The sequence below is a fragment of the Melopsittacus undulatus genome, chromosome 1, assembly GCF_012275295.1.
Source record: "Melopsittacus undulatus isolate bMelUnd1 chromosome 1, bMelUnd1.mat.Z, whole genome shotgun sequence".
In the NCBI taxonomy this organism is placed as follows: Eukaryota; Metazoa; Chordata; class Aves; order Psittaciformes; family Psittaculidae; genus Melopsittacus; species Melopsittacus undulatus.
The window spans coordinates 134,262,066-134,550,423 of record NC_047527.1 but is presented as its reverse complement, the minus strand read 5'-3'; the positions used below and the strand labels follow the sequence as shown (position 1 = coordinate 134,550,423).

At 41.4% G+C, this 288,358-nt stretch overlaps 5 protein-coding genes across 17 annotated transcripts in view; 3 read left to right on the top strand and 2 right to left on the bottom strand.

Moving 5' to 3' along the window:
• The window catches only part of LOC101881764 (ubiquitin-conjugating enzyme E2 E1), a 44,165-nt gene extending 20,805 nt beyond the window's left edge, over positions 1–23,360 (top strand). For all 3 annotated transcript variants that reach the window (XM_034067798.1, XM_005152817.4, XM_034067805.1), the window contains exons 4-6: positions 15,562–15,694; positions 21,314–21,461; positions 22,437–23,360. In XM_034067798.1, coding sequence (XP_033923689.1) covers positions 15,562–15,694; positions 21,314–21,461; positions 22,437–22,534 — 379 coding nt within the window. In that variant the 3' untranslated portion in view covers positions 22,535–23,360. The remainder of the gene's footprint in view (positions 1–15,561; positions 15,695–21,313; positions 21,462–22,436) is intronic.
• Positions 23,361–25,982: 2,622 nt separating this feature from the next.
• NKIRAS1 (NFKB inhibitor interacting Ras like 1) lies at positions 25,983–38,903 on the bottom strand. 6 transcript variants are annotated; one of them, XR_004081112.2, is made up of 5 exons: positions 38,782–38,903; positions 38,243–38,322; positions 31,082–31,198; positions 30,455–30,696; positions 25,983–27,749 (listed from the first exon to the last, which is right to left on the bottom strand). XR_004081112.2 is itself a non-coding variant. In XM_005152820.3 (5 exons), exons 3-5 carry the CDS (start codon positions 37,579–37,581, stop codon positions 27,510–27,512), a joined length of 576 nt encoding a protein of 191 aa, XP_005152877.2. In that variant the 5' UTR covers positions 37,582–37,614; positions 38,243–38,322; positions 38,782–38,903; the 3' UTR covers positions 25,983–27,509. The 6 variants fall into 6 exon arrangements, 5 of the variants coding, with proteins under 5 accessions (XP_005152877.2, XP_033923732.1, XP_005152876.3 ...); XM_005152820.3 differs by lacking the exon at positions 31,082–31,198 and adding an exon at positions 37,488–37,614; XM_034067841.1 differs by lacking the exon at positions 31,082–31,198.
• RPL15 (ribosomal protein L15) lies at positions 38,864–44,074 on the top strand. Of its 2 annotated transcripts, none has more exons than XM_005152823.3 (4): positions 38,864–39,001; positions 39,876–40,060; positions 41,249–41,385; positions 43,343–44,074. In XM_005152823.3, exons 2-4 carry the CDS (start codon positions 39,889–39,891, stop codon positions 43,646–43,648), a joined length of 615 nt encoding a protein of 204 aa, XP_005152880.1. In that variant the 5' UTR covers positions 38,864–39,001; positions 39,876–39,888; the 3' UTR covers positions 43,649–44,074. The 2 variants fall into 2 exon arrangements, with proteins under 2 accessions (XP_005152880.1, XP_005152883.1); XM_005152826.4 differs by having other exon boundaries at positions 38,913–39,001; positions 39,879–40,060.
• Positions 44,075–58,153: 14,079 nt separating this feature from the next.
• On the top strand, positions 58,154–82,360 carry NR1D2 (nuclear receptor subfamily 1 group D member 2). Its single transcript, XM_034064166.1, has 8 exons — positions 58,154–58,416; positions 61,453–61,713; positions 63,314–63,402; positions 64,348–64,492; positions 65,935–66,551; positions 70,048–70,233; positions 74,082–74,292; positions 79,223–82,360. Exons 1-8 carry the CDS (start codon positions 58,401–58,403, stop codon positions 79,417–79,419), a joined length of 1,722 nt encoding a protein of 573 aa, XP_033920057.1. The 5' UTR covers positions 58,154–58,400; the 3' UTR covers positions 79,420–82,360.
• A 36,593-nt stretch (positions 82,361–118,953) lies between these two features.
• On the bottom strand, positions 118,954–279,275 carry THRB (thyroid hormone receptor beta). 5 transcript variants are annotated; one of them, XM_034060884.1, is made up of 10 exons: positions 279,188–279,275; positions 246,961–246,990; positions 227,971–228,073; positions 168,314–168,378; positions 140,004–140,104; positions 135,655–135,802; positions 133,663–133,868; positions 130,343–130,489; positions 126,154–126,412; positions 118,954–124,530 (listed from the first exon to the last, which is right to left on the bottom strand). In XM_034060884.1, exons 4-10 carry the CDS (start codon positions 168,318–168,320, stop codon positions 124,289–124,291), a joined length of 1,110 nt encoding a protein of 369 aa, XP_033916775.1. In that variant the 5' UTR covers positions 168,321–168,378; positions 227,971–228,073; positions 246,961–246,990; positions 279,188–279,275; the 3' UTR covers positions 118,954–124,288. The 5 variants fall into 5 exon arrangements, with proteins under 5 accessions (XP_033916775.1, XP_033916772.1, XP_030908267.1 ...); XM_034060881.1 differs by lacking the exon at positions 279,188–279,275 and adding an exon at positions 249,468–249,543; XM_031052407.2 differs by lacking the exons at positions 227,971–228,073; positions 246,961–246,990; positions 279,188–279,275 and adding an exon at positions 195,456–195,526.
• Positions 279,276–288,358: the final 9,083 nt, after the last annotated feature.

The window sequence follows — 288,358 nt, the reverse complement described above, 5'->3', positions numbered from 1 at the left end:
ACTTGGAACTGGGCTCAGTAAGACACAGTGCAGGCTGGTATTGGATCTAAGGGTTGGTAACACTTGTATTTAGGGATCAGTTGTATAGCTGAGGCAATACAAAAACTGTAATTTCTCTGGATTGTCCTTTTCTGTCATGTAGTAACTAAATGGAGCAAGGTTTCTAGTGGAATTTTAACATCAGTGTCAGCAGCCTGTAATCTGGTGAAGTCTCTCTGAGATCTACTTGCACTGCTTTAGGAATTTAATGCCTTTATGTAGAGATCCCTATGTTATGAAATATCCCTATTTTAGGAAAAGTTTTGGTTGAAGTTATGCTTGTGTTTGGTGTAGCTTTCGCCCAATCAATGGTAGTTAAATACAAATAATAGAGGTATACTCTTCCTACAAGTGCCCAGAAATATTGCAAAACTGTGGCATCGATCCTTTTTAAACCATTCATCCTGACAGTGGCACCTGAGAATTTGCTTATGCTCACAGAGTAACTTCAAGCTGTTGACTGTAACTGCTTGTGTAATGAGTTTTAAAGTAGCATGTTGAATATGTGTGATATCAGAGGTTCAGGTGACATGACATGTGAGGTTCTCTTACTTTGCTTTTTTATTGTCCATCTCCCTCACTATCATCTTCAGCCATACATGCTGCATTTCATTCAATTAGAGTCTGTGGTTGGTTGGTTGGTTGGCGCTTTTTTTCTTCCTCAAATATAGGTATACCAGTGTAGAATAGGGGACCACTTTTTAACACTTGTAGTATTTGTTTTCTTGTAGTCCTCTTGCTCAGAGTTAATACATTTTTTTACTTCCTTCTTCATCTTTCTCAGATTCTCCTCATAGGCAGGCAGGTATACTCTGTCTGGATGAATACAGGATGAACTACGTCAGTCACTTACTTCATTCTGCACAGAATACTAGCGTAAAAAAGAATAAATTGGAAACATCTGGGTTTTTTTTTTCTCATACTAGAAGAACAAAGAGATGCTCAATTGAAATCAAAGGTGTCAAATATAATAATAAAAGGAAGGTATTTTATGTGTCTTTCACACATATAAGCAGTCTATGGATCTTACTATCACAGGAAATCATTGAGACCAAGAACATGACAGAATTTGAAACAGAGTTGGGTAAGCATGTGGCTATCATGAATGTTTCAAAATCAGTCTTGTTAATTATGGTGATTTTGGAGCAACATTAAACCCACCTTCTTAGGCTTAAGCCAGTTTATCTGGAGATGTTATATCCAAAAAGCGCACTTTTTTGTGTTCCTTTGAGTTGAACTTTCCTATAGACTAAAATTTGCTTGAATTCTGAGCATTTATTGGAATTATTTTTGTTCAATCACAGTTTGTACATATGCAAGCATTTTTCTCCCTCCCTTTTCCATATACACATGTACACACCCATCTTGTGTCTACTGAGGACTGGATATCCTTCTCACATATATTCTGTGTCCCTTTCTGTGCTACTGTTCCACCTATCTGCCCATATCAGCTCACCCCAGGAAGGACCATTATGGATCATGTCTGATTAGGTTGTATGGGAATACCTATGGAAATGACCGACAAAGTGAGCAATAGAATCCAAAGATTTATGAATGATTAATGCCTACACAGAGCAAGAGCCACAATGTTGATTAAACTTGAGTATGCTGTGATGAGCGAAATCACTGTTATTTCTGCAAAGGAGGTGATAATGGTAGCAGATTCTTTACCATGTCTTGGTTATTTTAGTAAGTGGCACTTCAAGTTATGGAATTAATTCCACAGAGTGGAAAAATATCAGGAGTGAAGTAATAGAAATGTTAAAAGGTTTGACAATTTAGTTGACATTTATGCCTGCAAATCTCGGCAGGGTTTTAAAGCACTCAGTTCCAGTGTGTTGGGGCCAGGGAGGAGAAATATCTTCTAAGTATAATAAAGTTCTTGCTTTAAAAATAAAACAAAACAAAAAAAACCCACGAAAACATAAACAAGAAAAAACAACAACAACAAAAAAAAAACACCACCAAACCTGCATCTGTGGAATCAGAAAGGAAATTAAAAAGTAGTTGAGCAAAAGCCTAATAGAGACAATAGTTAGAAATCCTTGTACATTAGCCAGAATATGCCTGGTCTTCAGATTCTCCTACTGGGAGTTTAGGAAAGGGGACTTGAATGAATCATGTGGCTTCAAAGGAAAGAACCTTAAAATGTCTTCTGTAGAGAAAGCTGGCTCTCTGCAGAGCTATGTGCTTTACTTTGCAAGGTTGTGCTCTTCTGTGATTATCTAAGAACTACAGTCAGATTAATGACAGAAGCAAAGCTTATTGCTTGTTTCTGAGATGCTCAGCAGCAGTATTGATTGATTACAAACTCTGGGAGTTTATTCTTCCAAAAAGAATTCAGTGTTCTGGCTTTTTCATAGGATGCACAAGCAACAAGGATGCTTCCGGAAGTGTCTTTGCTGGCAGTAAGTGTGCGAATGAGGAATGCTATAATTACTGACTGGGCTAAGTTTAATGAAGCAAACCCCCAGTCAAAGTGATTTGCAGTGATCTGGCTTTTGCAGTCACTGCTGGGTTATTTTCAGGTTCCCAGAAGAGATTTTCTCTCCTGCCTTGCATATGAACTTGTTCTGCTAAATTTGATGGAAGTTTTGTCATTGTCTTCAGCTAGCCAAGACTGATATAGAAGAACTGGCTTCTAGACAGATAACTTGACAAATGTATTTGCACACAGGGCAGATCTTTAGCAATGTGTGGTCTCCTGCAAACATCTTACTTTGACAGTAGGGGAGAAACTTGCTCTTTACTGGCTTAGTGCTTGTTATGGGCATACCTATGGTGGTTTAAAAAGGAAGGGCAGTATGTTTTTCTGGTATTTGAATGAGAAAAAGTCTTAATATGTATGCATATAAAATACTGTCTTTTCCATCAACTTTTGTGTAATGCTGTTCACTGTCTCAAAAAGAATATTGGAGAAGTATGTGAAGTTTGGAGAGATCAAAATTATTAAAAAAGAAACTGGAATTCTTACGTGAAGACAGGAATTGTTCCCTTCAGAAAATAGACTGAATATTTATTTTCCTTATTTTTATTCTCTAGAGAAAATAGATTGGAAGCGTATCTTCCTCTGTCTTGTAATACAAGAACAAAGGCAAATGGAATGAGATTAAAAGATAGAGAAATTTAATTTATTTCATTTTTTACATTGCTGAAGCCAGGAATTTAGCAAGCTTCTAAAATACTCAAACTTCTGTTGAGTGCAAAACCAGACAGAATTGCTGCATCTTATTTCCCTTATTTCAGAAGGGAAACATATTTGCCTATTTTGCAGGCTCAGTCAGTTACCTTTGAGGATGTTGCTAAGGTAGGGGAAAGCAGAAGACCTGGCATGAGCCTTCCAATGCATATCTCTGCCCCATTTGACATTGGAAACCAGTGAGACACAAGGTGTTGGAATATGTGGACTTTGAATCAGATCCAGCATGGTAATTTCCTGTATTTCTTTTGATAAGCTAGTAGAATTCTGTGACAAAGAACTCTACTAGAACTCTATTAGAGTCACTAGAACAAAGTTCTGTGACAGTTTCGATTTGACCTCTGATCGAAGTCTTTGTAGCAATACTACTTCTATTATACTAATGGGTGGGCTGAGCTTTATTTTAACATTGTTTTATAGGAGAAAAATCTGTAGAAAAAAGTCTTTTGAGTTATTTTTTAGGAAGGTTTGTGCATTATGAAGCACACACATATATATGTATAAATGTGTGACAAAAGCAGCTTTTAGAGTCATTTACAAAAGTATTTCCTGTAATGGTTTCATCAAATTAGTGTCTCAAAGAATTGGTTTTAAAGCTGAAAACGAGTGCACACATACTTTGGTGTCTTACTCTGGTATTTAATGTTGACGTTGCCTGATCAGATTTCAAGTTTGTAGTATTTATTAACTCATGGCTTTTAAGTTACGTGTGTGACATATGGGTTTACATACGGGTTTACATACTTTTATACAGAGTGAATTAAGAAGTCATTTTAGAATTGTTTAGTTTACTACTGTGTTAATCATCCTACCACTGGGATGATTTTTTTGTTTGTGATCCATTTTACTCTGCTATGACAGGCATATGCTCAGCAGAAAAGAACTATTTTCAGTTAGTTTGCCTTAACTGGGAAAAACAAGAGTTGTCGGTTGTCTTCTCATAACTTTTAATTGCATTGTATTAAAACCCAGATATAAACCAAAAAATTACTAGGAGTCTATTTAAATGATGGGAATGCCAGCTGCCCTTGGAATTTGTCCATTCTTGCAGATTTATTAAGAAGGCGATTTGTGTGTATTCTAAGGGCTTTATTTACTGGCCTTTCTGAGTTGCAATCTGGACATACAAACTTGCATAGAGATATTTCTGTATTTTATTTTACCTTGAGAGTTCCGGTGGGATTGCCTAGGCTGCCTGAGGGATTTTCTAGCATAGTGCAAATAGTGTAAATATTTTTCCATTGTAAGCATACTGCTGTTTGAACATCTTTATTTCACGAAAAGGAATATTTGAAATGCCTTTTAGTGAGAAAATCAAAGTGAATGAAGCTGTAGTGACTGAAAGCAAATAATTTTTCTTTGTTCTTACAGTGCTTTTCCCTACCTTCATACCCCAAATCCATGATTTGTAGCTAATGATAGATTTATTCCTCTTCTTATGTTGTTATGTATGTAAAATTACATCAAGCGTGGGTATTAAGGCTGTCACTTCTTCCAGGTGGTTTGTCATGCTACTGTATGCTATTATGCCCATTTCCTATTTGTGCCTAATTAGAAGTAACATGTTTAGTTTTTCTTCAAAAAGATAATACTGTAAAATGAGGCGCAAGCTGTACATCTATCTCTGTGTCAGTGTTACAGTTCTGTAGGCATGCTTCTTTCTTTCTGTTGCCACCTGTATGGAAATGATTACTGCATAACAGCAGTGATGACAGCTCTCAAAACATACCCAGGAACTGCCTCCTGATCTTGTCACTTTCCTGATCTTGTCACTTTTTCCTTAAGGTGTCACTTGTGACAATGCTCAGGTTAAAAGGTTAGACAGTGTAAACAGCTGTCTTTAAAACACTTGCATGGGTCTGTGAGGTGTGCGTTGCTCTGTGAGGTGTGCTTCATGTCTCTGGGAAACATAACAGACGATCTCGTGCTAGCACTGCTACCAATTGAAATATTAACACCATCCAATAAAGAAATGTGATTTACTAAATGTCACTAAAAAAACTTCTCTGAACTTCATGAATTGTGCAGTGGGTTCATGAAGAAAATACATTCTTTGATGGCTAGAAGTGCCTCCAGATCATGGGAACATTCTTGAAGTATTATTTAACATCAGTGTTTTCAGTTGATTTCAGTGTAAACTTACCATGCTTATTTTTATTTTCATGACAGTGAAAGGCTGAATCTTAGTTTGAACATGATCAGCTGAAGGAGCAAAGTTCCCAAACTGTGTAGAACCAAGGGTGATGTTGATGATGCCTGGACTCACCATGCTCTCTGGCAGTTCCCTTTTACATCCATGCTCTGTCAGCACACTTACCTGCCACTCATGATGTTGTCTTTCCAATTATTACATTGTTGCTAAGACGGCTCTCTTTGGTATACATGAGGGAGGAGCAGACACCCATGTTGGCTTTTATGTGTGTGAATGTGGTGTGCTTTTTATAACATGTGTAAGTGATGTAATGCCCTATGCTGAAACTCTTATTGCCTGGCACTTCATTGCCTTTAATGTTTCCTTATGTTCAAGAGATAATTCCAGACAGAAACGTGATGAAGTGAAGGAAGTTTGAAAGTCAGTGATGTGGGTTTTTCTTTTTCTTTGGGGGGAAGTTACTCAGTGTTAATTGCCAAATAGGGTTCTGGAGAAAAAAAGGCAGTCTGCGAAGGAAGGACAACTAAACTGCAGGAAGCTACCACAAATGCCTGTTCAGGCTGTCTTTACACGTGTGAATACACTATCAAAGAATCCAAAGCTTATTTTTGGGTTTAAATCCCTTGAAAGATTTGTTTTGTTTTTCAAGCTTTTGCCCTCATGTCAGCTTCAGAATAATATTTACATATGTATCTGCTGCAAGAAATGCTGATTAGTTATTGTGACTGGCTTGTGTTTGCAACTGTTATTAATGAGAACAACTTGCAGTGGCATATAAACAGTTTTTAGTGACTGCTATGTCGCTGGCTGGCAGCTGTGCTGTATTAGTGTAGATAATCTTGTTTTACTTAAAAAATAGTAAGCTCTTATCTTGGATCTCAAATAAAATTTCCAGTCTGTGCATGTCAGTTTCAGAACTCAAAGGCGGGGTTTTCAAATTCCTTTCCTGCTAAGCAGCTTTGATGGTAGTTCAGAACTGTGAAAATGGCAAGGAGACGCTCTGGATAGCGCAGCATAACTGGGAATAATTTGTTTTTATGTTGAGATGAGTATCCATATTCTGGTTTGGTATTCCATGTTTTGTGTAACTTTGCTGTTACCACCTACAGTGAAGTAGGTGATTCCAAATGCAGCGATCTTGGTTTATTTACTGAATGGCAAAGAAAGGAAATTAATGTGGAGAGTTTCATGTAGTCAAAGAAAGAAAGACATACAGATCAGATTTTTTTTCTCTCTGGATTTCATGCCTTGTTAAGATACATCCTTCAAAACATACTATATTTTGATTTGCAGCATATTACTGGTATCAGCCTTGGTATGCTGATGGCAAGCAATATAATGATGTGAAGCCAAGATAAAGGGATGACCTGGTTCTCTAGTTAAGTGATGTTGACTCTAATGGGAAAGAGACTCTACTGGTTGATTGCCTGGTGGATTTGTTTTAATTTGTAGCATGTGTTTAGGGGAAGTTGGTAATAGGTAGGTGGTGGGACAGGTGGATCAGTTTTGGAATATGTGATATATAAGCAGGGGTTTTTTTTAGGTCATGTTCTCTTGAAAGCTTGCAGTTGCATATAAACCAGCAGTCTTAAAACACTGCATCATCTGTTCTGATTAGCCTTTAAACAGAATTCCTGTAGTTCAGTACAAGGGAAATGGTAGTGTGTCTCTAGTCTGGCAACCCATTGTTGCTGGCTTTAAAATAGCCCTTTTCTTCCCCATGGAAGCAAGAGAGCTAGCTCAAAGACACAGCTGGGTGAAGCCACAAAAACCGCATCCTTAGTAGTTTGAGGAGTTTGAGTCTTGTATGCTTTCAATTTTCGGCATAGCAGGGGTGTCTTGCCAAATGTTGCACATAATCTTTAACATTCTGGGGTCAGTTTTTCCAAGGTGGTTTGTAGCTGCTGTTACCCTTTTGATGTGCGTTATTCAACATATGCAGTTTTTGATCTACAGAATTGCGAGTTATAATTAAATCAATAGGGCAAACTGATGATAAAGTCCAAGATAACCAGTCCATTCTGTTACCTCAATGCTGGATAGGTAGACTTAGCAAATTGGTGGGATCTTTCCCCCCTTCCCCCAAACAAGGCAAGTGACTTTTGAAGAGATGGAAGCCTCCAGATTACGTAGGTCCAAACTTAGCAGTTTTACAATTGATGTGCTACAGGGTGCCTAAATATTTATGATGTGCTGGGCTTCTTTTACCCATTTATTGAGACCACCTTTTGTATTCCTACACTGGCAGGGACAGAATAGGAGATGGGCATGGAGGACAAACACAGATATAGGTCCCAGCTTGGTTCCTGAATGGCAGGTTAATTGGGGTGGCTTTCTATAATCCTTAGTGGATAAGGTATGGTATTTAGGGATGAGCCCCATATCATTTAATGTAGCATAGTTAGGGCTGCTTCTGGGGGGAAGTGGGTTTCATTGAACTGTTTTGTTGTCAGAGGGGGCAGTTTCTTTTCTGTGTCTGAAGAACCTACTATGTTCCAACAACTGCCAGAAGGAAGCAGAGCTTTTGTTTTCTTTTGAGGGGTACACCAGATCTGAGGTAATGAGCGTTCATGTTTGTTAACAGTATTGATTTTCTTTTATTGTCTTTAAGTAAAAGACTCAATGTGATGCTGGGCAACCACTTGAAGAGTATGTTTGCTTTATGAAAGCATTAGTTACAGAAATGAATAGGTTTACTAGTTATATTTCTATACCAACTTACAAAAACCTGGAATGTGAAGAGGCCCTAAGTAAATGGTGTAGTTGCAGAAACAGTGCATTTGTGAAATTGCCAATTGTTTACCAATTTTAAGTTACACATCTGTGCCATAAATACTAAATTTGGAAATGAGGTCTGATGATATGAAGGAATTTCTGTCCCCATGCTGGCAGCTAATAGTCCAGTTGACAAATGGCAGGAAGGAAGCATGTAAAAATAACACAAGGTTAAGTTGGCAGAGCACAGTTTCTACCATCACATCATCTTGTCATTTTAAGTAAGTCATTGCTAATTGTTAGGCAAGTCAGATTCTCTTCTACTCTTTCCTAATTTGTTTTATTCTTTCTTGTTCAGGGTATTGTTTCATGGGAGATGCAAGGTCAAATACAAGCCAGTGCATTTTAATTTACTTAACTTTTGGTCATGGTGTCAAGCTGTAACTATGAGGAGAAAAAGAAAATGGATTTGCACACAATGCAAATCATTTAATTGACTACTTAGTTTGGCATTTTCTGTATTTGCATACTGTACATACTGAAGTCATAGACTTGCAGAAACAGTCTCTCTGCAGTCATGTTAAACACTGAAAATGTTCCTACACGTAGTGGGACAAACTTCCAGTGCTTTGGAGTGGAGAAGGCTAGGAAGAAGCCTCTGCAAAGGAAAACAATAAGCCTTTGAGAGCTGAGCAAGCTGTATTTCTTTTCAGTTTTGGAACCAATTCTAAATGGATTAATTTCTCTTGAGCCTCTTTATGAGGACTTGTTCCTAAATTGAAGTGATTATTGTTTTAAACTACATAAAATGGCAGCACACTCTTGAGAATATCATAAGTCTCCTTCTGACCTCCCTGTTAACTGAGATTTAATTTTAAATCCTTGAAGCCTGGTTTAAAAATCAAACCCTACAGAGAAGTTATTCAAGAGGGTTGGCCTTTTCACCAAGTACTTTAGGAGTAACTTCACAGTAATATTTCACAGAGACTGAAATATTTCAGGTGATGGTCCTGAATTTGCAAGTACTCCTGGGCATTTCTCTTCCCATTGTAATTGTAAAGAGTGAGATCTTGGCAATGATAAGGCTCTTGGTTGTTGTGACGTTATTGCCAAGTATTTTTTATGTGAACTAGAAAACCTAGTGAGTTGGGTTGTTTTTTATTTTCCACAAAGAAATCCCCCTGAAACAGATTTCCTTGAAGTCTCATAAATCCCTGCATAGCACCTTATCGGCTCCATTATCAGTTATTTAGTGATTTAGTTCCTTGTAAGCATGTAATTCGCTGCACCATTTATCCACCAGTTTAAGCTTTGTGCAATATATGTGCAATTCTTCAAACCTCCCCTCCCCAGTTTTACATTAGTCTGATACTTAGGGGAAAAGCTTTCCCAGATGCTAGAACAGAAATTTTGTGCGTGCTCTTCTCTGTTAGAAATGTGATGGGATTTGTAAGGACTTACTCTTGTGCAATAATATTGTGACTGCTGTTATTTAAGGCAGAAAATATTGCACCTTCAATGAGTTACAAGAAAAACAGTAATATTTATTGCTTTGTGCATGAAAGCTGTGCCCCTGAACATGCATTAGGAGAATTAAGCTCTGTTTTCTCAACTTTATCGTTTGGATTTCTCTAGCAATAGAATGTTCCATCTTTGCTTGCTTACGTCTCCTCTCTCTCATTTGATCCTTCTTATCTTTTGATTAAAGCCAGCTGCAACTTTTTCTCTTGCTGTCTTTTCCATGTGTGTGTCATTGAAATCGTAGGCATTTCACTTACGGTCAATACATCAGTTTTAGCTAACGTTAACTCAGAGGAGCAGCTTGGCTGTGTATAATGACACAGGTAAAAAGTACCACTCCAATTCACATAGTCATGTGGTAATTCAGTGTATTACCTTTAACTTTGCATGGTTGCCCAGGAGTTTTGTTGTGTTGTGATTTTTTCTTTCTTTTACTTTCATTTTCAAGCTTTGACTAAAACTGAGAGACAAAAAAATGATATCCCACTTTTAAATTATTTGTCTGAAAAATGGCAATTAAATGGATCACCCAGGGTATCCTTTTAACTACTTCTGCCTTGTCCGGTTGAATTTCTTCCTAACACCTGTGTAAGGTTTTAATGCTTATTTTACAATTGAAAAACCCGTGTAAGTTCCGTACACAAGTCTTTGGATTGCACTGTAGCACGCTAAGCACAGTGAGGTCCTGTTTGAATGGAGTGTCTCAGTGCTACAGTAATAACAATAATAACATATTTTGGTAGCTAAAGCATATGTGGAAGGTGACAATTTGTTTCTAAAATTAGAGCTATGCATTAATATGAAGGTTTTGAAGTGACATTACAGTCAAAGGATTAGCTTCTTGTTTGTTGAGTTGGTTTTAACTGTGTTCTTTGACATTCTCATTTTTAACACTGTTTGCTTAAAGATCTGAAGAGCAAATTTCTTTGACAAAGGGATTTTGTAAGTATGTGGTTTTTCAGTGGCTAAGCTAGAGAGCTGCTCTGACCCTACACCTGCCTCCCCCAGTGAGCCAGGATTTCTGGGCTTGCTTTGCAATCTCTGTGCCAGATTCAGCCTAAAAATGCAGGTGAGCAAGCTCAGCATGGAGCCACTTATGGACTACCAGAAAAGAAAGCATATTTACCCTGAGGTCAGGAGTGGAGTGGATTAGGAGGGAAAATCAGTGTGCACCAGAACAATATGCTGCCTCCCTGCCAGTCAAAAATTCTAAAGCATTTTGGGCTTGCATGGTTAAAAATAAAAGAAGGAAAAAAAGAGACCTTCAAACATTCAACTCAGTATTTCCTAAAGCTGCCTAGTAGGGTGATGTGTACATCACCAAGGTGTCATTCCATGTTCAGGCTTTCACTGCTGTTTGCTACAAAATAAAACAACAAAAACTTGGTGTTGCTGTCAGCTTTTAATGGCACAGCTTTACATTGGAGATCATTAGATTCTCTGCCACCTTGGAATTCCCATGTGCTCTTAGTATGTTGTTTGCTTTCTGGTTTGAGCTGTGTCCCTTGGAAAAGGTCATGTCTGCAGTGTTTCTGGAAATTATATTTATTTTCCACAAGTGTGCAACTTCAAAATAGCTTAGCTACATGCATCAGGCTTTTCCTGTTCAGGGCAAAATACCCTCGAAAATAGCTTCTAGGGGATATGGAGTAGTTGGAGTATGAGTTTGTGGTTTTGTTACTTGCGGTTTGAACTGAAACATATTTTAGTTTTTCATTAACTGTTATTTACTTCAGCATACCATGCAATTGCCTTTTTTCCCATCACCCTGGCGGATAGACATCTCTGGCATTTTTAAACTACTCTGCAAAATTAGCTGTTAAAAGGAATATGTGCTGCATTGGGTATGTCACAATATTAACTGCAGCATCAACTGATTCTGATTCGTTTATCACTACAGTGATCTGCTGTTGTGTGTTTTCTGTATCTCGTAGAAGAGGTATTCACCAGGCTGTACTGTCAGTAGAGGAAAAGCTTATGTTATCATTTGGTGAACTCCTAGAAAGGACTAGGTAGTTTCCAAACGTACTAGCAAGTTGACAAACTGGACTCTTTCAGTCATTCTCCTGGAAAGTACCAGCAGTGTGTTCCAAGGGATTTTTGTACATTAAATACATGTGGTGAATACCAAAAAGTCCTGCCCTCTCTCTGTGGCATATGCATAATTGGAGTGATTTGCCCAGGGATGCCTGGGCAGAGGGAGGGAGCTGAGTTAGTGTGTGCAAAGTATCAGGGTGGTATCATGTAATTCAGGCCTGTGGTGTAGGTTGTTTCTCGCTGGCTTAATACAGGAAAACCACGGGCTGGCTGTTCTTACAGACTGTCATTTGGCCTTTTCAATACATGAAAAAGTGTGTCTCTGTGTGTCTTTTCCTGAACACTTAATCTCTGAGACAGAGTCCTATGTTTACAGTTGCTCAATACTGCATGGCATCTGAGCATGCACCAGATTTATATAGGCATCATTCTGCTCCCCAGCTGTTGCTGCAGGCATTTCTAATTTACCTGTTTGGTTTTTAAGTTGAAAAGAACATAGCACCTGACAGTAAAGGGAGGCAGAGGAAGATAAGGTTTTTCCAAAGTGACAAAAGGCTGGGTAGGACTTGGCCCAGGCAGAACCTTGAGCTTCATCTGACCTGTGCCAAGGCTTTCTGTCAATCTCGCATTTACCAGGAGGATTCAGACTGCTGCTTGTAGACTTGGAAAGTTAAATAGTCCTTTAACAGAAACTACCTGCGCACTGGGTAGTTTCCTAAGGGCGTTATCCTCGTAACATCTGTCCAGTGGAGAAGCCCAACAGCAACTTGGGAATGATCAGGAATAGTTGTTATGGGGGGTACGGCGCATCTTCGCTAAGCATATCACCATTTTTCCAGGGAAGAGGGTTCTCAGTTGCACTGCTGTGTAACACATGCTGCCCAGTATGATAATGATGGGTTGGGATTTTTCCAGGTTTTCTGATGTCATCTTTTGCTCTGCATTACTGGTTTTTGTCTCATTACTGTCTGTGGAAGTGAAGAGGTTGTGGGCTATTGAGCTCGGTACAGAAAGCTGCTGCTCTCATACTCTTGTCTTGCAGTGGAAACAATTTCTATGTAATTGGTTGAAATTGTCTTCCCAGTGGTCATATATTGGACAGCTTCAAAATGCTGCATTAGATCTAGACACTTAATTTGAGCAGTGGTGACACACAAGCAAAGCAGCAGCTGTGCCTGTGAACCTTGTATCTACGCATCAGTGAATTTCTTTTTAAAGCAGAAATTGCAGGGATTTTTAAACAAAGAATGTAATCTTTAACCTTTGACAGTTTTTGTATTTCCACCAAAAGTTAATGCCTCTGTGGTCCGTAATTGACACTTTTCTATTAAGCGCTAGGTCTTCTTGAGCTGCTTGATATTACCTAATCCTAAGTTAAATCCAAGCAATATTGCACTCTGAAGCTGACTTGCATCTTTCTCTTTGCCTTCCCTTTACATATTAACGTTGATTTCTTATAAAAATTTAACATCCATAGCTGTTTCACTCTGTTAATTGAAGTATGTAAAGCTTAAAAGGTAAGCTTAGTACATCACTGTTAAAGCCTACTGATGTCTTACAAAGATGTTGCACTCTCTTAATACAGAGGTCTAGCAGTATATTACTTTTGTGCAACGATAGCTCTAATTGGAAACCTAATAGGATACAAGAGATTTCAAAGACTATCACAAATAATAATAGATTATTTTTTAACTGTAAGATATTTTTATTGTCAGTCCTTTGGGCTGAAGCTGGAAATAAACTGCAAAATGTTGCAATATCTCTTGTTGGTTCGGGGGCTGTACTCGATGCTAATAGCGCATCACATTTCTTGAGAGCTGAAGTGCTCCCGGTTGGCAGTCCTCGTGATATAAATTCCAACAGTAAATGGTGCTAACAAAGCTCAAGTACCTGTTCTATTCAGTAGCTCCACCTTTAGGGGAGGGAGGGGAGGATGATCATGGTGGAACTTGCAGTAATGGTACCGTGTCAGTAGGTTGCTGATACGTACATAAAGAGGTAATTCCTTGGAGTGGTGGCTAAGGGTGCCCCAGAGAGTCCTTTTCAGTAAGTTGCATAGTTAAGCTGATGTCTTTGAAGAGGTAGAGTTTCCTGTCAAAATACAGCTCTCTTCCAGTCTAATGCACAAGTGGCAGCTGGAGAGTACTGAGTGCCCAAATATATAGACCGGCATAGGACACGGACAAGTCATTAAGGTGGAGTGGGATGCTGGGAGTGTTCAGGGGGACTGGCTTTTACTTTAATTTAGTACCACTGTGTGGGGTTTTGTGTTCTAAGGAAAGAAATCTTTCCCTGGTGGCTAGTGTGTCACTTTGCAGAGAACCTGTCTCCTTTTACTGCTTTCTTACATGCTTTCCTTGCCCGGAAGGATGCTTTTAGTCATAGTCTCTCTGTTGTTGGACTATTTAGCACCAACATATTGAGAACTTCTATTTTTAGTTTAATCTGAAAAGAAATTCTTCAGTTTGATAACAGAATTAGCTCCGTTTCTCTCCCCTGTTTTTCCCCTGCTTGCCAGCACTGCAAAGAGCTGGGGGGGGGGGGGGAAGGAAGCATTTTTCTGATCACTGTTGCTACATTGCAAATTCATGGGTTTTTAATTGTGTTTCTATTTGTAACACTGTTACTAACACCTAGCAATTACTCCAGTTCCCTTCACAGTAATCAAATGCATATTGTCGTGCATATATTGAATGTATTGGATTGCCTTCCTTCTCAAGTAATACTGCTCCATGATTGTTGTAATATGAAAAGAGCCTTTTCTTTTTAATCCTTCTGTCTTACATTAACCTTGTTAGAAGAATGGAGAAAGAAGAGCAAAGCTGGTTTTCTTTGTATTAGGTATGTTAAAATCCAGCCCCTTACAGAGCAAGGATAGATTTCTGAAGTCATAGCACATCCATGATGGAAAAAGCTGTGTCAGCACCTCCCTCTATGCAAAGGGAGTTTTTTTCAGCTCTGGAATCTTAGAGATAAAATACTACCATAGCAGCAGAGAAAGGAAGAGGTAGCAATGGAGTCCTAAACCATTAATGGCTCTGCAGGTTGAGCTGTACTTAGAAATGCTCCGTGACATATGGTATGCTGCAGAATGTGTCTGAGGATCTCAGTAAAACTAATTTCCAACAAGCAAGCATTTGTTTTCTGCAACACCTTTAATTTGTACTGCTTTTGGTGAGCTGCTGGCAGGTTAGGGAGAACCTAGAGTTACACAGAGCTGATTTGAGAAAGTGCTGTTTTAATTTGACATTGTGATCTTAATTCCCGTTACAAAAACAGTTCCACAATACAAACAGTATCAATGGGATGAGTTCATGTGACCTCATTTTAGAAATCAGTGTAGCAAAATGATGGAAGTGTAGAGAATTTTGACATCTAAGAGTATCATCCTGTATTTGGCTTCCTTCAATTATACTATGAGTCTTGGTTTAGCTGTTTTAAAGAACACACAGTATTAAAAATAATCAATACAAGTCCCTAATTTATTTAGGGTGCTCTCTGGGGTACAGTTTTATAAAGGCTGAGCTGGAAGAGTCATTCCTGAAATACAGTAGGAAATTGTTCTTTAAAACTTTCCTGTTGACATTGTGTAGCATGTTTAGCAGTAGTTCTGGGCAATGCTGCTCTTATAAACGTCAGGAGAAAGAGGCTGAAAACCATACCCCACCTCTAGTTTCTCAGCAGTCTCTAAGCAGTCTGGAGCACTAATAAGCCTAGGTAAGATTTCTGAGATTTTTGGAAGCATTTAATCTACTTCAAATCCGCGTCTTTACTTCCGGTGGTGTATGAAATTAAACATTGGAAACTTTCTTCCATATCATACTTGAAGAATGTAAGAGGTCATATGTATTTGAACTGTGGTACTATCCCTAAACCATTTGGTTTTTTTGTCTCTTAGTGCTGGCCCCAAAGGCGATAACATCTACGAATGGAGATCAACCATTCTAGGACCTCCAGGTTCAGTCTATGAAGGAGGTGTTTTCTTCCTTGACATCACATTTACACCAGAATATCCTTTCAAGCCTCCAAAGGTAAGAGACCTATAGCTGAGTTTATAAGCCATGAATACTCAGCAGACCACTGACTAGCAAATGGTGTTAATGAAATGCAGCCCTTTTGAAAAACACTCTAAGAACAAGCTTAAGCTTACTTCAGACGTTGCATTGTTTTCTGTTAGCTAATGTTAACTAATTTTACATCCTCTTGATCACTGTTTAGAGCTTGCTTTCTTTTTCCCTGCTTCTGTTTATAACAGGACCTACACAATTAGTGCAAGCATCAGTACAGGACTGAGAAACTGAAAAGCAAATAAACTTGGGGAGAGGAGAAAGGATATCAATACTTGTTTCTCAACCCACTCAGTTACCATAAGCATAACAGTTATATATGTTTTGGCCACTAAAGTAGTATTTAATTTTTCAGTTTTGTTGGATACTTGTGTTGTTCACCTACTTGTACAGTACAGACTTTTTCTGTAGGTGTGTTATATTTGTGAAGCTCTTACATTCCAGTGTTATGTTCCAGTGCTGCAAGGCAAATACCAGTGCAAGTGAATGTTATCCTGTGGTTCACGTACTTGGCCAGAGGAAGAGTGTTGGGTTACAAGAAGAGGTGGTTGTGTGTACATTTCGTGTTTGCCTTGTATTGAAAGCATTTATGTGCATGTTTAACTTTCTACTTAAAAGTTGCATTGATGAGGTAAACACCAGTGACCACCCCTTCTTCAGACTGGTCTAGTCTGCTGTATAGAACAACTTGCCATAGTTGAGGCCATCTCAGCAGACAGTGGTAATTGGTCATACCAGGAAAATTAATACAAGCTAAATTCCTAAACTAAGGAAACTGACTGTTCTTGCTAGCATAACTTCAGGGTTTCTGGTAGTATCAACAGGACCTTAAATTCTACCCCTAAGCTGGGGCACCAGTTCCCAAGCAGCAGGGTCTACCATGGGACATCTCTAGTGATTTCCTGCTGATGCCTGTCCATTCCTCTTCAGAAGTTTCCTGGCAGCATAGATGGTTCTCTTGCGCCTTGTGTTAGAGTTTAACTCCGTTCAGAATCGTTTTTCATTATTTTGTTTGGATTAGTTTGCATGGATAATTTATAATCCAACCAATGCTATGCAATACCTTATGTCATGAGCCCAGTAAGCATTTAAAGAGGGAGCTTTTACCTTGCCATGTGTGCTTTGCTACACCTTTGCTTTCTATGCTACAGGTTAGAAGGATTTATTATTTTGGCCTTATCCAGCCCAGTGCCTTACAAGACCATTTTATAACTACCAGTGGTTTTGAGACAGCCCTATATGCCAGGTTCCCTGATGCAGGACCAAAGATACAGATTTGTTGTTGCAGCTCAGCCCTGCTTTCTGCTCTGCGCTTCTGACAAGAATCTCTTTGCCTTTAGCTTTGAATCTAAGCCCTCACCCAGATGAAAAGGGTGAGATTAAAAAAGAATCAGTCATCACTTAGTGAGGCCTTAAAAGACTAGTTTAGTGGAGGTTCACTAATGGAATGGCCCTGTAGGTTTAAGTGAAGAACCTATTTATTTTTCAGACTCTTACAGCAGCTGCTGTGTGAACGCCTGCACACGTGTTAATCAATGATAATGTGGAAAATATAATTATCATATTGCTTCTGCTTTATTGCCACTAATTTGTTGATTTCACATTGACCAACTGCTTGCAGTGACTGATAAATATTGCCTGTGGGAAGTGGTAGGACTAATGTAATTACCATAGCCTTCCTAGAGCCGTCTTTTGTGGCAAGAAGGAAAGAAATAGCTGCTTGAAACAAAGCCAGTGTATTGTTTTGATGATAAGCGCTGGTAGAGCAGGTACTTCGTTGAAGCTCATTTCAAAAGCCTTCACCTCTGAAAAGATGAAGCTCTCTAGAGACTAGTTTCCTAGGCAATCTTCCTTGCGAAGCCTTGCAAGACCAGTGGAAGGAAACCTGTGCTGCCTCTTTGAGTCCTCGGTAATTCTTACAAGGACAAATGCCATGTGGTCGATGAGCATCCTAGATATGTGTGATGAAGGATATACGGGTGCAGCCTTTGAGGACTGGCTCTAGCATCAGCTGAGGGTTTGATTTTAGTATGTTGAAGCAAACTTTAGAGGGGAGAAGGTTGCAGAGGGCTTCTGCCAGAGGACTGTGCTAGAAGTAATATTAACAGATTCTTAGAAGGATATAAAGAGGAGCTGTACTGTTGTACTTGAGGCTGGAGGATTTAAAGGTCTTAAAATTAGACTTGGAAATGCTCTTCATGGTACAAGAACTTCAGTGGGAGAAATCTGATACAGGACAGATAGTCCCTCTCCTGTCCTAAATATTTTGTCTTTATTGAGCCTTCCATCCATCTTTGAAGATGTTAGTGTTAATCTGTTCTCTGCTTTTGTGTTTTCTCGTTTTGTGTGGTATTCTGGTTTTGCCTTTGTTTCAGATAGCAATTGAATCAGGCACATGCTGGGTGGGCATGGATTCAGGAGAATCCAATAAACAAGGATAATTGGAATTTCAGTTAGTCCTCAAGATGATTACTATTCTTTTGTGCTATTATAATGGACCTTTTCCCAAGAGTTACGTTATACTTGCATTAGATTTCATTTATTGAGGTGAAAACAGTAGCTTATGTTGACCTGGTGTGTCCTTTGATCATTTGTATTAATAACCTCTAACCACTTTTTTCCCCCCATTCCCAGTCTGCTGCTTGTGTAAGTTAACCTCTGCTATCACTTCAGGGTAACATTAAGATTAGCATCTTTTGTGCCTTTTCAAAAGCTGTGCTTAACTCTATGTAGTTACTACATTAAATGTAAGCTCAGGTATGACATTTCCAAAGGACTGTTCAATTATAGTCTATTTTCCTGCTGTTCTATTTGCTGTTCTCTTTACCCCAAATACATTGCACTACTTCCTAAGGAGCTCAGCTTCTCCTGGGTTTGGTCTGAATCTACTAGGCTTATGTGATACTTCACCCTGGCTTTTGTACCATCAGCAGAAACTGTAAATGGCAAACAGCTGGACTACATGCCTCTAACACCATGCCAGCTGTGACTTGCTGCTTAAGTGAAAACAAATGTAGATGTTGTCCTACAGAGCTTTGGTTAGGTAGTGCTCCTCTAACTGGAGAAAGCTGGTTTTGGTGCCATGGATATAACCCTTATATCTTAAGGTTTATTAAGGAACCAGGCTGTTCAGCAAATAATCAGGAGTCTTCTTTCTTTCTTTCTCTCTTTCCCCTTTTTCACAAATAATAATTAAAAATTAAGCCTTATTCTTAACAGAAAGCAGCATTCATGCATTGTTATCAGTTATTAGCCAACTGGACTGGGAAACTGCCAACAGAGTATTTAGCTTTCATGCTCAGAATCAGGATTAACAACTTTCTGTCTTCACAAATTAGAACTCTTGACCTCTCTGTTAATTTGGTCCTTATTGTATCAAATTGGAAATGCTCCATGCTTCCCCCTCTGGAAGTGTTTAATCTGTTAGAATTACTACCTCACCTACATTTAGAAGCCTTCTTGGAAAGAGACCAAAGCTGCAGGTCAAATACAGAAATACTGAGCAAGCAGTGGGGCTGGGCTGAAGGCTGCTCGGCACCTGGGGCACAAACACTGCCAGCAACTGCAAATGCCACTGACTTCAGTTTTGCCCTGAACAGTTTAGGTTGGGGCAGGTACCACAGGGTTGGATCCTCCCTCTGCTCAGGCTGGTGTATATGGAATTCCACATACTGTAGGAGTCATTGCTGCTTTTCCTCTGAGGGTTAGATGATCTGTGAACCAAAAGTCATTTTGGCTTCTTGCCTGCTTTACCTCTGTTTCCCTAGGTAGGAGGCAGCAGGGGTTCTTGGTTTCAGAGTTGCAGCGTGTTGCAGAAGGAAGGGGACACATCTCCACTCTTGCAGGCATTTTGCTATTCCCACCCATAATGTGCAGGAATGTAGGGATTTGGGGGTTTTTGTTCATTTGCTTCCTGTTTTAATCTTAAAATCCAAGCATTTTACAAGAAACAAAGCAGAAAGTGTCCCCAAGCGTGCAGTGTGGGTGTCTCCTGTGTGACAAGCTTCTGCGAGTCTGAAAATAGACTGTGTGCTCTGTGCATTGGGAGTGTTCTTGGAAATACAGCACGGATGCAGTGCACAGGGGCAGGGACACGCCAGGCACTGGTCTTTTGTAGCTGTGCCACCTCTCTGTGCCTGTGAGCAGAGGGTCACAGGCAACCTTTTTGCATCAGGGTGCTAAAAGCAAGGGTTGGCTGGGAAGTTTCATGTGGGGGCTGGTCTCTTCCTGAGAGAGAGCACTAGTGTGCTTGTCACACTGCACACTTACCAGTGTGTTTCACAAATACCCCTTTGGCCTATGAACAGACAAGAACACCTGTGGGTGTGGGTAGCTGACAGATTCTGAGGATTTAGGGCATGAACCCACCAGGCCTTATTCACACAGATGATCCTAATCCATGCAAGTTCAACCAGATTCATCCAGTGAGTCAGTAAGGCTTTCTTGCAGGTCCCATTTTCTCCCAGAAACAGCTCATGGTGCCTTTGTTTGCTTTTCTGATAAGTTCTGTGGCAAGCTGCCTAGCTCACTCACATCTCCCAGGTTTGAAAATAATAGCATCCAAGCAACTCCCCTGATTGCTGAGCTCTTAGAAGAGATGGGAGCTGTGATTCCAAGTGTCTGGCTTGTCTGGGGGACTGTATGTGTCCTTGGGAGCCCAGTGGGAGAAAAATGTTGGTGTTAAAGCCCCAGGCCCCTTGGCTGCTGTGAGCAGAGAGACAAAAGGTGATTAAAGTGATAATAAAACCCCCAAATGAATAAAACTCGCACAACCTGGGTTTCACAGTGATCATAAGCACCCACAGTTGGGAAGTTGGTGGTTGTTTAGCATGGAGATGGTGAATGTGTTGTCAGTCATGAGCCTCTGCTGAGGCTGCAGTGATTCACACCAGGGCCCATGTTCTATGTCTTGGTTCCCCTTCCTTCGAATGGGAAACCTGGGCCATCCATCACCCGTCCCAGTGTGTCACACTGCTCAGGTGTACCCGGATGGGCTGGAAGCAGTGCTGCCAGCCTCGTGCTCCTGCGACTTGTGGTTATTTATTTACTTTAAAGCATAAAATCAACGAGGTTGAAAAAGAACAACCTTTAACCCAGCACTGCCACGTCCACCATTAAACCATGTCACCAAGGGCTTCATCTCCATGGTTTGTCAACACCTCCAGGGATGGTGACTCCACCACTGCCCTGGGTAGCCTGTTCCAGTGCCTGCAGCCAGGCTCTTCTTGATTAGCCTCTGCTTTCCAAGATGTGCTCGGGCCGTATGTTCGGTTTAACGCTGGAGCAACACGTGGGAAGTGCCTTTCCAGCGCAGGGCGGCTGCGGTCGGCCGCGGCCGGGGTATCAGGAAGTGGGGCGGCTCTGCTCGGCCGGTCCCGGCCCGGCGGGGAGCGGTGTGCTACCGCCAGCGGCCGCCAGATGGCGGCAGCGTCCCGGGCCGGCCGTGCGCCAGTGCCGTCCTGCAGCCTGGCCGCGGTCGGTGGCCGTGGTAGCCTGCGTGGCCTCCGTCCCTTCGGTGTTAGCCTGTCGGTTGAGCTCGTTGTGCGGTGACCGGGCACACCATCTAATGCCTGTTTCTTGCAGGTAACGTTTCGGACAAGAATCTACCACTGTAACATTAACAGCCAAGGCGTCATCTGCCTGGATATTTTAAAAGACAACTGGAGTCCAGCACTAACCATTTCTAAAGTCCTCCTCTCCATCTGCTCCCTCCTCACAGACTGCAACCCGGGTAAGTCCCCTGCACGACTCCTGTTGCTTTGCACCCTGCCTGGCACCTGGATAACATGGCCTTTATTCATCTCACCCTGTGGGTCTGGCCTCCAGTGCAGCACCTTTCCTTCCACTGCGCAGACAGAGAGGGCTGGAGGTGGAGGAGGTGATGCACCCTACCCACCTGCTGGTTTTGGGTGAGGGTTGGGCACTCTTCATTGGTCTGCAGGACTGTAGTAATTCAGTGATGGAGGTAGAGGAGCTACAAACTCAGCTCTGAAAACAAGGGGATTAGTCTTTTACTTTCCATTATCCATTTAAAACCAGTGGTCAACTATGCCACAGGTAGTCCTTGCTGCTTCTCTAACCCAGCCCTTATCCACACCAGTGAAGAGAAATATGCCCTGGTTTCCAAAGTCAACAGAGCCTTGGGCAACATGTTCTAGTATGAGGTGTCCCTGCCTATGGAAGTGGGGTTGGAACTAGATGATCTTAAGTTCCTTTCCAACCCAAACCATTCTATGGTCATATGTGTCTTCTAAAGATGAGAGGAACACCAGATTTCACACTATATTGCATATAATGAAAATAAACTTGCAGGAAAAATAAAACCTCTTCTTGAGATCTGATCTTTTCTAGAAGGCAGATTTATACTGATAGAAGTACGCTCACCAATGAGGTATGTTCCAGGCACTTTTAGAAGGGGTAATATAAACCTGAAACACATGAATCACTGAAAGCCCTCAGTAATGCAGAATATGGTTATTGGATTGTTGTCTTTTAAACTCCTTGAAACTTTAATTGGCAGCTTGCTCTTTATTAAGTAATGGATTAGTACATCACCATAAATACACAGAAACCAGTGAAGATGCAGTATATATAAGTGCTGCAATGTACCTGTGTGATTCTCCTGTATTAAATCCATGTTTCAGCTTTATTTTCATGTTTTTATTTGGTAGCTTGTCTGAAATAAGTGGTTTGTTTCCTTTTTCAGCTGACCCCCTGGTTGGAAGTATTGCCACTCAGTATATGACTAACAGAGCAGAGCATGACAGAATGGCCAGACAATGGACCAAAAGATATGCTACATAAATAAGTTTTTTGTGAAACTCTTACATTATTTGTCTGTGATGGAAAGAGCTGCTTATGATTTTGAAGGGGTGGGGGGAGGGAGGGTGCTGGTAAAGAGTAGGGTATTTCTATAACAGATTTTATTCAGTCTTTTATTTCCTAAGATTTTGTTGTTGTAACTTAAGGTATCTTGCTACAGTAGACAGCTAGGATTGGGAATAGCATATTTTAAGACTGTAATTAGTTCAGCAATATTAGCTCACATATAGTACCGAGGAGAATGTAAACTTCTTAGACTTCTTTGGTTTTCAGTTTGCTTGCAATATGTAAAAGATTAAAACAGCTTAATTTTGTACAGGTACATATGTTAACATTTATGTAAAAGTCCTTTCAAGACTCTACACACTGGTTTTGCCTTTTGTTTTGTTTAGGGTTTTGGGGGGGTTATTATGTTCTGGGTTGGGTTTGGAGTTGGTTGGGGTTTTTTCCCTTCTTTTTTTTCTTTGTAAAAAGATGTTGGGATTGTTTTCCCCTATGGAGGGCACATTGGTATTTAACAATCCTTATTAAAGACTGTCATCTCATGATCTGTGATACGGAGAGGTGGATGTATGGCCTCATATAAATGAGAAGTAGTTAGTGTATTATTTTATAAGCCAATCTATCTTTGTGAAAAGAATAAAGGTCTTAATCAGGACTTACGGTAACCTGTAGTGAAATACCTTAAGCTGTTTAATTGTAAGGCGTGGAATAGGAGTCACTCAGTGGATTGGTTGTATGTTGTGGGCTACTTAAGTCTGCATTTGTTACTGTGCTAATAAAAAGATGTTTAAAAAAAAGGACAAGATTTCTGCTTAGTGCCTCACTTTGTAATTTTTCCAGAAGAGCATCTCCCAGTGTGCTTGAGGATTACAATATGGAATTATGGCCTGTTCAAGGTGTTAATGGACCAATGTTGGTGCGCTGCTGTGCTCCCCTCCACAGGCCTTTTGCAGCCCCAGTGTCCCTGGAGCTGCCCATGACCTTCAGATTAGGATTAGGCATCCCAAAATTCCATTCAGATTAGGTTTAGGATTCAGGGAACCACAAGGACTACAGCTCCAAGGTACTGGGGACCTTACACTCAATTGCTAGGGTGCAGAAGAAGAGAGTATCTTTGTGTTTTTACCTGGTCTAGTGGAAGGTGTCCCTGCCTGTGGCACAGAGGTTGGAACTAGATGATCTTTAAGGTGCCTTCCAACCCAAACCATTCTGTGTTTTTTCTGATGGAGTGGTCTGTTCCCACTTGGAAGAGAAGGAATCATGTCTTTTAAGCTGGCAGAAGACACCTTAAAGGAGAGTAAAGGAGACTTAATCTGTAGATGCTTTAACTACTTAACAAAGATTATCTCCTGGAGACATGGTGTTTACACTACGGTGTGTAGCAACAGTGCAGTTAGTTGTGGATATAGCATTTTTTACCTGTCCTTTAAAGTAAAGGCTGGAAGTATAGATACCTTTTCACATGGCTAGGACTTCACATTGTGACGTTCTTCTGAGTGCTATGTGGTCATCTGCAATTTCAGATTTGTTTTGGTATTTTACGGTAAATTCTGTATATATTGCATATATTTTCCTTCCTATCTATATACATTCAAATCTAACTCTGTCCAAAGTAATCTGTTAATTAGAGATACCCTTCCTTTGCTGGGTGGTTGTAGGCAGTAGTATGTAAACCTCTGTTCAACTGTGGTCCTTTGACACAGGCTGTGTTTTGGCATACGAGATGCCCAGCTGCTTGGCTCAGCCTAGCAAAATTATTGGTACATTTATTACATCACACTGGGAGCGTCTCTGACAACAATTTCCTCCTCTCCTTCACTGAATGAAGAGGTAAACGGCTTCATCTCAGTAGGTTTTGGTCAACTCCTTGCTTTGTGCTACCTGGACATGCTAAATTAGCTGTTATAGCTGGCCATGGGGAGGGAGCTGATCTGGGGTGACTGATCAGCACAGTTTATTCAGCAGGATAGAAGTTTAAAAGCAACAGAGAAAAATGATTCAATTTACTGATTTATTTTTTCTTTTTTATAGTAATTTTTCTCCATTATCCTATGAAGGGACTGTCTAGCTTTGTAACAGGGAAGTGATCCCAGTGACCTAGGACAGGTTTTGAGTCAGTGGCATCGTAAGAACAAGATACATATTCTGCCCTTTAGCTACTACATTATATTCTGTACTTTACTTTTTAATCCTATGTAAAACTGTACTACAGTGAGTTTAATTTTTACTTGGTACCAGCCACTGTGTGTGGATTGCAGAGAAGATGCTACATTTCCCACCACTTGTCAATAAAATACTATGGTATTTAGAAAGGAAAACTGATTTGAGTACTTAAAAAGCAGCAGAATAAGCCTATGAAAGAAAACAGTGGGTGGTGGTTGTTTATGTGAATGCCCAAAATGGTGTATACTTGTTTTTAATGAATTTAAACAAATCAAAGATAATACATTTGCCTCTTTGTAACCTCTTTGGGAAAATGGCCTTTGCCATTCAGATGATCCCTTTTCCTCTTGCCTTTCCTAACGCATTATCAAGTCCTGAGTGTCCAGGGGAGCGAGTAACCCAGCTGATCTTGTACAATACAGCTCTGGCAGCCTACAGGTGACATCAGTCTTGGCAGTTGAATGGGCACTAAGTCTGTGGGATGCAGAACTGGACAGGAACCAGTCACCTCCAGTATTTCCATCTCCACCCATTTTATGTCAGTCCTTGTCAACCTGCACTCCACTGGCTCAAGATTCAGCTTCAGTGACAATGTGCAGTTAGCAGAGGTCTTCACTTATTTTGGTTGATCAAAGCTGAATTGAGTCCCTTCTAGAAGAGGGGTTCTACAGAGCTGAAAGGAGGAGCATAACCATTTCCTTGGTGAGAGGTTGCAGCAAGGAGATGAACCACTGCTGCTCTGAAGTCATCCCACTTCCCTAGCATGCGGGCAGATGCAGAATCTTCTGCGTAGGGAGAAGCCTCAAGAACACGTGTGCTTGGTAGGAAATGAGTGAGGAGGGAGTGTTCTGCAGCATCACTGAGGACAATGACTACTACTAGCCACGTTGAGGGAGGTCGTGTTATAGTGCTTACTCAGCTGCAGTGTTGCAATGGAAACAATTGTATGTTTCTAGCAGGGCATTACAGGAACTTGCTCATTCATAATTGCTTTCTTATCTCATTCCTTGGCCACAGCAATCCAAACTGTATTGAGCAAAGCACATAAACAGTTTTGTTTACTGTCATTATAAAGCTAGGCATCCTGCTTAATTTTTAGTGAATTGTAATGCTGCTCTGACATCAGTAATGCTGATGGGAGTTCATGTATCAGTATTCAGAAAGAGCAATGCTATAAGCACACAGTTTAATTGTGATTATTAAGCACATTTCTATTTAGCAGTTATGGTATCACAGTGCAAATATTACTCATGGTTTTGCTGGCTTACAGTGAAATTCTCAATATTTATTCAAAGCTATTAATTTAGTGGAAAATGGATTTCCATTACAATCTCCATTCCTGGTCCCTTTGGGCCATGTTACAGGATTTAACATTGCAATGAACTCCTCCCTTGCTCCTAACCTGGCTATCAACAAGGGGTTTCTGCTACAATAGTTCCCATAACATGCAACTCAAGTCCCAGCTTACAACAACTTAAAAGTATTTCTGTTACAATGAGGGAAATGGGTACTTCAGTTCACTCCCTCTCTCCCCTCTCGTATTTAGATACAAATAAAACCTAGTATTAGTTAGTGTAAGAGGTTGTTAGAGGCTGAAAGCTGGGCAATCTGTGAATATTTGCTCATTCTGTCCTGCTATATCCAATGTTTAGTTTACTGGCAGGCTGACCTAGAACAGCAGATTCCTACAGCACAGGTTTACCAGCACGGAGACTCAAAACACAGCACGTGCAGTTGTGCTCCTGCTACTGGACCAAGGCCATGTGTATGGGTATTTCTGGGCATTTGCCATGGGGATGTACCCAAAAGGCAGCATCCTACACTCTCACAAACTAATACCACTTGTTATCCAGCCTGTAGCTTCATACCGACGGTGGGTTACTGCAGCTGGGTTGAATGGCTGGGTGGGAGTATTATGCAATCCACTAAGCAGAGCCCAGGCAACACCTCCTGCATACAAAATTGCTCCGTTTAGTTTCTCAGCAAAACTATCACTCATGTGAATGTGACTGATTTGTACTGGACATGCTGGAACAAAACCACATACAGCTATGTCGTCCTTCAGGTCTCAGTTAAGCTAATAAGTGCTCTGAGAGCTTCTCTGGTTTGTACAAATAAATTCCTGAGCTGAAAGCGCTACTTGCCAGACTTTGATGACAAGTTTCCTGTCAGGGTAGATCTGTTCTAGTATCTCCCACAAGATTTGGGGGGTTTTCTTTGTTTTTTTCTTTCAGACACTAGCAGAACTTCAGCAGCTCAATCTGCTGGTAGTTGTTCCTCCTGCCCTAAAACCTTCTGCAACAACACTCTGAACTCAGCCTCCTGCAGCATCAAAAAGCCCTGTGGCCCTGTTTAAAGTCAAAGGTAAAAGGACTGATGCCATTCAAAACCCATCCTCTCTTTAAAGCTAAATGCTTTATTGCAGCCAGTACTATTTGTGACTACAGGCTATAGCTCTGCTATAGCTCTGCAGGGGGATTGCTTAATAAAGCTTGTTGATTTGTCCCTCAACATAGCTGTATCCAGGCACAGTCAAAGCTCCAGCTAGAAAGGTTTCCACCTGTCCTACACTCCTTCATAACCCTTGTTGCAAGAGAACTCCTCTCATGAAATGCTTTTTAGGGCTTTTATCACCAGTGACTTTACCAAGCCAAGTCCATGAGAAGGAAGGATATCTCTTAGCGGTAAGCTTGCAGGTTTTATTGCTGAATGAGATTATTGCTTTAAGTGAAACTGTGAGAAGCATATGGCACAGAAAGGACTTAGACTGTGACCTGGCAGCTTAGGTAGCTTAGTTATCACAGTTATTCCCTTTGCTCTTCCTTCCAGGCAAGGGAAATGTTGATTTGTTCTGGGACTGGGAGAGTTTGCTAGCTAAGAAGGTGAAGGGCTCAAGCAGCGTTTTCCGATCTGTTACAGTCACTTCCCACAGTCTCACTTTCTCAGCCCTTGCCCATTGCTGTGCTGCTTCTGTTTCCACTTGCCTTTGGTCCACGAGGTCAGTTTTGTTTCCCAGGACAATAACTGTTACCTACAAACAAAACAAAAGGGTAAGCTTTATACAAAACACATGCACCACTCACAGCTCTTTTCAACAACAGGCAAGTAGCAACACAGTTCAGACCTGTTCTTTAACTTGGCACTGGCACAAGATAAATGTATAGTTTGGAAGATCAGGGTTTGGGATTCTAATTAGCCTCATCTGCATGTGGGCTGGGAGCTGGTTTTAATCATAGGATATGCAGGACTTCTCCTTCTCCCCCCTCCCCAGCTGCTTAAAGGGAAGCAATGCCCAAGAGAGCCAAAGTTAAACAGCCCTATTCTCCATTTACTTGACAACTGACCTGCCCTATACAAATGATAAGAACATGACATCTGAGTAGGTCAGAGCAGCAGATGCTTGAGAGGTGAAAAAATGCATGGCAGCAGAGAGAGCCTGGACCCCACAGCTGTGGATTTTGCCCAGCTTGTTTTAACCAAGCCCACAATACAAATAAAGCCACCTGCCAGAAGGCAGCCTGTGCCAGCAGCCCGGGCAGGCTGAGCTGTTGTTCAGTCCAGCCCACTGCCCAATCCTGCACGCGTGGAAAGCCACCAGAGGGACCTATCTGGACAGTCTTCTGTTGCTGCAAGGGTCAGATAAGCATCAGCACCATCCTCTCAGAAGCAGTTTCAAGCAGCTGGTTAGCTAACTAGAGCAGCACAGCTGTTTCAAAACACAGCCTTAGTTGTAATGATCCATCCAGTGACTTCTGTATCACCAAGGCAGTACAGTGTGGCTGAGCTCAGTGGCCTGCCTGGTGGTACTTCAGTTCTACACTTACAGTTACTGCTCCTATTTTAAGTTAACCATTTTCTAAAAATGTGTTACCAGCATCAGCTCCTAGGGAAAACTGTGCCTATATTTAGTGTTCAAGGTCCTTAGTCAAACTGGTCTCAACTCTGCACTAGTGGTTTGACAAAGATAAAGTGATAAATTCTTCTTTGGGGTTTTGCTGTGGCCACACCTGCTTGCTCTTTCCCGTTCATCAAGCTAATTCCAGGATGTCTTTTTCTTAGCAGCTAGAGGTGTTTGTCCTGTTCCTGTGAGGTCTGAGGCTTCCTTTCCTTTCTATAGCAGCCCAGGGTGTTCAGGAAAATCTGTTTTCCCTCTGAGAAGGCTTTGAAAGAAGCTAAAATCCTCATATGTATTTACCACGTGTTCCAACTGAATTTTACCTATGGTTAAACTCTGTCAGTATGAGAGAACACAAACTCTATTTAGCATAAAATTTGGCCAGGCTTTAAGGTGGGTGCTGGAGAGCAGAGCCAAGAAACCAGCCATCAGTGCTTTCTGTCATCTGCCACACAACAGGAGACTGTGCCACTCAGAAGCACAATGTCCCTCACTCAGTTAAGGATGCTTTCTAGCACAGCCCAAGCTTTGAGCCTGCTGTTGCTATTTTAAACTAGGACTCCTGCTCACCTTCTATCTATGCTTCAAAGCCTATTTTATATGGACTATAAACCACAGAAATAAAACTAATTTATAGCACCACTCTCTCAACTATGCCATCCTTAGTCAAGATCAAAACTTTTAAGCTCTGCCAAAGGATAAACAAATTGTCTGTTTTCTAAAATACGTGCATTCAACAAGAGAGGAGTTCTGGCAGCTAACACAGAAGAGAGAGAGACATGGATCCTGTTTGGGCTGTGACTCGCTCTCTGCATTACAACATGCTGTAAAGTACTGCATCGGGGCCCTCAAAAAACACAGCACCTGAGAAAAACTTCCTGCTTGTCCACCTTTCCTTGCCTTGCAGGGGAGTTGTAATTGACTCCCAGATTCCTGCTGTACGTGACGGCCTGAAGCTCACACCAGCCCTACAAGCTAACATAACTCTCCCATGATGGCACATTCGGCTGCTGTCAGCCTTGGAGCCTGCCTTCCTCCACCACCCTATGTGCTGTCAGTACTGAACGAGATACATTTTTGGAAAGTCTCTCCCTACCATTATCCAATTAGCTCTTCATGAGCTTCTATTATTTTTTTTAACAGCATAAACCAGACATTTGGAAAGCTGTAGGCTAAAGACATTTACCAGGGAAAACTACTCGAGAATATAAAGATACTGTAGGAAAAGCCATAATGCTAATGCCACATGCAAGTTATATTTGTTTAGCTAAGCTGGAACACTGTCAGCTGAAAACACTAGCTGCTTTCTAAGGGAAAATAGAGCAGTCATTTCACACAATTGAATTGATTCAATATGGTTGTTAAAATACATTAAAGCCGCTTTGCCAATTGACTAATGTCTGGGAGACCCACTGTCAATTACACTAGTTTGTAAGCCATCAAGTACAAAACAAACAAAGATAATACCCTTCGTAATATTACTCTATGCACTTGACTTCCCATGTACAATATCTAAAAAAACATATGAACTGCACTGCTGTAGACCATATGTTTTATTAGTCATAAGTATCCTGGCTGGTGCATTCAGTTAACTGAATTTTAGCTCAGTAGATGAAGTAAGGAGGAAAAAAAACCCCACATTCTTTTGCATGACCTGCATGGCATGTGAATTAGGCTTCCCCAGCATGAGAAAGCTTCCTTTGGCTGGATTGCCCATGGCTATGGGTACATTAATTTTCCTTTGTATACGAGCTTTAAAGAAACAAACTCTCTGCTTTGCAACCTTAATTTTCTATCACTGATATAGCTATGAGCCAAGCAGTTAAGCACCGTGCATTTACCTCCTTTTTGTCTCTAAAGACGTCAATCTCCTTTTTAAGCAGTTCCACTCTTTGGAAAGCTTCGAAGCTGGTCACAGCATACACAAGAACGAAGCCATCAGCAACAGAGAAATAGTGCTTTGGCACTTCTACACCCTCCTGCAGACCCCTGGTGTCATAAAGCCGTAACTGTTCCTTCACGCCTCGGTCGGTTTCCACCGATGCCAAATACACATCTTCCATTGTGGCACCCTCTTCTAAACCTGTTTTAAAACAAGCAGGAAAGTTCAACTGGTGTAAGTACAGCATCAGTATAAGAATTATTTGAAGTACAGCAGAATTTCACCCCACAATAGCTTCTAGAGCATGTTTTCCAGAGTGACTTGACCTGGACTCAACGTTGCCTGACATCCCCGTGAAGGACTGTATTCATAAATCACTGTACCAGCTATTTACAATAGCGACACTGCATAAATACAACCATCTAATATGTGAACACATGATTATGCCTGTGAAATTAATCTGTGCAACATGCACATTCAGGATAGGATAAGATATACAGCTCTTCCCCTAGGTTTCCCAAACTCCAACCACCCAGCATACCAATTCTATGCCAAACATGCTGCAAATGGGCCTGCCCAAACATACCCTTTTGGAAGAACAGCCAAGGAACACCAGATAGTCAAGTACTAACATCTTGAGCTTACTTCTTTGCTTCATACTGAGATGGATCATATGGCAGAAGCAGAAGCCAACAGAATAATTCTGGAAATGAACGTGTATTGGTGGTACAATTAACCAACAAGTAAAATCAAGCCAGAAAAGGAAAGGGAAGTTTGCATGTAAGCAAAGTTGCATGTTATATTTATTCAAATACACAGTGAGTTTTTTCAACCCCTTAGGTATTTAAAATGATTCAGATTTGCTAATAGAAGCAAGCTCATCTACTGCAAGGTAAGAGCACACACGAGGTAACAAGCTTTCATGTATATATGTAAGTGTGTATATATATATATATATATATATGTGTATATCACTTGCTCCATGGTAACTACCTGCAGACTGGCCCTCCTTGCTTCCTCTCCCCGTGGTAAATGTGAGGTAATTCAAGACCTCTTATTTTGAACTAATTAAAATTACTTTTTCCAAGCCAAACCAAGCCAAAACACATAGATCACCTTAGCTTTGTGTTCCCCCTGGATGTGGGTGCATAAGGTCCCAGCAAACTATGTACAGTGTCACTGGGCCACTTTCAGAGTTGGTTTAAAGTATCCATATAAACCCTCTGCAATCCACCTTTTTGCCTCCATTGCACTCCTGTATGCATTAATTGTTTGCCTTTGTAGGGCTACAGCAACCAGTTCTGTTTTATTCTCGTTGTGTGCCAAAAAGGGGCCATATTAGTGCATTGTTTAAGAAAACACCAGGGATTATTTGCCCTGTGAAAATTAGGATTTTTCTACATTCAATGACACTATTCAGAGTGCTTCACATTGACAAACAAGCTGAAGCATTCCTCCCACGCTGACGGTTTCCCATGATGTATGCAGCATTCCTGCGCAGGAAAGTGGCACAAGCTGTTCTTTTTGCCCCTCTCTGTGCAGTCATCATAGATCAAACGCTTATTAGGTTTGCAAAGAATTAATTTCCCTCACCTCCAAATATAACCATGCTAATGTGCAAAAGCAAAACTGTGAGGAGAAGGACAAAACAAAGGTTAATAAAAAGAGGAGGCACAAACACATTCCGTGTAGCTGGAGAATGTATTACAAGGGCATTTCTTAAGACCAAAGTAGTAACAAAACCCTTTCTGGATATAGCACTCTTCTATAGGTACAGCACTATATTCTTGCTTTGCGTCCTTGTGTAGTACAGACAGGTCAAGGAAATACCTAGCATCAGTAAATACTACTTTTGCAAGAAGGAATGAACCATAAGTACCAAAGTTTTCTGCTTAGAAAGCAATAATGTTGTACAGGTTTTTACCATCTAAATGATGCACTGTAATTCAGCAGTTCTCCTCTGATGGTCTATTTTTAATGGCATTAAAAGTAGCAGTGAAAACTATGTCTTTTAACAACCTACTTGAAAATTAAGGGAAAAATTAAGACCCAGCACTGAAGTCAGCAGAATAGAGCAATAAATTTTGATGTGAAATGGGGAGGGCACTTTGGAGGCAGCTGGAATTTATGCATCTGTAGCAGATTCCAGAGGTAAAACTTCACCTATGTACATTGCAGGAGGGAGTATATGCAAGTAGATTCCTAAGCAAACAGATAACTTTTAGATGTACCTGTGTCACCATATTCTAGGCCCTGCTTCTAAAGCCCAGACCACGTGCTAGCCACAGCATGCAACAAAAATCTTTACAATTCTTGTCAGTACCGTCCCAGTCAAACACTTTTCTGGTCTCCATTCAAACAGGATGGGGCTTGACCAACCTGGTTTAGTGGAAGGTGTCCGGGGGATTGGAACTCAATGATCTCTAAGGTACCTTCCAAGCCAAACCATGCTATGATTTTATGTGCCAGGCAAGCTGTTGTACTAGCAGCAAAACTAGTTAGGAAAGCCCATTGTCCTAGGAGGGTGCCTTTTAACACTCCATCCTCCTGTCACAAGGATCCCAGTTCTCCTTTCCTTCTCTGGCATCCCTGGACATCCTGGCACCTGCACTAGCTGGGTGGGCAAGGGCAGCTTGTGGTGTGGAGTGACTGCCCTGCAGACTACTACCGGCTCAAGAAGCTTTCCCTTGCAAGAGAGTATTGTCACATGCCCTTGCTCTCCTTCCTGCTATCAGTTCTTCTAAATTTACAGAAACGTATTGTGAGACATCCACTGCTGTGACACAGATGAACGGGCAGATGGAACTAGCTTTCATATTCCGAAGCTAGGGGGGGAAAGGGGAACTAACAACAGTTACAGTGAACAATCCTGTGGTTTCTTTGGAAACTAAAGATTAAGAAAAGTTAGGGAGGGAAAAGAAGGATAGACAGGAGATTGATGCCATTCTCTAGTGCCTACATAGCTGGTGCAAGTCTTGGGAGAAACAGAAAGGTCTTCTTCTATGTTACCAACTGCTGCTACAGAGGAACTGCAAGAGGAAGCTTCAGTCTTAAATTGAGTGGTGTTTCAGCCCCTGATGGCTTCCCAATCAGGAAAGGCTCAATACACTAAAGAATTGAGCACACAGCCTGGCCAAGGCAAATACTGCAAATACTAAAATACAGCAAAATTTCAAGATGGATGGAATTTCAGAAGTTCCTCAGGGACTCTTGAACATAAAGGCAGAGCGTGTTTTGTGTCTTCTTAGAGTACTTTTTGAAGTCTTGCATGTATTTTCACCTTCCCTTTTTACAGCAGGAATTTAGCAAAGACCTCCTAAAGCATGCTATCCCTTGTGTTTGTAAACTGCAGGATAACAGGCTTTGCTTTCCTACATCTCAAATGACAAAGTATCAGAGTATCCCTGACTTGGAGAGGAGCTGGACAGGCCTCAGCAGGAGCTGGTCTATGTAAATGTAGCTGCTAGTTAAGTACTGGTCTCACCAAGTAGTGGGCACGATTCTGACCCTTAGTTGCATACATTCAGCTCCATTTTCATTCATTTCTAAAATGTTAAACTGGCTGCAGCTCTATCATGAGGTAGTTTTGATATAAGAAACAAGGATATAAGAACACATAATTTGGTTAATTAGCCTCCATATCTTTGGAGCTGTGAAAGCCAAAACCTAAAATCCCTTCAGCTGAGACCAAATGAGGCAAATTCTTCCATTACAGGTTCTACCACAGCAATATGTTTTCATTCCTAGCTGGTAAGATGATTTGAAATAACTACTTATGAATAACCTGACCACACCAGCTATTTACACAGCCAGGAGGCAAAGGTAAGGAAAATCCATAGGAAGCACTCTCATCTCCTCCTGTTGAGCTGATAAGGGGCCAGAGATACTTTACAGGCAGAAGGAAGACTCCTTTCTGCACCACAAGTGAACAGGGACACTGCTTAAGGAAAAACACCTATCCTCTTTACAGACATGTCCCATGCCAAAGTCAAACCAGGAACTCTGTTAGTCCTCCCAAGAGAGCTTAGGCTAAGCAGAGCAAGTCTTTAACAACTCTTCAGCCTGACCATGGCAATATAGTCCCTGCATGACTCAAAGCTTAATCTGCCCCCATTTCAAACATCTGCTTTCAGATTTTGTCTCATTCCTTGTATCAGTTTAGCCAGAGAGGCTGCCTTGCAATACGTATGTTACTTTATGCCTTTTTGCCCTTTCTCATGCTAGGGCCCAACACAAACAGCTGCTCTTGCAATTTTAAAGCCTAGCACAAAGGTGTGTAGCACTACACATTGTTGCTCACATGGTCCAGGAACAGATATTCCATTTTGGGGGTATTCTTCCCTCCTAACTACGTTTTCCTCTTTGACCTCAAGCAATCTTAGTGCCTTTTCAAAAGTACCAGCTGCTGACCATGTAAGAAACACAGAACTTAGGGACTTCATTTATGACAAGCCAGGGAGAGCTGAAGGTGCACATTTTCTAGGAAAAGAAAGCACAACTAGGTTTACAGCATCATCACCAAGTACATAGCCAGGAGCATGGGCTCAAAGCCAAGGGCTTTATATAGCAACCTGAAACCTCCAAGGACATTAATCACTTCCCTGATAGCAGCTGTGCCACCACTCCTTTTGACAGCAAAGTCAACAGGAGGCACTTGACCACTGACATAGACTCACAGATGATTACAGCCACAAGTAGATCCCCATGTTAGTGGCTGGGACACCACAGAGGTTGGCACCAGACTCTGTGCTGCTCTGAGCCTACAACTAAGTTTGAGCATGCTTCTTGTCACTAGGAGCAGGATAAGGATGCCGCAAGGAATGGAAAGACTCCATGCATTGGCTCCCTGGCCCTCGGACCAGCCACAGAGCTGCTCCTGACGTCAGTCAGGAAGCACAGGTTTTGGAACAGCTTGTGTCCATTTTGCCATACCCGGTGGGCTGCCTTACTGGCTGGCTCTGAACAGACAGGCTTTCAGCAAACACACTAGTCCCTTTCGCTTCTTGCCAGAGAGGCCAACAGCCAAGATGCACATGCCAGCTTTCTGGAGCTCAAGGATCAGGATTCAATAATCACGTTTTAAGTGTGAAGGGGCCACCCCTGTGACGATGGCACCAGCAATGAGTCTGTGCAGTGTAAAAGCAGCTCAGCTAGGGAGCAATCAAAGACTCACTGTTATTCAAACTCTGTCCTTGCCCAGTGAGACCCTTACAGTGGTGTTCTGCTTCTGCAGTTTGGGGGTTAAATTAATACAGATTGGAGCAGTAGCTAAAGATCTTCTGGGAACCATTTTCAGCAGCCCGTACCTCAGGCACCCTCTGCCAGAACTGTCTGTGGGCTGAGGAAGAGGCAGGAAGGATGGTGACCTCTCAACAGGACTGCCAGGAACACCAACATATCAGTCCATACCCCAAAATGTGCCTGGTGGCACACGTGCTGGGCCATGGCTGCTTGTCCCTTGGGGCTGCAGTGGCTCCAAATGTATACTCCCTTTGCATACTCTCATCTTGACTCTGCTATTCTCTAAATGTCTTGGGAATAAGATTTGACCAGAATAATAGAAAACAGGAGACTACCTTCCTCCATGTCTCCTCTGCTATCAGCTGCTCCTCCCCTTACTGCTAACTCCAAAAAAAGTGCAGTGCTCTGGGAAAGGAAAACTGGTATTTTTAAGGAAGGGAGGAGGGAAGTTCGCATTGCACAATGGCTGAGCTGGAGCAAAGCATTCAGGAGTGACAGAGGAACACCTGTAGCTAAACCCTGGGCACAAGGCCTCCCTCCGGTTATGTCAGCCAATACCCATGACGCTGTATAATCATGTACATGACTGGCTCCATAAATAGCTCCTCCGATCAGCAACACCCGAATATCCTTCCTGCCTGTGTCATTAATACGTGCCCGGGGCAGGAAGTAATGCAAGGCAATATGATTTAAGTAATGTGGCCTTGCTCATGCTGCTTGGGTGTCTGTGATAGCCACCCAACACCGTGCACAGAAGCAGCACCTCGGTGGCAATGGGAAAAACCTTTAGCCTGCAGGCTTGCAACTTTCACGCTGAAAGCTACACAGGGCTACATGCGTAGGGCTCAGTAGGATGCTGGAAACACATGTTACTGCAGTATTAGAGGAAATCCTTTGAAACAAGGGCATGAGCATGCAGTTCTGTATCACGCTTTGCCAGCAAATTCCTCGATCCACACATTTTAAAGGCGCAGTGACTGCAAAGCACCATTTTAGAAACCCTAGTGTTTATCCAATAACTTACTCCAAGTCCACTTCACTTACCAGCCCACGGAAAAGATACAAACTGACTAGACATCTTCTGACTGAGCCCTAAGATTCACCCCTGGTGCCAGCCCCTGTTTCTAGATGAGGCAGGAGTATTTTGCCAGCCTGCTGATCATTGTGCTTCCTCTCTTAGATAAGTCAAGGCTTTGCCTTCATTACCTTTCTTTTGCATACAGCAAGTCTCACACATCCCATACTCCTCTCCCAAGTCCCTTTTCCATGGGAGGATTTATTTCAGAACTCCAAGCTTGGCCCTTGAAGTTCAGCACACAGCACGGGACCTACAGCTGAGCTGGTTTTCTTTCCAGCGCTTTGATTAGATATCAGCCAAAACCAAGCAAAATAAAGCTTTAAGAAGACGGAATAAAAGTCTGAACAGTCCCTCCACTCATCAGATGACATCTATTTACTTTTCAGGCATCTACAGCATCTTGCAGGGAATGAGATATTTCTTATGTAAACAGGCAGCAAGCACATCACCTACTTTTCTGTGTTTGTTTCTTTTCAAGCATTCACATATTTTTTAACGGGAAACACCACAAAAAAGGTCCTTCTCCAAGTCTGAACTGCCCAGAGATGTAACAAACACACATTAATTTCCTACTTCACCCCAGTGCAGTTTGCAGTCCTCCTTTACCATGTTTTTGGGAACCACGCAGAGCAAGATGCTGGAAAAGGAAGCAAAAAAAGCAAAAATATCTCACCAATAGTGTGCTTTCCATAGAGAAGCTGCTCCAAAATCGCAGTCTTTCCCACCGAGGCCATTCCACACACCACCACCTTGTAGCCCTTTCCCATCTTTCCCAAGAGGGCAGAGTCAGCAGGAGAGCCCTGTGCAGACACAGGAGTCTGTGAGCCTGGCACCAGGCAAAAATGGAGCCCACAAAAGGTGAGAGGCAAAGTGGGAAGGAGCGGCTGCTGGGAGGCACAGCTCCCCCCCCAGAGCTGGTATTTTTAGGACTAGAGTTTCCTCCCACACAGTTTTCCCAGGTTTTCGGCTGCTGCCATTGCTGATGATGCTTGCCCGCAGCCTCAACACTTGTCCCATCAGGCCTGGGGAAACTAAAGCTGTGTAACCCCTCTGGGTACACACAGGGGCTATGTTTGTTGGTGTGTGTACGCTGCAAGGCCTGCACTACTGGCTTCATGGGCTTGCAGTGGGCCTGATGGTACCTGGTGGTATCAGAATGGCTTCTGGAACTGCAGCAAAATAGCAGTACCTTCCCTTTTATTTCATGCATAGAAAGGTTCTAGCTTTTACAGACTATGAGATTGAAAAGAGAAGTGTTAAAGGCAGAAACACAGGAAGGCAAATGCAAAAGCAGGGCTTTCATCTACTTTAAGTCAGTTTGAATGGGTGAGGGTTGGTTCTAGCAGGAGGCCTCCAGAAGCCAGCCATGGGCCCTAAGTCCAAGTTTGCTGCTCAGAGTAGTTTGCCCCAGACACAGCTGCAGAGTACCTTGCTAGGACTAGGAGGGGCTGGCGCTGTCCTGCTTCAACTCCAGGTTAGCCGGGTGATGCTTCACAAGCTAGGGTGCCCTGCAAAACATGCACCAAAAGACAGAGAGGTCACCCCACCGCAAAGCAGGAAGCACTTTCAGTCAGGGAAAGCCTAATTCCAGCTTTGACTCAGCACCACCTCCACAGCAGCACACTAAGGACGCTGCAGAAAGCAGGACAAAGTCCCCTCAGCACCAGGCCCCTTCCCTGGGCCTGACAATTCACCTCTGCTAGTGCTGGGGAGGAGGGGAGGCACAGAAACGTTCGGTACGCAGGAAAGACGGGAGCACAACAGGAATGCGTAGAGCGAGGGCCTCAGCCCCAGCGCAGGCAGACGCTCACCTTGCACAGAGCCCTTGCCGCAGAGCCCCTCAGGCCTGCGGCACCGGCGGCTGGCTCCCTCCCCCACCTCCCCCAAAGGCTTCAGGGCCGTCTTAGCTCCCTCTCCCCCGTTATAGTTTAACTGTATGACGTGTCTCCCACCGCCCCCCCGCGCACCTGGGCACAGCTTCCCTCGGGACCCCATGGAGCCGGGACCAGTCCCGCCTCTGCCGCCCATTGGCAGGCGCGGGGGCCGGGCCCGGCCGGTGGCCCGGCGGTTCCCCCCCTTCAGGACTACGCTACCCATGAGGCACCGCGGCCGCGGCCGGAAGCCTGGTGCCGCCGCAAGGGGTTGTGGGGAGTAGGCCTCTTCCTTTCCGGTGCTGGGCGACATCAGGTGAGGGTTGGTTTGTGCTCGGCCTGTCCGTTAATCCGCTTCCATCCCGGGCCGGAGGTGCCCATCCTGCCGCCCCGGTGCCGCCGCGCCGGGCTGGGACATGGCTGCTCTCGCGGCAAGGGGCTCTCTGCAGCCCGCGGGGGCCGGGAGGCCTACGGAGGGCCTGTGGGCTGCCCGCGGTGTGGGGCGGGGAGGGATCCCGCAGTGCTGGCTGGTGTGAGCAGCAGGCCGAGCAGCTTAGTGCAGCAGGTGGGCACAGGTTGTACGGCCCGGGTTGACTCCGGGTTTGCGTTCTTCTGTGTCAGTGCAGTCGTAAAGATGGAGTTGATTGGGACGGGAAGAGCTGGGCCTTAGCTAGGCAGGTAGGAAGAAGAAGGGTATGGAAAATCACACGTGAACGGGCATTTTCTTGGTGCGAATAAATGAATTGCGTTTAGCTGATGGTGACTTGGGGGGGGGGGATTTGATGGAGTTTACTTCCAGCTGTTGGTTGCTGCAGGTGTGTGAGAGCCCAAACGTTTTTAGGGGTAATTAACCCATGTAAGAATAAAAACCCCACGACTGACACTCATATGCTTCCTTACAGTTAAATATTTACAACTTGTTTCAGATGTTAACTAGATTCTCATATACGCATATCAAAATATCTCAGCTGAGGACTTTAATGCTTAAGAACACATGGAAAGGAAGTAAAAGCCCCATGTCATGTTGGAGACTAGCCCAGTGTGAGCCATGGTAGACATGGCAGTGGTATAAAGAAGCTTGAGAGCATCCCGCTTCAGTGGTGCTGCGTATGTGGTTTCATGCAGTGTCCCTCTTGGCAGCATTTCGCGTTTGTATGTGGTGCATGTTACTTATTGACCTCTCAATTCAGCAGGTAGACAAACATGGGTGCCTACAAGTACATCCAGGAGCTATGGAGGAAAAAGCAGTCGGACGTGATGCGGTTCCTCCTGCGTGTTCGCTGTTGGCAGTACCGCCAGCTCTCTGCCTTGCATCGAGCTCCCCGGCCCACCCGACCAGACAAAGCTCGCAGGCTGGGATATAAGGCTAAGCAAGGTAATGAGATGTAGAGCTCAAGTCCATGGGCTTCATGATGGAGTGGCCCACTTTTATGTCAGCTTTCTTCTTTCCTTAAGTGACAGCTGAAATACTCCCCAAGAAACTGTTGTCCTTCATAAAATGAACTTTATGTTATAGATGTGTTAAATTGATAGCAGTGACCACAGCCTAAAACGTTACTTCACGTATCTGAATTCACACCTTCTGTGGCCATTTTGGCAGATGGAGATCAAGTGGGCTTTGGCTGGTGCAGAGTTGACTGGTGCTTTTGGTACCTTTGGTTTGAGGGGTGTTCTTTCTCTGCCCATGTTTTGTCATGCATCACTGACTGTATTACAGCTGCATGTGCTTGAGTAAGCAAGATGATGAACAGTTAACTGGTCAGTGAAAGAAACTTGGAGAAAATGGCCTTCTGTCTGTTAATTTGAGGGTAGATTTAGATATTAGGAACAAACTGTTCTCTGGGAGGGTGGTGAGGCCCTGCCACAGACTGCCTAGCAAAGCTATGGCTGCCCTGACCCTGGCAGTGTTCAAGGCCAGGTTGGACAGGGCTTGGAGCAGTCTGATCTACTGGAAGATGTCCCTGCCCATGGTGAGGGGCTGGACCTAGCTGAGCTTTTAAAACCCTTCCAATCCAAACCACTCCATAATTCTATGTAATTCTTGAAACAGTTTGAAATGTTCAATATAAAAATGGAAAGGGAGAATCTACGCTTCTGTTATTGTTTTTAAAGTTTCCAGATGAACTTCCTCATTTTTAAGTGAGGAGATTCCAGCAAGGCTTGTGGGTGGCTTGTACTTGCTACCATCAGAATATGGGCAGTTGTGTTTGGGGTAGTTGTTTCTTTGAGTGTTTTGGGGTGGGGTGTTCTTTTGTGTTGCAGTGTAGCTGTAGCTGTTCTTAGTGTATTTGGGAGTGTGTAGTTGAAAGGTGGTGTAAGCTCTGGTTTGGAACTGAAAAACAGTCGTAACAAACAGGACATCACTTCCCTTACTCAGTTATAACGGAAATAACAAAATCATTTTGTGCTGGCCACCTCCAGTTGTAGGTTTTGGTGAAGACTGGTATAAGTGACCTAATTCTGCAGCATGTCATGTCAGGTTTTTGCAGTGGAAATACCATATGGACATCAAAATTGCTACACTCCATAATTCCTCTAGTTCCTAAGTTATCATTTCTTTTAGGTTATGTTATCTACCGTGTTCGTGTTCGCCGTGGTGGTCGTAAACGTCCAGTCCCAAAAGGTGCAACCTACGGTAAACCTGTGCATCATGGTGTTAACCAGCTGAAGTTTGCCCGGAGTCTTCAGTCTGTAGCAGAGGTGACTATTTTGGTTATTGCCCAAACACTTTGCTTTAGGAAGGTGTTGGTCTATAAAACCTGAAAATACTTGTAGACAGAAAAACACCCCAAACCAAAACGCAAGTAACTGGTAAAAGATCGTGAATGCTGATGGCAGGAAACCCTCAGAGTGTCTTGAAAAGCTCTGTTGAGACAAATGAAAAAACTGTTTACAAATCTTGTCTGGGGGAAGTACTGTGTAGGTGGTTTATTGAAGTTCATAGTGTACACTTATAAATCTTGCCACAGTAATTCTCATGAAAAGCAGACATACAACTAGTATAAACCCTGGTAAAAAAAAGGCTAAGGCAAAAGAAATAATTCAAATATGCTCAAGTCTGATTTCACTCTTCACTAAATCCCACCTCTGTTTTCTGCCATGCTGTATGTATTACCAGTTTTAGGTAGTGGTCCTTTTACATCGTACAGAGGAGTTCCTGTCTTAAAGCCTGTAGCATGCCAGAGACCTTCTGGTTCTTCATTAAAAACTTAGTACCTCCCAGGCACAAAGCTTGGTAGCTAACTTGTTTTTAGGCAAGATGTTGTTACCCACCAAAATACTTCAAACAGAAACTTCCATTCAATGAGATCTTTATAAGTTTTGTAAGGTCACAGTAGTAGTGTTGGCGTTAGAATTAACAGTAGTCTGTACTCTGAAAAAAGAGACGAAAGAATGAAGGCTTCTCATGGTCTTTCTGTCTTGAGCAGAAGACTTCTCTGTTCCCAGGACTTCAAAACTATTCATAGCTGACTTAAGCAGTTTGAATATGGTGGGGTTTTCTAAAGGGGGGAAACAAACACAAATGAGACATAACTAATTTGAAAGAAACACAGTTTAAATTAAAAAGGCAATTCTGTGTTTTGAGTGCTCCATGGTATGTTCTTCATGTATGCTATTCTCGTGTAGCTGACAGCCAGTTAAACACTCACTTGTGGCAATAGCTTATGGAAGAGGGTATTTGGCCTCAGTTTTAATTCAGAGGTCTCTGGTTCTGACACGTTCTTTTTGGAAGAGGTATGTTTTTCAACTAGAAATGTAAAACTTCCACTGCAGCTACTATCCCCACATAGAAGCTGGTTGATTGTGTTTTAATGTTTAATACATGTGTTGCTTTCACTTGCTAGAATAAAGCAAGGACTTGATAGAATTTTATTACATATGCAGAAAATAGGCAAGTGTGGTTTACTGGAAGACTGGAGCAGTAGGTTGGGATCCCACTGGGATAGAAGATGGGTGGGCTTCACTAGTTCATATTTTCCCACAGTGATGATCAAGTTGTATGATTAAACCCACTTCTAGCGTTTAAATAAGGAGTATCCTTGATGGGGAGGCAGATGGGGTTGCATATTTGTTATTTTCTTCTTGTTTTCTAAACTTAAGACTCCTTTTTTCCAACCACAAGTGAGGATGGGAATAGCAAGCACTAACATGCCAGAAGTGGAACAAAGACTTGTTACATCAGCTCTTTTCTCCTATCAGTGCAGGCTTATTCTCTGCAGAACCACCTTTAGCTTTGGATGTGCAAACTAATCAGTCTTTCATGACTGCAGCCCCAAGTGCAACTTGTGTTCTCCATCTACATATGAAAGTTGTTTTTAATGCTGGATATTTACTGATTGTGTACTTCTGTGTACAAAGTAGCTCTTTCTTTTATCCACCAAGCACCTTTCTCATTACGTACTTTAAAACCCATTTCACACCCATTTAAGTAGGAATCCAGGCAGCCTTTTTTTAATACAACATTCCTTTCAGCTATTACTTTTTCTTGCATCTTTGCATCTGGAAGGGGAACAGTTCTTTGAGGAAGACAGGGTTGCTTGGGGCAAATTGAAATTTCTAGCACCTACAAAACTTTAGGTTTGAGTTTCATCTTTCTGCATCAAGAGTGCCCTGCATCCATGATTTTGTATCCTTCTGCGTTCATTTTTCCCTGTAGGAACGTGCTGGCCGTCACTGTGGGGCTCTCAGAGTCTTGAATTCCTATTGGGTCGGTGAAGATTCCACATACAAGTTTTTTGAAGTGATCCTGATTGATCCCTTCCACAAGACCATCAGGCGCAACCCTGACACCCAATGGATCACCAAGCCTGTCCACAAGCACAGGGAGATGCGTGGGCTGACATCAGCCGGGCGGAAGAGTCGTGGCCTTGGCAAGGGCCACAAGTTCCACCACACCATCGGTGGCTCGCGCCGTGCTGCCTGGAGGAGACGCAATACCCTGCAGCTGCACCGTTACCGTTAATTCCTGTCCTTGTAACGATCTAATAAAGCTCATGAGGGTTGTTGAGTTTAACAAGTGCTTCTGCTGCTTCTTGGTTTATGTGGAGAAACGTAGAATTCTCCAGGAGTTAAGTCATTGCCATAGTTTTGGAAGGCTTTTTGTAATGTAATCTGATGTTTGTAAACCTTATAGCCTCAAGTGTAAGAGTTCTGTGATGGGTTTCACTTTTGATCAAGACAGAAGACAAGTGTGAATTGAAAGCCGTCAGGCTATTCCGTGTTCTTTATGTTGGTCTGAGTATACATCTTTGCTGTCTGTAGGTCATGGTGTCTGTGTTCTGTGCTTAGACTGAAGGCCAGCTTCGATCTTGTACAATAAGATGTAAACTGAAAGTTCTAGCTTATTTTTTACAGGTGATTAAATGCTAATGGCAATTTTATTTTTCAAGTTGTTTTTGTATCTCTTAAGTGTGAAATCGGGTCTTGAACCTAGCCTGTGTTACCCACAAACATTGGCCAAATCAACTAAGCACAGAATAGAAAGGTAAGGCTTGCCAAGTTCATTAAAGCATATGTTATCTTAAATACAGACACTTCACAAAAAACTGTACAGTCTTTTAGGTTGAATAATAATAAAGTTCTTACTGCAGGGTAGGTATTCATTTGTGCAAGATGCCAGGCTGTTCTTTTTATATTTTGCAGTTGAGATGGTGTTCTTTAGATCTGCCTTTTGACACCAGAACACAAAATGTTTTTCTGGTGTTAAAGAGCTGCATTCCAATTTACTCTGTGTGGTTAGTAGGAATAGTCACATTTGAATGACAGTTACAGGTGAACATATTTTAGGCTTCATTTTGTGAAATTACAGCGTGATCTGCCAGCATGAAGTCAACTTGCACATAAAACAGTGCAATTTCTGGTAAATTAGGTGGACAGCTGTCCTGGCTTCCATGGGTTTTGTGCCACAGCTATTTAGTAGTGATGGGAAAAGAGATTGATAAATGGCCCAAGAAGTGGCTGTGTCTTTCTGGCGCTTCAACTTGGGATGTGGAAACATACTAGAAAAAGAAAGTGCTGGGACTGAAATGTCAAGATTTGCCCTTCAAACAGAGAAATTAAGTGATCTTGCTCTTTTAAGTTCTTAAAGGAAGATGGTAGCCTGAAGTACAGACTTTGGCAGTGTGTTCTTCAAGCCAGGAAGAACAGTTCAAGGGGCCAATCCTTCCATGGCATCCTTTTTTTGGTTCAAACAAGGAAAAAATAAGTCATTTTCTGTTAAAAAGTGCTATCTGCCTCTCAAAAAAAGACCTATTGATGTGGGGGTTTTTAACCTTCCCAGTGAAATAATGTGAGCATCCTTGAAGCAGCTCCTGTGCTACAGGAGAGGATGTGGATGTTTGTAGAAACAAATTTGGTGAATGAGGTCTCCCCTGAGGGTGATACTGAGGGGCCTGGTCTCTCCCTTTTGTAGGTGTGGGGATCTGAGGTGGTGCCAGTATAACCAAGGTGCCCATTGCTTTATAGCGTAGCAGCTTTGAGCCTGGTGACACTGCACTAGGTCTGGTTAAGTTGTTCAGGACCCTTGCCATTGATGGGGGAAGGTGATGGCTGTCAACTGGGCAATTGGCACTAGTGCTGTGTCCTTTGACAGGGTACAGAATGTCTCACACATGGGGGGTGTCCTGCAAGAACTGCGTGGGGTTTCCTCTCATAGCCTGGGGAAACCAGGCTTAGAGAGAGGTTCTGTGATCTTTGCCTTTTGTGCTTGTGCAAATTGAACAGGTTGCAAGCCTATGTTTCTCAATTTGGTGATAACCAGTCACCCAGACCATAGGCCTAGTGAGAGGCTGTTACTTGAATTCATCCGTCAGACACTTAAGTCTGTCTCAAACAGGGATACTAAGCTGTAGCTGAAGGAGGGCAGGGGGAAGGATGAGTAAGCATCAGAAATTTCACTAGTGAAATTTAAGACACAGAGGAATCCAATAATCTCTTTCCAAGCCACAACTGAACTGCAGAGAAGCGGGGCTGTGTGATACCAGCTTGTTTCAGCCTGACATTGGGTGTTGCTGAAAAGAGTTTTCTGTAAGTTTTTATTAGGCTAGATTTTGCTTTTGTGTAAGCCACCTCGATTAACTAATTGCTTAGCTTTTGGTAGAAGTGAGGGTCTGGCAAATAACTCTGCCACTATTAGGAACTAATTCTGTCCTCCTGAAGGGTGTGATACGTGTAAACAGACTGTGTGATTCAGCATGTACTTTAAATAACCGAGTAGTAAACTCCCATCCATGTAGCTAATAAAGTGCTCCTTAATTGGCAACATTTGCGAAGCTGAAAAGCACAGACTTGCTAATTTGCTAATCAACAGAAAGAATAATTGTTCCTTCCATTGTCTCCAAAGCACCGGGAATCTCTGCGAGGCAGTGGTGTGTTGCCTGCAGTAGGCACAGATGCTAATGGAGGAGGTTGGCTCCTTCCTTGCAGCAGAAGGTCGTTGAATGTCACTGGTGATTTTGTGTGGCTCTTAGAATGAAGGAATTAGCAATGGAGGAGAGTAGTAACTTGAGTTGCTCTCTTATATCTACCCTTGTAACGCAGCAGTTGTTAACTAGCCTTGACCCAGTGAGAAAAGCGATTGCATGTTAACAGTCCCATCCAGCTAATGAATTAAAAAGCTGGACTCTGAAAATAGAGTCTGATTTCTACTCTTTACTCACTTTCTAATGTGGGGAAAACCCACCGTCTCTTTTGCCCTTGTGCAGTTCTCTTGCAGCGCACACAGGTCTAATTCTGAGAGTATCAAGCCAGAATATCCAGAGTGATGCAAACACTGTTCCAGCCACCAGAAAAGCAATTTGTATTTGAATTGGATGCTCCTTTCTGGGGCTTTGGGGAAGCACCAACTTTTTGATCCAATCCTTTTCAAGTAATTGCTTGAAATGTAAAGCTGTATGAAAGCATGGAGAACCTGTGGGTTGTTCTCTTCATGTGTCAATGTTCTGAGTCAGCCTCAATTTAATGATTACATGCAGGGTGTTTAGGTGGCAAAGTCTAGCTCGCTAAAGTTAGGAAGTGCCTGAGCTACACTGCTTATGTAATCTTTAATTTGGTGGCTATCCTGCTCTTGCCTCATGTGCCCAAAGAGCCCTCTGGCAAAGCCAGGACTGGAACACAGTTCTTCTGGGCCCCTTGCCACTGCCTGAAACTTTAGACAGCATGATTTTCTTGGGTTTCAAATGCTCTTCAATTATGTCATAAAACTAAAGGCTCTTCTGTAATGAAGATGACATTTAATCTCATTAGGTACTGTCAGCTCTCCATCATTCAGGGAAATGGAGACCTGGGTATCCTAAAGATCATTGAGCTCAGTGGGAGCAGATAAGTGATTAAATTAAACCTGACTCTGTTAAGATCAATGCTGTCTGAGATCGTGCTGCCTTCTGAGCCTGCTCAGGTCTCCCTGTGTTGCCTTCTAGGTATCAGGCTTTAGAAGAAACCCTTGCTGGTTAGCATGTTGGCCCCTGGCTGGCTCCTTAGGGGTTCTGCAACCTGTATCTTGTTGTGGAGGCACACTTCTGGACCCAAGCTGACCGACCATCCACGTGCAAATTCAGAAGTTCCCTTGGAAATACAAGAATCAAGAGGCACATTGAAGGAAAAAAAAAGGAAAGGAGAAGAAAAAAGAAGAGGACGAGTAAGCTGGCTTCCAGTGGGGCTTGTTAGTGCCCTTGTGCTGACTGGTGACAGGAACACATTGCAGAGGAGGGTCAAGCAGGTTCATCAGCCAAGTTTGCATGGTGCAGTCCCCAAGGTATAAACCTGGCTGGACCCAAGACTCCTCAGCACAGAGTCACTCCACATGCCTGCAGCTCTGGTGTTGACCTGCAACCCTGACAGACAAGGCAACTGCTGCACTGTGCTAAACACAGAGCAGGATGGTTCTTTGTGATGCTGTGAGCTGTAGGCTGTGAAAGGCTCTATGTCCATCACCCAAGCCCTCCATCTTCTAGCTATCATCACCTAGCTGTGTGTCAATAGCCAGAGCAGCAGCAGAAACCAATACCCTGTTACACTCTGTGCTATGTTCACACGTGTAATGAGAATGAGTCGCCATCTCCAGAGAGCTTGTAAACCAAGGGGAGGAAGTAGCTCATTAGTCCGGTGTTCACTCATTCATTTATTTATTTATACATATTTCTTCCAGCATTGTTTTTCTGTGACTAACAAGCAATTATTTAAACCCTTTCCTTGTATGAGAATGGCGGCACTTCAACTCATCCACTGTTATGATCCACCTGCCTTTCTCATGGGTTTCGTCATTAGTCAGATGAGTTTAGATAGCAAGTTACACAAAGTTTACAAGTAATGTGTTTTGAGCTTTGTGTTTTCAGTTCATTCAGAGCTACGTATAAAGATATCTTATAGGTTACTGTGTTCTTTGCAACTGTCTGGGAAGCAACTTTGTCAATGCATGGTTAAACTAAGTCATAGCAAACTTAAAATAGAAAGCTTGGTATTATTTTCACTTTGTTTACAAGTTATTGCTACAGGTGTTGATGGAGAATGCTACACAACATCTGCTCACAATCTGATTCACAGAAGAAAACACAAAGTAAGATTCAGGCACACAAGAAAAGTCAAGGCCAGATATAAACAAGTTAATATTTATAAATCTAGGAAAAGAGGTGGAAATGAAAGGAACTGTCTTGATTTTTTAAAATAGATTAATACATATGTTATTTATACAAAACATGTCATTCGATTAGATCTACTGTATCTGGAGAATCTAATTCCCAGTCTTAATGTGGGTAGTTTTATTTCTGATAGATTGCTGGTAGTTCATTCTTAAGAGGCAGAATGTAAAATCCCATATGAACTGATAATGAGATACTATGTTTTTCATGTTAACATCAATGATTTGTACTGGGAAGATGATTTCTGCCTTTTATGTGTGATACACATTTTACGTTACACTTGTTTGGGTTGAAGGAACAGTTACACCACATCCATAGGTAACACAAAATGAATTAATTGCTCTGATAGGTTACACTGGAAACCCAATTCTTAGATTTATGATTTATGTTGCCAAGAAGGAAAACAGAAGAAGAAATAGCCCACTGTGAACAGCTGAATCACTGTTCTGACTCCTGAGGCTAAATGAAAACCTCTGCCATAGCTATGTTTTTCATTGGCTAGTTCAATAAATAATACAAGAATCATAAAACTATGGAAAACGTATGGCACACATGAGTTCTATTTTCTCCAGTGATGGTCTTAGCCATTTAGAACTGAAAACTTTAAAACAACTCTAATAAATGACCTTGCCTTCTAATAGGTGTCATTCTGGCAACATTCTGAAGTTTTTACTTATTTTAAGAAAAAGAATGTTCAATTAAGGAATAAAAATGTTTGTTTTGAGCCTGAATAATTGTTTTAGCCAAATTATGACTGTGTGGAAATGAACTGCAGAGTGGGAGTTTCATCTAGATTGTAGTGAACACTGAAACTTGATGGGTTTTGCAAATTGCCCCAAAATTACATTAATTACATTACAGTTTGAATACTGAATTGTGTGGTCTTCTCAAAGGAGCTTTGTAATAACAGTAAAGGCTGAAGTGATTTTGTCGTATGCAGAGGAGTGAGAGCAAACTGGGGAAGCGATTGTCTTCCATCTTTCCCCTCTTTGGCCCCTGGTTACCCTGGACCAGCTCCTTCTGCACCTACCACCCAACCCATCCTGTTTCTCCTGGGTTTATTACAGCCCTGTGCAACAGGCTGCTGCTTGCTGCTGACTTGGCTCTTTTTTGTTGCTGTTGTTCAATAGCAGTGAGGTTGCCAAAGCTGTAGCTGTTTGGATCTGTAAAAGGTGAGCTTCTAAGCTTTGTGTGCCTACACCACTGTCAGAAGAGCTGACTCTGGCTGTCTGGGAGAAGAGATGGAGAGCAGTAAGTCTAAACTGGCCAGCTCAGAGGTGGAGACTTCCTAATTCCAAGATAGCCCCAGCATAACATGTCCTGCTGAGATCCATGACCCAGGACTGAATTAAGACTTGGCATTACCTCAAAGGGCAGATCAGAGCAAGGATATTTCATTTGGCAGTGCCTGGCCTCCCACCACGTGAATGGCCATGCAGGGTCAGTCTGAGGTCTAATGGGCACAGTGTTCACTTCTAACAGCGACCAGCAAAGGGTGTTTGGAGAAACACTGGCGAGCATGGAGCAAACCCAGCCCTGCACAGAACATCCCAGTTCTTTGAAGAGCAGGGTAAGTATTTTCTTGCACTGTGGGTGCCCTTGGACTGTCTTGCTTGGTGCCTGCATCAGGACATGCATGCCAACAGCAACCCAGAGCTAGCTGGGAACTCCCACAGGACTTCTGGCTCAGCAGGAGCTGATCCATATGTGGGATGGCATCTGAAGGCAGGTAAGGAGAAAATAATTGCCTTGACTCATGGGTAATGCCGGCTGTAATTTGAAATGGGAAGTGGAAATACAACTTGGTTTAATGACCTGCTCCTGGAAGCTCACTGAACCAGAGACTTTCCAGATGACTCAGAGCAAGAAGGTTGTTCACTGAGAACTGCTGTATTAAAGATCTGGCAGGATTGATTATATAACAAGCAGTCATCCCTCACAGCTGGTAATGTGCCTTCTCTGTGAGAGGGATGCTTACAATTGACTGGCTTTGAGGAGCTGCAATAAAGCAAAATGGCAAGTGCCTCGAGACATTTTCATGATGCAGCTGAGCTCCTGCCCAGAATAGACCTATTATTTGTTTCTAGACCTTGTGCTACAATTGGTTAGGAAGAGAAGATGAAATTTCACTGTGAGCCTCATGATGCCACCCATTCCTTTGTTGTGGTCCTGTTTATGTTGTGTTCAGTATGGTGCACCTTGCTCTATTTAGCAGAAGCACTAAAGCCGGTTGTGGAAAATGTACCTGTTTCTCTGCAGTTAAAATACCTAAGGTTTGGGGAGTGCTGTTTTTGGGAGCTGGGACAAAGCTGGATTCTTTTGTGTGCTTGAATTTTGCTATGTCTCTTTCAGCGCACCTCCTAGAAAAGTTTGTACTGGATAGGACAATGGGTAATGGGTTTAAACTGAAACAGGGGAAGTTTGGGTTAGATATGAGAAAGAAGTTCTTTACTGTGAGGGTGGTGAGGCACTGGAACAAGTTGCCCAAAGAAGTGGTGGATGTGCCATCCCTGGCAGTGTTCAAGGCCAGGTTGGAAGCAGCCTTGGGTGACATGGTTTAGTGTGAGGTGTCCCTGCCCATGGTAGGAGGTTGGAAGTGAATGGTCTTAAGTTTGTTTCCAACCCAAACCATTCTGTGATTCTATGATTCTGTAACTGAACATTGGTGAAAATTCTGAGTGTTTGCAGGTGGAGGTTGGGAAGATCCTTTCTATCCTCCAAAAAAGTGTCTGCATTCTCCCAGTTCAGAAAAAAAAAAAAAAGAAGAAACAGGAATGCTCCTTTTTGTTAAAGTCTGATATCACCTTTTGGAGAAGATAATTGATTGTGGCACGGGGTTCCAGGAGTATTTCCACTCCCTGGAGCTGTGTTTGAGACCCTAGCTGGGAATCACGTTCATCCACTAATGTTCATGTAACAATAGATGACGTGACCATGATGATTTTATTGTTTGTTTTTCCCCAGTCACTAGAAGGAATGGAAGGATTTGCTTCATTCCCTCTTACTTGTAATGTGTTAAAGCAGAAAGTTCTTCGACTTACAGTGGAGAGCCAGTTATGTCGCGTGTGAAGCAGGTAGCAGAATCTGGCTAAATGCATGTCTGTCTTTATTCATGAGGCTGATAATATCCAGCTCTGTTTCCATCACATCAAATACGAATTGTTCCTCAATAGGAATATCATTGTGTCAGGAGTAATCTGAGCCAGTTGCTGAGGCACAACACAGGCCCAGGATTCAGGACAGCCAGAGATGGTTGTATTTCCACCGTTTGTACAAGTGCCAAAGCTACAACTGTATGTTAGTTTGGATCCATAGCAATGTTTTCATCCAGAGATATCCCACAAACATATTTCTAAGACGCTATGAACATAACTTGGATCTTCCACTGGTTTTACAGGATTGCAATCCTTTTATTTTCAATTCAAGATTTATCTGGAATATGAATAGTTTTAAGAAGTGGTGTGTGTTTGCAAAATAGTTTGGATAAGCTCAGGTTTGTTTCTAGTAAGGTTTCACTCTAGCTACCAATGCCTTGCATAGGGTTTTATGAGAGAAACTACATTTAACAGTTTAAGTGCTTATAGCTGGAAGCAATTTTCTTTAGCGTAACATTTCCAAAGCCCTTTATGGTGAGCGATATTTCATCAAATGCCTGAAGACTGAGACCTACTTCATGACTTTATCATGTATAAAGCTTATTATTTGACATAATTTGGTGTATAGCAGGCTTATTTATTTAAAAGGTCACACAATCATATTTCAGCACTGGTAATGGCATTTTTATCCATTTAATAGGTTTATCCTAAAGCATATTTATTCCTAATGCATTTTATTCCAAAGTCAGTTAATAGCTTTAACTCTTCGGGCTCTTAGCAGAATACAGCAACCAACTTTTCAGAACAAAAATTAGACCGTTTGGGCCTAATCCAGGAGGATACAAGGTTTCATATGGTGTTCCATGCATCATATCCTGATACAACTCAGCACCTTGAAGCATTAGGCCTTAAATCATCTTTTGACCTCCAACTCAGCCAGGGTGAGCCAATGACTGGGGAAAAATACATTGAAATATATAGATCTGCTGTATGCATTTGAATATAGTTACCTTTGTTTTGCCTGGCAAAAAGGCTGTCCTCTCCGCTGGGGCCAATGCACAGGGACAAATGGCTGCTGTAGTGAAAGGCATAACATGTCCTGCTGAGATCCATGACCCAGTTTTCTAGTCTTGGGCTGTTTAGGGCCCAGATGAGGAGAAGGCATCATTTGCATCTTTGTTCTGTCCAGGACAGAGCTTTGTATTTTTGTTGTAGCACATCCCTCCAAGGATTAACATAGTTTTCAAAGAGAAAAGGCAAACTGGGTTTATGTTTTGGTGGCCCCGAGGGTTCGGAAGGGAAATGGTGGAGCTGAGCTACACGACTTCTGAAGCAGTGGTTTTGATCCAGTGACAGCAGTGCCACCACTCTGGGGATGTCCTGGCCAGTACTGTGTCACCCAGCGCCAACTTGGCTGCTGGAAGCAGGCAGCTTAGCTAACTTCCTAGTAAGCATCAGTGACTTGAAGTAAGCTGCTCTGCAGGACACTGTGATGCAAGAAAGGTTCAAAGAGGCAAAAGAAAATCCAGTCTCAGATGGATGTTTATTACACAAGACATCAGAGGGAGAAATGCAGTTGTCCCCAGAGAGGGTTGGGGTGGTGGGGAGAAGGGGCTGCCAGCTGCTAGAGCAAAAGGCAGAGGTTGTCTGTGCCCTGTGCCTTCAACACAACACTGCTGATGTCTTCTGCAAGGCACTACAATATGTAGTTAGAAATCACCTGTAGTTAAGTCACATAAGTCTTGGTGTTTCAGTGAAAGTGAAAAGTAGCTCTTTGTGCATTCTTTGCACAATCCATTCTGCTTCTTTTTCCAAAATCACCAATAAAGCAGTAACTATTGTGATCTTTGTTGCAATGGCTGATGATTTTATTGCTGGATAAATAGATGATGTACCAGCAAATTAAGTAACATAGCACAAAAAAGGAAAAGGTGAGCAGTGATATTACTGCCATATAACATAACTTTAGTTAATGCAAAATTAATGCTTTGTCCTTCTGGACTAAAGGTCCAAGTCTTTACCTTCCATTAAAATCTGCAGCAGCACCTAAGCTTAGTTGTAATATGCCACTGCTGTGTGAGGTTATTTCCCATCATTTCAAGCAGCCTAGAAGGCCACTTGCATTATCAATTTATATGAATAAAAAGCACAGCTGCAATAACACTAAGGTAAGAGAGAAAAGCAGACCTATTATATGCTTCAGGCCGTTAACTGACTGCTAAAGACCTGAATTGGGAAGAAAGTTACCCTATGGGCAAGTTAGCATATAACTGTCTATTATGAGCTTTTCTATCTTCCTCCAAGGCTGATACTTGGCACTGAGAGACAGGATGTGAGCAAGGGGGAACAGTTTGTGAGCCAGTTCCTCTGTTTCGGTTATACTTAGCTCCATGACTACACTGCTCCCAGTACCTAAGCTAGTTGCATTCATGTCATGTAGGCATGCCCTTAATGGGTAGGCTTTAAATGACCCTATATTTAGCTTTTGCTTCTTCCTAAAGCATTTGACAGACATTTAGCCTATGAAGGGGTGCAATGATAAGCTGAAGACCTCTGGGACCATCTTAATCAGGATTTCTGTCCAACAGAGAGAAAAAAATCAGTAATCTAAACTTATGAGAAATAGAATTGGAGAATAAGTAGGGCAAGGGGTCAGAAAACACTGTGTAGGGCTTGACCCAAGCTGACTCTAATCAATAGAAAAATTTCCACTGGTTTCAGAGGCTAAGATTAGTTAGATGAGTTATTGCTATTTATATCATTGAATGTAGGAAAGAAGCCACAGTTATAGCTATCATTATAATGAGTTTTAGAGGGCAATGTTTAAGCTAGCAACTGAAGAAAGCAAGTAAACCTTTGCTTTAAAAGAAGCTTGAAAGGCAAAGATAGGTTTGATATCAGTTGCCTCAACTGAGAGAAGTGTACTTGCGTGAACTAGTTCTACCTGCAGTTGTGGAGCACAGATTTTTCAGTACAGACAGATGACTGGGAGTTTCAGCAGTCAAACAGACTGGCCAGACAGAAAAACAGTGACAGTTTTCTATGGGGAAGATAACTTCTATTATACATAAGCCATCATAAGCTGCAAATGACCAGGGAAGAGAGCATGGGCTCACTGCAGATCTGTGCAAATGTCAGCGTTGTTCTGAGCATCAGTCAAAAAGACAAATGTGAGGTTAGGAATTTTCTCCTGAGGTAGTAAGGAGCAAAGAAACAGAAAACATGAGGAGCTGTTGGGGCATGAACATATGCTGCTCCTTGGCACTCTTTTTGTAAACAATTTTTTCTCTCTTTGCAAAGTATGTGTTTGGGATCAAATTAATATTATTGTAAATGTGCCAGGCACTGAAGAAATCCAGCTCATCCGAAAGCAGACAAATGCCTGTTGGTGGGAACTCCTACGTTCCTGGATGGTGTGTAGATGTTTATTGGAATTAGGAGGGCCCCTCCACAGGGGCAGATAGGTGCAGGCATTCTTTCCTGACCTGAGCAACCACCAGTATTTCAGGCCTGAGGAAAAGGAGTCATCATCCTCCACATACCTCTGGTGAGGTGGCCAAAGTGCTTCCTGTTCCACCATCCAGCTATCAACTGCACTTAACTGTTAAGTCAGCATCAGCTGGTGCAACAGTAGTGCTGTCCCCCATCCGAAGGTAGGAGAGTCTGTGGTACAGCTGGGAGTCATTCTGCAACCTCTGGAATTTAAACCTGCAGTTTTAGCTGCTCCACCTATGTGTGGTGGGAGGAAAGAGGGGGAGATGTTTGTGTTGCTTCCCTGGGGTGGGAAGATTTCTGTCCCACATTCTATACTTTTTCTCCTCTTCTGGCCCTTCATTTGTCAATGTCCCACTTCAGTGTTTTCTGCAGAGAGCTTCACCTTCAGTAAAAGGAAGCTGAAGGATTCAGAGAACTGGCCAAACATATTGATTCTCAATTGCTCTTCAGGTAATCATCCTAGTGCCCACCTGACCTTCAGGCTGGAAAGGTGGATGCCAGCAGTACACTGCCCCTCAGTAATGCCAGGATTTGCTTTGTCCCTCATGGAAGGGTGAACAACACAGAAGGAACCCCATCTCTGCATGGGGATCAGGGAATACCCACTGACCACTACATCTTGAAGGGAATGTTGCTTGCAGAACAAGAAGAAGCCCAGGCACCACAGCTTGGTCAGCATCCAGAGCCAGAGGTTATTATGCCAGCTGTTCATGTGGGTTTGGAAAAGGTAGGTGGAAAGAGGCTGAAGAAAAACTTGGCTTCTGTATTGCAGCCCATTGGTAGTGTTGTCTTCCCTCAGGTTACAGGGAAGAATAAAAACGTTGATCTCTTAAGACAGTTTTCTCCTCCAAACACCAAAGTGCCTTTCAACAGACTACTGTGACAGAACATATCTCTGTGCTGTGCACAGGAATGGACAAGACCTTCCTCATTAGGAACTCCAGGATGGGAGTTACACCAGTTGTACCATCCCATGGCTACCCACAGCCAGCTCTACCTGCTGGACCTTCTCAGGAAACACATCTTTTGGCTTCCTCTGTTGTTGTAGACAAGGATTCGGAGTGGAAAACTGGGTGGTGGGCCCATGACTTGCTTTTCCCATACTCTGTCCCTGAGAGAAGTGCTTGGTTCTTCCAACCTGCATGTGTGTGTGTATGTGTGGAGCCACCTCAGGAAAGGAACTAGACAGGATGTAGTATGGGAGTAGAGGGAGCAGTCCAAGGTAGTATGGTAGCACAGGGAGCAACCCCAAGGAAGGGGTTGATCTAGGTGGGGTGGCTCAGAGCTGCCAAGTGCAGTGCAGGGTGAAACTGCTCTAATGATCCCTGAGAGTCTCAAAAGCAGATGGTAAAAGATATTAGAAGCTAGAATCCCTCTGGGAGGGGCAAAGTCCTGTCCTGGTGGTAAAGAAGAGAGATTGAGATTACAAGCAATAGTGTGATGGCCTCTCCCTATGGCATCCTATGAAGCTGCGTATGTTGCCATTCCCATTTGTCCCGCCAGGCAGGAGCAGCAGCATTTGTCCTTGCCCACAGAGGAAGTGGGGGAGCAGTCCTTCCCCTTATTGGCCATTCTAAGGAATGATGTCTGTGGACTCAAAAAAACTGAAGCCTCCCTTGAGCACCACAAACTGCCTGCAGGCCAGACAGACCTTTGGTCTGAGTGCCAATGCCTGCATACTCATCTCTGGGTGCCTCTACCACCACCTGCAAATTGAAGTCTCCTGCCTTAGCTATTAGGACTCGAGTCCTGTATATTTCTTGGCAATCTCAGTGAACATCTAGGGTTGGTAAGCCACTGGTTAGCAGATATTAAGCAAGCATCTGCTTTGCTATGATCCCAAAATAACAAAAGCAATCACAAAGGCACAGAATGCACAGACAGAGAGGATATTCTGCTGTTGTTCCTGATGTTCAGCTTGGTTTTCTATGAGATTCTGATTTATACACTATATTCTTCTCCTTGGAGTTTGTTAGCCAGTTCCAGCTGTTGAGGTTTGACATGACTCACCTAAAACACATCAAGTTTGTGCTTGGTTCATGAAGACCAGCAGCCAAGCAGAGGAGGGAGATGGAGACCCAACCAGGGAAGTAAGGGTGGGATGTTGTGCCCTGTTCTTAGCCGTGCCCAGCACTGCTGAGCAGGCAGGAGCTGTGTGATACAGCCGGGGACAATGCAGCTGGGCTTAGGAAACAGTTTTGAGGAGGAAAGCTGGAGGTATGAGGAGGACAAGAAGCTTTTACTGTAGGAATTTGGGGCCTGGGGAACAGTGATGGGTGCTGCCTGTGGACCTAGAGGAAAGCTGGATGCTTCATGGCTGCTGGGTTGCAGGCAGAAACATAGGAAAGCTCACCCGTTTACCTTATTCGAGAAGTGAGGAAGCTCTCCCAAACTGACCTGTTTACCTCATTCGAGACGAAAGGAAACTCACCCAAATTAGGAGGCGGCAAACTACATTTAGCTGTGTTTAACCCCCGCTCCTTGGCCTCATTTAACCTCAATGCCTTCCTCTTAGCCGGAGGAGGTCAAAATACACCGCATCCCCCGTGCCTCCGGGGCGGTGAGGAAGAACATTTTGTGCTCCACTTCGTGGAGAGCTTCCCCTCCTTAGTGTTGACAGGGCTTATGTTTATTTATGGTTCCCTTCTGGGAGCATGAGATGGGAGAGTGGAGGATGTCCCCCCCGGGGCGGAGACATCCCCGTTTTCCACCCGCAGTGGGTCCTCTGGAGGGTTTTCCTCAGAGGTGCCTTTCCCGGTTTCGGGAAGCAGTGTGGCGCGTGGAGCGGTGTGCGCGCACTGCCCAGCTGTTCCTCCCGGCTTCTCCTTCCCCTCCCAGGAGCAGGGCGCACACCGGCGCTCGCAGCCGCTCCGCCGCGCAGAACTGACGGGCTGCGGCAGCCAGAGCACCGGCATTTCCTGCCGGTGCTGCTGTGCGCGGAGCGGCCACCGGCGGATGCTGACACTGCCGCGGTGCTCCGTCCCCGTGCCCCGCACCGGCAGTGGTCACCGGCTGCGGTGCCTTCACCCCAGTACCACCCCCCCCCCCCTTCCCGTACCGCTACCGCCGCAGTGCCCCCACGCACGCGCCCGCCGCACGTGAGCTCCCGCGGCCCCGCGCGGCGCGGAGGAAAGTGTGTCACTGGGTGAGGGGGGCGGCCGGGGGCGGGGCGGGGCCGGCGGGGCGGGGCTGGGGCCGGGGCCGGGGCTGGGGCTGGGGCCGGGCCGGGCGGGCGGCGGTGCCGCACTCTGCGCGGCTCCCGATCGCTTTTGTTGTAAAGGGGAGGGCTCCGCGGCAGGGACGGGCGGCACTTGCTGCAGCCGCTCTGACAGGACACAGCGCGGCCGCTTCCAGCCCGCCTGCTGCATGTAGCGCTGCGGCGGGGGACGGGAGCTGGAGACACTGAGACCGAGCGGAGCGGAGCACAGCCGTGCCGGGCCCGGCGGAGCCCAGCGCGGCGCCGCCCCTGCCCCTGCGGGAGGAGGCCGCCATGGAAGTCAGCGCGGGTAAGCGGCCGCTGCGGGCCGGGGGGACGGGGCGTGTTTGTGCACGGAGGGGTCCCGCCGGGCAGGGCGGGCAAGGGCTGCCGGTGGCGCTGCGGGGTGGGGGGGGGTGGCGGGGGGGGGGGGGGGCACTGCGAGCGGCGGCGCTTGCCCGGCCGCGGCCCCGCTGGTGTCCGGGCCGGCGGCGCGCTGCCTCACATGGACCCGCCGGGCGAGCCATGTGCGCGCTGTGTTTACGTTCCGCGCGGCGTGCCCGCTCATTGGCCTTGCGGGGCGGTGACGCGCGGATTGCATAATAGTGCCGGGGCGGCGGCGCGGGGCGGCTGGCGGCGCGGACACGTGAGGCGGCCGCTGTTTTGGTGACCTACATTCGGGGCGGCGGCGGCGGGGCGCGACGGGGACACGTGGGGCTGCGGCGGGCCCGGCTCCGCCCCCAGCCCGCGGTCGAGGGAGGGAGGGTGGGGGGGAGCGTGAGGTCCCGGTGCGGGGGGGGAGGGGGGGTGCCCGCACGCGCGCGGCCGTGTGCGGCGGCGGGGGCTGCCTGCCCGCCGGTCCCGCACGTGGAGCGGCCCGGTGCGCGGGGGAGGTGTTGTGTAACGGGGAGGGGGCGGCGGGACCGGCGCTTTCCGCACAGCCCCGCTCCGCCCGGCGGCCCATGTCCTGCTCCCTGCGTCCTTCTCCTCCCCGTTAGCGAAGGGCGGTCTGTGGTGCCCCCGCAGCGCCGGCCTTGGGGCCGGGGGAAGCGGTTAAGTGTGGAGCCAGTTGCCGCCTCCTTCGCGCTTCTGCATTGTTACACCTTCCGTTGAGATGCTTGCACACTGCGGTGTTTCCCCCTTCCCTCATGAACTGGATCCGTGCACCGGGTTCCCTAAGCAAAACCCGGGACTGCCTTACCCACGGGCCGTCGGGGGTCCCTTTCTGCAGGGTATCAGTGTGAAAAACCCAACCAGTGCATAGACCCGGGGCTGCTCTTTGTTTTGAGCTGTCAGCCTGAGCTATTGTATGGGAATTGACTCTGCTGACCAAACAAAAATAAGGTTCACAGGGAGACATAGCTTCTAAAATAAGAAAGTCATGGGAGTCTTGACTGTGATGCAGACAAGACTGACAAGCTCCCTAGGATACAGCAGCAGCACAACTCTATGGGCTCCTTAGGCTTTCGGAAGACAAGGGGTTGAACCTCCCCATAGGCAAACCTTCCTGTGCTCCCCTGTGACATTGATGTTACCCTTGAGAGAAAAGGAGCATTAGTGTTTATGAGCAGGGTTTAGCAATAGTGGGGCAAGGTGGCAGTGTGGAGGAACACGGGGTTCCCTGCAGGGACTGTGTTTGTGTGCCCTGCTCTGCCCTTTGCAGATAAGGATGGTGCCTGCTGAGAAGGAACCTGGTGCTTCCCTCGGAGCAGGTGGACTGCGAGCTTTGACCTGGCAGAGGCACGTGCACCCGGACCTTTGTCAGATGGGTGGTGTCTGGCACTAACACGGGTGTTTGGCAAAGTCTTTTCCTCATGTTGTTTCTGGCCCCGTGTCTCCCTTGCAATTCTCCTTGCTCCAAAAACCCCCAATCCTGAATGCATGCCCTGCCGCAGGGAGGATTTATTGGAACAGAACACAATCTGTGCAGGAATGATGGCTGTGGTGGGGTGTAGGGGCACGGGTGCCCAGGAACGTGAGAAGCAGCTTGCATGTAGTGCACGTGTCACACAGCTGCTTGGTCTGACTTCTGCCCCACCAGGCAGGGGATCCTGTGCTGCATGCTTTTTTATGGTGTTGGTGGTGGTTTCCTTGGTAGAAAAGATTAGACGATAAAGAGGAAATGGGCCAGTGAAGCTGCTGCAGAAATGCTGAGAGGACCATTACAGTTGATAGAAGTAATGAAAATTTGTCTACCTGCAAGCAGTGATCTTTCCAGGGTTGTATAACAGTGCTGCCTTTGTCTGTGAGGAGGTGATGGCTGATGTGGGGAGCCCCAGCCTGCCATGCCAGCTCAGTTGACCAAGGACCCTAAAGACACCAATGCTTTTATTCCTCCAGAAGAAGCCAGTGTATGGCCCATGTAAAGTTTTTATTCCTTACTGGTATGTGAAGTTGTCCTGAGTTGTCTGTGAAGATGCTCTAAATAGCAGTACAGGCATGAGGTTGCGGAGTGTAGTTTATTTGAACAGTCGAGTGGCTTTCACCGTTGAAGTATTTGTATGAAATAATGTTTTCACATTGGCTTTTGAAATGCTGAGCCTTGGAGACCAACTCCAATGAAGTGAAAACAACCTTCTCTTGCTTAGAAGCAAGAAAAAGGAGCCTGTGAAAAGCCAGAACTGCTCTGAGGTCTATCTGAGGACAAAAAGCTGTTTCATTTGAGGGATTCTCAAGTGCGTCAGATAGCAAGACGCGGCAGGACAGAGACTGCAAATAGCAGCCTAGCAGGTGGAGTTTAGCTGCTGCTGGAAGCACTGCGAAGGCTTGCAGTTGGACAAATGGTGCTCAGTAGGTTAACCAGGCTGCAGTGCTATTACTTTCCCTTGCCCCCTTTCCTCTGCATCATGAGCACCTCCCAGTCCTTCTTTTCTGTGCCTCTGGCACACAGCCTGCATGAAGTCTTTCTCCCTGCCCTATTTCTGTCCCTAACCTAGCTTGTTTGCATTCCAGCTCCAGCACTGTAAGGGCCTGGCTTTCCTGTGGCTCCAGATGAGCTCTGCTCAGAGGGTGGCCAGGGAAGCCCTCCCTGGGCTTCCCCCTGACCTCTCCCCACTGCCCCATCCTGCAACATGGTTTGTTGCTCTGTCCTTTGGGTCTGCTGTTTCAGCTTGTCTTTAATCAGAGGAGGCTGATAAGAGGAAAGAAGGGGATGGGGCAGATGATGGGAGGTCAGCCCTGGAAAACAAATGGAGAGGAGCAAGCTCGAGGGAGGGAGGGAAAGGAGTGTGTGCCCAGGAACACGTGATGGCTGGGTCTGGTGGTGCTGGGTCACGGCGTGGCTCACATGGCAGCGGTGCATGTCTGCTTGTTATGTCACTGTGCCGCCTTTTTTTTCTTGCCTTAGGGGGTGTGATAGCTTACATCAGCTCTTCAAGCTCGGCATCTAGCCCAGCCTCATGTCACAGCGAGAGCTCAGACAGTGGCTTCCAGTCGTCCTCTTCGCCTGTACCATCTTCTCCAAACAGCTCCTCCTCGGAAAGCAGCTGCAACGGCCGGGGCAGCGAGGGCTCTGATGGGGCACCAAAGAGCGATCGGCTGGAGGAGACTATTAAAGCAAACCAGTCGAGTGTTGCTGGCTTGACAAAAGGCCATAATGGAGTCACAAGTATGTTTGGTGCCAGTTCCTGTAACCACCATTTCCCCCCTGTGTATTACAGCCCTGTGTGTTACAGTCAGGTCCTCTGTGTGGTTTGCTGTGAAGGCATTTCTGTAATTTTCCATAAGCATGGAACTAAAGGATAGTCCTTTAAAATGCATTCAACTATCGAGCTCCAGCTACTTTGTGCTGTTTTGGTAATTGGAGGGGATCAGTGATAAAGAACTATATTTAAACAGTTTTGGAAGGGCAGGGATCAAACTGAGTACTGGATTGAGCATTTTACCACATACTCGGCTGGAATTCAGACTAGTCTTTTGAAGGCTGAAGTCTTGTAATGGCAGAATTGTTTTATCATTTTCAATTGTTACGAATCTAGGCTAAACATGTAACAGTTCTACCTTAAAAATCTTCCCTCCCCACCCCACCCCCTTCTTTTTTTTTCTTTATATATAGTGTTCCTACCCTAAATTCTTAGTAAGAACATTTACTTCCTCTTAAAAATTCACTATCAACTATATTTTTGGTGTCACGGCACAGTTTCCTGAAGATGCAACCTGTTGTAAACTGCTCAGGCGGATGTGTGAATGGGTGGATATATAGATAGATAACATTTTTAGCTCAGTACTAGCTAGGTAAAGAAAAAAAAAACCCAACAACCAAACATTTTTGTGGTTTGGTTCTTTTTCAAAACCATGAAAAAATAAAGTTTTAGTTCCTCTTTGCAAATGAAACCCAAATGTCAAATACATTATTTTTCCTGGTAGAATATGTTTCTGCAGGAGTATTTCCAGCTGTCTTTGTTGCTCACTGTTAAGGTAATTTTGTGGTTACTGAAGTCACTGGTAAAACTCCCATTGGCTTCAGTGAAACCAGTGTTAAGCCAGCATTTAGGACTTGCAAAAAGTCTTTACTGAATTTATTGACAAGCTGAAATAAAACAGGTGGGGAAAAGCTTAAAAAACGCAAACCATGAGCATATTTACAGGGCTGAGAAAGTACTTTCAAATTCAAGCGTGCAAGCGTATCGTTCTGGATGTGCACTCAATTGAGTAGTCTTTACGTATGAGGGTGTGGCTGAGTTACCAGTTCTAAGTTGTTATCAGATAGGTAGAGTGTATGGCTTGGTTATGGTATATAATAAAATAAAGTGTCCTTTAATATTTCTGTTTTAAAGAAAATATGTTAATTCTCTGTTGGGGAAACTGTAGCCTTTATATGGGCTTACTTCGTCATGATGGAAAAAGAAATTGAGCCCAAACTTTGGTGGCCTAATTAACTAAATGGTCCCTTTAAAAGCGTGTGAATGTAACCAGGCTTTCTGCAACTCAGTACAATGCTACTGTGATTGAAAGTCCAGTGAATACATGCTTTCTCCCTGTCCTGATGAGCGCTTCAAGTTTGTCTTCCTTCCCCCCCCCCCCCCCCCTTGCCCTGGTAGCTTCTGAACTGGTCAGGGATTTTGTACGTTCTTGTTTGTTCCTCTGCTGTGTTTTTATATGTTGAACTGACCTGACATTTTGCTTTCAGTCTAGGTTTTAAAAGCTGGAAACACTCTTTCAGTTGTCATTGGTTTTCTATATCCTTGACTTTTCTGTTCTGATTCTAGAATTTAATGGCATGGTTCTTCTTTGCAAAGTCTGTGGAGATGTCGCTTCAGGATTTCATTATGGTGTTCATGCCTGTGAGGGCTGCAAGGTGAGCTGTGTTTCTGCTCACCTTTCTGCTGGTGAAATTCTCAACTTCTCCCCATAGTGGAAAGGGGGTGATGCTGCCAAAAAATATTGGTATGCTTCTCTGTTAAACTTTAATCTGAGAAATTCAAGGCAGTGTGTAAGTTGTAGGAAAAGGCAAACCACTTAGCAGGACACAGTATCCTTCAAACTCTGCAGTGCTTTCAGTTGTTGTCCCTTGTCCAATCCTGCCTGACCTGGAGTGCAAAGCAGAGAACAAGACCTGCAAACAGAGGTGGGAAGGACCATGTCATGCCAGACATGTGAATGTTAATTGCATTAAGAGATAGTGGGTGCGAGTTGTCGTCTGGGCTAGGACACAGAACAAAACAGCTTCAGAAAGGCAGTTCTTTATCACAGGGAAAGCCAGAACTATGTGCTTGCGTGTTCATGCATCAGTAGATCTGTATTTTCTAATACTGTAACAATGAAAATGTTATGTTCCGTGACAGTTTATCAGCTTAAGGGTTATGTGAAGAAACCACCTTTGAAGGTCATATGGGACAACAGTATGGTTTTGTTGCCAGACTGGGAAGATTGATGTCTAAGATCTGATTTTGACTTTCATCTTTGTGCTGATGTCATAGGAGATTGAGTGCATCTCTTAGAAACTGTCAGTGCAGTGATAGAGGTAATACTGGAGATATTTTGCTCTTAGCTGCTGACTATGCAGGAAGCAACTTAGCATCTTCTATAATTAGAAAACATAATTAGTTTGCATTATACATAGATCACACACAAAGTATGTCATGAGCAATAGCAAGTTCTGTAAAATCACTTTTGGCTGATGGCTCTGAAGCAGCTTATGGAAGGCAGGAAAGTTTTCTGTGCTTGCGGAGAGGTTAATCTTGCCAGGAGGACTTGTCATGTGCTGTAATAATAGTTCTGGGATTTTTTTGTTTGCTTACAGGGTTTTTTCAGAAGAAGCATTCAACAAAACATCCAGTATAAGAAGTGCTTGAAGAATAACAATTGCTCTATAATGAGAATGAATAGGAACAGATGTCAGCAGTGTCGTTTCAAAAAATGCCTGTCTGTTGGGATGTCGAGAGATGGTATGTTCCTGAGCAGTGGTCCTCTGAGGGGGAATATGCTGCCCACCTCAGAACGAATTGCTAAGGGTCTTAATGGCAGATAACACTGCCAGCCCTGTTGTCAGGGTCAGGTTCCCTCTTTGGGAGTGTTAAGATCAGCTTGCCTTGCTCCCTGACCATCCTGAACTGGTAACGTAATACTGTCCCTGGAGGCTAATGCAGTGGGATGCCCTGCAGTGGTCTCTTAGGGGCATGGTTGTAATATGAGTCTTGATTTTGTTTCTATGAATTTGCATTGTTACTGTTGCTTTTTCCATGAAAGGGAATTCTGCCTAAGTTGATACCCTTAGAGTAATCATTATAAAGCCTAAAGAGTGAGGTTTGGATACATGGGATGAGCATAATGACCATGTACCTGCTGGGCCTTTTTTTCCCCTTGGAGGGAGGGGCAGGCAAGGAGGAAAGGGTAATGTGAGCTGTGTCTCTGACCACCTTGCTTGCTATCCACTCCTTGTGACATTTTAAAATGTAATGCTGAAGGTGTAATTCATTTGTCTGCTACAACTTGATGTCACAAAGCAGAACTCTTCCTCCTGTTTCACTTTTTAATTTTCTCAGGGTGTTTATTTCACAAGAACCAGGAATCTTGGGCTGTTAATAATCTAGTGGGTGGAGTGTTAAAACTTATTCTAAATAATTGCTCTGAGTTCTTGTCGTGCATACGAGTTATTTCATCCCCTAGGCGCTTGTTTGCACATAAGGTTGCACCTGCTTTAATGAAAGAGAGTTAGTTACATTAATGATGGGCTACTGCATGAATATAATTACATCAGTCGAAACTGGTTATAAATCCTTGTAAGGCTGTGGTTGGATGGGCTGGTAGAGGCAGTTGTAGATTCCTTAGGACAGGGTCAAAAATGCTGCAGCCACAATGATGCCCATCCCCTTGCCATCAGAAAATGTCCTTGTCAAGGCAGAGTTATCAGGAAAATGTACCAAGGTAAGTTGCACTCAGCACTGACTCTTGTTTTGGCAAGTTATATACATGGTCTGTGAGGAGCAGGCTTGTATGACCTATTCAGATATGTTACAAACTGTGTGTTCAGCTAATTGTCAGCTCACAAAGTTGTACTGGTTTGGTCAAGTCTTAAATCCTGATAGTTAACTAACAGCTATGTGTGCTTCATAGCCAAGTTTGTAGCAAAAGGGGAAAAGGCTTTAGATTATATGCTGTAGAGCTGCCTTCTCTTTGTGTGTAAACAGCAGCATGCATTTCATATCTCACTCCTTGACTTCAGTGATAATACCCCTGTTGTAGTATTGGTGAGAGCAGTTAATGTCTTTGTTTGAAAGGCAGGATTTTTGGTGGGGGCGTGTATTCTGTGTGTGTGCATGTTAACGCTTTCAGGATTGACCTTCTTTTTTTCTCCTCCTCCCCCACTTTCGTCTCCCCACCTTCGTAGCTGTTCGATTTGGCCGTATTCCCAAACGTGAAAAACAGAGGATGCTGATTGAAATGCAGAGTGCCATGAAAACCATGATGAACAGCCAGTTCAGCAGTCACTTACCCAGTGAAGCATTAACGGAACATCAAGATCAAGCACCTCAAGAAGACCTTGCTTCGAAGCCCAAGCAAGAGCGGGAAGCCATGAAAAGCCCTTCTTCACCTCCTGGTGCTGACATGGCAAAGGAAGAAGTGGTCGGTATGGTCACTAGGGCCCATAAAGACACTTTCATGTACAACCAAGAACAGTCCCAAAACCCAGCAGAGATGATGCAGCCCCAGAGTGGGGAGAGAGTGTCAAAGAACACTGAGCAGTACATCTTGAGCAGCAAGCACTGTGTTAGTGGGCTCGGTGGCCCTCAGTACCCTGAAAGTGAGCAGCACCTTGGTGGACAGTACAAAGGGAGAAGCGCAATGCATTATCCAAGCGGGCACACCATGTGTTTCCCAAATGGCCACTGTATGAGCTTCACCAGTGGTTATACTCAGCGACTGTGTGATAGGATCCCAGAAGATGGCTATTCTCCAAACAAGAATACCACTTACTCTTGCAGCACTGGAGGAAGAATGCATCTGGTATATTGATATCAATTGTTTGATATGACTTAGTAAAAGGCTTGGTGTTGGCTGTGATCCTCCTGTGCGTGTCAGTGAAGCTGCACACTGTGTGTCAGTGGAGCTGCACACTACTGGCACAACTGCTGAAACCTAAAATAGAGACACAAGTTTGAGAGTGCACATTGTGATGAAGGGGAATAATGGCTCAAGTTGTGTGGAGGGTTTGAAATCAGAGAAGTGATGGTGTTTCTTGGGTTTTAGCAAACTGAAAATAGACTAATGTCAAAGGTATAAGAAGACTTGCAGATTTTGTCTGGCTTGACTTAACATGAAAATGGATGTTTAGAGCTTATAAATTGCCTTCTTCACTCAGTCTTGAAGACTTCACTTTAAGATATCTATACAATCAGATATGCTGTATTTTCCTTCAAGGCATTTGGAACAAATTTCCGGGTTGAAACCTCAGGGCTAGGATTTTAAGTCAGTCTGCATAGGCTGGTTTTGTTACTGGTTTTCTTAAGGGTTTTTTTGTTTGTTTTCTTTTTTTGTTTGTTTGTTTTTCTTGGGTGGTGTCTTGTTTTAATGGGGTGAGGCCGATTTTACAGGCAGTGTAAAATACAGTCTCAGTGAGACCCACAGGCTGTGTATCCTCCTGAGAACATCTTCAGCTCTGAACAGAGGCAGGAGGAAGATGCACAGATGAACTGCTTGTTGGTTGAGGGTCTTTTCCTTGAGGGTACTTGCTCAAGTGTGGCTCTGAACACGCTTCTAGGAACCTTAGATGACTTTGCTAGTGCATTTTCTCACTGAATTCTTAACAAAGATTTTCTTGCATGTAGATTTTGGGTTTTTTCCTTTCTTTAACAGGTCCCTCCTGTTTGCCTTGCACCTGCTGTTCCTCTGCCATTCAGGCAACTGGTTCTGTAAGCCCCTTAAAATAGATTGTCCTTCTGTTTATCACTAGAACTGCCTAGGATGAGGGAACATAGCATCCTTGTTCTCATTCTGCACTCCTATCAAGAGGCACGAGCCCCTGACCTTTCTGAAGTACTTGAGCTGCCAGTGGTTTTCTTCCTCTAAGCTTGTAAAGGTTCTTCCCATGTTCTTGAAGACCCCTAAAGGTCTTCACACAGTGAAAGCTGCTTATCTTGATGCTGGGTTTTCTTTTGTTATACTTCCTCTTTCCCAGTTTTGGTTTGTTTTTTACCTTCTTTGGCTACCATAGATGTGGACCATGCCATCGCTAGCAGGCTCCGACTTTAACTGCAGACTCCGGGCAAATAATAATTCCCAGCCTTTCTTCCTTGCAGGGAAAGTATGTGGAGTCAGTGCAATGGCATTCTTGGCACTCCTGAGAAGCAGAGGTTAAACCTGTCAGTATGGGCAGGCAGGGAGTGGCCCTGCCTGCAGAGGCCCAAACCAGTCATTTTGACCTGTGCATAGTAGCTGCAGGGAGACTCAACACAGCTGATGACGAGACAAAACTGAATCCAGCAGAGCACTGCACCCCTCATCCCTGACATGAATGAGGGTTTTGACAGGGAACTTGGACTATGATAGGTCTAAAATGAGTCAGTAGCAATAGGGGAGTGCAATTAGGCTCTGAACCAGAATAGAGACAGATATTCAGGGATTTAGTTTGGTTTTTTACTCAATACCTGCACAGAAAAGTAGAACAGGTCATTCCTGACAAGGGTTCTCTAAAAGACAGCTAGTTGACTGTACAAGTTGATACCTGCTTCCATAGGAAGCTTGCGGAGTTCATAGAGAGTCTGGATGATGCTCTTAGCCCTATGGTTTAGTTTTAGGTAGTTCTGCAAGGAACAGGGAGTTGGAAGAGACTCATAAGGCTCATCAAGTCCAACTTGAGATAGTCCATGACTCTTGGGCAGAGGACTCAAGAGAGCTTAGACATTATACATAGAGAGGAAAACTGGTGTTTTTTGCCTTGGGTCAGAGTGCCTGGGAGTTAGGGTAGATCATCATAGGATGAGAAGCTGAGGTGCTTTTTGTGTCCGATTCAGAGCAGAGTGGTGAACCAGATTTTTTATTCTCAGAGTGTACTGTACTTTGAGCAATACCTGTGTGAACTGTTGCAATACCATCAACAGAGCAGTGATTAGTGTCTGTCGTGCTTCTAGTTGTGTGCCTAGACCTGTTGTTTTACCAAGATATTTAATGATTCTCAGTTTATGGAAAAGGTCCCCCTTTACTCCATATGTAATCATTTGGGTTTGGGTGTTGTCCTCAGATACAAAAGTTATGCTGTGATTCACAGCTGAACCAAGAAATCTACAATGCTGTTCTTTGACTTTTAGGGAGAGAGAAAATGAAGAGCTTTCTGTGTATGGCATTTGAAAACAAACAAACAAAACCCAACAAAAAAGCCCCACATCAGAAATTTATGTCTGTCTCCATCTTGTTTTCTGTAGCTGTTGCTAAATACACAAATGCACACTCCTGCATGTGTGTATATATACCTGTTGAATATATTGTAATCATAGGATCTTCCATATGAAGAATTGCAAGGCAATTACCAGTTTCAAGATGAAAAAACCAGCATAGCTCGGAGGAATTGCTAATCTATTTCACTTGCTTTGCTGACATTATGTAGGATTGCATCCACCATTTACTATACCTGTGAGGAATACTTAAAGGAGTTCTCATCCTTGATGATGGCAGGTGAAATGAATATTAAAAGATTTAAACTTCATTAAAAGATGCAGATTTTAGAAAGCAGATCTGAAATTATCTTGGAGCATCAGGTTGGGTTTTACAGAGGGAATTTATTGGCAGTTAGCCTTGGCTGATACTTCTGGTCTCATTATAATGGATTCAGACTGTCCTACAAAAAATTGCTGTATGTTTGTATAAAAGAAAGAGCATTTCGTTGTCTTGTGACTGAGCAAGATTGGAATACCAGTTCCTTGGCCATCCTCCTTCAGTGATGCAGATGAAAACAAACATCTAGGAGGGGAAGGTTGTCTTGGTAAACCCATGACTCAAGAAGCCAAAGCTCACTTCCTTGCTCAGGTGTTGACGTGTTTGTCACCTTGACTGAATCCCTTTAATTGTCTGCAAAACAAGAAAGATAGATGAGAATGAATGTAGTAGTGACTGTGAGATTGCAGTTGATTGTGAAATCATGATTGTGAGATTACAGGAGTAATGCAAGGAAAAAAATCCAGAGGTCTGGCATGAAGTTGAGATCAGGGAAGAGCAGCATAACCTGGGTTCTCAACATTTCTGCTGTAAGTGATGTTGAAGTTGCCAGGGTCAGCAAATTTGGAAACAGATTACTACTGAACTGCTGTAGTGGGCTTTTTTCTCATTTTAAAGGGAGGGGGAGAAATCCGGTTGCTTTGGGAACTGGCTGAGGAATACTAATTTTTTTTCTCTGTGCATCATTATTGCAAAGCTTTCTTGAAGAATAAACCCACTTCTTTCAACTAATTGTTAATATTTGTAATGATCTCTTAAAGAGTTGTTTTCTGCATGTGTTTTGTAAACATAGGTCTGCCCAATGAGTAAGACTCCCCATGTGGACCCAAACAAGTCTGGCCATGAAGTCTGGGAAGAGTTTTCCCTGAGTTTTACCCCCGCAGTGAAGGAAGTGGTGGAGTTTGCCAAGCGCATCCCAGGTTTCCGAGATCTCTCCCAACATGACCAGGTTAATCTTCTGAAGGCTGGGACCTTTGAGGTGAGACCACTGTGTGTATATTGTGGACCTGGCAAGCTGTGCATCACTCTGACCCCCTTAAAAATAAATAGAACTGGATTATATGGGGCAAAACCACCTTGTTCATGGATGCTGTTTCTTTAAGCTGATGGTGTCCAGTGCTTCTGTTTGGTCAGATCTTGGTGAGCTGTCCCTCTTCTAACAAGCTCAAAATTGCTCAGCGTTTCAACCTTTTCCTCTTCCCTGGGCATTAATAAATGATTAGCGAGGAGTTTCTTGGGTTTGCATAGGAGGAGCTACTTTGAAAGCTACCTTTGTTTAACCTGGAGAGAAGCACAGTGCATCTGGAAGGGTGGCTAGTTTAGAAAGTTACCTATTGACCAGTTTTGTAGAGGAAAGTCTTTATCACTCTGTGTGTCCTTCCTTCTGCCACTGTGCTCCCTACCAAAGCCAGAGCATCCATCCTGACCAGCCACCACTAGCCTTTGGTGACATTTGGGGGTTGCTGAAGCCTCCATCTCCAGCATAGTAACACTGGTAACTATCTGTACTACTGCAGTTCTGTAGATGCTGTACTACCTGCAGCGTGACTTACAGACTAATCCCACCAAGTCCTTGTGGTTAATTTCATCCACTTGTGGTCATGACGTATGTACGAATTAGTGGTGTTAAATTGGAAATGATACTGGAGAGCTTGATGCTGTTTTATAATTAGTGACCTTCACCAAGAGACCTTTACTTAAGGTTTGAGCTCCTCTTCCAGACTCCTGCATCTGTTGGAAACCATGCACGTTTTATAAGTATTCAAATGTCAAGTTTAAACATAGAGAACTGGTAGAGCTGAAATCCCAAGTATTCAATGTTATGTGCTTTCCTGGGGAAGGCAGGACTGGTGATGTTTTTGTTCATGTTTAGTTGATTTATTTGTTCAAAGAGAGATGCTGGATTTCGTAGTTACTTGAACTGAAGCCATTTCTTGTGTAATGTGATGGGTCTTTCACCCGCATTTATTTAGCCTGGTTCTAAAATGGGTAATTGTTGGGCTGGAAAGTATAGGTTACACTGCAAGACCTGGTGCCTGGAGCATGTCAGTTTCTTTGTTTCTTCTATTTTGCTGTCATGTATTTTTTGCAGTTATTCTTGACCTTTTTCTAGTCATTTATGGCTCCTGGAGCTAAGGGCTGTATTTTCACTTCTTTAGCTACAGCTTGTTAAACTGGTGTTCACATTACACAAAAATGTTAGTTCCTTCCTGTGTAAAGTGGTATGCTGTCCAGTGCCTGCGAGAAGGGTAGAGAATCAAGCTTGAACTGTTTCTAGAATGCAAGATCAAATCTCCATGTTTTGCATGTAAAATGTTTGGTCCTGCCCTTTATTCACCTCAAGCCTATTCATATACCTTTTTGCCGGTTACAAGCACTGCTGATAAGTTACTATATCAAAGAGAATTAATAATAATGTATGGCTGCATGCTTATCCCTATTCACTTATTAATGAAACATTAATGATTTCTGTTACCAAGCTGGTACCTGTAGTTAAAGGGCTTATGTTGGCATCCTAGCAACAGGGGAAAAAAAAAACATAAACAAACAAACCCCAACAAACAAACAAATGAAAAAATAATGCTGCAGAGCACTGGAAAAAACCCAGACCCAGCAGGATTTATGAAACCATTGCAGTAGATGCAAAAACATCTTGAAAGCCTGGTACGTACAAGGTCATTTCTTGCTTCTGGGTAACTAAACTAGGATATCCCAACATCTGCATGTTAATAGAAGTATCTGAGTAAAAGTACTGTCTCTGAGCCTGTTTTGGCTCCCTTCGGCACCAGTGTGTGGCTGTCTTGGCACTGTGCTTACCACTAGCTCATATTCAAGGAATGTTTGTTTGTCCGGGGACAAGAAGATGCATGGAGACTATGTTGGTGCAGAAGCAGCGTGGCTGTATATAGTTGACATATGTAAGCTAAAAAGCCCTCTTAGAACTGGGGGTACTGGCAACCTCGCTATATAGTGGTGGGATCTACATGGCCTTAATGGGAGCCAGATCAGAAATAGCTGTGAGGGTGAAATAAGAAACTCAACTGGATTTTTAGTGGGTCCTCCCTAACATCCACAAGCCTCCACTCCAAATGTAGTTGATGGCAGAGCTGAGAAGGACCTTGGATCCATTGGGGTAGTAACTCAATTTCTGGGGGGAGAAGTGAGCAAGCACTTACCTATGTGGAGACTTTTATGTGCTCTTATTGCTATGGTCAGGTGGTGGGTTTGATCAGGTATATCCCCAGCATGCACAAACAGGAATCTTGAAGTGAAATGGGGTGAATTAATCATGTGCTATGCCAGTCTAAACTGTTCTTCCTTAGATTAGAAGGGTGACATTGAAATCTATAGGTCTTTGCCTTAGTATAAATCAACACAGCTTCATGGGCTTCAGTTTTGAATAACAATGCTATGATAACAATGAATAATAATGAGCTGCTTGCTCATTATTCAAAGTTAATGTTTCTAAAGCCCAGTTCTGTAAGGGAAGTAACCATATTTAACTGAAAGGTTGGGGTACCTGGTAGGTCCTTGCTAATGCACAAGTTCAGCCCTGTCTGCCTGCCCTTTGTGTCCTTTTCTTGTATTCTGAGGGCTTCTGCATGTAGGTTTCTGCACGCTGTAGTCAATGTTATCAAAGGACACACAGCTTAGCTGACAAAGGTGAACAATATATAGTGCTTATGTGTCCATCAAGATTGCTGCATGTCATTTGGCTGTTTAAATTTAGGAGCAGGTCATTTAATGTGCATGAATGGTGTTTAAATTCTCAAACATTTTAATTTTTTTGAGCCCTCCCTTTTTTAAAGCTTGTCAAAAGCACCAGTCTTTGCTGAAAACCGGGTTCTCTTCTCAAATGTAGTACACATTTAAATTCATGCAGTTATGTAGGGTAAGTGACAAGAGACGACTTTCACACCAAGAGATTACAGCAAGTCTGAAGTTTTAACCAGTGCCAGTTGGTTCATTTTCTCCAAATAAGAAGGCTGGTCTGTGCAGCTTAAACCTTGGAAATGTAAATAAGGTTGTTGAACGTGAGCAAATGAAACTTTACAAGCCATTCCAGAGGGAAACGTTCACAGTACGACTGAGAAACCACAAGAGAAATTTCAGCCCAGAGGGGTAAGTTCAGCACATGTCAACTGCTCCAGCCCAGGTGCTTATACCAAAGGGATATTCCCAGCTGCAGCTACAGACCAGGTGCTGTTTCAAGCCCTGCTTCTCTTGACTTTTGAAGGCCTTACCTGTGGCTTCTTTCTACCAGAGCTCTTTAACATTTCTGTGGATAGAGTGATGCAGCATGGTACTTTCCCAAAGAATGCCTAGTGGTCCAGATCATTAGGTGGTGTAATTCAGCATTGTTTCAGTGGAGCTGCTCCACTTTACGCCAAGCAAGAATCTGGTTCAATATCTTCCTTTTGCTCTTTGTGAGTGTGGCCAAGAAAACCTTTCTTTTAATGCTCTGTATGCCTTTGGCTGTTCGATGGCTTAAGCAAGTTGACCTACTGGCATATTTATGAATGGCATTGTCTTTGTGGCTCAGGCTGTCTGGGGCTTACATTTTAATTTTCTTTCCTTTGGTGTGCTATAGCCCCTCCCCTGCATCCACTGACAAATTTCTTCACTTGTTTGTTTCTCTCAGGCTACTGGGTCAGAGCTTGCACTGATTTTGAGAGGTTAATAGCATGCTGTCAGTGTCTGTGTAGAATGCTTGTACAGCAGTTAATGAGACAGTTGGAATGATGTTAAAAGGTTTAATTTTTTCTTTGGCTTTCCTTGAATTCTGCCTATATTTATGTGGTTTTGTTCTGTTTTTTCTTCCACCAGGTTTTAATGGTACGGTTTGCATCTCTGTTTGATGCAAAGGAACGTACCGTCACCTTCCTGAGTGGAAAGAAGTACAGTGTGGATGACCTGCATTCAATGGGAGCTGGTGATCTGCTCAACTCAATGTTTGAATTTAGCGAGAAACTAAATGCCCTGCAACTTAGTGATGAGGAAATGAGTTTGTTTACAGCGGTTGTCCTGGTATCTGCTGGTAAGGAGAGAAAGTTGAATTGCACCTTTGCCAACTATTAGATACGTTTTTTATTAGAAGATTCCTGTAAAATGTATACCTGTTCTTCCACATCTAAGTGCAACTTAGTCAAATTTAAGTTACTAGCAGCCTGTCATTTACATACCTGCTTTTTTTGATGCTGCCTTTTGGGAAGATGTGACAGTAGGCTTGTATTTTCTTACTACTTTCTATAGAATGCAAAAATGCATCTCATAGCTGCCTGATGGCCATTTAGAAGCTATTTGTCTGACTTGTAACTTTCCCAGGACAGCATCAGTGAAATGACTCCTGACTTGCACAGCTTAAGTCTTGGGAAAAGGTGGTATTTCTACTTCCAAGTACTGTCATTGAGGTCTATTGCATATTTTACTTATATCCAAATCCAACAGTTTGATCTCTGCCTATGTCAGCAAGAGAGCCCTATTCATCTGCATTGTGACTTCTTACCACAAAAGGTCTGCCAATCCACTGACATCTTTGCCAGCCTCATATCTTGTTTCAGTCACTGGATATACAGAACACCTTGGCCCAGATTCAAAGAAGGATTAAGCACCTACTTCTGTAGTATTATCTAAAGCCTCAAATTAGGCATGTTAACTCTGCATATAATGCCTAAAATACAAGATGCAGAATCCCTGCTTGCTGGGTAAGGAGCTCTCTAGAGGTAGCTAACAGGAATGCTAGTAGTGCCCACTTAAAGAACAAGCCAGCATTTGGGGGCCACTTGCTTCTTTAACAAGTGTACATCTTCTACATGATTGGTTTAGACCCACATTTTCCTTATCAGGAAGGGGCACTCCAGACATGGTGCTGTAGGCACATGAAGCCTCTGTAGACAACGTAGGACAGTTTAGTCTAATAGCTTTGTGTGTGGCCTAACTGAAATGTTTTAACACACAATGGGCAGCTGTAGCCTCTTCAATTTGTAAGTGGTGGTAATGAGCAAAGAGTGGTACAGATTTTGCAAGCTTTGAAAGCTGGAATGAATGGTAGCATGAAGCAAGCATGGCACTGTAGTCGGTTAGTGAAAATGTTCAGTTAACAGAGAGAAACCTGGGGGCTTAGTTGCTTTTCCAGACTCTGCTTTACAAATTTTATCTTAAAAAACCTAAATTGTCAAGAACTGGAGATAACCTTTGAATAAGGACTGAGAACCAGGCTTCTTCCCTCATTGTGTAATGCTACAGCCACTCTTCTCGCTTGCTCAGCTGCTGGGCCCTAGAATACCACAACCACTGTATCACCTGTTCTGAATGTAAGTGGCTGTATCTGTTCTGTTAAATGTGCTTATAGCCCAAAACCAGCTTCCTCCAGGCTTTTAGATGGTGTTTTATGCAGTTGCTAGCTCCCAGTAGGGCTTAGCTTAGGGATGGTCTGTAACATGCAACATGCAATATCAGAATTGTGCAAGATGACAGAAAGGGGTGGCGTTTGATATTCAGGCTTCTTGCAGCTGCTGAGGATTTTTCAGATCATAATTTGGACATCATTGCTACCTAGCTTAGCTGCTGTGTGATCTCATCTGCAGTCTGCTAACAGCCTTCCTGGACATCTTCATGAGCTGTTTCTAGGGCTTTATAAAATACAGCTTTGCTATTGTTTTAATGCTCATCCTGTATTCCAGGCACAGTAGTATCCTTGATGGTCACTGTGAGTCTAGCAGCTTTCAGATCAACTTCACTCTGTAACTTGTAACTGAACTGAAGTGCTGTGGTTGTTACTTGCTCAAGCGAGTAAGTGAGCAAGCTTCATATGTGAGCAGGTGCCTGAGAAGAGCAGAATTGCCCCCAACAGAGCTTTTGTGGAAGCCAGGAGGAGAAGGTACTGGTAGAACTGAAGGATCATGGGCACTTGATTAAATAGATCTTGAATGACAGATCCCCTACACTCTGCCCCTCGAGGAGGGGTAATTTTCCATAAGGTGGAGGAAGAGTTCAATTAGAGAAGGAGGAAGGGTTCAGGAATAACATAAAAGATGTTATGGAAGTGCAGGCGAAGGCAAAGGTGCTGTAACTGAAAGTAGAACTGAAAGTGGAAAAATAAAATCTTAATGCCATTAAGATGACTCCATCTCAGAAAGAAAGCTACTCAAGAAAAGGTTGTCAGGAAGAAAGCAAAGTAGTCAAGATTTATATCAGCTCCAGAAGCAAACAAGAGTGTGGGAATGTTGAATCTTGCTTAAGTGATCCAGAATGTAGCATACCATGCTGCACTAGTTAAAAATCTTTTAAATGAAAAAAAACCCAAACAATCCAAAAACTTACAAGCAAACCAACCAACCCAAAACCAAACATCAGTAGGGAAAAGAAGAAATGTTCAGAACTCTCTTAAACAGTGCTAGTGGGGAGAAGACTTGTCAGAAGCATCTCCACATTAACACTGGATGAATACCCAGTCTTGGGAAGGGTATTTAGAATGTGCAGAAAGAAGCAGGCATAGTAGCAAGGAATGCTTGTAACTGTGTAGAACCTCTTGTTTTGATGTCATATGCAAAGAAAGGAAAAGCAGGGCCATACAGTGAGGATGTGGGAATATTTCTGGTGGTGCTGAGGAATTACGTTGGTACCATTCCAAAACTGAAAGAACCTTTGGCTTCAGTTACCTGGATGTGTTGAAGATGAAGCAGAGATAGCTGGGCTCTAAAGAAGGAAGAAGCAAGGTGGAAGCAAAGCTGAAAGAATGTGGTTTGTGCAGGACTAGATACCAGATAATCTCTTAACTGAGGGTGATACTTTGTGGTAAAAGAATATATAATACACACCCTCTATTATTCTTTCTTATTGGGCTAGTACTAACAGAAACTTCTGCTGGCCACTGGGAGCAACTAGAAGTAGGCTAAGAGGGAAGGAGAAGAAAGACTTGCACTAATTGAAGAGAGGAGCCTACAATAACTTGCTGGAGACAGCCAGGAAAGACTGGACTGCATTCTTCTGCCTTCAGAGGCAAGGCAGAACTGTTGCCACTCTACAGAGCTCTTGAGAAGTCTCATTTGGCTTATGTTGTCATCTCTGCTGAGGCTAGAACAAATCGGGTTGTGTGAAGCAGGAGGCAACTTGGGTAGATGTTTTAACCAATAAAGGCAGAGGGGCACTTCTTCTCTCATGGAGAAAGCATGACAATTTTCACTGTTGTGGTTTAAGCCCAGCCAGCAACCCAGAACCACACAGCCACTCGCTCACTCCCCCCACTTCCTCTCACCGCTCCCAGAGGGATGGGGAGGATAATCAAAAGAACGTAATTCCCACGGGCTGAGATAAGAACAGTCCAGTAACTACAGTGACAAACCACTACTGCTACCACCAATAATAATAATAAGGGAAATAACAAGGGAAGAGAATACAACTGGTCACCACCTGCCAACTGATACACAGCCCAACCCAAGCAGTGATCTAACCCTTCTGGGTAACTGCCCCCAGTTTATATAGTGGGCATGACGTTCTGTGGTATGGAATACCTCTTCTGTTAGTTTGGATCAGGTGTCCCCTCTCTGCTTCCTCCCAGCTTCCCCTCCTCCCTGGCAGAGCACAAGATTCAGTAAGTCCTTGGTCGGAGTAAACATTTCTTAGCAACAACTAAAAACATCAGTGTTATCAGTGTTGTTCCCAGACTGAAAGTCAAACACACAGCACTGCACCAGCTACTAAGGAGAAAAATGACTGCTACTGCTGAACCCAGGACATCACTGCAGAGTGGAATGTGTGCTAATAATTTGATATTAATTGAAGTTCCTAATTGTCAGAATAGAAGGTTCTGGAACAGTCTTTCTGAAGGAACAAAACACATTATGTGCTTCAAGATGGATCACTAAGTGGTTTATGTAATATTTTTTCCCCATAGCAGTAGGGACCTGCACCAGTCTGGTAGGACTTCCTGGACTCTGTTCACCTGAGAGATCTGATAGGATTGACACTGACAGCATAAGGAAGGGATTCCCACGCTGACTGTAAGATCTGACTCAGTGTTACTCCAGAAAGCTGTTGTCATTCTGTGTCCCAGTTCCATGAAGTGCTTAAGTACATGTGCACATCAAAGCACATTTCTGTTCACGTCCGTCACTTGTGTGTGTATGTGCCCTGCTGAATTTACTTAGCATTTAAGAAGACAGGATACAGCTTGGAAAAAACAGCTCCTGTGCATGGTTGTTAGATGAGGCATTTTGCTTAAAAATGCATCCTTGCAAGCTGGTTACTTAGGTTCCACCTAAGGACAACAGGCATGTTCTTAAATACAGCTGTCTAGAAAGAGGTGCTTTGGGCATGGGATGAGTGCAGTTAGTGGAAGCACAATATTTTTCTCTATGTTGAAATTCTTCCTCAGCTGGGAATTTTTGGGTGCATCATGTTTCACTTTGTAGGTATTTCAGAGCACACAGAAATAGTTGCCAGTCATGACAAGGCTTGTAATTCCTTTGCCTTGGGGATCCCATTGTGCAGATACGAGTGTGGCTTGTCCTGAGTGGGATTTCTCACTCAAGCATAAACCTCCAGTTTAAGTTTAGGGTTCTGTTTCCACCCTTAAGAAATGTTGGAACTTCTTGCTTTCATGTGCCCTCTCTCCTTGCATTGAAATCTGTGATTCAGCAAAGCACTTAAGTGTGTGCATCAGTCTGTCCTTTGCTGGAAACATGGGTAAGTGATTACAGGAAAGGTGGTTGAATGATGCCAGGTCAGCATGAGCTTAACACTTTACAAAGTAAATAACATTTGAAGACTTTTTGGTATTGTGAATTTGAAACTTCTGACATAAGTATTTAATTATTCTTGTGCTTGTTAATGTAGTGAGTGATTCTTGCAGTGGTGTTATGGTGCAAAGTACATAACTACATTCATTCAGTCTTCCTCCTCCCTGTTTTTCTCTCTCTTACCCCCCCTCTTCTCCACCCCCAATCCCTCCACCCCTTTCTTTTTAGATCGTTCCGGAATAGAAAATGTCAATTCTGTGGAGGCACTTCAGGAAACACTAATCCGTGCATTAAGGACCTTAATAATGAAAAACCACCCAAACGAAGCCTCTATTTTCACAAAACTCCTTTTGAAATTACCCGACTTGCGTTCCTTAAACAACATGCACTCTGAAGAACTCTTGGCCTTTAAAGTTCACCCATAGGCCTTTAGGTCTCATTTGTACTTGGACTTGCCTCGTGTTAAAATGTTTTGTGCTAAAATATGTATTTATACAGTTGTACCACTTGTTGGAGAGAGAGTTCACAGACTGTGAACAATTGATAGCTGTCCCTTAACCATGCAATAACGCTTCAGCAGGCGCTTTCAGCTAGCGGCGGCGCAGCATTCAGACTCCTCCAAGACATCCAGACCCAGCTGTGCTGCACTTCTGCAGAGGAGGTTGTGATAAGCCCCAGTAAATATGGACTGTTCTTTCCTTTAGAAAAAAAGAACCACCACTGCCCTCTCATGTAAACTGAATGCAGAATAGCTGTGTATGTGCATACGGAGCATGGAGTGGGGTGGGAACGATCCTGCGCTAGTAGGAACATGGAAGAGCTGATTTAATTGGTCTTTCACTTATCTAATAGATGTATGTCTGTGTCTTTTGATAACTCACTCATGGTTTCCACTGTTGTTATTCCATTAAACCTGATGGAATGATTTCAGCCTGCACCAACTCTTCACTGAGCATGTGTTCATGCCATGTGTATATAATATAAATAGTTAAGTAATGAGTGTTTATGGCTATATAAAGTACAGAGTTGTGTGTATATATGTGTATGTATATAAATAGTTCTATACATAAAGTATACATATAATTTCTTCACAATATTTTAAACTGTGAAGGAATTTAAACTTACAACAGAAGGTGATCTATGGAAAGAACCAAATAGATGCACTTTGCATATTGCTGAACTAATTAGCTGACCATTTTTTAGAAAACATCCAGTTTGCATTAATATGCTGTGTTTGTTAATTTGAAAAAACAAAACCAACATCAAAACAAAGACCAAAACCAAGCCCAGAATGGCACCAAAGGGGCAAAGCAAGATTCAGTTTATAGAGGTTTGTAGGGAATCTTGAGTGGAGAGGGTTGGTTGTGGTGCTACTGAGTTTGATTGTCTATTGCCACTGAGGTTCTTACATTCTGATAAAGGTTAAAGAAGCACCAGATGCTCTTCAGAAACTTCAGCACAGCCAGAAAGAAGCTATCAGATGAATAACAGTATCTATCAGAGAAAAAAAAAAACAACAAAAAAAAGTGGGAAAAATGTGTCCATGGTTGCATTTGGGTGTATGTGTGTTCTGTGACTGTTTATTTCTTGCAATACATCATTTTGCTGCTTCATTGCTAAATGAGAATTGAAAATGGAAATGTGAGATTCCCCATGTCTTTTCACAATCTGGGCTTTGTGGTTCCCATGCCTGTTCTTCTGGAGCTCTCCATTGGTGTGTGTGCATGTGTGTGTGTGTGTGTATGTGCAGAGAAGGTGCACTGGATGGTCTGGATTTTTTTTCTTTAAAAACCACCACAAAACCCAGCCAAATAAATGGGACTTCTTTTTTTGTTGTTTATGCCAGTAGCAAATTACAAAGCAGATCCTCAAGGCTAAAGATTCTGCTGGTTTTCCATCTAGGAAAGTGGCGCTCTGTTTTTTTTTCCCTCCATTTGTAGCAGGACCTGGCACCAGAAAAGAGAGACTTTTAAAAGTCAAAGCAGTTGTGTTAATTAACTGTGTTTATGTTTTGCTAATGTGGGAAGAAGCAGCTCCATTACGCCTGTGTTTAGTTAACTTACCTTAGAGAGGCAGGTAGCCTTCTGGGACTGTAGTGTTTGGTAACACTACTCTGTGGAGGGAGAGACCTCTCCCACTGCTGTGTTCAGATGTTTGCAGTAGTTGAGGCCAGGAGCCAGAAAGCCACCAGACTGCAGGGCTCTTGCTGTGCAGGAGCAGCTCTGGCACGAGTGATTCAGTGGGAGCCCTTGTGCCTGCTGTGGAGGTGGAGCAGAGGCAGACCTCAGCCTGCCCCTGAGCATCAGGAGCTGAGCAGGGGATGGGAGACTTGCACCCTGCCATGGCTCTGGTCACCTCTGGGCTAGGGATTTACCCTCGCACAGTGGTAAGGAGTGCTGGCCAGGGCCCTAAGAGCAGGAGGGGGCATGTGCTTGAGCACATTTGGCCTTAGCTTTGGCTACAGAGCAGAAGAGCCCTTTTCCCTCCTCCACTGCTGCAGGGAGAGCTGCCCTCCTGCATCAGTGTGCTTTAACCACTGGATAATGGCCCCTTCGTTCATACAGTTTTGCTATCTAAATGTGCTATCCATGGCATACTGTCCTAATTTCTGTTAACAGCATCCTACCAGTATTATTTGTTTGAGAACTTCAGTGAATGGTGCATTGAACCATTCAGACTTTAGAAAGGACAGTCACGTTTTGTATTGTTTAGGAGCTGAAATTACTTCTTTTTAGACCCCATTTCAAATGTGGAAAGTACAGTTAACCATTGGTTGTTTTGAGAAGGAAGGAGGCTCGTTACAGAGATTGCCACCCTACAAATGTGTTTTGTTGTGTTTTGTTTTATTTTCTTTAAACTGTATTATTAAGCCTTTAGGAATGTATAACCAGGACCGAGTAATTACTGCTTATTAAATCTTTAGTTAGATTGACCATGTATGTCTATAGATAGATATTCTAACTTGTGCAGTTTCATTTGAGATAATCTTTCTGTACATAATGGAAAAACGCATATAACAGAGGAAAAAAAAAGCGCCAAACAGATTGACTGAACAAAAAGGTGATTAAAGTACAGTTCCAAAGTGATCCATGTATTACAAACCCTAGCTGGACTCTCAGAAGAAAATCTAAACTCATTGTGTTAGCTGTGTATTGTGAGCTCTTCTTTTACTGTGTCACTGGTTATACACTTGTTAAACGCTGAGATAATAGACTTCATGCCAGGCATTTGAGTACTGTAGATTGGGTCATTGCTGAAAGATTAATGTACTGTATGACTTAAATGAAAGTTTTTATTCTTGATTTTATTCTTGATTTTATTCTTGTTTTGAAAGATTAAATATGGGCATTACATCAGCAAGAGAAACCGTGCTTCTGTGTTCTTTGTATGAAATCTAGAGGGGAAGGCAACGTGTCGAGATGAACAAAGCAGAAGTAATGGATGAGAACATCAACTGCTGGAAGGTGGCAGGGGCTGCACTGGTGTATGGTGGCTAGTTGCCTGTGTCTTGGTCCACTTGTGGTATGCATCTGCACTGCCAGGGGTTGTCTGGGGTTGGCTGGTGCAATTTTTGAGGTATTGTCAGTAAAAGTGGTAGTTATTTTAAACACCTTAATTACTTTCAGGAATTTACCTTTGTAACTGAAAAAAGGATATGGTTTGATGTCTGATAAAGGCAGTCTTAAGGATAGGTTATGAGAGAGGTAGATGGGAAACAGCATGTGAAGGGCAAAGATCTGTTTGATTTTCACAGCTTGATTTCCTAGTTTGAAGTGTTTACTGGCTAGGAGACAAACTTCTCAGGAAATGTTCTATCTATTGGTGTTTGAAAACAAGACAAACCCCCCCAACAAGCAAACAGAAACAAAATTATGACTGCCAGCATTGGAAAGAGTAATAGCACAGAAATGCTTTTTATTGTCTTGGCACTATAAAGTGGCATGTTTGCATATGGCTTTGCTTGTTGCCACCTAGTGTGAGACCCTGTGAGCAGGGCTGTGAGCCATGGAGGTCCCAGGGCATGGGAGGTCCTTGGGAAGAGCTCTTTCCAGCTTCAGCTGGGATGGTCTAGGGGTTATTTTTCCCTGTTTGGCTTCAGAGCCTCACCACAGCAAATGGGGCGGACTGGAGGGGTGTTCCCAGTAAAAACACAGTTCCATTCCCCCCCTTTCCTGCTCTCCCAGTTAGGCAAGATGTTCTGGGGATGGGGAAGTGAAGCATTTGTGCTTCTCTGAGGAAAGCATGCTGGACTTTGAGTCTACAGCACCAACTCAAGTGTGAATGTGCCTGCAGCAGCCTGCCACATCTCTGTCCTCACTCCTTGAGGAAATAAATGGTCAATGTCATATGGAAAACAGAGGTATGAGTGCCACTGTGTGAAAGTATGAACTGCCGAGGGTGTGGGCAGTCTGCATGGGCTCATGACCCATGGGCTGTGTGTAAGGTGGGAGGGAATCAGCATTTGCAGCTGAACCGCAGAGCACTTTGATTACAGAAACAGTTCATACAAGGAAATACCTGGCACTTCCTTCCCTTTGATGAGCACAGGGAACAGCTGCCAGAACCTCCATCAGCGAATATCTTTTGTTTTCCCTTTTAATTTGTTTCTTGTAAGGTTGAAGTTCAGAGTGGGGAGGGAGGAACATCCGGATATGGGAGAGTCTGGAGACACCCACCCCTAGCAGCTGACTGGGCAGCAATGGGCAGCCAGTGTGGAGGATGTGCTCACTCGGCAGGAAAGTTGGTCAAGGACACAGCAGTGTTGTCAGAGAGAGGAGCTGAGCAGGCATGTGTGTAGTCTGCAAGGCTGCACGTTGCTGCTTATCTGGAAGAAACAGGTCCATGCGCGCCAGCAAACACTGCTCTGCTGCACCAGGCAGCTTCACTGGGCAGTTCATACCAACTGCAAATGCACACCATAGTATGTTTGTTGTAAGGCAGAGCTTGCAGTGATGGGGAGCTGAACTCTCTGGTCTCCTATGGCTATGGCAACAAAACACTCCTGCCTGGCCTGGATCCCCAAGGCAAGCTGTGTGGTTATCCATGATAGTTGCTCCTCTGCATTGCTCTCTTGGACAGCATTTGCCTCTGGCTGGAGGACCACCCTCAGAGCTTTTTTTGTACGGGTTTATGCTTAAAACTGGGGAAGTGTTTTCTTGAATCATAGAATCACAGAATGGTTTGTGTTGGAAGGGACCTCAAAGCTCATTCAGTTCCACCCCCCCCCCCCCCCCCCCCCGCCATAGGCAGGGATGCCTTCCACTAGACCAGGTTGCTCAAAGCCTCATCCAACCTAGCCTTGAACACTGCCAAGGATGAGGCAGCCACAGCCTCTCTGGGCACCCTGTGCCAGGGCCTCACCACCCTCACAGGAAAGAACTTCCTATCTAAATTCTCCCCTTCCTGTTTAAAGCCATTTTCCCTTGTCCTATCATTGCATGCCCTTGTAGAGTCCCTTTTCTCTGCCCAGCTCTCCACACCTCATATTAAGAAGACTGTAGCTCAAATTATTTCATAGAACAGCATTGAGTGCTGCAAATAAGGTGGCACAAGGGCAGAGGGATATATGACACGTTAAAAGCCCATCTGACCCAGGAGGTGCAGCTCAAACTGAAGCACAGCTAGAGAGGCTGCTGGATTCCTGATGTACCAGAGCTCTTCTCCATCATGTGTAATACAGAGCTCATCTAGGCAGCCCTGGATTAGCTGCAAGGCTAGGTAATTGCTGCCTTGCTTTTCATTTACTTAATGCAGACACTCAAAGCTGTGTGGTGTATAAGCAGTGGTGATGGTTTATAAAACAAGGCTGACACTAATGCCTCCTTTTAAGCCACTTTGGCAGGTTAGGTTGCCAACACACAACTGGAGATTGCTTCTGACCCAGGCTGGAGACTGACCCTATTCTCACATAGTCCCAGAATATGAAAGGATCTCAAGGAGAACTTCAGGTACCCCTTTGTCCCCTTCTCTCTGCTCCTTTGGCCAAAATACAGCTGCAGAAGCCCCAGGAAGCAACCCAGATCTGTGCACCAATGTGACAGTCTGGTAGTTGGCTTCTCTTCTGCAGGATGGAGTGAACACATGGCTAAATGGCCACTTAATGTGTGCTTGGGTCCTCTGTGACAGATGATACAAATAATTTAAGAATGCTGCCTTTCCTTTACTCTAGTCCCTCTTAGGCTGGTCTATGGTGCAGAGATCAGGCCGTGCTGCATGGAGGGTTTTTCCTTTTCACCTGTCTGTCCTTGCCCAATACCAGTCTTTCCAGCCTAATCTCATGATGCTTAATGGGGTGTGTGTGGCTTGGCAGCCCTATTTCCTACTGTGCAGTGTACATCTGCCCTCTGCATGCTCACATACAGGCTTCCCCTTGTTGCTAGTTGATGCAGGGCCAACCTGACCCACAATGACATCTGCAGGGAACATCTGTCTTGCTAGCGCCTTTCTAAGAGTATAAGCAAAACTGTTGGGTTAACGCATCAGAAAACAAATGCTGGTTCTTACATTTCACAAGGCAAATTTAGTCACAATTATTGAAGTTATCTTCCGTGTGCTTGCAGAAGAGCTGTGCTAAAATAATGATGTATCAGGAAACTCTGTGTCACTCAATGGCTGCTTTCTTTTCATTTACCTGTACACAGTGTCTGCTGTCAGCAACCTGGGCATAAAAGTACCATCTTTTCTTATAGGTGCTTCACCACAGGAGAGGTTCCTCCTTTGCTTTCTAAGACAAAGAGGGGTATCACTTTTTAACTTCACTGTAAATGGAACTTTCTGGGAGTATCTAACCATGGAGCTTTTCTTGCACTGGAGCCTTGTGTGAACATAGGTGGGCTGAACTAAAGCACTGCTCTGAAGAGCCAGGAGGATCGGCTGCCAGTGATACCAGGAATTAAACCAGCACCTGCAGCCAAAAATTCCTTGGCATAAACAAGCAGGCTGTGGGCTCAGGCTTTGCTCCTGTGCTGGAGGAGAGTCAGTGCCCCTGCTGCCCCGTGGCACCATTGCTCCTGGGCCATACTCAGACCATACATCTGGTCCTGAAAAGCCTCCTAATGCAATGAAGCCAAGAGAAGATGGTGTCACGTTTGGAGGGCTGGAGGAGAAGAAAAACATGGGATGGGTGGGGATAATGATGCTGTGTGACTACATCCACAGCTAGTAATTAGTTTCAAATCATGGAGAAGGTCCCTGTGTTTGCTCCTTCCCACCTGCCAGGTTGCTGCAGGTCCATAACTAGGTCAGGATCTTTAAAAATACTTCTGGAACTGAAGAGCAAAGCACTGGCAGGCTCTGATGTCCCTGCTCTACTTTGTGGTGTGGCTCTCCAGTCCTGGCTTGGCCCTCAAACACGCTCAGCACTGCCCCTGGATGGCTGCATTAAGCATTTGCGTTGCCTCTGTACCCAGCGTACCCCCAGAATGTCCAGAAACAGTGCTGTCGCAGTTATGACAGAGCTCAGTTTGCCTTGGTGCTGCAACAGTTTCCTTGTTCAGTCCTAGCATTTCCTTAGAAATAAAATACATAAACTCACAAACCTCCCAGAACCAGAGCACAGCTTTGCCTGCCTGCTCCCATGTGTCTGCAGACATGCATACATACCCTCTCCATCACATAGTTACTGATAGCAATGACTGCCTCTTGGCTTACAGGCGTCTATAATTTAGGCTCAGTTGCTAGTTCAGCCCCATGACCTAACCACAGCACTTTGCACTTTACAAACCACCGGATGTCTGCCAACCACTGAGGTTTCCATGGAAGACAGATCAGCTTTAGCATCATCCTGCTGGCGTGCAGCCACATTTCAGTGCCGGAGCTCTCCCAGCTCAGTGCATGTGCCCATGTGCACACTCAGGCTGGCTGGGGCACACAAAGGTGCTCTCAGGAGCATGCACTGGCCCTGGAGGCAGCCACCTCAGCACCTGCAGTGCTGCTTTGGCTAGCCAGGCTTGCAGTGGACAGACCTGAACAAGGGCAACCACACGGCCATGGGCCACATTCCCAGTGCTGTTGCAGCTGTGGCCTAAAATGATACAGTGGTCTGGGGAGGAATAGGTGGGGTTTAGTCTGTAGTCTGTCCTTGCTATGTGCTCTTGGACGTGTCACAGTCCCTTGCTCTGCCTGTGCCTCCCTTGCTGCGTAACACAGCACTTACCACGTGTGAATGCCATGGGCTTTCATTCAACAGTGCTAGCTCAGAGCCTTGACAGGAGCCTTTGTGTTTCCCAAAGGGCTGAAGAGCTGCCACGTGTTAGCAAGCAATCTTCCTGCACTGGAACTTGAAAAAGTAGCTACCAGAATGGGTTTTGCCTTCTCTGGAGAGTGTTAAAAGATACAAGGGAGAGTAAGTCTCCAGTGGCTCAACTTGTTCATAACTAGGACTTTATTAGAGTCTAAAAAGGAGTACCCTGAAGGAAAATGGTGTTTCTTATCTCTATGAATAAACCCTAATAACGAAATTTTAGAAGGATTGAATAATGATGTTAACTTTACCTTAAACCTGTTGTTACAGTTTGAAGTGAACCATATGGGTTCATACCTCCCATAAATGAATCATGGACAGTGTGTTTCTTTCATGTTTCCTCTTGATACAGGTAGGACCATAGCTTCCCCTGTGCTGACTAGTTTTAATGTGAAGGTCTGGCTCAGTGTCTGTGTTCTAGCTTTGGATGGCTAAATGTCTTCAGCACAAACACTTCAGAAAGGGCTGCATACACAGGGCTGCAACACATCACACATCAAACCACAGCTCAAGGTCTTAGTCATTTCACTGGTACAGAAACCAAACCATTTGGAAGGACCTTGCTCCAGAGAGTGGTGACAAGGTAAGCACTACTCCATCTGTAAGAAGGCAGGTTAATAGAGTATCATACTCCTGTCTTCATCGCCTCTCCACCCAGCAGTTATCCATCCTGCATCTCCCCAGCTGCTGCTGTTGACGCTGCAAGAGAGGCTGCTCCCTCCATTAGTGGCTGGACCGGCCAGCTCGGAAGAGTCTTTAACCACAGAGGAAGATGTGTCAGTGCCTGCCAAAGCATCAAGACTTGACCAGACAGAAACTAGCCACTCAGGGTGGAATCAGCTATTGGAGAAGGAAAATTGCTTTCCTACAGGAGAGCCACCTCCCCATGCACAGTCTGAATGCGCAGGAGGCCAGCTCGCTTCTCCATGCCCATTACTGTGAACTTTAGTATGACAGAATGTGACAGGAAAATACAAGCACCTCGGGGAGCGAGAAAAGTGCAACCCCAGCAGATAAAGGGCATTGCCTCAGCACGAAAATGTAGTCAATCCCCTCTTCCCATCCCCGCCTTCATTTGCTTACACACCGTTTGCACCAGCATCCTTTTAGGGACTCTTAAGGGACTCTTCTCTGTTAACCTATGGTCAGGCACTGAACTGCGGAGTCCTGCCTGGTTTCGCCTCCTGCCCTAAGGAAGTCCTGTTATTCCCCAGTATTTCTGCAAGGGGGCACTCTGGCACCAGGATTGCAGCGCTGCACGCTGCTGTCTGCCGCAGGGCTGTTTGCGCCTCAGCCCAAAAGGGAAGCTGTTAGGAAAAAATGAACAGTTTATATCCAGCTTTGAGACAGAGACATTAGAAGGGAAGGATAAACTGCAGCTCTAGGGACAAAGGTAATGTAGCAGTGAATTTATTGAAATGTTAGGACAAATGGGAATGACATAACCGAATAATCAAAAGGGGAAAAGGAAAGAAAGTAACCGAGATGATAAAAGATTAAAATGGCACACACAGCACGACAAGGAGCAATTACCCTGGGCTGGAAGCAAAGGAAATGTACAGCACAGAGATATACAGAGAGCAGCGGCGGAGCACAGCTCGAAATGAAAACAATAAAACAAAAATATAATTAAGAACAATTCAAACCACCCAGATGCATTCCTGGTTCAGCTCGGGTGCCAAATTCGGTTAATAACTGCTTCCAGCTGCTCGGCGATGCACAGCCATTTCTCACTGCAGCCTCTGTGTCAGAGCTGCAGAGAACATCAGCCCGGCACACAGGCACTGTGCTTGTGGCACAGGCCCTGCAAGAAAGGCAAGGCAGCAGTAGGGAAATAAAAGATGGCAAGAGCCCTAAATCAGTGCTGAGCATCACAGGGACTACAACATAGTCTAGTGAACCCCTCTTGAAGCTGGGCACTTGATGTGGGGGATGCTGCAGCTTTAGAGTCTATATTAAAGTGATTCCCCTGTATGGTCTCTGCCTTCACCCGCTCCTCCTGCCCCACATCTCTCTTCTTCATCTTTTCCAGTGAGAGAAAGATGAGCGCGTAAGTCTTAAGATCCAGCATGGGGCTCAACACCAGCCTCTGTCCTCCCCCTCATTCTGGGGCCTGAAAATACTAATCACAGAATTGTTAGGGTTGGAAGGAACCTCTGGGGATCACCAGATGCTTTAATTTTCCACAATTTTTGTTGCTGGTATTTTTTCTTAGCTGTGTATTAGGATCCACCTCTTCCTGATTTTATGTTCTCCTTCCCAAGCCAGGAAGGCTCACAATCCAACTTTTCATGTTTAAGCACAGAGTTTCCCCCTGCTCAGCCACTGTGTGAGGTCGCAGACACACACATGTGCACATGCACACACATGTTCATGCTCACACATATATACATGGTTCCAGCACTTGGGACTTGATGGATGCTATCAGCTGCAGGCATGAACTTGCAGTATTTGTAACTTGTAAGTTTCCTAGGGATGATGTTTGTCCTGTAAGACAAAACAGTCGTTGTATAATTAAATATAATAAACTGCTGGGAGAGAGGGCATGAGAGGGAGAACAAAGCAAAGGCAGAAGAGAGGCACAGGGGGGAGCTGGATAGTAGCTTTTTTCCTCTCCATCCCCTTTTTTAATTAACAGCAAGTCTAGTCTGTGATGCTCAAAACGCCCTGTGTTTGTTAATGTTTGTTAATCACAGCTCATTTGGCTGTGTAGGAAGATGTAAACAGAGCTTCATGTGTAACTGATTGGAGATGTGGAGCCAGCCCCCTGGATTATTTTCTCTGCTCCCATGAACAGTTTATGCCAGGCCTCAGCTCCAGAAGGTATTTCTGGAGTCTTCTGCAGTTGGGCTTTACCTGGGAGAAAAGAATCCAGGTACACTGTGCCTGTTCCCAAGTCCCTGCTGTGCAGGCCCACATGGAGCAATACCTCCCCATCCTTGCCAGATGAGGTAGTTACATTTGCGTTGTGTCTTCTACAGCATACTTGTTCATGTTCTACCCATTTCCTGGCCAAAGAGCAGAGATCTCTACTGGTCTCCTGGCACCTGTACTCATCCATCCACTCCTTCCCTGTCTGCCAAAACCCCTCTAGTTAGCAAGTGTGCTACCAGCCTCAGGGCCTATCTCTTTCCTGCCCTCCACGTTCCACTGCATCCTGCCTGTCTGTCTGCCTTCTCCAGTTCATGCTGCATGACTCAGGGCTGTTGGAGTTTCCTCCCTCCTCCTGGAAGTTCCCTGCTTGTTGCCGATCAGCTCCACTTCCCCTTCCTTAATGAAGGCATTCCCCTGCAGCCTCTCCCATCCCACCAGCCCACAACACCATCAAGAGTTAACAAAAAAGACAACTATTGTGTCTGCACTGGGAATCTGACTTGTGTCTGGGGAGCCCAACAGCACCCAACAGCATTATATTGAATACAGCATGATCAAGGAGGGGAAAAGAATCCACGGATGACTTGAATCAAGGGCATACCAAGAGGTGAACAGTGTATGACTGACGACTTTGTAATGCCACAGACCCAGCTGTTTCACTTACAGCTTTTAAGCTGTTTAAGCTGAGTCAACCATTTGAACAATCTTGGTTTGTCTACCTATTGACTCAACACCAGGCTACTGTACTAGAGAACTGAGAGATTGTCCATCCAGGTGGGAGGGCAAGAACGCAAATTTGCCTCATGTAACTCATGCCAAGACAGCAGCTCTGAATGATGGCAAACTTTCAAAGGAAGTTTGTAAGTGTATATTCAGGACCAGTCTTGCATTAAAATCTTCAGGCTACATTGATCTTTTTCTGCTGTCAAAATCCGCTTTACTTTCTTCCTTGTTTACATATAATCCCAATTCAGCTTTCAGATAAAAAGTAGGAGCAGGTAGGAAAGTCTGTTCTTCAGACACTCTGTGACTCCAGTATTGCCTTTGGGACTGAGCAGCAGCTCAAATATGGCTTCCATGGAAAACCACCATGTGCCTGTCATAGGGTTGTGCTGGTACTGCTGGATAACCACAGCCCTTTTCTTCATCTGGAAAACAAAGTAAACCAAGGGAGGCTTTCAAACCAAACCTCTCCAAGACCCTGACATACTTTCTGACCACCTTCCACCCACACACAGGGGCCTGCTGCCATCTCCCCCTACATCTGGCTCTTTGTGGTCTGTGATACATCTCCTGTGGCTCTTGGCCACTCAGGGATTTTTGGTGTGTATTTCAGAAGGTCAAGAAGATACATCCCCAACCTTCCCACCCCTGGACATTCAGAGAGCAACTTCTGGCTGCATATAAAGACGATTTAAAAGCTCCAGAGGATTTAGAAAGATATGAAAAGTTAATATTTACCTACTTGGATCTAAAATTCAAAAATCACCCCACAACCCTGCAACAGACAGTTTATCCAGGAGCTATAAGAATCATCTTATTCTTAAGACAACAACTATGTGTCCTGAGCTAAGCATGGCTTTGCTGCTGATGGTGACTGAGCCTGGCAAAATGTTTTCATCATCTCTGAGCTGAAAATGAAGAAGAAACTTAATAAAGTCTGGTGGTAAATTTTCTATTTCTCTTTCATTATAAGAACTGAGACCACAGTAAAATGCTTGGCTGGCATGGGAAAGCTGACTGATAGGTTATGAATTTAATGATACATAAGGCAGCCTTCACTGAGAGCTTTGCTGGTTGCACCCTTCCCTGCTGAGGTGGGCATCCACATGCTCACTGTTGTCTACTTGTGACTGAAGAAGACTCATGGTCTCTTGGAACCTGGTGGCTGATGTCTGGCCAGGGTGACAGCATCCAACAGTGAGCAGCATGTTGTTATCTGGGGTTAGAAAGAGTGTTACTTAAATTCGTGCTCATTATATGATTGTATCTGAGTGTAAGAAGTCACCAAATGTTTTGAACATAAGGATTCTCCAGCTGTGCTGAGTCTTCTGTGATCCAGATCATATCCTAATTATGTGCCCAACAGAGATTTTACATCAACAGGAAGGGTTTTTTCTCCATCATGCTAAAGCTATTGTGGATTACCTCATACATTTCAACACCCGCAGTGATAACTGGCCAAGACAAGGCTATTTAGTAATGTGTGTGTGGCAATATAGTTGTACAGGGCTGAGAATTTCTGCCATGTACTTTTCATCGGTGTAATAGAAAGAAAGATCAAGTCAATCAAGTCTAGTAGTGATTATGCATCTAAATTTTGATCAGCCCAAACAACATCAAGGACAAGTTTTTCAAGAGCTCTTGACTATGGCAAAGAAGAGCTAGCTGCCTTGTTTTTGGCTGCTGCTCTCATTAATTAACATGATTTGTGCACACATTGTGATAAGAAGCACTTCAGAAAGATGCCAAATGTAAATAGAAAAATTAAGAGCAAAGTGAGATCAAACCAGAAGATGCTGTCTGAGGGAGACACAGCTGTTTCCCGCACCACCGATTTATCGTGTTCTTTAGCTGGCCCTTCTCTAAGGAGGTCATAAATCCCTCAGAGGAGAGTAAGTCTTACTGTTGAAGCTGCTTATGTGAATAAAGATTGCTGAATCATCCCCCTGGCCTTTGTACCTATCTGCAGAATATCTAGAACACTTTGAGGGCTGGGGTAAATTATGAAAAGATACACCTGACAGGTTGGTTTTAAAGCTCTTCAAAGGCAAACTGTTCCTCTGAACTTTATGAAACCACGAAACTGTGCAGGGATAATATTTAGATTCAGTTCAAAACCATCCAAATCCCTCTTCAGACTACAAAGTCTACCACTGTATGCCACACATCCCTCAAAACCACTACACAGCTGCATGAGCCTATAGATCACATGCCCCTTAGCATACCCTGCAGCTAATAGTTTGAACCTTTGGAGCTGTAGTTCATCCATGAAACCCTCTTCTTCTAAGCTTTCCTGGCAGCCCTTTTTTGTGTCACCCTTAAGTAATGTAAACAGCTCTCATAATCCTTATCAAGAAAGAACATAAATATTTAATATGAGGCCTAAAGTCTTAAAATAACTTGTTAACCTCCTTTTCCTCTTATCATTCTCTTCCGCCTCCAGATGCTCATACCTTCACCTTTTCAGTCCAAGAGCCTTAGAACAAAATTGTGTGTATTTTATCAAACCTTATTAATCGCCGATAAAGAATATGTTTCATGTTGGATAATAAGACTATATCAGGGGCTGCAAAAAGTGTTGAGTGTGTTAATAATAATTAGCTGTCACTTTGTGTAATCTTTAACTGAAGCACTTCCACAATCTGGACATTCATCCATTTTCTCCCTTTTTCTCTTCCTCCCATGTGGAAGCTGTTTTGTTGAATAAGCACTGAGCTCATACTTTACAACAGTAAGGGTCTTTTCTTTACCTTGAGGCTTCTTGGCTTTGAGATCTCAATTCCTCTAGAAAACAGGAAGAGTAAAAACTTATTGATGAGAGGGAAGGGTAAACTCAGCAGAGGTACACAAAACCAGAGAAAGAGAGAGAAACAAAGCATGGTTGCAGGTATCTTAAGAAACAGGCATTTAAATAAAAGTAATTTTGATGATAGAATCATAGGATGGTTTGGGTCTGATGGGACCTTAAAGCTCACCCAGTTCCAACCCCTGCCACAGGCAGGAACACCTTCCGCTAGACCAGATTGCTCACAGTGAGTAAGTTTTTTAGTTCCTGTGTGTTTAATTTTCTTCTTCATTTTGTCATTATGCCCATGTGTCCCTCATTTTCCCGGGACTTGCAGGGCAGAATTAGTTTTGCTGTCCTTCACAGAACACTAGTAGAGTTCAGAGAACTGTTCTGTGCTGCCACTCATTCAATTCCTATCAACATCCAACCTGTAGTATTTTTGCTTTCCTCCAACTCCATGTGTTATGTCTCACATCAAGCATGAAGATGCCAGTCTCTTAAGAAGGCTAGTCTTCTCTTCAGATAAAACTAGTGACAACAATTTATCCAAGCTCCTTAATCACAGAATAATAAACTTTTTCTCAGACTATATCCTGCCAGCATGGTCAGACATCAATTACTATAATGAAAATTACTATCAATTACTATCAGACATCAATTACTATCCTGAAGCTACAACTCACACTATAGGGATTTCTTCCACAGCATTAATATATGCCTATTAATGTAAGAGCCCAAGAATTCACAGGGATAGTGTCAGTGGCATTTATATTATTTGACCTATGAAAGAAAAACAGTGTAGCAGGGGCAGGAGCAAACTTTCTGTTCCACATGGCTGTTCCTGGCAGTAAGACATGTCAGTAAGACTAAGAAGAGGTTGTTGGAAAAGTTTAGGACAGTTTTGTCTGCTGTATATATGACAAAGTGGCTTTTTTCAGTGATATCCAGTGATAGGACAAGGGGCAATGGGTATAAACTGGAGTGTAGGAGGTTCAACGTTAACATCAGGAAGAACTTCTTTACTGTGAGAGTGATAGAGCACTGGAACAGGTTGCCCAGGCGGGTTGTGGAGTCTCCTACGTTGGAGGTATTCAAGGCCCGCCTGGACAAGTTCCTGTGTGATGTACTCTAGGTTACCCTGCTCTTGCAGGGGGGTTAGACTAGATGATCTCTTGAGGTCCCTTCCAACCCTTGGGATTCTGGGATTCTGTGACCAGGCCATTCTCTGCCTGGAAACCAACAGCCTTTTTTAGTTCCTTGCTTCTGTTCCTGTGTCAGAACAGTACACACCAGTTACAAAATACCTGTGCTTGCCAGAAGCAAAGGTCTTGCCCTGCCTGAGACTGTTTTCACTCTTTTCAGTTAATTTTATTAACATCCTGTAGACTCCATCCTCAGGTCTTCAGATGAAGTTTCATTGTCAGAATTGTTTCACAATAACAGACATATAAAACCTACTAATGCTTTGTGTATGCTGCTATTAATTACCCTGTCAGAAATTTTAGGAAAGCTTGGTGAATTGAACTGTATTTAATCCACCATCCAGAGGAATTCACTCAAACGAGCAAAGCTGACTCAGGCAATTGCAGGGAGTTTTTCTAACAGTGTTGTAGCCAAAGGGTGACATTCAATGTGACACATATAGAAGAGACCAGGCTGTCCTACACTACTTTTAAAGGTATAAGTGTCACTCTCATTAGAGTACTATTTCTGTATCATCAGTGCTCCAAGAAGGCAGGACTATATTACTTCCATTTTCCAGACAGTTTAGCTTAAGACCCATATCCAAAATCACACAAAGAATCCCTGACTAAGGTGGGAATGCACTTTGGACCTCCTGAATTCCAGTTCCCATCATCACCAACCCCTTTCTTATCTTGTTTTCAATTAATGCTGTGCAGAGTCTATAGCCAGATGGCAACAATAGTACACTGCATAACCCAGGCCAGAACTCAAAGGGAAACAAGGGACAAGCAGGTAAGAGGTGATGCAGACTTCGCCTCGCAGTGTACCTCAGGAGCTACAGGCAGAGAAGCTGGAGCTGTGGGAGCAGAAATCACTTGGAGTGGTTGAGTCCCAGGACCTGAATGACAAACATATGAAAGACATGAAGGAACCCTTCTTCAATTTGCCTCTCACTAAACTACACTCCTGGATTCCCATTTACAAACAGTGTATTTGGTACCCCCTCCCCCTTTCATGTTCATTTTGTGACAAGCAGGTAAGCAAGGCAATGAGAAATATCAGCTCTTCAGACAGAGTGCTGTGAGGAGAATGCATGATACAGGGTGCAGGAATGAAAGTGTACCAAGCACATGATATGCTATGTGACCAAAGTGCTCAGTTGAAGCTCAAAATCGCTGTAGTGTAGGCCTTTGATTTTTTTTTTGTAGCTTTCTAGTACTTTTACTACTGGCTTGGGAAAAACTGCTCTGTTTTATCTAGCAAAATCTCTGAAATGGGAAGATTGCTGAGGAGAAGCAGAAGGGTAAATGTGACCAAGTAATTTCTGATTCTTTTTCATCATGCTGTCTGGCAAGCTCCTTGTCCTGGGGTTTGCTGTAGTTTAGATTAGTTGGAGTTGCAAAGATCCAAAAGAAACAACATCAAAACTATGTGAGCTTTTCAGTTCATTTCTGTGTCTGGAGTCCTCAAAGGGACAACTTTATCCTACTGACTCTGTCTGGAGACTGTCATTGCTCTCCCCATTATATCTTGGCTGAGTAACAAGTAACTTTCCAAGATGAGTCAGTAAAACACACACAGCATTTCAAAGCAGGGCAATCAACCTGTTACGAAGTATGTAATCAACATTTGTACCATAAATGTAAGGCTGATATGAGATGTTGATACCATCAGACCTGGAATGGATACCAATGTGGTGATGCTGTGATGCTCGATTTGTCCATCCTGTATGTTCTCTTGCTGGCAACTGAACCCTAATGGGCTTCCTGACTCTGGAAACAAGTTACACATGCATGGTATGAACATATCTGGCTAATTGTTCTGCACAAGACTGTAGTGATAAAGTGTAGGTACACATGGATAGCTGTGATTATGTCATTTACGTCTATTAGTTATTTTCCCATATTTTGATCCTCATTCTTCCACTTCAATCTCCTCCCAAACACACACAACACTCCTAATTACTTTTTCTGTCTCGATCCAAATTTGGCTACATCCAAACCCAAATTGTGTCCTTCTGATAATGACATGTAGGTAATCTTGACCTTATGTTCACTTTATGAACCTTTACTGGTACCCTTACATAGGCACTGTAGGCCTTGCATCATTCCCCTTCCCAGAAGGATGCCAACTCTCCCTTACAGCTATCTGTGAAGTCTGGTTATTCCCAATATAATTAACTTTTAACCATCTGTGGAACCCATCCATTCCTTGTGACACTATATGTAACTTCTGTTGGCTCCTCACATTGGCAGCTGTCATGTCTGGCCATTGCTCATGTCATGTCCATTGGTTGCTTATGTCCCATTCAGTTAGCTCAAAGCCAGCTCAGGGCATAGTCATCTGCCTTCAGCCTTGAAAACTGCTACATGACTTTCAGACAGCCCATGATGTCCACACCAACTCTGTGCTCTGAGAACCATGAAGTGCTATGAAAAAGTCTGAACAGATCAGACTAAAATTACCCTGGATCTTTCAGAAGCTCTGACAAGAACCCCAGTGCATCAGGACTCATATCTAGGCTTTATTTCTCAACAGGGAGATTTTAGATGCCAAACTGTTCTCTGCATATTGATATGTCTGTCAAAAAAAAGTGATTGTTTCTGCTACACAGGTGCACAACCAACATTCACAGCATAATAACCCAATCATTTAATGTGAGAAGAACATTTTGAACAACAGAAATGCAAGCACCTTACCCCATAGTTGCAATGGTCTGCTCAAAGTACCCAGCTTCCTGGTCATGAATCACAGCTTTGTGTCAAGAGCAAAGTCAGGCTTCGCTAACATCCATACTTTTACTGACTTCAGCTTTTTATAAAAACAACAAACTTTACTTGTCTGATGAAGAGCATTAATTCTTTGCAAGTGCAGTGCTTTTAAAGAGAGGAAGGTTTCCATTCTGTGGAGAGCACTGACATACACACAGAGTAGCTCCCTCATACAAAACCTTGGCACCTAACCTCCAGTACAAATATGGGAGCTTCTGCACCTCACTAAGAAAGTAAATGCCCAGGAGTCAGGGTATGAATGTGTATAAGATGTGGGAATGAAGGCTAAATGGTCAGCACAGAAAAGTATCTCCTCTACAGGCTATCTCTGTATAACATCCACACTCCGCAGGAGGAGAGTATTTCCTCTGCAACAAACACACCACAAAAAGAGATTCCTCCCTTCCCAATGCTGTCACAAACCTCAAGAGCTGAGACTGGCTCACCAGTGGAAGTCAGGCATCCTCTAAATCTCTTCTGAAGCCCAGCAAAGAAAAATAACATCTTTGTTTCCTTAGTAAAACCAGGTGAATTGTAAAGATAGCCCTGAAATAATTCCTGGGCTTGGTGAGTTGGATTCATCGAGGAGAAGTGCAGCTCTACAATTGCTGGCTGATGAAAACTATTTTGAAACCTGGCTTATTAGTCCAGCCTCTTACCCTGTCCTGGACACCTATCTTGTCTTAACATATCCTGGTTAAAATCCCTATTACCACCTGCTTTCCCATCAGGAAAAAAAATGTTGGGAAGACTGTTAGTTTTGTTTTGAAGCTGAAAACACTGTCATCATCTCCAGTTCAAGGAAAAAAAAAAACACATGTGTGGGAATAATGGAGTGTGTAGGTACACTCAACCATATGTAGCCAAGGCTAGAGGCAAATCAGATCAGATCAGCAAGGGTAGAAATGTGACAAGTTATCATTAACACTGGGTGATTGCTTAATTTCACTATTGACTTTTTTAGTACATCTTTAAAAGAAATGAAATAAAGAAGAACCCCATGCCTCAAGCCCCAAGTGGTCTCTGGGTGCCCTTTCCATCCTGAGGTCAGCCCAGCAGTCAAGCACCAGTGCCACTGCTGGAGCACACCTCTAACAGGTCCCAGACCACTGGCTGCATGTCTGCGGGCTGCCCAAGGCATGTGATGATTTCACCATGGATATTCCCATCTGGATGGGAACCTTGCCCTTAGTGCAAGGAACTGAAGTTGTCCTTGGCTCTCAAAGTGAAAACCCAGCCCCAGAAAACCTTTGATTCAAAGAGCAATCAGAAAAATTGGGGGGATGTCAGCCACTGCTAGCCAAACCACAGGCAGGTCATTAGCTGCCCATTGTGCCGCTCTGCTCTTTGCTCTGCTGACCAATTCAGGCTTCAAAATGTCCCAAGCCTCACAGCACTTGCTGATGTCCCAGACCAAAACACTACTGAGTACTTCTGGTTTTCCGGGGAGCTTGGCAGTGAATCATAGAATCAATCAGCTAGGTTGGAAAAAGCCTTCAAGGTCAGCAAGTCCAACATTTACCCCAGGACTTCTACTTCCACCATTAAACCATGTCACTACAGGCCTCATTTAGATGTTTTTTGAGCACTCCCAGGGATGGAGATTCCACCACATGCAGGCTGTAGTCCTTTCCCTGCACTTCATGCCGTCCATCTCAAGTGCCTTTTTGCCATGCACTGGTCTTGCAGCCCTATTCTGACACATTCTGCATCACCTGCAAATGTCTCCATGCTATTTTTTGTAAAACAGAGACTTTACCACGAAGGCATAAAATGGCACAGCTCATGCACTGGGGGCTGTGGGAGCACAATTATTTATGCACATCAAGTAAACAAGTTGTTACGCAGCAAATTGATTCCTTGCTCCAGAGCTGGTCCTGGAGGGCCTGAGCAGCCACATCCCTGCTCACTCACTGCAAACCCAGCAGAGGCTTTGGCAAGACTTCCTCACTCAGGTGCCTGAAATGAAGTGCTTGAAGGCATCTGGGAGCAGAGCAGGGATTTAATTTCTCCTCAGATGGAGCTTCTGCTTTGAAGGCAGGCCCTATTCCCATGGGCAACAGTGGGAGCAGACCCTGGAGGTGCTTGCACAGTGCTCTCCAGGGACACTGATGCCAGGCAGAGGGAGTTCAGGGGCTCAGCATCCATCTGAAGGCTCCCAGCACCTCACGTGGAAGAGGAGCAGGAACAAGAGCTGGCGGTCAGCCCATAAGTGCCTGTGGAAATCACTGCGAGGCAACCCCCTTAAATAGGTTTCCCATCTGGGGCAGGCCAAGAAGTGATTTTGGATCCAGACTCTAGGTTTTGCTTTTCTTCCTGAGGGGAATGAATGAATTGGAGGAGAAATCAAAACTGCAAAGGAATATGAGAAGGCAGATAACATCTGAACGAGGAGAGCTTCTGCAACAGGTAGTAGACCATGAAACACAACATTTGGCAATGTATGAAGTCTATTTCTACTTGAACTCTTTTGTTTTGCTATTACCTAATCCTTCTGCAAATGTTTTAATTAAGAATGTATTTTTCATCTTGAAATATCTCTCCCTCCAAGCCTCCATTTGAAAATATTTTGATGTACTTATTTTTCAGCTTATTTTCATTAAGATAACTTCCTTTCAATACTTGCCTATTGAAATGTAGTAAGGACACAATTCTCATGACTTGTAGCTGCTGGGTCTTCACTTTCTGGGATGATTATGTGTGTTCACAGTGCTGTGCTAATGAAGCACTTTTGGCAACACCAGAAAATAGCTCTTCAGGTTCTTCTATTTAAAAATGTACTTAGGATGAATCAGTCAAATATGGATCTTAAAAGACAATGTCTGTGAAGGCGCCAGACAGGAACTCCTTGCTGTGTGCCATAGAAGTAACTTTCAGGTAAGATGAAATAAATATTTACATGAGAGAGATCTCTCAATCTGTACTTACACTTGCTTCATCCTGGATATATATTGGAAAAATACTGGAATTATATTTCCTACAGCGCACTTCTGTGGACTTCTCAAGTTAGAAAATTCCCTTGTTGAATCAGGTGTCTCTGAATGGTCCAAGTTACACCTATAAAGTACATCCTGAGTTCTTGTGTTTGAATAGTAATGACCTATGGACATAATTTTGTTGACATACTGTAAAATGGCCTCTCTTCTTCACTTGAAAAAAGCATCTTCCAGCTCTAACACTAGATAAAAAATTGATGTATGCCTTTATAATTGAAAAAAAACAGCCCAAAACTGTAGTTTTTTTTGTATTTGGAACCTGTAAGCCATTAGTCTGATAGCAATTTTCTACAAAGACTTGTATGACCCAGTATGTAGCAACCAAAATAGTATTTGTTTAAGACATCCTCCAAGAAAGTAACTTGTAATGGACTACTGATTAAGATTTCCTCGAAACTACTGCAGTTTGGGAACTTTAACTGCAGGCCACATCTGTTTTTCTAAATAGGTTTTCTGAATCTTTTACTTTGTAACAGCTGCTGATTACACAAATACTAATTGCACCCCTGAACAATAGTTGTCTCTATCGGCTTGGTAGATAATGAAAATAGACTGCAAATGTAAGAAAGCCCATTTTCAAGTTCTTCTTTTCTGCTAGGCATCTCCATTCAAAAGGTTTATCCTTTACTGACATTAATGGACTATTTTTATGATAATAAGTGAAAATTACTTCACAACTGCTTCAAAAGCAGTAATTATGTTTTAGAAACAATGGCTTATTTCTACTTAGATTTGTTTACCGTTGTCTGGAGCCATTTTCATTAAAGAAATTGTATTGTCAGACTGCTGCCAGACCTCTAAAATAAGATGAGAAGGCTCATTTCTGTTACTGTCAACCTCATTTTCACTTCGAAGCATTTCACCACCTTGGGCAGCACAATGTGGAATTACTTCAAGAGAAAAAGGTGAAATTTAGTGAATAACAACTTTTCTAGGGCAGAAAAACATTTCTACTGCATTGGGTTCCTTCTGTTTTCCAATCAGAAGTGTACCATATAGAATTTTCAAATGTAAATACAGGTTAAGAAAAGGTACTTACCCAGGCCATGGGATCATGGAATCGTAGAATCATAGAATCATAGAACAGTTAGGGTTGGAAAGGACCTTAAGATCATCTAGTTCCAACCCCCCTGCCATGGGCAGGGACACCTCACACTAAACCATATCACCCAAGGCTTCATTCAACCTGGCCTTGAACACTGCCAGGGATGGAGCATTCACAACCTCCCTGGGCAACCCATTCCAGCACCTCACCACCCTAACAGTAAAGAATTTCTTCCTTATATCCAGTCTAAACCTCTGCTGTTTAAGTTTCAACACGTTACCCCTTGTCCTATCACTACAGTCCTGAATGAAGAGTCCCTCACCAGCATCCTTATAACCCCCCTTCAGATCCTGGAAGGCTGCTATGAGGTCTCCATGCATCCTTCTCTTCTCCAGGCTGAACAGCCCCAACTTTCTCAGCCTGTTTTCATACAGGAGGTGCTCCAGTCCCCTGATCATCCTCGTGGCCCTCCTCTGGACTTGTTCCAAAAGTTTCATGTCCTTTTTATGTTGGGGACACCAGAACTGCACACAATACTCCAAGTGAGGTCTCACGAGAGCAGAGTAGAGGGGTAGGATCACCTCCTTCAACCTGCTGGTCACGCTTCTTTTGATGCAGCCCAGAATACGGTTGGCTTTCTGGGCTGTAAGCACACACTGAAGGCAGCTCATGTTCATTTTCTCATTGACCAACACCCCCAAGACCTTCTCCGCAGGGCTGCTCTGAATTTCCTTTTTGCCCAACCTGTAGCTGTGCCTGGGATTGCTCCCACCCAGGTGTAGGACCTTGCACTTGGCATGGTTAAACTTAATGAGGTTGGCATCAGCCCACCTCACAAGTGTGTCAAGGTCTCTCTGAATGGCATTCCTTCCCTCCAGCATATCAACAGAACCACACAGCTTGGTGTCATCGGCAAACTTGCTGAGGGCACACTCAATTCCATTGTCCATGTCACCGAAAAGAATGTTGAACAAGACCGGTCCCAACACCGATCCCTGAGGGACACCACTCGTTACTGATCTCCAGCCAGACATTGAACCGTTGACCACAACTCTTTGAGTGCGACCATCCAGCCAGTTCTTTATCCACCGAGTGGTCCACCTATCAAATTGATGTCTCTCCAATTTAGAGACAAGGATGTCATGTGGGACAGTGTCGAACGCTTTGCACAAGTCCAGGGAGATGATGTCAACTGCTCCACCCCGTCCATCATTTTTTAGCCCCATCATAGAAGGCCACCAAAATGGTTTAGGTTGAGAGAGACCTTTAAATATCAACTAGTCCAACCCCCTGCCATGGGCATGGACATATTTCAAACTGGAAAAGCCTTTCATGGAAAGAGAATGTAAATCGCAATCACGCTACATTTCCATTTACGTGTATCCATTCCTTAGAAGATTCTGTATTTTTTGTTTCTTTAGCTCAAAGTTGCTGGCTTTGTCTGCATTGTGGTGTAAATAGATCGTTTACAATGCTGTAAGTATGCTTATTTTATTTAACTTGATCTACATTGAAAAAGTTGAGATTCACTTTCCTTCTATGAAATAAGTTGCTGTGGATACACATTTCATAATCCAGTGTAAAGAACCCTTTTTGATCTCACAGAATCATAGAATGGTTAGGGTTGGAAGGGACCAATACCCCTGCCATGCACACTTCACAAACAGTAACAAAAGTGTAGCCTCCTTGCTTTATATTTTCATAGAAACACACTGCTTTAAAGATTTTGTAGAATCACAGAACCCTTTGAGCTCAAAGGGACCTTAAAGATCATCCAGTTCCAACGCTCTGCCATGGGTAGGGACACCTTCCACTAGACCAGGCTGCTCCAAGCCCCATCCAACCTGGCCTTGAACACTGCCAGTGACGGGGAAGCTGCAGCTTCTCTGGGCAACCTGTGCCAGTGTCTCAAAATAGAATGCTTCATGAATGTGCGTGTTATCCTTGTGCAGATGACATGAGATGATACCATAAAGAGTCACAATCTTGTAGGCTTCAAGATGAAAAACTGGGAGTAAATTAGATAATTAAAGCCTCTGTTTTAGTTCATAATGTCACAGAAAGCCAAAAAACACTGAAATTTCTCTTCACTTCCACCTCTGTCTGTCTCCTGGCTCATTCTTCCTAGCTCCTATGAATCTCCTTCCAACTAAACCTTAAGAAGTCCCCAAGGTCCTGTAAGCTTGGAGTAAAAAGGACTCTACTGAATGTTAAGGAACAAGAGCTCAACACAGTACTGGTTGTATGATATTATACAATTATCTTCATCCCAACACCCCACAAGCATTCCCCTCTTTTTTACCCTAATAGTTAGGCATATCCCACTGTACAACAGGTACTATTATCTTTACATGTTACCTTGCACATTTTGCATTTGGCTAACTAGCAATTAGTGGTTTCTAGCAATGCTGATAAATTCTTTAAGCCTTCAGTCATCTACTTGCTTAATACAAATACACTCACTGCCTAAAGAGCTATGTTATCTTGCTTTCCTTTAGACTATCCAAAAGCAGTCATAGTTACATGCTGCTTTTTTTCAGAATTATATTTATCAATAAAATACCATTTCTCGTCACTTTTTTCTTACTTCTGGTATTAGTGGTACTGACAAACTGTTACCAAGTTGTTCTCAGTTCTAGATTACTCATAACTTATATTATTTTGATTTCTTTGTTACTGTTAATCTTCAAACTACCTCCTCTGTATTATTGGGTTCTTTTTATAATGAATTTTCCCAAGTAGTCAATATTTCTAGCTCAAGTTACCCTCTACTGTAAGCAGATTAATGTTTTCCCCTGTGAAGATGATGCTACATTGAGTCCAGATTAGGTTATTGCTGGTAGGTGTATTTTTATGTCAAAAGAGTTCTTGCAGTGACGAGTTGGTGGAGGATAAAAGGTATAACCTCAACTCAGGTTTGACCTCATTTTACTGTCACGTGGATATAGTTACGTTATACAATTATATTCAATTAAAGGAATCAAAGTTGTGATTCTGGGAGCATTCCAGACATTTCTCATCAGAGTTTGAAACTGATGCTGCATGCTGTTGTTCAACATGTGCTGTTACAGGTCTGGGTAAAGTGCTTTTAAGTCAGAAAGTTGTTTTTCCCACCTAAGCAGGAAGTTGGATCCAAAATGTCCTATGCAATGTTAATTACTTGCTTTGATTTCTTCCATGGTCAAAGTCTTCAAATAAGGGGAATGATAACATTCTATTGGATATTTGTAAGAGAAATTGGTAGAACAGTCCTTGGTAGAAAATAATTTAAAGATTTCTACTAATTTCAGTTACAGGAACAACTTCAATGGCTTTGTCAGGTCAAATGATTAGACCCACTGTATTTGATTTTGTCAGCATGTTTTTGGTGATGCCCGTTGGTCATGTAGGGAATAACCAGGGCAGGAGGGCCACCGTGCACAGGTATCTTGTAGCAAGCTTTTGTTGATGGAGGCAGTGGGGTATCTTCCAGGAAATCAGCTAAGATACCCCTTCCATGACTTCAGCTGCTTCATGACCTGCATCAGGCAAGGACAATCATGGTGTAAAACCATCAGGGTAGCTCATCTTAGGCAGGATTGTAGATATGACACATATGTCACTATTTTTACCAAAACAAGAGATCGGTTGAAAACTGTGGTAGATACAAGAAGGAGCAAAGTGTGAAGATGAAGAACAAAGTAAACTTAGTTCACTGTTACTTGTATTATCAAATGCAATTATAGTGCAAAGTGTTCTTGGTGTTCCTCTCCTTAGTTGCAAGGACACTTACATGTTACCCACCTCTTGGTGGAAGGAGAGACTGGTTAGTGAATGGCAAGCAGGACTGTGCTGCTCTCAGTTACCTCTGGAATTACAGAATGTCATTTAATTCCTATGGCTGAGATTTTTCTGTGCTTCTGCTTTCTCTGTTTCTTCTTTCAGTGATATATTTTAGCATATTCACAACTGAAATGGCACATACACAGTAACAGCAAACAAGCATGAGTTAATTTCATATGAGACAACATATGTCTCATTAAGGTAAAAAGCATATGCTTGAAATCATCATAGCCACATTAATACATTAATTGTATCACAGCCTTCTTGATGTGCAGATTTATTCTAAAATGTTTTCAGTTATTCACCAGTTTATTGCAAATAAGTGGGTAAAAGATGAATAAACATTCTGATTTATAGAAGAAAGTCCAAAGGAGAATATATTCATGTGTTATTATATAGATACAGTTGTCTGTTCTACTCTCTACCTACATAATTATTAATACCTTAATGTAGTGATCCAATACTTAACGTACTGGTCTAAGTTCAGATAAAATCTAGAATGCCAAAGTGTATCCTCATCTCATGGCACCGTTACAAAAATACATATACCAAAGAGTAACATTGATATTGTTAGTAATACAATAATGACATCTATAATGTTACTATGCATAATGAGCAAAGAGGAAACAGAAGTCAATAAAACATATATTTGTACTTTATTTTTTCTGAATTCCTCCACTGAGTGTGTTATCTTTAAATTATCCATCAGTTCACTAGACATCTCCCCCACATTTTCTCCATTACACAGCAGTAATTACACAGCCAGAAGCAAGCAAATGCCTTCAATCCAAAGCATGCCTCAAGTACCCCCCATAAATGTGCACATACATACTATCCCTGTCCCTTGGATGACTGAAGCAAAACTTCACTAAGTTAATGGCCAAAAGTTTAGTACTATTTCTTACCTCTATCTCCCAGTAACTGCTGAACAGGATATTAATTATCAAAGCTTTTTTTTTATTTATAGTGTTTTAATAATATTTTCTATTTTTTATTTTTAATTTTAAAATATGTAGTTGTCCACTAATTGTTCTCCATTTTCCTGGTGATTAAGTAGTTCAAAGTATAACAGTGGTATAATGAGACAAAAATGTCTCTGATTGGTACAGTGGATCTCAATGATGATGAAACCTGACATAACTGAAAGCAGCTCACACATGTGTAAAACAGAATAGCCTAGCACAGCTGTTGTTGTAATATTTGTCATGATATGAGAGCTGAATATTAATCATATAATGACTGCAAGCAGAAACCTGGAAGCTGGCAGCACAGTGAAGAATGTGATTTAGCAGACTGGGACCTGAGGGTGAAACCTGGCATTAGCATGACAACATAGACACCTCCCTGCTCAGCAATGAAAAGTTAGTGGTAGCAAAACACCCTGCACTTTTTGAGGAGAACACAGAATTTTCATGCAGTATGATCTAGTTGATGAAATGAGATTTTAGGAGGAGTCTCAACTGATTCAGTTGAGTTCAGGCCTTAAGACAGAATCACTAAGTTCTTCTACAGTGAGGAACAGGAACATCAGTAACAGTGGGCTATGTGCACATTGGCATCCTAAGAGAAAACCAGCTCTGCTTCTAGATCAGAAAATCAGATGCTATTTCCTCAATATTCAGTTTTCAGTTTGGCATAGTTAGGATTTTTGACTCTAGGGCTGTTGTCTTCATGGACCAGTAGAATGTGATGCTGTTAGTCTTACTGTGCTGCCTGAAATCCCAAGAGTTGCCTTTCCCACTGCCCAGAAGTCCAAAAGACTGTAACTCACACCAAGTAATACCTGAGCATGCCCAAGACAGCATTCAGGGCTGAGCCCGAGAAAAAAACAGGGTAAAACCTTCCCAGTTCTTCAGAGGGACAGAATTCAAGGGGAAAAATGAGCACCCTCATTTCTTGTCCGGATCAGCATGTCTTAGCAGATGCCACTCCAGCCGGCTCAGTGAATAGGAACAATTTGTGCCTAGCCCTGCCTGAGAACTTCTTTCCATCCTATCTGGAGCCAGTTTGCCTACTCTTTCTTGTGATTCCTCTGACTTTCATCCTGTTTGAGCACACTGAGTAATTTCTCCTTCTCTTTCACCTCATGCAGTCTTTGCAAAGGAATGTGCAGCTGAGAACACTGTAAACTTTCTGATGTACTCACTGCAGCTAGGGAAAATGACAGAGAGAACTGTAATACCCAAGATGTTAAATTTATTTGTAACGGCCTATACATCCTTTGAGTGTGTTTATGGGTGTTAGTGTGCACCTATGCAGATCTGTATACAAGGGTTTGTACAGTCACAGAATCACAGAATCCCAAGGGTTGGAAGGGACCTCAAGAGATCATCTAGTCCAACCCCCCTGCAAGAGCAGGGTAACCTAGAGTACATCACACAGGAACTTGTCCAGGTGGGCCTTGAATATCTCCAACGTAGGAGACTCCACAACCCCCCTGGGCAACCTGTTCCAGTGCTCTGTCACTCTTACAGTAAAGAAGTTCTTCCTGATGTTAACATGGAACCTCCTATGCTCCAATTTACACCCATTGCCCCTTGTCCTGTCACTGGATATCACTGAAAAAAGCCTAGCTCCATCACCCTAACACCCACCCTTTACATATTTGTAAACACTGATGAGGTCACCCCTCAGTCTCCTCTTCTCCAAGCTAAAGAGACCCAGCTCCCTCAGCCTCTCCTCATAAAGGAGGTGTTCTACTCCCTTCATCATCTCTGTGGCTCTGCGCTGGACTCTTTCAAGTAATTCCCCATCCTTACTGAACTGAGGGGCCCAGAACTGGACACAATATTCCAGATGCGGCCTCACCAAGGCAGAGTAGAGGGGGAGGAGAACCTCTCTTGCCCTACTAACCACACCCTTTCTAATGCATCCTAGGATGCCATTGGCCTTCTTGGCCACAGGGGCACATTGCTGGCTCCTGGTCATCCTCCTGTCCACCAGGACCCCCAGGTCCCTTTCCCCTTCACTCCTTTCCAGCAGGTCAACCCCCAACCTGTACTGGTACATGGGGTTGTTCTTCCCCAGATGCAAGACTCTACACTTGCCCTTGTTGAATTTCATCAAGTTTCTCCCTGCTCAACTCTCCAGCCTGTCCAGGTCTCGCTGAATGGCAACACAGCCTTCTGGTGTGTCAGCCACTCCTCCCAGTTTAGTGTCATCAGCGAACTTGCTGAGGGTACACTTGGTTCCCTCATCCAGGTCGTTGACAGCACTGGTCCCAGCACTGACCCCTGAGGGACTCCACTAGTCACAGACCTCCAACTAGATTCTGCCCCATTGACCACAACTCTCTGCCTTCTTCCTTTCAACCAGTTCTTGATCCACCTCATTACCTGATCATCAAGCCCACACTTCCTTAGCTTATCTATGAGGATGCTGTGGGAGACAGCATCGAATGCCTTACTGACATAAAGACAAGCCACATCTACCGCTCTACCATCATCCCTCCACCTAGTTACTTCCTCATAGAAGGCTGTAAGGTTGGTCAAACATGACTTCCCCCTTGTAAAAACATGTTGGCTGTTCTTAATAACCCCCTCATCCTTGATATGTCTAGAGATGGTGTCAAGAATAAGTTGTTCCATCACCTTTCCAGGGATGGAGGTAAGGCTGACCGGTCTATAATTACCCAGGTCCTCCTTCTTGCCCTTCTTATATACTGACGTGACATTTGCCATCCTTCAATCCTCAGGCACCTCTCCCGTTTCCCACGACTTACCAAAGATGATGGAGAGTGGCCTAGCAATGACCTCCACCAGCTCCCTCAGCACCTCTCTGCTAGTTACTCACTGAAGGAGAACTCTGAACTAAAGAAAGGCAACTTGCTTCAACTGTTCCATAGCCACCCTCACTCTAAATGATAAAAAGGCAAATACCGATGATGGTAAAGGAAATCTTACTGACTAAAATGTACAAATGACTAGGAAACAAAAGATGCAGAAAAAACATCCAATGCCAGTATGTGATTGTGTCAGTTCCAGGTCTGACCACATCTGCTTTCCCCCACACTTCTATACTTGTAAAAGATTATGTGTAGGGTCTCTGGGTGGGTGCATAAACAGGGCTTCCGAAGCAGTCTGTGCCACTGTCTTGTGCACAGTTTGTCCCTGTTCTTCAATCTCCTCAATCATTTCTTTCAGAGTACCTTTTATTTTAAAAATGGTTGTGCTTAATAGTTATGAGAACATCCTGCTTCATGTCTGTGCGTCAGCATGCTTCTCTACTTTGTCTGAGCCTTTCAGTGCATGCGCTTTCAGACATTTGTATGAATGAAGACATATAGTATGGTCACTTCCATACAGTCCTCAAGTTCTATCTAATTTCTAGAGGTACATACCTCACCCAGCATCTGGAGGTCTGTGAAATGGGTCTGTAGGAAACAGTTTGCTTTCCCACAACCTTTCTACCCCATGCTGATTTTTCTGTAGGTATTACAGTGAAATAATCTAGAGAAATTATTTATTGGAATTGGAAGCTCTCCAATTAAAAATTAATGTTACTGTCTTGTGGTATCTAGTGCCAGATTTGTATTATCTTATCTGAAGGTGTAGACTAGCAATCACAACAATCGTCACTTGGTGGAGCCAGATTACCCTGCAAATGGAATATGCCTTACTAGTGGTTTACGAAGCCAGGCTTTTTAATGACACAATGGAGAAATGGAAGTTGAGAATCAGGGGACTTCAATCTTTTGAGAAATCAGAATTTTTACAATTTCTATTTTAGTTATTCTGGCACAGGAGAAACAAAGGTCTTGCCAGCTGAGTGAACAGTGATTACCTTTTGTTAGAAGTGCAGTAGAGATGTGTTTGTTAATCTGTGTGCAAATGTGTAAGGTGTAACCAAAAGCTGTCATATTCTGGTTGTGCACAATTTAAAGAATTTCAGATTGTTGAAGCTAAACTGTGCAATCCTTTTACTGCTTATATGGGTTTTAAAATATATCTGTCATTTTTTCCATCTCTCTCTTAAATTCCCTTAACACAAGTGAGAAAAGACCTAATGCATTTACAGTGTAAAACACAGAACATCCTAAAAGAAAACAATGAGAACCTGCTCTGTGCTGTGCTGAGATTAGCACCTCGTTCCTCACAGTATATTTCCTTCTTTTCCTAACCATAAGTATGGGACATTCTAATTAAAGAAGTATTATTAGTAAAAGCTCCTCTGGCTTCTGTTTGTGTTATATTTATTGTAATTGCTGTAACAGAACTTAGGGAACTTGCATCACTCTCTGCCATCTTGATCTTCAATGATCAGGAGTTATTACTAGGAGTATATGTGCTCTCTGGCAGTTTTTGTATCTTCCCCTTACATGTTTTTTCTTTGTGTTGAATTGCTCCAAGCCAGTGAGATAAGGTTAGATGACAGGTCTACTTTTGAGGACATGTCCTGACTGGTGTATAAACACAGTTCTTGTGTTTTTTAGACCTGTCAGATCTCACACATTGAGAACAGACTATCAGTTAGATCCAGTCTATTAATTTTCTTCCAAGTATATTGAAAAGGAGAAGAGAGCTCTTTTTTGGCCAGTGACCCCCCCCATGCCAGAAGAGGGTGGTTGGCTTAGTCTGCAGTCTGTCGATGGGTATATCTTACAGGCAGGTCAGATAATAGGAGAGAAGCTAGAGTGCTGGGAGACTGCAGTTTAATACCTGTGCCCACCTGGAGGGGCATCTCCTTCCATGTCATGATGGATCAGATGATGGTTGTGGTTTTCATGTTCTTGAGATGTCAAAAAGCCTGGCACAGAGTCTGGTTGTATGCTGTAGTATACAAAAAGGTGAGAAAGATTTAAAGTACAAAACTATATTAAGGGCATTATTAAGTTCTACCTAAGATTTCTCAGATAGTTAATTATTTCTGCATAAGTAATACTCTTTAAAGGTGGATGAGCACATGATCATAAAAGCAAACCATCCATGATAATTTAATTTATTACTATAGGCAGCAACAAAGTTTTATGAATTAAAAACTACAGCATTATCACTGCCAAGGAAAGCAAATAGAAGTGAAATTTATATCTGCATATAAAGAACATGCCACATTTTACCGAAGAAGCAGAATGAAGTTTATGATAAAATCAACAGACATCAAACAGAGTAGATGTGACTATATGAAATAAAGAAGTGACTTACCTATGTACAGAAGGACAGCATGGTCTCTCGTAATGCTAGGAAGATGGAGTAGGGTTAGGATGAAAATAGATTATTGGTTCTGCATACCTGGAATAGCTGGAAAGAGGCCCTGTGATGGCACAGGCCAGGTAGGAATTACTATTTTCAGCTAGCATGTTGATGTTTTTTCTTACTCTCATGTGTGGCTGGAGCTGAGGACAGGGTTTGCATCTGTGCACTGGATGGAAGAAACAGCCCCACAATTAGCCATGGAGACCAGGAAGGCTCATGGAGTTGCAGTTCAGGCTGGAGAGATCTCCTCTTTGTCTTGGGCCAGTTTGGGCTCACCCACATTTTTGGGGAAGGTGTTCGTACCTTGGTGGCAATTTCAGATCCAAGTGTTTTAAGGGAGTTGATGAACTATGTTTCTGTGTGGTCCCATGGAGCTGAACACACTGGGATGTGTTGCAGGAACTCCAGACTGTCTCTGCCTCTCTTAGGTGCAGTTATGGCATAGGGTCAGTTGCATCAGGCCATGCAGGGTATTGAGTTTGGGCTTCAGGTGGGTTTGTCAAAGAACAGGAGAGCTCAGAAGTGTTTGTGTGCCCCAGCCTTCAACATGACTTTGGAAGTCTTCTAGAACTACTCCTGCCCCACTAGTTGTCTTGATCAATAGGGCCAAGTGCAAAAATGTTGGCCCCAAGAAGAGGATGAAGGTGTTCCTCCCAGTCAGTTCAGTGCCAGATCTTTGCCTCTAGCCTGTGCAAGAACTGAGCAAGAACCTGTTTGAGAGGGTACTGGATCACCCTCTCAAGTTGAGAGAGTGATCAGGTATCAGAGCAGGCTGCCCAGGGCAGTGGTGGAATCACCATCCTTGGAAGTGTTCAAAAACTGTGTAGATGAGGCCCTCAGTGACATGGTTTAGTGGTGATCTTGACAGTGCTGGGGTAAAGGTTGGACTTGGTGATCTTAAAGTTCTTTTTCCAGCTAGTTGATTCTATGATTCCTCCTGAGCAGCAAGGTGGGCACTAGCCAGGGGCTGAGAGAAGAACTCACTGCTGACCTCCATGAACACCATCCCTCAGTGTAGCTCTGAGGGTTGTCCAGATAGGAGGCAGCAAAGACCGTGCTGTGGCAGTGAGCATTCTTACCTATAGAGGGTCTGTCTAGTACTTGGAAGAAAGTAAATGGACATTCTCTGGCCTTTATAGCATTGCTTCATCATCCCTTTCAAGCTAGTCATAGCTAAAAAAAACCCCAAGCAACTCATTTTTTTTTTCATACAAAGCCTTGTATTCAGTAGAGTTTCTCAGCCTGTAAAGTCTTAAACACTTGACCCAGGGTTTTTGCATAGTCATAGGGTTTTAGATTTCCCCCTGATTTATATTTTCCCTGTGAAGGGCAATATATGCTTTTAAGCTAAAATACCTCCTCTCTTTTTTCTTCCTTTTTTTTTTTCTTGAAAGACTGTTCTCATGTCCTCTTTTCTGAACATTTATCATCCTTACTGCCCTCAAGTCAATATTTAGCATTTTCCCATCAGTGAATCCTTTTTAAACTGAACAGTTGGGATTCCTGTGGTGTAGAAGTTTCCTGTTTTTCACTTTAAGCTCTCCAGTACTTTCTGCTACTGGTTTGGGCAAAGCTCCTCTATTTAAACTACGGTTTCCCTAGCAAAACTTGTGAAATCATGACTATGGAGAAGAAGCAGAAGGGTAAATCTAAGTAAGCAGTCTTTAGATCCCATTCATCATATAGCCTGTCAAGATCCTTGTCCTGAGTTTTGCTGTAGTTTAGATTAGCTGGATTTTTTTTTTTGTTTCTGTGACATTTGCAGTTCTGGCAAAGTACTTTGGGAAAGAAGGTAGTCGAAAGAAATCTTTCAATTGCTCTCTCCTGTAGCGGTCAATGTGGGTACTATGTGTCCCCATTCTGTTGCACAGGCTGGGATCCTTGGGGTTAGGACCTTTGACAGTTTCTGCCATTGTGCAAAAGGACCAGGTGATAAAGATTGAGAGAAGCAGTCTGGCAAGTGAGATAAGCTTCATGAGATCCTATGGTGGTATTTCCAAAACAAGTTTTTGTTTTGTTCCAGCTGAAGGTTTTTGTTTTCCCACTTGTCATGACTATTCTAGAATAAACTGCAGTGTTAAATGTGAAGAAGAATGTCTGAGTTGCAGAATCAAGAAAGTAGCTGGAAAGAAGAATGTTTTCATAAAACATCTAATTTAACTGGAAAAGCAGCTTTCTCTCTAACCCAGTTTGAAACATAATAGAATCACAGAATGGTTTGGGTTAGAAGGGACCTTCAAAGCTCATCTAGTCCAACCCCCTGCAATGAGCAGGGACATCCTCAACTACATCAGGTTGCCCAGAACACACCCAGCCTGACCTTGGATGTCTCCAGGGATGGCACATTGTGGCAGGTACACCTGCTCTGACAAAAGCCCAGACAAAGCCCTGACAAAACAAGACAATACTTTTTGAAGAGTTTTTAGGCCTGAACCAACCCCATCATCATCAGTTAGGTCATCTCTTTAAACCAGACAAACCTTAAGCTGTCACTTTTCTCTCTGTTTACTTATTACAGGCCATAGCTTTAATCTGTTAGTTACTTTATTTTGCACTTAAAAATTCTAATGCTCCTCCAATGCAGAGAGCAGAAGGTTACATTTCTGTATTAGATAAGGCATTTTACACACAGGTACACACAGAGGAGGGAAATGGGGATCTTCTTTAAAGAAAAAGATTTATGAAATCTGTTTCAAGTCTTGGGTCTTCTTACTAGTCATCAGTTACTTTGCATTATGCAAAAATTATTCCTGGCACTCTGCTTCCTGAATAAACAGAGCACAAACCACTCAGTACCCATTTTAGGGACATGATGAAAGCTCAGAAGGAAGGCAAGAAGCAGATTTCTTAATACAATGATAACACATCAACTTCTAATATTAGGACCAAGCAAATTAGAACTCAGAATATGCTCTTGGGTTCAGTGCTAGACTACTTCAAATCTGGTCCAAGAATAACACACTCCTGAGCTATCCTACAGCTTGCAGCAGCAGAGAGAAGTGAGGTTTTCATAGCTGAGCCTTAACTCATGCAATAGAAAAAATCTTCTTCCTCTCACAAAGAATATAAAGTTTTGCAGCACTTTCAGATTGATGGCAGTTTTCATTCAGTGAAAAGTACTGGCATCCACCCAAAATAGCCTTCCTTCTTATCAAACCTTGGCACCTCACCTCCAATCCAAAGGCAGGAGCTGCTACCACATGCTGAAAAGTGCCAAGGAGTCAGTGTGTGCATGTGTGTGACATGTAGGAGTGAAGGCCAAATGAAGGTCAGTGCAAAGTGTTCCTTCTTATTGATCAAACTCTGCTTAAAATATACATTGAGCAAGAGGAGAGCTTCATCTGCAGCAGACACAAAGAGTCAACAGCTGAGAGGGGCTCACTTGACTGCAGAAGTCAAACATCTTGGCTCTGAGGAAGCCAAACATCCTCTAAATGTCTGCTGAAGCCCAGAAAAAAAGGAAATAAAATCTTATTTACTTCCTTGATGAAAATTAAAATATTACAGGCATCTGCCTCCTGGAGCTGCAGAGAGATAAAACTGCAGCATTGCAGCTTATGCAAGTGATTCTGAAACCTGGCTTATTAGTCCAGCCTCCTGTCCTGTCCTAGACACCCATCTTGTCTTGACGTCTCCTGGTTAAAATCCTTATTAACCAGCTTTCTCACCAAAAAAAGGAAAAACTGGGAAGGCTGTTAGCTTTGTTCTGAAGCTGAAAACACTGTCATCACCTCCAGATCAGGCAAACACATGTGTGGGAAAAATAGCATGTAGGTGTGTTCAACTGTGCGAAGCCAAGGCTTGAGGCAAATCAGATTATCAAGGCTAGAAATGTGAACAGTTATTTCTGCCCAGAAGAAGTGAAGGAACTCCTGGCCACACAAGAGTGTATTGAGTTAGATGTTCCCAAGTCTCTCACTGACTCAGTCCTCTGGGATGCTCATGGTTTTCCATCTTGTAGGCTCTCCGCTGCTCATATTCACTGATTCTGACCCACTTCACCAAGATGTGCTCTTCTTAAATTGTGGATTATGCTTCTGTGTCATAGTTGCCAAACACATTCTTGTGCCTCTTATCAAAGCAACTGACAGTACCTGCGATCACTCCTACATTTCACAGGAAGCAAGAAACAACTTCATCAAGACCACAGCCTGGCTCTCACATTTTGCTCTTAACTGCAGCTCTAACTTCAGATGGCACAAGAATCAGCCTTTGAGACACATCAATTGTTTCTAGCTTTTTCTTTAAATCTGACTAGACACAAACTCAGCATACTTCACTTTTCATCAAGTAAGGGTCCCAGTTTGAAGGATGCTAACCTGAAACTCAGTACTGCGAAGGCAGGAGATGATAATTGGCCCTTCAGCCTCTCTCTGTATCTTCCTTACAGTTCTGACAGCACTGCTCCTCAGAGTGTGCTGGCTAAGCAGGCCCTGGTGCAACACATGGTCAGAGCCACATTCTTCTACTAAGCTTCAAAACCCATTAGCTGCAGTTACTGCAGCTGCTCTCTTACACCTTAGTAAACACCGATCCAAGGTGCAAGGCTAGCTCATAAGAAGGCTAATTCTGGAGGGAGAGAGAATAATAACCTAAAGCCATGCATGTCTTCATCATAAGAAAACAAATCTAGGACCATGGAAGCCCCTGTTCACATTGAATTGTTTACCTCTGGGCACACATTTTACTCTGCTCTTTCTGTTCTAACAGTGGTTTTTCCCCTCCTTACCTCCCTTCCTGCCTTCTCTTCCTCTTTCTTTCCTTCCCTCTCTCTCTCCTTTCTTTCCTTTCTTTTTTAGTGCTTTAGCCACTTTCCAGGAACTGCCTTATCTTCAGACACTGCTGTAATTGTGAGGCTTCTTCCAGGTCTTTGACTTTCAAACTTTTTATTTTCCTGCTCTTTACAGTGAAGAAGATGTCTTTGAGATTTCACTTTGGATGTATTTTCAGCCCTAGCCAACTCCTACTGCAGCATTATATACACATTTGCCTATGCCCAAGCTTTCATTTCCATTTTAAACATTACATCAGGCAGTGAAGCTTTCTGCCTCTATAGCTGTTCCAGCAAGAACTTCTTCCCCTTTTTGCTCCTATCTCTGAGCAGGGAGATATCAAAGACCTTGCAGCTACCTATAACACATACTTTTCCCTTTTAAATACTGCTTTTGTTTGTGTTTTGCGAAAGTGCTTTTATCCTTGCAACACTTCAGAGAGACACTGCTTAAAGCTGCTCTCATACCCATTCAGACACCATCCTGCAAATTCAAATTCCAATGGCATTTATGAAATGACTCACTCCTGGATTTGCTTTTGATTTGCTGATGTCCTTTTCTACTTTTTTCACACTGTATTTTCCAAACGCAATCCACTATAGATTGTATTATTTTCTCTGAAAAAGGTCACCCCAGTTCTGCACAACAGGGTGCTGAACTTGTGCCACTTTTCCAAGGCTGTGGTTTTCCAAGGCACCGTAAGGTTGGGATGACCTAGAAGTCTTTGCTTTTTCTGCCTTTGGGTGCTCTAACTCAGGAATCCTACATGTTTTTCAGTATTCCTGGACCTCAGAAGTCTCAAAGCTCTCGTAACTTATCCAAAGGGGCTTCCTCTTTTGTTTTAATTCCTCTTGCAATCTGCTTCTTGACCAGGGCAAAAGGGGTTTATGGCACATTTTTCTTTGTGTCTACCAAGGGAGCTGGAGTCAGTAACTGCAAGCACATGAATAAGAGGAGAGAAAGACACTCTCTGATCCAGTCTGGAAAAGTCTTCTCTACCCGGTAAAGGAGTAGTGCAATGTGATAAACTGAGTGGAGAGACTTTTGTATCTGTGCTTTTCTTGTTTCAAATATGATGTATCTGCAGCCACTCAGTACGAACATGGTTCACTTTGAAACCGATGGTGGTACTAGGAATACCACACAGCTCACGACCATAAGACACACGGCTGTTCAATGTTAGACTGTTTACACTGAGAAAACCTGTTAGAGGTAGCTCAGTTTTTGAGGGAAGTAAGCAAACCCTCACCCACTGTCACTAAGAGGAAGGACAAACTGCACTTGTGTGTTCAACAGGCTCAGGATGTGTGAGGCAGCTCACAACAGAGAGAGAACACACGCAGTGCCACTACAGTTGCTCTGGGGAAGAACCAAACATCTTTCATGTCCTTCTCTGCAGTGATAAATATGCACTGAAGCAAATAAATGTGGGTGCCAGAACACTGCTTTTCTCCACAGATCTCATGCTCCTTTTTGAAAAAAAGAGAATTTACCACCACAAACAAAGGCAGAAAATGGCACAGCTCATGCACTGGGGGCTGTGGGAGCACAATTATTTATGCACATCAAGTAAACAAGTTGTTACGCAGCAAATCGATTCTTTGCTCCAGAGCTGGTCCTGGAGGGCCTGAGCAGCCACATCCCTGCTCACTCACTGCAAACCCAGCAGAGGCTTTGGCAAGACTTCCTCACTCAGGTGCCTGAAATGAAGTGCTTGAAGGCATCTGGGAGCAGAGCAGGGATTTAATTTCTCCTCAGATGGAGCTTCTGCTTTGAAGGCAGGCCCTATTCCCATGGGCAACAGTGGGAGCAGACCCTGGAGGTGCTTGCACAGTGCTCTCCAGGGACACTGATGCCAGGCAGAGGGAGTTCAGGGGCTCAGCATCCATCTGAAGGCTCCCAGCACCTCACGTGGAAGAGGAGCAGGAACAAGAGCTGGCGGTCAGCCCATAAGTGCCTGTGGAAATCACTGCGAGGCAACCCCCTTAAATAGGTTTCCCATCTGGGGCAGGCCAAGAAGTGATTTTGGATCCAGACTCTAGGTTTTGCTTTTCTTCCTGAGGGGAATGAATGAATTGGAGGAGAAATCAAAACTGCAAAGGAATATGAGAAGGCAGATAACATCTGAACAAGGAGAGCTTCTGCAACAGGTATGATACCGAGGCGTGTAAAGTGTGAAGAGACAGGAAGCCTATTGCTCCTGTCATACCATGCCCCTCTAAGATTGTGAAGGGAGAAGGCAAGAAAGGGCGTTCCCTCCAAAAATGTAAATGAGACATAAATCAAGAGTCAATTCAATGGGGTGAATTAATTTTGGCTAATGTGTACTGTGGGGAAGTGAAAACCTTTGGTTGGGTGCCCAAGGGAGGGGAGGAGAGGAGGTAAGATACAAAGTGGATGATGAAAGGGATGCAGAAGGACAGAAATGTGAAAAAGTTATAGTTGATACAACATTGTGCTCTGGATCCTACTTTTCCCATTCCAGCAGCTTGAAGTGTGTGACAAGAGCTGACAAAACAGCCTGCAACAAAGAGACAGAGACACCAGGAGGACTTCTCAGTTATAAGCTTTTTCTTTTTTTAGAATTCAAGCTTACACAGTTATCTATGCCCACTATATTCATAATTACATTTTAATATCTGCATACAAAAGCTATGTAAAAATTATTTTCTTTCCCCAAATATACAAATTTTCTCTTTAGATAGTTTAAAACATTTGTGATCACAGATTTTGTTTTAATATATTTTAGGCTGAAAAAATATTACCAATCTAGCATAACTCTTAACACTGTTTGCAAAAAAAATACATCATCCAAGGTTCTTTGTTTTTTACTGTGTGGTGTAATGTTTGCCTTACCCTCAGGGCATGAAACTGATATAAAAAAATAAGCCAAATAAGCAAAACCCACAAACCTCACAGACAAAGTAAGACATCGTCCCAACCAGCTTCATAACAACAAATAGACAACCCAAACCACCCTTCTCTTCCAAAAAAATTACAAATGACTAATTTGATGTATTTATCAGCAAACTAAAATGGAAGAGTGCGAAGGAAGTAGAAAAAGAGAAAAGGAAATTACAGTATGTCAGCTAGTTCATGCCCTGATACTATCTTTACCAACATTAAATGTGTAATTAAATAAAGTGTCTTTTAATGTTTTACATTGTGCTCAGTAATTTACATAAATTTCATCTACACCCGGGTGCTGATGTAGATTTACATTTGATTGTCTTGTGCATAAACAAGATTAGCTTTTAAAGAAGGTAAACTGTGCAATGGACAGTCACAAACACCTTATTACCTGCACAATATTGCTTTTTGAAGGCGACATCAGTCAATGTGGATACACACGAATAATGCATACTCTTTGCATTTGCTAACATCTATGCTAGAACTTTGTGATAAGGCCAAACCTTTTTTTTTGTTTTTAATTTTAAAGCAAAAATATACCATAGTAAAAAAAACCACCTCGCCGTGCTCACGTCGTTTTGAGTCTTTTAAATGGAAAATAAATCTCTATCACACTAGAATAAAATTCTCTCTATAAAATTTAAATACAGATCACTTCATCGCTGTATCAAAAGGAAACGTCTGGCAATCATTTCCAGATGATCACAATAACAAGACACATCAAGAGGTCCTGTTGCCTCTTCCTTTGTGAAAAGATAAATGTTGAACACTTTCAATTACTCTCACAGTGAGAGGAATATGTTCCTTGGTTGTGGAGTTTAATTCCACCAATGAAAAAGGTTTAGCCTTAGGAATGCTGGCTACATCTCAAAACCATAAGACTGATTTGTATAATTTATGATTCATGCAGCAAGAAGTCAATATGACACATACAGGTTAGAGTTCCATAGCATAAAAACACATCACTAGCAATCACATGCTCCGCTTGTTATCAACAGCCCTGTCCTGGCAGATTGCTGATATAAATGGTCTTTCTGGACAGTTTTTTCCTCTTTTCTGATGCCTGCCTCTGAAGAAGCAAGCAGTCTGCTCAAGAATTATTTTGGACCCTGGAGGTCTATCTCTAAGGTCTGTATTTTGGCAGAATGTAAACAAAAATCATTATCACACACTATTTATGTCATTATAAATATCGTAACTGAGATCACACATGAAATGAGTATCTAAATGCATGAGTTATTCAGGGCAAAACCATAAATGGTGACAATCAGGTTTGACAGGAAAAATCTCCCATGTGAGACCAACATAGAGACCACAAAGCAAACATGAGAGTTATGTGGCACCATCAGAAATGAGACTCAGGACTGCACTGGAAAGTGTATGCTTGTTATTTTACTCAGGAAGCCAGCTACTACAAAGCATGCTGACTGCAGTACTGATGTCTGCCACTCAGGTGGTTAAAAATAAGTATGTCTTTGCAGAACTACAGTCAGTATCCGCTGGTAAGAATCTTCAAGAACATCCTCATGTGATCTAGTTTTGCTCTCATCATCACATAAATCGGGAGTCATACTGAGGGAGTAAATGAAGTTACACAAAATAAGACTAGTAGATCAGAGGCCATTAGATGTCAGTACATCAAATATGTCAAACTAAGAGCTTGGTCTTAGTTTCCAATTGACTACTACTAATCCTGCCCTGTTAATCAGTGCCAGACTCCAGCTTAATCTAAAAAGCTAGAAGAGTATGCTGACATATGTCCTTTCTGCTTAAAGTCCTGCCAAACCTGTCAAAGTTGGTTGCCTCATTTTCAGTACTTTAGTCCATCTGCAACCACCTAAGGAGGTTATTTTCTGAATCCTGATTAAGCACAACTCCAAACTGCATCAGCACCTTGGGAAGTCAGCCCATTAACTCAGGCAGCTTACATGTCTGAATTCAGACATTCATTTATGCAAACTGTTCTAAAACTTTATAACTTGCCATGGTAGATCTTTGGGGACAAGTTTCTGTACAAGCAATGATTTTTACAGCAGTCAGTGTGTAAAGTGTTAATTCTCAGCACTGTCTCAAGCTGCAGTTCTGTCCAGGGTGCTTCAAGTTGTTCCTTCTCTTGCTGTTTCCCCAAGTCAATCCAGTAACTCTCACATTTTTCTTCTAAGCTCTGATCTTTACTTATGTTTTGAATAATGCAGTCCTGACAATCCTGAGTGTTCAAAAGCCAGGCATGACAGCCCCAACAGTTATGAACTAAGTCACTTTTGGGTAATGACTTCCCACCTAAATATTTAACATTTAGGCTACTGATTTTCGTTATAGCCCAAAGGGTAAGAACTGTTGACCTTAATGACAGAAAACCTCTCAAGCAGCTGCAGAACTCCAGGAACTGAAGCTCTAAAAAATATATGAAACACTGTGGATCTTGTAGTGAGATCATTGCAAGCACTGTTAGGAGAAACATGGTGTTTCTTCTCCTGGGTCTCATTCGCATCAAAGTCAAAAGATTGTACACTACTTCAAGATCACTTTTAGCAAACAGGTGAGATAGTTGCACTGGCTTCATGAGGAGCTCCATTCTCAGATCTGTGGCAGAATAGAACTCCAGAGGACATGCATGGTTCTCTTTTCTTTGCAAGCCACTGTGGGTATAGATACAAGTAATGGGTCTGTTGATTTTTTGCTTTCCCTATGTGCTATCAGCTCCCTATCCAACCACCTCCAAATCAGATATCTTGCACTCTTTACTGACTATGCTTTTATGACAGATGTTGCTCATCTGAGATTCTGCATGAGTACATGCAAGTTCATCACATTGTCTGGTCTCATGTTCCAAAAAGCTGGAAAGTTGCTAACTTCTTGCCCCCAACAAATAGTTCTCTACAAGGAATTTAGATAGAGATTGATGGTATTAATACATACGCTTCAAGATGGAGCAAACACAGCCTGCAACAGAGGTTCTTCAACTTCAGTAAACATTTAAGAACAAATTTCCATTGGTCTGTCTTCCTTGCTACCTGCAAAAAAACCCCTAAACACCCCACTGTGATTTTCGTTCTCACAAAATTAAGGGTATAACCCCCTAAGTGATAACATCAGTGCTTACACCTTATCACAGGTGCATATGGTATCAAGGAACAGGGGGAACAAGATTCTACATCCCTGAAACCACAGCCAACAGCACTGCAAATGCATTATCAGTGATGCAGGGAAAGAGGGGTGGGAAGAATTCAGCCCCTGACATACACATATTGTGTTCCACCACCAAGTTTTCCTGAGTATCATGTTTTCATGAGGGGATAAACACATAACATATGGGCTTAGTATGGGCCATGAACTTTGAAAGTCAACACATCCACCCTAACAATGCCCACTGACTTGCCAGGCAAATGTATCAATAAATAGCAGAGAAAGAAACTGGTACAAATGCATGCACAACATGAAAGAACATGGGATATGAGGAAGTGCAGAATAGGTGAACTGAATCTCTGGCTCCCAGGAAGAACAGAAGGATGCTTTTGATGTATTATACAAATTCAGAGAATGGTTTAATATCAAGTTTATAAAACCTAGGGACAACATCCCTGAATGGAGATGTATGACAGAGAGGAACCTCTACCTATCATGCCCTCACTACTGGTCTCCAAACATTCCAGGACTGAGTACTGGCTTGCAGATTTTGGCAGCAGAGCATCCCATCATTGCTCAGTTTGGTTCCTGTTAGTGCAGTTAGTGGAAATAAATTAAAAGACTCAAAGAAAGAACTTAGCCAAACAAAAGTCATACAGACACCAAGGGGGGAGAACCAGGCTGATCAACAAACACAGAGGAGAAGGTAGGAGAGAGAGAAAAGATAAAACAATGGAAATATGTTTAAGACATCTGCTGATGATTTGTAATTATATATATATAAAATTATATATATACATGCATATAAACTTTATATATATATATAAAACAGAAGACTACTGCTAAGCAACACTATTTGTATTACTGGAATAAAGCTGTACAGTCTTGAGTGTCATTAATGACACAGTTGGTTTTTGTCCCATCTGAAGGTCACTCCATATACTTTATTCTCCTTGTCCTCATTCTGTGAGCATTCTTATCCCTGAATCACTCCAAGGAAAGCCTGCCATGCTGACAGAGAGCCTTATCCCTCAGAGTGACGATTTTTCCACACACCTCACAAAACGCAGACATCTCCACTCTCAGGAAAAGCACCTCAGAGGATCATATTCCCCTCCTTACTCCAACAGACCTTCCAGTGAAGTTACCTGGCATTCAAGTGTAGTAAGAACTGAAGGATCTTAATTTCTTATACACATGGAAAAAAATGAGCCAGTCCCTTCTAAATCTGTGTTAAATACTTGATTTACGAGGCACTGTTAAACTGTATATGCTGGAACAATCCTCAGGTAATAATGTGATTATGATGATGATGGAGATCTTAGATCATAATGCTGATTGTTACAATAGGAAAAGCTATGAAGACTAGAAATTGTCATCTCAGGTCACTTGTGCCCTGCAAAATGAGGTAATATTAGACAGAATTGTCAGGGTCAAATTAACAATAGTTGTTTTACCTTGGAAGCCAATTTATTTTCTGCCACTTCAATTTCTCTCCCATAGTTTCCAAGCAATGATATGTGTGAGCTGGTGACCACGCTAGTGCTGGTGAATGAGATTGGTTTGTTTGTATTTTCACTGTTAAGCTGTCAAAGCATTCACATCAAAGGACCAAAGAACAAATTGCAATAGTTAAAAGTCACAAGTACTCGCATTAAAGGGATGTTTTCATCCATGTGTATACAACTGCCCCCCAGTAACCTCAGAAGAAAAACTGAGCAAAAACCCAACCCCGCCTCAAGAAACAGAAGAGATGAAAGAAGAACAAACAGAGGTGAGAAGAGCTGGACAACAGGATGAAATGACAGCTGGTAGCATGATGGGGGTGTGGAGAACTGCTCCAGTCTCTCTAATCCTCAAACACTTCCAGGAACAACGGAGGGAAGAGTTCTGTGGGGCACTCCACCTTCATGTGCAGGAAGCGGCTGGCATGGCAGGCTCCGATCATTCGCAGGTCTGTCACTTTCATCAGCAGTTTTGGCCAAAAGTGTGCAACATGGTGTTTTCTGTAATTAATGTAGTGTTCAAATGCCAGGAGGAAACCCTCTTGACACTTCTCAATCCTCTCGACACAAACAAGGCCTGGGCGATCTGTAGATACAAAGAGGCAGAGTTATTGTTACTTCTTATCTACTTTAACAAGGTCTATCTTATCTAATTTAACAAATTCCTGAGTATAAATCAGGAAAAATAGGATGATTCTGTTATTAGGAAAGAAAGGAGGAACCAAGAACATCTGGCTCTGCCACAGATAACTTCTTTGACCCTGGACACTTCACTTATCAGCACAAGTCTCATTAAAGCAAGGAGATAATCCTTTTGTCATCCTTTGCCCATACAGAGTATAGCTGTTTGGAAAGTGTTTCTTTACAGTGACTACAGCAACAGACCCTGATCTCAGCTAAGGCTTCTATCTGTACCTTTCTATGAAACAGCTAATAAAGAACCAAAATATTTTCCCTGCCAGATATCTAAAGATACAGTTCTTTCATATCTGTTTCTCTACAGTATGACCAGTGCTTTGGTCAAAGCTTTGGTTCACACGTCAATCACAAAATGGTTTGGGTTGGAAGGGACCTCAAAGATCATCTTGTTCTAACCCCCTGCCATGGGCAGGGACACCTTCCACTAGAGCAGGTTGCTTCAAGCCCCATCCAACCTGGCCTTGAACACTGCCAGGGATGGGGCAGCCACAGCTTCTCTGGACAACCTGTGCCAGTGCCTCACAGTCGGAAAGCTGCAAAGGAAACTGTTATGGAGCATCAAGGAACAACAGTACCAAAAGTCTGAATGACTGCCTCAACTGGCACCCAGATGGGCGCTGGGAAAGCTTCTGCTTCTTTCACAAGTCACTCTTCAGGAGACACTTCTGTGAAAGCAGGTCCTTTGAACTGAACTGAATGCAGGTCCTTCTGAATCCCCTACTCATGTATCATGGTGTTGGGAATTAAAAAGAAATCAAAAATTTGATTGAGAAGGTCAAGTACTTTCTTGTGATTAATGTGTAAACCTTTCTGTCTCAGATGTAGTTAATGCTTGTAAATCCCTGTCTGTGTATTGTTATTCAATGCTCAATTCAATTCAAAGTGGTCTTAAACCAAAATCTTGCCAAATCTGCCACTGCCCAAGAATGGAATTTCCTCTTTGGGCTGGCACAGTCAATGGAAGCATACTTGAACACATACGCAATTTGAGAAGGTTAGAAACACTTTGGAAATCATATGAAATGTGCTGCTTCTGTATTACACCACCAAGAGACCAGCTGCGGTCTGCGTGGGGAAACAGCACAGCTCTCAAATGTCCAAAGAGAATATGCTTTTGCATATGAGCACTAATGGAAATATGTGTAAATTGTACATCCCACATAGGCGAAGAGGGAACTTACTGTAAGGACAACTATTGCTAAATTACCAGGTTTTCATTCAAGGGAAATTGACTCAGAACCAGATCTGATTTCTTTCTGATGATCTTCCCTGCCTCCTCCCTAAGGTGTGTTACCAAAGCCACTCTCATACCCATCTCTCTGAATACCCTGGATTTCTTTCCTAGTGTTGAGTAAGCTAATTCTAAGGTGCAAGGGGTTTTTGAGAGAAAATTTCTCCCACATTACTTTAGTCAGCACTACAAGATCTAACATTCATTTTAAAAAGAGGCTTGCGACAAAGACTAAAGAGTTTCAAAACCCTTGGGTTCCCAATATATTTCTGTTCTCACCTGATGACATGAGCAGAACAGCCTGAAGAAGGGCAACCTCGGTGTCATCCAGGTTAAATGAAGAAAGAGACATACCCAGGTCAAAAATGGCATCAGACACTACGCCAAGACCCCCATTCTTCAGCTGGCCCCTTGTCACCGCCATCTCCCCATTCAGTGTTAAAGTCTCACTCTCGGGGTCATAGCGAACTGCTGCTCGAAGGGACATTATCTCCATACAGCAGCCTTTCAGAAGGATGATCTGGTCTTCACATGGCAGCTGCAGAAATTATAAACAGTAAAGGAAAAGATATGTTTTCCAAACTGAGTTGGTGTTACAACTACAATAAATCCATAAGCATGAAGTTACGGTTCACCCCCCAGGACACTACCTTGCATAGTGCAGATACTCTCCAAACACATTGCTGACTGACTACATCCCTTCAATACTCATACCCCTACTTTCAGACACTGCCAGCAGGTTAACATCCCCCCACACCATTAGGAACCTCACTGATGACACAGCTGTAGGCAAGTGGTCGTGGGCAAGATACTCCAGGCAAATCAAGCTGTTTCAGATGCTGAGGTGAAGTGACCCAACTTGCAGATGTGCTGCTCTCTGTGGGACCACTCAGTTTGTGGGAGCATTATCAAATTAAATCCAATAAACCTTAAGAATGTAGCTTTCCATTTTGCAGAAGATTTCACAAAGTGTGAATGGAGAAGCAGGCCTGTCGGGTGCCAGGTTAGTGGTAACATACACTGTTGGTTTTGTCTCCCATCAGGGGTGGATCTCACTGAGATGGCTGAAGGGGTCACTGTTCTCAGCTGTTTTCTCTTCTACTCCTGAACTCCCTCAGCTTAAAGCACAGCATAACAGAATAAAGTACAATTGGAGCTGGTACAGACCTCAGCCATCCCAGTTAAACTCATGGCTAGCCATGCTTATTTTTTACCTGGCCAGAGTTAAAACCAGACATTTGGAAGGGTCTGTAAGAATGAACAGCTTTTTAATTAAAAGGAGTGAAATAAATTCTTGTCTCTGGGACAGATACCTCAGTCACTGAATGGGGCAGGTATTCTAATTCTCACTGCCCATTTAAACAACAGAAAAGCTATATTTGGCCTAGTAAGGCTGATCTCCCTAGGGTCCCCATATTATTGCTGGACAGACAAAAAATCTATGGTTTAACTTCAGCTTTTACACTGGTGCATAAGGCACGATCTTCAGGGCATGTGCTAGACATGTCTTTTTCACAACATCAAAAAAGGTAAGCTGTCTGAACTGGTGGAGATAGGTTCTGTATTTATAAAGTACTACCAGGATGCAGCCACATTCTGTAAATCATGACTTTATGTTTTCATAGGTAATTTAATGATAGCAAACCCCACAAGACTATTTTGAGACTGCCTCTAACAGTCTTCAAACAGTAATGGTCACATAGATGAAAAAACAACTCATTTCTGCTTGGCTTGAAAGGAGGCAAAAATCCATCAGTTTCTGATTCACACAAAGTTATTATATTTATCTGTTTCATAAATCAAAATGAAAAAATCCTCACCAATTACAGGTTTACATGGCAACTGTGTACTCCCAAAGCAAGTACATTGATTTTGTGTAAAATGGTGCAGAGTGGATGCCAGACAGCTATCTAACTCGAGTGGAAGGCTGCTCCCTTTTAGAGAATAGTTTTAAGCCCAAAGCTAGCCACAGTCAGTAAAAGGAGCTGAATCATGCAGCTATTTTTCCAGCAATGCCAACTTCAGGTGTGAAGTGTTTGGTACACAAGAAGAATGACTCATCCTGTTCAGGGCAAATCACCTTCTCTGCTGATTGCGCTCAGCTCAGCAGCAGTGTATGGAAGGCTGCACAGGCACAGTGGCAGTCTCACTACCCAATGACAGTGCCATTGTTTGGCTGCTGAGACTGAGTTAGGGAAAGAAACAGAGTAAGAAATGAAATAACATTAAATAAAATTAAATAAAAGGGGAAGAAAAGGGAGGCAAAGGATGAGAAGGGGAAAAGAAAGGAAGAGTGGGAAAGAGAAGTGAGAGGAGAGAGAAAGCATATGAGAAGGAAAAAGAAAAGAGACCTTAAGAGTAAAAATAAGAAGAAAGAATGGTGGAAGAGACAGATAACAACATGGAAGGTATTTAATGATGATTTAGCTGGTTTTTTAGTAACTTAAACCAATGAGAATTTCTCTTCCTACTTGAACCTTCTTAAATCTTCTTTATAGAATCATAGAATAGTTAGGGTTGGAAAGGACCTTAAAATCATCTAGTTCCAGGCCCCCTGCCATGGGCAGGGACACCTCACACCAAAGCATGACACGCAAGGCTTCATCCATGATCACGGTATTCTGACTATGTCTGTCATTCACTTGCTTTCCTAATTCTGAAGAATACATGGGACACAAAGCCAAGTTTCCAGTCTTATTTGCCAGTAGCAGCAGTCACCAAAGATGTGGTTGAACATCAGTTCTGTTCCCAGCTACGCATGTTTCAATGCTATCTACAGTCATCAATTGAGCATTGCTACCACCAGAGCACCTTCCAGGAGTGAGGTCAACAAACGACTGATTATTTGCCACATGCTGTCCTTTCCTTTTCTCTCTGCAGGGAGAAAAAGCAAAAGGCAGGAACCTGAGGTGCTCACCCCTGCAGGACATATTGGCAGCCAGTGCACGTGTAACTGCAGCCCCATGGAACTGAGCTGAGCACGTCAGGTTCCTGTCTTTGCTTCTCTGCTTCAAAAAGGACCAAACAGTTGTCATTTTCTTTATGCTACAGCAGGATCTATTTGACAACTTGGATGAGAGCTGTCCTACTCCTTTGTGTTCACAAGTTGTCCCTCACTCTGTTATCACACCTTGCTGTATATGGAAAAATAACACACATATCAACTGCTACTTCCCACCAACAAATGCCAAATCAGAGGACACAAATTCCCTCAGACACTGAATGCTGCAGTGGCCTCTTGATCTATGGACACATTCCCTGCATTTTAAAATCTTCATGCTTGGCCATTACTACATGCTTTCTTGGCTGATGGAGCTAATGCTGAGGTTAGCCAGGGAGAGCTATTTAACTTGTCTGATGGAGCCAATGCTAAGGTTAGCCAGGAAGAGCTATTTACACTATGCCAACTATTGATATTTACCTCTTCTTGTGCTGTAGGTGCCAGAGGACATAAATAGCTTTCCTTGACTGACCTTAAAGGAAAGCTGCCAGCTACAGAAGACTAAAATGCTATGGCTGCCTTAAACTTCCTTCCTGAATGATGTTTAGTCATGAAGAAGAAACACTGTTCCTGAGTTAGGAAGCCAAATGTTCATTGACCATGGTCACTCCCATTTTGAATATAATTCACCACTAGCATTTCACCAGCAGAGTCAAGTGTTGCTCTGCATTGTGGGCAAGCAAGCAGGCATTCTTCCACGGCTGGGTTGAGGATATTTTCATGTTAAAACATTATTAAGATTACTAAGACTGAAATATTATTCCAGTTTGCAGTTCTGATACATTTTTTTAACTTAAGAAAAAAATATCATCACTATTGTGCCTGGTCCTTCAATAAAATGATACCTCAGTGTGAATGAGATCAGCCTAAGGCCTCTATATTCCTAATGTGCAATTAAGTCTACTTGAGTCTATTTACTGTGTATTTTACATGTTAGTATCTACCTGTAATGACATTCCATTACTTTTACAGACTCTTTTATGCATAACTTCCCTGTTTAGGAAAAGCATTCCTAGAGAACACAATGAGGAAAGTGCTATTCCTTGACAGGGATGCTTTCTGAATTTGAAGGATTTGTTACTATGTAGACCTAACTCCACTATACTGTACCAGCCAAGGAGTCATAAAGCACAGAGGAACTGTGTGCTGGGAGATCTGATTAAACAATTCAAAGATGTTTCTAGACAGTCACTTTTTGTCCATCTGTTCTGTTCAAGGCCACCTCTAAAGACACATTTGAGTTCCTAATGAACCATGATGACTTCTACATGAACAAAATCAGGACTTCAGTAATCACAGGAAAAAGAAAACCCATAAAATTACCCATGATACTAGTCCCATCTATGTCAAATCTCTTTAATTTTACTCATCTTAAACACAGTGATTTTTTTAGTTCTGTGCCAGGAGGATTTCGGATAGTTTTTAACAACAGGTATACACATGAGGAGTGCAAGGAAGTCTTCTTACCTCACAAAACATAGGCAACTTTTTGGCAAAATCCACCACTCTTGTAATCGCTGGTGTGATAATTTTTGTAAACTGGCTGAAGGCTTCTAAATCCACTTTCCCACCTTCTGGGGCATTAACTATTGGTGCCTGACCAATATCTTCTGGCTAAGGATATAAACAGATATATTTAAAGGAACAATCTCTCTTACAGTAACTATTTTACATGCTAGAAAGTCCTGCTTGGCAATGGAAGATACACTCAAATGCAAAATATCACAGTTTGCTTTGTAAGTAATGCCCTTTATGCCACCTTTTGTTTGTAAGGCATTTGTGAAAGAGGTGACTGCACAGAGACGGGCGTGCAGAACGCCGCTACCCATCCTGTGTGGGCAGCTGCAACAGTGTGCACATGCAGTTTCTTCCTTGTGCCTGTATCTGAGTATTTTGTGGGTATAGCTTATATGCAATTTTTTTGTTTTACTTAAAAATGTAGGCTTGTTCTTGGTTCTTAGGGGCGCTGAGAACGCTCAAGTTTCCCTAGAAGAAAAGGGAGCTGAGGTGGCTTATTATTCCTGAGAAGATGCTGACAGCTCTGCAGAATTGGGCTCTTTCACACACTCAAAGTTCTGAAATCCTTACCAGAACAGATTGCCTGGCATCACAGAGCTCCAGGCAACTGCTAAGGCCTGTTTCCAAAACTAGGCTAAACCAACTGATGACTAAGAATTGTCTAACACAAAGTCAGTCTGGATAAAGTGATTAGAATTTGAGCTTGTCTGGGTAAAATTTTGGTTAAAAATCACCTTTTGCATGACTTCAGGCCAAGGTTTCTCCAAAAGGTGAAAAAAGAATGAATCCCATACAGATATACAGTGAAATAGTTTCAAGCAGGATGTGATGAATGTTTCTTTATTCCAACTCACTTGAACTTGTTCACCCGATTTTTATGACAGTGCATCAATGTTCCTGTGTATTTTAAAAACATTCATATCAAAGCTGTTCTGTTCCCTAAGTGTGGCTTTGTGGTTGTAAAAGACCTGCCAGCCGCCATGCAGAGGTTTGATTTTGTTCACATCAGAGAGGCAAAAACTGGATAAAACCCAGAGAAAGTGGCCTTTAAGACTTCTTGACATTTATATAAGGGCACTTGAACAGGGGAGGTGCTGGAAGTGCTATCTATAATAAAAACTTGTGCTTGGCTATTTTTTTTAAAGCAACACTTTAAGAAAGATCATTCCACAGCTCTGCCACCAATGTGAATCCAAATCTAACTTTTTTTTGCAAGAAAAAAACCTCAGCAATGTGTTTATAAAGCAAGCTCCAAGTGTAAAAAAACAATGAAGAGTACTGGGCTCAATTATCTGATGGGTCCCAATAAGAAACTAAAATAATCCCAGTTGTAGGTCCTCCCCCCTCTCTGAATCTTGGGAAACTAAACCAGATTGTCTGTGTGCTCATGATAAATAACCTTCATCACTTCCAAGCAAGAAGACCAAATCCTTAAAACCATGCATAACATTGTTAAGGAATAAAAGACAGAACTCAGCATTTTCTTGGGAAAGGCAAAAGAAGTCAGGATTGCTAGCTAAAGCTAATACACTCCAGAAGGGCATGCAACTGGAGGGCCCTTGCCACCTAACTCACCTCAGTAAGAAAAGAGGTTCAGACCTCAAAGGAGCTCCTGCTGTTGAAGTACCAGTCTCAGCTGCCTAAGGACCGACCCACAGCTCCTGGGACATGCAAGTCAGCTCCTATTGTTCTTCAGGAGCTTGTGGCTGGGGCTGTCGGAGTCCTCCACCTGGGGTCGGTATACCATCACGGACTTTTTCTTCTATGTTCACTGCAGTGTGTCAGCAAGCTTTGTATGCTTGCCTTGAAAACACTGGGCTTCAGCATGTGAGCACTGCAAAGAACCAGGAGGCCCTACAGTGAGGGCTGCACCAAGAACAGTTTGGTCTGACCTAGGAACCAGCTGTGGAAGTCACAGCTGGTTTCTGAGCTGCCCATTACAACGGCTCCTCCTGGCTCTGCTCCATCCCTCCCTTCTCTCAATAGCTCTGTTATCACCTCACCTCATGCTCTGCCTCTGAGCACCCTTTGCTGGAGGCTTCCCCTCTGCTGTGATTATTTTCAGAGCCTGAAGTCCCTCAATGAGAACATTTTATGTGGTGCAGTGTATTCATTCCCAGCCCCAGTTTCAAGCTGCCCAGGCTTTATCCTGAACCAGGCAATACCCAAAGAACAGCTCTCCTGCCTAAGAAACCAAACACACTATTGCACCTGCTTCTTGGTCTGCTAAAACCAGTGCCACAAACAGTGCTGTGCAGCACCACTGGAAAGTGCTCTGTTGCTTCCTGCCATTGTTTGTTGGCTGTGGTTTCCTCACTGTACACTACTACAAACATGGAATTCATATAGAAACTTAGATAGTGCCACTGGAATTAACAAATCATTATAAAAGGGATCAGCTGGTTTGAATATATAACTTCCCTAATCAATTGAACCGTGGGTCAAGATTCTGATAGTGAATGAGGCAGCAGGAGCATAGGCTTGCAGAAATTGAGTATTCTCTATCTGATTTGCTATACACAGACTGTTAAAGGCCCTTGGGTATTCCTGAAATGTGGTCTATAATCCCTCTTCTGTGCTGTATCAGCATGTTGGATTCTGCACATATTTTCTTTAAAAATCGATTTGGAAAAATCAAGTAAATCCTTTTTTAAGGCTGAGCATCACAAATCATTTATTTTCTGATCCTTAGTTACAGGCTGAATGAAAATTTAAGTCATCTTGTAGTCTGTAATCCCAGTGCTATAGTGCGTGTATCATCCTGCTTTCAGTGAAATTAATTTTCTTTGCCAGATTTATTTTAGTTAACGTGTTCACTTTGAAGCAAGAAATGAAAAACCATGAGTTATTAGTAAAAAACATCAGCTTTCTCCTAAAACTTTGCATTGTTTTAAGACTTAGAATATGTTGCATAGTAGCTCCTAATAAAGACAATTATCCCTAAATACATATATATAACGCTACTGTTGTCAATCAGGAGCGAAACAATTCTACTTTTTCTTATAATAGCACATTAGGATTATTAGGCTGAGCAAGTCTTAACTTAGCAACACGCTGTTTATCTGTCAAAATATGTGGTCTGATCAAACCCTGAACTTCAAGGCAAGAATAAGAAAGCAGTAACTATAAAAAATCATCCCTTTTTCATAAACATCAATACACTGGCAGTTATATCCTCTTTGGGGTTCCAAAGTTGGGAAGGAATTAGAAGTTCAGGAGAAAGAAAGGAACCCAGCTCCAAGAGCAGTGTAAAAGTCTACAGTCCTTACCAGAAATTTCCTTTTCTGCTTCCAATGGCTTCCTTGTGCATTGGTGGCCACATGTGCTTCAGTAACAATTTTGATGAGCTCCCATTCCTCATTTGTTGGCTCTGGTTTGTGCCCAATAGTTTTCTGCAGCTCTTCCCGACGCCTCTTCTCTCGATTTTCTTCTATCAGCTTCCTCTTTGCCAACCTCTTGCTATCATCCAACACCACTAGCAGGGGAAAAAGCATAAAGAAATGGAAGGAAGCTCTTAAGCCTGTCTGAACCTTGGTCTTTTCAACGGCTGAGGTTGTAAATGGTTATAAACACCTTAACTGATCAGTAAAGAAGTACTTTGTAAGACCTGCAGTTGACACAGTTTGGAGGGAGACACAAGAGAACTTAATTTTCTCAGATGCTTGGATTGCAAAGAATGACTTACCCTTCTGGTAACATCTTGTTAACTGCCATTACCTTCAGTTGCTCATTCTGCCTATAAAATTAATATGTTAAAGCCTTTTAAGGACTCAAAGTGCTCCCATAACAGACTTGCAGTAATCCATGATGGGAAAGATACTTTTGTTTTCTTTGAAGTAGTATCAGCATGTTAACTGCTCTGAATTGTGTAGAATGTTCCTGTAAGCCAGCAGAAGGTAATGCGGATTTAAGAAACTGGGAACACTTATTCACAGGAGGCTCGATTACCTGCTGCATGACACAATTAGAAACAATTTGCCTTTGGCCTTTTCCTCAAACCCTACAAATGGTAACATTCTGTAGCACTCCCCTTGCTCCCCACTATAACCAGTGATGCCAGACAGACAGGTCCCACCTGTCTGTGACCACCACTGAAGGTTTTATCCCATTTTCCATGCAAATGTGAGTAGTCCATTCAAGCTGACTGGCCCGCTTTTGCAGAGGAGGACCATTCTGATTCACAGCTGGTGGTGGGCACGCAGGCAGGAGAAACAAAAGCCCTGCTTACAAGCTCCCATTCACATGTTTGAACTCAAAGGTGGGAGAAGCCCTTCCTGAGTTGGGGAACAGCTGGCCTGTCTGCTGTGCTCAGTGATACAGCTATACAGCTTTGGCTGTTATAAGGGGGTGCAGCCCACAAAGGCCACAGCAGTGTTATGGTAATGGCACCTGCAGGTCAGCACCAGCCTCGGAGAAACTTCTCACTTCATACATCCGCTACATGTCTGATGCTCACCACAGCCTGCTGCATCAGACTGGGCTGAACGTGAAATGGTGACGCAGGGTTACCTACCCCCTCTCCTGAAAGTCTACCTGGCTAAAATGAAATAGTGTTATTTCTTCTATTTCCCTCTAGACAGAAGGCACTGTTATACATCACATTAACAATGAGAAATACTAAGTTAGAGTGCTTTTCTGTTGTTTATTAGACCCGATTTCCTGCCAGTCCTTCTGCAGAGGATTACGCCAGCAACAACCATTAACATCAATGCACAGAGGGACTCATGACTTCCTCCCACTTGCACTAATTGAAGTTATTGGTATAAATCCCTGTGCAGTGGCAGAAAAAGATGACCCCCTAAGGGTTAATCTTACAGCCATATTTTCTATTACTTTAGAATTAGAGTTGAGTTCTTTGCAGCAGATAACTTCTTCAGGGCTAAAAATAAAACAAACAACTGCAGGATGACTCATACAATGACACTCAATTTCACATCCTCCAGAATTTTCTAAACAAGATGCTTTTTTCTCAAGCAAAGTGTCCATTCAGATGTACTTCTCCCTCCTCTCCTCCAGAGAGTGAACATTCCTACTGTTACTCAGCCTGGAAGGGCCAGGAAAAGGTGCAGTCTGGAGAAGGGTAAACAAAAAGTTACAGCCTTATGAGAGTGGTTTGACGCAATGGACAAAAATCCCCGCTACAAGTTATTAAAAAACTGCTGGCAGTTCTGCTCTACTTTAACAAGCTTCAGAACCCAACATACTTCAAGCAAACACACACATTAAAAAAGGAAAAAAGAAAGAAAGACAAATGTACTTACAATCTGTTGCCATGCCAACAAAGATACATTTTTTGAAGCGACATTCCTGGCACTGATTTCTTGTTACTTTGTCTATCACACATTTTCCTTCATATTTACAGGAGTAGGTTGGATGGAGGTTTTTCTGAATGGTTCTTCTAAAAAAACCCTAAGTGCAGTAAATAAATACATTTGAAAGCATTAGCATTGCACAATGTTTTTTTCAAATTGGGAGCTACTTTGATTCAGTAGAAATGTACCTAAGAATGCAAAATAACATTCTTCATTCATTGAAACTCTCATAGAGGAAAACTAATTTTATAGTGTATGACATTTCTTATCCGAGTTTCAAAAAATATTTGCTCCCTAAAAACACAGAGACATTTGGGTAACAGACAAATTTGGGTAACATAGACATTTTGGGTAAGTAAAGGCATAAGTAACACTGTCTTGAAGGACAAATATTGTCTACATGTCTTCTCGAAATAATGTTTCTCTGTGTTGAATTTTTTTGCATTTGAACTAGAGAGTTTATTTTGATCCCCTTTCTAAATTACCTAATAATTTAGAGGGATATTAAGAGACATATACATACTTTTAATTAAAGAGCAGCTTCTGCAAATAGTAAGAACAGCAGTGAGTTTGAGTCACTGTAGGATTAAGAACAAACAGTTCTACTCCTTTCTTTCCATCGAAGCCAAAAACCCAACCAACCAACCAACCAACCAGCCAAACAACCAAATCTGGGTAAGACTAAGAATTTTGCAAAGACACCATAGACCCTGGCCTTACGTAAGGAAATCAGCTAAAACTTGTGTCTGAACATTACAGATGTAATCCTGGTACTAATTCCAACATCGCTTTTCTCATTGACTTCTGCAAGAGTTGGATAAACTTCCAAAACCAGCAAGATATGGACAAGGCAAGCTGCAAAGCAAGAAATGTAGACTTTAATTTTAAGTTTTGCCATTGTTTGAGACTGCCTACATCCAGCAATGCAGCTTGAAACTGCCTTGACATAAAGAACACACTGGGACCCTGCCTGTTTGACTGAGGCCACTGAGAATGGCTTTGGTTTCAGTGAAAATGGCAAAATTCAAGTGAGATTTTACCTAATAAATAGCCTCTTAGTGGGGATTTTATCTAATGAATGGTCTCTTCACAAAGCAAAAGTTCTGGTTTCAATCATGTTAAAAAACACCTGGTAAAATCTTATAGCAGTGTGTAATTTATGTTAACAGCGAATGTTGTATTAAGACGTACGGATAAGTCTGTATTTCAGCTTGAGCTTCTAATTCCAGTGAACACAATAAAGAGCCTTGTCCTCATTAGAGTTTTAGTTTACATGATCCAACTTGAGCTAAGAGTGCAACTTTTTCTTCCTTAATAATGATAAGACATGGAAACTCAATTCAAATGAGTTGCATAAAGCATATGTGTGAGCCTTTGCAAGACTGGGATCCATTGAGTTGAGCCAAAATCCAGAAAATCACAATCAAGATGCCCTTACGTGAGGTCTGGATCAGGTCTCAAACTTTCATCTACCCAACAGCTAGATTTGGATCCACTCTCAACCCTGTGACAAATTCCTAGAGACAGGACCTGCCCCCTCTGCCCTGAGGGTCAAAGATGGCTCTGGAAAACCAAGGACATGGGCTAATCTGTAGTTACAGCAAGAGATGGAAAAATATCTGATGAATCTCAGGAAGTGTTTTCCAAACCTTGAATGGGACTTCACGTAGCTCTAGTTTTACAATGACAAGGCTCTTCATCTCCTGACTGGGACCACCACATTTCACCTTCCCATTTCTTTGCACCTCTTGGAAACTTTTTGCAGAAAACCTCATTAATCACCTCTAGATACAACATGATAAGGAAGCTGTTCTCTGTCCAAACACCTCATCATGTAAATGTTAATTTTCATTAATAAAATAAAACATAAATAAATAAATAAACATAAATAAAAAAAATTATTGTAAGGCAACTACTCTTTTTCCTCAATTCCTTTACTATGCACCTACATAGCAATAGAAGCAATGGGTACAGTCCAGAGAAACATTTCAGTGACGTCAGAACTCACCGTTGGTTTATTTGTGTTTAAATTCCTTACAATTTACTCTTCAGAAATCATGCATGAAAATGCTTTGTTCATGAAAGCACTTGCCAAAACAGATTTTTGGCTGTCAGCCTTGAATAATGTTGTTACAAAATTAAAGTGATTTTGAGTGGAAGCAACTAGTAAATGTCAAATTCATTGAGAATTGATTACATATAACTTTGCTGAAAAATCACAGAATTATAGACTGGTTTGGGTTTGAAAGGACCTTAAGATCATATAGTTCCAACACCACTGCCATGGGCAGGGACATCTCCTGCTAAACCATGTGACCCAAGGCTTTGTCCAGCCTCGCCTTGAACACTGCCAGGGATGGAGCATTCACAACCTCCCTGGCAACCCATTCCAGCACCTCACCACCCTAACAGTAAAGAATTTCTTCCTTATATCCAATCTAAACTTCCCCTGTTTAAGTTTTAACCCGTTAGCCCTTGTCCTATCACTACAGTCCCTGATGAAGCGTTCCTCTCCAGCATCCTTATAAGGCCCCCTTCAGATACTGGAAGGCTGCTATGAGGTCTCCACGCAGCCTTCTCTTCTCCATGCTGAACAGACCCAACTTTCTCAGCCTGTATTCATACAGGAGGTGTTCCAGTCCCCTGATCATCCTCGTGGCCCTCCTCTGAATTTGCTCCAACATGCTCTTCTTATGCAGGGGACACAAGAACTATACACAGTACTCCAAGCGGGATCTCATGAGAGATCTTCCAAAGTATGTATTGAAATTGTCCACACAAAACCCCCATTTTGTACAATGAATACATTTTCCAGAACAACAAATCAAAACAAAACAAAATGGTCAGTTTGTAAGCCAACTAGAAATAGGAGAAAAAAGTTAAATTACTTTTTGGAAATGGTTAGCTCTGTTCCTTGTGCACAAAGGATTATTTTAAATTGTACATCAGAAAGAAGAACTGTACCTTAAGATAAAGGTAGATTTTGTATGCTGTATCTTTAAAATACTTGGTAGACATAAAGAGAAATACTTTGGTTGGAGCAACAAAAACCTTACTAGAAAAACTGGTGAGAGATATAACTGTTCAGCTGAGAGCAAAATGTATTTTATGATGCCACAGTGTAGTTTACTTCTCATTATACATGAATTAAGTCATACTCATACATTTTATGTATTGTTGACACCTGGTATATGGGATGCAAATGCGTAAGAATCCCTTGTTCAGTCCCACAGGTTTTTAAAGATAGAAATATTTTTTCAAACGTATTATATATATGCATGTGTATAAAACCATAATGAATATTACCACAAATCTGCTGTATATAGGATACTTAGGTCTTTGTGCATTTCATAAATGTAACGTAGGACAATGCTGTGCAACTGAAGGCACTACTTCAACACAAGACTTACTGTGATGTGGGACTCTAAAGCCAATCCAAACCCAAAATCTCAGATTCACATATTCCAGACTTTGGGGATGAAGAGAATATGACTTTTGTGGCTTGGTCTCATGACACTAGTCCAAGACATGTGTGGTCCCATTTGTTTAGAAATACAATAATCTGTTATTTTCTGCAGGAAAGAATAGCTTTTTTACATGATCTCAAGCTATTCAGGCGTATTTATAGCAGTGAAATCATGTAAGATGTGGCTGATTGTGTTGCTCAATTTTTTTTTTAATTTATTTGCTTGCCCAAAGCAATCTTTTTTTTTAATTTTGCATGTAGCTTTGGGATGCAATTTAGGGCTGAAAGAACATTTCAATATGCTAAAGATAAAGAAGTAAAGATCTTTTTGAAACTGTTTTAACTGGGCATCAATGCTTCCCAAAGTGATAAATGTTACCATTGTATAAGCATGTGGAAGGGACCTTGATTTTTGCTTCTTCACAGTGACGATAAGAGGCACCAGAACACTGCTAATTGCTACACACTCTTCATGGCCATAGGCAGAATCTATTGCATAAACAGCTTCACTGGAGCTGCTGGGAGCATGCTGATGTACGTTAACCGAGAACACGGTCAAAGAAACATTAAACAATGGAAACATAAAAGGTAACAGCAGCTACAGAAATCTAAATTTCTTGTTTTCTTTTCAGAAGCAAACACTGCAAAAATCAACTATATTCCTTATGCATATGAAGCACAGCAGCATAGCCAGATACAGCTTATCATCAGTACTGGATGTTCTCATTCACTTCTAATCTGTCTTCTCTATGACAGCACAGTTCAGGAAGTCTGTATAATGGAGGAGCTGGAAAGCTATTTCTGATTCCCACTTTCCCACTGTACCATTTACCTTGCAACCTTCGCAAGTGATGCAGCGATAATGATATCCGGTGGCTTTGTCCCCACATACTACACATAGCTCATCCTTGTCTAAGTAACTGGGTATATACCCTGTAAGGAAAAAGAGGATGTGGCATGTAAACTCAATATAAAATGACATTATACATTTGATATGAACACATTATATTAAAATCCACTGCAGATCTTGTCTACCAGCCCCATGCTGCTGAACCCACTGAATTTCCTGGATAAAAAGCTCATACTATGTTACAGAGTTACTGAAACACAGTCTAGAGTATCTTCTACTTTTCAGACTGTTTCAGCATCTGTTGGTCAAGAGGCAGAAACTGGAACATGATGGCTCTCTTCTGAGTGAGATATTACCTCCGAAAAATAAATATATTTATTTTTACCTCAAAGGCTTTGATGTGAAAAGATCAAATAACATACTAGATATTTCTCTTTCCTGTTTCACATAAAACCAGATATACTTGTACACTGAAGATGAGATCCCTGGTTGCAGGGTACCTTATGGACCTGGTAATAAGTATTTACTGAGAGATTGTTAGCTTAAAGAAAGCTCCACAGGAGACAAGTACCAGCAATAGACATCCCCAGCTGTACTGACCATACCTGACCTGGATGTGTTCCACAAGAACATATACTATAGCCTGGGTTTAGGGCAAAATATGTGGGCATACAAATATGTGTGTGGGTATGTGCATGTGTTAGAATAACACTTTCTCTCCTGAAGTGGTTTACCAGACACCCAACAAAAGAAATCAAGTATCACTGCTATAAAAAAATGTTGGCAATGCTTAATCCTTTTCCCACAATGACATTTGTTTTGATAACATAAACGTATTTTCAATTTGAGCAAAAACCCAAAACAATTCTGATGGCAACCAAAAGGTAATTCCAAACTAAAGAAAATTTTTAAACAGGGTAAATTACAAACCATTCAAAGTGCTCCCATGATTCATAATCAATGGAGCTATGGTACGTAACTTTTCCTTCTGAAAAATTTATCCATAAAGATGCAACACAGATATCTCAGATTCATTTTGAGGGAAGAGAAGGAAGTGCAGATATGTGTGTTACCATGTAAGATTATTGAAGTGTAGTAAAAATTTCACAGAAACCCAGAATGGCTGAGGTTGGAAGGAACCTCTGGAGGTCATTTGGTTCAACCTCCCTCCTTAAGCAGGGCCACCTACAGCCAGTTGCCCAGGACCACGTTCTGATGGGTTTTGAGTATCTACAAGGATGAAGACTTCACAGCCATTCTGGCAGCCTGTGCCAGTGTTTGGTCACCCTCTTAGTCTTTCCTGTCTTTCTATAATGCTGGGAAGCAGGAGCACTCTGAAGCCATGTGCAGCTACCTGCTTTTCAGGTTTGCCAATATGCCTACTGGCATCTGAAAGTGGAGAGGGGAACTGAGCTGAGATCTTACTGATGTATAGCATCAGTCAATAATACAGTAAAAGATCAGATTTACGTTCAGGTTCCATGATGAACAAGTTGTGCTTGGAGAAAGACTGGTGGATACACAGAGCTGGTTCTGTGACCTTGAGGGAAGAGACACAGCAGGGTTTCGACTCTAATTTACATCACTGACTCCTAACGGACATTATGCCACTGGGGATTAGCAGAGGCTATTATCTCCATCCTGTCTCCCTTTTGCTCACACCTGCCTCTGCGCATGCAACACATATACAACGTGGAAGTGATACAAGAGGCAGCAGAGTCAGCAAAGGGATGCAGAATTTTACACTAAATTTCTCATAAAGGTTGATGGCTTCTTGTTATTGCTAGTTACTGCAATTCATGAAACAGAGACTTAGCGTAGCATAGACTATGTCCTCTAAAATTCAGTATCCCTGGCTTGCTTCTTAAAGAATCACTTGTGAATTAAATACCCTGATATTTCATTAAGTAAATAATCTGGTTAGCACTGTTTGTGTAATGGCAGCTTTGCTCTACTGGAGCAGGAGACCACTTGTTTAAGCCGCTTCCTTAATATATACAGTAGCTTGCACATGTAACCACTTGGTGTCTATTTTGTTCTTGGAGTTTCATGACTTTATCCAGCCTAGGAGACAGTTTCCAACCTTGCAGAAAACATGTACTTCCTACAGGCACTCCTAGTAAGACATTAAAAATGGCATCATTGTATGCAACCGCATTCCCACTTTTGCAGCATCAGAAATAAGTGCCAGCTATTTAAGATACTTGAATATCATGTTCATCATATTTGCAGGATTGTGCCCATGTCACAAGGTAAGCACACACTTTTAACTCTTCCACTGATTCAACAGGAAACATGGATAGAAAAAAAATCTTATCCCAAGAAATCACTGGCAAAAGAAGTGTGCAACAAACATCTTCTTAACCCTCCTTCCAACAGCTAATGGGATCAGAAACTGTTAGAAATTAGGAAAGTTGGACCTTCAGCAGTATTTCAAAAATATGTAATTCAAACAGACATCATGCCAAGAGGAATAAGGAGACTTACATTCAGTTTGTACAAACTAACATCCACTGCAAATAATTTCTAGTAGTTGCAAATATCCAGTCTGACCTCTGTATAAATCCAATGCAATTTAACTTGTAAGACATGCAGGTAAGTGCCTCAGTGCATTTTTGCTGCTACTCAGAGTTAGAAACAATATCAGCAGGAGGAAATTCAATAGTGTTTTTTCAAACTTGGTACTAGCATGGAAGCTATGAATAGTGCAATGGAGATTTTTGGTGAAGCCATGGGTAGCAGCAGAGTTGCCTGTTCGATGGTTTGAGGAAGAAGCAGAGCAAAAGACTTCTCTGACTCATTCAGCACGCAGGGAAAAAGGATGAGAGGCAGACTAATCAGGACTTGTTTCTCATATCAGCAAGTACTTTGGCATCTTGTGTGTTTAATAACTGTAAACCAAAAAAAAAAAGTCCTATGTGGAAGAAGCAGATGCTGTCTGGACAAAGTATCCCAGGTGCTCTCTTATAAAGAATGATGGTGACAAATTTCATGGGAACACTGGGCGGGTTTCTATTGCTGGCGTTCATATTTCATCCTGTATTGATTAGTCAAAACCTACTGAGTAAATAGCTAAGAAGAACCATTCAAAAGCAACACCAATCTCACTGAACTGTACAATACAATAACCAATATAATTTCTTGGTCTTTCAAGACTCTTGTCTGTTGTATTTTAACATCCTCAAGGACTATCATTTGGTGTATCCTGTATGATCCCCAAAGTTAACAATCTGTCACGTATGACTTGATATTGTTCATCCCAATGCCCACCTTGGAGTGGAGACCACCAACAAATTCCCTTGACCTGCCATGTTTAGCGTTTTCCCCACAGCTTAATGCAACTCCTTTGCTCCCCAGACTCCCACCTGCCAGCCCACCTAATCTTTCTGTCTTGGCAAGGCTAAGTACTCAGCAAGACCAGTTCCCCCTGTCTAGAATAATATATCATATAATCCATTATAGCAATCCTGATGGTGATTTACACCATGTTCTAAATTGTAACACTAGCTTTGTAGAGGTATGAAGAAATGATTCCTCATGCAAGAAATTATTCCCTTTGATAGGAAAAGGCACCATGAGTTTGCCCCAGTAGCCGTAAGGACAGAATGAGATCTGCTAACCTATGCAGTCACCTGAGGTACTCTGTTTCATTAATATGGTATGCCTACCCTCTCAAATTACCATTTGCAGGAATGATACGTTAAAGCATTATATGTGACAGATTGGAGGGACACAAATGAGACACTTGGTGGCTATTCTTGCCCCTCTCCTGCAACAAGGTAAAGAAAAACTATTGAAATGAAAAGAACCCCAGAAAAATGATAATGATTTTTTAACTCTGTACCTGGCACACATTAACAAAAAAAAAATGTTTTGAGAAAAGTAAAGAATGAATTTCAGTTTTGTTCAAGTCTCATTGCATAGACTCTGCATCTCTAGGTCTGCTTCTGTACAGATAATGTAATACTGGCTTAGGGATTAAAACACACCTTAAAGAGATTCTAGGACCCAAACCATATTTGACTACCAAACAGGGGTATGAGTAACATCAACACAAATTATGCATGTATACCAGATGTTCCTTATTAGTTTGCTCTTGATCCACCATACACTTATACCGTGCAAGCAGAAAAAGATGTTTTTTGCTACTGCACATGAACACTTGTGTTTTAAGACCATTATTTAGTATTTTGATTATCACTGTACACTGGCAGAGTCATATATTAAATATATTCCCTGAAATCTTTCTTTTCCCTGTCTAGTATGGTTTGCATGACTAGCGATCACTCATTAAAATGAGTAGTTTAGGATTTACCAGTAAGCTCGTATTCACTTACCAGACACTGCAGTAAGACAATAAAAAAGGTGAAATTAATTACTACCTTGAGAAACCTGAACTGCGTTAGAACTGAAAATTCATATGCTGTTCTACCGGCTCTATAGTCACATTGTAACTCTTTACAAATTATAAAAAATCACAAGAAGCATCCAGATATCATCCAAGATACATCCTTGTGTAGAAAAAGGTTAAATTGAGTGTTTATCAGAGAAAGCATAGAGCTGAGTGACAAAAAACATACTCCATTCTAGTCTGTGCTATTACCAATATTGATCTGAAAGGCTAGGCTGTACACTGATCCTTGTTTCCCATTTCCTTTAAATTATTCCCACTGAGAAAAGTTGCTTATTTCTCCACTGAGCTCGGAAGCACCAAGAATGTTTTTAAACAGATTTACACATTTCTTGTTAGCTAACTGGCTTTCTTGTCTGCAATTTTGATTGTTGTTGACATTCTTCAATTTATAGAATTACTGAAATTTGGCAAGAGATTCTGCAAAGATAGAATCTGGAACATTTTACACTCTCTTTTCCCTCAGTGACTTATCTGTGTACTAACCCTGTTCTTTGGGCTGGGTCAGAACCCTTATCAAAAGTAATGCATTTTGCCTAGACGTGCTGAAAAACATTTTAGACCAATTTGTGTTATCACTTACATTGCTGCGATCAGTTCTGTACCTGCATCACTGCCAACCACAGGTACAAAACGCTCTACTGCTGCAAAATTTTCCCCAAAATTATTTAAAGGTTTTTAGACACCATTGCTTAGTATCACATGTAACTTCTGTGTTCAGAAAGCTCACTGAATATCAGTTTTACTATGTCTGCAAAAGCAAAGTAGTTCACTTTTGCATCCTTCGTTTGGTTGTGGAAAAGATTACACTAAAGGAGCTGAAAACCCCTTTTCCACTGATACTTTTATTAAAAAAGAAACATATAATTGCAATGTTCTGCTGAGTAAGATGCAATTTTTCTGGTCAGTGTTATCTCCTTAGATAAGTGGTCAAGAGCAAAATTAATCATTTTTAAACCCCAAACAATTGTTAACATTCTGAGAGCCACTCTGCTGCAAAGGCCAAGCTAACAAATTGTCAGTGTTTCTGTGAATTGATTATATGCACATGTACTGCCTGTACCGATGAGAAGACATTTTGATATAATCTCCATGTTGTATTTTCTTAGCTATTCAGAAAGTACCCTAATGTTTTCACACCACTAAGAACTCAGTTTCGACTAATTCGGTCCCATACTCTCGCACTCACACAGTATGTATTCTTAGCTGCACGCAAATTGCCTGAGAATATAAAGGGAAATAATAATGACAATTACAATTATATACATTATTATTTTACAATTCTAACATTAGCAAGAATAATAACTTTTAAAGTTCCATTTTCCCATCACAACAAGAGCCCTTAAAAAGACACCATTACCCTCACTTTGCTTCTGGGAAGCAACGTAAGCCACAGTGCTGAGGGGCTGGCACAGCTACAGCCTGACTCAAGAATTCCCACCTGCAAACTCTTGGTTTGGGGGGCAGCCTTTGGTTACTCCTGGCTCATCCCACAGAGCCTGAAGTTAAAGCTTAACCTCATGGACACTCACGGGCATCTTTCATTAATTCTGTTCATAAAGAACTGTGCAAAGGGAAGTGAAAGACAACTCATCCCAGTTTTAACTTTGCAGGCCTATTTCTCACATTATGCAAATGGCCAGAACACTGCGCGCACACCAAACATGGGGACACTGAGGAGATACTAGGTACTCTGTACCTACTTATTTTGTACTTTCCTGGCTGCACTACCTCTACCCTGTCACTGGGTACTTCTTACTGTAGAGGCAGTATGAGGAGATCCAGGAACACTTTTGTCTATCTTCAGCTTTGGCACAAGGGCAGGGTGGCATGGGCTGCCTCTGAGCAACATCCATCTGGCATGCAGTGCTGCAAGATAACCATGGCCAGTGGTACCATAAGAGGGGAAAAATATTCCAGTTTAAGCTCTCTGAGACAGAACTGGAAATAGCACCTCATTCTCACAATCACAGAATAGTTTGGGCTGGAAAGGACCTTAAGATCATCAAGTTCCAACACCACTGCCATGGGCAGGGACACCTCACACTAAACCATATGACCCAAGGCTCTGTCCAACCTAGCCTTGAACACCGCCAGAGATGGAGCATTCATGATGAGCCGTGTTCTGTTCATCAGATTTCACAGCCCCATGTAGAAAACAAAGTGTATCTGGTTGCCTGTCTCCTGCAGTAGGATCAGGTCCAAGATGGCTTGCTTAATAAAACACTGAGCTCTTGCACGAATATTTAAAAGCATACACTGCAGCTGAAGAGATAAAAGGAGCAGCAAGCAGGCATAAAGCTAAAACTGCACTTCTACCTCTTGATTTTCTGGAGCACAATTTCAAGTCTTTCATCAGAACCTGTGAATCAGGAAATAATAGTTTTTAATGTAATGTAATAACCGGAGCAGCTTAAGTGCTTCCTTATATTTTAGAATAACTGCCCATACTTTCTAAGTATTTTATTTTTTCCTTCAGTAACACTTTGTTGGGGTCTTTGGTTCTTGTTTTTAAAGTTATTTTCTGACTTCTTTTAAAGAATAAAAGGATAAAGATTTAAAGACATAAAGACAGAGCAATAATTAAACTCCCCTTCTTAAAGGAATTTTTTTTCACCATATAAAATGTTGGGGTTTTTTTTCTGGCCAGAGGGAAAAAGATTTGACCACTTAGTAACTCACAAAAGTTTGGATAGGAAAAGACTTCATGTGCTGTTGTAAAATACTGATTTGAACAGCATACTACTGAGGTTACTACAAATTTCAGAGGACTAACAGAAATACCAACTGCAACAATCAAGACTCATCATGAACACCTGCTTAGGGACTTAATTTTGCTTTAATGGGCTATTACTAAGGCTTCTCTAACAAACTCCCTCATCGTCTCCCTCCCAAATCAATTCTGGATCAATACAGACACACATGCCCTGTGTAGAGCCTTCTGTTCTTAGGACAGGATTAAAAGATTCGTTAGTTTTAGGATAGCTTGGTTAAAAGATGGAAATTAGGAAAAACAAAAAGAAAGATGCACATGTCCCAGAGAGTTTATATCCCTTCTGCTTAACAAACTCAGCGTTTGTAAAGGTTTGACAGAAGGAGGCAACTTCTTATTGATTATCACAGTAATAAGGTTCTAAGGGTTGAAAGAATCCCAAAGCACATTACTTAGTCTCTGTGAATGATCAATTAAAAGCCTGCTTGAAAGCCAGCTTCCACCAAAATTCACAGCCATTTCTTAGTGAAACTGAGGTAGTAGAAAGCAAGGGCAGACAAGCAGCTTTTAGAAACTATTCTTTCAACCAAACAAAGACAAAAACTTTAAACAGAGCAGATGTCGGGTGTCTGAGTCCTGAAATATCTTAATTAAAGCTCTGATTTAGGTATATCAATTATTATTTATAACCTTTAATGTTATGAAAAATGTATTCCTTCACTGACTTTGCAATAGCAAATCTTTATTTTCTCTGCATTAATCCTTAGTGCTATTTTTCTTTAATCAAAAACAAAGCATGAGAAAAGTCTATGAAGAGTTATAAATTCATTAGTTAAAACCCAAGAGCAGATAAATAGCCTTAAAAAGCATTGAAAATGTTGCACAACACAAAAACATGCATTATCCACAACCCCATTTAGTCTACAATCTGATCATGCTCTGCTAGCTTCCTACATAGGATTTTAAAAAACATTTCCTTTATTATGAAATACAAAACTGTTCAAAGTATAAAACTCAGACATTTTCCTACCGAACATAGATTTCTGCCAAAATGGACTTACTGTACCAAGTCCTAAATGAATATTGCCTGCATAAAAGAAAATACTGCAGTTTTTCGTGTAGTTCATAAGATCAATCATCCTGCTTTTTACTACAAAGCTACTTTGAAAGTAGCAAATGGTGTTTCCTCTATCTGCCGAGGTACATCAGATTCACCTGCATTTCAGATAACTGCATACAGAAAGTCTGGTCTCGACAGAAAAAGAACATTATGTTGGTACAACAGACTGTGTGTTTCTATCCTTTAATAATGTGATTTTACAGAAACACATAGAACATACACTTTGTATGCATCAGTTTGCTTGTCTGAGTTCAGAGCAAGTAGCACTGAACACATTTCCAAGTGTTTGTTGGTATTTTGGGCTCTTTTTTGAATTTGCTTTGCTTACTTGAAAGCAAAAGAATAAATGTTAAAAACAGGCAATGATTTAACCTGGAGGGAGCAGATACTTCACTCTGACCGTCTCTCACAAACACATCAACTTTTTGGATGAACAGTCTTTCTTACATAGGTACGTTCTATGTTTTCAGTCATTTTTGCTTTGCATAATCAGAAACTACATGGCTTTCACTTAAAATACAGTAACTCTTAAATGTAATAATTTTCCAATACGTATTTACAGTTATTTTTTCACAATATTTCTACAAGAGTTGACAAGTACACACAGTCCACATTTGCTGATAATGAGGACTCACAGAAATTGTCTGTAAGTAACCAGAAACGCAGCGTTAAGATGCCGAATATATCATGACGATATTTTCTAAGAGAAACTTTCTTACCTAGCTCACTGTTGAATAGCAAATGAACTCAACAGCCCCAGAAAGCAGAAAATAAGCAATATATTTGCAAATGTTTCTTTCAGATTAAGAAAAAGTGCTTGGAAATCCTCATTGCTCACAGAAAAACCTTACAATCACCTAGCAACCTATGTTACTGCTGCTTTCAATTTTGAACAGGCAGCTTTCACATCCAAAGATGCATCTGAGCCAACAGATGCAACTGTAAGTTTAAAGCAAAACAAAAACAAAAGCAGAGATTATATTTTTTTGTTATTTAAATAAATTGCCCCTACCTTTCTTCTGAGAGTACGATGGCGACTGCACTTGAGAAAAAGTAGGTTTTTCTTCTGTGAAATATTCAGGTTGGTTGTACTGATTCAGGGCCATGTCCATGTCAGAGTACTCGCTTTTAAACACGTTTCCAGGGTAACTACAGGTATAAGGCTGATTCACCGCCCAGGCCTGTTCCATATATATGTTGTTACTGTGCAGGACCTGAGCATCACAACTGCTGTAACCCTGGTTATCTTCAATATATGTGCAATAATCAGTAGACTGCATGTAGCAATTGCTACCGGCAGCTGGGTGCACTTCATATATTTCTTGCATACAGTAGTTCATTTTGTTACCCTATCTCAGCTTCTACTTCACGTACTCACACACATGCATACACACGCAGGCATGCATACACATAGAATGGGAGAGGAGCAATGAATATACACCAACAAAGTCAACTGCAAAACAGTCCGTTTTACTTTGGAGCACCACCTGATGTGCTAAAATCCTATTTATATTGGGACGCCTTGTGAACTCCCCTGCCAGTCAAACATATTGGGAAGCAGATTTATGACAGTCAAAGGTCTTAATCTGTGACTGTAAGTTAATTCCACGGGAAGATGGCAGGCAGGTAGCAATGACCACCAGACAAAGAAGCGACATCCCGACAACCCTCCTGTTCCCCTGTTTGTCTGGAATAATCATTTTATAAACCATTTCCAGCCTTTCCAATATGATTAGAAAATGATTACTAAGGCGAGGACACAGTTATGTCACTGTAGTTGTCAACTTAAGTGTGAAGCATTATAAAGACTGCTTAAGAACTCCCAGAGGGGATACGCTGAAAATCCTAAAATCAATAATCCTGTTTTTCAGCATTAAACCACAGAAAATCCAATAGTGCTGTGCTGATGACCCAAACAGTAGTCTAGTTTTACAAAATTTAGCAACTTAATCTGTCATCAGCTTTATTGATTTTGTTTTACAGAATTACATGCATGAATCTCCCCAGCCTTCCACACATACACAATCCTCCCCACTGCCTGGTAATGCATTTACGGGAAAGCAGCTTTTCTGAACTTCAGTGATTTGGGGAGGTAATTTCTGTTGAGTTCAACAGGTGGGTAATGTAGAACACTGCTTAAATATTATCAATAAGCTAATTGCTTTGCTGTTTTGCCTTGTTACCCTTTATATTTCAGTAGCTATATATTTTTTGACAATAGACTGAGTAGAGTAAGAGGTGTTTTTGCTCATTTTGGCTCACCTATGAACATGTCAATGCCGCTGCAACAAAAACGATACGATTTTATAATTGCTTAATGCACCAAAACCTAATATACCTTGTTCAATCAGCCATTCTTTCTGATTTAAAAGAAATATTTGTATTGTAACTTGCATTAGCTGTTATTGGTTTTTTACTAGGCAAAACCTGATTTTTCTTTATAGCATAGCTAATAGGGTAAAACCTTTGAAGCCAGTAACAAGACGGTATCCCTCTTTAATGTCTGTTCTTACTAGGAAGCAGAATTATTACTGATTTCATAATGAGGTTTTAGCTTTCTTATTTCGCTCATTTTAAAGTATGTACAGGATTGCCAAAATTACCATCTAGGTTGTCCCTTTTTCTTCTAGAATCTTAAGTGTACATCAAACAACTCTGATGAACTTATACCTAAATGTTAATCAAAATTTCAGTGAAATGGGTACAAACTGGGCATGACATACAAATATTTCTCCCTACCCAATATTGTTTAACGTTTGTCTCATGCAAAGAGCCAACGCAGAAATGCTCTCCCTTCCAATATACAACTGTAACTAACCTATCTAAATAAGAAGCATTGCCAATTAGTATCTAATGTGCAGGCTAGCAGAATTCAGGATAAATGTCTTCGGAGGATCAGAGAAGTTAAAATTCATGCTTGGATTTTTATTTTCTTCCACATTAACTATGAAAAAAGCATCTTTAATACACATCTCTTATTAACTTGCTCACAAAATAGTAATACATTTGATAAGTCAAAATTAACTCTATCAAGATCAATTGTAATGAAGTCAATGGAGTTGCTTCCAAAATGAATTTATTCGACTAACTCTGATAATTGAAACTAATATCTTGCTTCATTAAGAGCATGATAGTTACTGAAATCCCAAAAAGTACATCAATGAATGAGCTGCATTCTCCATACGGTTTTTACCAAAGATCTAACTCAACAAGTAACATTGTGATAGAGCATCTGAAAAAAGCACACAATAGAAGTCAATTTTCCTTTTAGCTCAGGCCTATGATCTAGATTTTACAAACGATGCTTCTGTCTGTGATAAAAAACACATCTTAGGCAAGATCTGACTTTTCCTGAATAGATGTTCAGCACTTCGTAGAACACACACGTTTCCTAAGAAACTCTGCAGCAGTTGTTTACACAGAAACCCCCAAACCACACTTATTTATGTGATAGGTTGGTAACATTGTAGTATACGCAAATGCAACGCATGCAATCTGCGAAGCTTTCTTCTTTCTCCACATTCCCCAGAAAGAAAACATTCCACGAGTACAAAACGTGGATTGTTCATTTACCACTACACGATCTCCCGTACAGCTAACAGGAACTGACGTGAGATTGTGCACAGAGCTGGGCTGTATTTTACAGGTTAGCAGAGCAGAATACCTAGGTATTTCTACACCACCCAGAAAAGCTTTGGAGATCGGTGCTTTAGATCCTTAGTGGGATTTTTTCCCCATGTGGATTTGTTTTGCCAAATTAATCAAACTTCCTGTGAATTTTCTCTTCTTTTGTTCTCCCATTTTCCCTCTCATCTCCCTCCACCCCCAGTTTGATTTAGCTTTATTACTGAAAAAAAAACAAAAGCAAACCAGAATGAAGACAGTGGGTAGACAGAGCCATCTGAGGCAGGCTGACACCCATGGATATGGTATCTCAACATGGCACACCTGCAACTTAACTTTGTGTTCCAAAATAAATCCCTCAAATGATTCTTATTTTCTACTGCTATGTCAATAATGTTTAGAAATGTGGCATATGTACTTTTGTTGGAATTACCGTAATACCGCAAGGAAATTAAATTACACAAAACTCTGAAGAATGAGGAGATAAGGAAAAATGGATGAGAACCTTTTCTGACAAAAGAATGATAAACACTGCCAGGGAACAGAGGTTGCTTACCTGTAACGTGCTAACATTAAAGAGGCTTATAGCACTGCAGATTGTTGTTCCCTTGGAAACAAATCAGTTCAAGAAACACTGCAAAGATTTAACACCTGTATTAAAACTGAAATATTCCTAAAATATTTTCATTTTAGTTTCTGAGGATCCAATCTTGCAGGTCCCTTCCATGCACTGCTTTGAATTAAATCATCTGATAAAAGACAGTCAGACAGGGTCTTTATCAAAAGGCTAAAAACGGAGTAGAAAATAATATGAACAGCTTTTCTTTGTCTCGTATTCTGATTTGAATATTAGTCTTTAAATCATGTCATGTTGAACTTTCATTGCCTTCAGCAATGTAGTATTGCATTTGGAGTTTTATTAGTTCACAGGTGTCTGCTTATGTGAATACACGGAAATTAATCACCAGTAGAATAAAACCTCTGGTGTGAGCCAACAGGCCAGTGATAAAACAGAAACTTTGATGCTGCAGCAGAAGAGGGTCCAAAGTTTGAACCCTTCATGGTCTGAGGTGTCAGTTCATTGTATTAAAGAAGGCAGAAATACTTGCTGAACATGAGTAGTGAATGCCCCAAAGGTTGTGAAATACTCACCCTGGTGTAAATCAGAAGCAAATGTGTTGCAGTCGGTGATGTTACACTGGGTTAGAAGAAGTCAGGCTGAGAATGCCTGAAATGAGATGCCTGCAGGAGACACTGGCTTATATGAGACCATGCAGCTCTTCATCAACTCCTGATTTTAAAATCCTGACTGAAAGCTTTTGATTATGAACGCTCAACCCCCCCCCTAAGCTGCACTTCTCTTGGCACTTACAGTCTCTCTCCATTACAAAATTCACCAAAATGAATGTTCACACCAAAATGAATTCACACAAAGGAATGTTAAGGCAAGACAATATTGCTGCGGATTATCCTCCTGACAGTATACCCCACCAACCTAGAGCCCTGACACACACAAAAGAACTGCCATTTATCACAATCCAATCGGCTGTGTACATCTGCTATCTGCATGAATGTGCAGGTGATGTATTACCTGCAAGTCATATTCTCCTGACTGTTCCCAAACTGTGCACCCCTGGTCTAGAGTCCTGACTACTACCTTAATGCTGCAGTTAGAGCCCCTACACACTATTCCTAAAAGCTTCAGAAGTGTCAGTACATGGGAGGTATTGCAGAGCACTCAAATTAGTGAGGGCAGGGTGACACTTCTAAAGGATCAAATGAAGAATCATGAGTTAGTTGTGTTCACACTTCATGCATACAGACGGTCAAAAAGTTTTGCACATTTGGGCATGTTAGTTGCAAGGATTAAACATACCTTTATAAACTCTTAACAGTTATGCACACACTATCAGCTTCTAGTTTTATAATCCGTATTTTTACATGTGACAAAATAACTGTTATATTTTCTTCTTCAAGACTTTCTTGTTGTGTGCATTCTCTCAGCTACCTCTGATGAAGGCTATAGGGGAAAAACAATTAGATCACTGTTCTTCCAGAAGAACACAAATCTGCACTTTCAGGACACAGGGCACATCCCATATAGTCCCTGTCATTTTGTATCGTAAAATATACTGAAAACCATAACAGCTTTTGAGAAGAAGTACTAATGTGGCTTTTGCAACACACATCATATGTCAAATATGGCTAGCTCGGTGCCCACATGATTAGTTACCAATTTTCTTTAATGTATATATTTGCACTACCTTATTCATTCACTTTACATACTATGATCAGAGACTCAAAATGGTCCCTCAAAAATATGACTATGCAAATTTACTATTAAAGATTCAACTATGAAAACCTCAAACATCAGAATCCAAAATAATACTGAGCACTTACAAGAAATAAAAATTAATTCTATATTATATTTATATTATTTTTAAATCTCTACTTGTGACTACATCATAAAGCATGTAGAATTACGGAATTCTAGTGCCGTACAGTTACAATGACATTTGACTGTTCCGGAGTAAGTCTCAGTGCAATCAAACACATTAAAAATTGTCATTTTGTCTACACTATATTTATTATAGCAAGTGATAGAGTTGAAGAAAAAAGAGCTCAGGTTTTTGCCACAAAATCATTTCTCCACATTTGCAACAGATGCAGCAACTTTCAAACGAGCTGCCCCTGCTTTAAACCTGAGGAAAATCTTACTTACATAATAGCACACGTCTTTTCTCAACAGGTATTATATTAGTTCTTTCTCTGAAACTGTTTCCCTCACAAAACCTGCTGTACCTCAGTTATGACATGCCATTAAATTTGTATATGACTCACAAAATGCCAGTGTGTGATGTGCCTTTTCTTGAAACACTTTAAACTCATTAGTCTGTTTGGATAACAAAGAATGTCATAGTTTATACTTAAATGTTCAGGTTCACTACAAATCCAGTTATCCCTGAAAATATTTGACACCTTGAATAAATGTGGATAAAAGAGAATGGAGCTTGCTGTTTCATGACTGGGACTCTTCCAGGGTTCGTGCTCGCTTTAGATTGTACTAGCTCCTTGCGCTGTTCACAACACATGTAGGTAGCACACAGTCTTGTCGAAAAGCATTTGCTCTTTGAGAGGTTTGCCAACGAACCAGGTAACAAAATCCTTGAAAAGTGTTTGACAACATTTAAGATGGTCTCTGAGAAAATATTACTAAGAGTAATTATAGACCCGTGACCCAGACAACCCAATTTGTTAAGCCTCCCAATATATCATATCTGGAAGACCCTGCTAGCAGACATCAGTTAATTACATGGCTTATCTCTTGAGAAAGTAACTGCCAATACTTACAACGTGAACCTTTTCTGAGTCATTCCCTACCCCAATTCCACATGAAAACTTGAAGATAAAAAGTTCTATTTGTTCAAAAATAAAACCTAGCAGAAAGCTACCTGATTTTGCTTGACACAACATAATTAACAGACTCTTAGGTGGGACTGTCTGGCCGCCTCCTGACAGCCCTTAGTAAGACGTTAAAGCGATCAACACCTGACATCTGTTAGCAAAGAGGCATTCTGAGGTAAAGAGCAAGTAAATCTAAAGAAATCAGGCACTTAGACCAGTTTAACTTTTCCATGAGGTGATATCCTCCCTGACACTGTAATCTTTCTTCCTGGAGTGACGTAAGACTTAAGTAAAAGAAAACAATTTGTAATCCCTCCCTCATAATATGCACTAATTATTTTTTGAGCAAAGAACAATGAAGAACTATTTACCCCAGTTTAAAAAGGAATAAAAATAACTTAAGCACTAAATTTGTGCTAGTACCTAAGCAACTGTGATTCTTAAAAGGAATCCCTTCAATGTGAACAAAAAAAGCTACCTGAAAGAAAATGGTTCCTGACTAATAAGGCAAGGATTCATAACAAGAAGTTGCATTTATCTGAGTTCTGTATATGCACTTACTGAGGCTTTGGGGATGATTAATAATAAAGAAGAAAAGGCAAACAATACAGCCACAGGTGAGAGCTGAACACCCTGAAAGTAGTAAAAGAATGCTTTTGTTTGCCTTTGCATTCTTAATGTAAGAAGAGCATTCTTTACTTAAAAAGACCAGGTCAAAAAAGATTTTTGATGAGCTTATCAAGACCACAGAGAGACAAATACATCTTTAAAGGGCTAAAGGAATAGATACTATTTTATACTGGGTCTCACATAGAAAACCTTGAACTACTCATCACATTGTCCCTAGGGCTCTTCACAAAGCTATTAAACTGAATAAAAAGGAATAGTAAAAATCTCAATTATCACTGCTGAAAAAAAATAAAATTAAAATAATTGGCAACAAGAAAACACCCCCTCAGGTAATAATGCTTTTACCAGCGGTCAAACCCCGGACCATAAACACAGATATAACAACCTGTTTTGTTTGTTTGCTTTTAATACAGCATTTGCTGTACTCTGCATAATAATGCCAGTTACCTTTACACTTTTTTTCTTCTTTTTGGCATTCGTGGGCACCTGGCATGACTTGAAAGTTTGCTTTTGTATGGCCTGGCTGTAAAACTGTGCTATTCCAAGTTGAAGCATGGAGACACTGCAAAAGCTGCTGTCCATTCCTCTGGATATCATATTTTTTGGAGTGCCTTTTCCTACGCAAACGGTTTTCTGCTATGCCCACTACATTCCATTTCTGATCTCTGTCAGGAAGGTGAATCAGTTTGTCCCACGACAGGAGGCCATGTCCTGGATGTTTGGCAAATACCGCTGGGCTACAAACTGTTGGCATTGCCAAAATCTTGCTCAGGTGTGGAGTTCTGGAAAGCAAGAGGTTCCCCAGCTCTCCTGATGCTGTGGTATTCCCGTGCATCTCCACTCGACCGCACTGATACGATGCAGAGCCTTTCAGCCATGCCCATTCAGCCACCATAGTTCCCCTTCGGTACAAGTAAACAATATTTCCCCGTCTGTGAAGCCTTAACAAGTAGGCAGAGCTAGGTGGACAGGCAGACACTAGATGTAACTTTCACAACATCGCAACTACAACACAGACCTGAGGGCAAGTTACCACCAATTTATTGCCTTGCTCATATGATCATTTGAGGTCTTGTAGGTCGAGGCTGGTCGTGAACAATTTTCAGATGCTTAAAACACAAAACATCAAGGATTCAGCCTTGTTTGACTTTGCTCTTATCGTAGGCTGACCTGAGGGACACTCTGTTACCTAAGTGTGACATTCTTATGTGGCCATGCTTAGCAGTTCCGCTTTTGCTACCTACTGCCTTTCTCCAGTTGTGGTCACAGTAGAGTATCAGAGACACTAATTTTATCACAGAAGCATGGACTCTTGGGTCCATGGTAAATAATGAATGATATTAAAGCTGCAGGATTTGATCTCATTTGTCACAATGATTAATCAAATCTATTTATTCTTTGATACAGAAAATGAGATACCACTGGTTGATATATCTGTTGGACTAAATATAGCCCATTTTCTATTTTTGGGTTGCAAAACTAAATTCTATAGAAATGAAACATCAGAGGTGATGTTCCACATTTAAACCAATTATTTCTTACATATTATGTGTGCCAAAACTAAATATACAAAATGCTCTTCTAACTTTCACATAGAAAATAGCAAATTCCAGACATCTGATGACTGACATCCACTGTGGTTTTAATCATAGTAAGATTCCGCTAAGTTAAGGGACCTAAGAGTTAATTTTACTTGTATTTTACTCACTAAAGAAATCCATATACATAATAGTAAATAACTTTGGATTTCAGTTACCAGATGTATCATGCTATTGCTCTTCCTGAAAGTTTTATCTTAAGAGTACTCTTAAGTGGAACATTGCCAATATAGGACATATCCAGCAGACTTATATATGGTATTAAATATTGTTATCCTATGTTAATCCCTGATAGTATACATAGTTTTCCTCAATGTCGTATTTGATTTTAAATGTCAATGCATAGCTTTTTTTTTTCCTGCTGGGGGTGTAAGCTCACCTGAGATTTGAAGTTAAGAGTCCTTTCCTTCTATCTATCTCAGCTGTATCTCAGTTGAAGATACCACTGTATCTCAGCTGGACATTAAGAATGTGAATTTGTAGGAGAAAGTACTTGGCATCTCAGACTTCAGTGCACAGGGCAGGTAAGTTAACTACAGACTTTGTACTTACCTACTTCTGGCTTTATCCGTTCTTAGTAAAGACTTGATTTTAAAGAACTTTAAATTAAAAACTAACTCTTAAATGCAGGTAATATGACAAGACACTATCACTTGTAGGAGGACAATCAGATTTAAAATAGAATAGTGAAAGTAACCCAGAAAATACTAGGCAATTTTTTAAAATAGAAAGAACAGAATATAGAACTTTTTTTTTCATAAATTGGACACTTTTGTATCTTCTAGACTTCATAAGAAATTTTATCTCAGAAGGAGAGACTGGATTGTCCTGGTAAGACACTCTGGAGTTGCACAGAACTCCCCTGTAAGATCTGAACTAGATCTGAACTCTTCTTGGCAGAGAGAGAAACTGTGCACTATAACCCTTTTTTCCACCAGTCTTTGTATAACCTTAGACAGCATCCCCTTCAGTACAAGGCTACTCTCTCTCACCTTCCATCAAATTCTAGTTATCTCCCTGCATGTAAATGTGAGAGTCAGGCATGTGCAACAGATAGAAAAGAAATAAAGGCATTTCTGTAATTCAATCATAAATAGATATTTCTATGCTTTGTTGATTTCTTAAGCAGATCACTGACCCCACACAATTCTTGATGTTGTTGTTTAATTAAAACACATACAATCACTGCAATTGTAAAAATTTTGTTTCCCAAGGATTCAGAGAGGATGTCACATAAGGCTTACAGATTTTTAGCTTTAGCAAGGAAATCTAAAACCCTCCTTAACTTAAAAAACAGAGTTAAAACCGTATTTTCCAATCTCTACTTTTGCAAAGTATTGGTAGGATTTTAAAATATGATTTGGATTCATTTCAACTGTGAGAAGAAACTGATTCTATTACAGCTTCCATCATTTGGAATTTGCCCAGGCAGAGTTTACAAAGGCTAAGACAGTATCAAGCAGCTTTGTCCTTTTTCTTTTAGTTCCCTCTAAAATTTGTTCCATTATTTTGACTCCTGTGTTAGATAATGTTTACTTAATTTTACAAGCTTCCACCTTATTTCACAAATTCCCTTCAGTCACCAGGGACACTTCACACTGAAATTTTGAGAGATGAGGGTTAAGTTGTAAGGAACTACCACTGAAGGGTCTCATATTTTATCTCCTTTTCTAAGACTCCCTATACTGTGGCACAGCAGATACGTATCTGCTAAATTACCATTCAGCTTATTAAAATGTTAAATTACAGTCTCACTACAGGACTAAATTATTTGTTCTACTCATTTTGTCTAAAATATCTTGCCTGAATTTTTCAAAAGCTTTCTTCCTTTTTTTTTCCCCCAGCAGAAAACGCAGTTTAAATCTCCTGCATCTGCTCTTGGTTTTGTCAAACCCAACCCCTTGATAAAGGATGATAATATAATTTTGTCTGAGCTCCCTAATTGTAAGAGAAGCATCCTTCTCTCCCTCCAGCTATTGTTAAAATAGCCATAATAAAGGCAGAAAGCAGTACAGCCTACTGGGATGAATCATGACTAAAACCACAGGCCCTTTTTCAGAGTAAAGAGGGACTAATAAGAAGGGCCTAGAGCTCTTTTTGTCAACATAAGTAAAGGAATCATCAAGTAATTTCACAGATATAAAAGCAGCACATCATAGCAATAGCTGGCATCTGAGCAGTCAACAGTTCAAAAGTAATTTAACATTGCCAAACTGCTCACAGCCTATATGAATTTTAACTCCTAGCTGATCAAAACAGCAGCAGTAGGTGAAGGTATTAGCAGTCTCTGAATTGTCATTAACATACTTGATTGCAAAACTTTATATATAAGTTTTGCCTCTACTCATATTTGAAGTTTACTGAAAACACAGAAGCAAGGGCAACAGCACTTTACTGGGGTTTTCTTTAAACATTTAAGTACGCGAGCATCTAAGGACACTGAAGTGGGTTGGCTTCAGAGAGATCAACTAAGGCAAATGTAATCAGGATTAGGACTGAGGGGTGCACAGTAGGTTGATCAGGCAGCCTAGCTTTCTATGGACCCAGTCCAATAACACTAGACAATTTTTACTTCATGACTTCAGAAAAAACAAGCAAGCCACAATTAAAGGATGTCTCCCCAGCAAAATTAAAACCTGATTCGTGTTTTGTACAAGCATTTTAAAGCACACAAAGTAACTATAAGTAAAAGCATGTAAAGTTTTTATATGCGTTTGTGCTGAGAATGGTAACTGTTCTGTTAATATTGAAACTAACATTTCATTAACATTGCAGTCAGTTTACAGCATTTAATTTACTTTGCTTCTCCTCTCCTTGTCCCCTTCCTTCTCCTCTCTCTTTCTTCCTTTTTCTTCCAAATAACACCATAGCATTTTATTCTCATTCTTCCCTATGAAAAACTAAAACACTTCACAACAGTTTCTCAACTCTTAAACTAGGTTCATGTGATTCTTGAACAAGCAGGATGGAGCACAGCTAATACAGACTAGCCAGATTCTTCTTCATAAATGTGCAATCCCTCCCTCAGTGTAATGTGATAAATAAAGCCTTTGAGAACATGTGGTTTATTTCCTAAATTCTAAAATGTAAAAAAGACAGGGACTGCAAGAAAAATTGTACAATGAGAGAAAAGGACTCTAGCAAGTGGGACTAGTGATGTCTACTGAAACCACTAGGTTGTTCCAGTATCTTACAGGTATATGTTTATGTGTATACTTGTGGAGAAAAACAGAGCCAGGAGTATTTAATGCAGGACTGTTGTACTGTTACTTACTTTAACAGTGGCAATGTTATAAAATATTTAAATGTTACATTTGAGAATATGTCTTTCATTATAAACTAAATTTCAGTATTTCCAATCTTTTGGACAAAGATTACATCATCACAAAAGAAGATTTTCCAGATATTATATTAAACTTTTATGAGTTTTTAAGGTGTAAGAAAAGGCAACATTAAGAAACTTGTAATACACAGTGTAATAGCTTTATCCTTGTTCTTGTCACCAGTATCTTAATGAGCACCTCAATGTGAACAAGTGTAATTGCTTTTTAAAAACATGCTGAATTTCTATTACCTATTAAAGTAATACCAGACATATAATTATCTCATCAAGTACCTGGCTTTAACATTATGCTCAAATTTCTAAACATAAGATTAATCAGACGAAAAGAATATCCAGAAAAACATGACAGCTCATCTGTAAGGCAACCAGAGGTAGGTTCTGAGCACAGAGAAAAAAATGGTTCTGGGTTTTGGTATGTAAAGAGCGATCTGAAAACCTTGCCTTAGAGAAATGAACACAAGTTGTATACCCAACCATGGAATCTTGTGACAGCTACAGATCCCATGAAAATACTGGGAGAAATGAGTGATGACAGCTCCCAGTAAGATCACCACAGAAGATACTGGGTTACGCAACAAAACTAGATAGGTGCTGTTAACCAGACAGTCACACAGATGCTAAATGCAATCGACCCTCTCATAGTTCTGTACAACATGTAGGAGTTTTTCTGAGAACAAGGTATACCAGAGCACTGCAGGTCTGTTCAAACCCCAGTACTCATCTGGTTTCTATTCTCCAGCAGCAGCCATAAGCAGATACCCGGAGAAGAGTAAGAGCAAAGACAACATATATGAGAGTTCCCACCAATACTCTCCCAGTCCCCAGCTACTTGTCAGCCCAAGGGATTGCCTGAGCCCCTGTAGCCTACCTAAACTGTGGTAATACCCAAAGGATCTCTTTCTGAAGTGCAGCTCGGTCTCCTCTTGTGTACACTTCTTGCATCCACACCACTCCTTGGCAAAGGAGTTCCAGTATCAGTCTTTATTATGCACCCAACAACCTCCTCCTGTTTGCTTTAAACAAAGATTAATTTGATACTCAACAGACAGCAATCCACCTCTCCAGGACTCATTTTGCCATCTACTGCTTGTGTGAATATGGGAATGTTAACGGATTTTTATATTTTCATATTGTGTTAGGTAATTCTTTAAATGCTGGGAATGCACTCGAATAAAAGTGAAAGGCCATTTCCAGATTAAGGCTCAAAATACCATAAAACAGATCATTAAAACATGTCAGTTACAGCAAAACCACTTGGGAAAACACACAGACCACTTCCATGAATCACTTCAAACCACTACCACCATTTTGTAAAATCCTGATTCTGAGTACTGCCTTAGCTTTCAAATCATTTCACATGGTCTTCCCTCAATCCCACATTAGACCCTTCCACCCCTCTCCACTGTGGAATGGATAGTATATTTGGCCACCATTTACTAACAGCAAATCCTGGGGATACGTGCACATAATTGAAGCTCTTTGTCTTTTCAAGATGATGAAACAGTTCAAACTGTTTCAGTTATTAGCTTAAAGAGCTACTCAGTACCTTGAAATAACACCTCCTGTTCAAGGACTGAAGTTTGAGCAATGGCCAGGTAGAAAAGCAGGTACTAAAACTAGAAATCTTGACAGATATATTTGTGAAATACAAAAAACAGTAAACAAATAAAATTTGCTCAAATAATGGAGCCAAAGGCTTCTTCAGAAAGACAGAGAAACTGGAATGTAAGAATCCTTGAAATAAACTGAAGCTTGGTACAGGTCTGAACAGTTTTCAGAGCACATGATCACATACAGAACAAAGCAGATCTGAAAGTCTGTCTTCCTTGTTCTGCAACCTATAAACATTTCCTTAAACATTTGTCTTCTTTTATGATAAGCGCTGTAGCAAATCTGATGCTTTTAAAGAACATAATCAGAAACGCATTTAGGAAATATAAAGGGCACTTTGTTTATACGAAATTAACTAGAAAATGCCAGACTAGATAGTAGCTTTCCTATTGTTCATTGACAGCTTTGTATTTGTCACAAAAAAAAAATAGTGTTCTCTACATGTAGGACTGTATATGAAGGACAAGCATTGTAAGTTCGATGCTCTGCAATAAAGTCATCAGAAAAACTGAACTGAGCAGTTTGTGGTCAGGCATACGAAGACCATAAACTGTCAGGCTGCAACTCCTGTGACAAGCACAGCAAAGGAAAGTGTTTTATATGCTACTGAAGAAGACTTATTAAAAACACAGGGGCATTTTGGGTTTTTTTAATTAACTGTTTTAAAAGGGTTTTGCCCCTTTGTGTCTGATACTGACAACACTATACACTCCTCCTAACTGATGGCAGCAGTGAATCAGTGATGCACAGTCTTAGAACGATACTCAAAATCTCAAACACTACACTCTGCTCCCATCAGAAATAAAATTCAGGCAGGCGAGTTAACAAAAAGAAGAGCCTCTGGTTAAAATAAAATTCCTACAGACAGGACACTGATGGATTATTGATGAAAAAAAAATAGAAAAGAAAAAATCTCAGCACTAACATACTGAAACATGCTTCAGAAAATGGCTAGCAGATGTTGCAGATGTAAAAAGAAAGTGTTTGTTTTCTCTGCTCCTTGTGAAATCTAAACAGATCTTTTGGTTTGGTTGGTTTTAAATGTGTGTATCCTCTCTGGAAAATGTAGCGGGTATCCATGGATTGCAAATACCAAACTTAAACACCTTTAGGAGCACACAGACATAAGGTCTTCATGTTTATCCTACAGAAAAAAGCCACTCTTTAGAGCCTTTTCTCCTCATGGGTGGAGAGAAAACCCCAACACATAACTAAAGAATTGCATAAAGAATTGGAAAGTTACAAAATGTTATACAGACTCCTTGCCTCTTGAAACTTGCATTATACAGGGCTTTCTGAAAGCACTTTTTAAAACATCAAAGTTTAAAACAAAAAAGTTAAAATTAAACCAGAATGTCTGTAACCTAGAACTTACCAAGTGTGATATTTTTAACTGCACATTTAAAAATACGCTTCTAAGTAATAAGAGCCATCATGGAGTGATTCATAGCTTCATGCAAAAACATCCCACAATATAAATCTTGTTAACCTTTTGAAAATCCCCAAAAGCTCATTACAAAGCTGATGAATCCTGGTGTAACAAAACCTCATATTAAAGTATTTATTGTCCTTCTAAAAAGTCCTTTACTTATAAGAAATAATACACTTGAGTTACTCGGATTTTATCACAGTCTAGCAGACAAGAAGTGTCAGACAGTGATATATGTCAAATTAAATTACCCTAGGAAGATCATAATAGAAATTCAGGACAAATAATTTCTCAGCTGATGTTACACAATAAACTATCTTCCATCTTAATTAATGGCAAGTTTACAGGATAACGAGCAATACTGTGAAAAGACTCATGAAGAAAAGGTGGTGCCTTTCGTATCCTATTACTTTTACCAGTTCTTGGAAACTACATGCAACACCCTTAGAGACACTGCTTTTCCAATGAGTGACCTGTTACAAGAAATGCTGCATATTAAATCCTACTTACTGAAAATATGCATTTATGACATTTACATTCCCTAATGTAAGCACTTAATTTTATTATAATTCCTATCTTGATCTAACTTTACAGTCATTACCAAACAGAACAGTGTGAATATTTGAGAGCAGAAGCACAGTGTCTGAGTCAATCATGAAACTCCAAGTAAAAGCAGAGTAAAATCCTGGCCTTACTGAAATCAGTTGCTGCAGACTTCACTGGCATTAACCTATGGCATTCTTTAAAGTCAATCTTCATCAGCCATGAAGACGAAACTAATGAGATTTTACTGCTTTCTACAAATACTATTTTCTGGTGTTTAGAACCTGTGCTTGAATTCTTTCTTCAGTTCTCATTCCAGTAAATTAAGTAAGACAAAAGTCTGTCTCAGAACTCGTCCTGCATTTTGGGAGAAAATGTACAGAAGGCAGCCTTCAGTGGTAGATTATTGCCAGTGAACAGTGATGCTAAAACCAGAAGCTTCACTATAGTATTAAAGCAGCAAGGATTTTTTAATGTTAATGTTTTTTAATGTTAATGTTTTAAGGATTTTTTTGTAACTATGTTACATACTTACTTATTTGAAAGTACTACCTTCTCAATGAGAAAATAATAGTTTCCAACTTTCTTTTTTTTCTATTCTATTGTACAAATATATGGCAGAAAGACTTGTAGCTATTGCTAAGATTGTACTAATTTTTAAAATACTTATAACTTTTTTCCCCAGGTATTACTCTGTGGTCAGTAATTGCCAGTGCCAGCTGTGAAGCTGCTTTTAACTATGGAGGGAGCATCCAATCACTCATTTTCCACTTGTTTCTATTTTAAGAAAACAAACAAATATATTTTACTTACATTCCCTAAACGCATTTTTGATGTTTTTACTTAAAGCATCAGATCTGCTCCAGCTTTCATCAGAAAAGAAAACTAACTTAAAAAGAAAATTAGGTTTCAAAACAGGAAAGCTGAACTTTCAGATTTGCTTTGTTACATTTACATATGTAATCACTCATCTTAAAACTATTCTTTTTAGGGATGTACCCAACTTCAGTTTATGAGAACAGAATGTGTCTGTCAGACTTAGTACTCAACTGCAAGACATATTATGTCCAGCTCTCCCTCTCCAGAAGCATCCCTTTATCTCAGTGTTTGGTCATCATCTGAGTTATGTGTACATAAAACTGGTTAGGCAAGTTCTGACACTCAGAACTAGCAGCTGCAAAAATACACTGACAGAAACTGACAAAAACACTGACAGTGTTTACAAAACCTGTAGGTCCAGCTTTTCATTTGTCAGCTTCTAATGTCATGAAATGCCCACTGTTAGGTGTTCGTTAACTCCATCTGTATTGCTGGGTGAACTCTAGTTTGACTGCATATGAAGAAAAAAGAAGAGCAGTTCGGACTTTGTTAGCCCAATATTTGCTTTTATCTTTTTGCATTCAAAAATTGTACCCGATGCATTCATTTAGCTGTTTAATTTTATTCACTTTCAAGTAATGGCTTCTACACCTCTGCCATCCTTCCATGTTACCTGTAACTTTGAAGTAACCCAAAATAGTTTTGGAAAACCTGAACTCTATTAGAAGCCAGAAGCACACACAATTACAGAACGTGTGCCATAGAATAATGACACCAGTAGGTGGTTTTAAAGCCGAGATGTCAAAATATTTTTCCTATGGCAACTGCAGGATGTAGTAAAGCCCAGCTTTATGACCAAAGGCCAAATTCTACAATCTCCTGTCAGAAAAATGCCAGATTGCACCAAAACTGGAGGCTTTTGGGCAGTGCCTACAAGAGGAAAATTTTTACTGCAGCAAAAATGTAACATATGGGCAGAGAAATTATCTATCAAAAAGTCAGAATAATACAGCCTATTATTTTAGGCAACTGGTTTGGTTTTGGATTAGCTTCTGCTTTCATATTCCAGTGACTCAGTAACAGAATCGAAGCTTTCATTTTCATTCATTAGGAAAGGACTCCTGTCTGGCTCTGGATGGTGGCTTTTATAGAGCTTGAAAGATTTTTATTTCATCCATGCTTCTTTTCACATTCACACTCATGTAGGGAATTTCAATCCGATAATGAGAAACAGAAAACATAAACTGTTCATAATGAAAAGCGCTGGACATCTACAGCTGTACCAACGGTCATCCTCTGCAATGGACCTCTTTTTTCAGCCTGGTGATTATTTTCTTTGCACATATTTGTTCTGTCCACTTATTTTTTTTTTTATTAAAAAAGAAGGAAGAAAAATGTAGCCCTTCCAATTAGGCTTTTTGTTTCACTCAGATTAGCTGCCCTGCCAGGGAGAAGTCCAGGCAGACAGGTCTGGTTAAATCACTAGTGGGAAATACCCATAAAAGCCGCCTCCATGGGAAGCTACACCCAAACAGATAAGGTCAGGATAAAGTGGATACACTGCATTTCCTCCCCCATCATTTGCCATTACACAGCACAAGCTACTACTAATTGCTCCCTCAAGCCCTGTAGCTAAAGGTCAAAAAACACAGTTTAACATGAGACAGCAGAATAGAAAGCTGGAAAGACTGAGTTACACGTCAATGCTTTAAATTTATTCCAAACCAGGTATTCGTTAAATGGAATTATCATGTCTAGAATGCCTGCAGAAGAATGCAAAAACATTCTACTGGGTGCTGTTAATGTGGCTTAAGGATACTAACTCCTTCCTGATCCTCATGTGACAGTGATGCTAACACAGAGCCTGACACACCAACTGAGGGTCAGATATTCCACTTCATTCTGCAAAAAGCATCAATGTCCTCTGCCTCCACTTTACATTCATCTGTGCATAACCTTCACTTCAATGGACAGCAAAAAACCCATAAATCCATAAGTCAAATGACACATCTTTGCATATTATCAAATAACACATTTTACTATGAAAGAATGCATTAAATAATGCCGTTTCTCCTCATGAATTTTACTCTCTACCTTATATCTAGGACCCCAAACTTAAAAGACCAGCTTTGTGGGTGAATGCAGCTGTTACACCTTGCTGGCCAATACAAAAGGATGGGAGCTTTCTAGGGGAAAAGAAAGGATATTTGATCTGCCCAGTCAGCAAAACTAAACTGTTCCTTGAGCATAACACCGGGAATTCAAACTTGTTCATTATGACTTTCCCTATGCTGCACACATGCTGCATTATACAAACAGGCTTTTAAAAGGTCCCGTTTATGTCATTTGGCTCTTGAAATATGCATTGAGAAACAGCATCAGCAGAACATTTTCTTCTCTTATGCAATTTGAGGAATACTAAAAGAAATTTTGGAAGTCTGAAGTTCTACTGGCTTTCTATATGATCTCCATGTAATAATTACATCTTTTCAGACACCCTGTTCTGGGATTAGAATATATGGGGGTTTTGACACAGTTAATTAATGTATAGCCTTCAAGTGCTTTGCATCTGGCAGAGATAAAATGGTTAAGTGGACTTAAAGTGGTTAACAGTAATTTCAGCTCTGGATCTTGTCAATTATTATCTGAAGATTACTTGGTAATCTATATAAAATGAATTTGACTGTCTCACTTCAAACCTCGGTGAGTGTGTCTACTTTACAAAGTAAGTTGGGCTAACGTACTCAGCAGAAACTGTCACTGCACTGTCAGTTTCAGCAGAAATGTCAAAGTTGGAACGTGCCTTTAGAACAAACCACAACTTTACTTCTGAAGGAAAACCGAGCAGAATGAGAATTTCAGCTGAAAAATGCTGGGGAAGATTATTCTGTGCCCCACATCTCTATGCTCTGGGTAGACAAAAGATTTCAACTCCCAGTGTCAGTGCATTCAGAACTTGTTAAAGCAGTATTGCAGTAAACACTTAATATAATCACTCTGACAAAGCAAGAAATATTGCACAGATGCTCTTATTAAATATGATTACCTGACATGCTGCTGGGAGTTATGGATACGTAATCATTCTTGTTCTTCTTCCGTCACCAATGTCACCTGCCAAAAAAAGGAAGAAAGCCTCATGTAATACGTCCATAAATGCAAACTGCAGAATACCATTAACATTTACACAGGATGGAACATTTTGGATCTTGAATACCACAGCTGATGTCTGAGGGCTTAACACATTAAATTCAATTCACCTTGCTAAACTGCATGAGGCAATGAATGCAAGTCAGGTCCAAAACCTGGTGAACTGGAGGTGCTGTGGGTAACAGGGATTTGGAAGCAAGGTCAAAAAAGCTGGTGGCTACTGATGCAGAATAAAAAATACTTCTGCCCACTTCATGGAACATTTTTTAAAAGTTTTTTTGCAAGTTCCTTTAGGTCTAATACGTAACTCCAGAAACTAATGGTTTTTACTTTACAGCAGATTCAGATTAGATATCAGGAAGAAATTCTTTACTGGAACAGGTTGCCCAAAGCAGTTGTGGTTGCCCTGTCCCCGGCAGAGTTCAAAGCCAGGCTGGATGGGGCTTTGAGCAACCTGGTCTAGTGGAAGGTGTCCCTGTCTGTGGTAGCGGAGTTGAAACTAGGTGATTTCTAAGGTCTCTTCTAACCCAAACATTCTGTGATTCTCTGATCCAATGATACATGCCCACTAACATTTAAACGTACTCTCAGGTTCAGTAAGAATAAAGGATTAAAAAGAATTAGAAATTCTCTGTCTACAGGTAAATCAATTCTTCAGCCATTAGAAACGCAGAAGTCTATCAACTGTTACAAAGTTTTGAGGTGTAAATAGTAATTTTACTCATTTGGTAGAAAACTGATTTATAGTTCTTATTAGTTAACTTTTGAGCAACGGCATCTGTTTTATTAAGGAGATAACTGCAGTGATGAGGAACCAGATTGGGCATTCTAACATCATGGTTTTAATATTTAATATTTAGTCTGCCTCCCCCGTTCATATGCCCATAAATACACAGTGACATATAACTATGCTCTTTTCTGTTTGGTAGCAAAGACTAAAACTCTGCAAGATAATTTTGTGTTAGGACAGAAAGTCACTGATACCAGTTTTGGCATCATGCTTTAGCACTATCCGTATTTATACCAGCCATAACATTTTTCAAACAGAAGTATCTATCACAGGCACTTGAATGCCCTTGTTCAGCCATCCCAGCCCAAAACACAGTGCCCAGTTGGATGATCCTGGTTCACTCCCTAGTTTAAGCACCAACAATCCAATCCAAGCAGACACAATCTTAAAGGCAGCACTACAGAATAGGCCCAAGAGCTCATTAGATTTTTTAAATAAGAAAGCCCAGGCCTAGAACTGACCCCACTAATGCCAGTGAAAACCAGCCTGCGATCAGTCATGCTCTCCAGATCATCAGTAAACATACATTCTCTAACGCCAGTTGCAGGTGACATTTTATAGGGGAAGCAGAATCTCTCTTAGATCACCCTGATGGACATTTCATGTTATGAAACAGTCCTTCGGTCTTTGCTACCAAGTTTTTTGTTTCTATTTTTCTCCATCCATGCAATGCCATAGCCCTGTTTGTGTTTCCTCTCAGCCACCCTCTCCTCTCACAGCGAGTGTTTCCCTTTCCTTGTCCTTGAAATAAATATCCCCCACCACCAGCAGGCTGAGAGAACATCCCGCACATCTGCTCTGCTTAGCCACAGACTGCACCAGCAGAATAAGAAAGCAGGTGAACTGCAGCAACCGCATATTCCCTGTAATTAATGTATCTGGGACGCAGCCTCGCAGTTTCACCTAACCTCACCAACACCACCAGCGCTACACGGACGAGGGCTCAAAGCTCGCCCGGGCGCTCGGGCACCTCGGGCGTTGCAGTAACCCGTCAAACGCTCCGCAGCGTGGCGCGGAACCCCCCGTCCTCTCGCCCCATGAGCCCCTTTGCGCCCCGCTACCGCAGACCCCGCTGCGCCCTGTCTGATCACAAACAACCCCCAAACTCGCCCCGACTGCCTCCTGGCGTCGCCGCGCAGTACGCTGCGGCGCGGTGCTGCGGCGCCCCCTGGCGGCCGCATGGGCGCAGAACGCAGAGCAGCGGCTGCAGCGAGGCAGTGACGGCACCGCACACCGCTGGACACCGCTGGACACCGCTGGACACCACTGCACACCACTGCGTACTGCTGTAAGGCGCTGCACAGCCTTACACGCCGCTGGACACTGCTGCACGCCACGGCACATCATTGTATGCTGCTGCACAGCCCTATGCACACTACTGTACACTGCCGCCCACCTCTGCACACTGCTGGGCACTGCTGCTCACCACTGAACACTGCCGCACACCACTGGACACTGCTGCACAACCCTGCATGCTGCTGCATGCCGCTGCACACATCCTTGCACACCGCTGTATGCTGCTGTACACACTGCAGCACATCACTGCACAACCCTGCATGCTGCTGCCCACTGCTGTACACTGTCGTATTACCCTGTATACCACTATATACCACTGCGCACACCCCTGCACACTGCTGTATACAGCTGCACAACCCTGCACGCCACTGCACAACCTTGTACATCACCGCATACTGCTGCACACACCTCTACATATACAGCTGCACAACTGTGCACACTGCTGCACATTGTTGCACACCCTTGCGTGCTGAACCTGCATCTGCCATGCAGTGCTGCTGGGGGGGTTCCTTCCATGCAAATCTCAACCTTCCAAATTTCTATTATCTTCTCTATAATGTATTCCCTGTCTTTTTTTTTTCTTTTTTAAATCACTTTATGCCTCATTACATTAGCCAGGCATATCTGGTAAATCTTTAAACTAAATTAACTGCTGCCCCAAGGTTCAGAATTGCTTTAATGGTTCAAAAATCCCCAAACAAATCACACACACCCCCACCCCCCAAAAAAGAAAAAAAAAAGAAAAAGAAGAGAAACAAGCAAAAGAAAAAACCCCACCCCATCATGTTTACTGTATTTGCAAAAAAAAGAACAACTGGAAGTTTTACAGCAGGAACTGGTAAAATCTCCTCCAGCATAGTGTTAAAATGTATTTTTATTCCCTCGTCTTTTCTTCCAGGCAAACCACCCGAGACTACGTCTATGCTGTTCTGACAAAAGACAATATTCTCCTTAAACTCTCAGGCGAAAAGCAAATACTCTGATATTTGCCATGTACAAACAATGCAAGCAGAGGCGACAACACAAGATCTTTCTTCCGCTCCTACCATCCTGTGGAACTTCATAACCCTTCACAGTCTGTCAATCACAGGATTAAAGAGGATACAAATTTAGATCAGGCCTCCAATTAAAATCAGACTCTGATCCATCCCACCGAGTCATGGGACCCCATGAACCTCACAATAAGCAATTTCCCAGAATTTAATAGTGGTTTGGTGACTCAGTGACACACAAGTGCTCTTGAAGTAAACAACTAAGTGTTTCAAGTAAAAATCCTGTCCCTCCTGCAAATAATCAGTTACTAACCCCCACATCATTGTTTTTGCACCAACCTATTGAAAAGAAGGAAAAAAAAGAAAGGAGAAATACTGAGTTCTTCAACGAATCTGTATGAAGTGAAAAATTCTAGCTATCCTGGGAGTTCTGCCATTTTCCCTGATGAGTCCAGGACTTGGCATGAAGGCAGCTGTCACTTGTGTAAAAAACTAATTATGAAATGACTGTCGAAACGATGGTCTTTTGTCTAAGGCATCACACTGATGCATCTGGCTTTGGCACAGTCTTCTATGCCCCAGAGTTTAAAATGGAGAGTGTGCATCAGCATTTTGCTCATCCAGCATCTCCACTAGCTCCATTTAGCAAGTGCCAAAAGGTACATATTGTACCTGATGGCAATTTTATTAATCTTTCCAAATGTATCAGGAATGTTTTCAAAATGATGCTTTAATCCTGCCCTTTACATGCTGGAAGTAATTTCCTGGTTTTTCCTTCCAAAGAACATGGCACATGAATGGAAACATTGGGTGCAGAATTATTTATCCATTCTAGAACCCAAAACCTTGCCTGTCTTCTGAAGGCCCAGCACAGTTGCTACTTTACATGAGCAAGAAGAACAAGCAGTGTCTACACTTAATATACCAAGTTACACTTACAGACATAGATGTGGAAAATGTTGGAGGAAATCAGATTCTTTTTCACAGTCTAAAACTCTCTGTACAACTTTTCTGCAGTCTATAACTAAAAAGTACACAGAGAGGCACAAATGGGAATGATGTGGATGAGTCACAGGCAAGGCTCCACCACACCAGGCGGAGTGCGTCTGGGAATAATGCCTGGGAGCCTTCACAGACACTGCAGACCAAGTTTCTTTCTTGCCAAAAGTGACACAATTTTTATGGTTAAACTTTGCTGACATCACAGGGAGCAGGCTTCATTAGATTAGCTTTTGTCTGTGGAGCGCTCATTTGCCCACCCAAAGTCTCATGGCCCTGAACCACAAGCCCTGAGGATGCAGCTCTAACTTTAGAGGTTGGTATCTAACACCTCACTTGCCAAAGAGCTCAGGTGGAAGAGTCAGCAGTGTGTTCTTTCTCCATCTCTGGAGTTCAACCCCACTTTTTGTTTTGTTTTGAAAGAAAACAAAAGTAGGAACACACTTATTTCATTCTGATAGAGTTGTATTCCAGATCTACACCCCTGCATCAGGAAAAGAATATTCCTATTTTGCCCCAAATAAAAGAAGACATTTTTGGGATCTTCATCCCCTCTGGCCTGAAAATGTGGTATTTGGAATTCTCAGACTTCGGTCTCCAACACAGAACCACTGTCAAGCCATATTGCCAATTACTGCACTTACTTTCTTTTCCCATAATGAAAGACAATTAACCAATTAATATTAAGCAATGTGGTTAAGTGTTCTCCCACTCTAATCCAGTGCCTCCTCCTTCACACAAATGCATTGGATTAACCAACGGTTACATAAAAGGGCTGCATTGCTCAGGGGATGAGGGTGTTTTCTGCCTTACTCTGTGTCCTGTTTTGGCTGGGATATAGTAAATTTTCTCCTAATAGCTGGTGCAGTGCTGTGTTTTGGATTTAGCGTGAGAATAATGTTGATAGCACACTGATGTTTTATTTGTTGCTTACTCTAAATCAAGGACTTTTTAATTTCCTGCCTTCTTCCAGTAAAGACGTGCCCAAGAAGCCTTGGGGGCACAGCCAGGACAGCTGAACCAAACTAGCCAAAGGGGTATTCCATACCATAGAACATAATGCTCAGTATATAAACTGAGGGAAGTTGGCTGGGAGCCACCAGCTGGTGCTTGGGTACGGCCTGGGCATCGGTCAGTGGATGGTGATCAATTGCATTGGAATTGCTTGTGTTTCCTGAATTTTATGCCTCTTCCTATCTTTTCTTCTTATTCTTATTATTTCACTTCATGTTAATTACTGAACTGTTCTTATCTCAACCTGTGGGGTTTATCTTCTGATTCTCCCCATCCCATCCAGGGGTATGAGTGAGCAAGCAGCTGCATGGTACTTGGTTGCTGGCTGTACTTAAACCATGACACTGTTGCTTCAAAGTTTAGGTAGCCGCTATCAGTCTCCTGCATGCCAGGTGCACAGTAAATCCCAGTCCCTGTCTGTATCATGAACTGCATCTTTCCTGGCTATCCTCAGGCTTCCTTTCCCACTCCACAAACGACTGCCCCAGGCAGCACTGGGGACAAGCATTGCTGCTTCCCATCTTTTCTCAAGGCAGCAACAGATGGGAAAAGGGATTTTTCACCTTTCAGAAGTACTTTTGAGCTATTTGGGTCCTCGCCCTCCACTGGACTCCCTCTTGACATTCCCTTTTAAAAGGCAATAGGAGGGCCATGGGGTAACCTGGCTCATCCACACATGTAACCCTTCCTGCAACACCTGATGTGGCTGGCTTATCCCTGCACCCTTATACAACACTCTTACACAACACTCGCCGTTGCTGGGAGCTGGGCTACTTCTTGTGCTGAGAGGAGGGGAGGGCTGCTGGGCACAGAGCCTGCCAAGGTCCCAGGATGTAGGGAGCAGGCAAGGTTCCAGAGCAGGACAACAGAGCACATAGGTCTTGTAACAGAGTGCAGGGGAAAGCTCCAGCAGTCAGACCAAGCACTTGAGGATGCCAGCCCCTCATGCCCTGCCTTGGCACTTTTGTTTTTCTTGGGGGCTTCGAGGTGATGAATTACAGGATGTATCATCTGAACATTTTGTTCTGCACTCCCTCCATGAAATTTGTTCTTACTTTTAACTTTGTCTTTAGTGAAAAATAGGAAGTAGAAACTCCACATCAGGAAAAATGACAAGGTAGTCTGTAGGTTGTATAGATGCCTTTGTGAAATTTTAAATTTGTTTCAATATTTAACATTTCAATGTTTAACAGCAAAATAAAATCAGTATTCTAGAGCAGAGTTATACAGACAATTCTGTACTAACACATATTCAGTGAAAAATGCACTAGGCTACATCTTACGGTACATGGTACCTATACAATGAGCAAACAGTGTATACATTCTCACCCTTGTAAAACATACCAATCAACTGAATTCTATGAGAAACAAAAATCTATTTTCTAGATACGTTCAATAAAAAGCCCCCATCAGAACTGGCTTGTAGGCACAAGCTCAGAAACGGACTCTGACTCATGCCTTTTATTGCTAGTCTTGTTCAACTCCTGAGAACAAAAAACCCCATGCAATAAAGCATAAGATCTAAACCACAGAACACTATCTGTATAAACGTTTGCAGTCTGTCTTGAAGCAATCAGAAGGCAAGGAGCTACTGAGCTTTCTATTGTAAATGTCCAGTAGTTCTGTGTAATTTTAAACTTTCCTTCTCACACATACGCAATACGTGTTCCTCAGAATAGGATACTGGTTTTACCTTTTGGGCTTTTTAACTTGCTTCTTAAAGCTCTAAAAATTGCTGAGCACTAACAAGTGAAGATTATGGTTGCTCTGCATCAATCAGAGCATAATATGGTATGTGCTCAGCTCTGTGCAGGTATTAGCAGCTTTTTTTTACAGCATGAAAGCCAGAAAATTATTATATGCAGACAAAAAGCTGGATAAATTATAATGGCAACCTCACTGCTTTACAGGTTTTTGAAAGCTCTTGTGTTTCAACAAGCAGAACTGCAGGATGAACAATGTTGATTTAGACAAAGCCATTCCTCCTATTATCTCACACTGGTGGAGGGACTGGCATGTTGTTTGCAGGGCAGGCTGAATGATAAAGCTGTTGTTTTGAATGTATCTACAAAGAATAGACACAGCACCGCAAAATGAAGTAATGCAACATAAAGGCAAGACAGAAGTTGTTTTTGTGATTTTACCAGAACTTAATGTCTTACTGCATTGGGGTAAACGTATCTTTTTATGAGCTAATGGAAAATACAGTAATTGATTTTGTTGTAGCCAAAAATAAAAAGTTTTAGTATTTCTGTCCATTTCCCAGTAGCCTGAATACACTAGAAAGGCAGTCTGAAAGGTATTATCGAGAGCACTGTAACAATACCTTTATGCCACCTGCTATCAAGCAGAAAACTGAGTATGTAATGCTTCCCTTGCCCTGTACTTACAGAAATGAGTAACATTATCTCACAGAGTATCTCAAAGCACTTATCATGGTGTGGAGCCACCAACTGGCTCTAAGACAAAGGCTGTATGAAATTTGCTTATATTCAGCTTAAAATGTAGCCAGCACAGTGGGCTGTAGTCTTTGTTTTTACTTCATCCCCTTAGCAGAAATGTCAGCTCTCCAGCACTTCGCTTTATCCTACTACATGTGTACACAGGAGGGCATGAGAGGAGCACAGAACTAGAAGCAGCCTTGTTTAGACACTATTTTGATAACCAGCAGTTTTACTCCCTGCAGAGGACTTTCTTAACATGGAGCATTACAATGCAAGCTAGGCAGATTTGCCAAAGAGTAGCTGATCCATAACTGTGTATCAAATGATGTTTAAATCGTTAGAGATTTAGACCTTAATTCAGAAAGACCTCTAACTACTAGCATAAATATCCAAATAAGCCAGGATCCTGGAGGACCAAAGATGATAGAAAAGCAAAAGGGACATTATAAAATACCTCGTATTTGAGTGATCATTCCTGCTTTTTTTGAAGAGCCTCTGAGACACTTCATGACTTACATGTTTGTTCTCCAGCATATGGGAGTTTCATTCAAACAACAGCTTTGACATATAACTTCTCTTGTTTGTCTGTTTTGTTCTGTCAACTCCGGAAACACTAGCTCTCCCTGAAATTTCATTAGGGGACAGTTTATCTTCAATGCTAATTTCTCTTATTACTCACTGCAAAGCGTGTAATAGACGAAGGCTGTCTTGAATTACCCAGTAAATCTCTACAACTAACATCAGATAATCCCAAAGATACTAGATTTCAAAGACTTTCAATGAAAAGTGGTGATTTTCCATGCTCATGATTAAATGCATTAAGAAAAATAATGTTTTCTAAATGCCAGGAGGGGAGGTACTTGGATGAATCTTGTTAATACGAATGCATTTTGTCAGACCATCTTACATATGCCATGCCTAAAAAAAACCAGTGAAGCAGAAATGAGTATGTTCTAAACTACAAATGTCACTCTGAATAGGGATAAGTATTACCCTAAAGATTGGTACTGGCATTTGTTTGAGCTATTTTCAGGGATTTAGATATGAACAGCAGAATTAATACGGCCTCAGGCTTTCTGCTTTTCTTAACCAGAGCTTCAGAAAGTCACCGTTTAACTTAAAAAATAAATTTTAAATATTGAAAAAACCCTTTATCTATATCACAAGGCCTTGAGTTATACTGGCAAATACACAGAACCTTGCAGAAATCCTTGGAAAAGAAACAAGATATGCTGTTGCAGCTATGGGCTTAGCCTTACGTGTTCTGCATATTGTGTGACTTGATGAGTTTCCAAACCTGAATCTATTTGTCCTAAAAACTGATGGCTGAGTTGCAAAACCACTGAATTCTCAAATGTTCAACATAAGATTCCAGACCTGAAATGTATGACTTAAATCCAATTTTAATTGGGGAAAAACTCTGAAGAGCCTTATTTTCAACAAAATTAATGTAACAGACCAGAACAAAAAACTTAGTTTTTTTTTGAAATCTATATCCCTAGCCAGCAAAACCTATGGTAAGTGGACAAAGACTACCAAAAAATCTGTGCAGATCCTTTCTACAAGTTGAACTGGTGGTCCTGGAACCTCTGCCTGCCACTGTAGTAGCAGGTCAAGGGAAATGGGCATCAGACAGACATTGACAGTGTGATACACACCAAAAAGTGACAGTGCATTTCTGGATGTGTAGGTTCACGCCTTACGTCAAGCAGTGAGGGAGATAATATCCCTGGAGGCATGATGAAGGCATACCAGAGATACAACAGAAGTACGAATAATAGAAAAGGAGGAACAGGCGAGTGAAGTTAAATGATTAAGGGACTAGACTGACATGTTTCATGTGAGCGTTAACTATGGCTTGCCAAAATGTCAGGGAAGTGAGCACTTAATAACCTCAAAAGAGAGCACAGGAGGATGGAAGAATGTGACTGTTCTGGGAAATTTTGTTAAATTATGCTAATGGTTACTGGTGGACATGTAACTAGGTTAGATGGCAGCTAAATTTAAAAAGAAGAATTCCAGCCTGGTTTTAATTGATATTCTGAAATGGAGAAGCCCATATTGCTATTTCTGAGGTTTACCAAAAAGCTTATTTTTCAAAAGAAAAAATTCAATGACTTCAGTAACAATTAGGTTCAAGTTGGGGAAAACTTTCTGCAAATATCACCTCTGAAGTTTCCAAATACAAAACACATGTTTTATAGATACATAAATATATTTATAGCTATTATAAATAAATAAAGAGTTTCAAGTTACCTGGCAATAAGCTAGTGGTCATAAAATATGACTGCATTAAAACGATCTAAATACCTATTTGCTTATGGTTTTGGGCAGACAGGAGTCATGGAGAGAAAGAATAATACTTGTGAAAATTAAGCAGAAGCTCTTATTTTGACAGAAAATTACTTGCACACTCTGTAATTGCTCTGTCTACATGACCAGAACTGCATGAAGTTAACAGTATTTCAGCTGAGGATCTTCATGCTCAAGGTTTCCCTATTCAAAGTTCTACTTCTTTTTATCCTCATTTTTTGTTTGTTGGAGAACAAATACGTTATGGCATATTGTCAACTAAATTATTCACTGATTTACTCTTTAAGGCAGGTAGAGTTTCCTAAGAGGTGTGCTCTCATCTCTATTGCCCCTTATACCCTTTATCCTGATCTTACTGAGGCGCCAGTGCAGGGAGTGAACAATTAGAAGAGGAGTATATCCTAATGTTAAGTACAAACAGCATAGATGCAAACCTACTTTTGGGTGCAGACTGAAAACAAATCACATAGTCTCAGTATTAACAATGGCCTTTCAGTTTGTCCGATAAAGCTGTGATTCCTTCTTTTTTCTTTTTTCTTAACCTCCTAGTTTGCTGCCTCATTTACAGCCAACAATAGTAGAATCAGGCCCAGAAATTAAAAGAAAAAGTTTAATCACTGATGATTTCTCTATCTCTTGCAAGCAAACAACAAAAGTCCACAACCTTTTAACCTTTTCTATCCTATTTGCTAATTACTTCCTTTGTAATTAACCCATTATGCATCTGTCATTGTGTTTTAAATTAAATCACTTTAATTGCTAGTAAGTAGGGTTTATTTAGTTCCTGGTATGGTTGTACAGGGTCATGAGTGGGGAGCTGTTGAACCACTCTGAGTTATAGGTGCTCTCTGCAAAACTGCTGAAGTTGCTGAAGATGAAGAAAAGTTAAGCTGCTTTCCCGAGGCCATTTGATTTTAATATCTAATAGCGTATTCTAATGGATGAAGGTTTACTACAAATATGGGAGCGCATTCTTTATTCCTTGTATATGAATCACATTGGACATTATTTTGTTTCTTGAAGTAATTTTTAATAAAGGATTAATTATGCTAATAGTTCTAGAACATGCCTATCACCACAATGCTTACTTTGCGGTACAGCAGAACTCTGAAATGCAACACAATATTAACAGCTGAACTTCAAATAAAGAGAATAGGAAAGCTCTAACACATGAGATGCAGGGAGTTTTAAATATGGGGCTAACAGTCAACACACTTTAATATCTTCATATAAAACACCATAAAAACTGAGGATAGACATAAAGGGTTTATGTTCACTGTAGCACACCCCCCTTCTCCCCCTGTGTGACCTGACTTGCTTCACTGACCCAGCAGAAAACACCCACTTTTTTGTTGGGTTAATTTTGTGCTGGTTTAGTGAGTTGAATAAATCAGCCCTGTGAGGTGGCTGGCAAGCACCACAGCTGGCATAAAGTAAGTGTCAGGAGCCCACAGCTGTAGGAAGGGAAGAGGAGGGGGATGATGTTCAACTTGTCTCATAAAATGGCACCCTAAAGGGAACACAGTATGGGTTTATGCTTTTTGTAGTAAATTATTTCTGACTCTGTGCACTGAAATAACTTTTTTAACTTTTAAAATCATTCATGATGGCTTCTGAAACACCTTCAAAGATTGCAAGCAGTGGAGAAAAGCAAACTTAATGAGAGCACAATTCATTGTAACTTTCTTTTAGTATTTAGACACTTGTATGCTGAAGAAGGACACTGGAAAGTGCTTGCTGTATGTTCTAGAGAATAGCAATATGAATTGGTAAGATCAAACTTCTCTTTAGTACTACATAAAGTCAAGAATCTCCTACTGATGAGACATGCAAATTTCCAGCAAGAACACAAGTGCACACCTAAAGGGAACTGAGTCAAATAAAGACCACACATATAATAGATAATAGATTTAGCAAGCTGAACTTCCCACACAGACTGTGCTCTGAGAATTTAATACTAAAATCCAAGATAAGCCCTAGATGTTAATTATTTTCTTCCCTCTCCTACCAGAAAAAATACAGAAGAAATTAGAGGAGTTTATGGAGCAGACCTTAATAAGACCTATATAATTCTTCCAAAACCTTTTCAGTCTCTCATGTCATCTGTGCATTTTAGCTACCAAGACATGGCTCATGTCTGGAAAATTCTGGTGCAGCATTTTGCTGCTGACAGAGTTCTAATGCTGCATTAATCCTGCATCATCCCTTGCTGATCTTAGTAGCTCTACACCTCCACTGGCACTGTACCTGGGAAGTTCACCTTGACATCTCCCAGTCTTTGCACCCCATCTCTGCATTCACTTTGCTAGCACTTCCACCATGGAGCCACCACTCCACTTCAGCTGTGGAGGAAGATGTGGGACTACAGAATGACACATAGGAGGACAGGAGACAGAGTGGTGTCTTCTAAATTTTTAATGAGGAGCTTTTGGATGGCCTTCTGGGACAGCATGGCCTGTCAAAGAGAAGCCATCAAAAGCTCATTAGATAAATCTGTTGCATAGAGAGGTAGGATGCAATAAGAAAGCTTATGGTTGCTTAGAAAAGGGGAAGAGGGGCAAAGATGCAGCAAGGGATCTGAATTAAGAATCAGAAAGATATTCCTAATAGCTGTACTCTGAACTTGTTTTAGTATTGTATGACCAGTCTTACCATGACCCTACCTTGAGATGATGAGGCTCTGAGCAGATGTTCAAGAACCTTAGACCAATAGAGAAAACAAAACCACCGAAAGAAGCAAACAGCTTTTAGTGTGGCCCACACATAGGTGCATAGACAGAGATCCTTGCTGGAGACAACATACAAGCAGCCCAATACTCCAGAGAACAGCAGGAAAAGAACAAGCAGGGGAGATTCAATTGTTAAAGCCCTGTTCTGCAGCTCACCTGAGGTGTGAGGTGGACATGTGCAGCTCTTCTGCTTTCCCTGATTGCCAGCTGTTGGCTTGGTGCCCTCAGATCTTTCCAGTTTCACTGTTGCCTGCATTCAACCTCTAACAGAGGTAAAGTACTTGGGAATTAAGGCATGTATTTATTAAAGCTGTTATGTTAGAGGTCCTGAGAGGGAAGTCGGTATGGAAGCAGCATCCCTCCAGTATCCTAAGCAAAACCCTGGTATAAGCAGACAAACTTTACCCAGAGACTGCACCTAAAATTACAGGGGGGAATTCTTATCCATCCCCTTTATTAAGTTCATTAAACTCTCAATACTACAGTGCTTCACGATGGCTGTGTGCCCAAGGTAACACTAGGGTATCAATTAGGGTTTCTTTGTGCTCCTGAGTTAAGGGGATGTGCCAGGCTTTTCTTTTTAAACATAATTCTCTCCTCTCTCCCTTCTCCAGCTTTCCAAATTGTCAATTTTCCAATTAATCTTTCCATCCTAGTTTCTAGTTTTGCTTGTGGGAATGTAACAGGAAAACTGGATGCTGCATTTCATTCCCAAGGCTCTCAGATTATACATTCATCACCCCATCCAGTGACGGGAAGGAGCTAATCTATCAAAGCAATTTTAGAATTAATGAAATTCATAAGTATTAATAGATGGATCCAATCTACAGTCAGTGTTACCCAAATTACCTTGTGCTGAAAGAACGAGTTCTGTATAATGAAGAGAAACAAACGAAGCTCACAGAAAAATAATTAAAGATGTGAGTTGCAACAGGAATTGGAGTCAGCACTGCCTCATGTTCCGTGTTGAACATTGATTCTTATGGTAACCCAGCTTCCTCATCCATAAGGTGGAGATGATAATACTCACTTCAGTTCCAACAGTATACCAGTAAGATCTACAGATAAGCCATCAGAACTGTTATTAGCAGCATTATCTACACTTGGCATGCATTTTCTACTTCAAAACAGTTTTATAGATTGCATTTCTGGCCTACGCTCAGTGTTTTGGAGATCACTTCTTTTAGACTTCTGAAAAGTTATTCCAAATTTACTTACTGCATTTGGGCAAATTCTTTGCCATTGACTTTAATTCCATTTTTCAGCTTATTAGTTTTATGGGATTTTGCTCTCTGTATGGTGTGGGAACACAGTAGCGTAATGATTCAAACAACACCAGTTTTACCAACCAGCCAGATTTAACAGGCTATTTCTTGTTGTATCCTATAAACATAGTGAGCAGCCAATCTGATATTTAATGATGCAAACTATAAGCAGAGGTAGTGTTTCATGCCAAGATACAGTATGTGGAGATTGCAAAAGCTCATAGCAAAATTTCTGTGGAAAAGAAATACAGCATGGAGGTTTCTGAGTTGTTGTTCTGTGCCAATCAAAACTGATTGTATTTACTATGAAAAGCAGATAGAGTAATCAGAAAAACCCCAAAGATACTGACAGAATAAGAGAACAAGAGGAAAACCTCATATTGTCCATGGAAAGTATTTGCAACCAACTGTGCTTCTTTTGTTTTTATGGGAAAAGTTTATCAGAACAGGATTCCCAGATTTATTTTCATGTTCTGCCATCCACTAAGAGGCTTTGGTCTGAACAATAAAGCAGTTTGCTTATAAGGGAAGTACAAAATGTACCAGCTTCAAAAGAGGGCTTATTTTTTGGTATCTATCTGTGAAGTTGTTGAAGAATCTTACATAAGAAGTTATTTATAATGACTTAAGAGTTTTCTTTGAGGTATCCTAACCAAATTACAACAAAAAAAGATTTGTGAAACAGGATGAGGTATGTTTTCAAAGCAGCTGTTTGTGTTTCTTAATAACATCTTTGTAGATCTCTCAGAAGTGAGACTTCTATCAGGACTTTATGAACTGGCACAGAAACTACAGCTTTATAGTCCAGGTAACAGTGGACTATAAAGGGTTGTCCTTGCTCACATACAGACAATAAAATGAAACAGAAAAAGAAGTCTTAGAAATTCAGAATGAAAAAGCACAGTTGCCAGTAATGACCTGATTCACTGTTCCCGAGTGCTTGAAATTGACAGTACTGAATCATTGGAAATACTTTAGTAACACAGACATCTTTTCTTCTGAACGAACTGACATTGCTACAATCCATCAATTTGCTGGAATTCACAGCCATGCTGGGCTTTACTTCTGAGCTATTGTGGTCAACAGCTACAGCCAAAATACGTGTGTCTCTTCCAGTCCAATTTTTAAAAAACATATATCTTTTTACTACATTTTACATGTATTTCTTCATTTTGGTTTTATTCATCCTTACACTTTTTTGTACATTAATGGGCTACAATTCCTGAAAACCCTGAGCAGCTGTAGAAATAAATATTGTGTTTGATTCTCCAGGACAGATTTAAGATGTTATTGTCAGCTTTAGGATATCTGTACGTATTAGTCATTCTGCCAGCATTAAGATAGTACGAGAAAAGATAAGGGTCTGCTGGAAAGCCCACAGAAGCAGAGGGAGTCTTTCTCTTGACATCAGCTATTTTGTACCACATTTATCTAGCATGGATTAGGACACAAAGAAGAGTTTCTCATGCCAAATTCTGTACTTACTTCTTCATGTGAGCTCATTTTTACTGAGCAGGCTCAATAAAATCTACTGGGACCATCATTCCTGCAACCTTTACACTACTTTTACCTTACTTTATGTAGTCTGTCTGGGCGAGGGGCCAGGCCTTCATATTTTACAAAGGAAAGCCTTTTCCTCTGCCCATTTGAGTTTATTCCTTTGCTTCATCCTCTTATGTACTGTACTTTCTGCAGCAGGTTCAAAGAGGTTGTTCCTTTGTTGGACATCAACCCTTTGGAAACCATAGCACTGGCAACAAGACAGCTTTTTCAAATTTGAGCCCAAAATATTTGCCCATGGGAATACATCATTTAAGGCTAATACCCTTAGGGACTAAAGGGTCTGTGTGTTGAGCACTGCAGTCCAGCTCCCATTTTACATCTTGCCAAGTTGGCTCCTACCTGCCATTTTCATGTGAGCTCTTGGCTGCAGGTCATACGACCACTTGCAATGCTCCAAACATCTCTCTCCCACTCCCATGGCAGTGCCCAAGGTCTGCTTTCTTTCCAATGCTGAAAACTTCCTGTAGGATCTGGGATGTCAACCCAAACCACTCGTGTAGCTTGGGTGGGAATCCCTACGCTGCAGAAGACACTGGGCAGGCAGAGTGACATTGCAAACACCGTAAACAAAAGTGATGGATAGCTGCATTTCACTGACGGGTCAAGGGGGGCTAGTGAGAAATGGCCAAATGTTACGGAAGAGGGAAAGGGAGGGCAGCAGGACCTATTACATCACCTGCTTGGGGGTATCCCATCAGGTGGCTATGCCCTTGTCTACTGTAGCCTGTTGTTCCAAATCAGAACAACCAGCCGAGCCCGTTGTTCTGAGCACACACTGTATGCCAACCTGGTGGTGGGAGGACTGCATGGGATGTACTCGGGGGAACATTCGAGGCAGATGAATTGAGCATCCAATGTCGCCATGGTAGTGCCTGTGGCAGGCCTGACAGTGTCAGCCTCTTCCTGACCTTCTCCTCAAATGCACACAAGCAGAAGGAAACCCCCTCCAACCACTGCAGCATCATCTCCCCAAAATGGCTTCTGCTAAACCTATAGAGGCAGTGGCACCTTTTTATTGGCAAAGCTTCCCATATGTTAGGGGTTTGCCAGGATAATTTCACTGGCTAGGAGCAGGTGATTATTTTTATATGCATCTATGCAACATATGTATGCTGGCAAATCATCCAAAGTCACTTCACTGCTTGCCTAGTCACGAAGAAGAAGTTAACACCTTCAAATTTGGTGAGCAGGAGTGCAGGTAACGAAACCAAATTGCCCATGTTTCTTCACAAAAATGCCACATGTAATTATTGCATTCTTATATTGAAAGTGTTATTTGTGTTAGGGACAAGGTGAAAACAGAAGTCTCTTATTTCCAAATTGTTTTTTCCACTGGCACTTTTCTAAAATCTAGATTTTTTTTTCAGTTAGCTTCATACCGACACAGTTTTCCTTGTAAGTATTACTGTCTTTAGACACCGCGCAAATTGCCCTTAAAAGGAGTATGCAGCATATTATCCTTACAGATATATGAATCCAAACACCCCCTCTTGGAGTGTAGGCTACTGATGCTGATGGGTGAAATTACATCCAGCAGACAGATGTGCTGCCTTCAGGTGCCAGCTTTCTGGAGTTTACTTCAAACGTGAAGCGAGATACCAGAGAGAAAATTTATCTGTAAGAGTCAATATCCTCAAAAATACAAGGCAAGTCCTACAACTCTCAGCTGGAGATAGACAAAGAGAAGAAAAAGGGGCTTGTTCATTAACAAGAAAACTTAATAGAATCTAGAGACCAGTCTGCAGGAAGATTGATGACTGGCTCCATACCAAGACATCTGCAGTAGATACAAACATAGAAACTTCACTAAATGTATTGTCTTTTACTCACAACAAGGTTTTTTTATGAAAACCTGTTCCATTTTCTTAAAGATGGCAACAGAATCTCCACTGAATAGCACCTCCTGAGTTCATAGCACATTTACAACTGCGCAAAGCACCATTCAATGCTACAAATGGTTGCACAAAGCAGCAGAACACCAGAGAATCCAGGCACTGCTAGGAAGAATCTGGGACTTGGGATGTTAGCCTTTGCCTGTAGCGTTTTTGTTGTTTGGTTTAGCAGTCCCTCGAATATTTAACAGTGCCATACATTCTTCTTTAATGCAGTCTCATGAAGATGGATATTTTATACAGAGTGGGTTTTTTAAATAGGAATAAGATTTTAAGCTGCTAAAGAAAATATTTGTTTGCATTTGTGTATCACTGAAATAGCTAATAGTCTGGAAGTAGATCAACCTATATGCAGTGTCAAAAGTCACATTTACAAGCTAAGTAACATAAAATAACTTGTACGTTTTTTTGTTGCTACTGCACTGTGAAGAAAGCTTCTGACATGCAGAAAAAACATTATTTTTATTATTATTATTATAATCTATTGATTTCCTAACAGACTTTACAATGATGAAATCAAATGGAAAGAACTTGCACTGATTTCATTTAAAAAAAAAAATCAAGATGAATATATGAGCAATAACTTTCCATAAATCTTAGGCATCTGTAATTAGAGTTCTCCAGGTTTTTGATCTAAACCTCGCTTTTTATTTGTGGCCCAGATATAACACTTGGTAGATTTACACAAGAATGTAATTAGAGTTCTCCAGGTTTTTGATCTAAACCTCGCTTTTTGTGGCCCAGATATAACACTTGGTAGATTTACACAAGAATGATCGCAAATAAAGCTCCTCTTTACAATGATCATCGGTTGCCTGTCAGATTGGATAACGATGAGATTCACAACTGAAATACTTTTGACTTTGCAAAAGCAAAAAGCCAACAAGCAGTCTGATCCTGAATCACAGCCTGATCCTGTTCCCATTTAAACTCAAGAGAACTTCTACCCACTGCCTGTATTCTTTCATGGAAAAACAGAGATAGCTCAAGGCATCAGGCAAGGTAGGCAGCAGCCTAGAGCAGAAAGCTGCCTACACCAACCAGGAGGAGTGTGATGCTCATTTGCAATTTCACAGCCCTCACTAGTACACCATCTCACAACTCAAATGTACTGACTGAGACCAAGGGCTTCAGGTTATATTTTACCAGGCTATGATACCCATCATCTGTAAGTCTCAGCTGCTCTGGATAGCTGATTTCTGAAATAGTCTTCCATCTTTAAAGCATGGTATTGCCATGTAATTTACCTCCCGAAGAAATCTACATTTTCACATATTCACCAAATGAACCCTCACTTGATGCTGCAGAATATTAGTTTCTTTCCATATTCTTTTACAGCTAATGGATATTTTGTTTTGCCCTGGTTTTTAAACCCATGTAAAACCTCCACGCTGATTTTAGTTCCATGCTGCATAGACTTCTCCCAGAAAAGACTGACATTTTTCTTTCTGTGGCTTCAGGGAATATTTAAATATGTTATATAAAAAGAATAACAGCTTCAGCAGGAATACTGAGAGACCCCCATTGTGGCCAATGTTACCTACCTAGCAAGGACGCACAGAGCTGGAGATCACATCAGAGATGAGAGACGGGAATAGGAAAGCTTCAGTGCTGCAAACCTGATCTGTTGTGCATAAGAGCATTTCCTCTAGCTTTTGGGAGACCAGGATGGGTGTCACTTGCCTGGCTTCAGGAGTGAGCTCTGTCAGCCCAAATTCGCTAGTTTAGGGGTGGGACTTGACTTAGCTTCCACTCCTCTCCAAAGCAACTCTCGCTATGGGCAGCTGGAGCAGGTTCATGTATAAGTGCCATAAGGAACCCCAAGAACTAAGCCTGAAATAACCTTCAGATTCCAAGAAATAGGCGTCACAAAGCAAAACCTTCATGCACTTATCTACAAAGGACTCCTGCATTGTGCTTACCATTTTGATCTCCAAATAAAGTCCTTGGTCCCTCCAGTGTGCAGATGCTCAGCTCCTTCAAGGAACATAGGATAAAGCTCATATTCAGTGTGTTAGTCTTTTTTCACTCCCTCTTCATATAGAATCATAGAATAGTTTAGACTCCTAACATTTCATCTTTCTGGTCTTCCTTAAGAGTCAGAAAATGTAAAGAAATCAGTGGGTGTTTTTAGGCACTTTAGTTGCCAAAGTATGACTTGAATGGTTATATTATATGATTCAACGCAAGTAAGCCTCTTGTGTCCTCACCATTTCAAGATTACCCAGAAGATTACACTTCCTTAGAGCTTTTGTATTGCCAAATCAGAAACTTGAAATGAAAATCCAGTATTTGCAAAGTCTTAGTCAGAAACCATAGCACGTATCACTAGCTTTCAAACAAAAACACAGGGAAAGCAATTTCACCAAAAAGGAGGAAAACTTAGAAGAATCCATTGATTAGAAGACAACAGAATTACTACTATTCAATTCATGGGTTTTATGTGATAATAATTTCTTGTTTAAAAGACAAGAGGGGATGTTTAAGATGTCACAAAAGTACTGTGGGACTTTAACTAAGAATAAAATACCCCTGGATGTTGCCAAGAGAACTGCGAACATTTTTTGAGGGAGTATATTTTGACCTGGTTTTCCATGCGGGAATACTTTCTCAAAATAAGGTCAATACCAGATTCCCACTTTAGCACTTCAGTCTTTTAGCAATGGTCAATACACAACCATTTGCATGAATTCTTATTTGGAAATATAAACTTGAAGTTTTTACGTATTACTGTAGCTGGTTGCGAAGGATTTTCATTTTGGTACAATGCCACATTACTGAGTATGTGCTAATGCTCTCACTCTTTCTTTATATTGCTATTACAAGTCAGTCTGCTGGTAAGGAAATCTGGGTTCGTTAATCTTGCCAGTACTCTGCACTGTGTCATGTGCTGCTCATTAAGAACCACAGGCAACTAGACTGTCTCAGGTGATTGGTTATAAAAGTGACAGGAGCCTTTCCCATCCCACTGGCAATAAAGACATGAAATCTGCCACCACCAAAACTCTCGGAAGAAGGAAAGTGGCAAGTGCTAATTAAAGAAGGTGCCACGGTAGGCTGTACAACAAACAGCATTCAGAATGAATGCTGGAGCGTGAAGGACAGAAAGCTGCTTCCTCTTTCCAAGAAACATAGCAGAAAGTCAAACACTGAATAACCGCTCTGAAATAACACAATCTGTGTGCATTTTACTGATTTGTGTATAGCAATGAAGCATCCTTAAGCCCTGTGTTACAAATTTTATTGCAGCTTTCAATGGGCTTTTAGCATTTTGACTAGTCTGAAGTTCATTCTTTCATCTCCAGTCCAGTGGTGAATTTGTCTGTCCATACACACTAGCAAGATGGGCACTGCTGGAATTCCATAAGCAGGATTTGCAGTAAATGCAGGGAGAAGTAGTGGAAGACAGAAAAGTTTGGAAGGGTTTTCATCTTAGAGTGTTTTATATAAATTCCAGGATATGCAGTTATTAACTGGGACTACTATAGCATGTCTTGCATGAGACAAGGGAATACCTCACCATGTGGGACAAAGGGAGATTTGCTAGCTGGTGTATGTCTCTTGTAAATCCAGGCCATCAATGCTAGCTTCAAATACCACACCTACCCTAAGCAACCTCTTCTATTTCTCACCTCTTCCTTTAATTAGAGTGTTTTTCCCAATACAGAGTTCTCATACTGCAAATTCAACTCCCAGTGTCCTGCACATCCACAAGCAATGCTAGCATTCCCTCCTCTCCACAGCTAACTTTTATGCATTTCATGAGAACTATTACTATGGTCTTCCCAATCTTTATTTTGCAAACCTAAACAGCTGTGTTTCGGTCTAAACCTTTACTTTGAACTCAAGTTTCCTATGCTTTTGGTACTTCTCCATACTCTTGTCTAAACTCTTTCCTGTTGCTCATTACTTCTCCTACAATACAGCACTGGGGCGGGTACTCCACCTGGGACCTCAGCTGGACAACATAGTTATGTACATGTTATTCAGTCATTACTTAGAGAAATCTACACTATTTCAGATTATTTCCTCTAGAAATAATAGGTCTGCTTTCACATGCAAATATATGCATTCCTCTATTTCAGACCTGATGTCTAGATCTACCCTGCCTAAGATGGTTAAACTTCCAGCAGTTTTGCACTTGAGTGATAGCTGCGGAAGACAGAAGGAAAATGTTGGTTAGCACTTCTGAAAATAAGACTAAGCTTTGCAAGACCATCTTTCTCAGCAATATGGAAGCTACCTAGATTTACTCCTATTATTGTAATGGACATTTTTATTATTGCCATGGATTAAATGCCATTACTGTTCACCTAAGAATATATTTAAATGAAGCCTTAAATGTTATTTTACAGGATTAATCAACACATCAGAGCACCAATTTTCATTCATGGCACAGAAAAGGTCAGTATGCAAATGCAATATGCTAAAAATGGATCCACTCTGAGTAATGCCCAATCAAGTTAATGAAACTGCATCCTGCAGACAAAGTTCAGCTTTTTGTATTACCTCTGATATTTTGAATCTGTTCTACAGACTAATGCTTGATTCAAAATGTCAGGGAGAAAAATAAGAAATTAAGTAATGCAGAAATAACTTTTTTTTTCATTATGCACAATCTATTTATAGAGTGGCAATTACTTTTTTTCCATGAAAAACTGTAATGATTATCAAAGTTTATTCTGCTTTTCTTCAATCTTTTTCTATTTAGAGTATATATGTAAATTGTAAAGTGGCTTACTACTATATATAGATATTAAATGAACCTTAGAACAACATTAGCATAACCTATCTTTTTTAGTATCACGGAAGCAACAATAATCTTTTGAGCTATTAAAATGCAACTACATAATTCTGAAGAGCAGTCTCGTCAGTATGATCTTGAGCCTTTTCCAAGTGACAAAGACTTTAGCAATTTTTTTTTGTTAGAAATTGTAAATGTCTAACATCACAGAAAACCAGAGAAGTGATCTAAAGACCAATACCTTCAGAAATGCAGGATTTGAATATTTTTTTCCTATTAATTATTTTCAGATGGATGGGGGGAGAGGGGGAAGTGGAAATCTTTTAAGTATATTATGTGTTACTAAGAGAGCAACTGAAATATATACAAAATACATAAGAGTTACTGTACCTGCAGAGTACCTATGGCAAACTGGTCAATTTTACGTATTTATGGACATGATAAGGGTGCTTAACACCTACAGACAATTTTTCCTGGGTAAAATTACCCAGAATCAATACTGGATTTGGTAGGTATAACAGCTGTATGCACTGAGATCTGAATCTACCCTTTCAGAAAGTCCTCCGAGGCTAGCACAGCCTGGAATAAACCATAATGGAAGCCAGGCACAATACAGCAAAGTACACAGGACCTTCCCCAGCTGAACTATCCTTATTTATTACGGAGGACTTCTGTTCAGCATAAAGCTACTGTCATTTGTAATTCTTCCCAGCATGAGATTTCATGCAGATAGGGCTTTACTGATTTTATTTTCCGGATATACTCTTCCTATATTTCTTTCTTAATAACCAGTATGACTAACAGCTAAATCCTCCCATCAAAGTCTTACAACATTGATAGGTATTAATACTGCAAAAATAGAAAAAAGAAAAGAAAAGAAAAGAAAAGAGAAAAATCAGGGTCTATCTTCATTTGCTCTTCAGTATTACATGGTTTCTAGATCATGTCAGAAAAAAATGGCTCTAAAGATGTAAAATTCTGAGCTGGTATATGCATTTTAACACTACAGACATGAAAATCTCACGGATCAGAACAAAGCTCACATCACTTGGATGCAGTTCTATGTAGAATAAAACATGGAGAATATGGCATTTTTCTCTGTTCTCTGTACTATCATTTACTATCATTGAATTTCCCCTGTCATCTTATTACTGGTTCACACTCAGCACCGTCAGATCCTTCTACAACTCTTCTCAGTTGATTTTAACACTGCCAGCAGGCTTGATTACTGCAGTGTTAATCCCCCTTTCCATATGTTGAACCACCCAGATGCTTGGACTGATGCCTATGGGACTTCATTGGTGACTTCCTGCCATTGTAAAACTTGACCATTTACTCCCTGTTGCTTCCTAACTTTTAACCTGCTATTAATTCATTACAAGAGTTTCCCTTTCATCACACAGCAGCTTTAACTCTTTGTAAGACTTCGGTAAAGAGCCCTATTGAAAACTTTTGGAAATCCAAGTAGGTTATAACCGCATGACATTTTCCTCCAAAACTGTTACCTCCCTTGGAGAACTGAGTAGACTTGTGAATTGTGACCTCTCCCTGTTATGCCATGCCGTTTAGCCTCCACGATGAACAACACAATCCTACATTTTAAGTAACACCCTCTTCCCATTCATTCCAATGTGCAGTGCTAACTAGCTATGGTTTGATAGCATTCATCATCTCAATCAGCTCTTTGCACACACGTGACACAGTGTTGGTTGTCAGGAAATTAATGGTTATGAATTATGAAAATTTAGGGGCTTTTTACATGATCATTACTTTCCATATATTTTTTTCTTTTCTGCTTTCTCCAAAGAAATAAAAACAAATTGAGGTATGGGAGAGAGGAGAAAGCTCTCAAAATGAAGAAGGTAGCTTTCTTAGAGTTCATTGCAATGGAAACCAAACCTAATCCCAATGGAGCAGCCCAAATTGAGGGTTTCTAAGTGCTCAGGTGACTTCAAAGCTTCAGAAGACATTTAAAATGCAACTCCCAAAGGAAATAAGTTTGTTGCAGTAAGTGTGCATCACTTCAGTATCACATTCCCTCCCTCTGCCCCATACCTTCTGTCAGTTGGATATCCCTTTTTCAACAGGGACACCAAAGTCTGAAAAACCTGCATGTTCTGGCAAGAGCCACAGCAAGGCAGGAGCTGGACATGGGGTAAGAGAAGTGGGCAGTGCCTCCCTCGAGTGGGAAGTCAGGAGCACTCATCAGCTCCAGCCAGGCACACAGAAGAGGATTAGGAGGACACCATGCAGGCACTCAGTCTGGGGTGACCTGCAGCACAGCCAGGAGGGAATGGGAACAGGGTAGAGTGCAACCTTTGGTTTGTGCACAGTTTCTCTCCTCATCTGACAAAAATCCTTCCTGATGAGTTTGTTGCTGATGTTTTGTTAGCCAAAGTTTCACAAATGCCAAGTTTGGGGAGCCGGGGTCATGCACCCCTAGACCTGCAGCCTCTCAGAGAAGCTGAAATATAGGTGCAGCTGGGGACCCCAGATAGGCAGGCATAGCCAAGGGGTACAGGGCCACCGGCTCCTGGCAGCTGGGGAGCATGTCCTGCCCACCAGCTTAGACAACAACAGGCACCCCTCTAAGGAGCAGTCTGCCAGGATAAAGACAGGGTCATCAGGGAACTGCCCTCTGTGTCTAGCACAGGCTTACCTAACCCAAGAGGTTTTGAATGGAACTTGTAAATCACGAAATTGTAATTTTCCATTTAAAATGTCACTGTGACACTCTTAACAGAGCCCTAATGTATTTCACTTCATGCTCCCACATAACAATAAGGCAATATTGTCAAAGTGCGTATGACACTGGAGCAGCAGGTATAGGCTGATGGTTTAATATTGTGCTTTTACTGTCATGTCTAAAGAATTTTGGCTGGCTTGTAAAGTGGATAGCAGACAAAGGGCAAAGTATAGTTACACACACCCTGTTTTATGGTTTGGTTTTTCTCATGTTATGACATGAGATGCAAGGAACACAGCACAAAGGTTTCTATATGCTAGAACAGAGAAATGCAGGATTCCGAACACACAAGAAAAAGCCACAGTGATATTCCTGTAACTGCTTATCATTTGAGATACTTGTAACTATCTGAATATATCCACAGATACACCTAGAGACACACCGAGAAAACCAGGAAAAGTTTGTCTTACTCGCTAACCAGCTGGAGCATAGTGAAAGTGTTCATTTGCAAGATATGCAACAAGGACTTCCTCTCAAAAGTGTTGCAGACTGTTGTTACAAAGTGTTACATTGTTACAGATTAATGCTCACTCAAAAGACACTATAAACAAATCAGCTCCTGCTTACTAGAACGGGTATTTTTTTTTTCCTGGCTTTATGATCATAATTTTACAAAGTAATTCTTATGGATCAATCTTGGTAAAAATACTGGAAATCAGGAATGTAAGAGCCACAGACACCTTTCCTAAAGATGTTTTCCAAGCAAAATCCAGGTCCCAGTTCCCTGGATTCTGATGCTGAAGCCAGTTAATTTTTCCTGTGACTGTCTGAACAAGAACCCAAGCCTGAAAAAATAACAAGCTCTAAGAATACTCAGGTCTAGAAATGCATGTTCCATGAGAGCTTTTACTCTAAAGTAACCTTCTTCAACCATATATACATTTTTAAAGAAAGTGAAGGCAAGTTCTAAGCAAATCAAAGAACAAAAGGGAAAAGCTTCCACAAATTGAACTATTATACACTACAGCATTTTGCATAGACCCACAAATACATAGGTCAGAAAACAAAAACACATGAAAGAGTTGAAAAGTGAAACAATGTAGGTTTTAAGAACCAGGATTAATCATCTCTCTTTTCTTTGAAAAAGAGCATTCCAAAAAAGCATCACCAAAATGCAAGTAAGGCACCACAATAAAAAGATGTCTTATGTACCAACAAATACTTAGTGTTTGAAGAGACATCACAAAAACTGCATCACAGCCTTGAAATAGATACTTAATACCACAGACAATCCTTAGTTTAACTGGGTACAAAGAGAAGTGGTTTAGATGTCACTCTCTTTATGTTCAGCTCACAAAAATAGACACTTGCCTTATTTTTTTTGTTTGTTTGTTTGTTTTTTCCTGCTGTTAACAAGTCCAAAGAAATAGGGGGTTGTTCTTTTTGTACTTCAATGCATATCTTTGCTACATTAACCTGAAGTATATTTCATCCTTATGTTTGAGCTGCACGCATAAATATCAGAGAGGCAAGTATCACAGATCAAAACAAGCCTGGTTTAGAAACAGACTTTCTGCCATGATGTATCACAAGCAGAGAGTTAACTTTTTACTTCCCAAATCACAAAATATTCAATACTGAAACATTCTTTGACATGGTAACATCTGGTTCTTTAAGGGCACCCTCGCAGACTTCACAACTTTCACCTAATTTGAGCGTAATAGGTTACAGCAAATTTTATTGCTGCACTGGACACAATTCTTTTTGTGTGTGCTTTTATGTTATGCCAAAATTGCTTAAGTGCATATGACTAAGTCTGGGGGGGTGTTGTTTTGGCTTTTTTTTTTTTATAAGAATGTGTATACATTTAAATGAATGCCTTTGCTTTAGCTTTCAACAAGCAGTATTTCTGACCATGCTAAAAGCGCCTTGCTATTGTTTCTGTCTGTACCCACTGCATCGGCTCCACAAGAACTTCCCAATATATTTGATTTCCTGTAAATCACGCTGCATTTTGTATGCAAACCTTACACAGAGTGAAAGGAATTTAATGAAATGTCCTTGACAGCCCATCACAGATCCCTGCTCTGTGTGTGAGAAGGTGGCAGTGATCTGACCCAAGCCAGGCTCTGTGTTTGTCTTGCTCTGGCAGAGGAGAGCCCACCAGAAAACTGCTGGCTTCCCCTTTTCAAAAAGCTCTCTAAATGCCACCTCTTGAAGAGCATGGAGAGAAAACACACATTTAGGAATCAAACCACTCGCTGCAGCTGAGCCTGTGAAGCAGCAACAGACAGAAAGAAAAGAGAGGACTCACCAAGATACATCCTGACGTAGGGAGAACAGTTTTGGTAGCAACCCTCAACAGACTCAAAGCTAATACCCTGCTTCTCTCCTCTTTTCTTTTCTCAGTCACCCCCCCCCCCCCCCCCCCCCCCCCCCCCCCCACTCCTAATTTCCCCATTTAAGGGAGAAAATAACAAGGCAGAAGATGCCAAGAGACTTTCATGACATAAACAATAAGGCCTTCCTGTGCCAACATTTCCTTTAAAAACACTTGCCAATAAAGCTCCTGGTGGCCAGCAAGAGAAAGAAATGCCGAAACAGCCATGACATGAACTTGGCATATTTTCTGACTCACTCACTTCCCCTGAGACAATCCCTCCAAGAGAATGCTGAAGGATAATGGGAAAAGAGAATTCCTTCCAGCAAGATGGACTTCAGCTGCCCATGCTATACAAGAAAACTGCCAATTAACTTTATTTCTGTTTACCTACAGCCTCACTCACACAGCCACCTCCACTGCCATGTTTCCTGACTCACACGCTCATGTTTGCACATTTGTTTTGTAATCCTGATATCTGAGAAATGCAAAGAGACTTCTAAAAAACCCCATAAAAGTCCTGAGAATCCCGGACTCCAAATAGTTTCTGAACAGCAGAGAGAAGGATCAGTGATTGATCTGGGTAGCCAAACACTTGGCTGCTTCACATATTAAATCCAAATTTCCTTTTTCCTTATCCCTGCTATTTCTACTTCTTTTATATTTTTTTTAGTGTCAGACACACTAGTCTATAAAACATGAAGGATACTCACATATTTTGTATATCTGTAATGAAAGATTGTCAGGATTATTTTGTCTCGTCAATCCATCTCATTTTGAGTAATACCATGTTTTCAAAACTAAATGGCATGTTAAGAACAGAAGCTGAAATCTCTGTGGAAATCAGCATCTTACACGCACAAACACGCATTCACTCACTCACTCACTCACTCCAGGGGTACGGCTCTCCCCTGTCTCAAGTCCCTTGTGGGCAGGAATGCGGGGGTTCAGCTGTCTGCTCTCATCTGTGCCTTCGTCTTCAGCCCCAGTGCAGGATGACTCTTCCTGGGAGGCGAAAGCCCAGGTCCCAGGGAAGCAGAAGGGTAGGAGACAGGCCAGCGTTGTGCTGATGGCAGTGGGTAACGCGGGTAGCAGCAGCTCCTGCCTGTCCGAGGGCAGGGACAGGCAGACGAAACAGGTCTCCAGCAGGATTTTACTCCAGGACTACCACCCTGCTTCACTCTTCTCTAACGCCAGACAGAGCACAAACCCTCACCTTATCCAAAGGCACACCAAGCAGAAAGTTTCGTTGCTCTGAGGGGGAGCCCTGCTATATTCCTGGTTCAGTCTTGCAATACAGAGACACCACCTCTTCCTTCCACATGTACCCGATCCACAGGACTATCCAAAGATCCATCCATCCCTTTACGCGAACTGTCACCCTGTCACTGAGTTAGCTCATGCTCACTCTCTGTTTCTAAGAAGGCAGTGAGCACTGCCAAGCGCTCCTCACTCAGCTAAGGGTTGTTATTGTTGCTGGGGTTTCTTTGGTTTTGCATTCAACTCCTTAGATTAGCATCAGAGGATCACATATCAAAATAACCACTAGCAAGGATTTGCTGGCCTGCTCAGAAGTGAGGGTTCACCATACCTACAGCTGCCTAATTTTACCATAATATAGTCTGATATCATACACCTCTGGTTTCTACTTTCTAATACCTCGTTTGCTGCTTTAGCATTTGAGCTTATGTCACACTCAGAAAGTCTCCTATCTCTCCTCTAAGAGCCTAACTCTGAAGACATCTAGCAATCATATCTAAGCCAGTGCCACCAGACTGCACACACTGTTTTGGGTTTTCTGTGGGGAAAGAAAAAGTATATATATTTTTTTTTGTATTCCCAGCTAGTATGGCTCTGCTGGTAAAATAGTGTACTATATGCTAAATGTATTATAGGCTACAATGTATTCAATCTACATTAGGAGATATTTACTAGCTCACCTTTACTCCATCATGACTGCTGGGTACCTTGTCAAGAAACATACACATACAAAGTGCAAGATTCTTTTTTCTTAACCATGTTTTTCTGCCCACTTGCACAGTGAAAACTGGTTTGTTTTTAGGTTTGTTTTCATGAAAACCTGAGAAAATATGTGTTTTTTTTGTAACACCACCAGGGCAAGCCATCTGTGGTTGGCTGGCAAACTCCAGAATTCAGGGCTGGGGCAGAAATATTTAGGAGTCAAAAAAAGCTGACTTGCTCAAGAAATTAAAGCCCTTCTGACAATCTTCCAGAGAGCCCCTGAGGAAAAGGGAGGGAACCAGAGAGACTCAAGGAAAATGGATGTAAGCCCAGCATGGAGATTCATGCCAGAACGGTTCCTGGCCAAGGAAGGTTGGCAAGTAGACAAATACAGGCTTTCATAGGCAGCATTGTAAACAAGACATTAAAAATATTAATTCATTTAGATTTTAAGCACCAAGATGAGATTTACTTAAGAAACAGAATTATGCTGGAAATGGCTCCTCAAACAATTCAGCTGAATGTCAAAGCTTTTTCTGAACTGTATCAGGCGAGAATACAAGGAACCGTTGACACTACGATCTTCAAACATTTGATCATATGGCAAGGCCAGGAAAACACAGAAAAAGGCAAAGGAATGCTTGAGCGCTGGGCACAAACTCAAGCCCTTGCAAGGAAACTGCATTCACAAATTATTTTTACCTTCATTTCTACACCAAAATAATAAATTGAAGGGGCAAAATGGTTTCTTAAAACCAAGCTTCCTTTTAGAAATCTTTTCAAACAAAACATAAATTGCCTCTACCAAAACACTTTATTTTCAAGTAGGAACAGTCATCTAGAACAGAATGTCTTTTTGTGTGAAAGAGAGTTTAAGCAAACTTTCAACACCTAGGACTTCTTAAAAAGTTTCTTCTCTCCTACAGGAATCAGCATGGCTCCCCTTTTCCCCTTAGAAAACACACACTTATTCTAAATGATTGAATATATATATTCTAAATTATAGAATACATACATATTTTATATGTAATAAATATTTTTTTAATGGATTGGAAAAGTAATTTTCTCCCAAAGCAAACAGGCAGCTGGGACAACTGAAGTACACCAACGCTTTTTTAGTGTACACAGCTAGTGTCATGTCATCTTAAGCCTGATATAGCCAAGATCTTCTTCTACCTGTTAGTGAGTAGGGTTCACAAGCTCACATACCAACAGGGAAGCACATGAGAGGACACCCACAGAGAAAAACAAGTGCCTTAAACAATGAGAAAAAGATGAGCTGCAGTCACTGTACGAGATTCAGGAACTGAGAGAGTCAGGAATTGGAAGATTCCTGTACTGGGTTAAAGGAAAGACTAACATTTCTTGAACTAATGAGGGTGATCCCTCATGGAAATCCGTGGGTGCAGCCTGTACCCAGTGAGGTCTTTTTCTCTGCTCAGTAGCACCAACAATGCTTGTAAAATGCCACATGCGGAGAGACTGAGATATCTCCCTTCAAAGCACAAAAAGCATTTTAAAGAAAAGGCTAACATTCTCCATTACCTTCAGCTACTTAAAAAAAGCACAGACTTAGTAAAAAGGACAGAACCGCATTCCATCTTTTGCAACCTAGGATATACTATACACTGCTTCCTTAAAACAAGAACAAAAAATTCAGCAATAAAAACACCCTAATAAGCTCTTTTCCTTGCTCATATCTATAGCCACTCATAAACTTATCTTCAGATTTCCACAGTATTTGAAATGGAAGATCTGAGCAAATGAAAACCTCCAAACACAGACTTGCAGAAAGAATAACTCCATCCTGCTTAGGAATGAAAAAACTAAAGTTTAAAGAATATGAAATTTTGTAATAGCTTAAATATCTAAATGCAAACGTAAGTAGCAACACATGAACTACACAAATTCTGTAGCACTCTTGATCTTACGAATCATGCTATGAAATGTACTTGCTGCACTCTCAATGCTACCAGACTGAAATACTGGCATCTCAGATATTTTGAAATTATTCAAAAGCACATTTAATAGCATTAATCTTAATAAGTCAGCATTCTATCTCAGGTGCATATGTTTCAAAATGTTCTAGCTGACGGTATTTTTATGAAGGCTATTTGCCTGTTACGTACCACAACCAGTGCAACTTCACAGTGCAGGGAGGCATTTTCATCACACAAATGGAGAAGCCATTAGCGAAATGCTGCTTGGCAAACAGTAGCTCACACACTGAAGCTGCAATATTATCCCAGCTTTTCTACATATTAAGCATGGGACTATGTTCAAAGTAAACATGTGGTCATAATTAAATAATAATTATGACTAAGATTTGTGTAACACCATTCATCCAAATAGTTTAAAACATTAGGTAGATTTGTAAACAATGGGTCTAATCCTGCACCCTTTACTCAACATAATACCATGCAGTTCAAATGGGCTATGTAGATCTTGTCTACACGCAGACTTAATTGTCCTCAATTAACTACATGTGTCAACACTCATTCCAGTGCTTCTTGTTCCTGTTCAGCTTTATTCTCTTGCTGCTTACCACAGGTGAACACACTCTTCATACACTCTCACTAATTTAGCACCACATTTACAGACACTTTCCTACACGGATCCCACAGGGCTTTTCAAATCTCAACACAGCCTCACTTTTCCTACACGCTTCTACTAAGACAAATATTCTTCTACAGATGAGGAAGTTTACTTGTTGTTAGTACACTTAAGGGACTGACCATCACAACTGAACTGCATCTGTAAACTCAGGATGTATGATTTCTATTCTCTTAGGTTAATCACACAAATAGCCTTCTTAGCCATCACACTCTAGAGTAAAAATACAGAAGAAGGTTAGAATGGGGGAAAATTCTGTAGTTTCTAAAAATAAAATATATCTGGAAGCAGACACGCTCAAATCACTTTTATGCATCTGTGGTACAAATGATGTCTGTTACAGAGAGACAGAGTTGCTAAACAAGTTAAAAAAAATAATAAATTGAGAAGAACTTGTGGACTTCCTGACAACTTGTTGTCAGTCTGCCCTGACAGCCAAGCAACCAGAGAACAACGGGAGAAACCAGGAATACCCGAGTCAGGTTTCCTTTTGGCTCTGCTATGGACAGTTACCTAAGTTCTTTGCTTTGGCTGCAGTATTTGTAAGCCAAGCCAAAGCATCCCTTCCTCCTATGGATCTTCTGGAAATAATGAAAATCCCTAGGGCCCTCTGAAGACAAATACTGTTTACTTGTGATAGCTATTTTGTATTTCCTTTACCTTTTATCTTTAAATTTGCACAGAAGAAAGTCATTGCCACATTTCACTAGCACCATGATTTAATAAATTTTCCTTTGCAAGAGGTATACTCAATTTTAGCTCTTATATGCATTCCATGTAACTTGGCATACATCAGAAAGCCATTTGTTTTAGCATAGACAAAAGCAGTGTAAAATGTCATTCACTGCTGAACTGTCAGCAAAGCTCACACCAGTGGGGCAGTGCAATAGGTTGGGGTTTTCTCTTTAAAATCTTCTGATGGGTTTAAAGCATTTTTCTGATGTGTTAATTCAGAAAAAGTAAATGCAATAATTGTCACACCTATGTACAATTTGGTTAAACCTGAGAAGAATCCAGTGTCACAACTGCAACCCCTACTATAGAAGAAATCCTGCAAAAGTCAGGAGAAGAAGCTGCATGGCTGCCAGCTCGTAAGGACACAGATCGCCTTGTTCACTCATTACACCTACAGCTATGCAATCTTAATCCCCATATATAGGTAGCATTTATGGACCCTACATGAGTGAAAATGTGGATGTTAATGTTTTAATTCACAATACATTAACACTTTGTTTTAATATACAATGAAAAGGCTACGTTATATCAAAGTGCATTGCCTTCACATGCGAGGGTGGGGATGGGGAAGTTTGCTTATCTGATCAGTTGTACAGGCAGCATCCATCAGCAGCACAAACAGGCAATGGGTAGGGGAGCAATCTCGCCCTGTCCAGCCAAGAAAGCAGAAGAGGTGCTACACTGCCTCCTGCAAAGACACCCAGAGCAGCATTCCTTCTCAACAGCACCTCTTCATATATTTTTGTGGTGCCTGGGACAGGATTGAAGCTGTAAAAATTGAGCAGGCTCCTTCCCTTCCCATGGATCAGATCTTGCTTCAGAGACCATGGCTTAAAAACTGAGTCAAAGCAGAGAAACCAAGAGGAATTCCATTCAAAATCAGTCTGTAGCCTCCTATGCTCCTTATCTGTGCCCTGGTTGGGGTCAGGCCAGCAAGAGCTGGCAAAAGCACCTCTGGCACTGCTCCACATTCACAGCCCAGACAATGAAGGGATCCTGGGGAGAAATGGGTGTCATGCTGCCAGGCACCAGAGCTGCCTAGAAAATACACAGACTTTCAACACTACCTCGTAGCAGATCTGTAATCCTGGAGAATTTATTCACAGTAAGCTGTTAGTCACACCACTCAGGATATACAGTTCATTGATGCACCACTAATCACAGCACCAGAACAATTAATGCAAGGCTTTGATAAGGTCACTGGGGCACTGTATTTCAGCCAGGAGGGCTGAGAAATTACCTGAAGTGAAAACGAACAGTACATGAAATGAAAGCACACAGGAAAAACAGGCTTGGTCATTTGAATTTCTAGAACTGCTTATCTTGCTTAAAAAAGCAATTATCAGATTTGACACAATGGCAAGCTAGTCCATGCTTTCAATTCACAGTGGTAACTGGCACTTGCTTAGAAAGCTTTAATGTTTAATACTAGAAATGCAGAATCAAATTTGCCTGAGATATAAGGCATGTTAGTCAAAACACCCAAATGTTTTAGCTGACATTATGGTAGTTATATATTGCAATAGCTCAGGAGTGCTCCTGATAGAAAAAGCAGCAGCTCCAAAGGATAATAACCATTTCAGGCACCTTAGCTAAATGCCCCTGAGTCAGAGTTGGCTTTAAGTACATCAAGAGAAGATCTGTAAAGATGTTCAGGGGCAAAGTCAAGAAAGCCAGCAAGTCAAAACTCTTCCTGAATCTAATTAAGATAAATGAATGTACAAACTTCAATTTTTCTTTCATTTTAAAATAGTTCTTATTGCATTTTGCTATCACTCCTATAATTTATTTATCACATATTCAGCCTGGTACTGATTTTATCATACACCACTGATCTTAACATTTCATACACTGTTATTTTGGGGCTGTTGCATCCCTGAAGATGTAGTACTCCAAATCTCTGTAAGCACAATGGATTCTGAGTATTCCACGGTACATCTTCCTGACATGGAAGTAGATCCAGTGCACAGTAAATATGCAGCTAATGTCAAAACACTTCTTCAGACCTGACCAAAGTGCTGGTTGCATTTAACACTGAATAATGATCAGATAGAAGTCACTTTTTTAAAGAGGGATGACATTTCTGAGTGTAAAACACAGGCCAGATGGACTAAGGTTCTTTGCTTTGATAGATTTTTCTCCAGGCTGAAATTGTGCTCTTGTAGAGACCAAGACGAGGTAAGAGTTCAATTCCATTGTCCACACATGACTTCACGTATCCTGCTTGGCTCTGGACCCTGTATGAACCTAGGTAGGGCACATGTACAACCAGCCAAGCTAGATGCCTACCCTTGGTCATCTCTCCACAAACCAATTGCTGTTTATAAAACACCTGAAACCTTGAAAATTGTTTCCCTCCTATTTCTGGTGGGCTGGGCATTCAAGACCCTTCAGGATCCTGGATTTATTTCTCCTCCACATATTGGAGCACCACAAATGGAAGATGACTACAGTGATTTTTACAGACCTCACATCTCAGCAGAGCATATTCATATTCTTCTAAAAGGGAGATTTGAGACCTTCATTCTGGGGTGCACACGTGCAGCAACCAAGAAAAACCACCAGTATTCCAAGGCAATTTCTACCGCATTAGGATGTGGCAGAGATCATCTAGAAATTATAATCTCTTCTATCTTTGAAATGCTGCATATTATGAGACCTCAAACTGAAAACTTTTATGACGGATAATCTTAGCCTCTGTCTCATTGGATGGGCACACTTCAACTTGAAGCTATTAGCTTTTTAACTATTAGCCATTTAACTTTCCTTGTGTTGATATTTCTTAAAAAACCACATATTCTAAATATCTAAACAGGAAACCTGAAAACTAGGCTAAATTCTAAAATACAATATAAAATGTGATGTTCCTGCCTTATACCTGAATCACATTCTAATAAATGTAATGTAGCTGTGGGAGGGCATTTTCAAAAGGGAGGAAAGTCCTAGGAAACAAAATGCTTTTAGTAGAGTGCTGAATGTCTTTATTGAGTATTTTTAGCCTGGCCTCTTGAGATGCTCTGCAAACATTTGCAAAACTCTAAAACGGAGCCAGTGTTATGTCACTGTCTTTGGTACAAATAATTTGTTAGGAACTGTTTTGTTCTGGCACAGGGATATATCGAGAAAATGCGTGAACTGGCTTGTTTTCTTAGGGATTAATGTTGTTTGTCAACTGAAGGCTGTCTTTATGAGTAAAGAGCAAGGTGCCAAGAAGCACATTTTACCATGCCAAAGTTAAAGGGAGGAGTTCAGAAGCAGTCTTTTATTATGTAATTAGTTTTATCAAATGACACAGATCAACTAACAGGAGATAACTAATAGGAAAAAGAGGTCTAATGAAAAAGTAAGCTATCAGCTGGATGCTCTCCAGAAAACAATTATCTCTTTAGGTAAACAAGTACTACTGTTGGGAGGTCAGGCACAAAGTGCAAGGAGTGGAAGTCTTCTTAGGATACCAGCCCTCAGTGGAGTTGAAACAGAAGAAAGCAGTGGGATGAACTGAGAAGAATGGATGACTTGTTATTACAAGAGCTAGTACTATTAGATTAAATTATTCCTATCTGGTTTATAGATATCCCTCTAGGCTTCTTGTTTGTTTGTTGGTTTTTGTTTATTTTTTGAAACACAAATCAAAGCACTGCTTGCCAGATTAATATCTCTATTCAAAATGAAAATTAGGACTATAACAAGAAAAGCCACATTCACCTGTTCAAGAACAGATACCAGAATAACTTTTTTTACAGCTAGGAGAGAAAATGGCAGCTCACAGATCTTATTTTATCTTGATTGCCCTCCTAAGTCTGGACAGCATTATCACAAAAGGAAATAAGGAATTTTATATAATATTCTGCTTTATCCAGAATAACGGAATGTAAGTTTCTGGAAGGTCATGTGCACTCAGGTATCCTTTCCATTATTTTCCCAATTGCATCATCTAAACTAGTCGGACAAATCAGACTCATGTGGCTCACATTCAGATTACATCAACTTCTAATTCTTAATTTGAATCATATTTCACATTTCCCATTACTATTTGCTTATCTGGCTTATATCTAACATATGCAAAAATTGACCGACTATTTTAGGTGGTAAAATGACACCAGGAACGTGTAACAGCACAAAGACAGGTAAAAAGCCTGGCTGGGGAAAGGAAGAATATCCAAAGATGATGATTTAGTTGACTGAAGACTTGTGCACCCCAAGCATCTTGAAGAGACGCACCACTGACCTTTACAAACATGCTTTGAGAGTTTTCAGTGATGTAACAGAAGAGTTCTATTATGCTATTCTTTCCCTTCATTCTCTCCCTCCTCCATCATCAGTGAACTTGCAAACACTTGGGACAAAGAATTTATAGGAAAATGCTCTACCTCTTGGGGTTGACAGTTGTACCTTTACTGCAGGGCTGTGAGGACCATAGGAGAGTTTCATATTTATTTATGGTACACTCTAGCAAGGACTGCTAGATACAGAACTATTAAAGGAACCTAAAAATCAGTAGTTAAAAATGGAAATGCCAACCACTGCTATTCCAGAAGTATGTTAAGAGCAGGCATAAGATGTTTATGAGGCCTTGGCACATCTTGAGCAGGGCTGGGTAGCTTTGCCAGTAGACAGTGGTCCATTTGGTTGCTGTTAGCATGTGTTTCCATGCATGGAAAGGCTGAGTTACAAAGTCCTAGTTTAGATAAGACATCTTGACAATCCTGCATCCAGCTGACAGCATCTGCAGGGACAGAGGCTTCAGCCTAGACTTAAACAGCTTAGACTTAAACTTGCTGATCTAGACTCTCAAAACCCTTCCAGCAGAAGCACTGATATTCTCATTGGCCTGGGCATGGCACAGGTTTTACCACTCCATCTCAATAGACTAAGTAGGGTATTAGGTTGTGGGGACTCCATAATAAGATAGTCTGGGAAAAATAAAAGCAAAAAGAAAGTGAGAGCGCAGTGCAGGAATGCAAATGAGTGAGCTCACACAAGCACAAATAGAAAGCAGGTTTAGCTGAGGAATGAAATAACCAGAAGATGAATTTATTCCATCTGTCAATCCACCTTTAAAGCCTTGCAACAGCAAAGACCACAAGATTCATGGCTTTCACATCTCCAAGTGACTCCACAGAGTGGGGATTCTTTGCCAAAAATAGTCAGCCTCCAGAGTCAGTCCTTGGCTGGCAAACCTTAACCACTCTGATATCCAGACCTGCACAGGGATGAGGTCATTGGCCATGATCAGCACATCAGCATGTGCGGTGCAAATCTCAGTGCACACAAGAGCCAACTTCTCCCCTAATGTAAGATCCTTTGTTCCCACAAAACAGGACAGTACCACTGTGTTCTCTTCATCTCTCTGACCCACCACCACCTCCTTCTTGCTCCTTCTTCCATCATTTTCCCTTATGTTAGAATTGACTGCAAGGTATGATGCCATCATACTGGGGCAAAATCATCCTTGGCTCTGTCCACCTTGAAAAGACTAGCAGAGGAGAAAAACTGGCCAAGCCAGGACAGTGAGCAGAACCAGAAAAGTAACCACCACCACTCTCACCATGATCACCCAAAAATTCAGTCAACCACCTTCCTTCTTCAAAAGAACTTGCCCAAACTACAGATGACCATTTGAACTGCACATCCTTTCTCTCACAAAGGGTTTCTAGCAGGCTTTGATTGTATGTGCTGTGCACAGACACTGAATTTCCTAACGTTTTTCTTTAAATCCTTTCCCTCTTCTATATCCTCGGTGGCAAGTATCTACTATGTCTACCAGAAAACTAAGTAGCAGGGGTTCCTGGACTCAAAGTCCGATATCAAACTGCTTAATGCTGGGCAGTGATTTTCTGGGTTCACCTAGGCCACTTGAGTTTATACAGCTCTACCTATAACATTATGAGATGACTCTTTCCATAAACTGGTATACATCCTAGGGTGCAGCCGGAGTGATCTCCCAAGATCATCATTCCTCCATGCCTATGGCATTCCTGCAAACAGCTCCTCTGAAAATTATAAGCTTTAAGGCAGTGTTCTCTACACACAAACTTCCTTCCCCATGTCTCTCTGGGAAGATTCAACCTTCCTGCCCCAGCATCCTTGACACCAGACTTGTCCCTGTGGCACAATGTGAACCTGGGACAAGCTGAAGGAAAGGCATTCATGCTTACTCCTGCTTTTGCAGTAGAACCCTGGCATTTTTGACCTGTTCCTAGGAGTACTAAGGCTAAATGCAGAGCATTGCCTACCCATGGTTACAGTAAATACCGAGACCCTTCCACAAAGACTGAGTTGGTTCAGGAAGCATACCTGAATATAGGAAAAAAATGATTATATGGAATGTGGGCAAGAGAAGCCATCCAAACAAGAAAGCCTCACTTGACCAGATCATTGACCCTGCCTAGGAATGCAAGCATCATACACAAGAGGAAAGTTATCTGCACTCAAGCTGCAGTTAACACCCAGATTCAGATGCTGCTTTTCACAAGGACAAGCTCTGTGAAAGGTCAGAAGGCAATAAATCACACTGCATTTTGGATCACCTTATTGTTTAGGACACACAACAGAAATATGAAAGCTGTTTGAAATTAACAGTGAGTGATTACGGGAGGCAAATGTAATGAAAACAACAAGAATCTCTCAGCTAGAGGTAAAGAATATTCAGCCAAACCCTTCCTCTGACTCCTACTGAGAACAATGCAATATGGAAATAACCAAAATCACATATTAGAAGAATGAAGACTGAAGGCTTTCCATTATCATTTTCCAGAATTATTAATTGACAGCTTTCTATGTCATGACAGCATCTCAATCATAGACCTTTTATATCATAAACATACTGCATATATTTGAAGATGGACAAAAATTTATCATTATTCTGTCTATTAGTACACTGAGCATTTGGTCCTGGTCTGTTTGCTGTTATAAAATTCAAACTAGGCAAATTGATGAAAAGAGATTAACAGGTTTAACAACACATGCGATTAGTTGCTGTCATACTAAGATAGAGATTCTTATGCATGTTAAGTGGATTATTTAATTAAGTGATATACATTTCAGCAGAACACACTGGATAAGAGTGTGTGCAAGATGCATGAAATGAAGGTGTTATTGCAAATTCAATGCACATAGGTGGGAACTGTGACACAAACCATTGCTAAGGATTATCCAATACTTCCCATGATTTTCACATGCTTATAATTTTGCCAGACTAATTGTTTGGGCTGAAACTTTCCATGTTGGATGTGTGCCTCAGGCTATTTTTTTCTTCCATCAGCTAAAACCATTCAGTGATTTCCAAGATAAAAGCCAGGAAAAAAAGATATTGTTTTACAACGAAAAAAACAGTATCTGGTTGCTTCTCCTTCAAGAATTCAAATACCCTTCTTGTTCTTAACAGGCAGAAGGTGCATTTTAGTCAGGGAAGTGGCTTTTGCTATGCCAGGTAAAATCAATTCAAATCTGATAACACTCCAAACCTTGTAAGAGGGGCTGGATACTGGCTTTAATGTCAGGTACCATTGACAAGCACTATCCTCATGTGAGGAGCGGAAGAAGAGATGTCTTCCCCACCACTGCTGCTGCCTGTGATGGCAGCCCAGGATGAAGGTCAGGCACTGACAAGAGCAGGACCAGGCTGACACAACAAAACCCCAAACCTGCTGAAAAGAGGAGAAAGAAGGTAAACCTGGCCCATGTAGACAGGGTCATGGGCAGGGTACAGAGCTTGACTTTGCAAACTGTGTGTTCAGTTTGCACAGCACTTAAATAAGAATAAATGCACTTAAAAGGACATCATGGCATGGTAACTCATAAATGGACAACACAAAGCTAAGGTTCTCGGGTACCAACTATAACATGCTGCTCCTAAATATTTAGGAACCTCCATGCATGAACTCTGTTATTTAGACTCTAAGTATCCCATAACTGCAGCCAGAAATAAGTCTTGTTAATCAGAAGATTCCTCTTTTTGAAGGGCATATAAACTTTCTTTGCTGTTTCCATGATTAGAAACCTACATATAAAAAATGAGAAAGATGAAGTACCTCAAACAACAATCAAGCTGATAAATCTTACTGAATTTTTTATGGAAATTTATGCCTTTGAAAACCTTCACTGTCTCCTTACAAGTCCATCTATACACATCTCAACAGTCCTGGGAGAAGACATTGGAGCTACCAAGCATGACTGAGAACAACCCATTGAACAAAACTCTTCAGAAAGTGAAGCCACTCTAAGGCTACTGTATAGCCCAGCACACACCTCACACACATACTACCCTGCTGTGGCAGCAGCATAGGGTTGGCGTGGGCAAAATTCCGGTGTCCCTGGCTTTGAGCAACCAGAGCTCAGACCTAGCTCCAGCATGACTGCTCCACCACAGCCATGACATGCCGGTGCACCCAAGGTCATTGAGCCAGAAGGCAGTGGCAAGGACAGGGAAGCCCTGAACTGCTCTCCTCTGCAGGCCAGTGAGCAGGACAGGTACACTGCCTCAGCACAGGAGGACTGCTGAAGGCTGTTACTGATTTCTGCAGTGATTTTTGAGCAGCAGTCAGTAAGGAAATGCAAGCATTGGTTAATCATTCACATTTCTTGTGTTGGTTGCTCAATATAGAGCAGGCATTGCACATGCAACTACACCATGGTCCACAGTTGAAATTAAATAAGGCAGAAAACTTTCTGTGACTGACAGTTCAAGGTTGTGCCCAGAGATTATACTTAGAAATATACACAGAAATCTATCAATTTATGTTACTGATTATAATACTTATTTCCCCCACCCCAATCTTCATCATTCTATCATTCACCTGTTCTCCTTTCAGCACTGAATTCTACTTCCCACAAATAGTGGATTATGATGAATTAGTCTAAAAGGCAGAAAATGAAAAGGCATACTGGCTGTACAGCTGGACCCTGCTTTTCTTCTACCCCAAACACTATCATTTATTCCCACAGATATATACTTCAGTACCCATTATGACAACACTATTTTCATTGATTATGTGCTTATTAATGCCAACTTTCCTTCAGCAAAGAAAATCGTTGTCTCCCAGGAGAGAGGTGATTTGTAATTTCATAACTGCAATGTCTCTTAAGTAGTTCTAACAGGACAAAGTACATCTCATTTTACAAGGATGGCAGAACCATTACACAGCACAGGCTACAACCTTTTCAGAATGCAAGCATTTGCTTAGAGAAAGAAATAAAACAGACCTAATTCTATGTGAGTTACTGTTTTTCTTATTATTTAAGAATAGAAACATACTGGAACTCTGCATACCATGTGCTTAAGAAGACAAATGTATAAACCCAAGAGATTCAGAAAAGTTAAGCCCTTGAAAAGTTTTCTTCCATCATTTCAATGAAAACTATTAGATCATATTTGAAGAACTGTGGTGAAGGAACACAACTGACATTTAACAAGGGATGTATTTGACAAAGACAGATCTACTCTCCAGTTGCATTTCTCTACTGGATAAAACTATTCCCATTAGTACTGTCTGATGTGGTATATGATCCCAATAATGTGGGCGAAGAGTAGCCTCAGTGGATATACAGGTTCTCCACCACCTCCCCCCCCCCCCCCCCCCAATTCTAGATGCATTCAGTCTTAATACTTGTCGCTGTCATTATTCTGCCCTACAAAAATTAACTCTAGAGCTAGCAGGAGAATCAAAATATAAATTAATACTGCAACTTCTTGATTTATGTTTGAGCTAATTGCTAAACAGCCTACTAGAGACTTGCTAGATCTGGCCCAAAAGTCACCATCAATGAATTATGATAAAATGTGTATTGATGCATATAAAGTGAAAAGGATTGCCTCGGAGAAGCAAGACAAAGTACCAAGTGAATTGGAAATGGTCTGTGAAAGGCAGAGGGCATGCGCTGTAGCTCTTTTGTGCTCTGGCTGTTTTTTGTGAGCTTGATTTATATATAATTAACCATATTTTTCCCCGCAAATAATTTCTTTTGAAGCCGTGCTATCATTTTTACCCCCATCCTCACATAAGCCAGAGCCACGCAAGGCAGTCCAGCTTAGAACAGTGATGACTGAAACACATTGCCCCAGCAAGAGTCCAAACTCTCTATTATTAGCATAAAATCCCACTCTCATCTCCCTCCTGCTCTTCCTAACATCACAAGAATGAAATAAATACATAAACTGTAACTCTCAGTGTAACAGAGCATTAGCCAAAATTCAAGCTCAAGAAGTAAATTACATTCTGTCACTCCAAATTCCCACACTAGGCCAACTAAGAGAAATAACTGATTTTTTTCTCTCGTAGGCAACAAGTTTTTGTATGGCTAATGGACACAGCATTCCACCTTGGACAGCTGAGGGTTAACTGAAGAGAAAGATTAGGTATTTACAATACTTGGATGACAGCAGTAGATGAAGAGTATTGTAGTAAGTTTGAAGTGTATGTCAACTCAAAAGCTAAATCATTGTTCTCTAATTACACTTTCTATCAGAGAATAAAAGCACAGATGATCATACAGGACAGGCAGCTGTCAGGACTTGGTGTCTGAGTGACTATAACACAGACTGAATGATTTGGGATAGGAGGGTATTTGAGACAAATCAGATAAGCTTATGAAAAGCTGATAAATCAGTAAGGTAAAACACATTTAAATATAGCACTAGCCTTTAATAACACACAGAAGGCATCCAAACAATTTCAGTCTGAAGAATATGAAGCATTAAAACTAAACCATGTTCTTAGCCATAAAACAAATCAGTACCTCATGCCACTATTCAGTAAATTATCAATACATCAAAGAAGGAAAACTATTAAGATATCTGTGCTACACACATAACATAAACCACTCATCACACTAGGATTATAATTTGAGTTTTATTCTGAGGCTGACAGATGAACATTATAACCTTAAACAGCACTCTTACAAGATTTTGTTTATTGCATACTTTATGTGTACCAATAAAGGACTTAATTAACTTCTTTCCCTTCTCATACAAAGAAGTGTGCATCACCACTGAAAAAATCACCAGGCAAGGCTAGCATGAAGGGTTTTGCTAGTATTGCAAGTATTTCACAGTGACAAAATCAGGTGCAATTCTTTCTGAATATTGAAGATATTACCAATAAAACCTAGTTTGTTCCTTCCTTAATCTGATCTGTGTCATATTTACTGTCTATGTCACTGGTTTATGGATGCCATGTACCTGAAACCTAAAGATTGTATCCATACAAAGAGAAGACATTAACACCTAGTGACAACCTAATTTTACATTGATCATATTACTATGAAGAATATCTGCAGTAGATGCTGACAAAAGCAGAGGATTGTTCTTTATGAACCAGGTGGTAACTTTTGATCCTCTGTTTCTATTAGTTTTGATTTCTAAAAACTCTTCCAGTTCTAAATCAGAACCAGGGCAATTTCAATCCAGCCTCACTTGAAAGTTGGTGTTGGAACAATTTATTCAACATCCATCTAGTTCTTCATTCATTCCATTAATTTTCAACCTGTAAGGCATAAAGCCTCTAATATTTTAATTCAAATGATGTCCAAGATACTACAAGCGTAACACCCACTGCATAATGCACCCATATTCTGATGCACCCTATGCATGCTCTCTGGATTTACTTCAGTAAGTTAAAGCACCTAAGGCTTGGTCACCTACTTTCTTATCAACACCACGCTGACATCATTTAACTCACACAATTTTTTTTTATTGAAGTCTACATCATTCTGTGCATGCAAACACACATAAAAACTGTAACAATAACTGCTTGTCCAAATATACTACTTTCTGTTACTACGTGGAAAGGATGGAGTGATCAGACAAAGATTACCTCCATGCCAGTGTTTGCTTTAAACTGAAGCCTATTCTCAGATCTATCACCCACGAATGTCTGAAGACTGATAATTCTACAGCTCCCAGTGGAGGAACCTGATTCACAGGAGCTCACATCCTCCTGATCAGATATGCGGCTCATTGTTACATTGACATTTTCTATTTATTTCAGTTTCTTAACTACCCACATTAATGCCAGGTAAGGGGAGACTACAATATACACTGCCTTCAAAATGCATACCGGAACGTTTCAGGTCTCCAGTAAACCAGTAACAGGAGTTAATTCACATCTTTTGTAGATCTGTAATATAATTTCACTGATTTAGGTGTAATTAGTTTAAATTTGTACATATGACAATCAAGGGAAATGCGGTATTACAGATAGGGTATTTCACTTTTACTTTTCACCAAGGTGTAGACATACAATGCTTTTTTCTTTGTGGCAGGTTTTATTGTGTACCATCATTTGCTTTAGAACGGATTATCACACAACTCTTATAAGCATGGTCATCAATATCATGTCTTCCTCACTTTCACCCATATTACCCTCATCTAGAAAAGATCTGCAATACACAATAAAAGAGCCTGAACACTGTTGCAGTGCCAAAACCCTTAAGAAGCATCCCAAACACTTGTAAATCGTGCTTCCTTCCTCCTCTTGGTCACAAAATGTAATTACAGCTGAAACTAAGCACAATGCACAAACTGTTCTCAGTGTTTTGTATGTTCATAGACCACTTTACATACAGATTTTAATGCTCTTCAGAAGTCTGGATTTACATCTGCAGACTCCCTACAATACCCAGCTAAGAAAATTAGATTTTACAATTAACTGACTATCATTGCATCAGGACACACAAAAGAAGGGCTTTTCTTGAAACAGTATTCCCAGCATGAAGAGGATTCATTTATCTCCTTTTACAGACAATATACTGAACAATCCCCTCAGTCTCTTCTGGCAGCTACAACAGACCATGAGGGGAATTTACTCTCCTAAACTCAGGATGATAAATAAAGTGGAAAAGCTGCTAATTCATGTAAGCTATCAGCTCTATTTGGGTATCCTGAGCAGGAGAAAGGGAGGCAACATACACACTCTCCCAAGCAAAAATTTAGGATTAGTCTTCTCAGGATCACACCTCAGGGCTTAAGTGCAAAACCAAATCATCCTAGGTGTCCTGGTTTCAGCTGGGATAGAGTTAATTTTCCTCCTAGTAGCTGGTGCAGTGCTGTGTTTGGGCTTTGGTCTGATAACAATGATGATAACACAGCAGTGTTTCAGTTGTTGCTCGGTAGCACTTACCCTGATCATGGACTTTTCAGTCTTTCATGCACTGTCAGTGAGTAGAAGCACAGGAGACCCAAAGCAGCCAAAGGGGTATTCCATACCACAGCACGTCATGCCCAGTATGGAAACTGCGGGAGTCATCTGGAGGGCTCAGATTGCTGCTTGGATTGGGCCGGGTATTGGTCAGCACGTGGAGAGCAATTGTACTGTGCATCACTGCTGTTTACTGGGTTTTTTTTTGTTTTGGCTGCTTCTTGCTATTTTTCCCCCTTTAATTTTGTATCTCTCTCCTTGTCATTTCCCTTGTTGTCTCAACTCGTGGGTTTTACATTCATTTGATTCTCCTTCCCATCCTGCCTGGGGATGGGGAGAAGTTGTGGGGGTGGAGGGGAGCAAATGGCTACCTGGTACTGAGTTACCATCTGGGTTTAAACCACAACACTAGAGAAGAGTCTGCTATGATCCCATTTATTAACTCGCATTCAGGTAGCTTCTTAGGGATGCTGGACTTCTCCGAATAGAGCGTTTAAAGGAATGAGGAATTGGATTATCATTTAACATGTTATGCAGGCCACACCTCTTAAATAATAAAACTCATGTATAAATCCTGAATATACAGACACAGTAAGATATACTATGAAGATACAGTTATACTATACAGATTCTCATCTACAGATCCCAATTTCAACTTCAGCACACTTTCCTGGATGCCTTCAAGGAAAACCCCAAATCAATGGAGAATCCAGAACTTTCTCTACATATTTGAAATTTTTGGTCACAGCTGCTAGTTTTTTTTCCCCAGAGTTGGAGGCAACTCTTGGAACGCCCCAGGCACTTGAGGAACAGAGTCCAAACTACAGCAAGTCCTTCAGGTCTTAGAAGAACTTTTGCTATTAAATGCAACATTAACTGTCTCCTTGTAAATCCTCATTTGTTAATTCAGGAATGGTAACCATGGAAGTTATTGCATCTGAGCCTAATTCTTTTTCAGCCATTCATGAGCTTTACAAAACACTGAAGGGCTTCCTCACAGAAGATCACAGAACTCCTAATGAACATAGTGCCCATCCTGCAGAGCATTAATCTGAAATAAGGACTGAGCCTTTAAAAATCTGTAAGAAAATGTGTAAGAAAAGCCCCCAAAGTCACAATACTAATGATGAAACTTACTACAGTAAAATGGTCAGACAGGTTCCCTAAGATGTACAGAACACCTGAGGCATTGCTGAATCTTAGTAACTTAACTGGCAACAGTCTGATGTAAGGGATATGGTTAGGATTAAAAAAGCCTTCTTGATTTCACAGAATAGACTGGAACATCGGCTGGAAAAAGCACTTTGGTAATCATAGAATAGGGTTCGAAAAGACCTTAAGATCATCTAGTTCCAACCCCCCTGCCATGGGCAGGAACACCCCACACTAAACCATGTCACCCAAGGCTTTGTCCAACCTGGCCTTGAACACCACCAGGGATGGAGCATTCACAACCTCCCTGGGAAACTCATTCCAGTACCTCACCACCCTTGCAGTAAAGATTTTCTTCCTTATAACCAGTCTAAACCTCTGCTGTTTAAGTTTCAACCCATTACCCCTTGTCCTATCACTACAGTCCCTAATGAATAGTCCCTCCCCAGCATCCCCGTAGGCCCCCTTCAGATATTGGAAGGCTGCTAGGAGGTCTCCATGCAGCCTTCTCTTCTCCAGGCTGAACAGCCCCAACTTTCTCAGCCTGTCTTCATATGGGAGATGCTCCAGTCCCCTGATCATCCTCGTGGCCTCCTCTGGACTTGTTCTAACAGTTCCACATCCTTTTTGTGTTGAGGACACCACAACTGCACACAATACTGCAAGTGAGGTCTCACGAGAGCAGAGTAGAGGGGCAGGATCACCTCCTTCAACCTGCTGGTCACGCTTCTTTTGATGCAGCCCAGAACACGGTTGGCTTTCTGGGCTGCGAGCGCACGCTGAATCTGGCTCATGTTCATTTTCTCATTGACCAACACCCCCAAGTCCATCTCCTCAGGGCTGCTCTGAATCTCTTCTCTGCCCAACCTGCAGCTGTGCCTGGGATTGCTTTGATCTGGGTGTAGGACCTTGCACTTGGCATGCAAGGGTAATGCAAGAATATTGATGACTAGTTTACTACATATATTTCTCATGTGTATTATTCAGTTCTTCATTTCCTCACTGGTTTTATACCCGTTGTCAGGGACTGTTGTTGGTTAACCTGACTCGCTGATACCACTGTAAGCAAGAACAGAATTAGTTGTGCAGATTTTAACTGGAAGACAGCTAGTGATTGAAAAAAATACATTAAGATCTTAATCAAGAAAATCTTGAACACAAATTAAAAAATTAATGCAGAATTACTGTATATTACACACACCACACAAATGCTGCTTTTACTGACATACTAAATTACCAGCCTTGTTCACTATAACACATAATTTAAAAATATCTGTTCAGATAGGACAGCATAACTACATTTAGTACATACATGTAGGCACCTGTGTTATAAAACATATCAACTGTGACAGAAGGACCATACTGGAATCCTTTGGTTCTCATCCAAGAGGAAACACATTGAAAGCTTCACTACTGAACTGCCTTAAGAAGCCTTCAATTCTATAATGAGGAGATCGCCAGCCAAAGCAAAAGACATTTTATGACCTGCTCATCTCCATGTTAAAAAGACTAAAGAAAAAATACTAGCTTTTAGTCATTCTGCCCTTATTACCTCAGATGATACCAAGATTAACAGTTTTTTCTTGTGAGAAGTGGTTGATAACTTTGCTGACAATCTGGTCTCCTTTTACATAAATATTTAACTCCTAGATGAAAAAAGTCAAAGGCAAAAGGATGAAAAGAAAATAAAATGCCACTATCAATTAAAATAACACAAGGTTAAATAACTACACTCCACTGCCTGTTTCCAGGCACTGCCCCAGCATGAGGGGGCATCTCCCACAGAAGAAAACCTTCTAGAGCCACTGCTAGAGGTCAGGTGGGACACAACACCCTCTGCAACATCTCAAGTATTTCTGGGCTTCAGCATGTTGGCAGCTGAACTGAGACATTCGTTAACATTCCCAAACATGAGGCTGCAATCAATCAAAGCCACACTTCATGATTCAGATTTGGTATTGAAAAGCCTTCTCCATTAAGAGTCTAATGGGATTTACTGATGACAGTAACCTCTAGGAGGTTCCACACAGGCCACACCAGTAGATGAAAGGACACTTCCAAAAACTTTTTGTGACTTTGCCTACCAAGATATCTGTCTTGATCAGTGCATACTTTGGTGCTGTTGTAAACAGTCTGGCCAGGATCTTTCCAAATACCATAGTTTAATAAAATTGAGACTAGATGTTCAAAACCTGCATCGTGTTTGCTTTTACTCATTGTTCCAAGTTCATTTTTCTGACAGGCAAAGTTTCGTTTCAGGCCATGACTATGGTGTACAGAAGATAATCTACCAGACAGATTTCAAAGCTGTCTTCAGCTTCAAAGGTCAGTTACTCCAGTTCTACAACCAACCTCTCTCACTAAGCCAAAAACTCCTTATGAAATGCTCAGTGATTAAGAAGGGTGTGTACATGCAAAAGATTTAATAAGTTTGTCTCCTGGCCAGACTAGTTCGAACAGCCCTTCTTCACATTTGTAACTTTGCTTAAATATTTCACCAGTATGGTACAGATGTATTTTACTACCACTTATTCAAAGTCAGTGAACAAGTGAACAATTATTCAGATAGAAGAATAGAGGGAAATATAGACTAATTATGGTGTGGCATAATGCCCTTTACCACGTGAGTTCCAAATTCTTCTGACAATGGCAAACAACAATAGCAGGCATCCAGAAATCTTGTCAACAATACTGTTAGATTGAAGACTGATCAAATGAATTTCTCTATAGAAGTTCATGAGCATGGCAATACATTTCCATTCCTACTAAGCACAGAGATGTTCTGTTTATTTAGTGCTAAGCTGAACAATGGACCAATTCAGTCCCAGGGCAAGACTGATTTCCAGAGGTCCTGAAAACAAACACTTCAGTAGACAAGTATTTTGATGTCTCTGTCATGGGAGAAATACTCCTAAACATGGGAGGAGGTAAGAAGGAAGTGAAGACACCCTTGAGGTATAGTTATTGTAGGACATTGACAAAAAAGGAGAGAGAAGTGGAAAAGATGCTTTTGGGCAAAGCATTGAAGTGCAATGAAGCTCTTCTGAAAGTATACTAATAGTTTTTGTGGTACTGTTTTTTTTTCTTTTTAATTTCACCACATTAAAAAAAGAAAAAACAACCAAGAAAATCCTGAATCTTAAAAATCCCTCTTTCCTCAGCATTTGTGAACATCTTAAGGAGAAAATTTTGATATTATAAATAAAATGATTGCTTCATACTGAATGGTCCACAGATAGCAGTGACGCCTCTCTAATGATGATACGCTTCAAGCTTAGGCAAATAATCCCAGATATTGTTTTTCTTTTACAATACCTACAAAGGAAAGAATTACTGATCTAGATAAATATTTCAAAGTTCAGTTCAGGGTTTTACTTAGATTTTAGACTTTGTTTTGCCTTTTGCTTTTAGGGCTAATTTATATTATTATCCTGCTTCTTCTTCTCTAGTAAGGCTGTATATTAAAATGTTGTGTCCTTTTCTATATGATAATTATGTATAAAAATATAAATAATTAAGCACATTATGATGGTAAAAGAAAACCTGAACAGACTGCCTTGCAATACATAGATAGCTTTGGAAAGCTGCAATAAGAGAATAAAATAAAAGCAGTGTTAGTAAGTTTAGCAATGAATAATCACAGGTCTAAGAATTATCATCTTCTGGTAGTGCTTGAGCTAACAAGTAGGATAATAAACCATCTAATTTTTGAATAGCATTGTCAGTCAATTTTAAGCAAATATTTTTATGTGACCGTTCCTTTTAAAGAGTTTTGTGGAAACTGGAAATGGGAGGGTTTTCTTTTAAAGATTTTTCTCTGTTGTGAACAGGCAGTAATGGTATTGGTGCTCCTGCTCAAAAGAGCTTCAAATTTGCTATTTGCTACGAAACTGCAATGCAAACCTGTGAACTTCTCAAAACATAAGAAGAAATAACACAACTGAAAGCTGATACTTGGCAACTCCAAGGAGAATTTTTTTTCCTATGTCTACAATTACAGCATATGCGTATCATTACAGTCACAATATAATTATTGCTTAATTTGCACTTTTACAAATGGGGGACAATATCAGAAGTCAGTACCCCTGACTCCCAATATATTTTCTGACATTCATAATGCTTATAACCAACATAAGATCCTTATGACTCCCTCAAGCACCGCATAGTAAAAATTACATGCATACCTATTAAACTAGGTAACTAAGTTCTGATCACAACAAAGGTTTCGTATGCTTTCAAAGGAATTCTTTCTTGTGAAAAACATTAGGATTTTTTAAATATATATAAAACTGTTAAATCAAGCAGTTCACCATGCGCAGGATCCTGAAGTTTAAACTTATTTTTCGAATGAAAGGTGAAAAATCTTTCGCACTAAATAACAATATAACACTTTATTAATCTGCATTACTCAGTTAATTTACTAAGGGCTGTTCAACTATTTGTAGTGCACTCGATCTGCATCTGCTTGGATATCCAAGGGTCGTGCACAATCCTGACAACTAGGAAAGGCAAATCCATTCTCCAAGACATTGGAAAAAACAGCAAGAAGTGCCACGTATCCAACAACAGAGAACTTCATGTAGTAGTAGCAAGATCAAATACACTTGAGGTCCAAATCTAGATGAAAGCCTGCTGTTTAACAGCCCTGGTTTAGATGTATGAAAAAGGTAATCAGTGAACACTGACCCTTTAACTATTTAGGGCAAACAATATTATTAAGTCACATTCCTATTTAATCTCATTTGTAAATAAGTAAGTCTCAAAAAATTGTTCTCCATTTCAGTAAAATCAATTTTATTATCTCAGTGATGAGAGTGATTTTTGCCAGCTGCAACTGAAATGGCTAAAATCTGAATACCTTCAGAGATCACCAAAACCTTCAGCAAAAAAATCAGGTTTTATGTTCAACTACCTGGCAAGTATCTCAAGAGCAGTAATCGTCTATCTCTTGTTATAGGGTGCAGAAAATGTGTATCTGTGTCATGTGTGTTTAATTATTACCACATATGTAACAAAGTGGCTTTCAGGTTACTGTAAATTCTTACTAAAATAATGAAATTGCTTGTAGAAGTGCAGACAGATAACATAATGTAATGTTACCCTACTGATGTGTCATTTGAATGCCACACAAGCTAAAGAAATCTGTCATAACGCCCCACACAATACAGAATAGTCAAATGCTTTATTTTACCTGTCAAACAATTACTTCCTGCTTTTTTATCACTGAAAGTGAGTGCATAAATATTATGTTTACTTGCAATAAAATGACCTGGAATTCAGAAAATTCACAGCTAACACAGATAACCTAAACAATGTTTTCTTGTAGAATTAATGAGAAGTCACATGCCCAAGCACAGGACAGAGCTTCTGCAATGATTGTACTGGATTTATTTTAAGCCATGTTCACCCTGCATAAAACAGTAAAGTTTCAAATTAGAACATCAGGACATCTCTGAGCTCCAAGGATAAAATAAGGCATCAAAGAATCAAAACCAAAAGGACTATTTTTGCTTCAGATGTACTTTTCAGGAACCAGGCTTGCTCTGTGTTTTCATTACAAGCTGCTGACACCCTCCATGGGAAACAGTTATTTTAGACTTAACTGCAGCAAACAGCAATGACAATTCCCTCTGAAGCGCTGGCTCCACGCTGGGATGACCTCTCATTTTCCAAAAGAGAAGGATAAATACTGTGTACAGCCATCAACACTGACTCATCATTCCAGTGAACTCATCACTGCCTCCTCTCCACACAGCCACCAGACCTGCCTGCAAACCATGGGATGCCAGAAGAGGAGGAAGATTCCGACAACAACTGCTCCCAGTCTGCCTCTCCAGGGATGAGCAACCTAGCCACTCTGCACAGAGGAAAGTTGCACAGGAACACTCCCCTCAGGGGAAAGGTCTTGTTTCAACACGCCCTGGTTTCAGCCTGACCACCCATTTGTACAGGAGACAAGCCCCAGCCATAAACAAGCAGAAACACCATCTACAACACTCCAGTCACCGTTCCATCACAAAGCATAATCACCCTGCTGTGGCAGAATACCACCTTGTAACATGGGGACTCAACAGCAGTCATTTTAATGAAACTAGAGTCATTTTATCTATCTATCTATCTATCTATCTATCTAATAAGATTTCAGGTAAATAATAAAATTAAATTGAATCCAAACACTAATGAAAAATTATGTGTACATATGGTACCACCATTATCAATAGAGAATACCTCTTACAAGGTCACAAGTAGCGAAATGCTCTTGGCAATACTTACCCGGTTCTAATCAGCAGGTAGAGTTTAAAACAAAAAACAAACAAAACAACAACCCAAAAAAAAAAGACAAGACACTAATGAAAAAAAACCAAACCCCACCTCAAATAAGAAACAAAACAACCTCAAGAACAATAGGAAGCAGTGTCATCTCAATGAAAGCGATGATTAAAGCTTTTAAACTCAATTATGAACCTTCCCAATTATTTACTGTTACACTGAGTAACACCCTGAATTTAGCAGCAGCACCAACGCAATCTGCAAATAGGAAGTGTAACACAGATTTCAAACAAAGGACAATTGTCACAGTGAGAAGCCTCCCACAGATAATCTCATTATTACAATAATGAATGATCTGAGTCATAAAGTGGCAGCAGCAATGTTTCTGGCTACAGTCGCTTGTATACATAAAGCACACCTGGGTGTTATACCCAACAAATAGATCCTTAGTAATGCTAAGCAAGAGAAAACCTTGAGACAGTACAGCCAGAGTTAAGAGGTAATTAATTTTTCTATCATTATGTGTTTCTTTCTCTTCTTTGGGAAAAAGGGAAATATATCTACTCCTCCCTAGCACATTTTGCTTTCCACACTAGGCTAAGACACTTAAAATAATTCAGGATGAAGCTGTAAGTACTCAAAACTCAAGTAGCACTAACCCATGCCCCAAGAAACCCAGGCTGGGTGGCCAGCACACATAGGTAACCCACATCCACTACAGGTACCAAGCAGTGCAGCTGCCTTCACAGCCGTTGTTCTGAGCAAGGTACCAAAGCGCAGCAACACATGCAGAGTGAGGCTGCTCTGTATTTGTGCAACCATTGCTCATAAACAAGAAGCCAACTCAATCTAACTGCAGAACTCAGCAGCACTGTAACTTACCAACCTTTTCCCAGTCCTGGGCAGCCAGGAGTCCAGAAAGTGATAAAACAATTAATTAAAATCAAAACCCTGAAGCCTAAGAGAACACACAAGTGTATAAAGTAAATGAAGTTTCTTTACAAGCATATTCCCAAGCTCAACACATGTTATAATCTGAAACAGGGGAAGTGTTTTGCAAAAGCATTATGTAGATCTGAAGCTGCTTTTATGTAACTCCATTTTATTAGTGAAACACGTTGTATCATGTTTTTAAAATATCAGAGAGATAAAAGTATAATCATTGAGATATTTGCATATTTTGTAGTACAAAGAAATAATGTATGCCAAAAGAATATTTGTTGTCCTATTACCTTCAAATAAAATAAATAAGGAAAATAAGGAATAAGGGTTGATTTATTACTGTGTGTGTCAGGATATAGGATGATAAAATTCCATTGACTACTTTAAATGAAGGTCCAGTAAAAATAATAGCAAAAATCCTATTAATTTCATAATTCAGGACAAATAAGTGGTATGACATTTTTATTAAAACAAGTTTTATTAAAATGCTGATCAATATGATTTATGAATTTACCTTATTTATTGAAAGCGTTTAAAGGACTGACTTCTAAACTGTACTTTCTTTAACCTGCACTTTAAAGGAGGTTTATGCTTACTGTAACCTTCATAAATAACAAACTGACTGAATGTGTTGTACTGCAAAACCCAGCAGCACCTCTGCCTCAGGATCCGGTCACAGACCTTTGTGTTCTGCTGCTGCAGCCCCCCATGTCTCCTGGTCAGTTTGATTTTTTTACCCCACTCTTATCACTGGGACCCTTTCCAGAACCTGACTGCTCTAACTGTAATCTCCCAACCTTCATGCTTAATAAACTGCAGATCAGTTTGTAGACCCTTCTATGGTAATGCTGGCTTCAATCAGCTAAAACAGTTTTCTTCCCTCCCCTGTGTCTCACTGCAGAAGGCAAAGTGGGGAAAAACAGGAGGAAGGAAGAGGAAAAGAAATTTCAGCATGCACACATACACGCTTGCACACACATGCATACACACGTACATAAATGTGTGTTTATATGTCTGTAGTATACCTAAAGTCTGATTTACAAATAGGGGACGTATATCTAATTAGAAATGAAAGATGAATTCCTGAATCCACAGAATCATTAGCTGCTTTGGCTAATGACTCAGAGTTTTGCTTCCATTTACATGAGGCAATTTTGGAGCAGAGCTCACTGGTAAACCAAATCCAACAGCTGTGGTTTGACTCAGTATGTTAGTCATATCCAGAAGTCCCATGAAAATTATCTCAACAAAACCCAATGCCCAGGAGGGACATGAGGAAGGTGTGCTCACACCACTGCAGGGTTTAGTGCTAAGGGAGCAAACAAAATGGTACATAAAAAGATAATATATCCTTAATCATATGCAGTAGTAACATCACAGATATAGTGCTTAAGGGATTTAAGAGAATCATAGAATAGTTAGGACTGGAAAGGACCTTAAGATCATCTAGTTGCAACCCCCTTCTATGGGCAGGGACACCTCACACTAAACCAGCTCACCCAAGGCTCTGTCCAACCTGGCCTTGAACACGGCCAGGGATATAAATCAATTTTAAAATAGTTTCAGCTTTTTTCAGGGATGGCAAGTAAATTAAGAGCGTTTCTTGCAAATGCCACAGCTAAGGCCCTACAACTCCATGTGTAGATACTCCTCAGAATAAGAACATCCTTTCACAGTTAAAACCAAATCTACTGTGAACAGAGATGAGATTAAACCAAAAGAAGACATTCTCAGTGTCAGCCTACTCCTTCATAATTCCACAGGTATTGCACAGATAAATAAAAAGGAAGAGCAATTCCCAACTATGTATTTTTATTTCTCATTCCCTTCCATTAATGAAGTATTCTCCCATAAATGCCATTGAATTAAAATATCTCAGACCTCATCTTAGCAATAACAGGGGCATTTCTGTGAAGTAATATTAGTTGTGAAAGCATTCCCAAGTTGTTGTTCTATTTATTTGTAACTTGAAAAGAAAACGCTTTTACAGTAGAAGCATAACCCCCAAATAAAACAACTGACAAAGTCTTAAATTCCAAAAAGCAGCAAAAACCTCCTGAATCTAATTTTAAAATGTTCAAAAAAAATCAAGTTATGATGGGATTTCTTAACCCAAGTCATTAGTCATTAGCCGCGTTAACATTTGCAGCAGATTATGGGCATTAATCAGAATACATTTTAACTTGAGTGCAAAAGTTTGGGACTTTCCTCATATGACCCTCCTGGTGTATTGCCAAGGCTCCGCTCTTGTTGACATTTAATCTGAACATAATCCCCAAAATCTCTGTGCCATTGCTCGGTTGCATGGGAATGGTTCAACAACAACGCACATGGAATTGTGCTGCAAATTTTATTCTCATCTCATGGCTGTTCTCCTTCGTTTCCAGCTGCTTCAAATTATTTGTTTGAATAAAAATAAATAATCTATACCCTTTATTTGTTATTGAACCATATAGTACCTGAAAAAGAAAGCAAGTCTGACACTTCTTTCAGTTGTTTTTCTACTGATGGCTATCATATTTTTAAGGGTGCAAACTCCAGAAAACAATCAGAATTCAGCAGTTCATGAAAAGCCTGGGTTATGAGCTGTGGTGGCTCAAATCACCCATGGATTGAACAGGAGCAAGACCACAATGCAGCAGAGGGACAAGAGTTCCGACTGAGGGTACTTGAACTGGACTGTGGTCTTCTGAATGAGCAACTGCCTTTACAAAAACATACACTTAAACAGATTTTTCATATTCAAAAATGCCTCCAATCTCAGAAGCCAACTGCCTTTTTGTCATGAATGCTGTGATAAATCAGAGTCCAAGATATCTGCATTTATGACTTTTGGCACTTGTGCAAGGGTATGGGATGATTAAATGATGTCTGAACAACACTAATTAAACTGAGGCAACACAGCAATTTGTCCTTGCATGGAAAGCATGGAAAAGCCCAAAAATCACTGCAATGAAATAAATGTGGATCTCATTGTTCTCTGTGTGTTGGGATTTCACAAGTATTTTCCCCCTGCATTCAGAATTTCTCCCCTGCACTCAGAAAAGAGCTAGGCAGGCAAAGCAGAGCGCTGACTTTAATCTTGCTAATGCAGGTCATAAAAGCACTAAATCATACAGGAGTATGAGCTCCAGTATTGGATGCACAGACCTACCCACTGACCTGCATATTTAGTTCAGCAACAATTTAAGTGTCATTATAGTCCAAGTGAGCTAGCACTCGTCTACCTACATTTGCTGTGGTCTAATTTCTGCTTGAAGCAGAGTTCAGCTCTTATTGAGACTTCTCATTTCCTGAGTGACCCCAAGATTTTCCCCTCCGTATGTAAAGGAAATAAATAAAATGAACAAGAAAAATTATTCCCTGCAGAAGATTAACTCAATTTAAGAAACTGTGAAAGGATGACAGATAAACTAATCTTAAATTTTACAAACTTTTAGTTTGCAGCAGAAGGCTTGTTTTGTTCAGTATTCTCCCTGCACTAACACCTTCCCACAAAGGCATTTCCTACACAGTGTTGACCAAGCTACAAAGGACCATAATTCCATGAGAAAAGAGAGTGTTCTGAAGCATTCATAAATGCTTATTTTATTACCTCTAAATTACTTCTAATGCTAATCTGTTCATACATATAAACACGTATCCTATTTCAAAGGTGCTCCTTTGGGCTGGGGTGCAGAGGACCTTTCAGTTCTTCTTCTGCTCTTGAAGAAAGTTAAACTTCCCAGGAAAAATAGGAGCTAATCCTCTAGTCTTCTGTTTCCTACAACAGTGTGGCTTGATCCAACTTGATCCAACTTAAGTAAGTGGGGAGCTGTTAAGTGTTTGGTTTGGGCCATGTAAGAGCGAGAAATTGAGAAACATGCTTTTACCTGGCCTTCAGCCAGCTACAGTGCCACCACTAATGAATGGCTGCTATAACAAGACCTTTTGAAACAGTCATGTGTGAGATACTAATCAATGAACACAATGCAAACCCCATCCCCACCTCAAAGAGGGGAAAAATCATTGCAGCTTTATCATAAATATTTTTAGGTGTTCTGGTGCCAGCCTTCTGCCAGAGGAATTCAGTGATAGGGAAGGGCAAGGTCTGTTTGCAATGAAGTCCTCCCCAGGGAGGTGCATTTCACGGCTCCCAGCCAAAGCCTCCAAAACGCCTCCAGGGTAGCAGTTGGGCTGGAGCTGCCCCATCACGCCCTTCCACTGCAGCCGCATTTGCCTATTTCTGCAGCTGGCACCACCAAAGGCTACAAAAACGTGTAGTCAGCACAATCCCTTCCAGATTGACTTTTGAGTCTCTTCAACTAACAAATACTGAGAGCAGTGCACAGGCTGGCAACAGCTGTAAGCACAGTTTACATAGGAGGGTCTCTACCTCTCAGTCTTTTTCATAAGAATTTCTGCACGACTGTTACCATCATGGCCCTCATTAGCCTCAAAAGCAAACTGGCCACCAAACCAACTTTCAAAAACGCCATTTCACCTAGCACTGCCACAACAAAATCCTTTTTGCTCAGTGTTTCCAATCCCCACAATAACAGTGCTATGCTCAGAGCGTCATGATGGAGAGAAGCTGTGCCACTTAGTCCAATGACTCAGCAGTGGTTTCTTCCTTTGCTGCTCCAGAGGCACCAAGAAGCAACTCGGGAGCTTGCATCGTGATGCTAAATACATGTTTACTATGCAGCTAACCCTATTGTTTTCAAGGCAAAACAACAAGTCTGTGCAGCCTACAGCTACTAGTGATGTACATCCTATTTGTACACCATGTAAATGAAAAAGTACTTTCAGTAGTGAAATGCTTTTAATAACATCTCCCTTTGCAACCAAAAACTCAGACAACAGAAAAAAAAATCAGAAAGAAAGCAACCAAAGATTATAAGCAATATTACATACATATGTGTATCCTATATGACTTTTGGAACAACACAGCCGAACATCAGCAGTGCTCAGGAATTCCATTATCCCTTCCAACGGAGAACTGCAAAGGGCTTTTACAAACTAGAGATCCTAGAGACAATTAAACACTACCTATTTTCATGTAAAGTTTTGCAAATCTGAAGAGTGAACTATGGGTGTGAAGTCAAAAAAAACCCAAAAAGCCAGCCATGTGTGCAAGCAAATCTGTATGTGCAATTACCACTGCCCTGTGTGATAAGTAAAAATACACGTAACAGAACAGTCATTATTTCTCTAACTTTCTGTTGTGGGCCTTTGATAACAGTGGCTTTGTTGTGAGTTTGCAAACCAGCTGCATGATGGAAGACCACTGACTTGAAAGCTCATTCAAGCTCACAGGGTTGGGTTGTGTTGCTAGCTTGATGTAAAACTTGAGTTGTGCCCCTAACCTGACTCTTATCCGAAGAGAAAAGATCTTAGACGTATGGAGTGGTGCTGTGAGCCTGAGCAGATGGTCCACAGGCAGTCAGAGGAGATAGCTTGATATCATTAGGGATAACAACACTAGCAACGCAGATAGGAAGCAAAAGCTTGTATTTCAACACCCTCCTCAAATGCTAAGCCTGAGAGAGACTGGTCTAGTGTATACAAAGAACCAGGATCCAGAGACTCTGGGGTAAAAGGCACAGCCAGCTCATATACACATCCCTACACTCTTTTCCCCTGCAAAACACGGTTACCTTTTCAATAATGCCTGCTGAGAACAGTCCCTCGCCATCCCGCCACAGGTGTCATCTGGGAGAGTGCTAGCTGGCACGGGCCAAAACCATATCACGGAATGTGCTAGAAATGAAACAATATGGACAATCATAAGATACAAGTCCTGGCCCTGATTAACTTACCAATGCAGAAAAAGCAGTGGTGAAGCAAAGTGGAAGGATAGTCTTTCAAGCCTGTTGCTGCAGTTAAAATATAAACATCAGAAACAGGGCAGTATAGCAGGACCAAAGACTAAAGCTCCCAAGTTTAGACTCTTAGCCACAACACAATCATGTCAGCACCACAAGAGAGCAGGAAGCTTTCAAATAACTTTTAAACACTAAGTCAAATACTTCTCAGAAAATAAAGAGGCCATAAGATGAGTGCCACAATACATATCAGGGTGCTAGCAAAGGCAAAGTGTGAAATGGATGCTTTCCAGCATTCAGTTTAGGAAGACAAACATTGTTTCACAAATTCACTGTAGCCCTGCATATTTCCAGACTCCTTAACTCACGCCAAAGGGCTTGGACTCTCTGAACATCCTGTTCTGTTTCCTCCACTGCTAGTCTGAGTCCTCAGTGCTAAATGTCTTTATTTCAGAGCCGCATTTTCTATCATTTTATTCCAAACTCCTCATTCTGTAGGCTTTGTATTTTACCTCTGGGTAAGAGTGAAGACAAGCAAATTAATGAGAAGTCTGAACAGCACACTAAGTTACACCTATATTAAGATCTTTCCACAGTAAGCATCCCAAGGCGCTGTATAAAAATAAAACTGCACAAATCGCACTTAAAGCTAACAAAAAACTTCTGGACTCTGGCATGCCTCGAAGCATAAATATAAAGATTGATGATTAAACAATTCCACAATTCCCAAAGTCTCAGAGCCACATGAACACAGACCATTTTACCTGTCATTGCCTGGATGCACTAGCAATCTGCCTGGATGTAAAGCTGAGACACCTCCATGACAGCTTACTGACAGGAAAAATATTCCCCCCTTGACAAGGGCAGGAAAACATCTTTAGCCTACAAGCTGCAGCTGGCCATTACACAGATTTCTTAACTAACTGATTGCATTGCCTCCTGCACCTCCTGCTTTCCCTCTTCACAGCTGCAAGAAGTTCAAGGTATAGTGGTTTCATGAGAGTGACTACAGTAGCAAAAGCTTGGGCATAGATAGGAACATCCTCTCATCCCAATGACTTTCATCTCCCAAATCCACTGCTTTTGAGACTCCACCAACTCCATAAGAAACAAAAGCAAAGACTTTAGCATGGCTGACATGCGCACTAGGCCCAGCTCATCCACCTGTACAGACCTACCTCCTGGCTGCTGGGGTAAAGCAACATGGGAGAAGATGTTTCTCTTGGTATGAGAGGAACTGCTGGCACTGAAGTGCCAGGGAGCCCATTGCTGCTGGTGGTGTGGAACACAAAACAGCCCACTTGCTTCCTACTTCTCTGATGTAAGACTTCCCATCTTGGTTCCTTCCTATTCTTTCCCATGGCAGCATTTCAGGCTGAGTCCAAAACATGCAGTCAGAGATACAAAGAAACAAGTGTGACCTTATTTGCCTTAAATAACTGCATTTCCACACTGTCTGCTCAGGGTGCCCAAGCAGACACTGGGCACAACAGATGCTCCCATGGTAACCTTAGACCCTTATAATACCTTCAAAGTGCCCCAATAAGCTATGTGGGTGATCCTGCATTTGGTCTCACTCTCATCAGGAGCTGTTGGCTGTCAGTACCTTTGTCACCAGCACAGCTACAAGCAGCAGACACAGTTCTGCTGTGCTCCAAAACCCCATGCCCTTCATATAACCCTTTTCCATGGATCCTCACTTCCAGCTACGGGGATGACCACAATGCTGTCTGGTAACCATCACTCCTGTGTGAAGCTCCCACTTAATTTCATCTTGCCCTGTCATTTTGAGGCAGAAATGGTTAAAGCAGTGTATGGATAACAAGCTGGTCCTTGCTGAGGTTTATTTCCCTCCTTGAGATAGTTTAGGAGAAAAGAACCAAGTGATACATTTGCAACCTCTTCAAGCAAGACCAACTTTGGCTTGCAAACCTTATCAAACAGCAGTTGTAGCTCATGTTAGACCAACCCTACTTTAAAATTATGAATTTATTAACACACGCAGAGGGAAAAGATATAAATGGCCCAAATGGTAAGTGGACAGTAGGCTGTGGCTGCAGCAGTGAAATCAAGCTAAGGCCCCGGGGCCATAAAAACTTAAAGCTGTTCACATTATTACTTTGTTTGCAGCTGAGGTGATCACCAACACATGCACATTGTAGAATTTATGGGATTAAAACAAAACTTGAAAAATGTTTTGGCGGCCAACACAGTGACATTTGTGAAGAGTATTGACTTTAGAGAGTTAGCTAAAACCACAGCTACAAGCTAATGAGGGGGACATGGGATAACATCAACGTAAGAAGAACCAGAGGTTGTGATCAATGCTGGAATCCCATTTTGAAATTAGCTCAAGAATATGTATATAAAATCAACTGAACAGACAAAGCCGATGCTTCAATAAAGAAGGCCTGGAGAGATAAAACTTCAAGCAGATGCTACTTGAGCAAGAAACACTTTCCTCACCATCTGGCTTAGAAAACACGATTCCAGAGTGGTCTTCTAATCGCCAACAGGAAAACGGAAACTATTTTAAGTAAGCACCAGTAAAAATAAAATCAGAGACGCAGTGAAAGGAAAAAAGAAAGTGGTCAGTGATACATACAGTATTATTTTGCTATTTGCACTTTTAATGCTATTTATATTTGAAAGCTTTCCCTTTGAGACACTGACAGGTGGGCTTCCACATTCATCAGCCTGGGATTTGTCCAACTACCCAGTATTTATGGAAACATGCAAAGGCCAATAGAAATAAAAAAGACATTCAAATTAATTTCTGTCACAATTAGGGATTATTACTATCAACTCCCATTCTATTTCAGCCACATATGAACAAAACATTTCCCAGCATCACACCGATACACATTTTGAATGCTCTCCATGAAATCCTACTCCAGCAACATAGCACACCACGAAAAAAACTAATGCAAAAGTTTGACATGTTCTGACACAACTCAAGTTGTCTGGAGATATGCCCTTTCAGATGAACTTGTTGCGTGGGCTTCATCCCCCAAAGCCAAATACTTAATGTCATTCAGGACACCAGCGCAGCACGTGTAATGGAAGGGACACGAGGAACCTGTACATCAAATCACGACACAGCATATCTGGAGGAGAGCATCCGTGAGAGTGGGATGACTGCTGCGAGAATGATAGCATGTTGAAATACCCTGCACAGTCCTTTCCCAAAACATAGCATTTGGCTCCTCAGAAGCTAAGGCATTTGAAATAGGAAGTGCGGCTCTTCTTGCTCATCTCTGAAGTTCGTCAGAAAACACTGTGAGTGTGATTAAGAATCAATCACATTCATGAACCCATTTAGAAAATGAGAGCTAAGACGCATGCTGCTGCTCTAGTAACTTGGATGATCTAACTTAGTTTCAGAATCAATTGGCTGCTTTCTGCTCAAATTGAAATCTGTAATTAGCTTTGTCTGTCAACATTGTTTAGCTTAATTAGCTAGCCTTCTTCTCTAGCAGACCCTTCCCTGATGCATTTATTAAGAACTATCTCATCATGCCTCAGGCTTTACTTTGCTAGCCTATTATGCTAACATACAGGCTCTCAGAAATGCTTTTCTTTCTGTACCTGTCCTCATTTGAATGGTTCTTGAATTCAAAACCCAGAATTACATACAATGCAGTACATGGCATTTCATTTTGTCCGCTTTTCTTCGATGACTGTAAAATTTCCATGCCTTCATCATCTTCACATCACCCCTATTCCACTCTAGATCCATAATGATTTTTCCAGGAGCTACATTACTTATTCCTTTAGGTCTGGAGATTTGCCTTGTTTTGATACAAGTTTCAAGCACTTTTAAAAATATTTTCTCTACTTTTAAATGTCTAGGCTTTTTAGTCCAGCCAACTTAACTACCTACCAACATTACTATCCTGTTTCCTTAATTTCAAAACCTATTCTTCCATTAGAAGGAGCATTATTTATGGACTTATGTTTGCTTGTGTTTGTATTAAATTTAAGCAAATCATTACTTGCATATTTCACCCAAGATTATTTAGTTTGATCAACTCTTCTATAGTATCTTCATGCTACATGAAAATGAAAATTGAGAGAGCACATTAACATCTCAGTTCAGAATCCTTTTTTAAGAAGAAGTCACATTCATTGCCAGTCACAGCCTGCACCCAAGGCAGTCAGTGTCCTAAGTTTCCAAGGGATTGCATCCACTGAGCCATTTACAGCTGTATTTCTACAAGGAAAACAAACATGGCCAACTGGCATAGAAAGGTGCCATGCTATTAAATTCTCTCACCTTCCAAAACAGGGTGGGTACTTTCAAACTGCCTACTGGGAATACTCCCATGATAATTTTCAAATTTACCTGGGAATAGTTCAGGTGAGTTCCCGTAAATATAAACCAAAAGTAGGCCAGAGACAGTTAACAGTACAGACAATTGATTTCCAGGGCCTGGAAATGCTTCCAAGCACCATTTAATTTACTAGTATATTTAATTTACATGCATGAAGACCTCTTAATGCCTGCACCGCCTTGAGTTCTTCATGACTCTTTCTAGATCTTCATTAGCTTGTCATTCTCTGCCCTTTCTTCTCAGAGATCAAAATAATTCTAATATCAACCACATCAGCCATAGCTTTTAGGAGACTTTTCTCTGGCTTCACATATTAATCTCCATTTTGCTCCAACAGGGACACAGATCTTTGTCTCAAGTTTCTTCAGGACTGTTTTCAGCTTCTTGTCTGTATGATATTTCTTTGCTCCCAGAAAACAAAACACTGCTCTTTCTCCTAGATAAGTCCTGCTGGCGGACATGTCTTTCAACTTAAAGGAGTCTTCAGAAACATACATCTGCATCTTCCTCATATCACAATAAATGCCAGATCTCATGGGGCTTTTTCTCCCTTTTCCCCTTCTGCTGCTCAACTATCTTCTGTTTTCTACAGTTCTTCAATCCCATCCTTGTTCCTCCTTAGCCTCAAGTCTCTTGCTATGTCCATCTTAAACTAGTTTTTTTCTGGTGCCACTCTTCTTCCTTAGTGTCTGTTTCTCCCTTTTTCATCTGAGTTCTCCACTGTAACAATCAGACTTTCACTTGATTTCTCCACTACCGATTCGTGACAGCCTCTACACTGCGCATGCATCTGTGGCTGGCTTCCTCAAAGACCTCTCCCTTCCAACTTCTATTTTTATATACAGCTGTGCATTCACATCACCTCAACTGCTTCTTCTTGTCCCTCATGTCTTTAGCTCCCTGCCTTTAGCTGCATCTAAACTACTTAAGATATTCTCTCTCCTGACTTCTGTCAGGTGACATTTCTATGTAAAAGTAGATCCTATCAGGTAACAATGAAGAAAGTAAATCTCCTATTCCTACATCCAGTCTCAGTGTCTTTTCTGCTATCCTTCATTCAGTGCCGCTTCATTGCACATCCTGCCCATCTCTGCCTTCAAAGTAAAATAAAAAGCCCAGAGAAAAACCATCCAGACTGATTTTTCATTAAATGCTGGCTTCTTCTGGACACTAACTTCTTAAATTTTTGGCCACATCCGAAAGGCAGTTATCAGCCCAGCCTGAACCAAGCTCTCTTAGATGAAAGGTTTCAGTTGTGACCAAGGGCAGAAAACCTCTTTCATATCCTTCAGCTATGAGCAGTTTAATTCACTGACAACTGCAAATAGGTCCTGCAAGCAACAGGGAAGGAAAAAAAAAAGAAAAAGCAACAGGGAAGGAAACAGAAGAAAGAGTAACTACAATGTAGGGCAGGAATTCTGGTACACGAAGCTACAACTGAAAGAAATATGGATAACTAAATAGAAGAAAATGAAAGAAGTAGTGGGTAGAATTTCATGTTAAAGATCAGTAAGTCCAGTTTGACTAATCTTCATTGTCTGGTAAGAGGCAAGGTACCAAGAGATAACTCTTCATGCTTGTGAAATAAAGTGAAAAAAAGTTGACAAGAACCACATATACAGAACATAATTATTGGAGTTTTCTGCAAAACTGGAAATAATTGCAGAAGCATGTGGCTAAAAAGTAAATGCGAGTCAAAGGTTTAACTAGGATACCTTTTTTGCAAATCAAAGTACAGACTCCAACCCTTGATTATTCCAATCAGTGTGAAACCATTTTAAAGAGTTGGATCATACAATCTATTCTACACTTTATTGTTGTCCTGGGTTCAGCAGTAGCAGTCATTTTTCTCCTTAGTAGCTGGTGCAGTGCTGTGTGTTTGACTTTCAGTCTGGGAACAACACTGGTAACACCGATATTTTTAGTTGCTGCTCAGTAATGTTTACTCTGACCAAAAACTTTCTGAATCTCATGCTCTGCCAGGGAGGAGGGGAAGCCGGGAGGAAGCAGAGACAAGACACCTGACCCAGACTGACCAAAGAGGTATTCCATACCACAGCACATCATGCCCAGTATATAAACTGGGGGCAGGTACCCGGAAGAGCTAGATCACTGCTCGGTCGGGCTGGGTATCAGTCGGCAGGTGGTGAGTGGTTGTATCCTCTTCCCTTTTTATTTCCCTTATCATTATTATTATTGGTGGTAGCAGTAGTGGTTTGTGTTATACCTTAGTTACTGGGCTGTTCTTATCTCGGCCCGTGGGAGTTACAGCCTTTCGATTCTCTTCCCTGTACCTCCAGGAGCTGGGGGAGGAAGGGGGTAGAGTGAGAGAGAGGCTGCATGGCTGGGTTTAAACCACAACAATTGTTTTTTCCCTTGAAACAATACAGATTCTATAAGGCAAATAATAAGGACAGATCTTCAAAGGACATGAAGATGTTTAGGAACAGAATGCAAAGTAGTGTCGTCTGAACTTTTTTATCATACAATAGAAATAGCACTTTGTTTTAAGAATTGGGAATTTATCAGTTTCACTGTTAATGCAAGGCTTTCCTGCATATTCACATGTGCAAGAAAGGACAGGCAATGAACTGCAGGGAAGCCCGGTGCTCCTAATGCTTTGGTTTATCTCCCGAACTTAACATTCATCAACGCTGCTGAATAAATAAGGCACACCAAGACACAGACAGAAAAACTGTGCCGACTGCTTTTATGTAAACAAACATCTGGGCACCATATTTAATTATCAGTAACTGGGATGATTTTCAAAGATACAAATGGACAGTAAATCCCAAGTTCAAAAGATATCTGAGGCTGGCTTAAGTGATCTAATTGCTCCTGTAAATCTACAGTTCCTGAGAGCCATGAAGTATCCTTCACTGTTGTTAAAGATTTTTGAAGGAGTATCCACTATAAACACTATACTAATTATAATTAATTACATTAATTTTCACTTAATTTCCGCAGTGATTTTCCTAATATGAAGCAGGCCAAGAATACATCCAAGCAGGTATTTCCTCTGCTAGGTCGTTGAAGCATGCTGTTGTTCTTGGCCTACCTAGCTTGGCAGACCTCTGCCTAAAACTGATTTAAGACATAAGTGAAGATGAGCTTGAAGGTTTAACATCATAAAAACACTATGAAGACTAAAACTGCTAGACATTCCTTGCAAGAAAACATCCCTGAGACTCCAGCTGTGTATCACCAGTTAGGCTGGCAGTACAGCAGGTCTCACACCTCACTTGACTGCACCAGTTTCCACGGAACTAGTTGTAGAAAACCTATTAACACTTTTCTGGCAAATCACATTTACCTGCAGCCATGAAGCACAATGCAGAGACTGATCCATGGACCCTGGCAAAAACCAGGAATCTTTTAGCTAGCTTTAAATTAAAGCCATTTTTTCCCTTAATGATGTAAATGAAGGCACAGTCCCTGCTTTTGACCAGTGCTGCCATGAATATTTTTTAGGAAGATATATTAGAGGAAAACAAAAAGGAGTATGTATCAGAGTAAAAAACCTACAACATTAATTCCATACTTGATATAAAATTGATGGAGATAAAGTTCAACCAGTTAACAGTGCTTTCTAAAACTTCAGAAATCTTCCTCTGATTTCTCAGTGTTGTTTTAACTTGCTTTTCAGACTAATACTTTGCCAGAGGTGGTGTATAAATGTTTGTCTCATTTAACCTGAAGTGGAAGTTGAAATTCAACAAGTAAATATGAAAATATATGCTAGTGATTTGTACTTGCAAAATATAATCCAAATGTTTATTGCAATCCTATTTAAGAAGTTCCCAGTAGACAGATGTTTAGCAACGGATTAAATACCAATAGGATCAGATTTCTGGATAGCCAATCACAAAGGGCTAGGAAACCTGTGTAGAATCATAGCATAGTTAGGGTTGGAAAGGACCTTAAAATCATCTAGTTCCAACCCCCCTGCCATGAGCAGGGACACCTCACACTAAACCACATGTAAAGAAATATTTGAACAAGATTCCAAAGATAAAGCCTTTGTTATGAAAAATATTTGAAGAAGTATGCTTAACAGAGAAATGCAACCAACTGGTTCAGTACTCAAGTACTTGTCACACATTTACACCAAGGAAAAGTATTTTTCCCACCAGTGGGAGAATTTAATTACGTGGAGTACATGGAAAAGGGACAAAAGAAAAAACCCATTGTGCAAGGGCTCTTTCACCATTCTAGCCAGAGTTGATGTCTTAGAATATGTCAGCTGGACAAATGAAAAATACAAAATATAAAACATGATTAAAGATAGTGTAGCTTCACCTAGCAATTGGTAACCATGTGTTCCCAGCCAGAGAAAACACTGGGAAAGCTACTGGAGGAGTTTTCCTTTGGCTCAGGGAACAGATGAGCAAGAGTTCTCCTAAGGCATTGCTTACAAAGCCAAAAACTGTTAAATTCAGCAGCAGCTAATGCAAGCTACAACACAGCCTGCTCCAGCCTATGTGGACAGAGCCAAGCTGCAATATAATAACATTTAGGAGGGGGAGAGAGCAGAGAAAACATACCTTATGGTTTTATCCCAAGTCTGAACCAGATTCACAGAGCTGTCTCAAGTAAGTCAGAATACAGAGGCAGAAAAGGCTTTCTGCTCAGACAGTGCCCACCTCTAGCAGCATGTCTTACAGTGATACTTTCTAGTGTTTATTCAACCAATTTTTCAAATCTAAAAGAACAGAAACACTTTCTTAGGAAAACTCTTGGACTTGGTGTCCTTGAGAAAGACTTTTCCAGTCCAATAAATCCCATCTCTCCTGACATGCATTCTTTCTCAGTTAATCTATTTTTTCCTATACACCACTTTACCGTGTTCTCATAGCACTGCCTTCTTCACTACACAAAACCTCTCTCTTCACCTGTCCTTGCACGTTTGTTCACATCCATGGTCCATTTTCCTTTCTTTTCTCAGAATTTCAGTTAAGCTATATAAAACAATGCATGAAGACTATAGGGAAGTTCAAAAAGCTGCTGAAGTGAAAACCAGGCTGGTATTGTGCATTAAGGACTGTTTTCTGGTCAGCTGTGCAGCTCTAGTTCATTGCGTAAGCATGAGTATAAAATCATTCTGAAGGTTCAAGTAACTCCCATTTGTATATTTTCCACTTAATTTAAGAATTAGCTGGAGCAAACTGTTACTGGCATTCTAAGGAAGGCAGAAAAAGTTGAGAGGATCTAAAGGTTTTGATGCAATGATTGTGTTACTATGCCAGTCAGAACCGGTTTTTAGGATCCCATAAGAACAAACAATCACTACAGGTTCTGTTTTAATTTTATTTCCAGGAAGCAAGAAATAATAAAATTTAAACAGAATTATGAATGCTAATACATAATACAGCTGCCTTGTGTTTAACCTCTGTATCTTCCCATACATGAAAGTTTTAGCTTTAATCAACTTTTGGGAACACAGAATGTCAAATACACCCATGCAGTATAGGAACACACCAGGGTCAGCCTCCCATTTTCCCACTGCAGATAGGTTACTGGAAGAAGTGAGCACTCTCTGCCATTTTCACTCAGCTTTTGCTGCCAGCCAAGCTGGAGCTCTTCCTATAAACCCCAGTATTTTCCAATCACTTCATCTTCGGAAATGGAATTTTGGCCAGAAAAAAACACAACTTCCTACATCTCGAGAAATTCAGAGCCAGTGAATAACTACACTGGCTACATAGCTGAAAATCTGGATGGGTTAGTTCTGCCATTGTATTTTAAAATGGCTCTACACTGAATTTTTTACTATCCTGTATGGCTTTACATTTTACATACCTGTTACCTAACTGTGAAACATAAGGCTCTCTGAATCAGTCCCAATCAGGTGGTCAGACTAATGGTGTGTATGGTTAGCATCTTAATATAAAGGAAGTCAGAAATGTCAAAACTTGTCCTAACTGCTCAACAGGATCCTCTCTCAGTACCAGACATCTACTATAACTAAAGGACTGTGACACATTTTAACCTGACACCCTCACAGTCAGCAAAAATTCAGTGCTTCTTTTCCGTGGTGAGTCAGATATGGCACAGAACATTTCCCTTGGTTTCTGGGTGACCTTTACGGAAACCTACTGCCTTTCTCTGAGGTGCATATCCACTTCAAGTCTAAATTCTGAATGTAAATTTCCTTCCCTGAAATTTCATTATTTTACCCTTACCTCTTGTTGGGGATTTTTTGTTGCTGGTTGTTTGGTTGTGTTGGGTTTTTTTGTGATTATTACATCAAAGAAGGGAAGATTGGCTTTTAAATTAATTTGTGAAAGGACAATGAAAGCTGTCTAGTTGATGGCTAAATGAATAGGAACATGTTTCTAGCAGATCAAAAGAGAGAGAGCATTAATGAGCAGATGAGTCCTGAAAGTTTACTTAAATGCAAGCACAACAACTGTCTCAAGACTGATTCATTACAAATACAGGTCTGCTCATCATGCAGAGAAGAGCTCTTACTGACTCTTGATAGAAGAAATGGAAAACAGCCGAAGCAGCCTCAGTCAGAAATTCACATTTGAAGGGAAAATATAGTAGGCTCCATTTAGTCCTTGCTCCATCTGCAAACAAAATCATCGCAAGTGAAAACACAGGAGAAAAAACACAAGCAATTAAAGTCCTCATCTCCCATCCTCCTGCCTGATAAGGATCATAAGAGCTATGGATTTCATAGGAAGCCATCTCTGATCCTCCAACCACACTCTGACTTCAGCGCTACTCAGAGCCCACAGAAAGTTTCTACCCTCCCAGGGCCAAACTCCACCACTGATCTTAAAGGAGCAGCTCAGATAAGAAATATTCCCTGAATACAGTACCCTTTTGTACTATACAAGTGAAGCCCAACACATCGCATAAGATCAAAGAGTTAGAAACTAACCAGCAAGTGTGACTCTCAAGTCACTAGACTGTCCCTTTTTGGTCATTGAGTTGGGCTGGAATGGTTGAGGCAGTTTTGCAATTGAAAAGCCAAGCATTTATGGCTGTATTTCTTCCTCTTCTTCTTTCCTCCCACCCCCAGTGTAATTCTAACTGATCTAGATCACCATACAACTCAAATCAATCAAACAGGCATGCTGGCTTGCAGTTAGGTTTACATTTATCTTTGCAGTTTGGTTTACATTAATCTTTTTGGGTTCCTTTTCTTTTTTTGGGGGGATGAGGGCTTTATAACTTTCAGATAAACAGTTCTCTGTCAGGAACAAAATCAGCCACCAATCCTGGCTGGTTACACCCAAAATCCATTTTAAAAAAACCTCTAGGATACACATGCATTTTACTTCAAACTTCCTGCTAGATTGCATTTGCACTTACTTGAGCAGAAAGTTACAGTTTCTACGTCTCTCGCTGCCTGAGGGAACCAAAACTACTAGCTCTGATTAAGTATTTATTTTGCAGCAACATGAAATCTATCATGCTACAGAAATTACTCTGAATTATACCTCTTCAGCAAGGCTGCAACTTTCAGTTTTTTCCTCTTACCAAGTTACACATTCAATAAAAATACAGCTGGGCCAAGAAAACTCTGTTTTGTTTTGGCAAAGCATCAGACAGCATCTCCTGGTTTGCAAACAGACGAAGAATCTTATCTAACTGTGGGATGTTCTTGGATGTGCTACCTATTAGCAAAACTATTAAGAAGCACTGAAAGGTTCCAGCCCCTTTTATGAACTCCCAGTCAAATCTCATTGGTTTGCATGCTCTCAGTTTGCACACAAAAATATAGCAGCCTTTTCCCATCTCTCAGGGAAAAACTAATAGGAGAGCGTTAAGTCTCATGTTACTAGAACTTCATTACTTTTACATGCTATGCTGAATAATTAAATTGCACTTGTCAAATAAGTGATTTGAGAACACTTTGTGCTGCAGCGTATGTTTTTACTGTCTGTTTACCTCAATTGACAAAATTAAATCATTCACAGAGTCTCCCACACAACAGCGCAAACAACTGAGACCCTAAAGACAGAGAGGAGGTCAGTTCCAAAAGGGGACTCAAAGGATAAGTGTATATAGGATGGGATTAAAGGAAGAGCACTGGATTAAAGCCATAGATGAGGAAATAGAAACAAAAGAACCAAAGCTTGCTCTGAGGATGCTGCTGAATAAGAATGACCTAAAAGCAAATCTAGCTAATCACAGAATCATAGAAAGGTTTGGATTGGAAGGGACATTAAATATCATTTGCTTCCAATCCCCTGCCATAGGCGGGCACACCTTCCACTAGACCAGGTTGCTCAAAGCCCCATCCAACCTGGCCTTGAACATTGCCAAGGATGGGGCAGCCACAGTCCTCTGGGCAACCTGTGCCAGGGCCTAACCACCCTCACAGTAAAGAATTTCTTCCTAATATCTGATCTATATCTACCCTCTGTCAGCTTAAAGCCTCCTTGTCCTGTCATTACATGCCCTTGGAAAAAAGACCCTCTTCAGCTTTCTTGCTGGCCCCTTTTAGGCACTGGAAGCTGCTCTAAGGTCTCCCCAGAGCCTTCTTTTCTCCAGGCTGAACAAGTCCAGCTCTCTCAGCCTGTCTTTATAGGAGAGGTGCTCCAGCCCTCATATAACCTTCATGGCCTCTTCTGGACTTGCTTGATCAGGTCCGTGCCTCTCTTGTGTTTGGGGCACCAGCACTGAACACAGTACTGCAGGTGGGGGTCTCACCAGAGTTGGGTAGAGGGCTGCAATCATCTCCCTCAACCTCAAAAGGTCACATTCCTTTTGATGCAGCCCAGGATACAATTGGCTTTCTGTGCCCAACCATTAACTTAGCTCTTGTCCATATTTTCACAGTAATGTATGGGAGGGGGGCCTTTGGCTACTGCTAGTAGAAGGGTACAGTAATCTGAAATACTCTGTAGTAAATAGGATCCCTCAGGGCTGAAAGAGAGGGGCTATGTGCAAAATAGCAAAGGTAAAAAAATTAGAGTAACAACCTACCCCTCCACAAGATGAACAGAATTTCTGACACAGTGCATGTTGTCTTACCTGCCTCTCTCTACAGGTAGGTCTTAGGAACTCAGCCAGTTCAGTGGGAGGACCCACACATCCAAGTGAAGCAGATATAATCAAATAAACAGCTGTCTCTCCCTCTGATGGGAATTGATCTGTTTGGCCAACCTGGCAGTCTTTCAGAGGCAGTCTTCTAAAGATTACTCAAAACAAAACTGTCCAGCTGCAAATCCCTTCTGGAAGCAGCCAGACATACGCTGTAGCAGCTTGCTGCTACTGGAGCCACATCCATTCTCCCAGGGCTGCAGCAAACAGAAGGACCGGTTGCCCTGAACACCATTGTGATGCTCAAGCTGCACTCCATCAATGAGCACATACACACAATTTGCTACTTTTCAAATGTACTGGTCTCCAAAAGCCACATTTCCATTGAGTGGGAGAGAACATTCCTGATGCTCCTGTTCTCTCACAGCAGCAGAATTTCTCTAAATCGACACTTTTTGCAAAGTTATGTAACAGTGAGCACAGCACTCTTAACTCTCATCTGAGCAGACACTGTGAGCACAGTGTGAGCACCAGGGTACTTCTTTACAGTGAACTGTGCTCCAGCCCAGCATGTCAATTTAAAAATGACAAAAAAAGGTATATTTACTTCTCGGAAGAGAACAGCAAGTTACCCAGGCAAAATCATGGATTCCTGTGTAGGGGTTATTAAGTAAACAAAGTGCAGGAAACAAGATTCAATAGCTTTTAAGAGCAGTAAAACTGAGCTTCTAAAGCAACTTCAGTTCTTTAGTATAAATAACCACTTTGGGACTAGCAGTGCACGGGAAATCAGCCAAAGGAACTCCCCAGACCTCAGCACAACTCCTCCTTTTTGTCATCTGGAGTGTTCTTACAGTGTTGCTGGAACAGAAAGAAATGCCACAGAAGCTCTCGGGGATAACCAAAATCAATGTTGCAGGCTTATGAATCACTGTCCACTAGAGGTGTTTCTTGTGTAGTATGAAAGACTGTTTTCCTTTACATTAACTGACTCAGCCACAAACTTTCACATGAAAGAAAACAGAAGCAATTTGATAGCTCAAATCCATTTACTAATGGAGAGAGCAATTTTCTTCCATGGCACAGCCTCCTGCACTCCTTTTCAGTACTGAAGTACCTATTAAGAGTGACTCAGTGGTAGAAAAAACATGTGAAAAAAAGACATTCTGCAGTTTGTTTTTAAATACTCTCCTTGGTCAGTATTACCCTATCAGGAATTTGTGAAAACCAGAGGCATGGAATATTTTTCAGGAGAGATGGTGCATAAAAAAAATCGTACGAAAAAATCACAACTGTTAGTGCACAGCAACCAGCCAAAAATGTTTGACTCCTGACTAACTGAAGTCTCCTCTCCTTTCTACTTCACCATAACCATGAATCCCTTGCCTGCTAGCCAGGATAAATACCCTTCTTTTATCTTTTTCTAATCTCTTGCCCTCCCTGACCTTCCTCTTTCCTCTAGACATGTACGAAAGCAGATGCCTCCCTGTGTAGGGGACACAGACTTACCTCAGCCACCTTACTTCAGGTTGTCAAACACAAGGGCATTTATCTTCTCTACTTTAGTCTTCCTATTGTTTTATTGTTTAGTCTAATGATTTTCTCAATTCAGGTTTAGACTGCCATGTGTAAACCATACGTATGCTTTAGTCCAGCGAGGGAGAGAGTAGGGATGGTCAGAGTACAGGAATGACAAGCCAGGTACCAAGAACCCACTACTTGCTGGCAGGTAGGTTAACAGGTATTATGGAACACAAAATCATCTGCAATGACTGGGCTCACTCTCAAATTACCTGGGTAGTTATACAGAAGAGATTTTTCACAGGTTTTTCAATAGAGCTGAAATTACATGAAAAACTCTCCCGAGTAATAGTTTATGAACGCATACCACCAGCACAACTCTTAGCTATTCCTCCTGTCATGCTACTGTGGAGTTACACTGTACAGTCCTGTAACAGAAGCTATGCTACATAAGTGCAATAGGATGATGTAACTCTGAGCTCAACTTGAGGGATTTTTCTATTTGCAAACTTTTGCACCATAACTCCTGATTAATTTTGGATGTGGAAATTAATGAGCTTATCAAAGAAACAAAGTCAGAGCTATTCTTGTTCAAAACAGTGTTTGGTGTTTCTTCTAATATAAAATGAATTTTAGGATCAAACATATTTTGTTATCTTTTCTATAAAAAGGATCTGCTGTCTCTTACCCAGTAACACAAGGATGCACTTCTAGCTGATGAGAACTGGAAGACAAACATCCTTCACTGTCTCTAGGTATCCCATGCAGGTCCCTGAGCAAACATAAAAGTTATTTCCAGTTTTTGGGAAAGCAGATTACTTTATACTAAGAATTCTACTTATCTGCTAAAAATTTACCCTGCCCTTTCTACTCATACAGATAATAAGATTGGCTATAGAAGATCATGTGTTAGGGTGAGGGTTCTGAATTCATTCAGGCCATTAGTTATATCACAGAAAGGATTCAATAAACGTCACAGATACATCACGACTTTTCAGTGAACTCAACACAAAAGGCAAGCTACTAAGTAAATTGGCTGAAATATTGGAAGATCATGCAGAAAGATGTGTCCATGGACTGATTAGAAGATGGCTCAGTCCTAGTACCTATGACTGTAGCACACAAAGCTTGCAAGCTCAGCAGCGCTGTGCTCACCACTACATCTCTTCAAGGACCTGCTCAAAGGCTTTTCAACCCTTCACCACTGAAACAAGAGTGACCTGCTCCAGCTCTGATTTTGGAAATCTTGTGGCTGCCTGTACCACATCAGAGCCTTTGTTGGTGGAGATGTGGATTTAAAAGGCCTAAAGGAACTCTGATGATAATCTGGTCTGACTTCCTGCCTGGCACAGGCTCTAATACCTCACGCAGCAATTTCTTCACAAAGCCCAAGAACTGGTAACTCTACGAGAAGATATTTCAGAAGGAGATCTAATCTTGATTTAATTACTCCAAGTGATCTACCACATTCCTTTCTAAGCTTTTCCAAAGGTTAATTACACCTACAGTATCATATTTCCAACTTGAACTCCTCTTGCTTATCTCGCTGTTTTTGTCTGTTGGAGCCCTATTCCTACACAGATATTTTTAGATACTAACCACATCACACCTCAAAATTCTCTTACCTGAGATAAACAGTTTGCCTGTTTGGCAAATCAAAACAGGGATTCCTGAATCCAACGCAGAGCAACTGTGGTGGTATATTACAGATAGCTTTTGACTATAGAGACTAAAAAGAGAAAACTCAATTTAAGCGCACTAAGCATCTTTAATAAGCTTTTCCAGCTTTCATAGCAGTCATCCATTTGTAAGACCTGGAAATTTGGGATCAATAGCACCACCATCTGCAGAGTTTCACTTTCAACTTAACTGATAAATTCCAGCTCAAACTGGATCAATAGTTAAAGAATATTATAGTTAAAGAAATAGGTGGCTGATGGCAGGTGGTTTTCTAGTACTTGTATGTCAAAATCACATAAAAACCCTGCTGACAGAATGACCCAGTACTTCTGCCAAGGCATAAATCCAGGATTGAGCAATCTGTACCGAAAATACTTCCAGTTGTGGCTCTGGGAAATAAAATGAGTAAAATTCCACTACTGCTGTCATGCCGTATTACTTAAGCATATTACTTAGACATTTATATTACTGTAGGATTCAGAGGCTTCACATAAGGCTCTCTTGTGTTAGGTGATCAACTACAAACAGAGCAAGCTTAATTCATTTTTGCAGCATTTGCCCAGTTCTTGTATGGCTGAATGCTGGTAAGAAGACTGAAGGAGGACTTGTGTCCTCCCTGAATCATGGATGCTGATGAGATCAGCTTACAAAGACTGCTCAGAACTAGAATTCCTTCTGGCATTTACTAAATCCCTGTACAGCTCATGTGATTCCCCACACATTATGAAGTTCCTTAGCTTCCTTAGCCCTATTCCAGAAGGACTTCCAGTCCTTCACAGTGTTTTGGTGCAGAACGGCAGCATCTTGCTGTCTCAGAGATATACTATATATGCACAAACCTTTGTAACTGCAAACACTTGCACATGCTCTCCATGTACTAATACAACACAAGAACTGCAAAGCTCGATTGTCTGCTACTTACATCACTTTAAAATTTTTCACAACAACAAAAAAAAATGATATGACACCTCATTACTTTTTCACAGCACTTCTGTTTTCCCATTAATATTTCACATTTCTACTCACTTGTGGTATCAAAAAGCTTACATTTTGCATAGCTTAACTGATTTCCTTCTTAGCCTCCCTCTTCCCTATTCCAAGGATGCCCATCTGCAAATAAGGAACACAAGTTTATGTAGATGTATTGACTTTTATTGGTTTAAAAAAACATTCCTTTTAGTCACACTTCCATTTGGAAGGCGTTTGACTAGAAAAAGGTGCAGGAAATGCAGCTAACAACTCTGCAAGCTTTTACTTGAACCACCAATAAAAACCAAAACAGGCTAATATGGGAGGAAAGGAAAACAGTAACCAGCAACACTTCCTTTCCTTGGCATCCTGTGAATGGCTATTAAAATTGAAACTATCACCTGTGACTGAAAAGTAATTATGCATTTTTGTAATGCTCTGAACAGGTTCATCCTGCCACTGCCTGTCAGAACAACTTGCTATCGTACACCTGGCTATGTTATTCCACGTAGCTGCATCATTTTCTAGATAGCACAGAACGCGAATGTCAGCATCCTCACTAGCAATGAAAGAAATAAAGAGATAAACCCCCACTTTTTAACACCCCTTGCTTGATAATGTGTTGATAATTTGATTGATAATTGATAATGTATTGAATGACCTTGATTGATAGTGTATTGAAAGACCTTCTTGATCATGTTGATAATGACTGAAAGACTGATAATGTTGATAATGTATTGAAAGACCTTTTGCCTTTTGCTTGTCTAGCAGATGCAAAGAGAATCCACTTCCAGAATGCAGCCTGAATCATGCCACATAGGAGGGGAAATACTTCTAGAAGAGTTCACGCCTCCTCTACAGGTACATTTATTTGACCATGTAATTCCTTTATTTGACTATGTAAACTTCCACCACCATATGTCAAAACCCCCAAATTTGCTATAATACTACTTATTTCAGCATATACTCTAGTATTTAATTTTCAAACTGTAAGAAAGGTCTCCTTACAAGTGAAGATTTTAATTGACTGAGTAGTAAAAAGTAATCTGTTGAAAAATAATTACCTGTAAATTTCTCACAGGCAAAAAGAAGTTTCCAAATCTATGTAGTAATCTATCTTATTTTGATTAAACGACCAAATAGTGGCTTAACAACAATAAAAATTAGTCAAATGCTGTTACACTCATTCTGCAATACTGTTTCCTTTCCACAGACCCACACTATGTTTAGGATCTACTCTGAAATGCTGAGCATATTTGTTAAAAATTGCCTCCAATTAACTTGAATATCTTACTGAAGTGGAATAAAACATTCTTACCTTATTAGAGCTTCATTTTCCGTTCTTTCACTGAAAAGAGTAAAGAAATCTGTATTAAAGATCTATTTGGTAAATAGTACTTTCTAAAGTTATTATTTTAGTTTCACTTCAATTAACACCAAAACTATGGGGTTCTTTTCACATAACTGAAATAAATTTCCATTCATTTGGAGAGATAATCATTCTCAACACTCCCAGGTGAAGGCCTTTATATATTTACTATCTTAACCAGCTCTTCTGAACAAACATTTCAAATGCTTTGGAAATATCAATACAAACAACTGATCTAGTCAATTCATCACCTAAACAGTAGACTTCATAGGTTTATTTTCACTGCAAGCGGTATTTTCCGACTGGTATTGGTATTGCTATTATTTTTTGTTGGACACTTGATAATTGCTATTCTAAGATGGACTTGCCCTGCAATATGCTCATTCATATTGCTTCTCAGCCTGAACGTTTCTTTGAAAAGCGGCTCTTTCCTGCTCAATCCCAAAACAGGTAGGGTCAGCTTGTATAAGAATGAAAGCATCAAGCCATTTCATTAAATGTCTGCTTCAACTAAGCCATTCTAAATGGCACATTTGCCAACAGTGTACCAACATCCATCACGAGATCCAAAATTCAAAAAAGCTAAAAGACTATGCTAAAAAAGTTCCAGCATCACTCAGAATAATCAATGATTTTTGAGGGAATAGCAAATATTAATTAACCTTTCATTTCTTTGTGACTTTTGTTCAGTCCTTTACAAGTAGGACCTATTTGCAGGCATCAGCATTATAACTGGGAATTGGATTATGGTAATTCTGAATTAAATGGGTATATTTTGCCACTAATATATGCAAGAACAGAATCACACTTTATCTTATTTCACTTTCTAAATTAGCATAATAGACTGCATGAAACAGAAAACAAAATGCCAAGTCTAATAAAATCTGACAATTATTAGTGGTATTTGTTGAAAAGCAGAGAAATCATGCTGAGTCACAGGCAAAACATCTCAGCCTCTAGCACTTTCTGTACACTCCATTAGCAATCAGTCAGTATGGTTAGAAATTTATAGATGAAGGGAAAACAAGGAGAGACCTTGTTCATCTCTGCCATCTGAATTTAAGGCTTGGCCTCAAAGCATGTGATCAATGTATTGGCTGAAGAAATTAATCCTCTGCTCTACAATGAAAATACCGTGTTTTGGGGGGCAGTGGGGTTAACAACAGACTCTTCTAGGAATGGCTGTGAATCTGGCAACCTGAGGGAAACAAAGCTCAAGTGAATAGTAGAAGTGACTCCGCCCTTAGAGTATGTTCACCTGTTTTTTTTTATGAGAGACCTATAAAATGAGCCTATTTCAGAAATGGAGCAGGTAAACGTAAAAAGAAACATTTCTGCATTGCAGAAATTCACTAAATTAACCATCCATTGAGATTGCATTTTTATGAAACAGTTTATCAGAGCTGACATTTGCAGTGTCTGATTTCCCGCAGCTGAGGAGGTACATATGTGTACCTTTAAAGGAAGAGGAATACCTGAGGTAGTTTCATTACTCAGTAAAATACATCTCAACCCTTTGTGTCCCATGTCGGACACCAAAAAGGACTGTCATGGTTTAGACCCAGCTGGCAACTCAGCACCACGCAGCCATTCACTCACCTCCCACATTCCCTCCTCCCCAGGACATGAAGTGGAGGAGAATAGAAAGAATGGAAACCCCATGGGTTGAGATAAGAACAGTCCAGTAACTAAAGTATAATATAAAACTACTACTAGTGATAATAATAGAAGTAACAAGGGGAGAGAATATAAAACTAAAATGGGAAAGGAAAAAAAAACCAATAAACACAAGTGATGCACAATGCAATTGCTCACCACCTACAGACCAACACCCAGCCTGATCTGAGCAGCGATCTCACCTTCCAGGTGACTCCCCCCAGTTTATATGCTAGGCATGATGTGCTGTGGTATGGAATACCCCTTTGGCTAGTTTGGGTCAGGTGTCCTGTCTCTGCTTCTTCCTGGCTTCTTGTGCCCCTCCTCACTGGCAGACCATGAGACTGAAAAGTCCATGATCAGGGTAAGTGCTACTGGGCAACAACTAAAACATCAGTGTTATCAGCATTGTTCTCAGACTGAAACCAAAACACAGCACTGCACCAGCTACTAGGAAGGAGAAAAATAATTGTTAGAGCTGAAACCAGGATTTACTCATGGATTTAATTTTCTACAACTCCTTCTGATAATCATCTGCTAAAACATTCATCAGCACCAGATTACCTCACATCTGCCTTTAGGTGTGGGTCACCCATGAGAGGTAACTTAAGAAAGGTTTTGCATGCAGGAATCAAGGGACAGAACCAGTAGTTATTCTATCCTTGGAGGCTACACATGGTTTCAATAGGATTGAGTGAGATTTACGAACCAAATCCTTACTTTTCTCATATAAAACACCCATTGAATCTAACCAGAGTGCAACTGAGAACACATTATGTCTCTGATTCTTTAATACTCACCTGTCCCAATACTACAGCAGTCCACAGCATAAAGTTTATGGGACCAGAATGCTTCTTTGTGGGAAGGGAATATTTTACAGGATAGCCTGTAACCACAAAGCAGATACAGAGGCAAGTCTGAAGGAGATTAAAAGTCATTCTGGATTTGTGACAAGATACACAGCTTTTGAAGCAAAGTATTTCTATGCTAGAAACACTCACAGCACAGGCTGCTTTGAAGCATATTTAACTCATCCTACGTACCTTTAAAAGAAGAATGAAAGCTGACTTTGGCAGGGTTTATGACTCCCAGAAAAAAAAACAAACCCCAGCATGCTTAAAGAGTTTGCATAAGTTTGCCTTATCTGATCTAGCTGTTGATAACAGGACAAGCTATAATGAGGGCTATGAGTATCTCCCATCGTATGTTCCCATGGGCCCTGCTGCCTGCCCAGCTTGATGGTCTCAGTAGTCCATGCTTGAGGACCTAGACAAAGATGGACCATTATTGTTCTTCATCAGGCAGCAGGAAGGGTCTATCTCCAGATGATCTGGCTTCTATCCAAGTGGAGATAACTTCTCAAAACCACACTGGGTAAGTGTGGCTCTAAGCATTCAACAGTGCCTGCCTGATAAGACTTAGTCTTGCCTCTGATACCTTGGCAGAGTTTCACATGGGTTCTCTGCTTTTCACATAAAAATATCTCCTGTTAACTGCCTGCACTGCTTTCATGCTTAATGACCTCCTTGCTCAGATGGAGAGAACAACCTCTACCAAAAACACAACTGCATTTCATTGCAATATTCCGATGTGTCATTCTTCTAAGCATATGCCTCTTTACAGTAAAAGCTACACTTGTTGCCCGTTACCGAATGTGCTAACTTCGTATGCACTCTGGAGGGGTTCTAGCAGACTGCCTCAAAAGCACATCAGCACAATTAAGTTAAACAAAGCAGGTCACTGTCCACACTCAGTGACAAAAGGCTCTGTAATTTCAACAAACAGTTTACCATAATCCTTTTAATTCAGATACAAAAAAAAATAAATATTTTTGCAAGCTCCACCTTTTTCAGAATAACTCTTTATTAACCAGTTTTGGAAATACTAATACTAAAAAAACCTACTGACAGAGATTGTTTTAACAATGTACTTTGCTACTGAAGCTGTTCATGAGTCTTCATAGAGAAGACTCACCAATGACTCCAATTGAACCACAGAAAACTAATACTGCCAAACTGATTAGACAGCAGAACAGATGTAGATGAAAATCTCCTGTACCAGACTCAGAAAATTCTTGACTGCATGGAGTTGTACACATAAAAGCATTCCTTTTTGTTTCAGTCACTGTTATTTCATCTTTTCTGTTTATGCTGTTTAGTAAAAACTGCAAAGCTGAAGATACAGCAATATATCTTGCCATAAGCAAAACATGGGTTTGATCCCTATAATAAATACAACCAATAAGTTAAAACATTATTTCCAAATGATTCAGCACTTATACAGTACACAGTAGGAGAAAAGGCATCCAGGTGCACTTCACAAAATTTAGATATAAATTACACATTCTACCTATGTCTTTGAACAGATATCATAGTAGGGATAAAGTCACCGTTCTTCTTATACATATATCCTTATCCAACAAAATTCCATTCATCCTATTGAACATTACTTTTAGGCTCCTGAAACCCATCACAGACATCTTCATCTGGAAAGAAACAACTAGGGGGAAAATTCTTTAAAGTTACCAAAAAAATGCAAATCTATTCAGGCTTCCAAACATATTTATCATCACCCAGAATTTGTTTCAGTTTACTTTTGTAGTCCCCTGGTGTTCGGAGGTCCCACAAGGAGACTGACTGAGCAAAGCAACTACAATTTTCTTTTTCACAAAAGATCACAGAAAGCCAACCAGGCCTGGAAAAGGCACCGAGTTCTCACTCCATCAAAGCCAAGAAAGGAAAAAGAAAGGGGTGGGGAACCAAGAATTCTGAGCAGGAAACAAATTCACTCCTAAAGCCACTCCAAAAGTTTGGCTTTCAGTTCTACTGTTCAGCAGCTCTCAGTAGGAATTAAAATGTGCAACAGTGAGGGGAGGGGGGGAATAGGAAAAAAACCCACACCAAAAAACACCAACGGGGAAGGATCTCACTGACCTCCCACAGCAAAGCTTCTCCTCAAGATGCAAGGAACTCTGCTGGCATGGAAACATAATTTAATTCTTCCTGTCCCCCCAGTCTTGACTCAAGGCCATTTGATTTCACAGTTCCAGCACTTGTAGTAGTTAGCAAAATGCACTACGCACTTTGTAGAACAAAAAGCCATGATTGCAGCATGCCAAAGTCTAATCTGTGACAAGCATTTTCATTCCTGAAACTCTACACAACATGCCTTGGATTGTTTGGTGCTTCCTTAGCCAGACCCGGCCTGTGCAGGTGTGGAGAGGCAGCAGATACACCTGTGTGCACAGTCTAAACTCTGGGACCTACAAATGCATCCCAAGAATGTTTACTACCAGTACAATGCTAATCATAATTACCATGATGGTATATGTTCTCTGCAAGATAAAAAGGCTAGAAGAAAGCCCATGTTTAGACTGGACAGTAAAGACAAGATCATAGCTAGAAAGTAGAAAAAACACAAAATCGTTCCATGTAAAGCATATGTACAAATTGAAAGTTAACCATCATTGCCAAAAAACTGCATATAACCCCACCCACAGGTACAGAGAACTGCCAGCTGCAAGAGGAATATGTGGTCCGTGTTCTGCTGCCTCAACAGCACAACCAGTCACAGAACCAGTGTCTCACATCTGTCCTTCTCCCCATGGAAGTGCTGAGGAACACCCTTCTTTGTTCACCCACTGTTTATTATTTCTCTTAGTGACTGGATGACACAGAAATCATAAAGCTCAATGACTTTTTGGAAGCTAGGCCTCCTCCTGGGTCTAAGAAGTCATATTTCAGCCAGGTAGCTTGACCCAACAGTTCAGAAGTAGAATAACAAGCAAACAAAGATCACCACTATCATGTCGAGATCATCCTAAAGAGCTAAAAACTCACAGCTGCTTTACTGAAAACGTTACGAATACAATGCCCAGAGCTATTACCCTCTCCAGTAAATGGCAAGTCCACAGACAGTAATGCCTATGGTCCCTTTTTTGCCAATATTTGCATTATAATTCTCTGTTTAAATGACAAATTAGCAAGATAAAAATATGTTTGGCTCGTAGACCTTCAAGATCTATTGGAGCATATTTAATTTACATGATAAATGTTAATGACACTGTTTTCCTTGACTTAAAAAAGGGCAAAAACAAACTAATTTACTTTTAATAAAAACCTGTACCAAAAATAATTGTCTCAAATCCTGTGGCATTAATCCCACATGTATTTAACTACATACTGCAGTTATTAGTGGTGCAAACAGCACTGCGGAATTTTCTCCTCTCTTCCTCCAGCTTACTGAAGAGGAGCCTAGAGAGCAGACAAGCTGAGACAGCCAAAACTTCATCCTTAGATTCACACTGTTTTGTAGCAGATGGTTGATTTCTATCCTTGTCCATACGTCTGAGTAAGCATAAACTACACCAGAGATAAGATCTGGACTTTCAAACCTTAAATCTTGTATCACGTATCTTTCTGCCTATAGTCACACGACTGACATGAGAGTAATAGTCTTAATTGTTGACTGGTTGTCTTAATAGCCCCTAGTCTGTCTTCTATGGTATGGCAGAATTAAAAAGACTAGTATCTTCAAGAAAGAGCATGCAGTGAATGTTGCTGCACAATATCCCCAGCCAGTGAATGTCATCATCAAGTCCTGGAATAAAACATGACAGACTCCTGTTATCTTTTCCAGCATGCCAGTCTCAACCCAACACATCCCAGACCTTAAAGCCTGGCTAACTCCAACTCATCCAACTCATCCAACTCATCCAGAATGCTTACGTTTTTCCCCTAGTACTTCTAATAACTGAGATGGTGTTACCATGTTCTGCTTGGGATGGTGGATGGCAACCACCATACTTGCACACTGGAATGAAGCTGTAAGTCCATCCAAAATTAAAGCAAGAAAGTTCTATGAAAGCAGAAGTTTAATGAATGCATCAAAGAAGGAAAAAATATAGTGAAGTAGTCTGTACATTGGGTGCTTTATCTTTCATTTAAAGATTATTTTTTGCTATATTTCTTTCTTCTATCTTTTTCTACTTGTAGGACACATGCCTTCATTTAAGCCCCAGTAAAATGTCCCAATGCAGTCCAGAACTGTGGCACTGCATGGTTTGTGCAAGGAGTATGTCCTTAAGCTCTGCATACATTTTGAAAGCTATGAAAAATAAGAATAAATAAAATGGAAATTGCCAACTGAAAGGCAGTGAAAGCAAGCTTAGAGAGTACTTTCTTCTTATTTATAGTATAGTAAGGATTTTAAGGAGCATGGTACAACATTGTATAATCATCAGGCCAGCAATTCTGCTGCAAAGTGTTTTTCAAATGGCAGTTTTGGTTGTCAGTGTAAGGAATAGACAACAAAACTTAAACAGGTATTTCTAAGAGGGGCTTTGGAAAATGTCTTCCTATGCCCAGTACATCCAGCAAATAAAAATCTTCACTGAAACACAGTTTAAGTAATGTCTGCAGCTGCCTAACATCTCTTCATCATTTGTGGTGGGGTGGTGATAAACATTGCTAGTGACAATGACATCCATTTGCTACTGATAACCACCCATGACTAAATTCTAAACAGTGTTGAATCAAGATCTTCGGGGTAAGCTACCAGGATAAAAGCCTTAAGGCATGATATTTGCTTTATTTTCTAGAGCTAAGGCCAAGCATGCTGAAATGCCAGGGTTTTTTGAGACGTGGAATTGGGCTAAATTCCGATTAAGAGACAAACTGGAAGATTCAGACATTTGTTTAGTAACTATGCAATAATGTCTCAAAGTCTCTGTGTTGCATTTTTTTTGTTTATTTCTACAAAAGGAGATCAGAAAAAAAACCCATAAAATCTATCCAAGTAACCAAATTCAAAACTGCAGTCATGCACGCTGAAAACTTCTGAATGCACAATTATCAGGAAAGGGTAAAGTGGTATTTTCCCCATTTTGGATGTTCCATTAAAAAGGTCTTCATTTACATTTCTGTATTTTCAGAAAGACTGTGGTATTTGCTTGCATTCTCCCCCCAGTATATCACAGATAATATTCAGCTGCCAGGTTTATGAGGTATTTGCAGTTGTAACTCAAAAGACAAATCCTTTGTTACAGAGAACAAATAATGGGGATTTACAAAGCTGTAATTACACTGAGAGGGTTTATGCATAAGGCTATATTAAAAGAAATACTATAACAAAATATCTTTTTTTTTAATTCCTCTGAGCATTATCACCACTTACACTAAGGACCGTTTTGTACTGTTACCATGAAAGGGATTTTAAATGCATGTCATCCCTAAAGGATGCCTGCAGTCCTTGCCAAGCTCTCCTACACAGGCTGATCTTGGTAGCGTATACCTGTTTTATGGTTAGCAAATGATGATGAATGAGCAGAGCAAACTTTTAGCCCACAGCAATAAACCACACTAAAGGCAGATGCACTCCAGCAACCGGGCAAAGCATGTCAGCTACTGCAAGTCTTGGCTGTGAAACAGGAGCAGAGACCAAGAGGTGGTATCTGCAGTCCTCATCAGTTGAAACTGAGAAGCTGCATGGCTGCCTGATGAGCACAAGCAGAATAGCTGACCTATGAACCCACTCTGGCTACACATCTGCCACCAGCACATGACTGACAATGCATCAGCTGAGGAACACTCCACTAGGTACAAAGACCATGTTCTTGTCTTTGCGCTGGTCCATTCAGAGGGACCTTGTGTGGTGTGGCTGACATGCTGGAGTGAAGGGATGCCATCTGAGGGGTCCTGACACGCTTGGGAGGTGGCCAATGCCAACCTCATGAAGTTCAACAAGGCCAAGTGCAGGGTCCCACACCTTGGTCAGGGCAATCCCAAGCACAACTACAGGCTGAATAGAGAACAGATTGAGAGCAGCCCAGCCCTGAGGAGAAGGACTTTGGGATGTTGGGTGACAAACTCAACATGGGCCAACAGTGCGTGCTTGCAGCCCAGTCTGTGATTCTGAAAGGAACCTGGACACACAGGAATAGGATTCCATGGTCCATGTTGGATGCAGCCTCTATTTTGGACTTTCTGCTTCACCAGAAGTCTCCTGAGGACAGGCACTCCCTGCATACAAGAGACTTGTGGCTAGCTCTATGGCATTCTCCAGTGGAACCATACCAGTTACAGCTGTGTCTGAGGACGCCGTGAAGCAAACTGCCAGCCAGCCTGTCCCAAGACTAGAGGAACACAGAGATGACTTCAAGCACTCCACCGTCTATATGAAAGAGGATGTTCAGTTTCACTTCAATATATTTCATGAACAGAACATATCTGAGAAGTTATTTTCAATATGGTGCACATTCTTCATTTAGTTATCAATGGCTACCACAATTTCTGCTCTTGTTCTGTCAGGCAGATTTATGCATCTCCTCACAATAAAACACTGAGGTGGGAATCACAAAAAAAAAGTCAAGACATTTTGTGTGAATTTATCCTGAGACTCTTTTGATTCTTCTGGCTTATTACAAACAAAAAAAAAAAAGGGAGAATCTGACTGTTATCCAAGAAACTATATTGGATAAAACCAACATTTATTTCCCAAACCTCTTCTCTAAGCTCAGTGATTCATTATCATAGTTTAAATTTTGTACATAAGTAATTCTCAGTGGGCAGCAGCATGCAGAGGGTAATTATGGATTTTTAAGGTTACCCTTGAACACACCAGAACAGTTGCTAGCAGTGTGTATGACAAAATATAGACTAGTTTATTATTAATTGCTTTGATGGAGACAGGCACTACAATTAATTAGGTGGTCAAGAGAAATCCAGATCCAATGCCACAGATGTCAATACCATGAGTCTCCCATGTAGAACCTTTTTCTAATATATTAATTACAATGTTTTGAGTTCTGGCACGGATCTCTGAACCAGACAGGGAACAGGAATGCAGTGTAACGCCAATGCACAGGCAGACATAAAGTGGCAAGAGGCATGTGCAGCAAACCCATGGCACAAGGGGGCTGAGGGGTCCTGATTTGACAGCAGGGAAGAATGGGCAGCATCACTATCCCTCCACATTTTGGCACCACAGAGCTGGAGCCAAAAGGAGATGCTCAAAGCCTGCTGCTAGAGGAGAGGGGCAAAGAAGGTACCTGTAGAGAATACAGGGTAGAGGCAGAGGTTGGGTCTTCCAGCCTGATCACTATGATGCATGATTCCATGTCCACAGGGGATATTAGACACAAAATATCCTACTTTCTCATTTCTCTGATTTGTTCAGAAAAGGTTTTTGAATTTGTTTTGCTTCATTATAAGGAAGGAATTATCTTCTCCAAACGCATCAGGAGTAAAATATGACAAAGTAACTGAATATTGCAATCCCACTGTCCATGTGGCTGACAAAGGCAATGGAGTAAATCTGTATTTTTCATTTTAAAAACATAAGAATTTTTGTTTCGTATAATATTTCAACATTGTTTGGGCTGATTTGGGTATTTTTTTCAGGATCAGTCTATGATTTGGGATTGGTCATATGCACTATGGAATGGAAAAACTCTATAACTTATCTGAATCATTATTTTATTTCGTTCTTCCATGGTTCCAATTGTTCATTATTAATCAGATCCAGCCATAACATCTTAATTCTGCAAAAGGCATACTCTGCTTTAATCAAAATCTTGGACAGCATTTTGGACAGCACCTTTAACAACTTGGACAGAATATTCCAGGGTTTCCTCACCGATAAAGAATCAAAACAATCAATTATGAACATGTCTTGCACAAACACTGACAGTTACCACGTTATTTTGATGAACATTTGCCTGTTTCATGGAACTACTTTCAATTTCCCTGCATTTTTTTAATCTGGTTTCTTCACTCGGAACAATAATGAACTGTAAACCTGTCCTGCAGAATGCATCAATGATGAACTCTAAGGTAACTTCATAATTTCTCATTTTACACTATGCTGCAAAGTGATGCCATAAACACAAGAGATGACTGTGATAGTCTCATCTATTTGAAATCAGAACTTTTTATTTATGATGTTTGAGTGATTTTCCCCATTGTTTTGGCAGTAAAGAGAAATGGCCAGTGTTCAGAAATGAAACACACCAACAAGCTCATGCTCATGTCTTCATAGATGTATTCTGGTGATTGATTCAGATTATCCTAAGAAGCATATACTGGTAAAAAAAGTTCTGAAAAATGTCTCTTTGGCAGGTACAAACACAGCGCTCAGCTTTTTCCTATCAATAAGCAAATTGTCCTTCAGTGGAACCTTTGATTTTGGTACTGCTTGCAGTTTTACATGTTGACTTGTTAGATTTAGCCAGTTCTTTCATGTCGGGCAGCTTAATGACTTCATCCCTGCTGCTATCCCCCACTGCAGCCTCAAGAAATCATAGACTGACAAACTGATGTCTGCTGCTTCCTAATGACCTGTTTGTAGCAGCTCCATCACCAACTAAAAGCAAAAAAAATAGAGAAAGCAGCACTGTTCATTGTCTTTGTCAGCCACAAGAACAGCAGGATTGATGCACCCTCAGCAAGTTTGCTGATGACACCAAGCTGTGTGGTGTAGTCAACATGCTGGAGGGAAGCAATGCCATCCAGAGGGACCTGGACAGGCTGGAGAGGTGGCCAGTGCCAACCTCATGAACTTCAACAAAGCCAAGTGCAAGGTCCTGCACCTGGGTTGACTGAGAGAGGTGGGTTTGCTTCTTCAGCCTGGAGAAGGCTCCAGGGAGACATTAGAGGAGCTTCCAGTATCTAAAGGGGCCTAAAAAAAAAACGGAGAGGGACTTCTTACAAGGGCATGTAGTGACAGAACAAGGAGGAATGGCCTTAGACTGAAAGAGGGTGAATCTAGATTAGACATTGGGAAAAAATTCTTTATTGTGAGAATGATGAAGCACTGGCACAGGTTGCCCAAAGGAGCTGTGAATGCCCCATTCCTGGCAGTGTTCAAGGCCAGGTTGGATGGGGCTTTGAGCAACCTGGTCTAGTGGAAGGTGTCCTTGCCTGTGGCAGAGGGGTTGGAACTGGATAACCTTTAATGTCCCTTCCAACCCAAAGCATTTTGTGATTCTATGAAATAGCCACTAAATGAGTCAGTGTTGTACAGACTGTAAAGAGAAAATTACAGAGGATCCTGTTATCCATCTAGCATTGTCTAGAGCTTAGGAAACAAAGATCATTATAGCTTATAGCTATGTACTTGCACCATCTGCCTGACTGTAGTACATAAACTAGCAAAATTTAACACAGTGTCTAGCCATCCATTATTCCTGCTTGCGTTCCTGTTGCAAGAACCCAGGCAATAATGCAATTGTTTTATAATAAATTACATTTTAAAAGAAATTATCATCACATCATTTAATTACAGATAGATGTATTTTTTTGTTTGTTTTAATCTGCTAACTGTTTCAGGTAATGAAAAGCTTTCAGTAACAGACTGAAATCTCATAAGCTTCATTTGCACATAATAGCAGTGATTTTGGATGACTGGCCATTTCACTGACAAACTGAGATGTTTTTAATGGAATCTTGTTTCCAGTAAGAACTGAATACCATATTTCAGATGGTTTAGGTTATACATTCTAAAATGGCCTTATGCCAAACTCATGAATCACTTTTGGAAATTAAAGATCCTGTATCTAGTAACAGAAAACAGCAAAAAAAATAAATTCCTATAATTTGGAGAAAATGAAAATCCCACTTTGGCTGGTTTTTATCCTAAAACAAAACACCACAGGAAAGCGTTTCAACCGACAGGAAAAAGGAAGTTAAAGGAAGAAAACAAACACAAAAATAATCCTCTTTCTTACATGAAGGGGTGGGAGGGGGAATTGTATTGTAGATTTCTCACAAATTAAGCAACTGTGGCCTCTGTTTTAGAAAAAATATCAAAATAGTGGTAACATAAGCTTGTCTACTTTTATTGATATGGTGGTATATATGACACATCATCCCCTTCAAGCACTGTGCTACTAGGAGTTTAAACCAAACATACATTTCTACCACTGAATATAAGGGCCAAAAAGGGTCAAAATCCCAAATTTCCCAGCAAAACTACCATAAGCAGCAGCTTTTCTTGCTTGAAGAACTGTCATTTCGAAACTCTAAGATTCTGCTTCGCCCTGAATTTACATACAATTGCTTGTGTTGCAGAGCACAAAATACTGCATTCATATGAAAAGACATTGAAAAGCAGAGACCAGTGGGGCAGCATCCTTCTTCCTTTATGCACAACATTTATATCCATAATTCCTAGCAAGTTCTATAAAGTAGCTGACAGACATAGACTTTGGGGGGAAAAAAAAACCCTCAATATTGTGTTGGTTTAATGCTACAGCACCAAAGACAGCAGCTCTATATGCCAGCACAGCAGGAAAAGAACTCAATTGCTTTTAATAGACAAGCGTTTAGTGCAACTAGCATAATCTGCAGTGACATTTTCCCATGTCTATTATGTAAGTTGAAAGCTAAACTTTTGCTTTTATCCAGCATATTGCCTATCTCCAACACAGTGCCTTATCAGCTTTCTCTCCATTTTTAAGATATTTCAGTAGCAAAAGAGGGGGGACTTCGCAGATTTTTGTGATTCCTTCTAGAACTCCTCTTTTCTTCTGTTCTGTGTGTATAGTCATGCAGACATCAATTCAGACAGGCTCCAATAGGAGATGTTATTTTGTTAGTTATCATGGTGCACATTCCTTGCCTAACAACCTCCCTGAAAGGTTAAACTCTCCATGGAAAATAACTTAAAAGGTAAAGAACAATCCAAGAAATTCCACAAAGAAAAACTGGGAATTAAAAAATCAAGGAGTGCCAATCCATTTTACCAGTGTCATTCCCTAACACCTCTTTTTCTAAATTTCAAGGAAAAGGTGAAAAAGCAAGGAAATGGGGAGCTAGAGCCACCACCATTTTTATAACACAGGCATCATACAGAACACAGGAATATCTACCTTCATAGCAGCAATTATCCTTGAAAAGATTTTCAAAGTAGCATACAACAGCAGACCGGGAACTGCCCACAAAAAGGGCAAAACAGATAATGACAGACCTGCTCTGATAAACCATCAGCAATTAACTCCAAGATACTTACATTAATAGTTCCTTCCCAGTCTTTCTGTCCATCTATCTACTGTTATTTGCCTCCCTTCTGCTGGTATCTTAACCCTAACCCTTTCAAGATAGGCAGCTCCAATAGACTGGCTTGTTTTTAATGTACTTTGATAGACAAATAAAGCTCTTTAAGTGCTAACAAGTTTGCATATTTAGGATTCAGTACTCAAGGAAGCGAGTGATTAAAATCTAGTGATTTCGCAAGACAAGTTCATAAAGGCTATAAATACAGCACATAGCATTAAAAGACCTCATCAGCCAGACATCTGAGTATCAGAAGGAGATGCAAGGCTTAAAAAAAGAATCAACGCTTCAAAAACAACATACCAAATTGATTAGGCAACACTGGAAGAATGAGTCCTACAGGAGACATTTTATTGTGTATATATGCCAAACATGTTTATGATTTCTTTTAAAAGACCTATCTTGCATTACCCTGATAGTACCAGATAGCTCGTGTCATGCCTGCCTTCCCACACTGTGTATCCCACAATAAACAACGCTGCATGCATTAGACAGATGTCCCTTCCAAGAACATACCACCTCCTGAAAGAATACTAAATATGTCCTTACTCTGTTGCTTTCAGAGCCAGATCATGAGCAGAGACCTCTGACCTTCTCAATCTGAGGCATGAGCATACAGAATAGAAGCGCAGAGCTTGCTGCACTATCTTCAGGTGCAAGAGAAACCACTTGACCAGCTCTGCTGACCATGATGCAGCCTGGAAATCTCCCTCTCTTGAAGAAGAACTGCACATTTGCTAAACCATGCCGCTGATGCTACAGTGTGCATCTGATGGAAAGCCGCCTCTGCATGCAACCTTCTGGCAGGAGCACTGAGGTGGATGTAAGACAGCAGCAGTCATGGTGCTAGCTCACTGAGAACCCTGGGGTGGTTTACATAGGCAGTACCAATGCATGGTACTCATTCATTATAAGGTGCAGTACCAATGCCCAGCACTCACCTGACAAAATACCTTCCCACAGTGCATGAGCATGCCTGTGATCTCCCTAGCGACAGGACTGGAAGAGTTTGGAAAAGCATTACGTGAGGAGGCCAGAAATCCATGAAACTGCTGACAAACTCCCCTCACAAATCTCATGATGCTCATGCAAGGAGCAGTGACTGGTATTTCACATATAAAATATACCATCTACCCTATAGCAGGCAATGCTCTCTGTCTTTCACTGAGGTTTTGTACAGGGCTGAGAAGAGTGCCTATGCCCACCAGCTGAGCAGACTGCAAAAGCAGCAACGGACGATGCTCTGCCCTTTTTCAGGAAACAGATGCTGAATGGGACAAGCAACGGGGGAAAATCAGCCTTAAGCTGTCCCAGCTGTCCTTTTTTCCTCATTACAGCACAATAAACTTGGGGTGGGAGGGCACTGTATTTCCATTTAGGGTTTTTTTTGGTTTGCTTTCTTCTTTTATTTCTCAAGCTAGCAGAGCTGAGAGCAGCATTGTATTTACCTGGCAGACCCCAGCTGCGGGTAAGGTCCTCACATCACAGCAGTGCTAACATTTTTCCCACTAATTATTTTTTGCCTGGTTTCCTATTCTCTAGATCAAAAAGCAAGGAAGAGCTTCAAACACTTAATGAGGATGCCTCCTTCTATAAAGAATTACTCAGAAAAACTGCAATTCAGAATCAATAAGGCCTCATGTCTTTCCTACAGAGGACATTTGAGTCTTACATGCAGAGGAGAGTTTTTAATCAGGCAGCAGAATGGGAAGGGCTTCCCATCTGGTGATTTTGAAATTCTTGGTCAAAGGTTAACCTGGTTTTTAACCTGAAAGTACAGAAAATCTTGGAGGCTGAATGAAAGAACACAGGTGTAAGGGCTGCCCTGAAAGTAAAACTTCAGAGGGATGTTACCGACCTGAAACCAGGTGATGAAGGCACATAAAGCCTGTACTACACCTTTCCTCACTCTCAGTTTCACAGACAGATCCTAAGAAGTGAAAAGACAAAGTCCATTTCAGAAAGTTTAAAATATAATCAGATTTCTCTGGCTGGCAGCACCGAGGGGGAAAGGCAGTTTTACTAATTAAGATCTGAACTTCTGCTTCGACTTGAGTTTTTCATGATGTTACTGGATATAACATGGTACTCATTCATTATAGGGTGCAGCACCCGCAGGGCAGTGAGTAATGGTTTTACTCCTACTTCAGTACTGGCAGCAGCATGTTGGACTGAAAAATGAACCTCTATTTCCTATCTATTTTTATAATCAGTTTATCTATCATCTGCTTAATTCTTACCCCCATATGCATGGTAGAAACAAAACATTTAAGTCTCAGTACTACCCTGAAATATATTCACAACACTGCCATTGACTCAGACAGCTAACCAGCGACACTGACTTGTAGCTGAGGACAGCATTTGGCCCCAGACAGCACAGCTGTATTCTATATGAAAAATTCATGAGCTAAATCTTTTCACTTCTTTTATAAATAGGAGACAAAACAAGAGAGTCATCACTTAGTCAGCCAGGGAATGATTCAAAGTCTAAACCTAGGATATCGTTTTTAGGAACATAACTGGCAATAAAGGCAAAGTATGTTTTCTCCTCATAGCAGAAAAAAGATAGGATTAAGTAACTTTATGCCACTTCTTTTTTTTTTTTTGCTTTCATTGATTGAAAAAGTTAAAATACCAACCAGACATAGCAGTAAGGTATCAGACACAAAATAGAGATCTGTAGTATTACATGCCCAGGTATATTTTGCTGCAGCCCTGAAGTCAGACATGTTGTTGAGCTCTGGTTTATTTGCAAACTTTCCTGGTTCTCTAAACACAACCATTATTTTTGGTATTTCATAACTAGCTCTCTATTATGAGGTGCTACTAGCTGTGGAGGTGACAGCTGGCAGGAACTTTTGAATCGAAGGGTCTCTTTCTCTCACAAGATCCACTGTTTACTAAAAGATGATTACCCATGAGTAAATATTGAGTCATGATATCCTTAAAAAAGCAAACACACAGAGTTAAAGAATAATTTCTAACATGGGTAAACAGCACTGAAAATTGAATCACTTATGTGCATTTTTCCTAATACAGTGTAAAAAAACAGAAGGCTATATAGAAAATAACCACAATTAGATAAAACTATGTTATAAGAGCTTGGAAAGACTGTATCTCTTTTCATACGACTGTAAAGCACCATTTACAGACATACAAATAGGTAAATGCAGTCTTAAATACATGCAGGAACAAACGGAAGAGGGATTTTGGGTTGGCTTTCACAACACAAACACACCATGGTAGTTCTGTCATTCCTGATGAATTACTACACTACCCTGGTAAACAGTGCAGACCATTGAAATGCAATATATTGGCAATCAGGCAGGAAAGCAGGACTGCACATCATCTAACACTGTAGTTATAACATGCAGGTAAACTGCTCATTTTTACTGCATGTTATCAGACCACTTCCCAGCACTCTGAGAGTTTGCTGCTGGGGCATTCATCTTCACACAATCACTGACAGTGGCGAAGTACTCTCCCCTCTATTATTGCTACTTCCATACTCATTTCTAATGCTACCATATATGTTTCTGAGTTCACCGTCAGGCTCCAAAAGTTCCTTTGGGGAATATGACATCAGAATGAAGATTATGAAAAATATGCTTATATCACATCCATTTGAAATACTATTTATGTGCAAGGACTTTGCTTACACCACTTTGCCCCAGCCATTCTGCACAGCCTCCCAGACACCAAATAAAGCTCATCAGCATCTCTAGAATCAAAATTAAATGGAAACTGGTGACCCTTGTGACATCTTAGCAGCTGACAGTGGTGGCTCTGGAGTTACAGCAAGAGTTAAAAACCATAAACACACTCTACTGTAACTGTGCCTTTTCACATAACATTCTGAAGCACTTATTTGCAAGGACTAAAGCAGAACAACCTGAACTCTAAAGAAAAAAAATGAAGACAATCAGATGTAAGGACAATAAGGAATTACGCGAAGGCAGGAAAAAACATGCACCTAACCTGTTTTCTTTGTGAGTACTGCTGAATTTGAAAAAGACCCAGACTGAAACTTGAAGTGCGTGTTGTACAAATTTTAGGATTAATGCTCTTTACTTGACATGTTACAATCTGAAATCAAGGAAGAGAGGATGTATTTGAAAAATTCATGAGGATGAAATAGTCACGTTAGATTTCTTTGAGAAGTTGGGAAGTATTACCATGGTACTCTGTTCAAAGCTGGGTATGGCCACCACAGACTGGGGGGTGCTGCCCAGCTGGGGTACCAAGCAACTAGAGGAACATATACCATACCTGGTAGTTCTGACATGAAGACTAGAATCCTTTTTCCACTTTCTTCCCTGTGTACTTTTGCTACCATATTTGCCTTGGAACGTAATCCCTCTTGCTTTGTCCAATCTACAACGCCTATATAGTTATTCACAGTTCAGTCTTTTTAAGTTATGTGATTTTAAATCACAAGTTTCTAAGAAGTTGTGATAACATTTTAAACAGCATGTTTTAGAGAAGAACCAGACAGCTAGTGAGATGGCCAACCACTGAACAGAGCACACAGCTTGTCCTGAAAGTTTCCGTAATTACAGACACTTACACTTCTGAATCAGGGTCACACATAACCTGCAGTTCTACAAGGTTCTCCTTATTTTTTGGCTGATTGATGATTGTTAAGATCACTGAAAAGGCATGGAGCAGCTGTAGCTACCAACGATCACAATAGAAAAGATGACACTTCTCCACCAACAATCCATCAAACTTAAAACACTACTATAAAAGAAAGTAAAAAAAGATGGGTGCAATCAAGAGTACTTCACCTAGAATAAAGACCCCTTCAGGGCACTTTAACTGCCAGTCTGCAGCCTAAAGGGAAAATGAAGTAAAATCTAAAATGTCACATAGTGCTTACAAGATTACATACACCTGCATCAGGCAAATACAATAGAATCCTATTTTTCCTATATTTTGATTTATATTATATTATTAATGTGTAATTAAGAAAAAAATATTACACTAAACCCAAGAAATTCTTCAAAGTATTTTTTTTCTTCTTGTGATGTAAATGGTCCATATCCTTAATGCTATTATACCAGAGTTAAATTACATCAGAGGCATTATTCAGTGTTCAAAATCAGAACATATGAAACTATAAAAAATGATCATACAAGAGGGGACTTCAGTATCTGCCTATCCCTCATTCTATCAAAGTTGTATCATTCCATATTACACAGCTGCTGGTGCTTTATACAACTTAAGATTCCTATTGATCACTTCCAAGCTGATGACACAGGGATCAAAGTCTTCTAATAGATCCCTCTGCTAAAATGAAAGAAAACAACCCAAACAACCCACTTTCACTTTTTTCAGTTACCTTTTCCAGCTACTTTCAGGCATGTGTCACCAATATACATGTACAGACACTGTGCAGACTTTGCTAATGTCATTTTCCTTTCACTCTATTATTTTTCCACCTCCTCCCTGAACTCTCTGCTGTTTAATCTCTTCTGGTCAGAAAAAATAATAAATAACTTTGGTACACAAAAGGGAACGCAATGTTCTAGGACTGGGCTTATGTGAGCTGTAGGGAAACGGTCAAATCTGAGAGGAGCTGGGATTGCCGTAGTGTGACGTCATGACCTCTGTTTACAGCCATAAATGATACTGGCAAAGTGACAGCGCTCTGCATGACCCTGTGTTGGATTATTTTTTCTCTGTTTTTATTATTGCTGTGCCTGTCTTTGCTTTACTGACTCTAGTTACTTTGTCCAATTTGAGAGCAGTCTAACCAAACATGTATTTCTCCTACACGTCCAAGTAGAAGACCCAATTTTACTGTCAACACAGCCAGACCAAAGCAGCTAACCTGTTATCGAAACATCAAGGCCAACGCCCTAATAATGACCTAATTTCTTATGTTAACCAAAGAGATAAAATTATTCTTAATTAACAATGGGTAATTCAGCAGAAATGTAACTTGAAGGTAAGTGTTGACAGAAAATGAAATTTATTGACTCAAAAACAGAATGCATTTACGACCAGAAATTCAGCTACTAATCCCCAAAATGCTCAAAATACATGTGCTATACTGGTATCCAGAGATAACAGAAGAGTACCGTATCTTAATTCAGTAGGTTTTGCTGTATTTGTTGAATTACACAATTTGATTAGAAGAAATTACCCTGGATTAAAAATGGAAGAGCATTAATTACTTTAAATATTAATACCACTGGCTAACTGACATATAAAGGTATAAGGACGCTTATACTGAGTTTTCACAAACTTTCACCAAGTTTTTCATAAAGATATCAGTAAACAAGAAATACAACAAAATTCACTGAGACTGTGCATTACATCACAAACAAAACGCCCAAACAGGTGATGCAGCAAAAGTCTTTAGACAAACAAACAAGAGCATGGTATAAATTTAATTCCTAAATCGAGATATAAGGCTTGCCATATATACAGCTGCAATTGGTTGGGTATACTGACTCCAAATGTAGCACTGTAGACAAAATTACTTCCACCTTAAAAACACACTGTAAGCAGATCATTTTGCTCACAAAACCTGTTGAACTTTGGAAAATGATGAGCTTGTATAACCTACCTTTACTTTTGCCTTTCTCATTTCCCTGGCAGTAATAACCACTGAAGGCAATCTCATAATAAGTTTTATTGTGGAGTCCCAACCCCTGATTTCAAACATTGAAGGAAGATGTGCATTTATGAAACTTACACAATGTTGACTGAATTTCAGAAATCACTGTTGGGATCGTAATTTCTTCTTTCTGACATAATCACTTCTGAGCATCACTTAAGGTCAAACTCTGTCTTTGATATTTACCAAGACCTTTTCACATTGAAATGAGACAATAATTCCACCACTTTGATATTATTAAAAAGGCAGTTCATTCACTATTAGGAACATTATTGAAGAAAACACATCCAGGTAAATCAGCAGTAAAGTATCACAAAAACTGCTGGCATCTGCTGGCTATAAGCTAGCAGCCCAGATCTGTTATGCTGATACAGTATGTAAAAGGAGTAATGCCAGATATCACGTTTTCTGACTCAAAAAACATCCATCCAAACCCACAAAAATAACACAACAAACACGAATCCCCAAAGATTACCCTTAATACAGACAAGCTCAGCAAAACTAAGCATTTAAACTGTAACTTCTGATCTGCCCATCTGCTTTCCTCACTTAGCCCTACTCTCCAGATGGGAAAACAGGTGAGGTCTTGAATTACTCATATGTCACTCTGTAGTTTTGCCCACACCCTTCTTCCTGTTACACCATCACCCAACTGTTGGGAAATTTGGATCTCCTAACAGAGATTGCAGCTCTTAACCTTCACACAGCAACAGGTAAACCTTTGCTCTACTCTATCCCATGCCTCGCAACGTCTGCTAGGTAGAATCTCAAATTCTTCCTGCCTGCTGCTCTTTCTGGGTTTAAATACTTGTTCTCTAAAAGAAATAAAAAATGACATTGAGGTTTTCACAATCCTAATTTGCAAATTGTTTCAAGCTCTTTTAGATTAGATTACTTTCCAAAGCAAACACAGTAATACTATACTACTCTCATTTCCCAAACACAGCCTGGCTTATGACTGTGCAGCACACACAAAACATTTGCTTCTTTCCGCTGATGATGCTCACAAATGGCTTTCACTGACTTCAGGAGATCTTTGCAAAAGTGCAGGATGTTCCACTCATCCAAAGCTATTTAAAGGAGCAAGACCTAAAGAAATATTGACAAGATTAGGCATAATGTACCAGGAAACTCTCAGCTACAAAACATTAAAAAGTAAAAATCAGACTATCGATTTGATCTTGTACCTCTGGATTTATGAGTGGTAAATCTCTGCCTTTATATGTTTTTCCTGCACCACCAATTAATTCAGCTGCAGATTTATGATCATCAAAACGGTCTACAGCTATATCTACACAGAGATGTTTTGAAGAGACTAAGCTCAAGTTATAACTTGGCTTTGAGTTGAACTTCACAAAGGGGAGTCCAAGCTTTTCATCTTATTGCATGCTATGCTTGCCCGGACAGCAAGCAATATCCTGTCAGCAAGCCACTTCCCCTTTGCCTTCTATCTCCAAGGTAAACTGCTGACAAACCTACCTGCTAGTCCTCATAAGTTGAGAAAATAAAATATGGGGAAAATATTGAGAAATAGAAAGCTTTTAGAAAAAAAAAAAAGAAGCCTGCAGTGTTGTTGCAAAACACGGGTTAAACTGACGTGAACTCATATTATGGGCATGAATTTTCAGCTGCCATTTGTGGATGAACTCGAGCTATGAGCAAAGATAAGGAGATGTACATGCCTTGGCTGCCAGCCAGTGTCCACACTGGCCCCCACAGGGCTGCCTTGTGAGTAGGCACCTTAGTAAAGGGAGACGGAAGACTATCTGCTTGAGTTCTCAGGTTTTGTGGCTGAATTACACCACTTTCTTGCTCGCAGAACTTGGGTTTCTTGCTGGAGAGACACATAACCCAAAAAATGAGATCTCTGGAAAAGCTTCATGGAGCCAAACTCAGCAGTAAAGGTCAAGGGAGGGGGCAGGGCAAGGGTTCATCAAGCAGTTTGCTTATGTAAATTTGGCTTTTTATGCTTACAATCCCATGAGCAAAGCATGATCAGAAAATGACTCCTAAACAGCAGCCAAGTCCCGGCTATTTTTGTGCCCATACGACTCTTCCTATGGGATCAACAGTAACAATCTTGACAACTGGTCCCTTACGTGCAAATGTGAGAGCACGAATCCTGGTTCTAAGTTTTAAGTAATCTCACAACTTCAGTGTGTGCATTAAAAATGCATTTAGGGCACTAATTAAAGTTACAGAGCAGCTTAAACTGTTTGTGTAGTCAGCTGCTTTCTTTTATTTTGGTATGAATTCATAGTATCTTTATTGACTCCCCAAAATTTATTAAGGGTACACCTGGCAGACCAGCTTATTTTTCTCTACACTTCCCAGTAAGTGAATCTGTCTTAAATTATTTTCCACTTCACTCATCTCTAGCCAAGTAAACTGCAATTCCCTGTATCCGACTGCCCATCTCAAGATGATTTTCTTCAGGAAGTTTCATTCAGTCAATGGCTGAGGCTGGAAGGTGCTTCTGGAGACTTTCTAGTTTTCCCCCTGCTCATGCAGGCTCACCTGGAGCAGCCTGCTTAAGACCACATACACTTTGGGTTTTAATATCTCCAAGAATGGAGAAGCCACAACCTCTCCGGGTAACCTGTGCTGGTGTCCAACAAGTCAAAATGGTCTTGCTATTTCTGCAGAGGCAGCAAAAGGAAATGCTCAGGGGTTTTGCTATATGCAAAATTTCAGACTTTTTTTCTTTCAACTATCTGAGTTCTCCTATTCCTTGGCACAGAACCTGAAATTCGGCAAGCAAGGCCCTTATGACAGGAATTAATCCTGCTGTCCCTGTGAAAATCTGGTCAGAAAGAGAAAATGGGGGAGAGAGGCTTGCCTAAATTTATTTGTGCTCCACAAAACTGTTATAGTATTTGGAAAAAAGTCCATCTTGATTCTGACATCTAAATAAAGAAGGAACCACACTATACACATACATACGTTTCTCCATATACATAGCTCCACACCAGGAACCAGGCACAGAGCCTTGAAGGCCAGAGGTAGGGTTCTGACTGCAGAAAAAGTGCAGCCAGGTCTGCTCTGTTCCCCAGGAGAGTTCAGGGAAGCCTGCACAAGTTCAGCCCCTTGCCAGCCCACACTGCCTGCCTCTGGGACTGCAGTCAGGCAAACCAAGGAGGGAGGCCAGGGGAGAGCAGCTGTCTGGCACACCAACCCTAGCTCTAGGGCAGCCTGGGGAAAGCCTGCTTGTCCCTCCTCTTACAGCCACCACACCAGAACCATGACCTGGATGAACTGGCAGGGATCCATCCACTCCAGGTCCTCTGGATTGGAGCTACAAAAGCTCCTCATCAACAGATGCCAACAAGAGTATTCCCAAAGCCTGGATGCTGGGCACTAATCCCTTCAAGCTCTCACAAAGAAGGTAAAAGGGCTTGGTAATGAAGGATTAGGCAGGTGGGGGAAAACGCTGCAGTACTCCAGAACTGACAGGTTCGGTCAAAAGCAGGTTTGACCACAGACAGTGTACACAGACAGTGAACACAGACAGCACTCAGCTGTAATGCCAAAGGAGGGCTGAAGGCAAACACCTGTAGGCCTGGGGAAGGAATGGGCAATCTGCCCTAAAGAGAAAGTAGGGCAGAGGAGAGGAGGAGATGGAAGCAGCAGAGGAAGGGAAGCATCATAGCCTGGCTGTCCCTCCTCCCGGGTATCCTATGCCAAAGCAAGCCACCTTATCATCACTGGGAGTGGGATGGGGATATCAGAAGGGCTAGCTCAGGGAACAGCTCTACAGAGAGGGCATGACCAGAGCCCTCCCTCACTCAGGAATTAGGGAATCCAGCACTTCCCTGCCCCAGGCCACACCATTCCCACCCATGCCTAACCTCTGAGCAGAGAAAAGCATTCCTACCTTCACAATATTGACGAGTGCTTTGATAAGAGGCCTCTTGAAGAGACCACAGCAGAAGATCCTTCTGCCTCACAAAACACTCCCATCATCCACCAACTGGAAAGGCATGGCCAGAATGGCTGCAAGCACATTCCCTGCATCCCACCGGGAGATTAACAGTGGGTGAGATTCATCTTCCCTGGGCAGAGGATGAAAGCAAAAGGGCTTCCCAGGAGGCCTGACTCTCAGAACAGTCTCTGGGTTCTTCCAGAGTTCAATGGAAATGAAGGCAGCTGCCATCACACAGTATCTTGTGCACCAACCTACTTGATGAAAAAGGCAGTTTCATACATTTCAGAGTTTATCACCATTTCTGACAATCTGTCATGGCAGTGGTCACATTACAGACACAGCAGAACTGCCAAGAGGGAGGGCAAGGGAGGGAGATGCCAAGAAGGCAGTAGGACTGGAGACATAAAAAACAAAACCAGCACCACCAAGGAACCCAACCCCCAGTAACACAGAAAGATGAGAAGACAACAGCATATGGTCTGGTCAATACAATGGCAAGCAGGACTCTTGTCATTGACTCATCCCTTCTGGTGGCAAAAAGACCCCAAAAGCCCTATCCAGAGAACAGTATATGACACCAAGGACACCAACAGCAGGGGGGTTGGAACTAGATGATCTTAAGGTCCTTTCCAACCCCAACTATTCTATGACACTGCAACCCACTCTGCCACAGCAGGAATGTGGCAAATGCCTTCTGTATCTGCCAGACTGAGCAACCAAACCAACTGATGGGAAAACCTACATGGAAATGAGGTTGAGGATGCCATCTCCATGCATACACCTCTTCAAGAAGAGAAAATGTCTCTAGTATCTCTGTTCTATTTCTGGCAAAGGAGAAAAGTGTGAAGTATCTGGAGCAGGGGACCTTGGGAGAAACTTGAATGCTAAATCGGATGATCAGGTTAGATACCTTCATTGCCCAGAAGTAAGTGATTTTCAACACAAAATTCACAAATACCCAGTGACAAACTACTGTTACATGTGTACAATAATGTGTACATAAGCTCCCCATATTCAATATAACCAGCTGCATTCCCTGTGATATGATGTTCAGAATCATAGCACGGTTTGAGTTGTAAGGGACCTTAAAGACCATTTGGTTCAACCCCCCATACACACTGCTTTTGATGCGGCCCAGCACAGCTCTCTTTCTGGTCTGTGAGCACACACTGAAGTTGTCTCATGTTGAGCTTCCCATCAACCAATACCCCCAAGTCCTTCTCCGCAGGGCTGCTCTCAATCCATTCTCTGCCCAACCTGTAGCTGTGCCTGGGATTGCTCCAACCCAGGTGTAGGACCTTGCACTTGTCATGGTTAAACTTCATGAGGTTGGCATCAGCCCACCTCACAAGTGTGTCAAGGTCCCTCTGGATGGCATTCCCTCCCTCCAGCATATCAACAGAACCACACAGCTTGGTGTCATCAGCAAACTTGCTGAGGGAACACTCAATCCCACTGTCCATGCTGCCACAAAAACGTTAAACAGTGCCAGCCCTAATACTGATCTCTGAGGAACACCACATGCCACTGGTCTCCACTTCAACACTTAGCTGTTGACCACTACTCTTGGAGTGGATCTTCCAGCCAATTCCTTATCCACTGAGTGGTCCATCCATCAAATCCATGTCTCTACAATTTACTTTATGCGCAAGGATGTTGCGCGGGACAGTGCCAAATACTTTGCACAACTTGAGGTATATGAGCTCAGTCACTCTTCCCTGATCCACTAATGCTGTCAACCAAATTTGAAGGCCACCAAATTTGTCAGGCATGATTTGCTCTTGGTGAAAGCATGCTGGCGGTCACCTGTAACCCCCCTACTGTCCATGCACCTTATCACAGTTTCCAGGAGGATCTTCTCCATGAAGTTTCACAGTTTCAAACAAATATAAGAGGAAGCATAGTTTTCAAACACAACTATTACTACATATGGCTAAGAACACTTAAAAGTGAACCAGTACCATCTGTGGGTTCTAAACCTTAGCTTTGTGCATATACTCAAAGATACCTGAATTAAAGTTGCATAATCAACATTAATTTTGATACCTCTTTTCCCTTGCGCTTGACCTTTGAAATCAGCAACTTATCCAGTTAAACAGTTTTTCCAAGTCTTCTGGCCCAACTAAGTTATTTTATTCTGGTCACATACAGCAACTGAATAAACCACAACACTTCAGTAAGTCACATCAGTGAAACTGGCATAACATAAAATACATGCAGTTCAACGCCACATAGGAAGTACTCTGTGTTCCAGGCATAATTTTCTCTCTATTTGTACAAATAAAATTATATTTTAATAATTAATGAAAGTAATTATTTTTGTTTCAAAAATTAAATTTGCCACAAATATTTTATAGGCTAATACTCTTTTAATGCTACATGCGTAGGCATGTATATCCTGGATTTACATGGATATAACTCTGCACAGAATCTTTCTCTGTTTATCTAGCTGGATAATGTGTGACACCTTATCTTTTTTTAGCAGAATAAATACAATATGGAAAGTAAGACACCTAACTTATAAAAGAAGGCTCAAGATAGCCATTTTCTGAAGCTATGAAAAAGTTATTCAAAGCCTCATACAGGCTTAGCCTAAGCTAAGGTTGGATGGGGCTCAGAACAACCTGATCTAGTGAAACATGTCTCTGCCCACGGCAGCAGGGTTGGACTAGATGAACTCTAAGGATCCTTCCAACCCAACCCATGCTAAGATTCTATTCACTTCAAAGCACCTTGCACACAAACACACCCTATTTTTAAAAAAGATGACTGAAATATTTAGAAAATGATTAAAAAATAAAAAAATAAAAAATCCCAACCAAACAAAAATGAGAGAGCCCAGGGTAAGTCAATAAACCATGGAAATAAAATTATTTTAATGTAAAGCTAGAAAGCAGATGGTAAGATGTCACATGAAGGCAATCTTACCTGTCAAGAGTGGCAGCGAGGCAGGCAAATGGGCTACAAATGATACGATTGTGCTAAAAAGCCAGAGGAAAAAACAATGGTAAAGAAGTAACTTCAATTTATTAGTACTTATTCCTTCCATAGGCAGGAAACCAAAAAGCAGTAGCAGCAGCACTGCATACCTGCTTGGTACAGCTTGGCAAGAGCACATGGGAAGTAGCTGGCATAGCTGGGTTAAAGGAAATAACAGTCATGGGAGGTGCAGAGTTAACAGTATACTAAAGGAGGCCAAAGTGCAAGACTAAGTCAGTGGAAGTAAGACATAAATGTCTGCAAATCCACGAAGCACAAGAAAAGAAAAGGCACAGCATTCAGGAATGTTGTACAAATGCAGATAATGAGAGCAAACATGACACATGTCTTAAGGAAGACATCTTGCAATGGTGATGAAACAGCTGTTCTTACCCACAGAAGTATATTTTTCTTGTATTTTAAAAAAGGTTCATCCATATGCGTGTCACTAAGATTTCAGTTACTGAGCAATTATCCAATGATCCTACTACTTACGCAGTTGACAAGCACTTCTAATTTTCTTCAAAGAGCTCCTTTATTTTCCTACACCACAGCTGTTCCAAAGCACATCCTACAGTCAAGCAACACTGCCACTGTACCTGCGGCTTACAGTTCATTTCTTCCAACTCCCATGAAGAAACCAAGAAGACATTCAAAACACCACTGTTAGAACAGGCAGAAATATTTAGCAGGTGAGCAAAATTAGTGATCTTCTATCTATTCTATGTATGCATTGCGAACACATACATATTAGCAATTTGTTTCTGCATCCACCAACTTCACTCCTTCCTCATCCAGCAAGCCATTTTGACTTTAAATTCACTTGAAGAGACACTAATCTTCTTGCCTCGTTTTCTACCTTACTGTTAGGCAGCTTGACAATCAGTCCTTTTATTTCTTCCGATGGAAAACAGAACCCTAATTTATTGGATTAGGTTCACCAGAGGACAGAGAACAGCTCTGTAAGCTAGAATGATCACACTGCTTTCACGCGTATAATCTAATTATAACATAAGAGTATTTGCTGGTTTAGTTCATCAGTAAAAATCATTATGATTCTGTATACTTAAGACACTTGAGGTTATACAGTAAACTGCAATTTATTCCCTTATCCTTTGACTAATTTATTAAGTTTCACAAGACTGTAATTTCTAACAAGCTACAATAGGTCAGAGTAAAATGAGAATTTTTATGACCAAAAGCATTCAGAATTTAACACACAGTTTAATTTTTGCATTTTAAAAAACCCTCCAACATTGTATTTGCTTATAATCTCATCCTATACAGTTGCAGGCTGCACGCACTCCAGCAGCATGACCACAGACAGACAAAGCTAACAACAGAATCAAGTTTTCCAAACAACTTTTTTTCTTGCATTGTCCCTCTACCATAACCATGTTTAAAGTAAAATAATGATGAGTAATGGAAACAATCTTTTTCACGTGTTGTGAATTAAATGAGAGAAACAACTTAGCAAGACTTAATTACTTTATTCAGAATGTCCTCTTGGACTACACACAACCAATGAAATAACAAAGAATTGAAGAGATACAATTCTTTAATCATTACACAGAAATTATATTTATTTATAGTCTGCCCTTGATTTTCCTAACAACAGTTCTTGTAATACATGCATTGCTCAGTTAGTTATCCCTGTAAAACATGTAAAATCCTACCTCATCCCTGAGAAGACAGAGTGTGCTCCATTGCACAACAGCAAGTTTAGAAGGCATCAGAAGCAGTATTGCCACACTAATGGCTATGTGAATTATTCTGCTTTTTATCCCATAAAAGACAGCATAAATAAACCCAAGCAGACGCATGGAATAACATACCTCTACTGCATTTTCCAGTACAGATTTCCTCAGCCACCTCAGAGGCCTTACTTTCAGTTAGGCAGATAGACAGAGAGTACTTTCGTGACTTAGCAGAATTCTGCTGTCCTAAACCTGAAGAGCTACTGAAGAGCATGCATTTATTTATGTGAATGGGGCCGTGCAGGAGAGAATGTAAGACTGCAGATGTAGCTATTTCTGAAATCTGGAAAGGAGGGAACAAAGGCAAACAGTGGAAATATTGAGATAGTATTTTCTGATCAATCCTGTCTGATGGGAAATTCACAAATTCTGATCGTGACTATACTCTCTAGAAACCCACAGCATCAATGTGCTACCTCATTCCCTGCAAGTAGGTGTATAGTGGCCCAGCAGCATCTCCTTTCCTCTGGATGCCAGATTCTTTTGTGCTTTGGAAATCCGGCATGAGGAAGGATAAGACAGAAAATACACAGCTCTGCACTGCTACCCTGCATCCCGCAGTATAGCTCTGCCTTCTGCCATGACAGCCGTCTCCTATTAAAGAGCAAATTAGTTTGGCTGGAAGAATTTGAACTTCCCAAGTCCTAGAAGGAAATTAAAGACATGAGGGCTCACATTCATATGCTACCTTCCTTCTCCTGCCTTCCCTCATCTCAGGCTATTTATCTGACCTTCTTTCATATGCATGCCTCTTTTGCCTTCTTCAACTTTTAGTAATAAGCAAACCTCAAATCAGTAAACCAGAATATGATGGAGGAGAGATAATAAGCTCCAGAATTTCCTTTTCCAAGGAGCCAAAATTCCTGGTCTCACCCTTCCGGTAGCAAATGAGATTCTTGCTGGAGGATGTCCTGCCTCAAATCAGGTGGGTGTTTTTGAGGTTTCATCTCTTGATTCCCTTCCAAACAGAATCAAATTTCAAGACATGCTACACTAGACGATAAACTCTGACAATCTTCCATGGTTTAAGCTTAGTAACCCTTCTACTCCCTACTTCTCTCTTGGCTGGGGTTTTATATATAGCCAAGAGGAAAAATTCTGCTCATCATCAACAACAGGGAAGCCAGGAGAGGATATATGCCTACCACAGGTATGTGTTATTCTGCAAGCTTCTTTATACAACACCAGTATCTGTTATCACTAACAATTTATATGCTGTAGCATATAAAAAACTGCATGAAAAAACTGCTACCTCTTTCTACTCAGCAAAAGAACATTCCCACACATAAGGAGACAGCACAGTAAACTTGACTTTACATAATGACTTGGATATGCAAAGAATTTCAAAAGCACTGAACAATTTGGAGTAGCCATGATGTGCTCAGCACTAGCTCGTATAAGACTTGATCCAAAACCACTAAAAATCAATGGGAGATTTTTCCATCGACTCTAACAGACTCCAGTTTGAGCCTTCTCAGCTCTGAATATCAGAGTCCACAGAGTTAGAAGCCGATGCAAACCACAGCTAAATCCTTCCTTTTCCAACACAGATTCATGTGACGTTTAAATTTCCTCAGGATCATCAAGTAGCAGAGCTCTCGGTTTCACAACTGGTATGTCAGGACTAGATTATTCCATCATCATCAAGTAACAATGGAACACACCAGCTCATCCAAAGGTCAACAATTCAAATGAACTGAAGGAAGGCTGAGACTAATTTAAATGTCCTGGGACTAATATGAAGGCTGATTTTGAACCAGTTAGTAGAAAAGAAGAGAAAAAGTCTTGTGAGGAAGGAAGTAGGCATATCCAGTTTCACAAAACTTTTGTTGTCATTGTTCTTTAAACCACTGTTCTATGAGAAAATGAAGTGCTATACTTTCCAGTGGCTTCGTCCAGCTTCTTCACTTTAAAAAAGGCTATAAATTTAAATAGTTACATCATCTGCAGCCCAAAGTAAGGGAACTCAAGCCTCTCACTGTAAGGCAATACTGGTAACTAATGCAATAGCACTGATCATGATAAAATCCCCTGAAAATTACCTGGTTACTACACAGATTTCTTATAAAGATCAAACCCTTTGCTCTGGTTTTGCTTTTTGTTGTTTGGTTGGGTTTTTTTTCCTTTTTTCTCAACTGTTTATTTAGAAATTAGGGCTGAAAAAACAGAAACCAGAAAACCTGGTAAATTGTCCCAACACACAAGTAGTACTGAACTGCAAAAAGAAAACAAACCACTTTATAAAGAGATCCACAGTCTACCAATTATGCAAATAGGTATTTACGACAGACTAAGTTTTGTAAATAAAAGCTAAATATATTACTATAACTAGCAGAAGGCTCCGTTTGAACGCATGAATTTTGTGTTAAGTTCAGATAATAAAAGGAACACTGTGTATACTGTAGAAAAAGAAGTCTTATTCACCCTCCTGAGCCGGAGCCGGTATTCCATACAGCATTTTCAATCTGGGCTTCTCCTTCCACCGCCTGGATGACGCGAGTGCAAACAAGGTTTCTGGGGACCACGGAACTATCGGGCTCCCGGCGCTCATCAGATGAGGTGCGACCCTTCCTACCGGCAAACGGCTTCGCACGGCCGACAGTTTTCCCTTTCCCTTTACACTCATACACTGCCCGGTCAACCCGCCCACCGCAGCTTCCAAGCTGTCCTATATTTAGTTAACAATTAACACATTTGACTTCTTAACTTCACGGATTTCTGTTGCTGTTGCTTTAGAAAGTCAAATAAAACTTGCACGGATAAACTCTTAACGGGGGAATCTCCACCACTGCTGCAAACATAAATAAATAAGGGAACGCCGGCAGACACGCATACCGCCGGCTCTCCCTCTATCTCCCCGGTACCGCGGTGACAAATACCGGCGGTGTCACCGTTCCCCTCCCCACCGGGCCGGGCCGCTCGCCCCCCGCCGCTCCCAGGTGCGACGAGCAGCGATCTCCCTCTCCGCTGCCGCCGCGCTCCCCACCGGTGACAGATCAATACAGCGGCAAAGGGCGCAGCTCGCCTCTCCCGCACCCGAAGTCCCCTTCTTCCCACTCCGGGACGGGGACCGTCCACGAAGGAGGACAACGCTCCGTGCCCCGGCAAGCCGACCCCTGGCCGGAGCGCCCGTCCCCGCCTGCGCTCCCCCATCCCCGGCCGAGCGGGAGCGGGGGTGACTTACCGGCGGAGCGCAGCGGAGCGGCGCCGCGCGGCCCGGCCCGGGCGCGGTGCCTCTCGCCTCGTCCCTCCCGCCAGGCGCCGTCTGGCTGCGGACGTGACCTGGATTCCCCCCGCCTGCACCGCCGCCTCCCGCAGGCCGCGCACACGCTGCGCTGCGCTGCGCCCCCCGCGGCCCTCCCGCCCCGCCTCGCCTCTCGCCGCCCCGAGCGACGCGCGGCGGAGCGGAGCGCAGCGTTACGCAACGGTGCCCGCGGGCCCTCCGCACCGCGGAGAGAGGGTCGCCGGGAGGCGGGTGCGGGGCGGAGGGAAACCGCGGCGGAACCGGAGCCGAAACCGCCCCCGGCGGCCACTTGTAGCGCCAGCGGGGCGGGCGGCCGCGGGCAGCCGGGATCTCCCTGGCTGTACCCGGGCAGGGCGGGCCCCGGGGCGCAGCCGGTCCCCGCTTGTCCCCGAGGGCTCGGGCGGTGAGGTGCGCGACGCGGCTGCGGGGGGACCCGCGACGCTTTGCTGCCACGGGAATTGAAATCCCACGGCGGTAACACCGCAACGTGCGACCCTGGGTGCCCTGGCGAAGGAGGACTCAGGCTCCGCCGTGTTTGGAGGCTAAAGAGCAGCCCCCGCTGACAACTTCGCCGCGGGCACGGAGGCTGTGCCGCCGCCTCTGGAAGCGAGCACCCAAGCCAGCCGCGGCTTTCGCAAGCACAGTGTCAAAGCGCTTTCTGACTGCACCTTCTGCATCCTGCCGGGCAGTGCCGGGTATTTACCCCCGTGCCCTCCCCTGATGGGCTTTGACAGGCACACCACACCACGAAGCCTCCCTCGCAGGGGCACAGGCAGCCCCGGATGGGGTTCCATCTCTGCGGGGATGCCCAGTGGAGGCTCTCCCCGCGCCCCTGCATCTCTGGGTTTGGGGAACCCATGTCTGGGTTAGAAAAGCCATTGGTCCTGCAGTCATACGACCCCTGCAGGAGACAGCACGGATGAGGCAGGTTGTACCCAGCACACCTACCCCGACAATGGGAACACGAAAGCTGATGGGCTCCTGGCCTCCAAATCCCTGGGAACCCGAGACTCAGAAACACAATCACTGCACCTCAGCCCAGCACAAATGCTGCTCCTTGCCGTAGCAAGGTCGGCAGTTTTGGGAGGCCCTACATTCCCTGGACGTCGGTCAGGAAGGATGTGCGAGGGAAAAGATTACAGCACATTCCCGCTACCCATCTCTAATTCATGAGGCATGGAAAGTGAGGAAGGAAAAGCACCCAGAGTCTCATTAACAGCTATCAGCTCGAGCGAGTAAGATGGCGACTGAAGTAACAGGCGTGAAAGCAATAGGTACTTGAAAGAATAAGATCGGTTTGTTTTTCCTTAAGGAATTACAGGAATATTAAACCCTTCTTGCAGTTATAAATCATTTAATGCAAATCATTTAATCCAAACAGAATTTTTACAGGCTCATGAGGCTCACTCATTCTGCCAAGAGTGAGTCATGTACAAATAAAATGAAACCAACAAAGAAAAGAGCTCTCATACCATGTGTATGTGGGTGATCCTTTGAAAAGCTTGTAATTATTTTTTAACTCTACCACAGCCAGGAAGACAGGTTTGTGAAGCAAGAGTAAACCTTGATAACCCATCTGTAGCCCATCGACGGGTAGTTTTTCCTTCACCCAGAAAGCAACACAACAGGCCCCTTGTCGGGCTAAGGACAGCAATGGTGTGACTAATACATCAGCAGCCCTTCAAAGGCTGTGACTGCAAACCAAGTTGTGTGCTGACATACTAAAGAAGCAAAAGACTTTTAAAAAAATGCAAATAATGTGAAGTGATTAATACTTAGTAAAAGAATGCAGTAGGCAGATAATCCCTCACTTACGGGTTAGTTAAGGACATGAGTTAAACTTCATTCTTCACTCCTCATGTCATAAATATGTGCTGCTAAACACAGAGCACATCGTGAGCCAGTGGGGTGGTGATGCACTGCTCTGAAATGACTGAAATGCAGGGACACAAAGCCACGTGATGGTGAGAACGGGAGCCTCAAAATGTGTCATCAACCCCGTCAAGTGAAACTGATCCGGAACGCCATTCACTGATGCAGTGGCAAATATTTGGGGATACTAGAGAGGGATGGCTTCTTAGATGGTTTCTGACACCAGTTCCCCACAGCATTCAGACGAGGTATTTCAGAGTATCTCAAACCGCTCCTCTAACCACCTATTTTGTGTTTTAACATGAGGACAGATGTTCCTGGGCCTTCACAAGACCACAGTCTCCCTTCCACCTGCTTGGACAAATGAATGTACACATGGACAAAAATTCCCACTTATGCAGTAGGACACAAGTGGGAAGGAGTCCAACAGTACGTAGGTAACAAGTCAAGGAGGAGCTGGACTTAGGGTAGTACAGCTGTCCAGGGTCCAGTGTGTGTGCTGTGGGCACCAGTGGAACAGAGGGCCCCAGATTTAGGCAATCCAGGGCCCTAAGCCCTCTGTGACTTTCACTATCAGTGGACCTCACCAGTGCTTGAGACACTGCTCCTGCCTGGCAGAAAGAGAGGTTCTGTTGTTCCCTCCAGCAGTGTGAGGAATCTCTGCTTGCCCTGTTGGTCCCAGGGCTGTGCTGTGTCTACAATGCATTCACATAAACACTTTTCTTATGCAGAGACCATGAGACGGGGTTCAGTACAACTGCAGGGCACACAGAAGAGCCTCTGAACCACGCACGGTCTGTACTGCCTACCCCGGAATGGGCACAGAAGAGGGAAGGAGGGACAAAGAGAGGGAGCGCATAGCTTATACATCCAGGAAAGTAATGAGGACATTTTACTTTTCTCTGAGAACTGAAGTTCAGGTCATCTACAGCCATAAGCTCCCACTGCATCAGTTTCCCACAGACCTTGACTGTTCACAAATACTGGAGTCAAAAAGTCCCTTCAATTAAAAAGCAACCTAACACTGACCTCAACAAACAGCCAAGAGCTGGACCAGAAGTGCACAGGATGTAATCCAGCTCCAAGACGACCTGGAAAAGAATCTGTACATCTTTCAGGGCATAAGGCTCTCTGCAACACAACAGCATTTTTTCTTTTGCATAACTTGGTACCTTGCTGGATTTCAGCTTTTAAAGCCCTTATTACCCTCAGTTTAGTTTTCTCCCTAAGTATTTTTTGTCTAGCTTCCATCCCTTGGGGCTGGGCAGGAAAGGGAGAACCTTAGTTCAGCTGGGCTTTCTAATAGTAATGGACATCCTGCATCTGCTGTCACGTGGCAGGTTTGTTACTGGGGATTTTGGTTGGTTTACCCAATAGATCTTTGATTTTAGAATAGTTGCTTGGCAAATCAGTTCAGATACAAACGACTTTGTGGTTTTCTCAGAAGTATTACACACCTCATCTGTTCCACTCTTGTTTGAGGAGGGGGGCTACTAATCTGTTTATACACAAGCAGGCAGATAGCATCAGCAATGAACCACATTATCTTATGACAGAGGAGCCCCTAGTCACTTTCTGAAGGAAGGCCTTATGAGACATGTAGGTTTTCTTACTGTTTGTAATTTCTCAGGCCTCTTATTTCCTCAGCTGTCTGAAATAGCATGTACTACAGGGTGTGGGAAAATGGTGACTGAAAACTAAACCAGCTACAGTAGAGCAGCACAAAGTGTCAGCAGTTTAAGGTCACTCTGGAGTCTGTTGATGAAATGAGAACCTCACCTTTTGGCAGACAAAGGGAATCAAAGACATTTTGATTTAGAAACAAGGAATGTGGAAATCAGGAAGCATACAGATCCCTTTTCATTCTTTATAGACTACCAGTAGTGAGTCAGCACAGCAGGAAAGCATCCTGTGTGGCTCCCTCTTTAAACCAGGGATAACCAGTGCTTATACACACAACAAATCTACCAGGCAGTAAGCAAATACAGTGATTTCAGATTAATTTCTATGTATTACTGATAATAGCTGTCACCAATCTTCTCTAAATGCCATGAAACACTTCAATACGTTTTGGTGTAAACTGAAGGTATTTAGTTAGCCAGCATTCTCCAGTCTTTGTCTGGGGCAAACATCTACTTCCTGAAAAAAAATTGAAACTGAACCACTAATACTATACACTATTTCTTTTCCTCTTTGATTTTTATTTTACAATACAGTGTAATATATGTCTGTTTCAAGATTTCTGAGGAACCTGAAAATAACCTAATGTAATAATGCTTTGGTTCCATCCTGCCATCAGAATTCGAGGGGAACCACAGCGGATGTGTGAGAAATGAATGAAAATCAAGACAAATGGGAAAGAAAAATAAATAACAAGAAGGAAAGCAAAAGGGAGAGAAACAAACCTAGAGGCACAATCTAACCTCCAATGCACAGTTCATATTCAGTTTTGATCTTCCATGCAGAAACACAGCAGGGAATTTTTCACAAGTTATGCAGGGATGTACATGGCACAGGACATTAATGCTCAGCCCACAAAACCAAATGAACAAGGGCAAAAATACCTCAACTTAAAGAAAACCAGTGAGATTAAGTTATCACCAACAACTACCTTTAAAATCTGTGTTTCTAAATGGTATTTAGAATTGTACAAAGTATTGGGGAAAATAGCCTTAACCCTGAAGCAAGCTTCCAGACTACACAGGAATTTGTGTATATTCCCCCCTTTATTGCAAAATCTGTTTTACTAAAAAAGACTATTTGGACTGTCACTAAAGGATTATGTGGAGGTTCAAGAAAGTTCAAAAGAGATCAGACAATTCATGGTCGAGCAATCTATCAATGGCTATTAAACATGATGATGCAATCCAGTGGAATTTCTGGCTCAGGAAATTCCCATAACCTCTGACTGCCAGAAGTTAGGAAATCCTACACTTGTCCCATTTCATCCAGTCTTTCTGCAAGCATCCTCTACTCATCAGTCAAAGATAGCTAGGTGGGCTATTGGGGTAAACAAAACCAGTAGGTCATCAAGGCCATTCTTGTTATAGTATGCTGCCACCTGATCCAAGTCACAGCTCCAAATCTCATAGAAATGAGAGTGGAGCTAGTTTGATTTCCCAAAAATCACAGCAGAAGCAACTCCACATTAATAAATTAACAGTAAAAACAGATGACAAATTACAGGCTCCATTAGCTCAGATCTGTAGCTTTTCCTTCACACTGAATGTGATGGAGAAAGGGTGAGAGGGGCACACTAGTAAGGACAGCCTATCAAGCAAGAAAAAACAGCATTTAGCTGACCTGCAGAAAAAGTCTCTAGTTTGTAGTGGGTGTGATAGCACCACTTTGCACTGCTTCCTTTCAGTGGTGGATAGGCAGCATCTCTTTCGAGAAGAATCAAAGCAAGAGTGAATGCAGCTCTGAGTGAAGGCAGAGTGGGAAGATGGCTAGAAGTCCTACTGAAACCAGACCCCTTGTCCCAAACCCCTATGGTTTCAGTTAAAAGATTAGGGCTCAGAAAGGCTCCTGCAGTTGCTAATAATTATAACTGAGGGAAAGTTAAAACCCAGTGGGGAGAGGCTTGATTTTGGAGGTCTGAGAGAAGCAAGGGCTTTGCAAGGTCTCTCATTCCTAATCTAAAACCATACGGAGCAAAACTAACAGGGGGGTGGGTGCATTAATGGAGGGAACATGCAGCTTGTTGTATTCTAAATCCATTCAGTTTTCATAAGTGAGCATCACTATGGAAAACACATCAAAGAATACAGAAATGCTGGGAAACAACCCCCACCTCTGATTAAAAATAACAAAAACCTAAGAATTGAGTTCTCATCTTTCTACTAATCACAGAACATAGAAGCCTGGCATCCCTTCTCTGGAGAAGATGAAGACATTCACACATGCACTATCATCTTTTCATTCATTCCCCATCTCTTGCTTTAGCAGTATTTAATCAAGCTTTATTTTAGCAGGCCTAAAAGATGGAGTGAACGAGATCACTTTACCACCTTCATCCTGCATCAAATCAGAGCTGAATTTCTGAAGTAATTCAGAGATATCCACTAAATTTTAATTTAAGTGTTCTGGTTCCCAGGTTCTTTTGAAAGGTATGGAAGAGAAATATTACCATGGTGCCAGCAGAAACACTGTAAGGGTTTAGCACCATGATTCTACTATCTAGAATGGCTGTTACCGTTTTTTGCTCAAAGCGTAGCATGTACTGTGGTATATGTACTTGCTCAGTGTAATATGGAGTGCTGTAACACTTCCAACAGTCATATTTCTGTGTATGCCAATTTAAACACGATTTGCCTGACATACAAGAAGAAAGCATCTTCTCAGTGTGATTATGGGCTTCAGGTTACGATATTTATGCTAACAGTGTTTGAAAAAAGAAGCAGTTCCTTACCGTAGAAAACCTGATCTGCCAGGAATCCGAAAAGACACTTTGCAGGCCAGCTTGAAAAATCTCTCTGTATGACCAGCCAAGGAAAGTCTTATTTTAGTCAAAACTCTGGCTCTTCAAGTGACCTTACCCAGTACAAACATGCTGCAGGAGAGTGGCAGCGTTACCCAGTGTGCATAAATCTCTGACTTCCAAAGAGGACGTTTAGCAAGTTATAGCATAGCGTTCAGCAGTGTTATACTTTTCTTATAGCTACCAAAACCCAATAACATAAAATTAAAAAGCTAATTATGGCCCAGGTGCAATGAGAAGCGTCATGGGAACACCTACAGATCCCACCTGGTACACTCAGACCCATGGCTACAAACTCCTGGAACAGATTAGAACCTGGCACTACCGTACAGCTGGGTATCTAATTTCTTTAGGATACCTCTGAAGGAGCAAAACATGAAAAAACAAGCAATGGATGAGATGGATAAGTAGCTAATTCCAACATGCGGGAGCCTCCTGGCTGTTAACTTACCTACCCTAGTCAGCCCTCTGACTATAGGAGAAAATACCCACCAAATCCATACTCGTGTAGCAGGGCAATAAGCAAATTAGACTGAACAACTTGCACAATTTTATAAAAAGGAGAACTTGGGGAGGAGATGGGGATGATTAGGAACTGATGATGGCATACACTGCCTGCTGTTCCTCCCTCCAAACATACCACTTTGTTTCTTGTAATTCACTAGGTCTTCAGACACACCAAAAGCAGTCACTTGCTCTTTCTAAGGACTTTCAGAAAGCTGGCATTTACACTTTTGGCCCTGTGAGGAGGAAATAAACCTTTGAGGAAATCTTACCCATTAAAACCACTTTTTAATGGTCTAATGATTTTTTTAAAACATCAACTTGAATTTTGCTCAAAATGTCATTACAAAACAGAATGAAAGTGTTTCTCCATCCTGACTACAGAATTCCTGAAACAATGAAATAATCATCTGAAGGGGGAGAGTCTTATTTACTGTTCATGACAGTGTCATGTTTCAGCATTCAATGTTGAAAATGCCCACTGATAAACCAGCATTCATTGGTTTTATAACAATTCCAGTTCAAAATCTTCTTTTGGGGACTCTAACTGATCCTCCAAATGAGCTTCATTAATCATTGACAGGAGCCTGGCAAAATCCTACCCTGTATTTTGGCAACCTGTCAAAATGTCCAATTAGGACAAAATCAAGAAAGCCCTAGAAACCAACTGCAGCAGCACTTCTAAGCAAAAAAAAACCAGCAAAAAAATAAACCTCATTGTGCCTCTAAAATAACTGCAGCATTATAGGATGAAAAAACCCAAACCAAACCCTTCAATCATAATTTGGTTATACACTGGAAATACCGCCTCCATAGGAACATGCCAAATAGCCACTCCTTGAACCACATCAATTAATGATATTTCCTCACAGATTTTATTTATCAGTGCCATAAATGTCACCAAGAAGTTTAACATACGGAACAGCGACAGTCAGTTCCCTTATCTGCCAAGCAAACACTTGCTCTTCTTCAGCACTTTTCTATACATCCCATCTTCAGTGCTCTAATTTCACACGTATACAAAGTCTGCAACTTGTTGTGAGTTTCATGTGTTCTGTCTCTCACCTGCATGTTTGTGCATTAACAAATATGTTGACAATGTGATAAAAATAATTTTGGCAGCAAGAACAATAGTGACCTTTATCTAACTTCTCAAGAATTTGATCTCTGCTTCTGCAGCACCACTGCACGTACAGCCATAGGTGCTGGTGGGCTGTTTGAGGTGTGTCTTGCTGCCAAGCCTAATCCCACCACCCACAGTTAAGAGGTAATTAGGACTTGAAGAAGACAGAGGGAGGCAAACCAAACAAAAATAGCATTTTAATTAACTGTAAACAATAATTAAAATCCTGCGTTATGTTTAGCATCTGCACATTGCTGGATTTACTGCAGTGACTCTGAATCTAATGAGATCATCCAACTGAATCCCGGAGGACTGGACAGATCTCAAATCCGAAGTACATCTATTATATCTCAAAAAATAACACTGTAAATGAGCCATACTTCAAATACCCTGGCCAGGTAAAGGAGAATAAAATGTGCATACATCTACTGAGTAGGCTTTGAGTTTTCAGTTCCAGATGGAAACTTGTTCTGCAATTTCATAGTGCAATGGTCCCTATTTTACTTAGTTATTTGCTTGGTTATTATATTACTTATGTACTTATTTACAATTCTCTTTTTCTTAACCTTTTCTTATTAACCTGTCATTATACTAACAAAGTTGGGAAGATGATGTTATACAACATTCTTTTGTCAAAGTCACAGAAGTTATTTCCAATATTTTCCACTCCAACCCTCTCTTAATCACAATGTTGAGACACAGAAACCCTCTAAGTTTCTCCCTGTCTTAGTTACTCAGTTTTCTCTGCCATTTGATCTTCAGCTGTCTAATTTACAAAGGGCTTTCATCATTTTATCTCCACACACAGATTTACATTCCCTCAACTCATGCTTGAAATAGTCACCTGTCATTCAGAAGTCAAACCTCTTAATAAAAATCTCCTTACCTTCACCAGGAAGAGAGGTAAACTTCCTGAAGTTTTACTTTACCATGAGCTTGATCAAGGGTAACCACCAGGACCTAGCCATACAGAAGAAAGTCAGGGGTTTCTCTTGTGCCCATCTCTAGAAACCTAAAGAAAAAACATGTGTGTGAGGTATCCATGAGGCTTTTGCTTTCTATCATTTTCCAAAAATGGCTAGACCAAACCTCTTCATTACAGCTGAAACTTTAATCTGCATAAAAAAGATAA

What these genes read in the sequence shown, in the direction of transcription:
- NKIRAS1 (XM_005152820.3), bottom strand. Translation starts at nt 37,581, where the DNA reads ATGGGAAAGGGCTACAAGGTGGTGGTGTGTGGAATGGCCTCGGTGGGA. An exon ending in CTATGGAAAGCACACTATTG is followed by an intron (nt 30,697 to 37,487) that starts GTGAGATATTTT and finishes GTTTTAAAACAG; the next exon opens with GTTTAGAAGAGGGTGCCACA. An exon ending in TCTTTAGAGACAAAAAGGAG is followed by an intron (nt 27,750 to 30,454) that starts GTAAATGCACGG and finishes TTTTGTTTGTAG; the next exon opens with GTAACAGTTATTGTCCTGGG.
- RPL15 (XM_005152823.3), top strand. Translation starts at nt 39,889, where the DNA reads ATGGGTGCCTACAAGTACATCCAGGAGCTATGGAGGAAAAAGCAGTCG. An exon ending in GGGATATAAGGCTAAGCAAG is followed by an intron (nt 40,061 to 41,248) that starts GTAATGAGATGT and finishes CATTTCTTTTAG; the next exon opens with GTTATGTTATCTACCGTGTT. An exon ending in GTCTTCAGTCTGTAGCAGAG is followed by an intron (nt 41,386 to 43,342) that starts GTGACTATTTTG and finishes TTTTCCCTGTAG; the next exon opens with GAACGTGCTGGCCGTCACTG.
- THRB (XM_005152829.4), bottom strand. Translation starts at nt 149,605, where the DNA reads ATGAACTACTGTATGCAAGAAATATATGAAGTGCACCCAGCTGCCGGT. An exon ending in ATCGTACTCTCAGAAGAAAG is followed by an intron (nt 140,105 to 149,277) that starts GTAGGGGCAATT and finishes TTTTCCTTACAG; the next exon opens with GGTATATACCCAGTTACTTA. An exon ending in AGTTGCCTATGTTTTGTGAG is followed by an intron (nt 126,413 to 130,342) that starts GTAAGAAGACTT and finishes TAATTTCTGCAG; the next exon opens with CTGCCATGTGAAGACCAGAT.
- NR1D2 (XM_034064166.1), top strand. An exon ending in AGGCCATAATGGAGTCACAA is followed by an intron (nt 61,714 to 63,313) that starts GTATGTTTGGTG and finishes TTCTGATTCTAG; the next exon opens with AATTTAATGGCATGGTTCTT. An exon ending in GGTTGTCCTGGTATCTGCTG is followed by an intron (nt 74,293 to 79,222) that starts GTAAGGAGAGAA and finishes CTTTCTTTTTAG; the next exon opens with ATCGTTCCGGAATAGAAAAT.